At 48.1% G+C, this 288358-nt stretch overlaps 4 protein-coding genes, 1 long non-coding RNA gene and 1 other non-coding gene across 7 annotated transcripts; 3 read left to right on the plus strand and 3 right to left on the minus strand.

Moving 5' to 3' along the window:
* Positions 1–21862: 21862 nt before the first annotated feature.
* Positions 21863–46346, minus strand: Eif5 (eukaryotic translation initiation factor 5). Of its 2 annotated transcripts, none has more exons than XM_077680456.1 (10): positions 46188–46346; positions 45715–45839; positions 34788–34932; positions 32152–32216; positions 30650–31343; positions 30130–30504; positions 29666–29947; positions 25236–25553; positions 24599–24856; positions 21863–22902 (listed from the first exon to the last, which is right to left on the minus strand). In XM_077680456.1, exons 5-10 carry the CDS (start codon positions 30722–30724, stop codon positions 22765–22767), a joined length of 1446 nt encoding a protein of 481 aa, XP_077536582.1. In that variant the 5' UTR covers positions 30725–31343; positions 32152–32216; positions 34788–34932; positions 45715–45839; positions 46188–46346; the 3' UTR covers positions 21863–22764. The 2 variants fall into 2 exon arrangements, with proteins under 2 accessions (XP_077536582.1, XP_077536583.1); XM_077680457.1 differs by lacking the exon at positions 46188–46346 and adding an exon at positions 45921–46104.
* A 251-nt stretch (positions 46347–46597) lies between these two features.
* LOC144149959 (cytoplasmic 60S subunit biogenesis factor ZNF622) lies at positions 46598–63100 on the plus strand. Its single transcript, XM_077681712.1, has 4 exons — positions 46598–47024; positions 57037–57552; positions 59848–60068; positions 62262–63100. Exons 1-4 carry the CDS (start codon positions 46650–46652, stop codon positions 62491–62493), a joined length of 1344 nt encoding a protein of 447 aa, XP_077537838.1. The 5' UTR covers positions 46598–46649; the 3' UTR covers positions 62494–63100.
* Positions 63101–64202: 1102 nt separating this feature from the next.
* Positions 64203–64275, plus strand: Trnam-cau (transfer RNA methionine (anticodon CAU)). Its single transcript has one exon. It is a non-coding gene; the product is annotated as a tRNA-Met (tRNA).
* A 4594-nt stretch (positions 64276–68869) lies between these two features.
* On the plus strand, positions 68870–125107 carry LOC144149991 (uncharacterized). Its single transcript, XR_013318402.1, has 4 exons — positions 68870–69154; positions 74807–74921; positions 112845–122731; positions 124971–125107. It is a non-coding gene; the product is annotated as an uncharacterized LOC144149991 (long non-coding RNA).
* A 25434-nt stretch (positions 125108–150541) lies between these two features.
* On the minus strand, positions 150542–176776 carry LOC144148868 (ATP-binding cassette sub-family C member 2-like). The gene is made up of 5 exons (XM_077680389.1): positions 176583–176776; positions 176154–176312; positions 154019–154185; positions 152270–152464; positions 150542–150945 (listed from the first exon to the last, which is right to left on the minus strand). The coding sequence occupies exons 1-5, from the start codon at positions 176763–176765 to the stop codon at positions 150780–150782; spliced, it is 870 nt and encodes a 289-aa protein (XP_077536515.1). The 5' UTR covers positions 176766–176776; the 3' UTR covers positions 150542–150779.
* Positions 176777–183985: 7209 nt separating this feature from the next.
* On the minus strand, positions 183986–193868 carry LOC144148270 (uncharacterized). The gene is made up of 5 exons (XM_077679830.1): positions 193833–193868; positions 193014–193355; positions 188475–188576; positions 185829–186035; positions 183986–184042 (listed from the first exon to the last, which is right to left on the minus strand). The coding sequence occupies exons 1-5, from the start codon at positions 193866–193868 to the stop codon at positions 183986–183988; spliced, it is 744 nt and encodes a 247-aa protein (XP_077535956.1).
* Positions 193869–288358: the final 94490 nt, after the last annotated feature.

The following is a 288358-nucleotide window of genomic DNA, read 5'->3' on the forward strand; positions in this document are numbered from 1 at the left end:
CCCTCCACACGTGCTTCCTGATGCCCATGCTGGACCTGACACCTATGCTTCGGCGACTCCTCACGGATGCCTCACAACATACGTGGGTATAGGAGTGAAACGGTATGACTAACCTCTAGCTCCTGCATCTGTTAGCCAAACATAGGTAAGCTGAAGAATTTGGCGTACGCAGTCCTTCGTAGATACCTAGCAGCCCACACTATCAGGTCCTCTCCCCTGCTGATGTATCACAAAACACTGCAAAGCAAGCTTAACCGTCACTCGTGGCGCTTTCGCGGCTCGTCATATTCTACAACATGGGTCTGTCTCTCTTTCTTCGCAATGGAATCCAGCAGTCACTCTCCGGAACAAGCAGACAGCGCTTGGATTGCATCAAGCAAGGATGCTGCCTAGTTTTCTCGGACGTTCCTGGTTTTGCTTTTTTCCTTTGATGTTGTGCCAGTAGAAAAGCCGTCTCTGTTATCGATGGCTGACAATATCACCTTACCACCATCTCTTGAAGCCAGTTTAGGAATGAAGTCAGCCTTTAAAACGGCTGAATTTTTGGGTACGATTGATCAAGCTCAGTATCGGTCAGCTTCATGTACTGGCAGCATTACTTGCAATGTGCACAAAAATATCGACGACCTGCCATCCTGCTAGGTCTGGACTCTGTATATCAGATGTGGCAGCCCGGTCAATGACCACACTGCTGTTTTCAGGCGGCCATTGTTCAGGTCATGAACTCCGTGAAACTACCACATAAGCTTCGGGACTTGCGCGGAATCGCTTTGACATTTATACTGTGCACTCTGATGTTTGCTACAGTTTCTCAGAATTGCCTTCACTCTTATGAGGGGTACCACTAAGCGCAAATCCAATTCAGACCCATTCAGGGTACGGAGACGGCTTCGAATACCAATTATCTGTGATTTTACGAAAAGACTGCTTCCTGCGTGAGAGCGCCGTATTCACTGGAAACTTATTCAAGGCGTATGGCAACGTTACCTTCTCTGCCATCTTACAGGGCTAAGGGTCTCCGCCGCACGAAGAAACTCTGTATGTGTTTGGTACTGCCTACGATTCTTCTTCTATAAGCATCAACGATGAAAGTTTGTGCTCCTTACACCAGTGCATGTCGTAGCAGGAGGGTCTGGTCTGTCTCAGCTTCTTTTTAACATCGTCTTGCGGCCTCTAACTGGCACCTTGTTATAAAAGACATGTTTTTTTTCCTCATGGGACCGGATGACATAACGGTAGTGAAAGCCAATCCAAATCTGTCTAGGTAAACCAGACGGCCTCCACCACACGTAAACAGACTTTCAGAACTCATGTGAGTATGCAGGCCTCACCCTCCTTTGAGGAAGCACTGCTATACCTCCTGCCACCACAGCTTCAGGCAAGAACTCACTTGGAGTATCTGCGATCGTTTGTCAGCGGAAAAACAACGCCATTCCAGTTGTTCGACAACTTCGTTTTCTCGTTTTTAGGAACTCGGCTATGAGCAGCTCAGTCGCTTCTATCTCTATAAGAGAAAGCCGAACAAGGGCTGTAAATTTTTCGCCACATCACTGAGAAGGATGACATTGCCTGCTGGAGTATCCTTCGTCTCTATCGCGGGCTTGTGTACCAGACGCAGTTCCAGTACAATACGCAAGCAGACTCTAATACGGCATTCACGATAAACAAGGTCGAAATCAGACCATTACTCACCTTCCTGGCCAGACAAGGAATGTACAACTACAAATGGGAGGACAGATAAGTACGCTAGATGAATTTCTTCATCAGTGCCGCATCGTACTCCTGCTAAACGTGGACAAGTTCTGATGTCTGTAAATCTCATCTCGTATCAGACAACCTGCCTGACACCCCCGTCTTCTGTCGTTAGGCTACCTTGGGGATACCATCACGTGACAAACAGAGACTCACGTGACAAACCGAGACTCGAGCAAGGACATAGTTAATACATATGGGCATCATAAGCCCCCTGACACAGTTCTTTACATACCTGTCTTGATGCCCGGGACGCAACCGCGAGTTCTTCAGCCCGTTTTGGATGCAGAACACAAGATTTCTATGTAACAGCACAAGTGTCCTCTCCTAGGGCTTAAACCCGTTTTCCGCTTATGCGACCTTCCATACTGTACTTAGCCTGTTGGCAGAGCTTTGTGCCGTTGGTAATGGTCTACAGGCTCTTTCATCTTAGTAGACTAGTGGGGTGAAGGTTGTCATCTCCACTAACTCAACGCAAGCGATTTATGATTTGCGCAGCGTTCCGTGTAGGTCAAGCCTGGTTTAATGTGTTTCTATAATTCTAGACGTTTACCTATGTTCTCGGGCTATTGTGTGTATTGGCCGGGACAATCTTGTAGCCCACACAGCGGTGGATTATGGCTGCACCACAGAGGCGTGAGATGTCCACTACCTCTTCCTCTATTGTTCACCGCACAAGAGCTGCTAGTCAAAAAAAGGACCCCTATCGCATCACACTGGCTCTAATTTGCCTCGTGGAAATAGCCTCTCAAGTGGGCTTGCACGCGAAGCGGATGTTCTCCTGCGGAGGCATCGAGTAGGGGTGGAGGTATCCACTGCAGTCGCACAAGCTTGGCTGAAGTTGATTGCTGCACGTTGCTTTTGTACGTGTTTAGCGTCATCAGCCGAGGCTAAGCACAAGTTGCTTACATGCTGAGCTCATAATACCGCATCTATACAACACCTCCGGGGCCTAAGGCTCAACTTTGAGAGACCGGCATATCTTAAGCTATAGAACTGCTCCGAGCACCACTTTTAAATGGACGGTGTGCGAAACGCGGGGATTGTTGCACCTTTGATGATATTCTCTAAAGCCATATGGCTATGTCAAGCACATATAGTGAAACTCGAGTAGAAATGTAATATATGATCTGTTGTAGCCCTGTGTTTGTATTGTGTTGTTAGCGGACATTTTCATCGTGGATAGACAATTATAAAAGGACGTTTTCTCGTGTTTGTTTAAATATTTCAGATCTAAAGAAGCATTTGTGAATTTATGTAGTGCCAAACAAAATGACGCAAAAGTTTCACTTGCGCATTCAATATACAACTACTGTGTGTTATTTGTCAGTGCACTGGAGCTGCAGTTTTTTTCTCTAGGGTGAAATATTTCTTGTTATTGTTGTTTCGAAAGGGATATATACCACCTTCTGAATTTCAATGCCGCCTTGTTACCACTAATGTTTTACAATGTGATGACCGAGAGCAATTGGTGCTTTTTTTCGAATAAATATTAACTGTGAAAATAATGTGCACACCTTAAAATACAACCATTACGTGCTGGGCCGTTGCGTCTGAATCAAATAGGAAAAAAATAAAACTCATGGATACTGCAATGTTTTAGTGCATTTCCCCAACAACAAACAGTTCGCTTTCTCACTCTTCGACGTCAGCTTTAGGGTTGAGGGGCAAGTTTCGCCAGTAAAAACGTTTCATTTTTCCGAAATTGGAGATGTACGAGTGATGAGCAGAAAATGAAAATTTTGCTGTTGCACTTGCCAATGTTCTACAGATATCACACAAAGTTTTTTGCCGTATAATAGAGTACGAATAAAAATAAAAGCAGAATCTTAGGTGAGAACTGACGCCTTGACAAAGTATGTATAAACTTAGTAATTGTTGATTTGGGGTGGGGCATTTCAATTTGTAGAGCGTGTTTAAAGTACAGTGGAACCCCGTTATTGCGAATTTCAAGGAACCTTGAGAAAGCGTCCTATGAAAGGGATGTCGTACGACCATGGTTCGGGTAAATGCCGGGCGAGTAAACAGTCTTCCGCGACAGTTGGGTTAAGAACTTATTTCAACAACTATATTTAGCCCATTCTCCCGTTATTTGCGAACTATTAGCTGAAATCCAAAGTTCTAAATAAAGAAATGCCTATGTGGTGCCCCCCTCCCAACCAAGGCGTCCGAGCTAACACGCCAGCCAAGCGCAGTGCGCTACGCTACACCCGTGCCATCCGGTGCTATTTATAACCCTCCAGATTCGCGCCTTGCGCGGGCGAGGTAAGGCCGATATGGTCAAGCAAATGGAGAGACAACATGGGAGTGTGAAACTGCCAAGGTCAAGCGAAAAAAACTATAGTACAAAGCGGAGATTAACAAAAAACTGCACTGCGTACATGGTGGGGACATCTTCTAAACGGACCCGTGCCGCCGCTATTGGGTCAAAGGGTTCAACACATAGCTTGTTTAATTTCCCACAAGACCCAGCAACACGAAATCGATAAGATGATTGAAACTCGCGTGCAACCTGTTGCAGCGAACATTTAGCGCGGTCTTGCTACAGTGACTTGGTGAGGCGGCCAGCGAGTGACCCAAAGTTGCAGTGCTAACATATAGGTGTCTCCACCCTTGAGGCGGACGCGCGATATTTGAGGCCCCCTATCAAAGAAAGGAGTGGAATGACAACGTGGCTTGGAAAAACACTGATGAGCAGATAACAGATAAATAGGAAGAGAGAGCGTCATGAAAGGAAGAAATTTGGATCGAGCTGGTGGGGAAAGTGGCTGTTAGGTCATCACCAGGGTTTGCATTGCTTTTTTTGGGTTCATCGTCGGCTCGATAAGAGCTTCAAATTCTCGTTCCGCTTGCCACCTGAACTCCGACTTCTCGTGGTTGGCGCGTTCGTGTACTGCTGCCGCGCGGGGAAGTCATAAGTTAACTTCCACTCGCGAGTACCCGCCTGCTTGCTTGCGTCTGTTCAGCAAGTGGTCTGGCCCGCCTGCGGATCTTTTCAGATCAAGCAGCGTCGAAGGGGGCGTTAAGAATAAAGAATGACGGGACGACGTGGCGCAGTGGTGTAAAGTATGGAAAAAAACTCCCGTTTTTAAGCCTCAGGGTCGTCGTATGAAGCGGAGCGCGTCCACCAGAGCGTCATATCAGCGGCGTTCTTAATGCATTATTTCCAAGCGGCGTTTGCCAGGACCGGGGTGATCCGTCGTAAAAAACGGGTCGCCTTATGTCCGGGGGACAATCAGCGGGGTTCTACTGTAATTCCAAATAAAATATCTAGTATCGGCACAATTGTTACTTGTAATTTTTGTGTTTGATTGTTACCATGGTTCTAACGATGTAACTAGGCATACTTTACTTTAAATTGTGTATTTCTGTATTACTGCGTCTTAACATATTCAATACCAATAAAAAAGTATCTCATGTTTTCATTCAACTGTTTGTGAACAGGTGTTAAGGAAAAAAGGAAACCAAGTTCAAGCAATCGATTTTTTCTGCCGTTGCGCAGAAGCAGCCTGTCAAAATGGTAGGCAATATATTTAGTACCTTAGTTGAGCATGAGGGCTTTATAAATACTAAAATTTTATAACGCACGAAAATGAACCGGAGTACATATTATAGGTCCGTCTCTATTTCAAGAAATGTCAAACGTTTCTACGGGGCACTGGATTTGATTGATTGATTGGTTTTACGTTTTAACGCGCCGACGCAGCGCAGGTGATGAGGCGAGCCGTAGGGGAGGGCTCCGGATTAAATTTCACCACGTGGAGTTCTTTGGCGCCCGCCAAAATTTCGTACAGACGGGCGTTTTTTCTTGTCGTCTCCATCACAAAAGTGGCCGCCGCGGCCGGGGATCGAACCCGCGGAGTCGTGCTCAGCAGCGCAACGTCTTGCCCACTGAGCCACCACGGCGGGTACGCAGCACTGGAGCAAAATTGCGAATTTATTCTAGTTTTCTTCTGTCTGTGAGTGTCAACTGCTCTAAGGCGTCCAGTTAAAGACGCCACGCACGAAACCTAATTGTACTAAAATTTTGTGTGCATCAGTTAGCGTTCTTGTGTGCCGCTTTACAACGCATTATGCCACACCTATTTCGTGTGCATTTTCTAACCAGAACATAGTGATGTTTTTTTTGTATAAGAAAATTTGGCGTTCCTAGTCTTTTTGCCCGCTTGTGTATTGGTGGAATTTTGGCTGTTCTACATTGAGTATCAAGAACACAGCAACATCTTCTTGTCACTTTTCACACTTGCCCGAATGACATCGTCCTGAAGCGTGACTTTTTGCTTTCAAACATCCATCAAATGACTCAAGTTGCCCTCGGTCGGGCATTTAACTGATGTTTGCTGGTTCAAATTCTAAAGCACACTTTTATAGCGTTTGCTTCAACCACTGATATTCATCGTGTGCATTTCACTAAAGCAATTTGCCGTGCAAGGGTGAGTTATACCGGTACAGCGAACACTTCAGTAAGTTTGCTGCTGTTTTGACTTGAGTCAACTACGCTGACATGTACATGGGTAGATTTTCGGAAGTGCTTGTACAACTTGCGGTGATATTCATTTCTCAATTTTTTTTTTGCATTTCTTAATGATTGCGCAGTCACAAGGGCGTTCAGTGTTTCTGGAATTTTGCTTCATTTCCTTCACAATGTGTCAAATATAAACAAAGCTTATGTGTCTTTTTGCTGTGTTCATTTCTTCCCCTGTATCTTGCTTTGTCTTTTGCATGAAAGTAGCGATATATGTAATGCGCCTCAGTCAGCTTTTTCTTGACTGGTATTGCGAAATATTGCTGTCATAAACGTTTAAACGCAAATATGTGAACGTACCTTCTCAATAAACTGTATGACTTATTCCGCCTTCGTTTGCGTATTTGGGTCTTTAAACTAAACATTCATTTTTCAAATGTCTTGTTCCCGTAGGCAACAATTTTTTGCTTACGCATCTGCTATATAGCCATTTTCAATTAACTAAAGCAGGATGTGAGATCTTTTCATTCACATTTTCTGCGTGATAAATTTTGCCTGCCATAGTATCATCTCTACCAGAAGATGAAGTGTGATATATAGCGTAGTTATCTCGCTATATTTTAAGGCGCGCGGTTCATTCGCGTAGAATGAGGCATGGGGTAAGCAGCGTCGCATTAACGAAGGGATGGGCTGTTAGCGAACATGTTAAAAACGCACAATTTAAATGCACTACGTAATAACAAACGAACATCTAATATTGAAAAAACGGAAAAACGGGCTTTCCAAAACCGCCACAACATTTTTAAATGCTTATGGTCTCTCCAGCGTCCCTTTAGTGAGGCAGAGAACATGCGTATACTCGAGTAATCTGATAATGCTCTGCGCCAAACTAATAGTTTCAGTGTGTGTTCTTAGCTATTTCGTATATTTCCTGCATAGTAGATTTCTCTGTGGCATCGTTTCTTTTGGAAACTACACAGCTTCCGCATGTCATGGCTTCTGAGCTGGCGACATCTCCAATAAACATGATATAGCCATTGAAAAGAGTGAAAAAGAGTGAAAAGATATACCAGCTGATGGTGTTTGGAAACAAGCAATTTATCAATTCTGGCCAGGGAAACGCCGAAATAGGGATAACTTGTGTCAAACCACAGCAGAAAAAAATTCTGGTTCGCTATCAAGCCTGCGTTTAACGTACCTTCTTCTGTAGCAGAAGTACCTAGTTTGTAAATAGTTACTAAATATTGCGCCGCTTGACTACTTGGCGTGACGAAAACACAGAGCGCCCTATTTGATTCAGGAATGTTGCATGCCAATACAGAGCACTGATCTTTATACAGAGTGAAACTCCCAAGTCTTACAGTCAGGATGTATAAAAAAATAAAAATATACACGGAGACAATAATCTCAATGACAGACTGCATTGAAAACATCGTTGAGTGAAAAATGAGGAGAAAGAAGGAAATTAAATTGAATTGCACAAAAACAAAAGTATCACTGATAAGTGGGTGTTCTTCTGTTAACTCATTGGGGGAAAATTTAGGTTTTTTTAGGACAGTTGCAAGTTGGGCGAGTTGGTACGTGTTGACACTTAATCACAGTGCGAACGACGGAACAGACATAAAGCTAAAGGGCTATAATATAAAATAAAAGCCCAACCCGTACCACATACGTATCACGAGGGACGCCAATTAAAAATAAACAAACTGGACCGAGGTCAACTAGAGCTTTGAAGAGAAGGAAATACCCACCGAAGTCAGAAAGATCAACCTCTGGACAGGCGCTGACTCTCAACTAAATTTATTGAAAACCCCCAACAAACTTTTATACTGAAGGCAAACAACGCCGCACGTGTCAAAGTAGCATACAAAGAAAACAAACAGAACCAGATAAAAGTGCAAACGGGAACATGACTTATTTGTCGTTATTCATGAACTGGACCTCTTTATCAGTAAGCGCCACTGAAGGGTGGCTCACACACTTTTCGCCCCTCTTGCTAATGTGATAGGCTTCAACTATCTCACGCTGTAGCTGCTTCGGGTGCTTGGTAACATTATCAGTTTCGTGAAACACCGGGTCGCAGCCACACGTGTGGCAGTGTGAGGGCAGAAGCGGTCGCGGACGTTTGTCAAAGAAGAGCGCATGCTCTCGCAATCTAACATTAGCACACCTACCAGTCTTCCCTATGTATGATGCGCCACACGTGAGAGGGACTCGGTTCACGACACCGGATTGGCAGTCCACATACCTGTGCTCATGGTTTGTGCCACACCCTGATTTTGGGGCCCTTTCTTTCAACGAAGCCTTTCTTTGTACGGCAGCGCACATTCCCTCCAATTTACGTGGGGCGGAAAAAACCACCGTGACGCCATACCGACTGGCAACGTTCTTTAAACAGTGCGACGTACGGTGCACATAGGAAATCACGGCCAATTTACTTCCATCCGGTTGTTTCCTTTCCTTATCAGGGTCCCCGCGAGACTTGACATGCCTGATCAACTTGTTACCACAACTCCAGAGCGCTGCCCTACGGTAACCTGCCGCCTCTAGCCTCTTTAACTGACCTTCGAAGCTCTCCTTCACTGTATGGTTTCTCTGAACATCACGAACTTCATTTCGAAAGCCACGTCCCCCTTAATTATTCGATACTAGATTCGATATTCGAACCAAGATATTCGTATTCGATTCGTTTTCAAAAAATTCGATATTCGCACACCCCTATTTTTTTAGATAACTGACAGTCAACGACAACAAGCATTAACAATAGAGTTTTGTTTTCAACTCCATGCATGTTTTTCCGTATCGCGTGCTTGCCCCAAATGCTGTGCTGGCTGTAAATGCAAAGTCTGTCATTGACAAGATGTTTTTACGTAACGCGGGGACAAATTGGTGCCTCTCATAATGTCAAATCGCCAGATTTTTTCCAGGGAACCACCCAAAATTGGCCATTTTGGAACGCAGGTTGGGCTTCACCGCATGACACGGGCACCACGCGTGTAACATTTCTTTTAATATTTGCAAGCTTTTCCACGCAATCCAACATTTTTTTCTAGGACGTGTTGTTGAAATGTTCCCTACAAAATGTATATTCGAATTTTTTTTCTACTGTCGGTGGTTTTTTGTACACAACTCCTTCCCATCAATTTCTTTGACAACTTGACAACTATTTTGATTTTGATATTTTTTTGCAAATATGAAGTGTGAAAACATTACAATTTGAAAAGCCAAAAAAATATTCCGCATTTTTTTTCCTATAATTAGTGCCTTGCCAATTATTTTTGCACAAAAAAAATATGTTTTCTGGGACCCTTAAAAATCGGTCAGTGTTACAGCGGTAACAAGATTTAAATTACTACAGAGCGTGACATCATACTCATAAAACTTCCCCCCAGAAGTATAAGCCATCGTATAAAATTAAGTGAAGTTGAACATTAATAAAAGTTTAGCAAATTAAAAAAAAAATAAGAAGAAAAAATGCCGATGCTCCCTAATGCAAAATTGCACGCAGCGTGAACTGCAGTTTCTTCGGTCGAGCCACATAGTTGCCGAGTCAATGCAGACAATCAAAAATGCCTCAATTTCCGTAACTGACCCCTTTGGATTAGAAGCACCCAGCAACACTCTTTCAACACTGCGAGTAAACCTGCGCGATGTTTAGATTATACTGCCAAGAATATCTGAGCCAAATATTACACGTCCATGTGAAGCGGTGAGCACGCAAATCGCTGCGAAAAACGCGGAAAAACCAACCGCGCTCTCTTCTATCACGTTTATGTTTATTTTAAAGGGAGGATCCCACACATAAGAGCTCTATGCCAATGATAGACAAATATTATTCACGTATGCGGCGTTTCTGAGTTATTGCTAAATCTCCCAAAATTACGTCTAGAAATGTTAACTCATCGAATTGCCTTTAAAATTAGAGAATCTATATGATTACCTTCTATTTTTATCTTTACGCCTGCTTTCATTTTTTCTCCCTTTAATTCGACCGAGTTGCTGACAATTACCGTGTGGTGGAAAAAGGGCAATAAGACGCGCCTTAAAGCGTGCCTTTGCTGGCGTAACGTTTCTTTTTGCAAAAGAAAGAGCGTGGAAACAAAACGACGCGTTTTCTTGGTGGGACGACTGCTCTAACTGACCCACTGCCGAGCGGGTGTGCCAGAGGGGGTGCATTGATCTACCAATGGTAACTGAAGTGAGACACTCACTGCTCTTATCGACGGGCACATTTCCCCAGGCGGCGCAAGTTGGGTGCTCTCAAACAAAGAAATCACATCAGTCTTCACCGAGGGTGAAGAAATCATCATCATCATCATCATCATCATCATCAGCCTATCTACGCCCACTGCAGGGCAAAGGTCTGTCCTATTATTCTCCAATTACCTCGGTCCTGTGCCAACTGTGACCAATTTATCCCCGCAAACTTCTTGATCTCATCTGACCATCTAACTTTCTGCCGCCCCCTACTACGCTTGCCTTCTCTAGGGATCCACTCTGTTACCCTTAATGACCAGCGGTTATCTTGCCTTCGCAATACATGCCCTGCCCACGTCCATTTCTGTTTCTTAATCTCTACTAATATGTCCTTAACACGTGTTTGTTCCTTGACCCACTTCGCTCTCTTCTTGTCCCTTAATGTTACACATATCATTTTCCGCTCCATTGCACGCTGAGTCGTTCTCAATTTAAGTTGAACCCTCTTAGTGAGCCTCCAGGTTTCTGCCCCGTAGGTGAGTACCGGTAAGATGCAGCTGTCATACACTTTCTTCTTCAGCGAAAATGGTAGGCTGCTATTCATTATCTGAGAATGTCTGCCATATGCACCCCACCCCATTCTTATCCTAATGATCTCTGCCTCATGGTTGGGATCTGGGGTCACAACTTGGCCTAAGTAGATATATTCGCTTACCACTTCCACTGCCTCATCACATATTTCAAACCGCTGTGCTGTCCCGAGCTTATTGATCATTACTTTAGTTTTCTGCATATTAATTTTCTAGCCCACGGTTCTACTCTCTTCGTCCAGTGCGGAAAGCATGCTTTGCAATTCGTCTCCCGAGTTACTTAGCAAGGCAACGTCATCAGCAAATCTGAGGTTACTGAGGTATTCTTCATTAACCCTTACTCCCACCTGTTCCCAATCCAACGTTCGGAATACGTCTTGTAAACATGCTGTGAATAACATTGGAGAGACTGTGTCTCCTTGTCTGACACCCTTCCTTATAGGTATTTTACTGCTCTCCTTATGGAGGAGACGGTAGCTGTGGACCCATTGTAGATATCCTCTAGTATTCTTACGTAATGCTCATCTGCCCCTGGTTCCGTAATGCCTGAATGACTGCTAAGGTTTCGACCGAGTCAAATGCTTTCTCATAATCTATGAAGGCTATATATAGGGGTTCAGTATACTCAGCGCACTTCTCTATCACCTGATTGATCGTGTGAATATGGTCCATTGTTGAATAACCTTTACGGAGCCCTGCTTGTTCTTTAGGTTGACTGAAATCTAAGGTTGCAGAAATTCTGTTAGCGATTACCTTAATAAGTACCTTGTAGATGGCTGACAGTAAGCTGATCGGCCTGTAATTTTTCAAGTGCTTCATGTCGCCTTTCTTATGGATTAGGATGATGTTCGCGTTCTTCCAAGATTCCGGTACACTTGCGGTCATTAGGCATTGCGTATACAGGTTTGCCAGTTTTTCAAGTAAAATTTATCCGCCATCCTTCAAGAGGTATGCTGTTATCTGATCCTCACCAGGTGCTTTGCCCCCTTTCATTTCTTTCAAAGCCTTCCTTACTTCTTCGGTCGTTACTGGTGGAATGTCTATCTCCTCTGAACTACTGTCTTGTTCGGCATTATCCTGGATGTCCCGGCTACTGTCATCATCACCAGCCTATCTACGCCCACTGCAGGGCAAAGGCCTCTCCCATTATTCTCCAATTACCTCGGTCCTGTGCCAACTGTGACCAATTTATCCCCGCAAACTTCTTGATCTCATCTGCCCATCTAACTTTCTGCCACCCCCTGCTACGCTTGCCTTCTCTAGGGATCCACTCTGTTACCCTTAACGACCAGCGGTTATCTTGCCTTCGCATTACATGCCCTGCCCACGTCCATTTCTTCTTCTTAATTTCTACTAATATGTCTTTAACACCAGTTTGCTCCCTGACCCACTCCGCTCTCTTCTTGTCCCTTAATGTTACACCTGTCATTTTCCGCTCCATTGCCCGCTGAGTCGTTCTCAGTTTAAGTTGAACCAGAGTTGAACACACAGACACGCACAAAGCACCGAATAAAGGCACACCACATGGCTCGGTGATATCTTCAATGCTTTTTAACGTAGCAATGCACAAGCTTCCAGAAACCCTAAACAAAATCCCCAATATCCGTCATGCAATATACGCCGATGATATAACCATATGGACAACCACGGGGTCAGACGGAGAAAAGCAAGAAGCCCTACAAACAGCAGCAACGGCCATGCCTCCCAGTGCGGACTACAATGCTCGGTGGAAAAATCAGAGTTACTCCAAATCCTCAAAAGAACACCGGGAGAAACATTCGTACCACCCACTCCGATGACAATCAACATAGACGGGAAACCTATCCCAACAGTAAAGACACTAAAAGTGCAGGGGCTAAGACTACAGCAGGACAATGGCTGCGGAACAGCCCTAAACCATTTAATATTTAATGAAACAAATAGAACAAACACTACGAATGATGAACCGAGTAACCAACAGAAGACACGGGATGAAAGAAGGGGACATTCTAAAAATTGTCAACGCTCTCATAATCTCACGAGTCGCATACTCAGCTCCATTCTTATGTTTAACAGCCACTAACATCAAAACACTCAACACAGCACTTAGAAAGGCAATCAAAATGGCGTTAGGATTACCCCAATGGACGTCGACACAGAAATTAAATGAACTCGGAATGAGCAATACAGTTGAAGAAATACTCGAGGCACATAGAATAGGCCAGTTTGAGAGGTTAAAAACCAGCCACACTGGCAGGGAAACCCTAAAGCGACTGAGCTACCGTGTACATGACACCATGCACGCAACCACCCACGAGATTCCTGATTGCATATCCAGGGTCCTGAAAGTAGCACCCATACCTAAAAAAGAAACATCCCCCTCGCGAGGGGCACGATCAAATGCAGAGCATTTCCGCGGGGGGCGCGCCTGCAAGTCGTATGGATTACGTATTGGTTGTTGTTGTAATTGTTGTCTTCCAGCGTAGACATTGTCGATGAAGTCGATGGTGAAACGTGAAACGTGCCGTGAACCCCCTGCCGCGGCTATGACGCAACGTGGAGCGGCTATGACGCAACACAATCCACTTTAATCCAATCCAAATCCAAACCAATCCAATCCAAGCCAAGCCAATCCAATCGAATCCAATCCAATGCCCCTCGCGAGAGAGTGTTATAGCGCCGAAATCGCGCCACCACACGAACGCGTGATGTTGACGTCACGATCACGCCACAGATGTTAGCGACCGGAGCGCGCGCGAACGACATATGTGGTTTAAGCGCGAACCGACCGCGGCGAGAGAGCGCGATGCGAGCGCCCCCACCTGTTCTTGCGCGCGAACCGACTGTTGCTCAGCGCGAACCCAACGCGGCGAGAGAGGGTGTTGCGCACGTCCCCACCTGTTGTGCGCCCGAGCCGAACGCGGCGAGAGAGGGTGTTGCGAGCGGAGAGAAGGCGAGGAGGACGCGGGGGAGAGGGCGCACCTGTGGCCGACGGTTGAATGAGTCAAGGATATAAGGCGCGTTCGTAACCTTCCATTCTTTGTCGGCTTTGTGGCCCAGTGGGTAGAGCACCACGTACCTTGCGTTCCGCCCGCAGAGTCTTGGGATCGAAACCTGGCGCCGGTAAGTGTTATTTTTTTCTATAGTGTAGGGGGAGCGATGCGGACTACGGACGTCAACGCGGGTGACATCGTGAATTACTGAAATGCTCTGCATTTAAAACATGAACCCTACTCTCCACTACGGCAGAAGGTTGGACAGATGCCGTAATATTGAAAGAATATACGGGAATTCGTCGTACACGTGGTACACAGATGCTGCCATTACGAGTACCGGTGGCATAGCAGCCATCTGTGCGCACAACCCAATTCAGCAACTCACCATAACTGCTAGCGTGCGGACATCATCACCTATTGAAGCAGAAGAAGCGGCAATCGCTCTAGCTATCATTTCAGGTCAGCAGGATGCGCGAATGAACATTGTTTCTGACTCTAGGGTCTGGGACTAGAGGCACCCCTAGCACCCCACCCCTGTCCCTAAGGACTTCTGGGACTAGGGGCACCCACCACGTCCAACTACCCAACAAACATAATAAAATTATTTCTCTCTCTCTCGATTCAGCCACCCGGCCAAAGCAAAGCCACAAACAATGCTAGCGCAATAGTCAACATGAGAGGTGAGCGGGAAAGCGAAGGGAGGCATTTACTTCGCAAAAGCCGATAAAGACTATCGTCTTTTGACGGCATTTGCAACGAAAGGAGCAGATACGCGGCCAATTTTTCTCTCTCTCTCGATTCAGCCACCCGGCCAAAGCAAAGCCACAAACAATGCTAACGCAATAGTGTTATATAGTCATAACTAAATGTGCCCGTCTAAGTCCGGTGTAATGTTCATACTTCTCAATATTGTTGAAGAACAACAAGACTCTACGCATATATAAGACAACAAATTAATACAGAAGTGATATTTGCAGCGTTCCTTTATAAAAAAAATCGTACATATTTGATTTTGGCGAGATTAAATACTTCATCAACTGAAGAAAAAAATATCGCTCCGCCATCACCTGCTGTCGCCCTTCTGGCGGCATTTGAAGAAATCAAGTGGGAAAAGTTACGAAAGGTTCCACTAGATAGGTTCCACGTTCTGCTTAGAACGCACGTGGACTAGGGAAACGCGCCTCGATGCACACGCGTCTTCGCCGTACGGCAGCGTTGGCATCTAGATACCCGGTTCGGAGCAGTGGAACGCGGGAAATTTAAAATGATTTAAGCAAACCTTTGGCGTCTTTACCTTGGGAGGAGCGCGACACAACAGGAACAACATGAGAGGCGAGCGGGGAAGCGAAGGGAGGCATTTGCTTGGCAAAAGTCGATAGAGACTATCGTCTTTTGACGACATTTGCAACGAAAGGAGCAGATACGCGGCCAATTTTTTTATTGCCCACTGCTCTACAAATCGCCACGGGAGCATGTGCTACGAACGCGCCTTATGTCGTTCATTCATTCAAACTACGTCAAGAAGCTACTGATACAACGAAGGCACGCGAAGCTGAACGTCAACGGAAACGACGAACTACAAACTAATGGGAACTTCAGTCGACCCCACGGCTGCTTCGCGTACTACTCAGGGTTCCCCTACGGGAAGATGGTGTAATTTTTCTTTCAATCGCTTTTAGTAACATAGTTGAGCTATCTGCTTCAGTGCAAGCTTTGTTGCGTTATCACCTTCCCGGCCGCCACCGCCGCCACGCTATCGTCTGCTGCAATGTTACAAGTTTATGGCGTCATCAAATAAAAAGACGGCCGCGACCATCGCTTCTATGACACATAAGAGCAGCGAAGCGCTACGTCTGATAACCGCGCAGCGTACCGATGTCGCCGATTCACTCATTCGTCAAGCTCAACTTCAATCAGCTCTGTATTGAACAAGAGTCACTTTTATTTATTTTTTCTCTTCAGTTCGATCATGTGACCCAGGAGCTTACTAGGACGAGCGTGGACAAATGCCATGCATTGAGTTCTCTTTGTCATGGAGTAGAGTTCCTCTATGCAGGGAGCTAAGAGTTGCGCGACCCTTTTCCACGCGCCGCCGTGGTGGCGGTGGTCGAAAACGTGTATTAAGACTATAAACAAGTGAGAGATAGGGGCGACCTTAAGGGCAGACCCTGTACAAACTCTAGGAGGAGTCCCTAGTCCGAGACCCCTGTGGCTTCCGCGGCGGCGCGCGCCCTGGCCACGAGGGCTCTTTGACCCTCCCAAGGTCGATCAGCCTAGCAGGGCAGCCTCCCAGCTCTCACGGGTAGGGAAGGGGGGGGGGGGGGGGGGGGGGGGGGACGTGATTGGGGGGACCGCCGGGTTGGATGGGCATGCGACACATGTGGAAAGTATCCGCAAACGGATGATCACAGTGTGGGCATTCCCCGGAGAAGGCCGGATTGAAGTGTTAGTGTATAGCCGTAAGAGCCAGCGCTCGTCAGCTAAAGCGCTGGACACATGTACGACTAGTTCACGCGATTCGCATGCGACTGCTCGTTACGATTGATCGTTAGGACCCGTTTTGGCGTCGATCGCTGGTCGAAGGAGGCTCACGACGTGCGTCTGGCAAGCCAGATGCAGTCGTGCCATCGTTGCAATCGTCGTGAGGCCACAGCCAATGAGAGCCCGCTGAGCCCCAAGCCCCCGCAACCGGCGTGCGTTGCTGTGGTCGGCTCGGGTGTTGGAAACTTTAGGCTTAGCATCCTGGCGGATATTTGATCGCCGCTATCTGTGTAACTGCGAATGACAATCCGTAACACAACTTTTCCCCACACTATCATCCCTTTTCTCGCATAAGCTACTTTTTTTAGCGATCAGATTGATTCAGAAGAGCGAGCAGCGACAAGCGCGGTTGCTACCGTGGTCTGCGCCGGTTCGAGCCGCTGAGTGTGCCGAGCTGGCAGGCGCGACCGGCGTGTGCGCGGACTGTTTCCGAAGTCAGAAAACACTTCGCGATTGCCTGCTTTATCAATTTCTTGCGAACAAACGCGCGGAATCTACAAATTCAGCTCAGCGATCGTCGTAGTTGAACATTGCGTAGCCTGTTTCGATGTTTTCGCGCAGGTATTGCTATCTCTCGACCGGTCGGCGCACCGTCCGCCGCGCGCCGCGGGGGCCGGTCAGCGTATACGCTTGCATCGCAGCAGATATCTGATCGCCGCTTTTAAAATAAGCCCTGATAACAATCCCAAGCACAATTTTTCACCACACTAACACCTACTTTCTCGCATGTGGAACTTCATTTTAACGATCAGATTGATTCAGAAGAGCAGCGACAAGCGGTTGCTACCGTGTTCTGCGCCGGTTCGAGCCGCTGAGTGTCCGAGCTGGCAGGCGCGGCCGGCGTGTGCGCGAACTGTTTCCGAAGGCAGGAAACGCTTCACGATTGCCTGCTTTATCCATTTTTTTGCGATTGAACGCTCGGAATCTACAAATTCAGCTCAGCGATCGTCGTAGTTGACCATGGAGCAAAAACAGTGGGCGGAGCGGCGCTGACGAGGCATCGCACACCCGCATCGGGCCATGTGTCTCAAATTCATGCGTACGACTAGTCGTGGTGACAGTCGTAACGATCAGTCGCATACGAATCGCGTGTACCAATCGTACATGTGTCTAGCGCTTAGTCAGGCCCGGCGCTGGAAATCGGAGCCTGTTCGCGACATCGCTGTGATGTCGCGAAATGAGCTGACCGGGTTAGGTTCTGGATCGTCAAGAGATGGAGGGCGAGGAGGGTCCCGGGAATCAAGCGCGCGGGCTGAGGCATCGGCAGCCTCGTTACCACCTAGTCCTGCGTGAGCTGGAGTGCAGATGGTGGAACGTGTATTTGGTCGGTCCATATAATAACAGCCCTTGAGGGTTCACGTTGTGCGAATGGTGATGCGACCTTTCGTAAGATTTTGGCACGCACTCCGCGAATCGGTAATAATGATCCGAAATGCGGGGTCCGCTGCGGCGAGAGCTATGGCGACTTCCTCCGCATGAGAAATGTCCGGTGCTCGAAAAGTGAGCCCTGGAACAGGCACGTTTTGATGGATTATGGCTATCGTGTACCACCCCCCGTGGTGAGGGCCAGACGCGTCCGTGTAGGCCGGGACCCATAGCGTCCTTGCAAGGCTGTAACCCGCGCAGTTCACCTGCCTTCATGAGTCCCCCTATCCATGTTTTGGGGTAGAGGCTGGGTATCCAACGCACCACGCCAGTCCTCTGAGATCGTGGTTCACTCTTCTGCCTGATATGTGTTGGAGATGTGGAGGCGTTGTAAGAGGCACCACCTCCCAGCGTGCGACTTGGTAAGCCGCAGGTACTGGTTATGGAGATGGACCTCTTTGAGTTCTCCGTACGTGTTGGTCATGCCTAAATCTGCAAGACGCTGGTTAGACGTCGAGATCGGGAGGTCGAGGGCGCGCTTGTATATTTTGCGGAGAATGTCTTCGGGCGTGTGCACATCACATTTGCGCACACGTAGGTAGGGTGTCAAATGGAGGATCCGGCTGGTCACGAAAGCGTTGGCGAGGCGCAAAGCATTGCGGCTTCTGAGACCCCCCGCTTGTTTGAGACCCGACGGAGCATGCGGCCCACTTGATCCCCGACCATACGTAACTTGCGCAGGGTTGTGTCGACTTTCGTGCTCTTGTGTATAAAAGAGTCCCAAGACGCGGATTTCTTTGCGATCCGGGATTGGCCAGGTGCGCAAGGAAGGTGCGATTTGAGTCGTGTCTTTTGGTTTGGGGCGAAGATGCACGTACTCCGATTTTGCAGGGGAGCATTCGAGGCCGCAGCGGCGGGCGTATTCATCTACGACCGATGCTGCATGCTGCAGGCTGGCCTCAACGCTGCCAAGGGAACCCTGGGTTGCCCAAAGTGTGATATCGTCGGCATACAGAGCGTGCCGTACACCGGGGATATCCTTCAGCAGTGGGGGGAGATTGAACAAAAGAGGAGAGAGGACCGCTCCCTGTGGTGTTCCTCGAGTACCCAGAGGATATGGGCCATGCTCCTTGCCCATGAATGCGGAGGTACGACTGCCGTTCAGTCAGGAACTGACGGATGTACCTGAAAGCATTATACCCACAGTTCGTTTGGGACAGATGGGTAAGAATGATTTCGTGGGGAACGTTATCAAAAGCCCCCTTAAGATCTAAGGCGAGGACTACCTTATCGTTACTTGGATGCTCGATCAATGACGTCACGATGGAGTAGTAGGAGAATGTCCTGAGCAGAGCGATGTGGACGAAAGCCGTGCATAGTGTCGGCGAAAATGTGCTGGACCTCCAGGTATAATCGGAGAGCCTATCTCTAACCATTGTTTCCATAAGCTTCCCCACACACGAGGTTAACGAAATGGGGCGTAGATTTTCGATGTTGATAGACTTGCCCGGTTTGGGAATAAAAGTTACCAGAGCCGTTTTCCAATCAATTGGAAGCGGCTCGCGCCCCTCCCAAATTTGATTGAAGTAGTCGAGGAGGTGAAGGTATGCTGGGTCTGGGAGGTTGGCTAGAAGCTTAACCATCACTTGATCCCGACCCGGCGCCGTTCCTCGCTTTATTTTCGACAGGGCCGCCTTCAGATCGTGGAGTTCAAAGCAACGATCCAAGTCTGCGTTCTCCGAGCCTGCATATGAGAACGCCGGTTCGATGGAGTCCTGCGGGCTACAAATATATTTATCCCTAAGAGCCTGTGCCAATTTGTCCTCGTCACCCGCGTAAGCGTGGAGCGCGCGTTGAAGATGTTTTTGTGTTTCTGTGCGCGTTTGGCTAGGGTCGATAAGGGCCCTGAAGAAACGCCACGTGCTGTGGTTGGACATATGCTTGCATTGTTGCAGCGTTCTACCCAATTGGAGTCAGCGAGCTGGGCCGCGTACTCGGCCGCTTCCCGAGTGAGGGCTGCTATGCGGAGTTGGAGCTTACGGTTATGCTTCTGTCGGCGCCAGCGGCGGACTAGGCTCCACCGAGCCTCCAAGATATGCAGGAGATGTTTATCCACCGCCCGCATGGCCTCTGAGAGCTGAACCGTCTGCTCAGTTTGGCGAAGCGACGTCACAAGGTGTTGAGACCAAGTGGCGTAGCCTTGTTGAGCTATGGGGGCCGAAGTCGTGTACTCCAAGCGGAACTTGTCCCAGTCTGGAAGTTTCGCTTGTTGATGGGGGCGGGTAAGGAGATGCGTCCGAATCGTAGTGAGAAGAATGTAGTGGTCGATGCCGAGGGTTTCATCGGTGTTGAGCCATTCTGCATGCATGCCTGATGTGCTTGGTAAGTGCGAGATCAGGACAGTGTCCCGAGTTAGAGTTGCCAACGCAGGTTGGGTGTGCGGGGTCCGTTTGGATAGTGAGGCCCAAGGTGGAAATAAGTTCCGCCAACTTTCTACCACGCCGTTCCTCCTTACGGTAACCCCAGTGAGGACTAGGGGCATTAAAGTCCCCTACAATGACAAGCGGCTCCCTGTCTGCCACTGTAAGGGCTTTGGTAAACACATCAGCGTAAGTTAGGTTAGGCAGTTTGGAAGAACTGTAGATGTTGAGGATGTGTAGGGACGGATCCTGCTTCCCAAGCGGGAGGAGAGTCGCCGTGGTGACGTTATCCATGCCGCGCAGACAAGCCCCCACTACGGCTGCGCCGCAGCCGCCGACGCGAGCGGCACCGCGGCCCGCCCTGGAAAATGCTGCACGTTATTTGTATGCTCCGTTATCGCCGACTTGGAAACAGTTGAAACTATTTCTTTAGGTAGAAAACATGCTTTAAACCGTGCGTCATGCGAAACTGCGCCTGCTGCAAATTCCCCGACATTTCGCGGCAATAGCAGCCGCCATTTTCAAGCTGTTACATAACATTACGTCACTTTTACGCAGGCTGAAGTTGCCAATGTGTGACGTCATCGTTCCCGCCAACTGATTAAATTACGTCACGCCTTCTCAGCCAATCACAGAGGGGGCGTGTATTACAAGCAGTATTGTTGAATAGCATAGACAGGCCTACATTGTCATGTCCGGTGCATTTAGTGTAGTTTTTCATTTCCGGCCAAAAATTGTGCTTTCAGTAAAGAGAAATAAGGCAAACTTTCGAACTGTTGACAGTAAACGTATTGAAACGTCAAAATGACGAAAGCGAACGCAACCACTTTGTCAAGCGCACGCACGACCAAAACTGAAAGCCAATCAGAAAAGACTTCAGGCAAATTCCGTTTCCCTGGGAATTTGTGCAGTCGAGAATAGGGGCCCTGAAGTACTAAATTTGCACTTTTCGCTCGGCCTACATCACACTGAATGCCAAAACTAATCCAGTAGTTAATCAAGTGAATAATCCTTTAAAGCTAGAGTAAAGCCGTCGAAGCGAATTTCTAACTTTTTTTGCCACCGGACCATACCGGAAGACCGCCGATGACGCGCAGGCGACAACGCATTCCGCTGACACACGGTCGCATTTTTTTTACTGCTCTTGGTTCAGATGCATAGCATATAAAACGCTTGCGTGGTTGAACACGTTGGGCTGCTTCTGCACAACGAATTTACGTAAGCACCCAAATACCATTTTTCGCAAAGGTCGTCAAATGGCAACCCGCGTTGTATGGTTTAACTTTGTCAGCAATAGATGGCGCCACTGTACGAGAAAAATCCAAACAGTGGACCAATCGCAGGGCCACATTTTTATGCATGGGGCCTATGGGCCAAGAAACTCAGACGGTAACCTACATTAAGCCTCGTTCATTAATGAAGAGCCCCATCCAAGCAAGCTACCTAGTCAAAGCCAGAACTAAGAGACTCCCCACACTGGACAGCTGCCTCGTGTTGAATTACTTTTCTACAAGAGATCGTCCCATAATCTGGTCACAGGTGCAAACAAGACACAAGTGGTGTGAATAAATTTTTATTTGTAACATGAAATTCTCCATACCACATACAGAATTTTACCTAGGGGACGAGGAAAGAAGACTTTTTTTTTTGCAATTGCACGGACAGCGTTGCAGCACTTATCAACTTGGTCATTCAAAAAACACTTGGAGCAAAAAATACACCAAATAAAAAATCCACTTTCAAAAACACTGCACAGATAAGCAGAAATAAACAAGTCCAATACAACAGCATCCAATCAAAAACTTTTTTTCTAGTCTTTTACCCTCCGTTCTCCCCAGACATTTTCTAAGTCCATCAATAGCCACCCCTTTGGAACGCCGATCTTGCTGAGACCTCAAACATACCAAGGTCTGCGAACTTGTTAAATTTTGCCTTAGACCCCGCATTTCGCCTTCTCCACTTTTTGCTGCCCCTCCAACAAAAAAGGGCGCTTTAAGACCTTGGTCACAGCCAATCGCTACATGCCCTCCCCTTCATCAAAGCATCCAGGTCACGCGGGGTGAATGGTGCTGTAAAACAGAGCTGCTCGAGTTTTGCCTTGTCTTTACTCCCGCTGCGATCTAAGAGAGAGAGAGAGAAAAAAAAAAAAGAGTACACCAGACGGAGGACAAACGCTTCTCCACACAGTCCACGGACGAAAGGTGCAAAGGTAGACGGAAAAAAAAAATGGAGAAAGCGCGCAAATGTCGTGACACGACAATTGGAAACGGCACGAGCGATGGAAGAAAGTGCGCGGAGAAGACGGATAAGAGGAGGAGGAGGAGACGGGGATAGAGCCAGCCCGCTAAGGGGACGCGTCGTTAGCCTCACACACACACACTGCTCAGCTGGGGGGAGGGAAGAGGGGGGCACTCAGGGGGGAAAAAAAGAGGAGGAAGAAGAAGGTGGTGGCAGCTGCCCTAGATGGCATCGATGTCAATGTCGTCTTCGTCGGCACCCTTAGCCTTGGTAGCAGCGGCGGCAGCGGCTGGAGGAGCCTTGGGCTGTTCTTTCAGCTCCTGGATGCTGGAGCTGATGTGGCGGTCCGAGTAGACCACCTGCATGCGACGACAACACAGTTCAGGGAGGGCTCTGGCAATGACGGGCACGCTCGCACACTTGCAAGCCCACTCCTCGTTCCGATTAAAGGGGCCCCGCAACCTCAACTTCTTTTCTAAATCCTAAATGCTTTCGGAACGTACCCAACGGACACATCCAGTACTTATTAAAGAGTAGGAGGTCACAAAGTACCACGGCCAAAAATTACTGCTCTATGCCCATTGGATAGCTTCCAAACATGCTCGAGAAAATTCTCTTTTTCCTGGACTTGCTGCGTTGTTTGGCCGCTTGAATTACGCCATTATTACAGAGGTGTAGCGGCTAATTTGCTGGTTTTCATTTCAGTTGTAGCAGCGAATGCACTCGTTGACCACTATAAAAAGAAAACTGCAAAAGCAAAACAAACGGAAGGCATATCCGCTGCAATCAGCAAATCATGCAGTGCCCCTTTGGCCTGGCAATAACCTAGCTTTCACAACGCTTCCAGGGGCCGAATTCTCTAAAAAACAGGCGTCGCTTTGAAACGGCGGGGAGGCGCCATTGAAACGCATGTGTTGTGGGGTTGTGGGCGTCGCTTTGAGGAAGGTGTTCTCCTAGTAAGTGCCGCAGAAAAGCATTGTGGCAAGGGCACGAAGCGACAAGTGAAACGATGGGGGGCAGTCGGCGTCGCTTCGCGCTCTTGCCACAATGCTTTTCTGCGGCACTTACTAGGAGAACACCTTCCTCAAAGCGACGCCCACAACCCCACAACACATGCGTTTCAATGGCGCCACCCCGCCGTTTCAAAGCGACGCCCCGTCGTTTTAGAGAATTCGGCCCCAGATGCAGTACAGCTGAACCCAACTACATCGAACCCGTTTACATCGAATTATTCTTTATATCGAACTATTTCTGCACACAGTATAGTTCTAGTGAGAATGTATAAAGAAAACTACGCTTATACCGAACAAAAATACCAGCAACAATTAATATATCAAACACCAAATGCCTCGAAAGTGTCAGAGAGTTTGTTCGATCGGAGACCACGAGAGAGTTTGGAAGACTACATTGCCGACGTCAGACAGAGTGCAAGTGAAGGGGGGCATGACGCGAGAAGCAACGACGATCCTTTGCCCACAACCTCCGAAGTGATTAATGCACTCGCACTAGTCCAGCGCTTCTCAGCTGCTCAGACTCGCCACACAATGTGGAGAAGTGCGTGCCGTCTCAGCCGGCGAGATTGTTCAAGCGGAAGATTTCGTGCAGAACTAAGGCAGTTTCACCAATAAAATGTTTTCATTAATGCTATGTGCTTCTACGATGCCCAATCACCATCCAAAAACCAGAGCCAAAAAGGACAAGGACAGAGGCAACATAAGATCAGCCCAATCCTCACAGTTTTGCTCCTGTCCAGGTGACCTCTGTCATACTTCTTTTCAGATCATGTAGCAACACACCCAATTTTCCACATGAATAGACTATTTACCCCTATTATCATCACCACGTGTATATCTGCCACAGGATGAAGCCACTCCCAAATGTTTCCAGGCGCTACTTCGGAATACATAAAAGCAGTGTAAATTACAAAACAAACTCGAATGGAAGACATTCGAGTTGAAATAAAGCAAGAATGAAGTCTGGCAGGACATGCAATGCAGATGAGGGACAACAATCTTTCGTGACAAGAACAATGTCGAGGAAGAGGGGAGCACTCGCCTCGACGTTCTCGTCCTGGGAGTCGTCCCCGTCTCCGTCCTCGGAGGAGCTCTCCTCCTCCTCAGCCTCCTGGAGCCACTTGATGAAAGGCCGGGCCCGGTCGTGGATCTCCTGGGCCACCTCCTTGCTGACGTACTTCTTGGAAACGCGCTTGGACCAGTCCAGCAGAACCTCCTCCTCCACTATGTCCTGGTCGTACAGCAGCTTCAGCAAGTGCGGCACCCGCGGAAGGAGCGCCGTGCTGTGCTCCTTCACCACCTGCGACAAGGACGAGTTTGGGGGCACATCTCAATTCTCTTGGGAAACACAGAGCACGCATGCCATCCCCTTAGGCGACAGATAGACTTGGAAGAAATGCATTGCAGAAAAATTCATCGCGAACAGCAGTTCGCTTACACTCCTTTACGCCGCCTCATATTTTACTTTTCTTTCAAGAGGCCGACAACAAACACCATTGGAGCCAGCGCGCAGCCTTAGGGCATGCCGGGCCATTGCTGCTCTCACTAAATGTTGCCAAAAAAAGCCTCATCAGATTTTACTCTACTTGCTCAAAAGACCGACAACGAACAGCACTCGAACCAGCACGCAGCCCTGAGGAACACCGGGCCGTCACCCCCAAGGAAGTAGAGATTTGTACCTGCTCGATGCCCCCGAGGAGGTATCGCTGTGCCCGGTGGTTGCCGTGGGTGAAGCGCAGCAGCAGGGGCCTCTGGGAGGCCACCTGCCCCAGGATGCTCTCGTTGAAGAGCAGCTCGCACAGCACCAGGGGGGCCTTGTCGCGAACCTCCAGCCGCTCCGCCTCGCCCACCACCTCCTTGGCGTCCAGGCCTCCGTTGGACAGGTGCCCCTTGACGTAGTTGTAGAAGATGTCCATGCGCTCCTGCTCGGTCTTCTCCAGGTCGTCGTCCAGCATCAGCCCCTTGGCGCCCGCCGTCAGGGCCTCCAGCCGACGCGCCTGCACAGATTTGTGCGCTCAGCGGCACTGCCTTCCCAGTTGCTTCTCTCTGCCTCTCGCTTTTGACGCTCCTGATGCCCAGCATAAAATGGAGAGAGAAGCGAGTGCTGGGCCTAGTAGGCACGCAAGAAGATGAAATAGGAATGACAGCAACGAAACGCCAGCAGTGGTCAACACGAAGCGCCAGTAGTGTTCAACAATAAAAGAGGCAACTGGCAGCCAATGCCGCTGAAGTGAGTAAGTGTGACCCCTCAGATCAACAGAAAAGCACAGTTGGCATGGTGTGCGAAGGGCCTGTGAGAAATACCATGTTGGGGGTTTCTAATGACACAGCAAGGTTTGCGCACTGGTCTGCGCCTCAAGTTTGAGGGGAAGAGAGATGAGGTAACCACCAATTACTGAACATAAACCAATGAATTTTCCATTAAGGGGGCAGACTGGTCTTAGAGCTTTTTTTTATTTACCAACCAATTTTAATCAAACTGCACTGCGTTATAGAGCTTTTTGTGCTGATTTCAAATCTGCCATTAGATTTTTTTGTAAGTTGATTATATTTTGAATTAATGATTAATTGCCATTATTTTGGGTCACGGTTACAAGATAACCACTCCATACAGAATGGCAATTACCACATGGCTAGGCAGGCAAATGACTAAAGAATACAACATAGGAAGAACTTTTTTGATTCAGCTATTTTTGGTCGTTTTACAACACAGGGAACTTCACTTCTCCCGCGCTCTGCCAGAAATGGCTCGCAGGTGGTGCCAATTGAACACAATAATAATTTTCCAAAGCCTTCATTTGAAAAATTTGTTTCCAACATTTTTTTTCTCCTCCACGTTCCTCCACGTATTTCGGTATCAGAAGCAAAAAGAATGAAAGTTGTACCTGCTCTGGGTGCCAAGATATCTGAGGATGAAATGCTAGCTTTGCATTGCAAGAAAAGTGCTGTTCCATTATCAAATTCTGCGCTAACTGAGCTGTAGAGTGCACTTTAAAATGCTATTATAATATAATAACAAAATATGGTGCCTTTTGATGGGGAAATTTAGACACTGATAGAAAAATGGCTGTGGAGGCCAAAAATGCCATTTTTGAGAAAATGCTTGTCTTTACTGCTTTTTGGCCCCAAAGACCCAACTGCCCCGTTAATTTTCTTTCTAAGGCATGGTAATCCTATTAGTACAGGCTTTCCAACGGGATGGTTTGAATGGAGGAGATGTCTCCAACGGCATACTAGCTTACTACACAGCCTTGCCAGCACAGTCAGTGCCAACTGTTACACACATCTGCAGTGGTGCCACTGATGAACGGTGATTTGGTGCTATTTTTGTATCAGCAAATTATTAATTTTGGAGCAATTTGGAGCACCTAAATACCAGTTTTGGAGCACCTTGGAGCAACTAAACATCAACTGCTAGATGTGTCCAAAGCATCTCTCAACACTAAAAATTGACCAGTATCGTCCAGTAATTGATGTGGAGGTCGTCATGGAATGCGCTTCAAGGTGCTTTTCCCACATGCGATCACAAATGGACGGCACAGCACAAGAATAATGGTCTTCTTGTCCCTACTAGGGGAAATCTTTTTTTCAAGGAGTCACTGAAACCGCTTCATAGTTGGCAGGCTCGAACATGCATTAAAAATAGCTTTCACAGTCAGCTCTCCCAATAGCCCAAGAATAGCGAAATAGCCAATAAAGAAAAGTTCTACAACCACAAGAAAAAGTAGCCATATTTGGCTCTTTATAAAAGCCCAACCTGTCATTCCTGGGGCAATGGGATTTTTTTTTCCACTTATTTCGAAACAGTCGCTAGAAGTCGCCAGAAGTTTGATGCAATTAAATCCCCTAAGTATCTACGCAATAGCAAAAATGCAACAAAACATAATTTGCAAGATATTTAGTTCCTTTCTGGTGTGGATAAAAGACAACCTGCAACACGATAATGAATATTGAAAGGCTTCGACAAACCTGCCTAGCAAAAAAAAAAAAAAACGCGGCTCTCGCGCCTCTTTTCTAGTTTATTAATTGTTGAGGCAAGCCCTTGTGTTTTACCTTTTCATTTTATTAGATGCAGGCGCTTGCTATCAGTCCTCGTGCACATTTCCAAGCTAGCTGGAAATGTGCACGAGAAATGCGCACAGAGCATTTTTACATGCGATTCGTGCGCGTCGGCATTGCGCGTGCGATTTTTTCACGCCCGCACGCGGCAGTTTCTACCACGCTCAAAAAATGACGCGCGTCGCGCGCGGCAGTGGGAGGAGCCTGGCAACTTGCGCCAATGGGGAGGCGCGTGCCTCATGGCGGCGGTTTTGAAGCGCTCGAGACAGCTCGGTCACGGCCGGCTGGCTCATCAGTGGTTTTTAGGCTTACCACCCTGGCAGGTATTGCATGGACGTTTTCACTAGCGACGCGGATGATGTTTTATAGTACCGATTTCGCCCACATTATAAGCTCCTTTACCACACAAGCAACTTCGTGCGCGCCTTGAGCGGTGTTTTAGATAGCGCTTAAAAGTGGTCGCTCGAGCTCCCCACACCACTTCGCGGCCGAAGCCGCCGCCATGTTGCCGCGCCGCGCGCAGCGTGCGGGTGCTTACGCGGCGAGTTTTCACAAGCAGAAAACGCTCCATGAGGTTCGTGCTTCAGAGGGACTGGCTGTTTTTCACGGCCCGCTTCACTTGCGGCAGTCCCCTCCGCGAGCCCAACAAGCGAAGCGAGAGCTTGCAGCCGACTGCGTCACGCATTCCACGAAACAGCGCTCCCGCTGGCTCTCGGAGCAGAGAGGGCCGGCAATAAACGCCACCTAAAACTACGTATTGTTTATAGCAGGAATTATTGGAAACTACAACGAGAAGGAAAGTTTTTACCCGCGGTACGCCAGCGCTGCAATGACTTGCTAGACGAAAGCACTGTATCGGCGGTACAGTGACAGCGCCAACCAAACTCACCGCGGAAAACACGATTACGGGTGCGAGGGAGTTCAAGTTATCAACCCGATTTAGTCATACATGTCTAGAGACCACTGCGAAGTAGTGCTTGTAACAGGCTGCACGCAATTGGCGCGACACAAATTTTGGCACACTTTTGGCGCACTTGCTTGCAAAATCGTGGTTTTTTTTATCAGGATGGCGCAGGAAACCTCATTTGGCGCAAATTGGCGCATTTGGCGCAGGAGTGGGAGCACTGCATCTGGAGGGAAAGGTGTCAAACCAGTTATACAAAGTGAAGTGATGTGGCAATTAAGACAAAACGAGAAGTGGCGCAGCGAACATGTCATTCTCATACGCATCTTGCCAATTTGGGATGTGCCATTTAGGGATGCAAGGAGATAAAAATGGACAACAAATGACCACAGCTTGCAGCCTTCCAAAGGGTCTCATCACACCAGAAAGGTACAGGGAAAACAACTGTTAAGGCTTACTAAACACTGAAGAAATTCAGTGCGAAATTCAGTAGTTACTGCTACTCTGGGGGACAATTATCTTTCATTCTTTTCCATTCCTATAAAAGAAAATTCTTTTAAAGCAAAGCTTTCCCTGCCTCGATGGCACTACACAACGCACTGCAGGAAAGACAACTTCACGCAATGGGTTTCACAAAATGATAAGCGAAGGCATATCAAGCGCCTCAATAATAAAAAAAAAAAAAACTCCGCGTGGTTGGAGTCTAACGTAGGTCTTGGGTTATGAAGCCGCCGTCTATCCAACTGCCGCATTCGGACTCTGCCAACACAGTTTGGATTTTGGACCGACGGATTTAGGTTGCATAGGTGAAAGCTTCGCATTTCAACCACCTGTCTTCTTAGATAAAGGGGGCTTTGAATTTTTTTTCAGAAGCAGAGATAAGTTACTAGAACCACTGGCAACCATAAAATGTGGCGTTCAAAAGCAAAACACGTGCGCCTTTCAGGATACGCAACCACGCAGCTAAGGCCAAGAAAAAATACCAGGACAAGTGGCCACAATTTGCACTGCGGCAACCCACTATTTCTTTCCCCGACAACATCAAAATTGGTGGACGGCAGGCCAGGCGGAGTGGCAAAAATGCAATGCCTGCAAACGTTCACCCTCAACGTGCGATTTCTCTTGGCGACCCTTCCTTCTTCCCACCTTGGCATCCTCGCTGGTGTCCTCGGCCCAGTCGTCGTCGACGTCGTCGCCCCAGTCGTCCTCCAGGGGCTCGTCAAACTCCTGCTGGGCACCGTCCTCGCCCGCTCCACCGTTCTGCAGCTTGCCACCACCGTTGTTGTCGGTGGTGGAGCGGCGCTCGTCCCGCGACCGGCGCTTGCTGGTCTTCTTGGACGCAGCACCACCCTCCGCAGCCGTAGCCGCTGCCGTGGCCGCTGCCGTGGCCGCAGCCACAGCCGCCGCCTGGGATCCCTTGGGCCCTTCCTGCACGTCCAACCGACCAGCCAGTCAGACAATCATCCAAGACCCAGGTTCATGCAGCACGTGGTGCAAGCTTTGAGACCTAGGACCAGCAATAGCATTGCTTATCTTTCCAAAGAACCCCCGTTACCGCCAATTTCCAGAGACAGCCCCTCCCCCCGTCCCGAAGGAACAACACCACCAACCTGGGCGGGCGGCGGGTTCTTGAGGATGAAGGTGTTGAGCTTGTGGGCGCCGTCGAGGGTGCCCGCGTGGCCGCAGGCGCGGCACTTCGTGGTGATCACGCCCTTGCGCTGCAGCACACTCAGCACCGTCTCGGGGTTGTCGCACGAGGCGCACAGCACGTAGCGGCGGATGAAGCCGTCCAGGATGTCCTGCAGCTTGGCTGCCTCGTGCGCTCCGTTGACGATGTAGCGGTCGTTCTTGGCGTCCAGCTGCGTCTGGGCACCCAGCTCGCAGCCAAAGTACTTGGTCGGGTAGGTGGGCGGCCGGTTCAGGGCCTTGGCCACCTCCGACATGTTCACCAGCACCGTCTTGATGCCGTTGCCCTTGCCCTCCACCTGCAGGGGCGAGCAGCGCCAGAGGCATCAGCTCCGACAAAATGAGGCAGGGACTCCACGCTTAGAGGAAGCCTTCGGGGCATTTTGCAAATGCCTTCTCTACAGACTGAATTCCCTCAACACAAGTGCCCCACTACCCACTCACCTTGGCAATGATCTTGGGCATCTTGTAGCGGTAGAACTGGTCCGTCAGGCCACGGTTCACGTTGACGCTCCCCATGGTGGTGGTAGTGGCTGGCGGCTCTGCCTCAGCGAGGAAACGGAGAAGGGAGACGGGACAACGACGGGGCTAGGCGCCTAGGCAGCCAGCAACGGCAGACCACCACTCACTCTCCTGACGACCGCAGCGAGGGCAGAGGGAGCGCGCACGGACTTCTCCTCCGACCCGGGGGAGAGAGGGGCGGGCAAACGACAGAGCGCACGACGACGACGAGACCGACAGGGTTGCCGACAAGTGAGCCAGCGACGACGGCTGGTCAGGCAGAGAGGGAAGAAGGGGTGGAGAGGGAGAGGGAGCTCAAAGAGCGGGGCGACGAGGGCGGCAGGGTGGCGATCGCCCGTGGGGGTGGTCGCAACTCAGCGGCAGGTGCCCCAGTGGGCGGGGAGACCGTGGCAGTGCGGAACGGAAGCAGCGTCACGGAAGAGACTAGACGAGAGTGGGGGCTTCAGCTTCGGCCAGGGAGGTCACTGTCCACCAGCAGAGGGGGGACAGCAGAGGGGGGAGAGAGAGAAGGCAGGGAGAGAATCCTTACGAGAGAGAGAGAGAAGAGAGAGAGAGAAAAGACAAGTCAGGACTGGAACGGCTGCAATCTTTGGCGGGGTCTTTTACGGGGGACAGTCTGGGTGGCGCACCACGGAAGGGAGACGAGAGAGAGAGAGAGAGAGAGAGAGAGAGAGAGAGAGAGAGAGAGAGAGAGAGAGAGAGAGAGAGAGAGAGAGAGAGAGAGAGAGAGACCATGGAGCGTGGAGGATGTGGGGACGGAAAGAGAAAAGAGAAGAAAAACAGTGAAGAGAATAAATTAGTATTTACACACACGATTAGCATGCAATCAAGCAGTGCCTGTGCTTACTGGTATTTGCAAACTACAAGTACTGGATAATGCATGCCACCAACACACCCCCTGTAAGCCCCAGCTCCGAAATTGAAGCACTCACGGACTCTGCCCCTGGCATAGGATATGCGTTTAGGTTAAGTGAGGTCCAAAGGCTACCTTCCCAAAAGGCTAAATCAGACAGCACATGGCACCATTTCACATTGCCAAACAGGCATGCCGGCTGCGAGCAAGGCATGTACTTGTGTAACAACGCATACACTGCTCGTTAGGTGGCACAAAATCCTGTTATCAATACGTCTGATGTAGCAAGGAGTAAAAAAACAAAAACAAAAAAAACGACTCGACCTTAAATCACGACTCGACCTTAAATCAGATTCTCTCGTTTCTACAATTAGGATATCTCACAAACACGCTTTCCGCCTCGGACCAAACTAGGCGTAGTTTCATGTTCAAATCTAGGAAATGCTCGACTGGTACGTTCCCGTCTTGTTAGGTTAGGCCAACGTTTGACCCAGCAGATCTAACCAATGTCCGGCAGTACTGACTTTCAAATTTCGCAGCACACATGCATATAAATCAACGGAGGGCTCACCTAATTGTTCCGTGGTAGGATCTGAAGGTTAACTGTTAATTGCATTACAAAGTATGTTTGTTTTCCTGAAAGAGAGAGAAACAAGAAAAAGGTTAAATCAGATGCAATCACAAAGCCACGCACAGCAAGCAGAGCAAGTGCCCATCTGAAATCTCCACTCAACCTAGCTCGTTCTATTTCATTTTATGCTCAAACATGGCGGCAAAAATGTGGCTGCGGGCGGCCAACCCAAGTTTGTGCACGTGCATCTCATGAGCCTCAACCGTCAATATGATGCCAGGCGATTCTCTATCACGGCAGCCGCTACAGCAAGTGCCACTCTGCAAGGGTTCCTTTAAAGTGCTCATTTAAATGCCATCACGACATACAGGTAAAAAATGACACCATAAATTCTCCACAGTTCAGACAGCTGTCAAGGGGAACATATTGTAATGACAATGCACGACTTCGAACACCCCACAATTCAAGAGCAAGGCAAAATCCAAGACCGCAGAGTGCACAATACTGATACAGAATCACACACAAAAAGTTTCTGAAAGCTATGTGAATTCCGCCAATTAACATACTCCACATCGTGCCATGCTTGGATAACTTGATACCGGAGCATTTACTAACGAACTGACTGCCTGGAGTCTGAATGCTTCTAGCAAGACCGGAAGGAAGGACATCCATTTGGTGGTAACGTTAATACGTCAAGCTACCGGTGCAGCGTATCAACTTCTGTTAACCGTTGCGTCACGCACGTCGTGATACCATACCTGCCAACCTTGGGACTTCGAAAATCGGGAGGTTCACAGCGTAAGGGGGGGGGGGTTAATGCAGCACATGCGATGTGGCCCAAAGTGATCACTCACACTGATAAGAAATCCAGTGAAAAGGCACCCCACACGCACAACACTATATTCATTGCTGTTTCCAAATAAGTTGCTCACAGTCCTCTGCTTCTCAGCGGCACGAAGGAAGTTTTGGTACTTAGTAGTCGCCAAATGCAGTTTTAAGTCTCCTTTACCGCCGTGGGCCACACTCACGTCGCATGCGCAAGTCGTCCAAAATCCGAACTGTTCGCCTTTCCTGGACGGTACGAAACACGGGAATTCTGAAGTATAACACTTCATGAAACATTGTAAATACTTCTTCTTAAGTTTCGACGATGCTACGATGTCAAGAGAGCTGTGAAAAGCAGAATGTTACTACGTTCAGTCCTCAACGCATTGTCCGGACCACATGTGAACAAAATTAGGCTTGTACACGCCGTGCACACAAACGGCTTGGATTCCCATCCGACTTCAGCTAACTACGCAGCTCATGATGGCAATTGCAATGCGGCGGCACTGCATACCAGTTCTTTTTTTGTTTTTGTTTGTTTTCGAGAGAGGGGGGGGGGGGGGGGGGCGTTTATCGGGAGAGTTATGGCTGTGCCCGTACAATCGGGAGAATAGGCAGAAATCGGGAGTCTCCCGGGTAAATCGGGAGAGTTGGCAGGTATGCTATCACCACCCTCCCATCCATGCACTAAAAACTACAGAAGAGCGTAACAATGAGCGCCTGGCTTGTCACTGAAATGTTGTGCGACAAGAGCACTAGTTCTGCATGTAGTGGCAACACACTCCACACGTGCGCAACGGCACAATACGGTGGCATTCGGCTGAAACCAATAGCTGAAAAGCTATTCACAATCTCTCTCCCTCTAATCTCCTTACCTGATAAAAATCTCAAGAGCGAGAAGCCTGTTTTTGGAGTTTCCTAAAGCCATTCCAATTATTACACTTGCCGGCAGTGTGGCATTTAACGGGAGCCTGCTCTGCACACACAGAAACTGCGCCTTAGCAAACAACAGGTCTATATCAACTGGAAACTACTTGAAAATCAACGACTTTGGAGGGGTGGTACCAAATCAAAATCGTGGGGGTGAAAAAGTGCAACCTCACTCCCAGTACCTGTAAAAGCACCAGGCAATTTTACTTTCCAAGCTTTAGCAAAAAAACACCACAGCCCTGGGCTCGGCTACACTGGAGTACACAATACAGCCACAAAGAAAAGACTGACGTTCCCTTCAGCGTCCATTAAAGGTTGCCAACAGAACTATCTTAGCATTGTGCGCCTCTGTTACCACTAAAAGCCAGGCCTGTGTGGGCATTCATAAACTGCCCGGCCAACGTATTCACTACCACAACCACTCTGGCATGCCACGACTCCTACACAGTCTCAGTTAGCGTCAGTAAATAAAGGCTTTTGGAGTATCGGCACTCTTTTCTGATTGTTATGTGCCGCTGGAATTTTCATTGGTCGGTCGGCACCAAGTGATATTTGTTTACATATGGGCGCAGCCATTTTGTTTCTGGGCGGCTCTCCTCTCTCTCTCTTTCTCTCTGCTGCGCAGACACTAACTAGAGCGGCCGGTCACACTCTGCCCGTCACAACCGGCGGTGGTTTCGTTGGGAGAGATGGCAACACTGCAAGCCAGAAACAAAATGGCCCCCAGATGCTGCCGGGTGGGTGCACGAAGTGGCACTACTCTTAAGCGAAGCTCATTTAGTGACGCTAGTCGTAGTGGCCCTCTCCGTGGTCGCTCCTGCCACAACGAGAGTGAGAAGAGGAGGAGGAGGAAAGGAGAAGGAGGAGAGGCGGCCACATACCTGTCTTCTCGTTTATCGTGAAGACGGCCGGCAGTGGTGGTGGTCAGGGTCCCCCGGAAATGCATAAACCTGTCCGGCTCAAGGGTGCTGCTGCTAGGCTCTATCTGTTGCCGGTAGTTCGCTGGATTGCCTCGTCCCAAGAATTCTGCACAAACACCACCAGGGGGGAGAGTGGGGAGAACGACACTGTTACGCCCGCGCAGGATACCCCAACAGCCAGCGTTGCTCAGTGTACATAGGGCTGTTCATTTTCGGGTTTTATAGTCGTTTTTTTTTAAGTCGGTGGGTAAAAATCGGGCGCTATTTTTCAGACTAATAATCAAGAAGAAATCAGTTTTTTTGTAGGACCATTCTGAAATTCGGGTTTTTTTTTGGGGGGGGTTAAATCTACAAACGTACTACGTACAGTCTACGCTCGTTACAGCGGATCCGGCAACAACGGACTTTCGGTTACAACAGACCATTTCTGTTGGTTTGTCTGGTACCCATGCATTTTAAATGGAGTCCACTCCGCTCACAACGGACCCGGCTAGAGCAGACTATCGGCTACAACAGACTAAATTTTAGGCGAAAATTGTTTCGACTGAACGTTTATAGCGGACTTCCGCGGGGCCGACGCCCGGTGTGCTTTTTCGTTTATTTTGGCAAGAAAACTGGCAACATTGCTTGCAGCCAGGTCATTGGCGCAGCCAAGCCAAGCCAGTGGCTTTTTTTTTGTGCGACCAGCGGCATGAGCGGCAGGGTAGCTGATTTCACTGTCGGATAAATTAAGCGTAATTAACGCTGTTGAACACGAGGAAAAACAGGCTGACATCGCCAGAAGTACAAGCCTGTCTAAGCACAGTGTCCGCTGTACCGTCAAGAACAAGGCCGCTGCCGATAAACGTGACTCCGGTGAGATTGAAAACAGGGCAATCGAATACTCGAAGTGGTGCACTCGGAGGCGAGTCTGCCCTCGTCAGTTTTTTTATGTAATAAAAAACTCGGGTTCAGTGAAGTTCGGCTTTTATTATTCCCACGCATGCATCGTTCCCGTTACGTTCGGTGAAAAAGGTAAGAAATGCCTCAACTAGGGGTTGTTCCCCATTGTGTGCAATCTGCCGGTAACCGTGCGCAGTCCAACTGGTCTAACTTTCGATTTTACAGCTGACCGTCATCAGATTATTTCATTACATCTGTTTCAATGACCAGAATAAAATCGCTAAAAATGTGGAATCTACCTTGAGGGAACGTCAGGCAGCGATCCGATTTGTTTGACGAACGGTTTCGGGAAAACCTGCCTCGTCGTGAGGGGATTTAAAAGAGCCTAGCTAATGCTGATGGGCACGACTGATGTTTTATAGCTGGTTTATAATTGCGCCTAGTTATATTCTTGCGTTATTTGCTCAGCTCATCTTGCGTCTTTACACGCTTGACCACATGTGCTAGGCCTTTTCGAAGTGCCGGTGCTAAGTTTTGGAAACGGTGTTTACGCGATTCTTTCCCTCGCGTGAACACTGTGCAGAGGTGCTGCAGGCGTGTAGAAAGAACAAAGTGTATGGACTATGCATGCAATATCGGCCAAAGTACCCACTGTAGGGCTCATAGCCCCCCCCCCCCCGCCCCCTCCCCCGTCGGATACTGCATACTTCGGCTACAGCGGACGTTTTTTTCCGGATTCAGAGGGTCCGTTGTAACGGGCGTAGACTGTAATACAGTAGCCAACAGATTTTTTGGACTTGGAGGGGAAGGAAAAATAGTCCGAATAAAAGAGCCGTCCGAAAAATCCCATGACCCATTACTAATATGGGACAACTGGCGGGGTTCCTCGGGAAAGTCAGTAGTATTCAGCAAGTCCAAATTTTTGAAGTCCAAAAAAAAAAAAAAAAAAAAAAAAGAATCAGTCGGCTACTGTACACTGTTTTAATGAAGTTATCACGAGTTTTTTAACTCCAAATGCATTTAAATTGGTGTCGGTTTCAAGTTGGTAATCGAGAGACACCAGGGTTTTCTATGTAGCAAGTACTCTCGGAAATTTGATGCGTTTTTGGAAATTAATCAGTAATGATGACTGTAAAGAGCACTGATAACTCCTTAAGAAATGAAATGTTTTATTCATTAAAAGCTGATCAATGATTTTTTACACACCCTTGTTTATATACATTATCTGCATGGGCAACACGGCCTCCATTCAAGACCTGTACAATTGTTGAGCGTACCTCAGCCAGAAAAAAGTTCTCTCGACATCCTAGCCTCCACTAGCTATAGGCACAACAATGTCAGTGCACCATTTGCCAGCCTGCGGTAGCGAGCGATAGAGCCATGCCAAAACTCAATGTGCTTAAAAGCTGCGTTTGTGGGGTTGCTTCCTGCAAGTGCTTGTTGAGAACAGCGGACTGTCAGCCCGCGATTAGGCAGATCACTACGTTGAAATGGGTCCATTTGGGGAGAAAATCGGGTTCAAACCAATTCTTCTGAAAGATGTTCACAGGCAGTACAAAAAAAAAAAAAAAAAAAAGAAGGGCAAAATCGAGTTTTTCCCGAAAACAAACAAACCCAAGAATACACCGGTTGCAAAACTCCCTACAGGCCAAGAACATCAAAAACCGGTCCGTGGTTGACCCCCTGCTCTTGGAGCAAAACAGGGGCAAGCGTAGAGCAAGCTCCTTAGCCTGTCATCTGACGGCACAGAGGTGAAGTAGTACTCAAGCGCTTGTGGTTGCTGCCGCTGTAAGTCATTAAGGAAAAACGGTGGAAGCATAAGGTAAACTCTGCCGACAGTCACTTCTGACAAACACCACCTCACAGGGAGTCCCCACGCATGCACACATCTGCACTTTCACGCGGCCCCTAAAAACTCCTGTTCTCAGACATAAGGAACAAGAGTAAAGCCACCATGAAGAAAACGGCGCTTAGAACTCTTGCACATCCCCTTACTCGCTCTTTAACTAAGCATCCGAGATATTACAGCCAGAAAAAGCTGCCTGGGTAAGACAATGACACCAGCCGCTCACCAGACAGCAAGGAAAGAAAAGACAAAGAACCACTCCCGCTCTGTAGCAGCAACAGGCAGGAAGTAGTAGCTTCGGGTGTCGTTCACACGCTGAGGAAACACGATCATGTAGCCAGGAGTGCGTGGTGCTTGCCTGTGTTTACATACACAGGATCCCGAGGCCTCTTTCCCTCTCCCATTCACACTTGCGACTGCCACACACTGCTGCAGGCCCTGCTCTTAGCCGTGCATTGTGCCACCGTTAGTACATACACATGCACCACCAGTTAATTTCTGTGCCCCCCCCCCCCCCTCGTTTCATGCAATACGTTTTACCCCCCCCCTTAAATCCCCTTTTGCCATCTCAGTACCAGTAAATGTCTGGCACACAATTCCAGAAATATTTCGCAGACTCGCTCGATTCCTTTCATCACTCCACTTGTACACACCCCGATTTTCACGACATAGCCAGAGACATCAGAAGATACAGATCAAGCCAAACCAAATGGCGCACAAGGTCGATTATCCCAGCAATTCAGTCAGTGCGTCAATTTCGGACAAAATTTACGAATATCAATCAGCTTTTGATCCTTAACTGAGGGGCACTAACGATAGCGTTTGCACTCCCAACAACTTTCATTTTTTGCCAGAACCAAGATCCCTTTTGCACAATATACAGGAGTGCAACATCAAACATTAGATTCGTTGGAGCAATTTTCGGAGGACGAAAATCTTGGTTCTGGAAGAGGAAAATTCAAATTACAGTAAAAATATACTTTAATTTTGGAGCACTAAATCCCACATTTGGAGCAGCTTAGTTATGAAAGATGTGCAAACGATTTAAAGCAGGTTCAGACACGCTTTAGCTTCGGAGGACAAGGTCCTGCAACCGTGACCAACAAATTCTGCATAACCGAGTTCACAAAGATCAAGTTGAAAGAACAAAAGAAAACAAAAAAAGAGAACGATATAAAAGCTGCCAATGATAGTTCTATTTGTACTTTAAAGTACTATCAGCTCAAGTACGTGCCCTCTACGTGTACTCTACATGCCCTCTACGTGTAAAGAACGAGTTAAAAGAACCTGCCCTTATAAATGGCCGGCCCTAACGTAATTGCATAACAAATAGGTCTTCCACCTGGACAGCATCTGGCTACAATAATACGAGTACGAAAAAACTTTCAATACCACCGGAAGCTATCAGCAGCACCAACAGTGCAATAACACGTGCTTCCGAGCAGATAGCTGAAGATGCTTATCAAAACTGGGCTGACAACGATAACCCACATAGGTGCGCTCAGTGGCCGCTATCACACGTCAGCCCTTTTCCTGTGTTTAACAATACAGGGGTACCTGTGCTGAAAGAAGTTGCAACACACATTAAAGAGAGTTCAGTTTCGGCGTAGGTATAGGGAACTAGAAGACACATAGCTGGCATAGGCTATGGTCTGCGTATGAAAGCATCAGCTGTCCGCCTGCGCAACTGGATTGGATTGGATGACTTATACCCCTGCTACACTAGGGTCCAAATGTCATTTGAACCAAATGTCATTTGACTCGAATGGGTTGCTTCAAATGCCATTTAGAATCCGCTGTGCTACACTACAACTTCGATGGCATTTAAAAGCTTTCACAACTGCTCGCTGTGCTGTAGTGGCGCTGCTGCCCCGTTTCGTTTTCGTACACTAATACAACAATCAAACTTAGGAGCAGTCCGAGGCAGTAAAATGATATCAAATTAGAAGAGACACCAGTTTATGGCTACCTTGCGTTGTTTTTTTTTTTTTTTGCAACTGACCAACTGGTTTTGAGTATGAAAATTAAATATGTTGATTTCGTATTTTAAGTAAATAAACAGTGAACAAAGTTGAAGAAACAAAAATATTTTGTTTGTTTTACGTACGGAAGCATTATATTTTTTATTGCCGATCGAAGACGCTGCGTCCGAGAGTGCTGGAAATGGCATTTGAAATCTTAAATGTCTCTCTCGGTGCTCATTTGGCTCGAGTGTCATTTGAGCCAAATGGCATTTGAAAACCTAGTGTAGCAGCACAACTTGGCATTTGAGTCAAATGACATTTGGTTCAAATGACATTTGGACCCTAGTGTAGCAGGGGTATTACAAAACTCAACGTTGCCAATGCGTTTATTCTTTGCTAAGAGTTAGCGAAACTGAGAAGCTGTATGCCTAGGCAGCCATTTCGGCACAACGTGGCGCAATTTAAACGAATTTCATGCTTTTGGTGCAGATTGGCTCAAAAACGTGAAATTGTTATCAAAATGGCGCAATTGGCGCAGCCGTTCCGCCCCTGCACATGTTGCATTTGGAAACATTTTTCGTTTCATCACCTCGAGACACACAGACGTGGCAGCTGGGAGTTTAAGCAGCCTACCCTGCTCTGGTGATACCTCTGCAAAGACACAGCGAGACCCCACCAGCCCCTTTTGCGGTGCATGTGCAACTCGGCCATTCTGTAAACATCTTTCCGTGCGGTTACAGCAAGCGCAAGCCATGAAATCAGAAAAAGAGTACAGAGTATTTATCATTGCGCCTATAACTTTAGCCTACCCTATTTATCCAAAAAATGCCGGAAGGGGGGGGGGGGGAGGGAATGACCATGCTATCCCTCGACAACTTCACAACAGCTCCAAGCGCAAGTCCTAAGCCGCAGCCACCCCATCTCTTTTTTAAATATGTTCGAGCCTCCAAGATAATATTTGCGCCATTCTGCCCTCAAACGGCCCCAAGACGCACGTAATAAAGGCATCACTTCATTAACCACAACAGAATACTATTGGGAAAAAAAAAAAAAAAAAAGGACAATCAGATATGCCGTTTGCGCGCGCCGTTTTTGAGCCTGTGCGTACAAGGCTTTCCATCAACGTCAGTTCAACAACAATGGAAGCCGCCCGGGGCAACAAATGTGAGACACCCATAACCGCATTCAACGCCTCTGGACAAAGCAAATGCTAGCGGGGGGGATAAATGATGCCAGCTGTGCAAGAGCAGGCACAATGCGAGCAGATTAAAAACCAAGTGTCAATAACGTCGCGCAGCAAAAGGCAGTCCAGGAACTGCAGCTTTGGCAGCTCGCGTCAGGAAGGTAACGAATTTAGAGTTGAGTCTTCGAGGTCGTCACAGCATCACACGAGACTGTACACACATCTGTAAAGCGATTGCTTATATGTCACGTCGAAGGTCTCTGCCGTACAATGCCCCTAAACCACAAAAGGCAGAAGGAATTTCTAACTTCCACAGACGGACGAGCAGTGCTGACGTGGATCCCTCTCCCCAGCCCTCGTAACTGCTTCTACAGGTACGAGAACAGCTGCCTTGCTAATTGGATTCCCCTCTGACGCAGCTGCCGAATCAATACAGGGCGCTGCTGCGTCAGGTAATTTTTTCGCTGTTACTTTAGAATAAAAATTCCCCACTTCTGCTTTTAAAGGACACTGAAGTGAAGAGAAGGACGTCAGACAAGGCGGCACAATCTCTCCAATGTTATTCACAGCATGTCTACAACAAGAGGTATTCAGAACATTGGATTGGGAACCTGTGGGGGCATAAGGGTTAATTAACGGAGAATACTTCAGTAACCTCAGATTTGCTGATGACGTTGCCTTTGCCAAGTAACTGGGGGCACGAATTGCAAAGCATGATTACCGCACTGGGCAAGCAGAGTATAGAATCTTGGGCCTGAAAATCCGCTAGCCACATTGAAAGTGCCGCCAACCTATTTTTCATCACCGTACCACTCCCCAACACACTGACGTACACCCGAACACGGAATCATTACTCGTGAGAGTAACTGCCCGAAGTAAATGATTGGTTGATTTGATTGATTGATTATGAGGTTCAATGCGCCGACACTACACAGGCGATGAGGCACGCCGTGGTATAGGGCTCCGGATTAATTTCGGCCACCTGGGGATCTTTAATGTGTGCTGAAGAAGCCAATGATTGGACCGTAACTCTCCCGGCTACCCAATCGTAAGTTCTGCTATATCGGCCCTCAGCTGTTTTCAACATTTCCTCCTTAGCAACGTGCAACACCACAACACGTATCAAGCGAAAATTCTCTCACAAGCTTTCCAGACAGGGCAAGTGAAAAGAAATGTTTCTGCTGAATAAAACCGGGATCGAAAATTCCCAGAGTAGAAGCAACGAAATAGACAGGTCAACTTAACTCTGAAACTACCCAAAGTTTAGAGCCTATGTGGCCGTGACGTATGGGGTCAAGCGCAAGATCTCATGGGCACAGCTCCCCCCCACAGATCCTGAACTTGCAACAGTAGTACCTCGCATCAAATACTCTGCTCAATACTGGCGCACGAAGCACGAGTTAAAGCTGCAACAAGCTTTCCCAAGCTCCTCGAAAACTTGCCTCCACACGAAGCAGACGGCATATCAGTTCATCAGGTGCACGCATACACACAAACACCAAGCCTTAAGAACTTTGCACTTCCCCAGTTAATGGACTCCTTTGATTTGTAATGGCAAGAAAAATGCAGACATTTTGTTTACCACCCAGGTGGGCGGTTATGTTCGCATGAAAGGCCTTCTCGCTGCTCTATGCACAGACGAAATTGCTGTAGATATTGGCAAGCTAGACACACCAATGGCATCGGTGGGGCTGGAATAATTTGGCCTAAGCATGGTCGTTGCTTGAAGGTAGGCTTTCTTTCCGTTCCTTTTCCGATCGTCCTTTGCTTTCTATTCATGAACATGCCCTGCCCACGCCACTGATTCCTTGAATACATTGATTTGATTGATTGTAGGGTTTAACGCGCCAACGCAACGCAGGCGATGAGGCACGCCATATAGTGGAGGGCTCCGGATTAATTTTGACCACCTGGGGATCTCTAACGTGCGCCGAAATCTCGTACACACGGGCGTTTTTGCTTTTCGCCTCCGTCAGAAAAGCGGCCGCCGCGGCCGGAAACCGACCCCGCGTCCTCGTGCTCAGCAGCGCAACGCCTTAGCCACTGAGCCACCGCGGTATATGACTCCTTGAATCCAACTGCCACGGCTTCAGAAACAGATAGTTCGTTTCTAACCTTGGAAGCACTCCCTTTAGTATACATTAGACCTAACTGGCACGACGAAACAATGATGAACTTCAAGAAACCATACCCATTGTTTCCTTTTTTTTTGTGAGGGGTGGCATGTGCTACTGTGTAGTGCGTCGTATGCGCCCTCCTAGTTTCCTATGAGGCAGCAAATGTTTCTTTTAACACTCAAAATAAAAATAAAACACCACACATACTTCATGCCCACCTCATTCCCTACAGCAGTGACATCATGCTATCACAGTGTTGACTTGCTTCCGTGGTTATCAGACCTATTTTCGCTTAGTACAACTTTGTGCGTGCACTAGCAATCTTGTATGTGTCCTTGTGCAATCTCCCAGGGGTGCCATGATAGCTAAAATCACTGAATCATGCCCGAATGTGGCTATTTTCACTTTTTCTCAAGAGTAAAATGAACGTAATGAAAGTAAACTGGCTGAATAACTTGGAACGAGCCAACAACAATGTAACCGCCAATCTGATGCAACTTTTTTGATTGCTCTTTCAGGCGCCGAGCGAAAATGAGCACAGCTGGTTACTTGGGCATAAATAAACAGCCTAGGCCCTGCAACAAGACCGCACTTCCTAGAATTCGCTTGCATACTAGGAAACACCGTTTTTTTTCTCTCTCTCTCAGAAAACCAGGACAGAAAAATTAGTCCTTAAGAACTCGCAACTTCTGGGTGCATTCAGCAAAAAACATCCAGTGGACACTAAGGAATGCGATGTGCAGACTGAATGTGTTACAATTACTCCACCTCAATCCTATGCAACACACATTACCGTATTTTCCGGCCTATAAGTCGCACTTTTGTAGAAGTCGCACCCCCCTCAAAACGACATTTTTACCGAAAAAAAAAAGCATATAAGTCGCACCAGTATATAAGACGCACCGGTGAACAAAACGCACTTGTTAATCGGGTAAACTCACCAAGGATCAGTTCGTGAGAAAGTGCGGCAAAAGTACACTGTTGCGGTGGATAAGACGCACCAACGAAAATTTCAGAAAAAAAAAGGCGACTTATACACCGGAAAGTACAGTAAAAGCCAATCAAAATACCTCCTGCTGCTAATGGAGAGAGGCTGAGAGGCCAAGAGTCTGCGCAGTACGTTAACATAATTTAGACAACTGGACAGTGCCAGCTGGCTTTATTAAAAAGGCCTACCAAACGAGAGGACAGCACGCTTAGCAGGTGCAGTGGAGTCGATATGTTCACCCATCAGCTGACGAGTCGCAAAAGTAAAAAAAAAAAATCAATGCACCCCCAACAAGCCAACCCCACAGTTTCCACAAATCCTTTATATTCGTCACTGCATACGTGACCACATACCCACTCCGGCAGCCGTCCCATTTCTCCGATTTCACTCGGTCAACTTGAACACAAAAACATGCCGGCACTACACCTAGTCTGTGCAAAGGCACGGGACGTAGAATTTTATAACACATACAATCTTTAAAACACGAATGTGGGTGAAATTCTGTGTAGTATGGCACCTTATTCAACAAAGTTAGTAGGTGAGGTGTACATTTCCGCCAGAAAATAGTGAATCCATGGCGTCACACCTACAAAGCTAGTACGACAAATTTCCCAAAGTTAAGGCTCGAATCACGTGGAAAAACATTTTTTGCCTGCTGACTGATACATCACTTTTAACAGGGATTCTAATGTAGCTGGTAATCAAGGTGTCGTGCACACCAAAAATCTTTGTGCGGACCTCTGAGCAACCAAAACAGACGCAACCAGGCTGTTTGTTAAACGACCGGTCAGCTGCTATGCGGGGTGAAACGACCTACCACCAAACGCCTCCTGCGACAACGACTAAAAAAAAGAAAAAGAAAAGACGACCGTCATCAGTCGGTCCACGGGCGATGCGGTACGCGCACAAACAACTCGCGCGAGATGGAAAAAATAGAAAAAAGAAGCTGGGCCGACCGAGGGGAGCTGATTAAAATGCATAACGCAGCCAACACAACAGAACGCCCCGCGAGAGGGAGATCTTGACAAGACGGCGAACGGCCTGAGGGACAAAAATACACAAGATATCGCGGACAGGGCCAGCGGCAAATAACAAACATTCGCCACGTAGCTTCCCGCTTCCACAAACCGCTCTTCGCAGTCGGAAAAAAAAAAAAAACACGCACAGGCACGGCGACCGAATATTAAAATTCGGAAATGGACGCGGTGTCGGGATTTTTTCTCGCCAGTTTAGGCCGACAATCCTTGGAGTTAACAGGCCGAAACCGCACCGACGCGACCGTACGGACTACTCGACGGTCACATGTTAGGCCTACAACCCGAGACAGTCCCACGGGAAGCCCTGTCAGTGCGCGACTGGGACAACGTGCTCGCCACGAGCTCGTGGGGTGAGGGGTTCAGAACCGCGGTCGGCACGATTGCGTCACAAAACGTCGCGCGGGGTGTTTTCGCCCCAGACGAGTACGTGAACCCGCCGCCGAGCCTCGAGAGAGAGTTTGGGGGGAGGAGGAGGCTACACGGTCCCTCGAATCGGTCGACAGCGCAGAACTTTTTTTCTTGTTTTGCGGGGGTTAGAAGACGTTGCCCGTTTTTGCACCGTTCCGTGTCAAGAGACTCGCGGACGGACACCCCCGGGCGCCTTACGGCAGGAGAAGACGTCTAGGCCTAACGTATGTTGCGTATTCGCGCCGCGCCTGCTGTACCACATCATCGGAATCGAGGCGAGAAACAACAGAAGTGAAACAGAAACGGAATGAAGAAAACATTACTGCCACGACAGCTGAGTAGCGGCGATCGCGGCCGCCTTCGCCAGGCTGCCAGCAGTAGTAGCCAGTGCCACATCGAAAGGTTCCCCAGTCGCCCCCCGTCACGCAACGGGGTTGCGAAAGGTTAAAAAACGTTCACTCACCGATCCACCAAAATAAAGACGTCATATAAAACTGTTGACCAGTGCTGTTGTGTGCTGAGAAACACGGTCGATGTTCAATCCCCGGAGAAATGGTGACGACTGAGGTGGACCTCTTCCACCGACGTCTGCCGCCGCGGAACCGGAAAGAAAGAGAACACAATAAATTAGAGGCGAGATTGGGAAGCGATCGACGCTAGCGTAGACACCTGCGGTGAAGAGAAAACTAGACGGACGGGGGCCAAATCGCAGCACCATCTAAAGGCATCCGACCCCGTCGTCGTGCCATAACTCGAGACGGCTGATGACACTGGCGCGAGACACGCGCAACAAAAAAAAATGGGGGACCCCGCTGTCGTCTCGGAAGTGCGGCCGATACGAACGGTGAAAGCCAAAGCTGCGCGGCGGCTGAACGGAAGGCCCACGAAATCGGGCAAAAAGGCAGCGATAGCGAGCGAACATAACAATCCACGTACCCGCAATCGGCAAGTCTGCAGCGCAGCAGCGGGCGACGAACGACGCATCTGCAATGGAGCTCACGGTTCCCGGATGTGTCTCATTTCGCCGACGAAAAAGAAAGAGAAGGCAGCAGCCGAACATGAAAAATACAAACGACTCGCCGCTCGCGTTTGCGAAAGAATTGTAATTTTTACAAACTTTAACGAAGCGAGAAAACTTTATTTTGGGTTTACAGCTCCGATTCCTTTTGAAGAAGATACGTGAATCCCGGGAAAAGCGCTTGGTTAGTGTCAATAAAATTTCAAACGTTCATGTTTCTTTATAGATTTCAAAAAAAATTCTGCTTATGAAAAATTTTCTGCCAGAGTGTCACTTTATTTTCGGCGTCAGTTTAGTACATGGTTTAGTACAAAAGTGACGTGGACTTGGCGGCAACGCTAGACGCGTCCGGCAACACCGGGCGTTGAAGAACGGCAAAAATGGCGGCTGCTTGCACCGCGTACACATGTCTCTCGTGTCACGTTGTTTTCGCCAACGCGGAACTGCAACGATCCCACTACAAATGCGATTGGCACCGGTACAATTTGAAGCGGAAGGTCGCCTCGTTGCCGGCGGTCTCGGCCGAGGAGTTCCAGAGGCGAGTCATTGCTCAGAGGGAGGCCACAGAGGCTGCCGAATCTCCGTCCGCGGGAACCTACTGCAACGCATGCGGCAAGCACTTCGGCACCCCTAAGTCTTACGACAACCATGTCAAGTCCAAAAAACACCAAGAGGCCGTCGCGAAGGCCGAGTCGGCTCCCCCCGCCGCGGCCCCGAAGCAGTCGAAGGCAACTTCGCCTTCGAAGGAAATCATGGTAAGTGCGTTACGTCATCGGCGTTCGAACGCGCCGTTCGAGAAATGTTTACCTTTCGGGCGCAGTTTATTTAGAGTGGAAATGGGTTTAAGCAAAGCGCAAATATGCGCGTGACCGACTTTTATTTAGAAGGTCGGAGCGAATGGTGTCATTTCCACGGTATCGCTGATAACGTTGTTGCAGATTCCGGTGCAAAAACTGACGTGTACTGTGATTGTTTATCTTCGTAGTAAAGGTAACAGGCATTGCTTATTTGCAGAGTAAATATCGAGGGATTCTCGTTACAACACCTGTGTGGTAGTCGCAAGGACTGTTGGCCATCCGAAGCTGTTCAAAATCTTTTGAAAAGACGGTAATCTACATGGGTCCACCGAGCCGAGTCTTGTCGAACTGCCAAAAAAAAAAATCGACGAAGGCTGAGCGGCTAGTTTAACGTTAAGAACGATGAATATTGAAGCCTTTTTCAGGTAACAAAAGACTGAAAGAATGCTTTAGCCTGGTGAGCGTAACACTGGAAGTGCCCAACGTTACACTAAAAAAAAGTGCAACCGGTACATAGGGTGCATTTGGAAAGCACTGTGCAACTTTTCTTACTAGTAGTTTTCATCTGCCGCTTGAAATCTACGTCAAAGGTCCCGTGAAAGCAAAATGGAAGCTTAATTTATTTGCAGATTGATTTGTTCCTGTAATAAAACCAATCAAATGATGGAGATATTAAAACGAAAACATCATGTGACGCAGTGTTTCGGCTTTCGGGCAGTTTTTCTGGTGTCGCGATTGGCTGCCACCATTCAAAGCCACCTGCAAGAATTAGTTACTGTGTGATTGTACGACTCGAATGCTCCCCTGTAGTTAATCCACTGACAACTGCTCTACTGCCGGCCCATATTGCATCACTCCTGCCTACACCATGTGATTTTAGTGCAAAAATTGTAGTTTTTCTTTCTTGTTGAAAAGTACTAAACGGCTGGAATGGATCCGAATTAGCACAGGATATTCTTTCAAATGGTGCAAATTTGTATTTTGACAGCGAAGCTGTTTAGCGAATCGTAATTTTTCGTGTCCGCAGTTCAAAATACCATTACATTGCCGAACGCGTGTACGTGAGCACGGGCCTCGTGGCGACTGCCCAGCGTCCCTGACGCACGTTTGTCAAGCCAAGCCAAACCCACTTGCGGAGGTTACCCAAGATTCGCAAAAAAAAAAAAAAAAAAAACGGCACCAGCATTCACTGCAATCGGGGCAATACTTGCTTGGAACGAGAAAGACACGACATAGCGCACACCCCTAGGTCACGTCCACGGATTGAAACTAAAAAAAAAAAAAAACTGAAAGAAGCTCACACTTTAGCAACATTGGTGGAGTCAATATCGGCAACGAAGAAGACTCAAATAGGCCGCAATCGTGAACTTGACACTTCGGGAAGTTGCGTGCGCCTTCGCCACCTTCAAGTCTTGGGTGTTAGTGTGAGCTTCCTTCATTTTTTTTGTCTCCAAGGCCCCTTTGACACTGTGTGCATTACTTTCCCAGTGCCTTGTGGTTTTAAATGCCTTAGGCACAGGTAGGTCCCATGTCTTGCAGTAGAAGGTGGAGGTCAGCAAAGGAAAACTTGTGGGTGGGGGTCATTCTGCCGGAAATGAAACATTTGGTGCTGACCAGTACTGTATTCTCTCCTCTAAGCCTCACCATTGCAAAGGTTGCATGCCCCCTCTCTTTCCAGTAACCTGCCCTCTTTGCCAAGATATCCCGCTGACAAGATGAACACAGGCCCTTCTGCTGCCCTCAGATTCAGCACATAAATCGCCATGTGTGTATGAGAGAGACGGCATTTCACAAGCAGAGAGGTCTAGGGGAAGGCAGCTCTTGCTGTGCCCTTTGTGTAGCCTTATTCCCCAGTCGGAAGATATAGCTGTGCTTCTAAAACGAAAACTTTGTGCGGCCAGTGGGGTCCTGTCAAAGACACTAATGCATTTCCCCACAGACCGGTTGGTCGACTGAGAAGCTCCGATGAGATCTATGGACACATGGCGTGTGCGGGGAAACTGGGCTTCTATTGTGTCCAAACGGAATTGCTTGAAAATCCGGGTAAAGGAGCGGTTCTAGATAAGACAACGCACGCACGCATCGATTTTGAAGGAGTGCAATAGTGTACCTTTATCTGGGTAACTGCGTATCGGAGTGCATTTAGATCACCCTTAGATGCGTTTGCTTAGTGCGGGAAAAATCGCCGCATGGGTTCGTTCTTTGTCTGCGACAAGAGTCTTGGACGCACTTTTAGCTTTCGTGCTTGTCTCGACTTTCTTTGGGAAGGAGTGGTAAATTTATTCACTTTCCATACATCATCACCAGACCATTGGTGTCTGCTGCTGGGCAAAGCCTTGCTCATAGGCTTAACCGCTGTGTACTGTCAGAATTCATTGTTTGTCTCCAAATTATCTCGTCTTTTTACCAGCAGCCTCCTCCTGCCTGCCTTGCCCCTTTGTTGCCCTTCCGATATTTTGTGGTTGCTCCACTGGTTGTCAGTCAGCTGGACTACGTGTACTGCCCAGGTCTGCTTCTTTCTTTCGATTTGAGCTGGGATGTATCGTGTGGAAGGTTATTTTCTGATCCGCAACGCCCTTTTTTAAAGCGAAGTTGTCTTGCCTTAGGTTCCGACAAAAATTGCGCGAATCTGTTGGGTCACGTCGGTGAAGAAGTGCACCAAAGTTAGTGTCAAATGCTCCGTAGCTGTCAATCCTGTGTCGATACCGTATTTTTGCGCTTATAACCCGCACCAAAAATGCGAAAATTTCAGGGGTGAAGTAGAGGTGCGAATTATATGCGAGGTATTTACTTTGGTGCAGCATCACCGCAATGTGTGTTGGGCTGTGATGCTGCTACAGCAGTAATTGGCGGTGAGCTTGACCACGGGCGGCGCTGCGAAGCGCGCCTCCGTGACGTCGGCTTAGGGATTCTCGCATTTGTCGTCTGCTTCACTCGGGCTCGCTCTCCCTGCTGTTTCTTTGCGCTCGGTTGGCGTCTGGTGCTTGTTCGCACCAGATTTTGCGTGTGCGTAACTTTTTATACTAAAACACTTGAAATCGCATACACCAGCTGAAGGCGCTATTTAAAGTATAATTTTTGATACCGCTGCGAAATAAACATTGCCGGCGCCACCCCAGTTTTTGCGACGCCGGCCCTGTGCGGAGCGCGAAGAGTCGGAGTAAGCGTCAGCTTCAGTGTTCAGAAATCCTTAGAACAAAGGGAGCCGCCAGCTGCTAATAACCGACAACAGCGAAAATGCAAGACCAAAACAAATACCAGGCCTTCGGGGCTGTCGGATTTGCCAGAAGGCATTACGATTCCCGGTAGTCGTATGAAAGAAAAAAGTTGTTGCGACCTCGCCGAACGATCGAAAGTATTATATCTCATCACTTTACGTTGTAATAGCATGAAAGTATGCGAACATGCACTATGGGCCGCAAAACCTTTAGGAGTGTCACTAAATAACCTTATTTAGTGACACTAAGATAACCCACTGTGTGTTGGTTTTATACAGGCTTCTAACCAGTATGAAGGTTTATTGAGCAAAACGAGTAACGTCTATGGTAAAGATACAGTAACATTATGTTTGTTCAGACCAGGAGGGAAATTTGGTACATTTCTCACAGCCTTATCTCCCCAATATTCAGATATGCGACATTGGGAAACTGCACTCAAGAGGAGGCGGAGGTGGAGGGGAAAACTTAATTTACTAGTAAAATCGAACTAATTAGTGGGCCGGGTCCTCAGTCCAGGACAAGAGAGTAAGAGTAATTTTCTTCGATTCATAGAACGCCATCCTGAGTAGACTAGAATTAGTTTCTTTGGAAGGGGTAACAAGAAATAAAGAAATCTTTGGAAATATTCGTCGGTTTCGATTCTTGCAATATATGCACGTATACCATTCATTGCGTTGGTTACCTAGTATATCACACCTTTAACACCGTAATCATGTCATAATTGTTTGGGTTGAAAGTCAGCTCGTTATGATAACGATGGTTATGGTAGAAATTCGGAGCTCAAAAGCCGCCTTCGAGTACTCTGGACAACTTACATTGTCTGGAGCACGATTGCGGTGGCGTAGCACAAACCTTTTCATTTTATTTGCATGTGAATAAACAACGCACGGAGAGAATATGCATCTTCTCGCACGCAGCCATAACGAAAGCGAATTTGTGAAGAAGGAAATGTATGCCATACAGCCTGAAAAAAATATCCACACGGCCTTTGTGATCCTCCCCAGCATCCCAAAACCTACTAATAAACGTTTGTGACGGTGCGAAAAAAATAATGCGCTGAGCACAGTAAAAAAACAAAAAAAAACATCAACCTGATACAAGTCAAAAACGAAAGAAATAGGCAGCCGCTTTATTTCCTGCAATGCAATGCGCGTTTAGGGGCCCTCTGCTTGGCACGTAGCATTAGACTGTTCAGTCTTCATAAGAGCATCCCAAAAATATTGTATCGAAACCTACGAATTTTGAATAATTATCGAGGTGCTCTGAGCGCTGAACCTCGCATATAAGCTAGAAATGACAAGTTGCACGCGATCTTCTGACCGTTGCTCAGAAGAAAGCTTTTCTCTCTCTCCTCGTGTGTTGCAAACTTGTGGGGGATACAGCTTGAAATTATTCATGTGTCAGAGGCTGGTAAAAATACGTGAATTACTATAAATGCGCTTTTTGATGCACTCGAGCATCAAAGCGGATGATTCGTAGCACAGGCGCTGCTGCCCCTCACAAGCGGAGTGTAGCAGACGACAGCGGAGCGAGTCCCTAAGCTGACGTCAGAGCCAGGGGGCGCCGCTCAAACATCTCGCCGCCGATAGCGACTAAGCCACTGTTATCCCATTGACAGTGCTTGTGTTTGCACACGCAGCTCAACAATATACCAATCTGAAACAAAAAAAAAAAAAACTTGCGCGGCAAGTCAGCTAGGTGAGTTCTTTTGCATAAACAAATGTGTAATGTTGCTGGAGTAGTAGCCTTGGTCTATCGTTCTATGTATAAAATGTGCGAGCAATATGGGGGAGGGGGGTATATTTTTTTATTTGTCGACGAAAATTGGGGGTGCACGTTATATGCAGAGGTGGGTTATACGCACGAAAATACGGTATTGTCACGTGGCGGCTGCACAGAAGTGACAGAGGAAGTGTGGTTGAGAATGATGAGCAATCTATCATTGTATCACTATATGCAGTCATGGAGGAACCAAATGCAAACACGAAAATATGGACCAGAATAAGCAAAGTTGAAAAATGCTGCAAGTCGAGGTCCATTGATGGCGCTCTATTTGGTATATTTGGAAAGCCACATTTCCCAACTTTGCTATTGTAACTAAGCCACGCATCAATTTGCCTTGCAGGGAAATGAATTGTCCTATTTGCGCGCTCTGGTTCATATTTTTACGTTTGCATTTCGTTTTCCCATGACTGTACATGGCGGCCATTAGGGGTCCTACACAGGGCACGTGCCAGCCACTTTGTCGTCCTTGGTCGCGACACTGTGGTGCATTGTCCACGTATACGAGTCCTGCGACAGTGTCTTGAGAAGGACATCACACCGAAATTAGCTGCTAAGCACACTCTAAAGTAGCACTAAGTTTCATTTTCTTGTTATGACGAGTCAGTTCGCAGGGAAGTTGTGAGCATTGTAGAATCCAAGCAATTTTAAAATTTCTACGCCTCGGCTTTGAGGCACGGTGTAGTGGTGGGCTCCGGATTAATTTTGACCTGCGGTTAAGTAACGTGATCGACTGGCCTAGTTGGTACATTCCATGCTTTGTACAGTTGAGCGCACAAACTGGACAGGGTCGGTGAAAGGGCACGGCACACTTTGACAGTTTTGACCGCCTGAAAATTCTGAACGTCCGTCGGAATTCCAGCACACGGGACGTTCTCGTTTTTTGCCTCCATTCGAAAAGCAGCCATCGTGATCAGGATGAAACCCGTACTCGATAGCACGATGCTTTAGTCGCCACGTCGGGTAAAATAACACTTGCAGGAATAACACTTACATGGCTATCTTCGGAAGGGGTGTGGTTAGAGAGAATCGCTGCAACTCTTGTTTTATCAAAACTATCCCGAAACAAATCTGAGAACTAATTCACAATTACTTCTTAGGAAGGCATGTGTATGGGTGTTTATTCAGTCAAGATAGTAAGTTGCCATACATAACTCGGTATATGTATCCACCAGTACGTCTTCGCTGGTGTTCCATCTTCGCAGTACTGGAAGGGCGTTCTCTTGTCCGTAAAACACGTGCCCCTTGTGTCTGTCCCAAATGTGGAGGGCCGCAAAGTGGTCGTTGTGGAAGGCGCATTTTAGTTAGCCTAAAGGTTGCATTGCATTGGAATTACTGGAGTGCGCATACTGTGGGAAGCTTGAACGCAAGACGCGCTAGTGCCTTGGGTCTGTAATGTATTTTAGATGCGACTGCATCTCATTCACTCGCCTTGTCCCTCCATACGGCGTTGTTGTCCGTCCACACCCCTCCCCCTACACTATAAAAAAAAAATAATAGTTAGCGGCGCCCGGTTTCGATCCCACGACCCTGTGGGCGCAACGCGAGGTACGTGGTGCTCTTCCCACTGCGCCACAAAACCGAGACAGAATGAAATGCTACGAACGCGCCTTATATCCTTGACTCATTCAAACTACGTCAAGAAGCTACTGATACAACGCATGATGGGGCAATGATTAACACTTGCAATAAAAGAAAAAAAGCTCCCACTTACAGCAACAATGGAGTAAAGGTCGTTGCGACAGCGAAGCCCCAAGCACACCACTTAGAGAGATTGACCAAGATTGGCTAATAAAACATAATAATCATACGCGTTCACGACACGTTTCACGCGATTTGAGAATCAATCCAACGGAAACACCAAGTGAACCCCACGATGCGTCGCATCTACACAGGGTTCCCCTCGCGGGGAGGTGGGCGCAATTTTTTTTATCTTTAGTTATTTCTTTAAGAGTGGGAGAGGGTGGTACAGTGCAGCAGTGCGTTTCGTCTGGAGCAGTGGTGAATGTGCCCTGCGTGAGCCCCCCAGTGTGGTTTTGCAGGGCTGTGCAGTGGTAAAACTTCTGGACGAATTTGTATCGGAATCGTATCAAACGGAGCGTAAAACTCTGTGCACCTTGTGGCCTGAAGGGCAAATCCAAGCATCGTGTAGCCTAGTAAAAACATTCCCCGAGCAACCGACAGGTGATGCGAGAATGTGCCACAATATTCTTAAATTGTTAAAGGGGACTCGCATGATCACGTTCCTTTCGGACTTAGTAATTCGTGACCCCCAGGCTTGAAAAACGTCGTGCGCCAATATAAAAAATTTTATGTAAATCTATCAAAATTCTCCTAACAGCCTAATTTTGCTTCTTTTAAAAATGTTGCTCATCTTTGCTGAAATAACAATAATAAATTCAGTTTAGTTTATTTAGTCTTCATTAGATGGCACTAGCGGTCTTCCATGCGAGAGTTTCATTTTTTTTTTTAATTTTCAGTACAGAAGGGACGTATTTCCGAAATAAGCGAACCAGGCCATTCGGAGCATTTTCATGGATCTGCAAAACCTTTCGCATAGGCGCTTGATGGTGGGTCACGAATTAGTGAGTCCCCTTTTAAGGGGCCACAAGGACAAGATACAACTTTGTTCAGTTTGAAAGAACTGGCCATTGGTAGCTCACTCGGCTCCATTTCCAGCTACAAAAGACTTATTATTCACTGAGACAACGCAAGAAATGTTGGAGAACATTCAAATTTTACGCTACGTTGACGCGTTATCAGTAGGAGTGACGTGAAGAGCATAATTATCGGCTTGTTAAAACCGCACGTTACCATTGTATTGGTACAATCAAAGGCAATTAAAGGGCTCACTGGAATCTCCCGGTGATGTCTCGTGGCGGTGGCTTGAGTTCGGGGCTGCTAACTGTGGTGTTTGCGAAGGACGTAAAAAGCACCAGCAGCACCACCGTACGAAAAACGTTTATTGTACACAACACATCAAATATATACATAAAGAACACAAAGTAATACCGAAACTGAATACCGAAACCCCACAGCCAAGATCGCACGATGTCGTAGAGAAAGTGGCCGCAGAGTCGCCACTCCTGCGTCTGTTTTCCCTAATATCTCCGTTATTTCTTTTAATATTGTGATAATGTTACCATCAGTTATTGGGACAGAGCATTCTTTTGGGGGGAACCAAGGTAGTGTTTTGTCGTCGTGGCCCCTTGAAGGCCAAGGAGCGCAACTGGCGTGACTGAACAGTGTACTACTTAAGCCTTTGGTGACAAGTGGGCGTAGCCATCGGCAACAGCACGAATGTTGCCAAAATGGCCGCCGCTGTAAACTGAAGATAAATAAATGAAGACACTCTTGGGTTCGTGCGGAATTTGAGCCCTCTTTGCCAGAGCAGGAGGCAGGCGCTCAAACCACAGCCGCTAGCTAGCCTGGCACCATGCCAGAATGGAACAGATACCGTATTTTCGCGCATATAACCCACCCCTGCATATAATCCACACCCCCACTTTCAGCCTGCCGGAGAAGAGAAAAAAATCCTCGCGTATTGCCTACACATTTGATACAGGAAAGGTGACACCAAAGCTGCTGTTCAAGCAACACATCACATACAATGTAGACAGAAAAGGCGTATATATTTAGCAAGTAGAATACACTGACTGCAAGGTGAAAGTCAATTTACTAATAAAAGTAAATTGTTAGAGTGCACGCGTCCTTGTTTTTCCTTCCTTGCCCTTGTGTGTTTTGCGCTGTCGCTGCCGAGGTAGGAGCTTCACGGCACAACGCGCATCGCCATGAAACTGCGCTAGAGGAAAAACCCCGCGCATTATCCGCACCCCTACTCTGCCACTGAAATTTTCACATTTTTGGTGTGGGTTATACGCGCGAAAATGCGGTATTAGCCTGTTGGTGACAAGTGAGCGTGGGAGCGCCTCTGTAAACCGCACGTTCGCAGAGCAGGGCTCTGACTGGTGAAGCCGTCACGTGAATTGCAGCTAGCCTGCCTGTGCGAGTAATATACGTCGAATACGGACACAAACGTGGAGAGAGGTGGAGGCTGGGACAAGACGTTTTTCAGTTAAGGGGGCACATGGATCTTTGGGATCAAAAAATTGCCCAAAAAGGCTTTTTTTTTTTTTTTAGGTGTTACTTTTTTCTGAGTGCACTGTTTTTCCTCCCAAAAGTTGGTACTTGAACAGTACCAGGTACTTATAAGAGCCGTACAGGACTGACTTCGATGGGAAAAAAAAACAATTTCTTTAATTTTTTTGTTTTTTGCCGTGAGCTACCAGGTGGTATTGCAGTGATAGGAAATTCTTCAGAGGTACATCCCAGCATGTAGACCAGCTAGAAAAATAATTTCTTTTGCAGCGTAAAGCTGAATGCTTAAACCATCCAATAAGGGAATCAGATTTTGCATTTTGTCTTTCTTTAGCTGTTTAATTAGCGTTATTTATATTTTATATTGGTTAGCAGGAGTACTTCTAACCCGATGTAAACTTTTATGCGATTGCAAAACAAAAAATACTGCTTCCCACATTTCATCCTCCACAACTTCTGGTATCTATTCCTGCCTTGCTGGTAATTTTTGTTGATTAGTTTTTTTATTGCTCTCAGGAACAATCTAGAAGTATTTTTGATTATCTCGGAAACTAAATGCCTTGCATCAAAATTGTTGTATATTTTGAATCGGCTAAGAAAACTGAACAAGTCCATGAAGAAAAAAAAGTTTCATCAAGATTAGTTGGATGGCAAAAAAAAGAAGTTTCCAAGAGCAGCGTGCCCCCCCCCCCCCCCCACCCTCTCCCTTATTCTCAACTGTTCGAAAGCCGAAGCCTAGCGGCTATGGAGGTATGTGAGCAGAATTAAGTTGCTGAAGAATTTTTGTGCAAGTCTGTCGCTGCGACATGGTTGAGTTTGGCTGTCGCCAGCGCTTCCTTCCTGACCTTTAGTTCTTCTTCTTCCCTTCGCAGGAGGCCCTGGCCGGGGTCAGCAGCAGCAGCAGCCACATGGTCGCCCTGAAGAACGCCAAGAACGCCATCGAGCACGGCCCCCGGTCGGAGATGGCTGCACGCGGGCCCTCGTTGATGGCCTTGGCCAACCGGCCCTCCGGCATCCACCCGGAAGACGAGGAGGAGGAGGAGGACGACGACGACGAGGAGATGGACGAGGACAGTGAGTGGGAGAGCATTGATGGCGAGGAAGAGTTTGAGGAAGGGGACGAGGAGGAGGAAGAGGAGGAGGAGGGCCGGGTGCCCCCGACGGAGTGCCTGTTCTGCGGCGAAGCGGCCGGGAGCATGGAGGCGAACCTGGCGCACATGGGAGCGGTGCACTCGTTCTTCCTGCCGGATGCGGAGTACCTGGTGGACGCCGAGGGCCTGCTGACCTACCTGGGCTACAAGCTGGGCGTGGGCCACTGCTGCCTCTGGTGCGGCAACGGCAACCGGGCGCCCTTCCGCAGCCTGCACGCCGCCCGGCAGCACATGCGCGTGAGCCGAGTTCCTTTTCGCTTTTTAACAGCGGAGTTAAGGTTTTCTAAAAGGGGAGGTGTAAAAAGCGAGGCTCGTTTCGCTAGCGCTGGTCTAAATACATGTTAGTGCAGGAGAGTACACCAGTTTTTGGCACCAAGAATCAGCATTACAAGTTGGCTTGGGTAAGCTGGAGCGAGTCAAAATTGTCTTGAAAGTAAACAGCGAAACACAAAACTTTTAGAAATTCAAAAACTTTCCTACTAATACATTAGCATTCCCACGCCAGTTTTCTTCATTTGGAGTTGATTCTTCGCATAATTATCTCTATTTACACTGCTATGACGATCGTACGTCTAAACTGCGCCAATTATGCATTTTTGTGCAAATGCAGGCATTACACGGTGAGGCTCTGGGGTACTCGGGAAAGATTGCTCACGCGTTAGTATAACTGTCCTAATTAAGAGGGCAGACTGGTCTTAGAGCTGTTTTTTTATTATTTATTTACGAACCAATTTTACTGAAACTGCACAGCTTTATGGAGTTGTTTGTGCTGATTTTGCATCTGCAACAAGATTTTCTGCAAGTTGATTACATTTTGAGATAGCTAATGATTAATTGCCATTATTTTGGGTCGCAATAACAAAATAACCACTGCATACAGAATGGGGATTACCCCCATGGCTGGGAAGACAAATGACTAAAGAATATAATTTTGGAAGAATTTTTTTGATTTAGCTTCTTATGGTCATTTTACAGCACAGTGAACTTCACCTCTCCCACGCTCTTCCAGAAATGGCTCGGATGTGGTGTCGATTGAACGCAATAATAATTTTCCAAAGCCTCCATTTGAAAAATTTGTTTCCAACATTGTACTCCACAACATTTAGGTGTCAAAAGCAAAAAGATATAAAATTGTACCTGCTCTGAGTGCCGAGATATCCGAGGGTGAAATGCTAGCTGAGCGTTGCAAGGAAAGTGCTGTTTCGCCATCGAATTCTGCGCGAACTTAACTGTAGAGTGCACTTTAAAATGCTATTTGCAATAAAATATGGTGGCTTATGATGAGGACATTTGCAGACTGATAGAAAAGTGGCTGTGTATGCCGCAAATGCTATTTTCCAGAAAACTACTTCTTTAACCGTTTTTCGCCCCAAAGACCCATCTGCCCCCTTAAGAGGGAGATTTGTTAGGCTCGCAAGTGCTTTGGTGTTTGCGTGTATATAACTGTTGGTCTCAGTCGTGTAAACGTAGACCATTGCTCTGTGATGCATTTCTTTATTTTAGAAATTATTGTGTTCGTATTTTCGAGCTGAAGTTTCAGTGTAGTACACTTGATTCCATTTAAAGACAGCACTGTGTGAAGGTTGTCTAATTTGTGTGGAGAAAGTTCTGGTACTGACAGAAGGTGACAGCTCACGCGTGCGAAAAGGAACGGTTGCCTGCAAGTACCGTAGAGGAACCTGCGCACGTGCGACGCAAAGCTGGGGTGCTGTGCTACGTTTGCTCCCTCGCAAATCTTGCTTGCACCTAAAGACAGACAAACCGACGAGTGCAGAGTGGACAAGGGGAGTGCTCCGAGTAAACCTATCAAGCTTAGCGACGGTGTAACATTTGCTGTACAAACTCTGTTGAGGTTCTGAGTCGCCGCGTAGAAGGCTGCAGCACCGTACAGTGCTGCAAAAGGAACGGAGAGCCTTTAAGCCAAAGCTTTCTATGCCTCGCTGCTAGTGTTATTATTCATCGCACAAAAGGGCACTACATGAAAACCAACTTTACGCGATGGGTTTCACAAGAAAAAGAAACCCTTCCTGTGGTCTGAATCGAACCTGGTTCCCTCGCGTTGTGAATCAGAATCAGAAAAAGTGTGACCATACAGGAGGAGGTCCCATACAGGAGGAGGTCCCAGAGCCAAGGGCTGAAAGGGGACCTCCTGTAAGTAAGCGCATAGTCAATAGTACATGAAATATTGGCAGATCAAATAAATAACAAAATTAACACATAGTCAAGGGTAGCAGAAGACGGGCAGTTGCATATGGACAATAAAAAGTGCGAATGTGGTTATGACTGCCGGTAAAGCTGACATCTATCCGATTGCGCCAATCCGGAACGGCCGAGGGAGTTCAGATTTTGGACTTTGACTGGGGTTATTGGTTTGGATCTTTGCACTTTAGCCACCTTGTCTTAAGAAAGGGGCTTCGATTTTTTTTTCTACAGAGGTGGTATGTGTGCCTTTGAGTTGTGCTCGACGTAGACTCTGGCACAAGCCTCGGCGACTCTTGACCTCTTTCTCACCTGTGGGAACGACCTGTCCAGGACAAGGGCCACTGCAAGCTGTCCCACGAGGGCGCCGAGGGCCTGATGGAGTACTCCGACTTCTACGACTACACCTCCAGCTACCCCGACGAGGGGGAGAGGGAGGGGGGAGGTGCGGGAGACGGGGAGGAGGAGGTGGACGTGCCCGCCGTGCTGGATGGCCAGGGCTGGCAGCTGGTGCTTCCATCGGGGGCCGTGGCCGGTCACCGCTCCCTGGCCAGGTACGGGCTGTCCACCTGTCGGCCGGGCGTCCTAGTTTTTACGCCCTGGCCACGACACAGTGTACAATTTGGTTCAGTTTCAAAGAGCTGGACTCTAGCAACGAACTACGTTTTTTAGAGCAAAAGAATACAAGAAGTGTAAAAAAAGGAAAGAAATGTTTTGCGCTACACCGCAATAATGTGCATGGGCGTAGTGTAATAAGGGCCACCACTAAAAACAGTTGCCCGTGTGCGAACTACACGTTGGCGTTCATGTGGTACGGCAACGAAAAAAGTAGAATTGACCAGTAATGCTTCTTGGTGAGGGAAACTTGGTTATTTGTTCGTAGTTTGCAATAAAATTGACATTGTTGTAGCGACAAAGCAGTTTTCTTCTTTTTCTTTATGAATTAAACTTGAATTCTGTCACCTTTTAAAGTGTGTAAAATGTGATGTGTACCCAGAAGGTTTTCTTTTCTTTTTTTTCCCGACTCATTTAGGCATGTTTCTAACAAGAAAAACGCACTCTAAAGGGCTGTTTCACTCTCGCTATTCTCGCCTGTCGATTTGCTGGTGTTTTCGTGATGATACACGGGCAAGTAAATGGGGCAAAGCTTGGTGTATTGCTGGCATGTTTGAGACCTGTGTACTAACACGCGCAAAAAGAACGTGAGACACAATGCCAGCTAGCATGATGGCATCAGAGCAGTCGGTGGGGTGGCTGCTTGTAGCGTAATGTTAAAGCGAAGCTTTATTTCTCTGAAGCTGCTGTAGGCTAATATGCCATGCAGGAAAGCCAACTTTCTCTGACGTTGATGATGATGATGAATGGTCGTGTGTGAAGTATGTGTGTGTGAGCTACCACGATGCGTGCCACGCGGTGCCTCTCATTTCGGGAAGCCACCTATTGTATGTTGCAGACAAACAAACTGGAAGAATGTCTGGGAAATTGGAATTATTTTTTTTCAGATGCTTCTTGGTGTCTATCCCTACTACTAGTGCTGCGCAACAAGCGTAGATGCATGTTTTGTGTTTGCAAATCATTTGAAAGGGCCATGACGACAAACACTAAAGTGTTTATTTTGGAAAAAACTAGCCCTTGATAACAGAACGGCCTAATCATTTCAAACGCATCCAAAACAACCCGAGGGTTCACCTTCTCTGCACGTACCCAGTGGCTCAGTGGCTAGGGCGTTGCACTGCTGAGCACGAGCTTGCGGGTTCAATTCCCGGTCGCGGCGGCCGCTTTTCTGGTGGAGGCGTAAAGCAAAAAACGCCCGTGTACGAGATTTCGGCGCACGTTAAAGATCCCCAGGCAGTCAAAATTAACCCAAAGCCCTCCACTACGGTGCGCCTCATCGCCTGCGTTGTGTCTGCGCGTTAAACCCTACAATCAATCAATCAACCTTCTCTGCACGTTTTTCTCCTTGATCCTCGGCACGGAGCACCTCCGAGCACGCAGAGCAAAGTCCACCTTCTTCTGTCGATTGCCAAACTTTGCCAGAGAGTGGCATCTCGTTGTTCCAAGGCTGTTCAGAAAAGCAAGTGGGCGCCGTTTTATTGACGTCCAGAAAGGCGCATTTCTTTCCGTCGCAAAACTGTTTTTTATGTGGAGTGTTGCTGTTCTTTTTGGTTGTTTTGTTTTTTCTTTAACGGCTGCAAGGTGCTTGATTCGTAGTGAAGTAATTGGGTCACTTAAAGATCGGACACGGGTTCCTTTCCCAGCCGCGGCAGCCGCTTTTCTGATGGAGGCAAAAAGCAAACACGGCTGTGTCATGATTTTGGCGCACGTTAAAGACTCCTCTTGGTCAAAATAAATCCCAGGCCCTCCTCTACTACATGTTTCATAGCCCAAGTGTAGCTTTCATCCTTTATTCCTCACAAAATTTTATTTGATTGCTCTTTTTTTTTTCGAAATTGGCTTGCACGTTCCTATTATAAAATGGGTAGTTGAGAGTCTGTCAGTGCTAAGCAGAGCCAGCATAACTTTTGCACATGAACCACTCAACACAGTTCTTTATTGTCAAATGCATCACCTGGCAAAGTTAACTTTTTGCGCCTTGCTGTAGTCGATTGTAATAAGTCCAGGCATTTCAAAGAAGTGCTGTGCTTGTTGGCTTAGCCCAAAGTGGCAGACATTGCTGAAGAGTTCTGTGACCAGATGCTCCGCTGTGGCTGTCTCTCCTTCACCCTTCCGCGAACTGTCCGCTGCAGGTACTACCGGCAGAACCTGCCCGTGGTCCCGTCCAAGGCGCGCGACTCCGCCCAGCGGGTGCTGTCCCAGTACCGGGCCCTGGGCTGGACGGGGTCGACGACCCGAGAGGAGGCCCAGAAGAAGGCGCGTGACATACGCTTCATGCAGAACGTGCGCGCCAAGCAGCAGATGCAACTCGGATGCCGTGCCAACAAGCTCCAAAAGCACTTCCGGCAGCAGGTGCTCTTCTAGGGGGCGATCTTGAAGCAGACGACAGGAGCGAGAGCAGATGAGCGCTGCCGTAGCAGACGACGCAGCTGTCGCCACTCTGCCGTCGAAGCGCGAGCGACCGTTTCGTCAAGTCACAGTTGTATTAGGTGTTGATGCAATAAAACGAGTTTTGGGGCAGGTGATTGTTCCTTGGAAAGACGCTGTGGCGATAGATGCCTAGAGTGCTTGACGTCACTTGTGCCGCTTCTTCAACGGTTGGATCAAAAACAGGCGAAGAAATTGAGGGGAATGTTGATTGGCTGTGCTAAAAGAAGGACTTGCTTCGGGAGTTGAGGATTTGCTGCTGCTTACAATCCCTTAAGTGTCCTTGGTGAGGCATCCAGCCCCTGCTTGTGACGGCATGATGGGTCAAAAGAGAACAATATGTTCAAGGCTAGCTTGCGAGCTTTGCCTGTTGTTATTGGTTCAAACAGGTAGCGTTGCTGTGCGGAGCAACCTTTATTTTATTGCCTCTTTCTTTTTTTGTTCGGCTTGTACTTCCGGATGTATGCTTTTTTTTTTAATGTTCCTGGAAGTTTTGTTTGATATGTACAGTGCATCTCTTGTAAATAAAGAGTTCAGTTTTCAAGGCGTGTTTTGTAAATTTGCATGCTAGCATTGCCGACTGGCTTGCTGTGGTTTTAAGAGGGGCCTCAAAAGCCGTGCCTCAAGGTAAGTGTACTACTACCAAGCCAACTTGCAACGAGCACTTGCTTACCACAAGCAGACGAGCGCTAGCTAGCCAAGGCAGCATGCATTGGTTAAGCAGGTTCAGCTATTACAAAATGTAGCGATAACAAATCTCGTGTGGACGTTGACTCGACTCTGCTTGTAGCCTTGTCTTGTCGATGTGCAGATTGAGAGTAAACGGTTGAGGAGAATTTTCTGTCGCGGTGATACTTGAGACGTGTCCACAGTCAACGTGCTCTAATCACATGCCCGCCAAGCTATGCACTCTGACACCAATCTTTAGCACTTCTGCTTTTGTTTTTGGGCATGCGCTTGTAAGTGCCAAGGCAGTGTTATGCAGCCATTAAAAATGACTTGCAGCTGAGGAAAAAACTTTCAGCATACGACTGCAAGCTATTTTCTTTTGTGAATTATCAATCACTCCCCTTTTGTTCTTCTAAAAAGCAAGTAAAAAAACTTCATGGATGCCTTCTGGATGTCATTGTTATGACAAGCACAACTCTAACAAAATACGTTCTTTGGGCACACTTGTAAAGGATGGCGAATGGTTGTCGGCGCAGTAAATCCTTCGCATGTTATGGGAAGGCTCTTTGGCGGTAGGATAGCTGGTTAAAACCCGCTGCAGAGGACGCCACCTCATGATTGGAGGAACTGGGAGGTGGCGCGTTGGTGTGCATTAAACGGGGCTATATAATCGTTCCGCACGTTAGGACGTTAGCACGGTCGTAGCTGGTTGATTGTTTTCCACGTTTTGTTCTTTCTCAAGTAAGAGCGCACTGCATGCGACAGACGGCACGAGTCACGACTGCGTTGTGTACGATTGAAGTCGTGTGTGTGTTTAGGAACGTAAATAAAGAACCTAAACACCAAAATAAAGGTGTTAAGGAACGTAAACGCTTCGAGTTGTCCGCACGTAACTACAAATTTACGCCTTGGATAGTTGTTGCAACGACATGCGCTGTTGAGTTTATGTAGTCAGTTATTGCGCATTGCGAACATCCGCCTCGGTAGCGCAGTAGGCAGCGCGTCAGTCTCATAATCTGAAGGTCGTGAGTTCGAGCCTCACCCGGGGCAGGCGGAGTGCTTTTTTTTTTTTTTTTTGAAGGTTTTTGTATTTGGCAATTCAAACTGTTGCTTTTTCTCACGCATCCGTTCAGCCGTGATTTTTGTTTCTGTAGAATTACGATGAGTATCGGAGATCCAATAAAATATTGCGCAGGGTGCATCCGATCACGCACACAAAAATAGTATTTGAAACCAACAATTCGCCCTGGTTGCACAGAATGTTGCCCAAACATTTTTGCAACGCTTCCCGTTAACGTTGCCATAACGCAGCTAACGGACGCTTTTTTGAACGTTAGTGCAACGTCGTTCAGAAACATTGCCACAACAGGGAGGCAACGTTTGAAGGGTGTTCTAATGCCTGAGTTACGTTACTTTTGACGTTCGTCAACATTGCTCCACTCATGGAGCAACCTTCCAGCCACGTGCGGGACTCTTTTTAACAACGTTGTCATAACGTTTATGGGTCGGTTTTATTATGTTGCAGCAACATTTCACCTACATTTTCGCAACGTGCCCGCCACATTTACGCATATCTGCTTTCTTCTGCCGAAATTCTTACCAAACGAAGGGAGGGGTATAATGTACTTAAAGAAGCTTCAACGCTACGTGATAACATTGCTACAATCTTGAAGTATACTATATCTGCTATATCCAGTTAGCACATAAAGGATCACTCCATTTCATAAAGCTGCAGTAACAAAGCTACAATTTCCTGGCAACTTTCTAGCTATATATTTTCCCAGCGAGCTAACATTTGGAGAACGTTGCTTTATGTTCAAGCAATGTTTTCTACGACGTTACAGCGACTTTCTAGATATAAGTTTTTCGCCATAAAGGCTGTATCGGCGCATTGTTGATATATTACGTAGCAATAATATTGCGGCGACGTACAGGCAACTTTACAGTTAATTTATGTAATATTCAATAATAACTAAGCGGAAATAATGGAAGTTAGTAACTTTTCCCTCGTGAGACGATCGATGAGTGAATGATGAACAAACAGTTTAAATCGATCGGCATAAACTTCTGAAAGGTATAAAATGCCATTTTAGACCTGTGTATTCCTACATTTGATCCCTGCACTGACTACACACAATTAATGCAGTTCGACATTCATCAACTATGAAAATGGCAGTATTTTAGAGCAAGGAACATATATCGTAAATAATAACACTGAAACAATTTAAGAGGAAAGGACATGTGCGTTTTATTTTGCCATTAACAATCTAGCCTGATACGTATGCTATAAAAGCCTTGAATTTCGCAAGTATGCTGTTTCAACTGATGTATTCGCTTTCCTCCTCCTGAGCTAGCTTGTTCTCCAGTGTTGACCACTGATCTAGGTGGAGATCAGTGGTGTTGACAGGTCCAATCGATGACATACTTGACCGGGCCATCGACTCAGTAGCGTAGGGTTGTGTTACTAGGGGTTTATCCAAAATTTCGATTATGGGAGGGTGTTGGGGATGTATAAATGCCTGGGGAGGGTGCTTATGGTTGTGAAAGCCTTTTTGGGGGTGTCGAAATCCTTCTGGGGTGTAAGGGTGTTGTTGGGGGGTGTATAAATCCCTGGTTGTTACGGCGACGCTTCCGCGAAATGAACAAACGCTATAGTTTAGGATGAGTAGCAAAGTTGTTACAATATCTCACTTCTCAAAATGCCAGGCCTTTTGTTATGCAGTCGTGTGTTATCGATTTTATTGTACTGGCAGTTCAAGTGATATTTGACAGCCATTCCTGCAAAACAAACAAAACTGCAATGTTGTAACAAAGAGTGCTTAAAGCTCACCTAATTTGATTGCATTTGCTGCCAGGTGAGGCTATTCTGGTGTAAGTTTTGTTATGCTGATAAATCCTAATGAAGGGTGTGGAAGAGGACGGCACACGCGTCTGTGGCGTCCAAGGAGGTTGTATTTATACAACCTCCTTCGTGGCGTCATCTCTCTCACTGCCTCCCTCTCACTCTTGTTTCATGCGCCGCTGCCAAGGCCCTGACACTTTCCCCAGACGCTGTTCCTTTGCCGCTAATCCAAACCACGTGAACGCCCTTATCATACATCAAGCGGTTTGCACTTCACACGACGGCTTTGAATGAGCGCACGTGGTGGACCCGCCGCTGGGCTCGTTAAGTACACCGGCCGTCTGCCCGTCTCCTCGTATGGGCAAATTCCACACAGCTCAAAGTTACTGTCACCAAAAAAAAATAAGTGGGCGTATTCTCCTATGTAATAAAGAAAAAAGTGGGCGTAACACTTAAAAAGAGCTACCGTTAACGCCGCATGGAATCAGGTATATCTACCCGTCATAAACGACGGAGGAATCCCTTATGACATATGTTCTTGCTGTTAGGCCTGCACACTAGGATGGATGTACGTCATGCAGATCTAAATGCCCAACCGATACGAGAGAAATTAATTGGAAGTATGGTGAAATGAGAGAACTAGAACCATGCATCCGCCTGACTGGGTGACTTTGTTAAATGACCTCGCTTCTTTGAAGAGATTTTAGTATTTCGTCAGCCGGGTTTCAGCTGGCGACTTTTAACCACTAGTGCATGTGCCTTTTGTTTGTGTACGTCTAAACGGGCATTTAATAAAAAAAGTGGGCGAAGCTTAGTCGGTAAGACGACGGGCTTTCGCTCCGCTTGTCTGTTCGGGTTCAGGTTCAATCCTTGCATGGCCGTGCCAGTAATTTGTTTCATTTAGCCTGGGAGTCTTCTGCTGACGCGGACACGAAAATTTCCGTGGCTGGGAGTGGTAGAGAGTTATAGCAGATCGGAAAAACGGTTACGGTACGGTATACCGCCTACCGTATGGACGCCACCGCGCATGCACCGTAAACCAGAGCGACTTGGCAGGACGGTACCGAGACGTACCGTGTCCGTCGTTCCAAAGCGGACGGCCGCTTTGGAAGAGTTTGGCACACGTACACTTGGCTCGCGCCTACTCGAGCAAAAAAAAAAAAAAAACGGATAGTAAATTTGAGATCGTTTGAGAAAAATGAGGTTGCAACAAGTGAAGTCCGCTCGATTCTGACAGCTCAAGCCGCAAGCGAAACAAGGTCCCGACCCAACTGCCGTGTCTTGTGTCGCCGAGGCATGCACGATAGCTTTTTTTTGTTGTTGTTAAAAAGGCGACCCTACAGATATCGGCGAGTGAGGAACAGGCGGTATCACTGCGAGGGCCTGAGTAATACAACGAAAAACGGGCAGCAGCCAGCTGTATGTACCGAGGTCCGAGAGCGCAGCTTGCCATGCATGATGATGAAGAAGAAGATGATGTTAACCCTTTACAGCGGGCGGGTGAGACATATCTCTACCCTATAGCCATTAAAAAAAAAGTAGACATTACGCACGCACTCTATGTACAGAGCTCAGGACCCGTGAAGGCCCAGTGCACGTCCGAAGAACCGAAACCCATCGTCCTAGTCCTACGCCACACCACGACCCATACTAGTCTGCCAAGGGTCGCCCTCTTCCACCCAACGTTACTGGAATATTCTAGTAACGTTGCTTCCACCTTTCAAGGCAGCTCTTTGTCCGCGCCAAAGCGGGGTGTTGGTGGTGGTGTTGGTGGTGATTTATTAACAAAGGAGGGAAGAGAAAAGGCCTGGGGATACCCTCATACAACCCAGTCCAGGGAAGGGGATTGGGGTTTCAAAGGATAGGAAGATAGAAAGAGGGAAGAGAAGAGCGGTAGGAGAGTGGGGGATAGTCTATATCGCATTCGTTTCGTCCATGACTCGATGGCTACAAACGCAGCGCTAGTCCTGTTGTAACCAGGAAGTTGAGTGGGTGCTGGAAGACCTCGATCCCGTCGGATGGAGTCCGGTCCCGTGGGGAATAGGAAGTCTTCTAGAATCTAGCTTGTGGCCTGGGGCACCGAGTCGCTGGAGTGCGGCCCGGAGTTATACCCTCGCGGTGTGTACGTGTACGTGTTACGTCCGTGTGTACAAGATTTCGGCGCACGTTAAAGATCACCAGGTGGTCAAAATTAACCCGGAGCCCTCCACTACGGCGCGCCTCATCGCCTGCGTTGAGGCGCGCCGTCAATCAATCAAATCCAATCAAATTTTCTTGTGTCCGCGTTTTTTTGCAACTTTAAACCATTCTCCCTCTTGTCCCACTAAGGCAGCTTAAACTACTAATGACAAAAAGAAACGGAGATAATGTTCTGTCTTCGTAATCAGTCTTTTTTTATCTTGCTTCATTTATTTATTTATTTTTTTTAATTCGAAAGTTTGCCCTGCGGCATAGCGGTGCGCGATTCACAGGTACACGAACAAGTTTGCTTCTCTAGAAGGTGCCGATGAAAGGGTCCATGAACCCAGCGTTGCAGGTCTGGAGGGCAGCCAGGGTGGAGGCAGGTTGCACGAAGGTGCCGTAATCGGATCTGATGCAGTCCGGGGCAGGTCCACAAGAGATACTGCACATTCACATTCTGTCTATCTTGCTTTATGACATTCCGGCATCTGACCGCCAGCGTTAATGGCAGTTTAAAAAGCGCGCTGAAGCCATTATTGTCAAAAATCAGCACCACTGCAAAATATTTTACAATTTTTAATGTTTTATATGTAAATTAGCGGTGAAATGTGGTTATGTTGTTTTTTAAGTTGCTGCAGCGTCACACCGCATATTATAATTGTAAGTTTTGACGAAACTGCGGCCGCTGCGGTGTTGACAATGTTCGCGTTTCGCGTGAACGTGCTCTTGAAAGTTATGGCGCTCCCGCCGCTGCTGTATTTGCGGTCCTGTAAAACGTCCGTGCTTACCAATTGCGTTCTTGTCACGCACGGTTCGAACGTTGACCGCTGTCCGCACCTTTACGACGACGACCAACTTGGTGGAAGTCTTGCACCGCCCTTGCCCATCCGCCACGCGAGCCTTTAGGTCAGTCCCATTGTGCTTGTTGCTTGTTGGCACGTTGTGGCATTCCTCAATATATTTTGACTTTTTGCGTGAAATTTGCAATTGTCGTCGCGCGGTCACTCCTGGCCGAGCTAGCCGTCTTTAGACGCAGTACTGCGGGTCACCGGGGAATTAATGCACGCCGACCGTCATCTGGCTGGACGTTACTGTGAGTACTGGCGAGCTTTGTCTTTGCACCGGTATTGAATGTGGCATGGCTAAGCATTACAGTGAGGGTTCGATTTTAGTTTCCCGTGGTGGCTGGTGCCAGTTCTGCTAGCGAAACAGGTTTCTCACTTCCTTACTGGTCGCACAATCTTCATGTCCACGTCTGTCGGCGAGACAGGGCGCCACCAAGTTAATCGCGGTGTTCCCCAAGGAGGCGTACTGAGCCCTATCCTCTTTAATATTGCCCTAGTCGGTCTCATGGACGAAATGCCTGAAGTCGTCTGAGCCACTATTTACGCTGACGATATCCCCGGTGTAATTCGACCGCTGTTGCGAGCCCGTATATAGCAAGCCGCAACAACTTATCGGTACTTGCGCCGTCAGCGTCTGAGTTTAACTCCAGCAAAATGCACTGTTCTTTCGTTCACCAGAAAGTCGATGCTCCGATGTTCTATCGCTATCGCCAGAACTGCACTGTGGGAGCAAAAAATACGAGGGTGCGCACACGGGCTATGATTGTCGCGCCGAAATCGACAAGCCATCGCCTAGTAGAGGCGACAGACGAGCAGCCCAGCACGCTTAGCACTAGCGCGGAAGAAAAGTGGCATTTGCACTGGCAGCAACACTTCGTGTCAGTCTCGGGGGTGCGCTGAGTGCCTTGTGCACAGGGCAACGACGAAGGGAGGGAGATTGTGAGCCTTTTTTCCTGTAGCAATCTGCGCATGCGCGGGCTGCCAGTCCGTCCTTCTCGGCAGTCGCCCCAGGCAATATAAACAAAAGACTGCACCCCCAGCGTGTTGCTTTGAGAGGAGCAATACTTTCTAGCGCAGCATGCTTAAATTTCCTGATTTTCAAAGTAAAGGGGCAAAGGCGCCGCTCTTGACCTCAGCCGATTAGTTTCTGAAATGTGACCTTTTCCGTGGCATACATGGGTAAGGTAAGGGTGCCTTGTGGGTTTGGTAAGGGCCGAAGGACAAGAATGTTTTCTGCACGAGTTTTCCGACAGTGGCACTCTTGAGGCCTAGCCTGACTGCCATTTTTTAGTTCGGAGTGGTGGCCTCTTGGAGAACCGGTGCTGGAAAAGGATGCTTGGGTGCACAGTCGAGCTCCCCCCCCCCCCCCTTAAGACGAACTCGAAGGGTCTGTGAAAATGTGTTCGTATTATCAGAAATTCGTTTCAAACGTAGGTTTTTTTTGCATTGTGGGCGTTACAAGAGAGCAAAAGTGTTGTTTGTCTACTGGAGTCTACTTCGGGTCATTGTTTTGTATTTAAAGGAGTACTGACACGAAATTTCTCGCTTTCAGTTTTTATGCTGCAAAGAATACCTATTGGCCCAGTAATTATGAAAATCGAACCGAAAGCCGTCAGCCGCCAACACAGAATTAATTATAGCACGTTTATTGCAACCAATTTCAAATTTGTTCGCCGCGCTGGAAAATGGCCGTTCGAAGGCCAGCCTGCAAGCGGGCCAGCCTTACGTCACGGTCTCACCTGTGACGTCAGGGACGTTTTTCTTTCCTCCATGCGTTCGCCGCATCGTCTGCTACGATTGCACATGGTCCGCCCTCGCCCGCGCAGTCGACATGTTGTCTGAATCGTCAGACTCGGATGAGTCGCTGCCACCCGACAGACAGAACAACTTTATTTGGCCAGGCGATTAGGCTGGCGATGTCTTCGCCGTCGTCCGTTTTTTAATATCACTGCGGCTCGAACCGGCGCAGACCGTGATAGCAACAGCTTGTTGCCACTCTTCTAATCAATCTGATTGCGAAAAAGAAGTTCCACATGCGAGAAAGTAGATGTTAGTGTGTTGAAAAATTGTGCTAGGGGTTATCAGCGCTGAATTTAAAAGTGGCGTTCAGATATTTGCCGCGATGGTAAGCCTACGCTGACCGGCAGCGGAGGTTCGGCGCTCCGACCCAGCACTGCCGGCACAGCGGTGCGGCGAGCGGCCGAAAGATGGCGCCACCTGCGCGTTAGAATCAAAACAGGCCGCGGCAGATGTCTTGGTCACCGATCGCCGAAATGGAGATTATTGCCAAAATAAAGCTCCATATGCGAAAAAGAGGATGATAGTGTGGTGAAAAGTAGTGTAAGGGATTGTCATTCGCAGTTGTACAGATACCAGCGATCAAATAGTTGCCACGATACCAACGATACCAAGCCTAAAGTTCCCAACACCCAAGGTGACCCGTGCAACCCCGAGCCCGCTGGCTTGGGCGACAGTTCTAGCGGCCGCGGCGGCGCACGAACGCAGTCCACGTTTAGCGCTGCGTGTCGTCGCGTGGAAAATAATGCATCTTGGCGTCGTCGTCGATTAGCTCGGACAGGCTTCCACGAGCAGTACTTCGCATACCGCGAGCTTGCCATACCACAACCAGGGAGAGCTGGGCGACACATGCACCGCCGCATCGCCGCGGTGCCCGTCGACAACGCGCAGTTTTCGGCACCAGTGCAAGGGAATACCATGCACCGGCCACGAACTGAAGAGCAAAGACGTCGAACACGCAACGTTTACAAGCATTGCTCACACAGCTATGCCCACGTCTCCTGCCCAAACGAATACCACCGACAACAGCAGCGCAGGATATCGTTTCCGGTTCCGAAAACGACTATATGACGTCACCCTGAACCGGCCAGACACGCAGGCCAATGTTTTGTCACGCCGAAAGCGATTTCGCTAGTGCTGCCGATTTGTGAAAGCTCGCGGCCTGGTCAATCAAAATCGATTTTAGATGTGATTCCGGCCTCGGATCGCTGCAAAAATTTCTGTGAGGCATCTGTACAAACTACTGAAGCCAATGATATCATTTTTTAGGCGTCAAAATTTGGTGTCAGTACTCCTTTAACACATTTAACAGGGTTTTTGTACTGTGGGAATCCTGCGGTGAAGTGGGAATCCTGCGGTGAAACTGAACCACGTATGTGGTTCAGTTTCTTCACAGGGCTTTCTCTCGTTCACAGGGCTTTCTCTCGCGCCCGTTCTACATGGTGTGAATTTCCCCTGCAAATCACTGCAGCGCTGCTCCAACTATCTTTTCTTGTTGCTGTGGTGTGGCACTTTGCCAAATGTTTGGAACAGACAAACTTCTCCGGCAAACGCTGCTTGGTGTTCGGCAATTTGTGGCAGCAATGCAAATACAAAAATAGATGATTTTTTTTTTGCACGAGCGGCGCTGCAGCTGCTAATGGGCAGGGAAATTCGCACCTTGTAGAGCGGCCTTCGATGCGTGTGTCCACTGCTAACCAGTGTGGCTGGCAGTGGAAAGGTGTGTTCCTTGGGTCATGTTCGTGAAACACGGGCAAAAAAAGTTCATCTTCCCGTAGGGGAACCCTGAGTAGTAAGCGAAGCAGCCGTGGGGTCGACTCAAGTTCCCATTAGTTCTCAGTTCGTCGTTTCCGTTAAGTTGAGGTTCGTAGCTACCGTTATATTTACCCTTTGGTTTCCATTGTAACTACCAAACTTTTCACTTACCGGAACTACGAAATGGGAACTTGCGCGCGTGCGTCATTTATACCGCGGAGCTACAGTGGCGCCCCCAGCGGAGTATGCAGCAGCTACCGTCGCGCCTCTAACCCTAAGCTGCTTCGCATATTGCGCGCGGAACCACAGGTGTTGCCATTCGTTGTGCAATACTGGAGAGGAGAGGAAGAATGCCGGAGAGGGGAGGAGATGAGACAGGAAGAGGAGGGGGAGGAGGATGCACGTGCGCAGTGGGGGTGTGGACGCCGCACAACGGCGGATGGAACAGACGCGACCATAAGCTGCTTCGCATCTAAAAAATGCTAGTCGTGGCATTGCAGTTGCGCAACTGTGTTGAGGGTCTCTTCGTACGTCCGGAGAGGGAAGTGGTCATTGGGCTAAGCCAACAGAAAAAACAAAAAAACGCACAGCAAGGCAAAGTGGCCAAGAAAAACAAATGGTTGCGCTGATGGATGTTGCGTGGAGGTCAACAAATTTACACGATCACTGCACTCTTGTTACAGTAGGAAAAAGTATCCTTCAGTGGGATTCGGAGGTACGTAGGGAAAGGAAAAAGTGCATGAATCGGTTTTTGGTCTTCGTGGTCGTCGCTTGCCACAGACACAGTTAAAACCATTCTGTAGCTCTGTGAGGCAATGTCTTGCCTCCACCCACGCACTTATTCATTCCTTTAGTGTCCGTGTGGAGGCCGTGTAAAGGACACTCGTGGCTGTGAGTGAGCGGTAATCCCGCATGTTGTCCGCTTTGCCTCTATGCTTGAGAATCACTGCCATTCAGAGTCAGTCGTGCCACGCCTTAGCAGCTGAGTTAGTGTATAAGCCGGAGTATAGGTCAACCCTCTTACCTTGCGGCAGAGAAATGGGGAAAGAAAATTAAGCCAATGACCGGTTTATACATCGAGGGGTGACCTTCCGGCAAACTTTTTGATGAAAATTCTCGATTTGTATTCCGACTTATACAGTAGGATGTCATCAGGCCCTGTGGCCGTGTGGGAGTGAAGGTGGTTGGGAGAACGCACGATCGACGCTACCTGTATACTCCGTTTCATAATACCGTGAGACGCAGTGGAAGCTAAGTGGGTGGTCTGCAGCAAAAAAATAAACATTGTGGCACTCTGCCTTGCGTCATGGCGCGGTGAAACGAGGTGGGCACTGGGAAATAGATACGTTTGAAGGACCGAGGTTCAAAAGAGCTCGGGATTTTCCTGGGTAGCAAGTTTTTAGACATAACTGTAGAGAAAGAGAATTAGCTCAGGCAAAATCATGCTGCCTGCGTAACTGAAGGGAAGGCAGAAATGAACTGGCGAAACTGGATGTGTCGTCTGCGAAAATCTGGACTCCGCTTGGACCTGTGGTGCCACCGCTGAGTTCTTCTTGTGGCAGATACTGAGAGAAAAGGGCTGTCGAATATTTCGGCACTTAGGGTATGTAAACTTAGTTTGTTCAGGTAACACTAATGAAATCCTAATTGTGACAATTGTGTTCTCAGTAATGGCAATTTTAGTGGTTTGATAAGCTCTGCACACTACTGTTCTCGTTGCAAGGAGTGTGTCATTGGGCTCTCCAGCATCGACAGCATTGAGGTTTTCCCCTAGGGGCCCGCATAGGGCTGTTCAGAAGCCAGTAATAGGCTGTTTGAGGCCAATGACGAGATCCCCAGGGGCAGGTGATGTCTTTGCATTAATGTCCAGTCAATGGACATACCGCTAAAACTTGTGCGATGCAGATTTTCCACCCACTGTATGCTGATGTCACGTAGCCGAGGATGCTGTAAACAAGGGCGACCACGTGTTCCCCAAAGAACATAAAACACACTCAAGCATTGAGGAAGTAGTCAACGAATTCGCATGTACAGACAATTGTAGCCTACAATGGCTACAAAAGAAAGAGAAACGTGCTTCACTTCGATCATAGATAAGACAGCCGACCGCAACCAAGTGCTTGATACAAACCAGATTCACAGCACTCTGCATTTGATGCAGGTTGGCGTCCGCAAGTTTCGCTTGCACGCGAGCCGGTACCCCCATGCTTCTGCTCGAGGTAGAGCGCCCAAGCCGCTGCGGTCGCCTCGGCATCCCGTGTTTTGACCAGCTGACGGTGAGCCCGATTAGCATGCCTGACAAGCCTCGGCCACCTCCTTGTACCAGTGCCGTTTTCTTAGCCCTGCCTTGGAAGCCTTCCCCTCAGTCTTGTGCTTGAGCATCCCGGGTCCCACAACCTCCTCACATTGCTCCTGGCCTCTCGGCCATCCCTGCTGTCCTCAAACTCCCGCACACCTGTCTCAGCTGCTTTCCACGGCAGGTAGAGGAAGCATTTGTCTTTGGTTCTCTTGTTGGCCTGGTGCGAGTGGCAGAAGTCTAGATAGAACTCCGTACATACCCGCCTCGTCTCTCCTGATGGGTTGCAACCGCTCCAAGAGGCGTGGCGACACCCCGAAGGCTTTTTGAAATGCGGACTGAAATTGGTACGTTCAAGGTTTAACTCGTCTGTGAGTTGAAGGAAGAGAGCCCCATTCCTATGATTCCCAGACAAAACCAGTAGCTACTGAGACCAGTAAGGCCGAACCAGTAGCAGCTGGGACCAGTAGCAGCTGCTTATGGTCCCCATGGACCACTTGCTAATAGTGTACGAGATCTCTGCCCATGGATGCTCCACATGGACTCGATCAACACCACCTAGACTTTTTCAGGCCTCCGCACTGCTCGTGTGACGTCGCGGACCTGCCCCGACATAGCTAGCTGTGGTCGGCGCAGCTACGCGTTTTGTGCGCACGTTCTGGGTAGATTGTACTTGACAATGCCACCAACCTTCGTGGTAGAAGCTCGTATAATTTAAAAAGAAATTAAATGCACAAAATTTATAACAAGATTGCTCTTTTTTTGAAGTAGCAGCAGGTTTGGCATCATGTGATACCACAGTTACGAACAGAGTTGAATGACATCAAAACTGAAGTATTTATTCACGAATACACAGGTTACATAATTGCCCACTACACTTATTACGCACACTCGCATCTTTGCAGTAAACTAATGACATTTTTGCATCATGTAAGAAATATGCTAGCATATAACTGCATATAGCATATATATTATGTCATATACTTATATTGCAATGTTATTACTTCACAGTCGCATATTAGCACTGTTTTGTGGCAAAAAATGGATACCTGCACATACAAAACAACGTGCTTGCATACAGCAGGCTTGATTCTCGTTTACATGTCACTTCCCAAGCCATATTACGGCTGATGTTTCATTGCAAGAAATGTAAAACACCTGCACGTGTGAAAGGATATCTGCAAATATAGCTCGCTTCAGTGTAAGCAGCTTTCTTTGATTTGTACAACTGTTCTGCCTAGGTGTGCTGTCATTTCTGCAATCAGCATGATTCTTGAGAGGTGTGTTAATGGCTTTCCTTATAATGTTTTTCATTGTCGTTTAGCGGGAAGAGCATATTACTCTCGAGGGCCGACCGTTGATTGCCTTCCACTGGTGTTCATGCACAGTGTCTGTAAGGTGCGCTAGAACAACTTTGGTTGATAGAACAACACGCACCGCAAGTGGCTTTGGAAACTTTAGGCCTCCCCGGCTCATGCTGTCAATTAACAGGTGATCATTCTCCTCCAGCTGTCGATTTTCAATGGTGAGTTGTGTGCAACAGTCATCGCGCAGCTGGCACTTCGGTTCCCACGTGCACAAAAGCCAGCAGTGTATGTTATCGCACCGACGTCTTTAGGATCTCTTCATTGAGCGTGATGCTGAATTTGCTTATTAGTGTTTCAGCATTCAGCACCTTTTGCTCATGTTTGGATGCAGGCATGTCTTCTAGAATGAGTGTGTTCTGAAGACGAATCTTTGTTTCTGCTTCAAAAACTTGGGTTATAGAAACGTTGTATAACCTGCCGAGCTACCTGTACTTACCAAACCTTGCCTCTAGAGAGTCGGTTTTGAATTTTCCCAAGAGGACGTATTTAAAACCATGCGGACAGTACCTTGCTAGTTCAATCAAGGTGCTCAGTTGTGGAGCAGAATGTCTCTTTAAGGGTGAGGCCGTTAGAGGGAGTGCCTGTACAGCTCCAAGCATCAAGTCAGGTCACAAACTTGTCCAGGAACTCAATCTGCTGGCATTGCATGTCACTTTCACGGGTTCTCCTGCCAAGCATCCCTCTGCCTATGCCCCTTTTCTGGTGTCTTGACATTCACGACCTTCCACCACTTAATAATGAGGTCCATAAATGTTGCGGTTTGTTGTTCAAGCACTGGTAACTGCAGCTTCTTGCCTCCAATTGCTAGAGCTGCCGACACAAAGCTGCTGAACGTCCTGAGTGCCAGCTTGACATTTCGACGCTCCAAGTGGGTCGGATAGAGTGCCTTATACGTAAACTCATAGGCAACTTTTGCCAGTTTGTCATAACCAGCTTCTCTCGTTCTCTCTCGTCCGGCAACTTCAGTGCCTGCCTAGTACTCCGGAGTGGCTGTGAAGTGAAAGACGAAAATGTTTGAGGGAGCCGCCAGTCGAAATATGTAATCTTCTGGCCAGCAAAGTCTTGTACTACGAGTAGCACAGTTTTTGGTGGTTGGCAGATGACTGCGTGACATACACAAGCTGTCGAGATGACATGTACAATTCTCCGCAAAACACTTTCCCATTTTTTTTCTCCACTACCTTTGAACCCGTTGACTCTTTCTGGGCTGAGGGCCTTCTTCAGTAGTTCCCGGGAGTGTTTTTGTCGGGGGGCTACAGGGCCACTCGCACTGTGCTTCGGGAGTTCCTCTGGACCCCATATTGCGTGGGCGGCGTCTTTGCACACAAATGTCGGCTTTTTGTTGGCAAAAATCTTCTTGGCTTGCGCAGCAGAAACAACAACTCCTTTGGCAAGATGGTACTAAAAAAAAGGAGGGGGCAGACAATGCATGCGCAGTCTTGGCACACGCAGAAGTAAAAAAAAAAAGGTGATAATGGTAGGCTAGAACTGTTGTTGCACCCATTTTACATGAGCATTCCCACACTAACTTCCACTCTGATGATCAGAGGTTATGTTTTCATAAAACAAGTGTCCAATGAGAAGATAACGACTGACACTAGAACATTGAAAGATGTTTCGGCTATTTTCAAGAAAAGTGGGGAGGACAGTGCGCCCAAAAAATATGCTGGTGGATGCGAACTAATTAAATGAAACCGCCCAGAGAACGCACATGACCGCTAACATGCACTCTTTGAACATTGGCAAATGGCATTTGCTTAAGTTTTGGAGCATTATTGTTGGAGTTGCCACCAGTTGGAGTTGCTTTCAAACGGCAAGCTCAGTTTTAAGCATGCACCGACGGTAACTGGTTGAACCCTGAAACTGGTAGACATGAGTTTGGGCACCCTGTGTACCAACTAGTTATTCTTCTCAGCCACGGTTCCTCTCATCCCTTCTACCTCCACGTAACAGTAAGATAGCCGGGTCACCATTCGAAAAACCAGTTAATATGATGTGAACATATCCTGTGGCCAAACCATGTGGCTTCCGGTTAAACAAGTCAAACCTTGGCATTTGGGCAGTTTGAACGGGATGTCCTTCAACTGGGACAAGTTGCCCCCTAACAGTGACAAAGTTAAACCTGAAGCAAACCAGACCCTTGACAACTATGCAAGCGTGTGCATTCGCATAGTAAGCGGAATTTCGGCGGCATTGTCGCAGCGTTTGCACATTTTTCGTTCAGGGTTGGTTCTCAGTGGCCACATTTAATTATTAGAACCGATACTGCACCATGGCAGCATTGTTGTAAGTGCTTTATTTTACCATTGAGCGCAGCGTAAAGCTGATGGTGCTGCTGCTCACTGCTGTGATATCCGATGTATTGTTTAAAGTGGACTAGACTGTATCTCCTAGATCTTTGTTTCTCTTCGAGACTCTGGGCACCGCATTTGGGTTTTCTGATCCGGGTGTTCTCTCTCCAACTGCTTGTGTGACGGTGTTGTGCTTTGCCCGCATGACACGCTGCACGGTGGTCAATCTGGACGTCTGTTCCTTGCCCTGGAAATGCACAAGCTGTTCGGGGGTGTTTTCAGTTAGTCCTCTGCCCTCCGATCGCCCCGTCAGCCCTCACGCATTCCAGCATTCCAGCGTTGCTGCAGCCTACACTCCTGAAAAATGTGAGATTGTTCGTCGTGAAATGCTTGACCGCCCTTTGGATGCCCTCGCTCCCGTAGCTTACTCCGTTGGTTGCGAAGTGTCTTCCGAGCCGTTTGCTGCCACTTCCAGAAACCGGATTTGTCGACGCTTACAGAGCTTTCTGAGCTGTGCGTTTGCCGTCACTATTCTGGCCTCTCCCCTCACGCCACTCCTCTGTGCAGCTCACCACTTTTAACGCCAGAGAGAGAGAAGTGATTTGGTGGAAGAAAGGAAAGGAAAGTGCACTGGGGATATTATTGAGCTCAGTAGGGAGCTCACCTGCATACAACCCAGTGCGGTGGGGAGGGGAAGAGGGGATGAAAGACTTGGGAGGAGGTTAGGGGTGGAATAGAAAAGGCGTGAAAGAGAAAGACAGGAAGAAGAGAGAGAGAGAGAGAAGAAAATAAAAAAAAAAAGAAAAGAGGGGGGGGAGGGGGATTACATAGGCGACAGCGGCACGAGTGTTTGTTCAGTAGCCTCAGCTACAGGCGCTGAGTTAGTCCAGTGGCTTCAAGGAATGCCAGGAGGTGTCGGAGCACTTCACGACGGGAGCTGGCAGGACCCGTCGGGAGCAGCAGGTCCTGCAGGTTGTGTCTGGGTCGTCCGAGACTCTGGAGTGCAGCCTGCAGCACTGCTCTGTGTGCTGCGTGCTCGGGGTAGGACAGGAGCAGGTGCTCCTTTTAACGCCAGCAAGTCGGGCAGTCCGACATGTACAACCCACAGCCAATGCACAGGCATGGCTGTCTGCTTGTGCCCATCAGTAAGGAGTTGGAACTAATGAGGCGCTGTCACACCCTTGCCGTAGGCTGCTTCAATGCTCTGAGGAGACGAAGCTTCAGCCACCAGGCTTTTTGTGCGGAAGCCCACATTTGTGTTTCCCAGCACCGCCACTTCCTTGGTAACCCCCAGTGGTGGGCTGAGCCAGGGCATTTTGTGCTGCTTCGGCTGTACACCTGAGTGTTTGCTTGGGGTATTCTCATGCCAGCCCATTGCTTGCTTTCCTGGGCGTCAGTGGTTGGTTCGCTTCGGATAGCGTCTAGCACTGCGATTTCTCCCTTTGTTGGGGCGAGGGGGGTGGCTGGCCTTGCAGAGTTTTTAGATTAGGTAAGTTAGGTAACAACCTCTGCCCGTATCCCGTGAAGCGGTGGCGCTGTAGTCGCATTGGGATCGCTTCTCCAAGGTTCGTCTGCTACCGCTCCATGCTGAACAGCGCACGGAAGTCATATCTGAATCAATGCAAAGCCCTTGGGAAAAATAGTTGAGTACTGTCGACTAGTAAAAATTTGAACAGTAGTTCCGAGAATATTCTACTCATATTTAAGCAATCTTAATCTGTTTGATATTAGCCATATTGGGCTGGATTTCGTGGCTTTTAGTTGGCGTTGAGATTATGTGGAGGCCTTTTGTTGCGCTGTTAGATGTTCGTATCCATTTATGAACCGATTACAGTGTAGACCATTTATCCGGTCCCGCACTGTAAGCGGGACCGGATATAACGCAGGTTTTTGTGACCACGGTCCACCTCCAATATAACTCAATGCATAAGCATACCGCTTAGAATGCGGTTGGCCGAAGCACAATACCGTTTATAGTGCGGTTTTCTGGCAGGACTACTGATTGACCGGCGTAGCTGGGGCATCATTTTAGGGTAGCAAAAGAAAAAAGAAAGGGTGAGATCGGCCATCTGACGCAGCGCGCACCTCTTGCTCTCCTCTAACTTCGACACACAAGAAAAGAATAGGCACCCTTTAGTTCACGCGTACATGATAACCACAACTGGCTTTGCTTGGTGCACCTCGGAAGATAGCAACCCCCGTCCACGTTCGCGCATGGCAAGTTGTTTCTACTAAGCGTTAACTGCATGGCTTGTTTTCGCACACAGTTCGTGCACGTCATCATTGCACGTGCGTCGAAACCTTACAATCAATCAGTCAATCAATCAACTCTTTCAAGCGCCATGGCAGCGTTTGTTTACCAATGAATTCAGTTCCCATCCAGTGTACATCAGCTTCATCTTCTTTCTAACAGATGCAACGTAGCTACTAGCAGTGAACTGTTTGTGTTCTTTCCTGAAAAATGCATATGTAACACTATTTAGGTCCGCAGAAGTTCAGTAGTCAGAGTGTCTGTGCGTGCAGCATTCAACTCCGTGCACACCACAGCACTCGAGCGAATCCAGGATGTCCCAGAAGGTGTTCACGCAGAGGCTATTTTCTTGCAGCAGGGTAGAGATGTTGCTTTCAACGCCTCTAAACGTGTTGAAAAAGCGCCCACGACGGATATTTAAGGGGAGGCATGGCTCTTTAAAACATTTATTTTAATTTTCAAGTAAACCCTGTGAATCTTGTCAGTCTTGCTGTTTTTTTTTTCTGCGCATTTCAAATATGCCATTATTTTTTTAGTTGGTCAATTAGTTCCCGAGATAATTAGATGTAATTAGTCATTTTTGGAAGAACAATGGACAAAACAGCGTTGGTCATATAAGTGTTATCTTTACATTTTCCAGTGCTATGAACTCTTCGTACTGAATTGCGCTAAGTATACAGACGAATAGGACGCTAACAGGACTGGGACGAGGGCAACTACGTTTGCATTTTTCAACATGGCGCCGATCAGCAAGCGGCTGTTAGCGGAGGCCGAGGCTCTTCAAGCCAAAAATGAGCTTATCGTTGTCTACGCCCTTAACCGCCAAATATTCCTCGATAGAGCCGTTGAGGGGGGGGTTTCCACTATCTTTTTGCGAAGCTGAGGACTGGCGATACTGCGTTGTTCTACAACTTCGTGCGGATGTCACCGAAGCAGTTCGACCTCCTGGCAAGCCTTCTCCGACCGCACATACAAGTTCACTGCGACAATCTCTGTCATCAGCTGAGCGCTGAGATAAGCGTAATATCTGGAGGTTTCTGTCGTGTTCTCTGCTTGGAATGATAGACGCGGGTGCAGGTGGGCTTTTTTAGCAGCCGAGCTGGGTGGAGTGTTCTGGCGAAATGCGTATTTTGCCGACGGAAAGCTGCTCTGTCATGTATAAGTACAGCTTTCGCGCTGTATTCACTGCGATACGCATATTTTAAAGATGCTCGAGGATCTGTGTACTCAAGGATCTGTAGCATTTGGAGAGGATATGCTGCCTCAACTAATAGGCTACGAATCTTCAGTTTTATGTGCTTCTTCTTGCGGGCATCCGGTTTGCCTAGAAGAACTTTCAAGCTCAGCAGAAAATGTTCATCCCCATCTACTGATGTTGAGCTGCTGTCAATTCATTCAGTCGCTCGCGATTGGCAGCGGGCGGCGTCGTCGTCATCAAATCATCAAGGTCTTTTTGTTTTCTTTTCACAGGCTTGTTTGTGTTACTCGGTTGCCCATAACTTGTGTCTGAACACACTAATGATGTGTGTTCGGCAGTGCTGGCGACAGGCTGTGAATACACCTCGCTGCCCGGAACCGCCAAAGCGTCTGGGTTGGACAAAACTTGATCGAAGTCGTCAGAAACTGATGCATCTCGTGTACTGTCGACGTAGAATGTGCGGCACAAACCTTCCGCCGACGATGATGATTCGGTGGCTGGCTCGATCGCCTGACCTAGCGACAGAGCAGCTGAGCTGTCTTGTCTCGACTTGCTGTGGATGGCAGATTAAAAAAAACATATCGCACGCTTTTATCAATCACTGAAGCATATGAACGGCCAAGAGAACAAAGAGAGCAAGCAGCCCATGCAAAGTCGTGGCGCACGGTGTGCTTTATATAACTCCCTGTTAACAATGACAAGTAAATGCTGCCTCATTGTACAAACAGGGTTTAGCTTCCACATATTCTGGTCTTGGTGGCCCTTTGTCACAGTAGAGTGGAGTAGAAACAAAACTCGAGGACATGGGGTTGTGACATACAGTTCCAACTGTTGCACCATGGCCACCCGCTCCACGATCTGGTGTGGCAGGCCACTGGCAGCTGTCACCGACTTGACTATTCTTCCATTTCCACTCTCAGACACAAATGCTGAGTTGGCCCAGAGCGGCCCCAATTTACGAACATTGTCGGCTAGGTGCAGCAGCTGGTGGACATTGAAGGTTGCTGCTGTGGGCAGTGCGAAATGGTGATGGTCGTCCTGCTCGTCTAAACTGTTTGTTAACTTTCCGAGATGCTCTATCAGCAAACTATCATCACCGTCTTTCCTTTTTTTCTGTTAGGTGGCTGCATCGCAAACATGCTGGCAAGGCTGGGCTCGTGGCCGAATGCGGACACGAGGCATTCTGAAAAAAAAAAAAAAGTGAGGAGAAAGAGGAATTTTGGGAACAAAACGTGTTTCAATCAATTAGCAATTACCTCCAGCACCTGTAAGCTTTCTCCACTCCTCACAAATGCACGAAAAGGTTATTCAAACCTAAGTAGTTACTTTGTGCACACCCCATGCCTGCCTTTTTATCAAGGCTACTAAACTCAATTCACTGATGACTTGCAATACAGCAAAAGCTCCTTAAGCCACAAACTGAGACCCAAAGCAACGCGAGAGGCTGATACGGCTACGACCGCAAATAAACCACTCCTTACCACTGCCACGTGTTTATCGCCGGCATGTAGCATCACTTAACAATTGTGTCTAACAGGCACGCGTCCATACGCGTCCATCTGCACGTCGTCGATAACGACGCGCAGCGTCGTCTGCTCTTCGCTTGGTGGCACGTACTCCATGCTGCTCCACCCTTTCGGCACCACCTTTTTTGCAAGGGTAGGGCGAGCAAGAACTAGTGCTGAGGTGGGTCTGCACTGAACCGGCACCTCGACAAAACGAGGACGGAAGTGCTGCACCCCTTGAACTGGTGCAGCCAGTGCAGCCAAATCGAAGGGACCTTTTGAAGCAGTTGGATATCGTTTCGCGCTTCAACGTGCTCCACGCAGCAGCCGTCATTTGAAGCACCGTACACAGGTCGATCTTCGTCTCTCGGCCAGTTTCAGTGTTGAGCAGAGGGCGCTGCATTAACTTGCTGCTACACTTGCTTCGGGCCCACAATCACGCCTTGGTCCAACGGCTGTATCAGAGACGGGCAGTTTGGAGGAAAGTACTTCACCTCTTGTGTTTGTCAGAACGTCATCGATTCAATCGGCTGAGCAGTTGTCTAACAGTGAACAAACTTTGCGGCCTTTCCTCTTCGTGTCACGGTCGAAGGCCAACAACCCAGTCTGTGAAAATTGAGCGCGGAATCCATGCCTTTTTGTTCGCCACATACTCTACTGGGAAGGCTTCGATTGCCTTTGAAACACACGGCGGCCTGGCCCTTTTGCCGATTACCAGGGGTGGGCGCTTATCTGAACCTTCTTCCATGTTGGCACACAGCAGCACCGTAACTCTCTTTTTTTTGCTGTGCTTCCCACCGTGGCAACGCTGTCCTCTAAAGTCAAGCGTCATTGAAGGTAGCATCTCGTAAAACAAGCCAGTCTGGTCAGCGGTACAAATGTCCGACGCACTGTACTGCTTGTGTATGCTCGCGGCGTTATCGGAAATCCACTCTGATGCAGCTTCCCCATGGGCGGCCACCGGCTCGCCAGACAGCACCTTGCCAACAATGCCGTGTCAGGTTTTGAAGCGGCTAAGCCACCCTGTGCTGGCCTTGAAATCGTCGAGGCCAAGCAAGCAGGCGTAATGAAGGGCCTTCTGCTGCACGCTCGCTCCGCTCAGTGGAATGTTCCTTGCTCGTGCGTCCACAAACCACGTGTAGACGGCCTTGTCAAGCTCATCATGTTTGGGCAGCGTCACTTTCTCGTGGAGTGGTGGAGTGTGGATGGAGTCTGTTTTTCAGCAACGTTGACAGCGAGCTGAGTGAAATGCTGAAATCGTGGGCAATGTTCGCTTTCTTCCTACCTCCTTCTGCCTCGGCGAGAATCTTTGCCTTCTCCTCGGGAGGGAAAAATTTGCACTTCTTCGTTGTCGTAGCCACCGACACAACGCAGAAAATCGCCGATCGCGGTGATCCCATGTCCCTGCGTAGTCTCACATGGTTTTGCGCAGCCGTGTGATGACCACGGGTGGCTATGGATTGCAGTGGCTTAAATTCGCTTTTTAGATTTGTCTTCTAACATGGCGGCCAGTCAACTTCAGTGCGGTTTACAGTTTCGGTCGCGAAAACACCTCGTTGAAGCGTAAGCCACAGCTTTCGAAGGGCTATCTAATTTGATTGCTCAGCAATGCCCATTTCAGTTTGGTCTCAGTTTCATTCTCCACAAGTTCGTTGAAGCGGAAATATCCAATAAAACACTTTCGTTATTAAGGGGCTGTTTTGTATTACTTTCTATGAGAAGCTGACGGGTAATCGAAAAACCTTCGTTGTGGTGAAAATTTCGTTATAGCGGCGCTCGTTGTGGCGGGGTTCAGCTGTATATATTTGTATATTTGTACAGGGTTTTGCTATAGTGAGTTTATCGGGGGTTCATTGCGTTGCAGGCTGAGCACCACCCTCTCGCAGGTGCGCTTCCTGTAGTGCGCCTTTACGTTGGCAGTGACACCTAGGTCGATGGGCTGGCTTTGGCGGTGGTGTTAGGGGGCACGTATTTGAGGTTGATTGCTGTCAGTTTCGCTTAGAAGTGGTGGGCGGTGCAGTTGTCCAGGATGCGAACCACGCGGCGCTTTTTGGCGACCATGTCTTCGTTGAACTTACGCAGCCAGCAGGAAAACTATTCCAGAGTCATCCATGCCCGTGAGTTGGCTTTGTATTTCACGGGCAAGCATTCTCGTTTCTTGAAGCAGCGGGGCCGAGCCGACTTGCCAGATAGCAGCAAGCGCCGCTTGTCGGACCCGTCCGTGTTCGCGCAAAACAAAACTGTCACGCGCCCCTTCGACGCTTCGCGGCCAGTGTAGGGCTCGCTTTTCATTGCGAGTGTGTGGTTTGGAAGCAGGTTATAAAAGAAGCCTGGTTCATCGGCATCTGCGGGAAGTATCGAATCGACGTTGAGATTCAGCCAAGCCTGAATGGAGGCATCGTCGACGTCGCCAGCCTCGCCGCTGACCACCGTGCACGTGATTCCGTGACGGTCTTAAAGCGCTGCATCCACCCGTTCAGCGGGTTAAAATCATCGTGCCCCAAAAGGCTGCCGAAGCACCTCCCTTTCGCCTGCAGCATCGGGCCACTTCCTGGGTCGTTCTGCGCCTAGACCTCGCTAAACCACCAGAATAAGGCGTCGTCCACATCTTCATACTTTGATGCCTGAATTCTTTTCCAGTCCTGCGTTGGTGAGCCTTGCTGCAGCTGCCATATGGTGGACACGGTTGTGTCGGCGATGCCACACTTCTTTGCTGCTGACGCCTTTTTCATTCCGCATTATATGTCTCTGACACTTTGCTCGTTTGTTTCAAGAGACGGCGCTTGTCTCGTCTTTACTGAAGCGAGGGCAGACGCCGTAGCGGCAAAAAATCCGGGCCAGAAGTTACTGTGCTGCGGCCGGAGCGAAGCGGTCGAACAGCGGGATTTTTGTGCTCGCAACTGCCCGCACAACGCGCATGAGACACCGCGTACAGAGCAGAGCCTTGGCGCTCGCTACTCGCTACGGAAATTGTGCGCTCTCCACTACCCTCCCCTCTGCCTTTTCTGCATTTTTCCGTTTGTACCATCTCCTCATTTCTCCATGGGTGACTGACACAGAAAGAAGGTTGGCGAAAGCGTCAGTACCTTCTTCTCTTGTTCTCTCCGGGTCCACCACCGTTTTCGGTCCGGCTTCTCGCCTCACCAGCCTTGCGACGCACGAGTTGTCCGACTGCTTTCTGCTTTTTTTTTTCTTTCTCTCCCCCGCCCCTTTCGTTGCGCCAGTGCTTTGGTGGCCTTCGAACGGCTCACAAGCTGCTTTGGCGATCAGCGGGTCCTTCGAAAAACCGCACTGTAAGCGGTCTTCTCCTGTTCGTGGCCACATTGTAAGTGGTGTGCTTATAGTGTGAGTTCTGTTGGAGGCCTACCGGTGGTCACAATAACCCGCATTATATCCAGTCCTGCACTATACCGTATTTACCCGATTCTAACGCGCCCCCGATTCTAACGCGCACCCGATTTTCCTGGCAAAAAAAAACGAAAAAACGTGCACATCCGATTGTAACGCGCACGGGACTTTGTGACCCAGACAAACGAATGCGAGAGAAACGGGCGATTTATTTCCCGAAATAATCTCACTCATCTCACTCCTCGTCGCTTTCCGCTGACCACAACATCTCGTCCTCGGTGCCGCCAAGAGCGTTCGCGATGCCACACTTCTGAACGAACATTCAACCATGGTCGATGGGATCATGGCCCACGCCTCGCACGCCCATCCCGCGAGCTTCTCCAGAGCCGCACGCTTCAGCCGACCGCTCGTTTTGAACGCGTGAGAGCCGCTGCTGCCATTGCTGTTATCAAGCGCGCAAGTGAAACTATTTGACGATTTGTGTGAACTCCGATAGAAAAGCCTAGGCGCCTAGGCTTGCGGCGTCCGAAAAATCGTTGCTGAAAGCTTTGGCGCCATCTTGAGATGGCGATGGGTGGGACGAAATTTCCGCTGTTTCGGCAGTTTCGGTTTTGTATCCGATTCTAACGCGCATGCGATTTTTCCGCCTATTTTTTCGGGAAAAAAGTGCGCGTTAGAATCGGGTAAATACGGTAAGCGGTTACGATACGGTCTACACTGTAGCTCTTTGCATCACTATGGTTCAGCGCGAGCCAGGCTGATAGCCTGTGCATTTGTCTTATGGCTTGCTGTCTCGTTTTGCAGTTTTTCCGTCATGAAAAGCTAATGTCAAAAGTTTGCAAGCCCAAGCGTGCATTTCTTTACTAATCTTAGTGCTGGGCGCCGGCGTGTGCTTGGGACAGAATTTGCCAATTCACGGTACTGGGCAGTGATACCTCGTTAATGAGCTGTAAGGAAATCATACATACCTCATTTGTTGGTTCTTCGCACCGAGCTGTATCCGGACCCATTGGGAAACGTGGTAGTTTTCACACATACAAAGGCTTGAACAAGGTATTTTGAAAATGCAATCACAGTATTTAACTGTTTCCTCTCTTGAGAGCATTTTTTTGCCAAAACGTCCACACACACGTGTAAAAGACGGCCAGTACTACGACCAACCGGGTTGGCAGTTGTGATTTGCATTGAAGCGACAGAGGAACCCCTGCTGGTGTTCAAAACTACCATCACAAACACGTAAACAACAAAGTAAAATATTCTTGATGGTAAAAATACGAAGAGTGCCGTTCGGTAAGGAATATTTTTTTAATCAGAAGTAAATAGCTTATTTACCTACAATCGTCAGTGGCTCAACATTTTTGTTTAGCGACGGCAAAGCGCACACTTTTTGAAGTTTTCTGCGGTTCGGCTGTAGATTCTTTGGGTTTTGGACTTGCGCCTGTGTCGATGCCTCTCTACCACTGTTAAGTATTCTCGTCTTATTTGCTCAGGCGTTCTGAGGCAATCTATGAAAACCAGCTGCCTAGCTTCGCCGCTCCGTGCAGCAACGCAGCGAGTCATTTTCCAGAGAGCTGGAATTGGGTCATCTGCTTCAATCAACGCTGCGCGTAGAAAATAATTTTTCTGTGCGCAAGTGTGTCAACTGGGAGTAATTATCTCACCTCCTCATGCCTGGCTTCAAATGTTCGGAAATGCAACAAATGTGCAATCGCACCACCAGAAAGACCAATTGTCCAGGCATTGCTGCGTCAATCAAACTGCCAGATACTTGGTTTTGTAAAAAGGCTAGTGGTCCTATCAAATAAACAAACTATGCGTTCTTTGTCCCCCAATGCGCAGTTGCACTAGTGGTTGCACTAGTGTGTGGTTGCACTAGCAAAAGGAAGTGCTATTAAGAATTGTGAAAAAAAACTCAAATAGTCGGAATAAAATGGTAGCACTTATGTTACTGTGATTACGTTTCCTTTTTTTTTTTTTTTTTTCATAAGTCCAAAAGTACCTGTGTATCTCTGCGTCATCCACTATGCCTGGCCTGTCCTCCATGAACCAGTAGTATGCTATTTGAAGTGTGTGGATATTTAGGACGCCCTCTTTAAATGATGGGGGTGCTGTAATGCACGACTTGCCCGTTAAAATTCGGGCATTGATGCGGGAACTTCACGGCAACACTCGGACTCCGGCGGCTTGAGTATTGGTTGGCAGGGGCCGCAAGTGCACCTGCCTGAAAACAAGGCACATTTATGGTCGCCGCTACAGTACAGGTGGACTGGAGCCGCATCTTGCCCTAACATTAGGCGTACGCACGAGAGGCCGGCGGTCTGTGTTTTTATGCAGTGAGCACTACTGGCGAAACCGGGCTGATGCGGTCAGTTAATGTGCAGTCTTCTTTGTATAATGAACACAGGGTGGCTACTAGCGGCTAAGGTCATTTTTAAAATAAGCTTAAACGTGCCGAGAGTGCACATTTGCCACAGCTCACCAGATCACATTGCCCAGCCTCCAGCATTGTGGGTTGTTGTTGTCATCCCCATTCTCCGAGTCGCTTTTTGGCCACTGTCCGGCCAGCGAGTTGAAATGAAAGGGATTGGCCGCTTCGGACGTACCAGTATTGAAACACTCAGGTGGTAGCGAGTGATTCAAATCTGGCCTGCGCAGTCCAGTGTGGACCATGTGCATTCATAGCAGGCGATGCAGCAAATGTCCCTGATGTTGGCGCGCGGCGACCAAATTTGATACTCGCCATAATAAATATTATAATTATTTCTATGCTGGTTGCCGACTGCTTTTGGTTCAATTTTCGTTATTACTGGGCGAATAGGTATTGTTTACAACATAAAAACCGACAACGAAAAATTTGGTATCAGTACTCTTATAAAAGACATGAGCCATCCAGCCAGACACCTAGTGTTGCCATCATTCCTACGATGGCGAAGTAGACGAAATGTCCTTTGGGATGGGGTTCATAAGGACATTTTTTCGGTTGCTGAATACCTAATATTGTTGGCCTGCTGGGCTGTCTTCCTTTTGTGTCTTGTCGCAAGCTAGAACTAAGGGGGGGGGGGGGGGGATGGGATATTCCACTAGCATGTCTTTCTTCATTGGGGCAGTCATCTTACTTGTTCCATATTTCAACTTCAGATATTTTTATTGGGCTGTTCGCTAGCCGCTGAATAATTAGCAGTCACTTGGTTGGCACGTTTGTTTTTTCGGCTATTTGGACTCTACAAGTATTACAACGGCTCTGTGTTTGTCAGATTTATGACAAAAGGGGAAAAAGGGCCGCAGACTGACATTCCCATTCGAGATTCGGTGGCTTGTTTGAAATAAAATTGTTGGCATCATCCTCATCGCATTTGCAATATCTTGCGAAAGCTGTTTGACTCTTGACTGCATCCAGAAAAAACATATTTTTCTGTGCACAGGCATTCATTTCCGTCATTTGAAAAGAAGTGAAGTAGGTAAAGAACAAATGAAAGCCCCATATGCATACACAAATTTATTTCTGCCACACACCTGAGCTTGAAAGCAGTATGGGGAAAACCTCCGCATTGCATAGAAAATGGGGGAATATGTTAAGCATTCAACAAACATAGGAGAATACAGTACTGTACAGTACAATGCAAAATAAAATACAAAATAAGCAGTACGAAACGCAAGTTTTGTGTACGAACAATAATACCTTACATAATGGCAATAAAAACGAAATGTCACAATAACACAAAGTTCAAAGTGCTTATTACAAAAAGGCAACTAGGCTTTCAAACCATAAACAAAAACTTGCAGTAAAAGAGGCAAAATCTCATGAATATACATTTCAGTTGCCCCACAAACTAAAAAAATACATTGGTTCTAACAGCCAACGAAAACCGTGCAAAAAACACTTTTGTACTCTCTGGAAATATTTCACATGCAAGCTGCTGTAAAAACATCTTTTGCTGTTCTTTTTTGAGCGTGGCGCAAAGTCTCGTTACTCCTTTCACTGCCGTCCTTACACCGATAGCTCCGAGTTCGGTGCGCAGTTCTTTTCCTCAGCATTGGGTGGTGGTTGTGGCTGTCGTGAGCTTTACTCTGCGCGCCTGGGTCTCTTTGATTGGTTTTCCTGTACCTCACCTTTAGAGCAGTAGTCAACGTCACGCTTTATGTATGCGTAGCTGGTCCTGCCATGCTCATTTGTCTCACACCGTTTGGCCAGTTTGAGCGCATCGGCGGCGGAGTTGCACTTGTTGGATCGGGAGGGGTGCCAGTGCTTCAAGACGTCATTTTTTCTCCATGCCTTCACTTGAAAACCGACCGAGGCAATTAAATTGCTCGTGGTTAATTGACGACGCGTGGTGCGCTAGAATATGGATGTATGTGGTTACTCACTCAGGCTCATAGCCTTTGCATCCGTAGGACCCTGATTTTACAAGTGTGTCCCGACACGGAGATGTTTGGGTCTGCACACTATTGCCATCCAAGCCATTCTCAAAATGTTCACAGATTTTATGCAGAAGCGTCCGCAGAAGCAAAGTCATGTGTTCTGTCCTGGTGTCAAGTTTTCCCGTTCAGTCTGGCGGGCAAAAGCTTGAGTAATGTCCGGCAATCACCACCCGGTAATGGTGGGAATGACCTGCCATTTTTTCTCTTGTTGCCAGACTTCGAGCTTCCACTCCACAGCTGTTTAATGCAGCTACAATGCTTTTCATGTACGAGGTTGGGGCACCTAAATATTTAACTTTCTCCCTGTTGTCCCAGTCCTCGCTTTCTTCTGCGAGCGGACCGTCTATTAAGCGATTCACAATCCGGATTCTCATCCGGATTGTGAATCCGGATAGCCCCGGCGGCGCTGTGCTCTTTTGGGTCAGCTCTACAAAAGGGGGCACGGATACCTAGATGAGGCTGCTTGCAAACCGATCACAACTAAGACGAATTTCGGGTCCAAGCCCGAGCAGATTGAAGTCGTTACATCGTGGTTGTCTACTGAAATGCTTCTTCTTTTCGTGACAGCATTAATGTTGTCAAGCAGGTTATGGAACGATTCCCTTACGTTGAAGTAGTTTCCAGACCCTTCAACAACAGCCAGAAAGCGATGAAGCCTGTGGCTCTGAAGGGGTTGTGTTTTGTTATGTGGGGTCGCCTACGCAAGTCTAGCCTGTGAAGTGAACTTCACCTGCTAGCGTTTATGCAATCGTCCCGCCGTAAAACTTGGTGGCTCTCACGCGACTCCCAACCCGCCGTGCGCAAAGTCACGCGTGGCTCAGGGTTCAGGCGAAAGAGGACACCGCAGACTCGTGACAAACAATAAACAGGTTTATTGTAGCTAACATCGTTGCGCGTGCAAACAGACCAGCAGCCACTGAAGGAAGGATAGTCCTGTCCTACTGCAGCGTTTTCGCAAGGGAAGACAAAGGGTTTGGCTTGCGCAGTGCGGGTGGAGACTCCGGTGTCGGGCAGAGGGGTCCTTTTCCCAGGAGGTCTGAAAAGATGCCTTTCTCTGCGTCGCTCCTGAGCCAGATCTGACAGCTCTTTTTGAAGAGCGGGTGAGCGGTAACCCGGCTAGGTCAGCTGGTATACCCCTCAGGTAACCGATAAGAGTTCTTGTTTGTAATTCTGCGAATGTGCCTACTAGTTTGTTGTGCACTGCAGTCTAGACAAGTCAGTGTATCAATATACCTGGGGTGCAGGACAAAGTCTGACTCGTGGTAGTGAGTCCCTGCCGGAACCTGACGCCGCCCCCCCCCCCCCCCCCCCCCCCCTCCCCCGGCGAGCTGCATCGGCGTACTTCTCCAGAGGGAAAGAGGCAAACCTGTTTTGTGCCTGTCGGAAGGAGGTGTATCCGTTATTTTCACATTGATTATTGTCTTTTTCATTCGAAATTTCTCGCAGGTGCAGGACAATGCCGCATGCGGTCCCTGGCAGTTAGCACAGGTGAAGGGGGTGGTCACAGTTGTCCGTGGCAGGGTTCTGTGCGGCACATTTCGCATAGGTTGTTTTGCCAGACAAGATGTTGTACTGTGCGCAAACCGCTGGCACTAGCTGCCGAGGTACCGGAGCTCCCTGCCTGTTAATTGAAAAGAGACAGGGAGCCCATCTACCGGATCTTGACCACTACTCCGGCAGCCACCGTTTGTGGTTTCTTACCCTCCACCTCTGAACACATCATTACGGTAGGTTACAACTTATGTATGGGGGCTCGGGGTCCACGGTGACTCCAGTACGGTCACGTTGAATACACAGGGTGCCCCATGGGGGCCCTTTTCAGGGACCGATCTTGCTTTCTGGAGGGTTTACGAAATATTAACGGCATGTAAGAAAAGCAGGGGACATGGGTACTTTCTTCGTCAGCCTTACCCCGATAGCTGCAGAGGTCCCAGAGCTCCGCTACTCACTCACGTTTCGTAAAAGAGGTGGAGAGGTGGCGTTACACCGACACTATTTCTACAATCGCACCACTAATAGATGCGGCCTCAACGTTTTCAGCCCGAGATCGGTGACGACGTTACGCATACAAACAGCCCATTACGATTTCTTCACGTTACAGACAATGAGTCTGCAAGATGCACACGCCTTCTCGGTGCGCTTCAGCACATTCGTAACACAGATCTCATACAGCGCGAGATGCCATGGGTGTCTTTTTTTGTTTTGTTTTTTGCCTCTGTGCATACGTCAATAGCCCTAGATGGCGCTGCAGTCATATACATCAAAAGTAGGTGCCATTTGCTGTGCCCTATTAGCAGTTTAAAAAATATTCGAGCCATTTCTTCTGACATAAAATATTTTACTTAATTTAAAACGAAAAAGCTGCTTCCTTTTTTGTTTCTTCTTTGCGCCGTCACCAGCGCTTCCGCCACAAAAAAGGAGCGGAGGGAGGGCGAGGAGAGAGGGAGTTCCCAGGCGCACTAAAAGCTGCAGCTTCTGGCTGCATGGTGTGCAGTGACAATGTTTGTTGGCCAAGGGGCCATGTTGTTACCTGCAACAGCTAAGCAGATGATATTTTATGGTAATGGATCGAGGACCAGCTGAGGTTACTGATTTATAATTAATCAGCGCAGGAATAGAGACAAACTGCATAATGATTTTAAACGACTTATTGCACTGAGACATTTACTTCAACATATCCACAAAAAATTCATGTCCACATTACATCTCAAGGCCGAATCCTATGAAGCAATTCGTTTTATGTCCACTGAGCCCTAAAGAAACTGGTCTCTCTGCATCGCAGCTGTTTAATGAACATGGGTGAAACGAAGATGACCGCGTTCAAAGAGAGAAATTTAGTGCCACCAGCACTCGATGTTCAGGCCATAGTAAAGAAGCCTGTGAGCAGTGCTTGGCGTTTCTTGACGAGGGCGGGCTTTACATGAAACTCGTATACTGACAGCGCTAACAGGGCTTGCTCTTAAACGTTCACCTGAGCAACACTGCCTGCATAAACAGATGGCGTTGGCCTGTGTGCTTCTGCAGAACGTCAATGGCATCCATCACTTGGGTGGCTGTTGGTTTCACCAGTACCACCTAAGGCTCTTGTTCGCAGCACTTTTGTTTTCCTTGGAGTGGTAATGCTGTTTACAAGACTCGCCTAATGATGTACGAACAAAATGTTAATGTGGTTATCAGCGAGCACAACCTAGAACAGCGGCACCGTGAGCAAGGAGGCGTACGAAAAAATAACTTGAAGTAGCCTTCGGCACAGAGGGCGCTGGTGTAGGCAACGATGGAGACATTAAAATGGTTGGATACACTGTTAAGCTTTTTATGACCGCTAGCAGTTCGAGCAGCTTCTTTCATCACTTCGAATTGTTGTCGACCGTAGCTTTCATCGTTTTTCTTTCGTTTCAGTCTTTTGAGAGCTAATGCGAGTACTGAATGTCTCAGTGTAGGCTCTGAGAAGCAAAATAAAACGTCTTGACTGCAAACTCGTTCTTGCTTTCTTGCCGTGACTTCGTTAAATTGGAAGTGTCGCATGAAATTACTTTCTGAATTCGAGGTAAAAATGCATTTAGCAATATTTTGATAGAACACTTGAAAAAATTTATTATATTGCAAATTTAGTTTACTCAGGGTACATATATCGAGGTTCAACTGTACACATATTTTCAGTGGGCTAAACAATGTGCCAAAATAGCAATGCATGCATGGATACATTTAAGAAATCTTGTGCAAGGACCTTGTACAGTGCCTGACACACCGTGAGCACAATTCCACAAATGCCGTCGAGGGCTACGTTGAATGCGTATTGCAGCGACATCTGTGAACAAACATCCGTTGTTTTGTTATGGCAAAGAGGGGCTTCAGCTACAGCAACATTGCAGCATGCATTGAACTCGTTATGGAGCATAACGGGTACCCCAAAAATGTTTGCCCCGCACTACTACGTGCACGTATGTATTTTACAGGGCAGATTTTTTGGTGGGGCCCAATTTTTTCCAATCAATCGGGATAGTGGGCAAGGTGCCGTGGTTCAGTTTAGCGAAATCTACAGACAAGTAGCTCAAGCATATGTTGTCGAAGCTCTGTTGTAGCCGCCTTGCTGTCGACCTCGCTAGTCTGGGAAAACGTGGTTGAGATGCTGTGCACACTCCTCCACACTGTGTCGACTTTGCGTTAGTGCAGAGCCATCGTGGCTCGTCTTGTAATTCCCCTGAGCCTTCTTTGACGGTGGTGCTCTTCCTTGTGGTCAGCTTGTCGGTGTCTATTTTACGGAGGCTTCCTGCCTCTTTCACGGCCGAGATATTCTAGGACCAACTCGAGAAAGGAGCTGCCCAAACTGGTCATGGTTGACTCTGAGCAGACGGTGGTGCTCATCGGGATCACTGACGAGGACTTCTCTAAACACCTGGTTATGAATACCCAGGTGTTTCCTGCCCAGCCAGTACTTCACCCAACAACTCCTTTTCATAGCACACAGCTCCTCCTCGGCTAACTCGGAAAGCAACATAGCCATCGCAGCCAAATGACGCTGCCGATCCACCCCCATCGTTGCCATTACTGCAGCTGATGTTGTCGGGAAGACAGGGAGCGGCGCGCTTTGGTGTTTGGGGGTGCTATGGGCAAACGAGAGCAAGGAGAAAAAAAAAAAAGGTTGCGCTAGGGTGCCTTGCCGAGAGTAGAGTCCCCTCACTTCCTCTGCGCTGTCGTCTGCTAATTGCTCTGCACGTGTGGATGAGGCGCCAAGCTGGACCATCCGGTGACGTGCGGTTGACGTCACATATCTCTCCGCCTCCATGGGCCTCCTTGCCTGTTGTATGAACCCTACTTTTTTGGACTAACATGTGGGATAGCAGAGGACACCAGCCAGCTTCGCTAGAGAATGCTACGCGCTGTACACTAGCCCGTGCGGAATCCGAAGACTCGCACACGGGTTCGGGTACTCACATGCGGTAGACACACTCCGGCAATCCAAAGTGAGGCTTTATTGCCCAGCAGATACAGGGCATATACCAGACAACACGACTGTCGCTTGCGGGGAGACAGTGGCTCCGTTCGCTCGCTCAAGTTGCGGGGCTTTCAGAAGTGTCAGTCTTTAGCAGGAAAGCCGTGTACGCGTTTGGACACTTCGGATGCTGCGCTCGAGTTTAGAACTGTAGTTTGCATTGAAAAGCGTTGAACAAGGTACATAAACTGAAATTACGCGAGTAGATGACCGAAAATTATCCGACACATCCGGCCGCCCGTGCCTTGCCAGCCTTTCTTTGGCTTCGTCTCGTCTCAATAGTGAAGGGACGTGAATCGGGGCTCTGTTGTAGCCGCCTTGTGGTCAATCTCACTAGCCCATGAAAACGTGGTCAAGAGACTGTGTGCACTCCTTCACACTGCGTCGACTTTACGTTAATGCGGTGCCATTGCGGCTCGTCTCGTAATTCTCCCAAGCCTTCACAACAGCGTAGTGGCTCGTCAGTGTCTAGCGCTAGGTTCAGGGGGCTCACCTTCTGGGCTCTTCGTTGCGGATCAATCGGTCGGCGTGCCCGTATCCATTCTAAGGTGTGCTTCCTCTTTCACGGCGTTCACTTTGTTCAGTGGAAACGTTTCTGGCATAGGATGGGGAAACTGAGTAGTAACAGGTAACAAGGGGAGCCTTCTTGGCCGTTGCCCTTGCTTCGGGGTGGCCGCTCAATGCCTGGCTGTCCTTGCAGAAGGAGGAAGTCCTGGGCAGACCGTCTACGGAAGGCTTCCTGGGAGACATATCCTTTGCTCTGGCGGGCCTGGCGCTTGCGGCTGAAGGAGTAGACTTCACTTTTGTACTGTTCTGGCCTCGCAGGTTGCTGTTTGATGACAGAATATCTGTCCACTATCCGTAAAGGTAACAGGTGAACATTAGAAAGGCAAACTTTAATTAAGTGTAAAGGAAACACAAAAGAATTGTGCAAGCGGGAAAAGGAACTTATGAAAAATGGCGCTGTCTCAAGGGCTGGCAGTGGTAGGCTGTTGGGTCCCAGTGCCCAGGCTCCCAGACGCGGCCCAACTCTGCTAGTGCCGCTCGGCACCGCGCTTCGGCATCCAGCCCCCCCCCCCCCCGTGCTTTGAGACGGAGAAATAATCGCACACACACAAAAGCACAAACACAAAACACTTCCTTCTGTGTCCGATAGACCCTGGCTTGAAGCTTCTGACTACGCTTATCAACATTAAAATTGGCCGCAGCGAGATCAGTGGCTTTTCTACTGCACCATTTGAATTGCCATGCGGTTTCTTATCAGTCAAGATTTCTTCGACATCTGCATTCTCTGACGAGCTCTACAGCTGCCTGGAATCCTTCCTTGAACGGAGGTAATTGTGCATAACTACCGTGGCCAGCACATTTCCCTTGCTCTCTTTCTGGCCAGTGATGCAGGGGGGCCTGTACATCTTCCACGTGCTGCATGTGACGCCAAATGCATTCTCTGATGTCCAGTGGGCCCTTGACGTTTTGGAATGCAAGCAGCAGAGAACAAGAGTGAACGAGATTTTAGTACTCTTGTCCACATAGTGAGCGTGCAACACCCTAAAGAGAGCTCACAGCTTTCTGGGATCGGCAGATTCCATGGCTCACTGCCGTGGGATTGGCCACAGCATCGTCCCGTGGCAGGTGAGCTGTGCAGCCACAGGTGCCTACTGGACAGGCGTTTGCACAGCACTCTTTGTGCATCACTCTGCCACTGCCGATACAACTTGGTCAGGACGGGAAAAGCAGGCGCGAGGGCGGACAAAGGAAGGCCAAGAGGTTCAATACGTACCTACGTCCGCTCGCGAAGATGGCTGGTATCCAAAGATAGCCCTCCTCCGTTCGGCCACTCCAGACCAGCCCGTCCGGAGCTCTGGACAAACCAGTCATGTGAGGGGATTGGCTGCACCCGTGCTGTCATGGGCATCCTCCTCCTGTGGCAAGCGCGCAGCCGCAGGGACAGAGAGAGGCCTCCCCCTCCGCGTTGGGCCGAGAGGGATAGGGAACGTGGCAGACCTTCGCAATTCCCACATCCCTCCCCTCTTAGACCGAAGCCGCTCGAACTAGAGGGCTCTAGGGAACGATGTTCTCACCGTTCAGCACCTGGCGAATTCGTCCAGTAATTTCGGCAGGTCCCTGGCCGGCCCCTGGTCCTCCAGGCTCTGTTCCATGGTGGAAGTGTCGCCGCAAGGGCCGCTGACGTCACCCCCGTTGGCCCTAGGAACCCAGCCGCCTCAGCTGTAGTTGCTTGGGCAGGGCTGCCGGCCCCCGGGATTGCACCTGCCCGTGGCACCAACACGTCCACGGAGCCGTTCCCTCCTGGGCCCAGGAGCTTGATGGGGGGTGGTGCCATTGCCGCGTTGGCGAGGTGGGCCAGCTCCCACGGCTGCCAATACCAAAATGGCAGCCGTGAAGGCCGGATCGGTCTGAATCTGCTCCTAAACGGTCGCGAGATCAACGTGAGATTGACACCTTGGTGTGCGACGCCGCCAGCCTCTTTGCCTTCATGGCGGGAATGTGTCACGCATATGCGTCGTGATGATCCTAAGCCACGACCAGTATTCCTCAGGCCCCGCAGTAGTTGGCGATGCCTTATGGAGAGAGTGGAACCTCCCTCTTTTGCCTCCGCGGTGGGCCGGGAGAGATACGGAAGATGGAGGAGCTCTGCAGTTCCCACAATCTGTTTAATACCTTTGAGTTGCAGGCAAGCCTCGAGCTCAGTGGAGGTTAATTGAGCTCCGTTGTCAGATACTAACTCAGGGATACCTGGTTGAGCGAAGACTTCTGGAAGGAACTGGATGATCATAGTGGACGAAATGGACGTAGGGTAACAAATTTCTGGTGATTTAGAAAAGTAGTCTTCGACGACTATAATGTAACAACTGTTAGTTGACACTGCCATGAATGGACCCTGGATGTTTATTCGAAGTTTTTACCATGGCTTTTAAGGATATTCTGTTGGCTGTAGCAGACCTTGTTTCCATTCCTTGACCCCCCGAATTGGTTGCATCAGCCAGCTGATACGGCTGTGTTGGTGTTTATATAACGCCAGCTTTACTGTGGCCTCAATACCTGTTTTGTCTCTTGTGTAGAGCAAATCGATTTCAATTGCAAGGAGTGAAGTCAGTTTGTGATTTCTGAAAACCAAGCGTTATTTTTAGTACAACATTAGCTATATGTGTTAAAGCAGTAAGAATTACAGGAGGAAACAGTGAGCTTGAGCGAGCCATTAGTTTCTGAGCAGTGATGGTGACTTCATGTGGCAGGCATCAGGAGTACGGCTTGCTTCCATGAATCCCAGTGTCCTTGCTTCTTGCCTCCAGCCCTGTTGACCCATATCAACGGAATGCCTGGGTAGAACATAATAATTGACCATGCCACCTGCAAGCAAAGGGCATAAGTATTGAAGGGTGAAAGTTGGGATTAGAGGTGGAAGTTGTGCGAAAACACACAAGCTCAAAATTTTCAACCTCTCGGTTGACGCATCTAGGTAAGGCATATGTGTTAATCTCATTGGATTTTGGATCCAGAAATCCAGTATAGGAACACCCTTGCCTCTTTCTCGGGTAGGTCTCCAGTTTCTGCAATGTGCGAAATTCTAAAGCAGAAAAAAAGAAGTCCCCTCTCCTTTCTTTCCTCCCCCTTGCTGCAGTCTCCCAAATTTTTATGTTGCTAGGTTGGCTGGTCTGGTATCCCTTTCTCTCCTTTATGAGGGTTGCTTGCAGGAAGTTCAGCACCATGTGCATGCGCAACACAACCGACGATTCAGAAACGTCAAATCTATCTGTTTCAGAGTACATGCTTGTTTGTGATCCAAGGTAGCTGAAAGTTATCGGGTGACTCCTCTCTCCTACTGGGATTTGTGTTTGACGGGAGACATTTTTCAGGAAGAATGGTGACAGCCTGAACCACGCACACAAACTGTCAAATGCGGTTTACAGGTGCTTCCGAAAACTTCACTCATACAAACCAGAAATAAACCCACAAATATGCGGTGGGACGCCCTGCAGTAAAGTGCACTTGTAGCACATGGGACTTGCACTGATGCAACACACGGCATAACACACAACATATTCCAGAACAGCAAAGAGCGTTTAAATACGTTTGCTATAATAATTTGTATGGCGATGTACATACAATGCAATGTACAGCCCCCCCCAGACCCCCCTTTTTTCCTGTGTTTTTCCCGCCTTCCTTGATTTTGATTTAGGCTTGATTTTGATTTAGAACTTCCTTACCTCAGTTAATCCAATATGTAAAGAGAGTAAAAGGAAATGGTAACGAAGGTTGGAAAAAAATAATAATGAAGAGAGAAAAAAAAGGATAGACAATAACGAAAGGGGGAAGATGAGGGGTAAAAGGGAAGGTATTCTACCAGCTAGCTCGACCACTGCCAAGCGGGTACCGGAATCAGCGGCGTCTACTGCATGAGTCTTGAATTTGGGAAGAATACTAGCCTGTCCCGGGGGGGTGAAAAACCGTGCCCCCCCCTCGTGGCTGGTCTAAAAAACACCCCCCGCGGCGACAGGTCTGGTCTTAGCCTCTCCTGACCAGAGTTATTAGGGGGAGTTTGTCTCCTGTTGGCTTTGTCCAGATTCCAGGCTGTTGCAGGGAGGTTATTCAACTGTGGGTGGAGGATTGCCGCCTGGAGGGGACAGGGGGCAGCGGTGTGTCTGAAAGAAAAGAGCGGTATCTGGGTAGAGACTGTAGTCTTATGTTTGGTCAATTAGGTCGTTGATCTTTATAAGGAGGCTTTCCAATGCAGTGTACGTTGTTTTGTGTTTTAGGATTTCGGGTTTGTGGGCCAATATGTCCTTAGGGAATTTCTTTCCTAGTGGGCGTCTTTCTGCTTGGGTGAATGGACAGTTAGTGAGGTAGTGGTCTATGTTGTCAGCCTGGCCTCCGCATTTGCACTTCTGGTGATTTGTTTTGTTGAATCGGTGTAGGTAGCCAGGAAAACGGCCGTGGCCAGTGATGGCCTGGCTCATAATGTAGTTCGTGGGAATTGGGGGGGGGGGGGGGGATCAGCTTGAAATGTCGGATCCACTGGTAGGAATTTGAATTGTGAGAGTTGGCTGTCCAGCTCTCTGCTCATTTTTGGTGCATCTTCTGTCGCAGCTGTGACTTGATGAAGTGTGTTGTAACAGGTGTTGATGTGGCTGTGCCCTCAGAGATAGCTTCTTTGGCTAGCTGGTCTGCTAGTTCATTTCCCCTAATCCCAATGTGCGCTCTTACGTGTTGGAATGTAATGTCGTGTGTTTGAATGGCTCTGCTGAATTTGGTTAACACAGAGTCAATGACGACAGAGGCCACAACACGAAGGGGAAATGTAGGAGCGATGTATTATGCGGCAAAAACAGCTCAAATGGGTCATGGGCAAAACGGGAAGAAACCAAAACGTTACACACGCGGCAAACGCAAATGAAAAAGGAGAAAAACAAGCGGGATTCAGTCCTGCACCTTCTAACAGTCCCGCGCAAGTCCCAGTTCAGCGAGGGTAGCGAACGCCCAACATACGCGTGCAATCTGGACTGGGCTCACATGGATTGTCGCAATCACACTAGCCCAGGGTCGCAGACGTGCTGGTCCCGTTTGGCTGGCCCCACGTCACTCAAACCACACGTGGCTCGATCCGGTGGCGCAGCCCAGCAGGAACATAAGGCGGCCCGGCGCGGTAGCACGGACATCTCGCCCGGAGGCCCAAGAGAGGCAGGCAGGGGCGGCGGCTATGACGGGTGGTCCTCTCGAAGCGATGGCAGCCCCGCCTGAGGGTTGATGACCAGACTCCCCGGCGCAAGGCACGGGTGCCCGGTGTGGTAGCGGGTACGAGCGACTGGCGCTACGGCAGGGCCCCCGTAATGCGGCGTTCACTGGCGACGTCCCGGCGCGGTAGCACGGGCGCCATCGGGGGGTGTAGATCACGTTCAGTGCTGTCCAAGCACACACCGAGCTTCCGCCGACCGATGGTGGTCCCCGCCGCGTTCCATCCGCTCACGCGCTCGCGCACCGGGGCATTATTGTCCTCTAATTGCAAGCATATCCCTTCGGGGATTGGCGGCACCATTACAAAGGGGTTGGGATTGTCTGGGTTGCGTAAGCCATTCAGTCAGGAGAGGCTGTCGGTGTAGATGCGGTGCGAGGAGTTTTGGGGAGTGGTGTTGGTGTGCTCTAATGCTTTGATAATAGCGATTGCTTCAGCCTCAAAATTGTTGCTATAGTCGGGGAGTTTAAACTGTCGGCTGAGTACGGTTCTTTGCGATTGATCTAGTACTACAAAGGCTGCTCCGCAGCCCCTGTCAGTCCGAGATCCGTCAGTGTAGATGCTAAAGTCTGTGGGAGTCGAATGGTATAGCAATTTTCCGAGCCAGATGGGTGAGCCATGTGTCTGCATTGGGTGCAATGTTTGGTTTCTGTAAGGTTAGGTTGTTGTGCGTGAAGGGGGCGTCGTGGTGGAGGATGATGTGCAACATATTTTTCCTTTCTGTGGTTAGGTGGATGGGTGGGACGTTGGCAAGAATTGGCAGTGCTCTGTGGGGGTTGTGCGGAATGCCTTTGTTATTTGAAGCAGTGTTGCGCGTTGGATAGTTTTGAGTTTACGGAGAATGTGCGAGTTTGGGTGGTACCAGACTGGGGAGGCGTATAGTACTAAGCGCTGTGTGCCCCTTCCGTATATGTCCCTGAGTTGGCTTGGAGACATGGCCCATTGCTTTCCTGAGAAGTGCGATAGGTTAGAGTAGCGTTTTTTTGTGGATTTCCTGGAGGTGCGGGAGAAAGGAGAGAGATCTGTCAAAAGTGACTCCTAAGAAGTGCGTGGGAGGCTAGTTTGAAGTGCGGTGGGTGAGACTGGTATTTAGGGCCCAAGGTTAGATATTTGCATTTTCCTTTGGAAAATGTTATCTGATTGTTGTCAGCCCACTGATGGAGCTCCTGCAGGGCCAATGTAGCTTTCTCTTGTATGCCTCTCCTGGTGCCGTCTTGAATAATTACTGTAATCTCATATCCTTGAAGGCTTGTATGTGTACCTTGTTTGGGAAGGGAGTGTTGAGGAGGTCTGTGATAGTTAGGTTCCAGAGTAATGGACTGAGCGGAGAGCCTTGTGGGGATCCTTGGGTGAGGTTTTCTTAACATTAGTGTTTGCGTTGCTAAAAGTTACTGCTCGGTTTTGCAAGGAGTTGCTAGTGAGGCTAATTAGATTTGGTGGACATTGGTTGTCCTTCAGATACTCAGTTATTTTTTCATGCCTGGTGTGGTTGAACGCATTTTTGATATCAAGGGAGATGATGGACGTAGTGTCGTTGTTGGAATTCCCGATTTCGACTTTCTCTAGGACCGCCTCCAGTGCCTTCGGGGTTGAGGTGTTGTGCGTAAAGCCATATTGGTTGAACGGGAGGAGCTGATTCGCGTTTAAATGGTGGTAGATACGGTTTTTGAGAAGAGTTTCTATTACCTTACCGAGAATAGAATTCAAGCCGATTGTGTGGAAATGATCAAGTTGAGGATGGTTGCAATGTTGTACAACTCTTTCTTGGGAATAAATACGACTTCGGAGTTTTCCCATTTCAAGTTGAAGTGACCGAGAGAAAGTGCTGCATTGAAGATCTTAAGAAAAAGAAGAGGGTGGTGGGAATATAGTGCTTGTGTAAAGGTAGTGCTTAGGTCATGAGGGCTGGGGCGATGAGTTTTTTGATGTTGTGGACCACTGAGTCCACCTCTGGTTGTGTAAAATGGTCATCATCCTTTGCTGGCATTGTGCTGTTGAGATGGTCAGTATTGTGGGTGCTTGGGGGAGTGGTGTTGAAGAGGGTGAAAGAATGTGGTGAACCGATTCTTCAGTGCTGGTGGTGGTGGTGCCGTCATCGTTTGTTATAGCTGGAATTACGCTTGTTTCCTTTAGCTTCCCTGCTGCTATCTTATACGGAAGCGTGAACGGGTTTCCTTTGTGAATTTTGCTGCAGAAATCCTGCCAAGATTTTTTGCGTGTTGCGGTGAGGTTATTCTGGTAGATTTTTAGTGCCTGATGATACATTGTTTTGTATTGTTCCCTGGCGTCTCCTTGTGCTTTTTGGTATCTTCGTCGGTGCGCTCTGACGTTTTTCCTTTCGATTTCTAGTTCAGTAGTCCACCAGGGATTTCCACGTTCGTGCTTGTTGTTAACAGGTTTGGAATGGTTTGTTTCAAGATTATTGTTGTCGTACAGGTGGTTGACGACGTGCTCTAGTTGGGTTGCGGTGTTAATGGGGGAATTTGTGGTTTCGTGTAGCCATTTGTCATTTTTGAGTATTTGGAGAATTCTGTGGGTCCCGTTTTGGGTTGTTCTGCGGCAGCCGGAGAATAGTTCTACTACATAGTATTTGTGGTCGGTGGCAGTCTCTTCATCACTGACGGTCCATTTGTTAAGGATGGGAAAAAGCAAGTTAAATCTATCCACCTTCTGCCGTTCTTACTTTCGAAGGTGGGAGGAGTATTTGGGTGGCTTTCAATAGTGAAGCTGTTGGAGCTGAAGAATTCGGCTATGGCTTCTCCCCTTGAGTCGAGGGTCGGGCCTCCCCACATGGGGTTCTTCCCATTGAAGTCCCCTGCCACTAGGACTGGGCCTTTTTGCTGTCTTGTTATTTCCGCAATTTGATCAATTATCTGATTGATGTCTTCTTTTGGAGGGGCATAGCAGTTGATAATGAGTGCAGTGTGTGACTGCCATGTTAAGTTTACTGCTATGAGGGTATCCGTAATAATGACGGGGAAGGCTGCTATTTCGTTGTTATGGAGGACTATTGCGGTTTTTGGCTTCTGAGGGGCAGAAATTATTTTGTGTTTAGCGAGAATCCAGTTATTGTGTTAAGGTGGTGGCATGGTTCTTGGATGAGTGAGACGTTGTGATGATGTGTCTTTTGGTAGACGCTCAGGAATTCGCTTGCCTTTGCACAGCGAGTTAGGTTGGCCTGCAGGCTGTGAAGTGTTGTTGGGCTGTTGCCCTCAGTTACTTCCACAGTGCCTCCTCTCGAGCCAGCCATTGTCGACGGATAGGGCACTGTGGCGAATGTACGCTGTGTGTGGCAGGGCCGCTGCCCAGCTGGAGGGGCACTCTGGTGGCTCAGAGGTGCCCCGGTAGTAGCACCGGTCATTGCATTGGGGCCGCAGCAGCAGCACCCGCAGCGCTTGAACAACCTCCGGCAGTGTTTTTCCACGTGACCGAGGGTTGCACATTTGTGGCAGGTTGGGACATTGTGGTGAAGGTGTAGAGCGCACGACACCCAGCCCAGTTTGAGGTGTGTGAGTTTCCGTAGTTGCTTGTATAGGGGAACGGTGGTTGTGATGGTGATGGTGCGTGTGCCATTCTTACTCGTGTAATCTGAGGTGAGGGTGATGTCGTGTGGGGCTGCTTGTAGGTGCGGGTTTTGTGTGAGAATTAGGCGGGGGATTTCGGTGGCATGAAGCTCAGGATCGACACTTACGATACGGAATTCTGGTTTCTTTTGGGCTGGGATGTATGTTGTCAGCTCCTGTGCCTGCGTGTGGTGTGTGGTGGCCTGTTGTAGCAGGGTGATTCTGTCCTCGGAGGACGACGAAGCCACCGCAGTGTTGTTTGTGAGTTTGATTTCTGGGTTGGTTAGCCCTAGCTGGTCTGCGGGGAAGTTTGCTTGCACAAACCTCGCAATTTGGGTTGTGTTTGGTCCGCTTCCCGAGATTGCTCTGATGACCAGAGCTGCCCCCGTCTGCGGGACCGGATTCCTTTGGGTTGGCAGTGTTTGTCTTTGTGCGGGAGGGGCATGCGCGTCACTAATTAGATCACGAGGCAATTGGCTATTCTTTTTTGTCCATCCACCCGCAGCTTAAGGCCGCACTGCAGACTGGAATGGGAGATTCCCACTTTACGTTTTCTAGCAAGGAAAGTGGTTCCCTGGTGGTAGTGTACTGAACACCCAGTGAGCGGGCCTTGCTTTCATGCAACAAAGCTTCGATACCCCCCCTGCAGACAACAAATTGTTAGTCTAAAATCCCGTCTTGTGAAGACCAAGTCGAGTAGTGATTTAACGCTTTCTCGGGCCCACACTCCTCTGTAGGACATGGTGACGCTGGATACTAATGGGTGGCTGTCGAGCTGGGAGAGGAACTCTGGCTGCAGCATATATTTGGCTGTTTTCATCGCATGTAGGTCGCGGAGTCTTTTGAGTGTGCTGACAACTTGGACATCTAGGACCGTAACCTTCCCATCCCTTTTGATCATTAGGCACTTTGAAATGAAGCTCCTCCAGTACATCATAGTCTTTTGCTCCCAGCGTTTTTGCAATGGTCCTTGGCTACTGCGTTGTGTCATTCGATTCTTGTATGATGGGAACGAATATATTTTTGTAGAATGTGTCCCAAACTCTCGGCTTCTGGGCATCCTGCCGTGCGTGTGGTGGGCACGACTCTCCCCCTCTTGGGGCGGACGAGGCATGGCATCGCGTTGATTCTTAGCTTTAGTGTATTAGTAAATTCTCGTCCAGGTAGCAGCTTGGTACCATCAGTCATCCATGCACTTGATCCAGGTGTGACAGCGGCCTCTTTGAGGGCCTTGCTGTCAACGCTCTGGTGAAGTTGCCATTTTCAGAAGGATTGGTATTTCTTTCTTGAGTCTAATTTTTCGCCCTTGTATGTGGTGAGACCGTCCGCTTTGCGGAGGAAATCTTGAACGTACGCGGTGTTGGCTGCCTTTGAACAGATGGGGGTATGGTGTAGCAGTCCTAAGAGAAGTGATGCCCATTCCTCCTTCCTCGTTGCACACGTGATAGAAACCAAGAGGGGTATCGTGAGGCAACTTGAGCCACTCTCTGACGCTGAGTCGAATCTGTCTATCAATTTTGATTAGGATCTTGGCCGATATGGGTTCAAATAAGAGTCAGTACAATAAGCGTGGGGTCATGTAAAAACGTAAAATTACAAGCCTCTGCTGGGCTATTAGAGGTGCTTTAGTCAGCCCTCGTAGGTATTCCTCGACTTCCTCAAGAATAGGTGAAGTGGCTAAGCCAAAGGCTTTAACAGGCCCAAATATTTCCATTTGGCTGAGGTGTCTAGCACGGGAATGGTGGAGCCTGAGATTTTAAAAACCTCGTCAGTCGCAATCTTGGTTATCTTGTCCTTGGCATTCGCTCGAAGGGACAGGGGGGCGCATTTGTCTGGATTGACAGGGAGCCTCCTCGCGGCCAAGAATTGCTCCAGAGAGTTCAAACTTTGTTGCAGTCCAAAAGGGGTTGCAGCCATGATGATAATGTCATCAGCAAAAGCCATCGCATTGACTTGAAGTTCTCCGCTCTTGAAGCCCACTTGCGGTGGTAGGGAACAAGGCCATTCGTCCAACATCGTGTTGAAAAGGAGAGGGGATCACCCTGTCTAACCCCTCTTCCAGGCCTCGCGAGGGCAGTGGATCCATTAAAAGTCAGTACTGTAGACGACGTGTCGTAAAAGTCATTGATGTGGGAGATAAATGCCTCCGAAAGTCCTCTTCGTCGGGCCCCATTTAAGACACAGTATTGCGTGCTCCGCTTTTTATGCACAAAGCCAGTGGCAGCCGGTTTGTCACCGACTGCGTGAGCATATAAACAACTCCAGTTGCTCCACTGCGACGGCGAAAAGTCGGCTTTGTAAGGGCTCATGCTGCAGCGACGCATTAGGAGGCGCACTGTCGTCTACGACGCAGTTTTTGTTCGCGACGTGTTTTGCACTTGTGAACGGCTCATACATGCGCAAAGCAGTAGCCCTAAGTATTAGTTGTTTGTTTATTATTGTTATTTAGCTAAGTATAAAGTAAGTTTATTTTTGGGACTTTGCGGCGCTGCTATCGTATGCACAACAAAAGGCGCCATCTTTTGCATCTGGTAAGCTATTAATCTTGGAAACCTAAAAGCGCACTATTTGCTTTTGATCTCCGTTGCAGTTTAGGCGGTTTGAGCATGGCTTGAGGCTGATTGTGGCCTGCGCCAGTTTCCTTCATGCAGTACACGCATTGAATGCGTTGCTGTCAATACGGTACTGTGCTCCTCAGTCCGCCTTCGTTCGGGCGATCTTATGCAATTTTCATTTGAAGCCGACTGTGGGAACCACGACTGAGCTCTCATTTTGACATGTGTGAACCTTTGCAGCTCCTGCTGCTTTATGCCTGCTATGTGGCGTAAAACTCGTATGCAATGGCAGCTCTTCGGTATGTCATGAATGAAAATAGGAAGCAATTTGTTTACGTTTGCGATGCCAACGTAACCGCGAAGCAATGTGACAGTTTTTGCAATGTGACAGTTTTCTTGAGAATAGTAGTGTGTATGGGCCATTTTCTGTAGGAAAACGCAAGACTTGCGACTTTTCGCTTTTGTACAATTGAATTAATTAGTTCTATTGTTAGTGCAGGCTGCAATTGTCTTCTACTTTTTAAGGGTTGCCGAGAACACGAAAAAAACGTTTTCTTGGAGATGACAACTTACTTCGCCACATCGACTGCAACCAGAGTGACATATCCGAGTACAGCAGCACCGACGAAGAGGATGAGGCACTTGCTGACGGAAGCAGTGATGAAGAAAGTCCTTCCATGGAGCCCGAGGATGAGGTCCCCGCCCAGACCCCCACAACAGGCTTGAAAGCGACATATGTGAAGAAGCGCTACACATGGAAGAAAACATCATTTGAAAAGTCAAAAAGATGTTCTGGAGAAGCCGTACCAGTGTTTGCAGTGCGCAGAGAGGCACCGTTGCACGAAGGAGTTGAGAATGCACCTCTACGCTCACCTCCAGTACTTCCCACACCACTGCACCATCTGCGAAAAGTGTTTCACCAGCCAGCAAGATGTTGAGGAACACCAGCGCACGCTGCACGCGGTCCCCAACGTGTACTCAATCGAAGAAGTTCGATTTGAAAACAAGGACGTGAAGATCGATGACTTTATAGACAAAGCCACGGCAAAGCTGAGGGCTGTTGTGGAGAGTCCTCTGGCAGGCAGTGCATGTGGATGGGTTGTCCGTACAGCTCGTCCAATTCGGCCGAGCTCATCGCTCGCATGAAAGCACACATTGAGCAGCGCAACGTGTGCACCACATGTCAGTTCAGCTCGTACTGCGATGACGTCCTTGCTTGGCATAGCAGGCTGCACAGCCCTGTGTCAAGCAGCACTGAAGTCCTCCCAAACTTCCCCGTGGTGGCGAGCTCCATGCAGAAGGCCAAGTCGCGAGCCTACGCGTGCTGCTGGTGCAGCTTCAGAGCTCCCACCTCCATGGAGATTCGCACGCACTGCAAGGTTACACATCCCGGTAAGGCAGTCAAACTGGTGGCCCCAAAGCGGAAGGACTTCCCCGCCCCCATAGCCAGAAGGGTGCCAAGTACAGACACCAGAAGGCGAGAAGGAATCACTAACGAGGGGCTCAGAACCATAGGGGTGAACGAGATGATGGATGTGGGTGAACAGCGCAATGACGGATGCAGAACCGCCACTCAGAAGCGGAGATCATTTGGCGGAGATCATTATAAACGCAGCGGCAGTTTAGATTCTCTTCTGTAGTCTGACATTTATGCCCAGTGTTGCATATGTGCAACAAGCTGTTGTTGCTAATAAAAAAAACATTTCTGAATGTTTTTATGGTTTTTGTATCTCTATATGTGCTCTAGATTGAAATGCATAACTTGTTTGCTAATTTTCTTTGGGTTTTCTGGTACTGGGAATTACTGGGTTAAAATGGCTTCCTTGGTGACGTGGTCGAAGGCCTTAGCTATATCTACTGACGCCATGTATAGAGGCCGGAAACAGGTCTTTGCCTCATGAACAGACGCCAGCATTGTCAAGTTTTCAGCACAGCCATCCGTAGGAATGAAGGCCCTCTGGCGTCAGTGAGAGCAATTTTACTGGCATTTACCGCTGGTAACCGACTGGTGTGTTCCACCCATGGCTCCTTCACCCAACTGCTCGTCATGTAATTGAAAGCTTTGAGCGATGTGTAGTTTCTCGGCTGCTTGCTGGTTAAGTAACTTGTTTTCTTCAGACGAGGGAGTTCTGAATGTCCATCATGATTGCGTGAGACCACATGTGTATGCTGACAATGCATGTGCAAGCCAGACCTTCTGCTTGTTTGTCCCCACAAACAGCAGCTGTGCCTTCTGCCACATGCTTTGCATGTTTTGGGTGAATGGTCGACCGTCTGCCCACTGTAGTCTTATGTTGACGGTTGTTGCGCTCTCCTGGGCTGGTGTGCAGTTGTAGGCAGCCCACCCGTCGCTGTGTGTGGTGGCGCGCCAGGTGAGGCATCCTCTGAAAATAGACACACATCAGATAGAGGTCTCCAAGGTTGCAGAGGCCAGAGTAAAGTGGATTGCAGGACACAGCTGATCTTAGATCTCGCTCGAGTTACGCCCGTGAAAGCACCGCAACTACGTGGACGCAAAAAGGAAACAAATGGCAGTGCAATGTTAGTGAGCCTGTATCTACTTGCCTTTTTTTTTCCTTTTTGCAAGCATGCGCTCATGTTTCACTGTTCTGCATTATGCAACATTGACCTGCTAGGGATTATTTCTCAAAAAAACAACAAAAAAACGGGGGTACATGATTGCGGGTGGATGAAGCCTTGTGCCAGGTGTCTCGGCAAGGTCAATTGTAGACAGCCTCTTGGCACAGGCATCTGGTCACAGGCTTCTTCGCTGCTTCTTTTTTATCCTTATCCCTAAGTAGTATTGCGTCCTCATCATCTGCCTATTTGAGGTCCTCTGCAGGACAGAGGCCTCTCCCTGCCTTTCACTTCCAACTGCTCGTATCTTGTGCCTTCCAAATCCCTTAATTGTGACCACTTTCTCTTACCTCTGTCTTTCCCTATTTGTGGTCCTGTCCGATGCATACTGCCGATGGTGAGTTATGGTTTTTTAGGAACTTGGGGACTCACGGAAGAGAAGCTTAGGCCGGGTAAACGAGCAATGGAAAGTGAGTCTTGGACTAGGGAGCATACTCCGGTGGAAGACATTGTAGCCGGAGTTACAAAAATAAAATTGAGTTGAAATGGAAATCTTCGTAAAACCACATTCCCACTTGCATTTTTGAAGTCTTCACACTTCCATTTTGAAGTCTCCATTTTTGAAGTCTCCATTTGAGCGCACTATTGAAGTCTCCATACCTTTAAGCACCTACTCTGAAAGTTTTACTGCTGAATTTGGTCGGGAAAGGTCTTGAAAGTCGACTTTGTAAACGCAGCAGGAGCCGCAAAACGCCGAGAATCGGGCTAAAAAAGCTTGAACTTCGCGCGCGCGCCACACTCGAAGCAGACTGCAGGCGGCGGCCATATTGGACTAGCCTTGTAGCTTCTTTGTGCGTATTTTCCGCTATCTCAAAATGGCGTCCCATGAGGAGAACGAGCGTTACCGCCGATTTCGCGAAGATGGTTCACGAGCCACTGATTGGCAGGAGCACATGCGCTCGAGGCAAACCCCCCCTCGTTCCGCGTCTTGATTGGCCAGTGCGGTTCAGCCGCCATTTTTTTTCCGTTTTGTTTTTGCAGGCACGCGTCCGCCGCCGCAGTATTTTCAATCCGGGTGAGTTTTCTCTGCCGTTAGTGACTGCAATTCTGTCACATCTTTTTGTCTCGTGCCGCAATGCTTCGAGACCTTTACCTCAACGATTTACGCGCTGCAAGCGCACGAAAAAACGACGAAACACGCCGTAAACCGCAGTGTTGGGATTGCCTGTTACGTGCGAATCTGGTCGGAAAAGGGGCGCGTGGAAACGTCCAGATTTAGTTAGCTGTTGTGCTGTGGTCTTATTGTGCTGCCAACTTTTTTTTTTCGCAAATATGTTTGTGCTTTTCTTTAGTTTGCATAGACGTTGAAAGAAGTCCAAGGTAGCAAGTACCGTTTGTGAAGTTCAGCAAAAAGTGTAGTTTTTCAGCGCTGTTTGCAAAGGTTTTCATTACTTGCATCGAGTTTTCCGGCTATTTTTGTGGTACGGTCGCATTATTATTTTTTCAAGTTAGGAACAGAGGGACATGGTGCTTTTTATATTGTGGGTATGCTGTAGCAAGAGTTGGAAACTAGAGATGTATTTTCCTCTATCACATCATGCTCCGTCTTACGGAGTTTTTCACTTTTGCTTTGAGGTATCTACTCATTTTCGCCTGTAAACTTGAAACGGAAATTAATTTGAAACTTGAAATGAACTCCCTGCTAAACGGAGGGATGGTGGTTGCCTTTTGCCTCCCCCCCATTTTTCTGTATTCAAAAAAGAACAAATAAACTTAAATTTCAATTCAATTCAACTTTGGGTAGATGACTCCGAATTTTGTAAACCTCCAGATATAGTACAAGATTTGCGTTCCTGGTTTAGATTAGGTTCTAGTGCATGGTAGAACGCCTGAGTATAGTAGAGAGATTAGGTACTTGGCCGGGGACTTGCACAGCGGCCTGCACGGAGATTAGGGAGGCACCATAATGCTGTTAAATGGTGTTACATCTCCTCCAGATGGAAATTCTGGCTGCTACAAACGTGCTCCAAAAATGCCTTTCTGGCTGCTCCAAGCCTGCTACAAAAGGCACTTTTGCCTGGTCCCAGGACTGCTCCCAAACCCATGGACCCTGTTCCACCCCTGAACTCTCACTGCACCACATGCACACGAGGCAGGTTCCACTGCCAGGGCACCTGGCCTTTGTTTGAAAAAAAAATTGACAAACTCCGCCCGAACCCCGGCAGCCCTTTGGGCACTCTTTCGCGCTTTTGCTCCTTGCGTCCGTCTGCCGCTGACATTCCACCTAACATTGCGACTACTTCGGAACTAAACAAACGTGCTGTATCAGGGATCATGCTAGGCACAGCGGCTGGATGCACAGAGGATGACAGTACGGAGAGAATGTTAGCACATAGAAATCAGACTTCTGGCTCACGTGACCTCATCCCTTCGTGTTTGTGCAATATGCTGCACTTATTGTCTCAAAAGAGTTTCACAGAATGCAAGGGTGAAGTCTTCACCCGACGTCCGTCCTCAACACCGAGCCTGTTGAATCTAACTGCGGAAATGACACCAGGCTCGGCGTTGATCCGTTGAACCTGAAGTTGCCCCGCTCAAGTGTTACTTTCCGAACTTTCATTTTTGTCTACCCTGGCACTGACTGGCATCATGCAAGCTGTCCTCACTAGCTGTTTTACGTACACCGTGCTCGCAGGCCCCAACATATGCAAAGGAAAAGCTCCACATTGTGATACACCAAGCCTACAATGCAGCCCTGGAGCTTCCCCAAAGATGACCGCACGAAAACACCAACAGCTTGATGTCAATAATACATGGGCGGGACTACAAGAATCCTATCCCGCCTCCAATTCCCACACTCACACCAGCAGGCAGAGCCACGTTCAGCTACACGCCGCTACCATTACGCAGGGAGAAGCAGCACGTACGCCACTCACCGACACTCCGCCACAGTCCCTCAGCCCGTGTCCCCAAGAAACAAGCACCACATTTAGAGGAATGCAGCTGGAGAAGCCCCGATACGAGCCGTCAAATCTAATACCACGTCTTCCAGGGCTCCTCCTTCACTCGCTACACGGACACTTCTTCATACCCACAAAACATCACGAGTCATTCCACTCTGTGAATTTGAATGACCCGAAAAGTTGCGATGGCACAGAATTTCGAACAAAGGTGCGAACCCGGCGTATTGATAGATTCTGCTTTTTCCGTAAACATCCACTCCTGAAGCTCGTTCTACAATTGATGTATATATTTTGCTTTGCCAAAGTCTTTCCCCAATGGTTTACCTTATAGTTGTAGTACAGGCTTCCCGACTTCCTGGGGCACTCTATCTGGACGTGCTTGCCATCCATTGCCCCGAGGGAGTTTGGAAACTCCCACCGCTGCCAGTAGCCACTGGCAACGTCCCTCCACACTCTCTCTGACGGGGGCGCCTGCAACAAAAGATAAGATGTGCTGTGCTAAATACTACATGCAAAGCGAGGTGAAAATGTGGGTTTTGCTTTAGTGCATGTTGAAAGAAAGGAGAACGTTCGACAGTTCACCTTTGCTTTGTGAATTATTTTTTTTTCTGCATGTACCCATATTAATCTTTGCAGTTTTCCGTCTATTTTTCCCGGAAGTTTGCTAATCAGCATAAAATTATATATACACATATAAACACCGGATCCATTTGGAAGTGTAGTCTATTCCTGCTGAGTGATGGCCAGATGAAAGACCCGTGATGACAAGGCACATTCTGAAGAGCACAATCATCAGGGCCACCATAAAAGAGCAGGGGGGGTGGCAGAGTTGTTTGATTAAAATAAGGTAAGGTACTTCGGTATGTTAACGTGTGGGACGCATTCGCCCTGATCGGTGAGAAGCTTGCTGTCCGTCAGGATAAGTGCATTTCACTGGACTAGACGCGACACCGCAGAGTTCACTATTCATACCTTCATGTATATGGGAGACAGCTCCTCCCACAGCACCAGGCAAGTCAGGTGGATGGCCTGCCTCGCAGTTTCTTTCCCGACATGGAATGCCATGGCGACGTCGGGGATGCGCATTCCCGAGGAAAGGTACCTGCAACGAGTATACAGGGAGTGCATAACTCTGGTATGTATAATAAAATACTTGTTCACAAAACAATCTGCTATTCCAAGGCCATGGGCTCACCGCAGGGTCAGAGCGAGGCGCTCTTCAGACGACAGTGGTTCCCTGCAGAGCCACTCCTTCGTCAGCCTCTCGCCGACTAGACTGTGAAGGGCATCGAAAGTCTTTCGTCGAAAGCTGTAGAACAGCCCCGGGTCGCCATCCTTCATGACTTGCATCTGTAAAGACGTTTGGAAAACCAATGAACATGTGTAACGGAATTTCGAAAAACGAGTGGTGAACCTACCGCTGTGAAGTATTCGCTTTCCAAGGTGCGCTTACGCCAAATTGGTCGCACCCAGCAACTGCGATTGCTTTCGGAAAGTTGCCGGAGAATTAGCAAGGCCTTCAGCCTGGCAACACGATTTCTGCGCTCCATAGCCAGCATAATGAAATCCACGCACCTCTGTTAAGACATAAAACGACAAAAGCGACGGCAAGACCCTTTTGGTGCCTTTTTGCTCACGCACGCTCATTCTGCGCAAGCGCGAAGTACGGAACTGCGGACCTGTCGTAGTGTAAAATGAACTGATAATTACTATTCAAAAAACGTCACCGACTACATTTTCATTAAATTACAGCTAGGGGATGTAATAGTACATTGTATTTACATATCTTTTTCGCATTCGTTACCATCCTGTAAACAAAAAGCATTCTCGCCCCGCTCGCTTGGTTGCCAACGGCCGGGCGACAACCTGTCGCTTGTCGCTGCATGTGGTTGCATCAGCGGGTGCAAAGCCAAGCGGCAGCGACAACTTGTCGCTATCGCTTGTCGCGTCGCTAGCAAAAATCGCTCCATGTGGTTACACCTTTAGCGTCTTGAACAGCTGAGTGCTTGCGTGTAATGGATAGAGAAGTTACATACATTGCAATTTCCAGATTTCAACATAAAAGCAACACCTGGCTGTGGCTGGATTCATTAATTTCGTTCCGGTGAATCTCCTAGCCCAAAATAGGTGAAGTATTTTAATACCTACATTCTTATATCTGAATATGAGGTACCTTTTTGGTGAATTGACAAAAGTATGCCTGAAATGTTTGTAAATCGGAAAAAATATGTATCTCAGAATCCGTATTTCGCAGTTAAAGTACACGTATTGCTACATTTCTATTCCGACATACTGATTGGAGTATCTTGGCCCCGCCCTGGTATGAGAATGTCCACATGAGCAAGAAATGCTAGTTAACTCCCCTAAAAGTATGCTAACACAGTTTGAACATACCTGGAATCTTGAAGAGACCCGAGAAGGGTGATCCTTCGTGCGTTTTCTTGATCTCCTCCGCGGTCATTACCGTAAAAGCTTCTCTCCTGCGTTTCGAAGGAGGGTCGTCTACAGTTCCGTTCTGGAGCCTGAAACTGATGTCTTCCAGTAAGGCTGGCTCCATATTCCGTCTCATGCCCCGATTCCACTGTGTGGCCGTGTCTGTACAGCTTGCTGCTGTTAGACCCAGTGGAACAGCCACCTTTACCTTCCAGAGCATGGCTCCGACATTGCTGCACGACCTGCCCTTTCCTGTCATTCAGGACCAGCCATCCTGGCCACTTTTCTTTACACACACCCAGGCGATCCTGGCTGTAGAATTCACAGCCTGCGATGGGCACAGAGTTCCTTTGACGTAGCTCAAATCTTCGGAAATCTTGTGCAGCAGCAACTCGCTCACCCAGCCGCTCAGCACATAGTTGTATGCATCCGAAGATTTGTAGTTCTTATTGGCTTGCAGGTCACAGACTTTGGATTGGATGAGATATTAGAGCACATCTGGTGCTTGCACTCAGGGCCATTGACGGCTCGATCCACATTGTCCCCCAAGTTGCATCATTTTCTACACCATCGTTGGTCTTCTTTGGAACAATTTTGAGGACCCTTTGCTATGAATTATTTGTCTGTATTACGTTTCTTTTCTGGCTAGGTTGTGTATAAGTAGCAAAAGTTTGTCACGAAAAGGTAGTTGGAAGTGTGTGTCCATATTTGTAGTTTCTTGTCGTCGTCCTCGTCTGTTGAGCACCGCACGTTTTCTTTAACATCTGCCTGCTTTCACTCCTTTCATAAAATTTTTGTATTAAAAGTTGCTGTCGAAGGGATTTTAAATTCTGAAGCGACTGTTCTTAGTGAGGCGTACAAGCGTAATTAGCTATCCTGGAGCCTTTTTTTTCGTAGCTATGCGGAACAATAGATAAAAAAAACTCCGTTCATACCAACTGTAGTCCTTTGCGACGTCGCGTGATAATAAGTAAGATGCAGGATGTTTGCTGCTGTGTTGCGTCCCCTCCCCGGACCATCATGTGCTTTCGCTGACAAAAGTAGCAGCCGGAAAAATAGCAACCTAACACTGAAAATTCCACAAGAAGGTTTCAAAGAGCCGCTTATAAAGCATTGCATACATTCAGTAAAGTAATAGAAAACAAGGTACTAGCCTACTGGTGCCTTACTAGCACACACGTGTTCTTGCGGAATAAGTGGTAATACAGTGAACTCTTCTTAATACGAACTCGAAGGGACCGTGATAATTTGTTCATCTTATGAGAAGTTGTCTTATCAGAAGCCCTCCCGAAAAACGAATTAGCAACACGCCCCAGCGCAATGCAAATATTTTGCTTCATGACTGTGAAGGAAGTAGACATACAATACAGGCAAAATACAAGAAAAATTCAAGTGCGCAACTTGGAAATGCAGCAGAGAGAGAGAGGTCGCTTTGTTTCAGTGGTGAAGCTGTGGGACTTGCGACGTGAACTCGTATGATCTCGCTGATAAACAGCATTGTTCAGGAGGGCTGCTACGTTCGCAGAAGCTAGTCTCCATTGTCGCTGTTTGTTACTTTTTTATATTCCCAGTTTTGCGCCTCTCCTCCAAAGCAGAACGGCCACAAAACTCGCCCTGGCGATTTTCTTCCTTTGTTTTGCAGCTGGCTGCGCGGGTTCAAGGGTTGGAGGAGTGGTAGGTTTATCCAAGTGTCTTTTTTTTCTCGCTCCCTCCTTTCCTCTGTAGTGCAAATTCACTTTGCACTGTGCTTCCTTTTTACTTTTCTTTCTGGTTGTGTGAATGCCCCACCGTACCGTGCCAAGACTTCCATTTTCGCAACCCAAAATGGCCAGTAGTGGTGGTCACCCCGAAAGGTGTTCGTCTTACCCGATGAGCATGTGCAAGGCTGTTCCGCTTAATTAAGTGGATTTTTTTTTGCAATGGGGCTATGCAAAACCAAACAAACGTTCCAATGGTTTTCGGCATCAGTGAGAATTCGTCTTAACCGAGTTTGTCTTAACGAGAGTTCACTGTATTAGAGCTAACAGTGTGCAAGGTTGGCGTGCTTGCAGTTTAAAGCTTTGCTTCGCATTGGGTTCAAATTGCTGCTCATATTGCACCGTATAAGCAGCTATCAGGGATGGAAGGTCAGGCAGTCATGTTTACAGAATCTGCACCGGACTGTGTCATCAGGATGGCAAAGTACTCCGAATGAGCCTGCTGTGCAGCTTGCTATTATTGAGTGTGCACAGTTCTTTTCAAATAAACCAAGAAAACGCAATGACAGGTAAGAATTCAAGCAGCAGTGTTTTATCAATGCCTTATCCATATAGTACACAGCTGTCTTAAAGCAAATGTTGCAGGGATAACTCATGTTAACATGTTTGACACACTTTGACATCTATTTAAATTGAAAGGCAGTGCCAAACCTTCGTTTCTCAGGCCCACTTGTGGCCCTGGTGCTTTTTTCTCTTATGGTTTTGCAGCCAGCCGTGGACAGGGTAGCCACACATCCAGGCCGACACAGCAAGTTTTTCGTTACTTGGCTGACTGCATAGCCGAAAACATACCGAAACCCCTCGTCAACAACCATGTTTTCCAGGGTTTCAGGCGTTGCGTGAAAGATCACAACACTGCACGACTGTTGCTTGCTCTGAATACCCACTAGTGACACACCATTTGCACGCAGAAACTGCGAGAGTGCTGCACTGCGCAGTGCTCACTTAAACTTGTGCGGTAAGGGCACAGCATTGTTCATCCTTATCGTTGAAAAGACAATTATTTGTTCTCAAACATGTTTAAGCGAGGATGGCTAGCTTGTGTCCTGTACTTTGAAAAAAAATAAACCGGCACCAATAACTGCCATCCTTTGTAACACAGCAGCGAAGGCACGGGTGCTTACTGAGTATTATTTTGATCAGAAACAGATTGCAATGTATGTAGTTACGTCCAGTGAGTAAAAGCATTTAGGTGAGTTACGACTAAATTCTGAACTTGTTTTCTTGTTTCCTTCTCATTCCTGTTACGAAAATTTATGCTACAAGATTGGAAACCTTATGAAGGTAAAGTTGAAATACAACAGCTGCAAATCGCAAAATGATGCGCTTGTACCGAAGCCCCACTGTCGCCATTCACGGCCGCGTTTTTAAAGAAAAATTTACTTCTACTAAGTTGTCTATCAGATATTTTTCGAATGTTTTACAGAACAAGCATATCACAGCTTTGTTTTCGCAGTTTAAGTTACTGCCAAAGAACCTGAAAGCAGTGAAAGCCAGTATTGTGTGTGCAGTACGAATGTACTCGTCAGTGACACTTACACAGCAATACTGATGTAGTAATATGCATTCAAGGATGATACTGGCAGCCAGCTGAAATCTGATAAGTACTGCGCGCTTTATTTATCCCACCATGTTCACAGATTTTGGTTTTGCTCTTACACCAGTCGATATACACACCCTGGTAACACAAATACCAGATGAGGTCAAGCTTTTCATGCATGTACGTACCTCGCAAAGCTTGGAATGCTTCTTAGGCTGGAAACTTGCTCGTCCAATACGTTGCAGCCAGACGTCCAGTCTCTTGGTGTCGTGTTTTGCAAAAGGTAAGGAGGAAAGACTTTCCCTTGTTTGACCATGTCGAGCAGCCGGGGGCGCAACACCACGACGGCATTGTTCACAACGCACCAAACTCAAGCGAAGGACTCGCACGGGTCGGGCTCAGTCACGGAGGAGCCGCAACAACTGTTTGTATCTCACCGTATCTAAAAAACAGCCTACTTGAGCGTACAAAGTGACGTAAGAGTGCCAGTAAACATGGGGGCCGCCATGTCTCTGGGGGTTCTTGGCGAAAGAAAGCAGATATTCTGAATCCTGTGGTACTGGAATGCGCAGTTGCAGAAGCGGAAGTAGGTGGCGGCGGAAGCGGAACTCGGCGGCGGCACTCTTCAAAGGATGGCACCACTTAAAAATTTACACCATCTTCCCGCAAGGGGAACCATGGGGTAGATGCGACGCATCGGGGGTTGCCGTTGCATTTCCGTTATGTTAGCGATGTCAGCGTGTGGATTGCTGTTGTTGTGTATCCTATTTACGCAGCATGTTCACCCCCGATGCGTCGCATATACCCCATGGTTCCCCTCGCGGGAACCATGGTGTAAATTTTTTAACCGAGCGCAAGCTGCGCACTAACGCGCAGCTGGCACGGCGACGGGAGCGAGCGCAGCCGAGCGCAAGCTGCACGCTGACGCACAGATGGCGCTGTGGTGAGAGCGGCGGAGCACGCAGCTGCCGCGGCGAGGAGAATGGGGGAGGGATGCGGACTACTAGAGCACTGCACGGGCCTGATTTTAAGGCCCGAGCCCGCCTTGTGAAGCCCGACCCGGGCCCGTAACACCGAGCCCGGGCCCGGCCCGGGCATTCATAAGTGAGCCTAGCCCGGGCCCGTCGTCTCAAGCCCAGGCCCGGCCCGGGCCCGTCGTCTCAAGCCCAGGCCCGGCCCGGGCCCGTCGTCTCAATCCCAGGCCCGGCCCGGGCCCGTCGTCTCAAGCCCACGCTCAGCCCGGGCACGGTCTTTTTTTTTTTTTTTTTTTTTTGAGCCTAGGGAGGGCCCGCATGTGTGTGACCAGGCCTGGTCTTAACGTCGAAGAAAATTTGTTTATTATATTTGGTCGAGTGTCTTCGTAGGCAATAAAGCCTCACTTTAGATAGCCGAAGTCTGTATACCGCATGTGGGTAGTCGAACCCGTGCACGAGTCTCCGGATTCCGCTGGGGCTAGTGAACGGCGCATAGCACTTTCTCTAGCGAAGCTAGCAGGCGTTTTCTGCTATGCCGTACATTAGCCCACAGTGGAGGCGGCAGGAGCAGCGTGCATACAAAACAAAACTGTCTTAATAAGAACGGTAGTGGAAATGTTGAGTTAGTCCTAAATTTCCCTCAAGTATGCTCATGAAAAAGCTTGTTGGGCGAGTTTGGGCATATAGTTGTAAGCAGGCTTCAGGCAACAAAGACAACAGGCAAAGAGAGAAAGTATTTGCCATTTGTGCTGTACTGTCCGGTCACCTGGGCTTTGGCATCACTCGCTTGTGGCTTATTTTCATATCTGCTTTGTGGAAAAGCTGACAAATGATACATTATGCTTTGTATGTAGATCAATAAATTTCGTGGTTGGGGCAGATGCAGACGAGGTGCTCCAGAGTCCCCATTTCCGAACAGTCCGCACATGTAGGGGAGTCCTTGCGCCCGTGTCAGTGCAGGTGCTCCGCCACATTGCAGCAATTGAACCGCATGCAGAGCAGAAGGCAGCGAGCATCCCTGCGGATGTGTGCACGCAGTGGCCATGGCACCAGGCCACTCACAACCTGGTGGTCGGGTTGCATCGTCCACATAATGTGAGCCAGGGCGCTGCTGGACTTGTCAGCGGCAGTGATGTCCAGGGAAACTGGGGTGCCTTCCTATCGGCCTGCTCGGTCAGGGCATCCTCGTTGCCCCTGATGCTGAAATTGCCTGTCATGTAGTGGAGTCGCAGGTCGCAAGCTTGGGAGGCCACAGTGTGCAGCTTGGCCTTAAGGGAGCGCCCGTATAGACACTGCTGTTCTGGGCTGGTTAGCTGCGTGCAGCCGCTGCGGCACAGGCCTGCAATCTGTGATCATGACCGCACCGGGGTTGCGCTGCAGCCGTTCTCTAGGAGGACGTTGGCCACCGGGTGCAGTCCAGCCAACTCTGCTAGTGTGGTGAACTCCGAAGTATTTTGAACTGCTGCAGACTTCACTCCTCATCGCAGCAAGCGTGCCTCTACACTTCACTGTTCCCATCAAGGCTTCTCGTCTCCCGGGCGCAGCATGACAGCACGTGTGTTGTTTGTGATGGGATCGACCACAGTGGGACTACTCTTTTTTTACTTTTTCCTCATCTTTTATTCCTTGCTTTTTTGTCTATTCTATTCTGCTTCCCACCCTATTTTCACCCTCTGGCTGGGTAGAATGTAGGTGAACTCCCCTGAGAGTTCATAATATCCCCACTACATTTCTTTGTCTTCGTTTAGAAAATGAATCCTTCCTTCCCCCCTCCTGTGTTGAGTAGTTGAAGGGCAGGTGGCAGCCCCTGCTGGCTCCCAGTGCAAGCTCCACACATGCAACTGCCGCCTAGCCCATGCTGCGCCTGATGGAGCCTTCCATGAAAAGATGCAGGTGACCGGTCAGCTCGTCATGCAGCAGGGCGGTCGCCTCGTGGCAAATGGCCTGGGGCGGTGTGGTCTACTTGTCTGGTGTGGACCCTGAGAAGGGTCGTGGCTCTCCGCATGCTCTCCCCGGTGTTTGGTGGTGGTGGCTCCTGGCAAGGTCTGTTCGGCACCTCGATGCCCTCGAAGATCGTCAGCAGCACCCCCACATGTGAATTAGATAGGCTGTTGAACTTCTGCAGGACCAGCCCCATTATATGCAGGCACTGGATGTGCCGCAGCCCTGTCTGCAAGGCCCGCATCTGGACGGGCCCGTCCTAGCGCTCACCTCGGTGTAGGTGCCCGCCACCGGGGACATGGAGGGGAGCCAGAGACAGATGGCGCGATGCTGGTGTACCTGGCGTTGGCTGCAGGAAAGTTCATGGTGAGTGCAGGCCTAGCCCGTCTTGAGTGCATCATGGATTGGCATGGTGTCTTCTGGGAGTGGCAGAGTGGGACAACGGCCATCGCATACGCTGGCTGAATAGAGGCACGAAAAAGATGGGTGAGACAACAGCACGACATTCTTCCGTGTGCCCGTGCATCCAGTAGCTTGTGAGCCAAGGCGTTCCGGGCTGTTACTGTGTTAACGAGATGACAAGTCAATTCCCGCACACGTAGTTGCAGAACGGCACAAATGTGGCACGAATGTCTACAGGCACACCCGTTTAAGCTCAGTGAGTGTCACCACGGCCTCCCCTGCTATCGCAGATGCAAGATGGCCGACAAACGCCACAGTCATACAGGACAAGTACAGGTGCGCAGAATTCTTCAGTGACGCATCAAAAATTTTTTCTACTGTCTGTACATGTAAGCTGAGCGTTACATGTGGCCACACACATGTAATGCACTCCCACCTGCTCACCCGATCTTCACGAACCATGTGGAGCAGGTGTGGGAGGGACCTATCCGTAGTCCACATACTAATCACATGCAAGGCACTTGACACAACACGACACAAACAGTTCCCTGAGTTATACAAACGACACATTCATTTGAACCCATCATACTCATACTTTTTAGCCGACGAAGCCATGTTTTGTAGTCAATGTGTTAAGTTTTTAGCGGAGGTAAAATTTCTGCAGCTCTTGTCATATAACGTGTGGTCATCGTGGCCCTATACACCAGCCATCTCCATTGTATTTTGTTGTGTCACTTATACTTTTACTCGCAGGTTTTAGTTTTTATGGCCTCATCAAAAATTCAGTAACTTCTTCTCTGGTGCTCTTGGTCCTTGTTGGCCTTGCGTCATTATGCACCAACCACCATCATCATCATCATCAGCCACGGTTGTGTTACGGTGCCCGTCTGCCGATCGTAACAGTGGTCAGTGCTGGAGGGATGTCCTCGCCCGTGCTTCCTAGGATTTGCATTCCCGGAGGGTTCGGCCGCTGTCCAAATATTTGATTGGTGCTTACCACTACGATTTCGGGCAAACCTGCCACCTGCTGTTTTATGATTCAGAGGCAGACTGCACATGGCTGATCAGCTGATGACTGTAGCGACTGCATTTTCTACATGACCTTGCCATTTGTGTGCAAGTGCTGCAAAGAAATTTTACTCTGTATTGCTGACTGACTGTACTATGACTGTATCTTACAGTATGAATAATTACATGTTATAAACTAAATGGAATAAACACTTAATTGCAGATAGAGACATGTCTGTGTTAGTGTCTGCAACCCTTTGGAGGGCCACACCTTCCAAAAAAGCACACTACTGAATTTCGATGAAGTTATAAATGCAGTCCTCTCTCGTGTGGTACTTCTTGACTGCTGCTAATATGTCCTTTTCAGTTGTCACTTGTATGCTGTGAAAAAACAAATGGACTAGTATCTTCCAAAGTTGCAGGAACAGAACTGAGAAGACATAAGGCAGTCATTTTTGCTGAGCAAAAACCCTAAAATGTACAGCGAGACAAAATTTCTCGGTACTTTAAAAATTTAACACTCTGAAGCTAAATGGGCCTTTTAAAAAATGCTGATTATCATTTAAATGAACGATTCGCTTAAAACACTTAAAGGAACGATCATTATCATTTCTGGTAAATTGGCAATCCTTCGATGTATTCCTCTCTGCAAAAGGCACACAATCTGCGTTCCAAAAGGCTACCAGGGGCTACGAGGCTACCAGCCACCAGAAGCAGTCATTTGCGATACATCTACAATTTTTTTCTCACAAAGTACATCCGGGGCAATGGAGTTCTCTAATTCTGGTGGGCACATAACTAGTGAGAAAAACAAGAAAACCAAATTGGAAATGCATGTACTTCTTTGATCTTCCCTAGAATCTTCCCTGTGAAATCTCATCAGAAAAATTGATTGAGGATAAAACTTACCTTTCGAGCAAATGTCAAAAACTGGACATCCTTCCTCTATGAAGACAATTATAGAGAATGGTCCTGAGTGTTGTGTGGAGTGCCAAGACACTTGCAGAAAAGCATGTGTGCTGGTTCTATATCCAACTGAACTGGGCAGGCAACTGTTCTAACAATGGTTGGTTTTGCCTGGGTAAGCAGGAAGATTGTTCTAAAACAAATTAGTTAAAAGTGGCTCTCACTCTTGTCTATTTAAAAGTTTACCCACTAATATTGCCACCCTCCTTCCCCCATCTTTTTTTTACAGCTCCGCTGCACAGAAGATATCGGGACCTGGACAAGATACCTATTCCAGCTGTACCGAAGAAATGAATGTGTTCTGCAGCAGACTGCAAATAGACGACAAATTGTAAGCAATGTTTAATAAACGAATTTTGCTGTCAACTGAGCTGGTGGTGTTGTGCGGGCTCACTTTCGTATGGGTTCAGTGGCCCCAATGCAGTGGGCTTCGTGACGCTGCGTCATCTGGTTGCGCTGCAGTCGTCGACCGGTCTCAATACAGTGACCATACTATGGCTGAACTTCAAGTACCATAGCCTGCCTGAACGTCGATGTCTTTTGTCAGCCGCCTTGTGGTAGCTGTAGTCCATCTGGAGTCAGACCACCATATCCCGGCTGTCCTCCGGTGGCCTGCCACATACTGGTGGTGGTTGAATAGCGGAGCCCTACGGCTGCAGTATGGCCGCATGAAAAGGCTGTCCACTAGCCTACAGAGACTGGCTGTTAGATAGCCATGGGAGTACAGGCTGGACATGGTAAAGGCCCACATTAGTACTTGCACATAAAAGTTGTACTTGCACATCAATAAGTGTAAAGTAGCTGACATATGGAAGTGTAAAAGAATGGAGGTAGCCTGAAAGCAGTGAAGAGGCGTCTTGGTGTGGGGAAAAATCAGATGTATGCACTTAAATACAAGCAACGCAATGTCGTCACAAATAGGGATATAGCAGTAGCCGAGGAGTTCTATAGGGATCTGTACAGTAGCCGGGACATCCACGATAATGCCGAACGACAAAGTAGTTCAGAGGAGATAGACATGCCACCAGTAACAACCGAAGAAGTAAGGAAGGCTTTGAAAGAAATGAAAGGGGAAAAGCACCTGGTAAGGATCAGATAACAACAGACCTTTTAAACAATGGCGAAGAAATTGTACTTGAAAAACTGGCAAACCTGTATACGCAGTGCCTAATGACCGCAAGCGTACTGTAACCTTGGAAAAACGCGAACATCATCCTAATGTAGAGGAAAGGGGACATGAAGGACTCGAAAAATTACACGCCGATCAGCTTACTGTGAGTCGTCTACAAGATACTTACCAAGGTAATCGCTAACAGAATTTCTTCAACCTTAGATTTCAGTCAACCTGAAGAACAAGCAGGGTTCTGGAAAGGCTATTAAACAATGAAACATTCACACGGTAAATCAGGTGATAGGGAAGTGCGCTGAGTATACTGAACCCCTATATATAGCCTTCATAGATTATGAGAAAGCATTTGACTCGGTCGAAACTTCAGCAGTCATTCAGGCATTACGGAACCAAGGTGTAGAGCATTACGTAAAAATACTAGAGGATATCTACAATGTGTCTATAGCAACCATCATCCTCCATAAGGAGAGCAGTAAAATACATATAAGGAAGGGCGTCAGACAAGAAGACACGATCTCTCCAATGTTGTTCACAGCATGTTTACAAGAAGTATTCAGAACGTTGGAGTTGGAACAGGTGGGAGTAAGGGTTAATGGAGCATACCTCAGTAACCTCAGATTTGCTGATGACGTTGCCTTGCTAAGTAACTCTGGAGATGAAGTGCAAAGCATGCATTTTGCACAGGACAGAGTAGAACCATGGGCCTGAAAATTAATATGCAGAACACCAAAGTAATGATCAATAACCTCAGGACAGCACAGCGGTTTGAGATAGGTAGTTAGGAAATGGAAGTGGTAAGCGAATATATCTACTTAAGTCAAGTTGTGACCCCGGATCCCAACCATCAAATAACTTTGTGTCTGGCGCTCTTTGCCCATGTCGGCCTTGTGCCAATAAAATCAAACCATCATCGTCATCGGATCCCAACCATGAGGCAGAGGTAATTAGAAGGATAAGACTGGAGACATTCTCAAAGAATGGCAGCCTGCCATTGTCCCTGAAGGAGAAAGTGTATGACATCTGCATTTTACCGGTACTTACCTACGGGGCAGAAACTTGTAGCCTCACTAAGAGGATTCAACTTAAATTGAGAAACGACTCAGTGGGCAATGTAGTGGAAGATGATAGGTGTAATATTGAGTGACAAGAAGAGAGCGGAGTGGGTCAGGGAACAAATGCGTGTTAAGGACATAGTAGAAATTAAGAAACGGACGTGGGCGGGGCATGTAATGCGAAGGCATCTGCGATAACCGTTGGTCATTAAGCGTAACAGAGTGGATCCCTAGATAAGGCAAGTCCTGCAGAGGGCGGCAGAAAATTAGATGGGCAGATGACGTCAAGAAGTTTGCGGGGATAAATTGGTCGCAGTTAGCACAGGACCGGGGTATTTGGAGATTAATGGTAGAGGCGTTTGCCCTGCAGTGGGCGTAGGTAGGCTGGTGATGATGATAAAAGTTTTGCCTCGGTGAGCCACTGAAAAGCACAATACAAATTTTTAGCGGCTTACCCAGGCAGCAAAACAAGAAGTGGAAGTGACCTGAAAGGAATAAAGGCGCCTAGTATTTCGTTTATAATTCACAAATTTGCCTTAAGTAAATACCACGCGTGATAAAAGGAAACTTGTTGAACCAAACAATTAATGAAAAATTAACTCCTGGGGGATTTGAACCTGGTTCATGTGAGGGATAGCAAGAAGCAACCTTTATACCACAAACCATACAGTCTGAATGCGTTTAAACACAGATGGCACCACGCATCGTCATGTGTGGGCCCCTACGAGATATGTTTTTGTGAATGCGCAGCCCAGGCATGCCTGAATCTAGCGGCCGAGAGCGTGTGCATGCAGGGAGTGCTTGTGTCCAATGATCCAGCACACTACTGCGGGGCACTGAACTACGCCATCTATCAGTCGCGATTTCAATGATAGTGACAGGAAAATACAAGCTTTGCTTGAACGAAGATTTCTTTCATTATTCTAGAACTCCTTAATAAAGACAGATTTCATGTTTTTAGTACATAGGATATGATTTTATTGGTCTTTTGTTTATTTTATCAGGGACGTTAAACTAGAAAACTTTCACCAGCAATGCCAACTGAAGCCAAAGCTACAATCCTGTTTAATAGGCAGTTTCTCATTTTCTGTAGCATTATACTGCTGGCCACTGCTTTGCTCGATACTGAAAAGCATACTGCGGGGGCCGCTGCTCCTGTCACAGTTAAAATGACCAGAAATTGACACAGAGTGACCCTCTCTATGTGTTGTCTTTTGAACATTGATGCTCTCAACAGTATTGCTTTGAGCTACGCACGGGCCACCTTGAGTAATCTTGGTGACGGTGTTGCCGACACCGCATACCCCCAGCCCCCATACCCACGCTGTAACCGACCGTGGTAATGAGTTCTAAGGTGAAGGGCAGAAACCACAAACGGCTGTCGGAGCCCAGGTCAAGCTGCGGCGGATGGGCTCCCAGTCTGTTTCCAGGCAGGGAGCTCCGGGACCTCTTCAGCTATCAGGGTAAGGCTGACGAAGAAAGTACCCCCGTCCCCTGCTTTTATACATGCTGTATGGTTTTTTCAAAATTCCCCCAACCCAATGATTGGCCCCCTCAAAGGGGCCGCACCGAAGTATCTTTTCCACCCCTTCCGACTATGACAATCTGAAAACTTGATAAGTACCCCCAATTCTTGGTAATTGAATCCCTCGAACAAGCCAGGCCTATAGCTTCACAGTCCGTGTTCTTGATTTCGAAGCTTCGGGAAAGTATTGTAGCTGAATTATATAAAGCTACGAAACAAAGAACAGGTGAAATCTTGGTGTAGGTACATAGTGAGCAGCAGGCCACAAAACTCTTGAAGCAGACCTGTATTGCCGATGTTGACATCAAGGTCACCCCCCAACAGTAGTCTCAACAGCTCGCAGGGCGCCATCTCGGAGCCAGATCTTGCAAATAAGACAGAGGCCGATCTTCTTGAAGGCCTGAGAAGTCGAGGTGTGACGGCAGCCAAGCGCATCACAATTAGGAGAGAAGATAAGGTAGTACCAACTAGACATCATTTTGACATTTGACCGTTTCATTCTTCCTGACCACATCAATGCCGGTTTCGTCCGGAGCTCCGTCCCCCCGGACAGGGCAGCTTGAGTAATTTTGGTGACGGTGTTGGCGACACCGCGGACCCCGAGCCCCGATACTCGCGCTGCAACCTACCGTGGCTAGGAGTTTTAAGGTGAAGGGCAGAAACCTCAAACGGTGGTCATCGGAGCCCACGTCAAGCTCCGGCGGATGGGCTCCCTGTCTGTTTACCACGCAGGGAGCTCCGTGACCTCTTCAGCTATCAGGGTAAGGCTGACGAAGAAAGTACCCCCGTCCCCTGCTTATATGCTATGCCGTATGGTATTTTCAAACTTCCCCTTCAAACGTGATCGGTCCCTGAAAAGGGGCCCCACCGAAGTATAATTTCCGTCCTTACCAACAATCTCTCTCCCAAAGCCAGCCAACTATCCCCGCTTCCTGTTCATTGAATCTGTAGAAAAAGAAAAGCCTGTTAACTATCTGTCCGTCTTCTTGATCACAAAGTTCATAGAAGGTATAATAGGAAAATCCTAAAAAAGCAAAGAAACACCCCCGGGAACCGTTGGTCAAAGTTAGTACCAAGCAGCAGGCAACAAATCTCCTGACCCAGACATGCATCGCAGATCTTGGTATCACGGTCACGCCCCACCGAAGTCTTAACAGCTCACAGGGCGTGATCTTAGATCCTGACCTCTTGAATGAAACCGAAACCGATCTTCTGGAGGGCCTGAAAAGTCAGGGCGTAACAGCAGTGAGGGGCATAAAAATACGCAGAGAAAACAAAGAAATTTCTACCAAACACCTGATCATAACCTTTGACCCGTCAACACTACCAGAATTCGTTAACGCCAGGGTACATTCGATGTTCAGTTCGGCCATACATCCCTAACCCCCATCGCTGCTTGAAGTGCCAGCGGTTCGGGCACGGAACCAACTATTGCCGCGGCCGTCTGATCTGCGCAAAGTGACCCAGCATGATTACCCATCTGACAATTGTCCATCACCAACCCTCACCTGCGCCAACTGCCAGGTACCACATGCCAGCCGAACGCCAGCCGGGTACGCCACCGAAATGCTACCGTGAACTCCTCATCGAGGTAAAGGACAAGCAGCTGTCCACAAAGCTTCTAGCTCAGACTAGACTGGCTGATCTGTTTAGACACCCCATGCTCCCCAAGCAGCAGAAATTGCCAACTCCAAGCATGGCAAATCATCAGTGGCCAATGTGTCCGAGCTTGGCAATACCTCGGCCGCCATCATCGGCTGGCGCTTGGGAAAGGTGACAAGCCAACAGTTGGCCAAGCTCTGGAAGGCCAATATTGGACAACGCTTGGCAAAGTATGTTGCCATGGACCCCAGGCAACGTTTTTAGATTAGGTTAGGCTAAAAACGTTGACCCCAGGCTATATTCATGCGCATTTTTGGCTTTGTGGCCAGTCCTTATGACCAATGCCTATTTTATGAGTTGCCTCGCGGCCCGATTTCTGCTTTATACATGCCATTGTACAGGAAATTATTTAACGAGTGCGCATTATTTATTTATAGCGCTCTCGTTAAATAATTTTTTGTACAATGACATGTATAAAACAGAAATCGGACCGCGAGACACAATAAACAAACTGCATCAACTTTGCGAAGCAATTACGTGACTTGTCAAAAACAATTGAGCAACACAACACGCCGAGTCTCTCTCTGTAGTTTTTTATTATGCATATCAAATTTACAAGAAACCTGGCTTAACAGTGGCAAGAATACGAACACAAACACGAAAGCAAGCACACACATTAGTCGAGAAAAAATTTAAAAAGCGCTGCTCATGAAGCGCGAACCGATTATGCTTCGTTTAACTGCTTGAGATGCTACAAAACAGAAGCAACTGCTTGAGATGCCTACAAAACAGAAGCATTCAGGTAAATGAAAACAGGACCATTATCCCCGGTAATTCTCCGACCTGCCAAGATCACGATATGTTGTTCAACAGCACTATTGTAGAATAGGCCAGCTTGGAAAACTTGTCTCGGCTGCATCCGCCACTTGTCCACGGGAACACCTTTACGTCGTAGCGCCTGTAATAAGTAAAAAAATAGTTCACTACAATGCTACATACACGTTGCTTACTAAATACAGCACTTTGCACCAGCCTTACCACATGTCCGTGTGAAAATATGTCCGTGCCTAAAGTTCTAGCTTGTTAACACTCGCTATGTAACATAAAACGTACAGACCACGTCAGGCTTGTCTAGGGCAAGCGAGCGCGCGGCTTCGAAGCAGGCTGGCGACATCTGCTGATAGCAGCTTGGTTGGAGATAGCCTGCCATTGCGCTTGCGTGGTTCTCCGACAGGCTCGGGCCAGTCGTCTTTTATCATGGGCCACTCAAACCTACGGACGCCACACCCTGCAAAGGGGAGCTATTGTTATGCAGTGCCAGCCGTAGGCGGTGACACGGGGGTAAGCGCGTAATTTGACGAGGTGGATTATCATCGCAGCCGTTACGTAATCGCACAAAAGCGACGGAAAGCGCTTTAGTGCATTTGTTGCGAGCTTTTCGTTTACAAAACGTGAGGTTTAGAAGGTTATCGCAGGTCGTTTTGTATGATTGCGCTACCGCCGGGGATACTCTGGCCTGTCAGCGATCACGGCTGGCACTGTGGAGGATAAGCGCCCCTCGAGGGTGGTGGCGTCTGCATATTAGAGTGGCACATGCGAAACGACGACCGGCCTGACCATGGAGGAAAGAATACTCAGGAGAGGCCCCTAGCATCCCAATGCATTGCGAAAAGTGTGGAGGAAGTTGCGTCATTTTTCTTGAGCCCATGGACAATGTTGCTTACTTGTTTACAACTGCGGCGGCCAAATTTGGGCAAATAGAACGGACAAATTTTTAAGGCGCTTGGTACGTGGCTGCCTCGCTACGCTTGCAAACCAGCGCAGTCGCTACGACAAACGTTTTTAAATTAGGCCAGTTTGAAAACTCTGCCGTCGGAGGCGTCTGCGTTCGCCATCTCGCCAGCCTGTTGCTATGACGACGACAAACGCTACTTTGCCAGGCTTAAGAGCTCAGAAATCGTCCTTCTATCTCAAAAACGAAGGCCGTTTTTCGATTGAAACTTTAGGTGAGTGTTAGAATGGGCAAATTGAAGGCGAAATCAACAGCTTAGAACATGATATCGCACCGAGGAATCAGCGACGAAGCTGTTTTCGCTTCGAAGTGGGAGGGCAGGGCGACGCCATGTTAGTCAAATCAAACCGGAGACAGCAAAGGATGATGGGATAGAGTGCTGGGCTCCGTGGGCTCGAGTCATGGCGGCACTCGGCTTCACAAATGTGACGTCAGGGCCTCTCCTAACCTTTTCTTTCCTCCATGGGCCTGACCCTGTCTGAGATCCGCGCACGCGCAATGGCAAGCTATCTCTAACCCAGCCGCTATCAGCAGATGTCGCCAGCACGCTCCGAAGCAGCGCGCTCGATTGCCCAGACAAGCCTGACGCGCACTGTACTGCACTATTCATTTCTCAATAGTGCGTTCTACAAGGTAAATATAAATGGTAGCGAAGGTTCGGGCAAAAAGCGGTTCAGAACCTGTTGCCAGCGACATCAGCATGGGGGCTTATGGGAGTGGCGATTGAAGCGCGACTAGGTGAGGAGGGAACAAACACTAGTAACAAAAAACCAAGTTTTGTTCAACAATAAAACAACAATTATATTCTACGAAGTATATTTATTTCTGAATCACATTATTTAGGCACAGTATATAAATAATTTATGAAAATGCCGTTCATTCTCAAAAACCTTTTTTTTTGTAGCGCCCTCTGAAGAATGGCACATGTCATTGCTTTGTGATGCAGTCCTTGTAGTGATCGGAAAGGCGCTCCTAAAGTTCGTCTGCTAGGAAACGCCCCTCGCGTGTTTTGGTGGTGCGCATTTGCATTCGTTTTTCCTTGTTAATTTGGTGTGCACTTAATTTTTGCTGTGCGTGGAGTTGCGAGGTGCGTTGTAACGTCGGTGAACACGTGTAGTACCGTGCCCGGCAGGCACGGTGAACTACGGGACGATGCTGCCAACGGTTGGAGCGGAGCGCTTGCGTCGGTACCTACAGAAACGATGTGCTGTACAAGTTGCAACAGCAACTCCCGTACACCTGGCGTTTTACTGCACCATTTTCTTCTCATTTCCACAGGTAACGCGAAACTATTGTACTGTTAATATGTGCACGGGGGTTGTGTAAGGGGACGTGGTGGTGCTTCGAAAAAAATGGGTCTACAGCTTTGTTATGTCACAGTTATCTCTTGATTTCACCTCAGGCTGGCTCAGAGAAAGTTGTGTCAATTACTCTAGGACTTCTCGGCGTAGTACCACTCGAATTTAAACGAGTCGCTTTAATTGTCTATCTCAGTGTCTTCTCTATTGCATTACAACGCTTGTAGTGCTCGTTGCTTCCCGCACTTGTATGCGCAAGCAGTATTTCCATCGCAGTACTGTGTTGTGCTGCTCCGTGCTGCGCTGCTGCCAGATCTTTCCTGCTATGTGCTTTTACATACTGCCGTCGCTTTCTTTTGCATTGATCCATTTTTCCTCTTTTTAATTATCTGTTGCGACACTTGCCTAATAATGCAACCAGGAAATTGCAGGCGTGAATGCTGAGTGAACTTCTGTAGAAACCCTTGTCTACTTGATAAGACGCCGGGACAGCTGCAGTGTGCTCGCTGCACTTTCGTGAATCGGCATTCCTGCGGCCCGGTTTTCTACGTCAAGATGCAGTGCCTAGTTCTTATCTCTTGTTTCGAAGTAGTTCTGCTGTTGACGCTTTCATTGCTCATAATGCTATGTGTTACGGGTAAAGTCAATTTTTCGGCGCGTAAGGAAAATCATAATGCATGTAGTGCCCACGAACATTTTGTACTTATTGTATACGTGCTCATTTTGTGCAGTGTGGTAAATTTGTTTTATGTTCATCCTGGAATAAAATTCAAATGTCTTGATTATAGCATGACTATGCGTTATTTCTTCTCTTAGAACAGAAGTACACAAACTGCAAGCATTTATATAATGCTTGCAAGGCACGCACGCCTACCTGCGTATGTGCGACGCAGGCGTTGGTCGAAATTGGTATCGGGAAAAGGAGTGGGCACGTTTTTTATATAAAAGGGGGGCCGGGGAGAGTGGTCAAGTGTCATTTTAGGCTCTGTATCCCAAGGCAGAAAAAAAATTCTGGTCGGGGGGGGGGGGGGGGGGGGGTCCGTTTGCCACCCGCTGCAATCAAAACAAACAACTGATTGCTTTTATACAGCAGTGGAAGGCATGAATACAGAATAAATGTTCAGAGAAGATGCAAGATGCTTTTATAAACCCCGAGGCGAATCATACGACAGTATGCTAAAGTGCGTTTCTCTAGTCACGAGTATAAGCTGGCGTTGACTTGAAGCACACACGCCAAGGGCTCGCCAACTTGCGTCAGATGCCAATGACATGAGCCCTCAGCGATCAGAGTCCTGCTAAGGCTATTTTGAAGCCAAATTTTCCCGCTAATGCCACCAAAATGACGTCACTTTCGGGCCGGATCTTGCGTCACATCCTGTTTATTTTTTGTTCCGCCGGAAGTGTTCCCTCCTCACACAGATGGCGCTAAGCCCCATGAGCAGCTTAAGAACCGCCATTTTCTGAACGTATGGGCTTCTATGGAAGCTTCGCTACCAGTTATATTTACCTTGCGTTCTACGGTAGCAGTTACTTGGCTCGTTCTTGAGAAAACAGTCCGGAATTTCACCGAAAATGGGCTTCACTCTTGTTGCAGTCACGCAAGGTAATTAAAAAAGTCCAATACACAAAGCAACACGGCAGCAGGTCCGCGAAATTTTGTTGTGGCTACTGTACCCCATAAACATTTAATCGCGACTGAAATGTCGTGCCGTCAACGTTTTATTAGCGTAAGGTTTGTTCGCTAACAACGCGGGACCCACAGACTACAAGGCAACGCACTACACAATGAGTTCGGAACGAACGAACGTTCAGGTTTTTTTTTTTGCAAGACATCTATGCCAACTTGGAGGTTGAATACAAACCTTGTGACCTTTGAATGCGTTATATTTTGAGGGGTAAGAAAACAAAGCCGCAAATAAAGTATTAAATTGGTACGGTGTGGCAGTCAGGTTTCAGTCGCTTCGACATCTGCCTCGTCAGACGCACCAGATGCGAACGGAACCGACTGAGAAGCCCAGCGGCAGTGTAATTACTTTGTCGCTCGACAATATCTTTACTTTGCTCAAAAAAATAATGAAACGGAAGCTTCATTTATAGCTAGAGTTTAAGTAAGTCAACTTAGAATATCCGCAACTCTTATACTGCACAGGAGTCTTGCTTCAACGCATGCTGAACGTCGTGAATCTGCAGTGGGAGCACGGCCGCTTGTTCGGAAAACACAAAGCCGGAAAAAGGATAGGTAGAACTGCTGTCACAGAAATGGAAGTACATGTATGCGACCGCTTTTTTCTTCGCAAGAACCAACAACGCTAAGCAGCACTCACGGGCGCCAGTTGCTATTAACGGCAGCTGAAGTTTTGGCGGGAACAAGCGCGAGCTCTTCCGCACCGCGAAAGGAAAATGAAATGGTCACTTACGTTTTTCAGCGGCGGCCACAGCAGGAAAACTATGTTATTCCACCAGTCAGGTATACTTCACAGAGCCACCGACACCAAAATGCACCTCACAGACACGTACAGGAGTACTACCGCAGTTTCAATGCCACAAAAGAGACGGAGACGGAGCCGTTGGTGCAACGCGTCCGTCCACAGGCCTCGCCGCGGGTTCAAAGAACGCGCAAAGGCACAACGCTGAACTAGTTCGACGGTCACCGTTGCGTTAGGACACACAAATGGCCCATTCCTACTGAACGTGTAACACTATCTCACGCTTTTTTGAATACGCTGCACTTTAGTTTAGTACGCTTTGTTTCATGGCCCGGTGCTGTGGCTCTTTAGGTAACTACTTTTTGCTGCGTTGTGGCCTGTTCACTCGCTCTGACCGCCGCCGCCGTCGCCGTCACGGGCTCGGCAAGCTCAAGGCCAAAATGCGCTTTTATCCGTCAGCTGAAGCTCGGCTTCCGATGAGCCTTCCGTGTGACGTTACTTCTTGTCGCCGTTTGCTTGGCGCTCACTCAATCTTTCAGCCAAGTTACCGATGAGTGGCCGACGGCTCGGAAGCCAATGGGGAACCATGGGGTTTCCAATAATTGGCAATCGGCCTCGGCTGCTTGGGTCGTAGGCTGTGATATCCAGGACAGATCGTCTGAACGAAACGGATGCGGATCTCCTTGCGGTCTTGAAGGAAGCGGATCTCCTTGCGGGCTTGCCGTGAGACGCATCACCATCCGCACAGACGACAAGGAGATTCCCACCAAGCAGACCACCTTGACTCTTGACCGCGCAGTACTTCCACAACATATAAATGCAGGCTTTATCCGATGCTCCATCCGTCCATACATTCCAAACCCGCGCCGCTGCTTTAAGTGTCAGCGGTTGGGGCATGGAATCAACTCCTGCCGTGACAACTGCCCATGCGACACCCTCTCTTGTGTGAACTGCGGAGGGCCGCATGTAGCGTACTCCCGCAAGTGCGAAAAATTTCAAATGGAAAAGAAAATAATCAACATCAAGGTAACTGAGAACATCACGTTCCCTGAGGCGAGAAAGGTTTGCCTCTTTCCCCCTGGGGAGGTACGCCGACGCAGCTCGCCGGGGGGCGGAGCGGCGTCTGGTTTTCACAGGGACCCAGTTCAGCGAGTCTGACCTGGTCCCTCCCGCGCCCCTGGCTGAGTTGCCTCAGGCAGCCCAACCTGTCACCACGCCGCTTGCTGAGGCAGCAGCGGTTGTGGTGCTAACCGCTTTTGTCGGAACCAGTGCCGCCATTGCCTCCCCGTCCTCCAGTGCGTTGGAGGATGCCGAGGGGATGGAAATCGGGGGCCCCGCATCGGCTCCCACCGTCACCGCACCGCCCGTGCCACTTCTGGCGTCCCCCGACGCCCGCGGCGGTGGCGGCTCAAACCAAAGGCCTCTCGAAGGGGGGCCAAGTCCGGGGGGCCCGGTCCGTCGGGCATCCCTCGGACATCCGACGACGAGATGGATGTCGGGCCGTTCCTGCCTTCAACGCAGCGCAAGGAGCGGCCACCGACTTCCAAGCCTACAGAAAGGCCCAAAAAGCCCAATCCAAGAGTCTCAGCCCCGAAAGACGACACATAAACATAAACACTCCAGTAGCTCTCACACTAAATAATGGGAAGAGAAAACATAATTCAATGGAACTGTAGAGGCCTTCTAAAAAATCTTGACGATGTGTACGAGATACTGCACTCCAATCAGCCAAGTGTCCTATGTCTACAAGAAACACATTTAAATTCCAAACACAAATTTTTTGAATAGTTACCTGGTATTTAGGAAGAACAGGGATGGTGGTGGTACATCTTCCGGGGGTGTGACCATCATTGCGCAAAAGTCCTTGGCGTGTCACTCTATCCAGTTACAGACCGTCCTTGTGGCTGTTGCCATACGTACTACAATTTTCAATACCCTAAAAAACACTATGCTCCGTTTACATCCCTCCTGATTTCCTGCTCTCGAGCTCAGACTTCGAGGGCCTTGTAGATCAGCCACGTGCACCTTTCATTCTTTTAGGCGACCTGAACGCACATAACTCTCTTTGGGGCTCTGCTCGCACGGATGCCCGAGGTCGCCTTACCGAAAAATATCTAACATCTTCGGGAGCATGCCTATTCAATAAAAACAAGCCTATATACCATAATATAGGACACCACTCATTCACACCTCGACTTGGCTATTGTTTCTGCAGCACTGTTTCCATCTCTTGAATGGGACATTGGCACTAACCCATATGGTAGTGACCACTTCCCAACCACATTAACATACATAGGTAAAGGTCCGAACAGTTCACCTCCCTATAACAGGTTCAATGAAGCTAGAGCGAACTGGAGTACATTTACAGAGACATTCAAACTACACCACACATCCATAACACACCTTCACATTGAAGAAGCCACCCAACTGATCACGGCGCACATCCTCGCCGCCGCAAAAGTCCATTCCCTAGGCCTCCGGTGCCCTGTGCAACCCAGGGAGGCCCTGGTGGAACGAGGACTGTAGGCGGGCGCGAGAGGCCCAGAACAAGGCGTGGGGTGTCCTTCGCCGGTACCCCACGCCAGATAATCTCATTTCCTTTAAACGGGCAAAGGCTCTTGGGAAGCGTGTGCGTCGTGAGGCGAAAAGGGAGAGTTGGCGCGCCTTCCTCACTTCTTTCAACTCATACACCGACACTCACAAAGTCTGGACACGAATACGCAAGCTAACAGGACAAAAGGACAACAGACACCCAGCCTGCCCCTGGTTAGCACAACAGGGGACACGCTCGAAGACCAGGCCAACACACTTGCACAACACTTCGAACACGTGTCCAGTTCAGCACACTACACAAACACTTTCATGAAACACAAAACATCTGTTGAAAAGAAGTCCCTGCGTGATAACAACAAGTCGCACACTTCTTACAATTCTCCTTTTTCAATTCATGAGCTGAAGGTTGGTCTGAGCACATGTAAGCCTTCAGCTCCAGGTGCAGACAAAATCACATACACCATGATAGAACACCTACACCCGGACACTGTTGAAACACTCCTACATCTATGACGGTCTGTAACTGGATAGAGTGACACGCCAAGGACTTTCTCGCAATGATGGTCACACCCCCGGAAGATGTACCACCACCATCCCTGTTCTTCCTAAATACCAGGTAACTATTCAAAAAATTTGTGTTTGGAATTTAAATGTGTTTCTTGTAGACATGAATACGCAAGCTAAAAGGACAAAAGGACAACAGACACCCAGCCTGCCCCTGGTTAGCACAACAGGGGACACGCTCGAAGACCAGGCCAACACACTTGCACAACACTTCGAACACGTGTCCAGTTCAGCACACTACACAAACACTTTCATGAAACACAAAATATCTGTTGAAAAGAAGTCACTATGTCCAGTTTACACGTTTTATACCTACCTTTCGTGGTAATCACTTCTTTTCATTAAATAACTTCTCTGGCGCTCTTTGCCCTCGTCGGCCGTGCGCCATTCAACACAAACCATCATCATCAAAAGATGCCTTTATCCATATTCAGTTTTGAATAGCAGTCTTCTTTGATATGGAAAATGCATCTTGAGTGACCTCAAGTCGTTTGGTGTCTCCGACAACATGCTGAACACCCTCGCTAGCTACATGTCAGAAAGAACCTTTCGAGTGAGGGCTGGTAGTGCACTTTCCAATGTATTTGTACAGGAAAATGGCGTTCCTCAAGGCGGTGTCTTGAGCAGCACACTATTCATTGTTAGATGAACTCGCTCCAGAAGGCATTGTCATCAACAATTTCCTGTTCTGTATATGTAGATGACGTCCAAATATCTTTTAAGTCTTGTAACTTCTCAATTTGTGAACGCCAAGTATAGCTTGGGGGGAACAAACTTGCTGGCTGGGCGGACACAAGCGACTTTAAACTGAACCCTGTAAAAAGTACTTGTGTTGTGTTCTCCCGGAAGCGCGGGATTCATGCGGACCCTGATATCTCTATTAATGGTGCAGGAATCCCTGTCAGAGGGGAACAGAAGTTTTTGGGCTTAATATTCGATAGTCAACTCACATTTATCCCTCACTTGAAGCAGTTGAAACAGAAATGCCTAAAACAATGAACATTCTTAAAGTTCTGTCACACCAATCCTACGGTGCTGACAAGCATGAACTCCCACAACAGGATTTTTACGGCTGAAGCACACGGCATTTTACTTGTTTTACATCACATCATTTAACATCAAATTTCAAAGTCCACAGTGTTTACAGATTCTCTTAGTGTTGTACGTGCACGTTTGTCCAGAAAACGCTCAAAAAGTATGTAATCAATCTTGTTTTTAAGGCCCTATGTCGGAATACGCCTCAAGTCTTGAAATAACAATATGTTGGGTTGCTGGCCACTGTGGAATAGCCGGAAATAAAACCGCAGATCCACTACAGTCGACCGCAGACCGCAGACTCTTGAATACAGTAGACATAGCAACAGTGCCGTACACAGACACGAAGCCACACATTAGACACCAACTTCGCAACACATGCAAACACACTGGAGGGAACAGATTACAAATTACACGTAATAAAACCACACTTGGGATCATACCTACTGACGCAACAGACACATTGAAGTTACTTTAGCTAGGTTGCGGATAGGCCATACACATGTAACACACTGACACTGGCACACTGGCTCTCCAAGACCCATGTGTAGCAGGTGTGGGGTGGGCCTATCCGTAGTCCACATCTTAATCTCATGCAAGGCACTCGACACAACAAGACACAGACACTTCAAGGAACTATACAGACAGCACATTCCGCTACACCCTTCCTTGTTTTTGGGTGACAACGCCATGGTTTCTGTGCAACGCGTTTTTAAATATTGGTCTGTTGTTACCTTTTGAAACCTCATATCCTATCATGCGTAATCAACACTGGCCCTATACACAAGCCGTCATCATTGCTTTTAATTGATTTTACTGTTATTCTGCCTTACACATTTTTATAGCCACTGTTTTCTGTTGTATACTTTTGTTCGGCGTTCTTTGCCCCAGCTGGCCTTGCGCCAAAAAATCCAACCATCATCATCATCAACATAATATCGCTAAGTCTATCATTTTCACAGATTCATTAGGGTCGTGCGCACATTATCATCCCAAAGGTCTTGCAATAATTATGTTGTCAATCTCGTTTTTAAATCTTTGATGTCGGCATATGCCTGAAACCTGAATGTGACCGTCTGCTGGGTTCTAGGCCACGCTGGCATTGCCCCGCACGGGGCACCTTGAGTATTCATGGTGACGGTACTGGCGATACCGTGGACCCCGAGCCCCCCAACATAAGCTGTGACCTACCGTGGTGATGTGTTTTTAAGGTGAAGGGTAGAAACCTCAAACGGTGGCCGTCGGAGCCCAGGTCAAGCTCCGGCCGATGGGCTCCCTGCCTGCCTACCAGGCAGGAGGCTCCGGGACCTCTTTGACTACCAGGGTAAGGTCAAAGAAGAAAGTACCCCCGTCTCCCTGCTTTTATACTATGCCGTATGGTATTATCTAACCCCCCCCCAACCGTGATCAGCCGCCTAAAAGGGGCCGCACCGAAATATCGTTTCCTCCATTGCCATCTTTGACATTTTTTGAACCAGATCATTACTCTCGATTTCTTGTCATGGAGTCCCTCAATCCAACCCACCCTCTAGCATCTCAGTCAGTCTTCTTGATCGCCAAGTATCTTGAAGCAATAATAGGAAAATCCTACAAGTGCAAAAAACAAAGGTCTGGTGAACTCCTAATCGAAATAAATGGCAAGCAGCAGTCTGCAAAGCTTCTAGCTCAGACTAGACTGGCTGATCTCGACATCAGGGTCACACCCCATCGGAGCCTCAACAGCTCGCAGGGTGTGATATCCGAAACAGATCTCCTGAACGAAACGGATGCGGATCTCCTTGCCGGCTTGAAGGATCAGAGCGTCACTGCCGTGAGACGCATCACTATCCGCAGAGACGACAGGGAGATTCCCACCAAGCACATTATCTTGACTTTTGACCGCGCAGTTCTTCCACAACACATACATGCAGGTTTTATCCGTTGCTCCACCCGTCCGTACATCCCGAATCCGCGGCGCTGTTTTAAGTGCCAGCGGTTCGGGCATGGTACAAACTCTTGCCGTGGCCGAACGACGTGTGCAAAATGCGCGGCGCACGATCACCCGACTGACAACTGTCCATCCGACACCCTCTGTTGTGAGAACTGCGGCGGGCCGCATGCAGCGTACTCCCGCAAGTGTGAAAAATTCCAACTGGAAAAAAAGATAATCAACATAAAGGTAACTGCGAACATGACCTTCCCAGAGGCGCGGAAGAGGTTCGCCTCTTTCCCCCTGGGGAGGTACGCCGATGCGGCTCGCCGGGGGCAGGAGCGGCGTCTGGTGTCCACAGGGACCCAGTTCAGCGAGTCTGACATGGTCCCTCGCCCCCCCCCCCCTGGGGTGCCTCAGGCATCCCAATCCGTTGCAACGCCGCTTGCTGAGGCAGCAGCGGTTGTAGTGACAACCTCTTCTGTAGGGACCGGTTCCGCTCCCGCCTCTGCCTCCCCGTCCTCCAGTGCGCTGGAGGGTGCCGACCGGATGGACACCGGGGGCCCCGCATCGGCTCCCACCGCCACCGCACCTCCCGTGCCACCTCTAGTGCTCCGGACGCCCTCGGCAGTGGCGACTCAAACGAAGGGCTCCCGAAAGGGGGCCAAGTCCGGGTGGCCTGGTCCGCCGGGCACCCTTCTGGCATCCGACGAGGAGATGGATGTCACGCCGTTCCTGCCTGCAACGCAGCGCAAGGAGTGGCCTCCAATGTCCAAGCCGACAGAAAAGCCTAAAAATCCTAGAATAACAGCCCTGAAAGACGACACATAAACAAACACACACACACTCCAGTTATTCTTAAATTTAAATAATGGGAACAGAAAACATCATCCAATGGAACTGCAGAGGCCTCCTTAAAAATCTTGACGATGTGTATGAGATTCTGCATGCCAGTCAGCCAAGAATCATGTGTCTCCAGGAAACCCACCTCAATTCTAAACAAATAAATTTCTTGAATAGGTACATGGTATTCAGAAAGGAGAGGGTTGGCTGCACACACTCTTCAGGAGGTGGGGCAATTGTCGCCCGGAAATCCTTAGCCTGCCACCCTGTCACTCTGAACACTATCCTTGAGGCTGTAGCAATCTCTACGATAATATTTAATAGGTTGATAACGGTGTGCTCCATTTACATCTCTCCTGATTTTGCACTTCTGAGCTCTGATTTCGAGGCGCTGGTCGACCAGCTGCCCGAACCGTACATTCTAACAGGCGACCTTAATGCACACAACTCCCTTTGGTGCTCCTCCAGAACGGATGCCCGAGGTCGCCTGATAGAGAAGTTTCTTACATCCTCCGGAGCATGCCTTTTCAACAAAAAACAGCCTACATACCATAACTTAGGACACAATACATACTCGAATCTTGACTTGGCTATTGGTTCCGCAGTTCTCTTTCCATGTCTTGAGTGGGGTGTGGGCACAGACCCATATGGTAGTGACCATTTCCCCACTTCCCTAACGTACATAGGTAAAGGCCCATGCAGTCCATCTTCCCATAACAGGTTTAATGAATCAAAAGAAAACTGGAGTACATTCACAGAAACATCTAAACTACACCACACAACCATAAAACACCCACACGTGGAGGAAGCAGCCCAACTCGTCACGGCACACATCCTCGACGCCGCCGAAAAGTCTATGCCCCAGGCCTCCAGTGCGTCCCGCAACCCAAGGAGGCCCTGGTGGAACGAGGACTGTAGGCGGGCGCGAGAGGCCCAGAACAAGGCGTGGGGTGTCCTTCGCCGGTACACCACGCCAGATAATCTGATTTCCTTTAAACGGTCAAAGGCTCTTGGGAAGCGTGTGCGTCGTGAGGCGAAAAGGGAGAGTTGGCGCGCCTTCATCACTTCCATCAACTCATACACCGACACTCACAAAGTCCGGACACGAATACGTAACCTTAAAGGACAGCAGAAACACAGCCTGCCCCTGGTCAGTACAATAGGGAACACACTACAAGACCAGGCTAACACACTTGCACAACACTTCCAACACGTTTCCAGCTCTGCACACTACACAAACACTTTCCTAAAACATAAAAATACTTGTAAAAAGTCCCTACATAACAATAACAGGTCAAAATCTGGTTACAATTCTGAATTTACACTCTATGAGTTGAGGGTTGCCCTGAGCATATGTGAACCTTCAGCTCCAGGGGCAGATAAGATTAAATACACCATGATACAACACCTACACCCAGACACTTTTGAAACACTCCTACACCTATACAATAAAATATGGCTTTCGGGGCAGATTCCACACTCTTGGAGGGAGGCCATTGTAGTGGCGTTGCTGAAGTAAGGGAAGGACCCTTCCTCTCCCGCCAGTTATCGTCCCATCGCCCTGACAAGCTGCCTGTGCAAGCTGCTCGAGAAGATGATAAATCGCAGGCTCGTGTACTTTCTTGAGTACAACGGTCTTCTCGAGAGCTGCCAGGCAGGCTTTAGGGTGGGGCGATCCACCAACGATCAACTTGTTGCGTTGGAATCCTTCATAAAAGATGCATTTGCTCATAAGCAGTTCTGCCTTACGGTATTCTTTGATCTTCAAAAGGCTTACGACACAGCCTGGCGATATGGCATTCTTAGCGACCTGAAGTCCTGTGGTGTGTCAGGTAACATGTTAAATACCATTTGTAGCTACATGTCCAAGAGGACATTTCGTGTTAAGGTTGGGTCATCCCTGTCCGGGATACATGTGCAGGAAAATGGTGTGCCGCAAGGTGGAGTTTTAAGCTGCACATTGTTTATAGTTAAGATGAACTCCATCCGAAAGGCATTGCCACCAACCATTTCCTGTTCTATCTATGCAGACGATGTTCAAATACCTTTTAAATCCTGTAACTTGTCAATTTGCGAACGTCAAGTACAGCTCGGTGTTAAGAAGCTTGCTGGATGGGCGGACCTTAACGGTTTTAAACTGAACCCGGGCAATAGTACTTGTGTTCTGTTCTCCCGCAAGCACGGGCTTAGTGCGGACCCTGAGATTGCTCTTGGCCGTGCATCTATTCCTGTTAAAAGGGAGCACAAGTTTTTAGGTGTCATATTTGATAACAAGTTCACGTTCATACCTCACGTCAAAGCACTTAAACATAAATGCCTCAAAACACTAAACATTCTCAAGGTCCTCTCCCACCAATCCTATGGTGCAGACAAAGAACTACTTCTCCGGGTCTTTACCGCCTTAGTCGGGTCCCGGTTAGACTACGGCAGTCTCGTGTATGGGTCGGCATCAAAAACCGCACTAAAAATGCTTGACCCAGTACTCCACTTGGGCCTCCGCCTTGCGTCGGGTGCGTTCCGCACTAGCCCGGCAAAGAGTCTATACGTTGAATGTAACAAATGGTGCCTTGAGGACCAACGAACGTACATGGACTTGCTCTACGCTTTCAAAATTTCATCGATGAATAACCATCCTTTTAAAAATATTTTTAATGATGCATCCACATCACCAGTGTTTGTAAATCGCCCGTCCGTTCCTTTGCCATTCTCACTTAGAGTGAGACAGGAAGCTTTGGATTTCAACATCTCCTTTTCAGACATTTACACATCTTTTACTGACGTTTTACCACTCTGGCAGCTTCAACCTTTGTGTTGTGACTTGTCTTTTATGAATATTGATAAAACCAGGGTACCACAAACTGCAACTTTGCAGCACTTCTTCTCCCTGCAGTACAAGTATCAATGTGTAGAGTTTTATAGTGACGCATCAAAAACTGCAACCATAGTGTCTTGCGCTGCTCATGGACCAAACTTTGATGCATGCAGAATCATGAGCACATACACCACAATTTACTCAGCTGAAGCATATGGCGTCTTACTCATTGCACAACACATTCTTGAACACAAAATCTCGAAGTCCATCATATATACAGATTCCTTGAGCGTTGTGCGCTCATTGGCATCATACAAGCCATGCAAAAACAGAATTGTCCATATCGTTTTCAACACCATCATGTCTATATACGGCCAAAAACTTGTTCTGGTGTTGTGCTGGGTTCCAGGCCATGCTGGGATTGCTGGCAATGAGGTTGCGGATCAGAAGGCCGCAGTTGCTGCACTCAGGAACACAGTAGATATAACAATACTACCACAGAGTGACCTTAAGCCACAAATTCGACAATACCTTCGTAGGAAATGGCAAGCACAGTCGAATGAACAGACAGATAACAAACTACACGTAATAAAGCCACACTTGGGACGATACACAACTGACTCCCACAACAGACACACGGAAGTCGCCTTGGGTAGGCTGCGGATAAGGCACACCCATGCAACGCACTCGTATCTGCTGACGGGATCTTCTAGACCCCAGTGCGGCAGATGCGGAGAGGCCCTATCCGAAGTGCACATACTAGTAACATGCAAGGCACTTCACACAATACGACGCAAACACTTCAGAGAACTCTACAGACAACATATTTTCCTACATCCATCGTTTTTTCTAGGTGACGATGCTATTGTTTCCGTGAAACGTGTGTTTGAGCATTTGTCAGAAGTCAAGTTTTTAAACCTCATTTCCTATCACGCATAATCAACCTGGCCCTATACACCAGCCATCACCATTATCTTTAATTGATTTTACTATGTTCGGTTGACACGCTTTTTTTAAAACCTACCGTTTTGTGCTAACCACTTCACTTCATTAAATAACCTTGTCGCTGGCGCTCTTTGCCCTCGTTGGCCTTGCGCCATTAAACACTTACCATCATCATCATCAACCTCAAGCACTCATCAGACAACACCTGCGGAAAGCATGGCAAACACGGTGGAGTGAACAGACAGACACAAACTACATGTACTAAAGCCATACTTGGGACGATACACAACTGACTCACACAACAGAGACGCCGAAGTGACCTTAGCAAGGTTACGGATAGGCCACACACACACACACACACAACACACTCGCACCTCTCACTCGATCTCCAAGACCCATGTGCAGCGGGTGTGGAGAGGCCCTATCCGTAATCTAATCCACATATTCATTCAATGCAAGGCACTTGACACAACACGACGCATACACTTCCCACAACTATACAGACAATACATCCCGTTTCACCCATTATACTTTTTAGGTGACAAGCCCATGTTTTCGACCAACATGTTTTTAACTTCCCTGTGATGTCAAGTCTTTACATCTCATCTCTTATGCATCATGGCAACCTGGCCCTTTACACCAGTTATCTTGATTAGCTTGTGTTTTACTTCGTTTATTTTTACTAAACTTTTCTACTTTTACTTTCATGTCGCTCATTAACTCACTTTTTTGGCGCTCTTTGCCCTTAGTTGGCCTTGCGGCATTAAAATCCAAATATCATCATCATCACTTTTCACAACTGTACAGAGAACACATTCCACTACAGCATTCCTACTTTTTAGGGGACGACCCCATAATCACCCACAAGCATACTTTTAAGTTCCTTAGCGACGTCAAGTTTTGCACCTCATTACTTACCATGCCTGTTGAAACCCTGGCCCTTTCACCAGTCATCTTCATTGTCTTTGTGTCATTTCACGTATATTTTTAGTAAAATGTTTTACACTTACTATCACCTCGTCCTCATAAAACAACTTTTCGGTTGCGGTCGTTGCCCTTAGTCGGCCTTGCGCCATAAAAACCCAACCATCATCATCCTTCTTGTCATAAACCGTGTCTTGCTGTCATCTGCATGCTCGTGGTGCTCCGCCTCGAAAGAAGTGCTCGACGCATCACAGAGAAAAAGAAAAGTGCACATAAAATGCACGATACAGTAGCTAGCAGCTCAAGAAGATGACTGTGCCTAGTTCAGCTGACAGCAAGGTAGCAACAACACTGGCGCCCTTGTAAATTTTTACATTGGTGCTCAGTGTTCGGTGCGGCTAATGTGTTCCATCTTCCGCTGACTCGCCTTGACAGAGAGCTTGGTGCCCGTGATATTCTTTTTATTGCTGTACCTTGTTTTGATGCAATGTTCTACGCCACTTCTAACTTAGTTTCGTGGCGGGGTACGTGGTGGCCGTTACGGCTGTTCTGTATTGTGTCATGTTCTGACGAGATGTGCTCGGACTCTTTAAGGTAACAACCCTGGGACAAGAATATTTTTAGTCTTGGCGTTCTAGTTGGGGCTGCACCACGTTCTGGTGTGTTCTGTTTACCCACTTTCAGTTCAGAGCACGTGCCCACGACGGGAAACGTGGTCTTGGCATTTTTTGTTTTATTGTGTGTTCTGATGGTGTGCTGATTGTCTTAAGCACAGGAGAAACGCGATGGTATTCGAAATATTGGCAAAACAAAGAAGAGAGGAGACGTGACCCGCTTCTTCAAAGTTGTGAAAGTGACAGCCAGTGCTTTTGAGTAAACAAATCGTAAAACGTGTTTTAACATATTTTCTTTTGGCTTCCCAACAGTAGTTGGCGTTCAGTATTGGCAACTCTAGATTCTCGAGGGAAGGAGGCTGCTTGACGCACGATCGGCTGAGTTACTCTCTCTTACCACGAACACCCTCACTAGCGATCACTGAGTCTCCTACACATTGTTTCTCATCTCAGGTACTGCTGGTCTAGTCAAATAATACATATACCATACTGGCACAAGTTTTGCAATGAAGTGACTCAATCGTCAGACCAGCCAAAAGAAATGGCACACGCATGCGTATGAGCGCCCAGTGTACAACATTTAGCAAGCGAGAACAGTTGGGCAAACTGCCATTGTCAACTTATATCAGCTACTCATGGAAGAGGTTTGGCATAACCTGTTGAAACTTAAGAAAAATAACTAGGTTCACTGCTGGCTTAAGGGGCCAAGAATACGCCATGCTTCTTTGTTATGAAATTTGGCAGAATTCACGAAAAAACACTGGTAACCGTGCTCCGCGCTCACAAATTGCAGTGAATTTGCATTGCCGGGCGCACCTTGGCTATTAATGGGGATATAATCTATCTGCGAAACCCGTGTAAAAAAATAGAGAAGGTGGCATCGGAGCCATTTGATAAAACGGGACGTACTTTCGGGAACTTGTGCATTTTTTATCTTCGTGTCTTTTATCTTCGCCATTTGTAGATAAAGAAGCAGCTGAACACGTACGCGCGCCTGCCGATGGTGACAACCCATCTATACCTTTCAAATAACTTGTTTTAACATGGCCAAGAGCATTGTTCGCAGCATACTGGTCTCAGTGATGGCGCTGATAGCAGAGGTGGATCTGGCAGCGTCTCTCGCACACTTTCAGCGCGCGCGAGCTGCTGGAGAAATGGCGCTATCACAGGGGTCTGCAGTGACATTTTTTTTCTTTTAAAGTATTTCTAATTGCATCTGCTATCACCGCCATCGCCGAGACCAGTATGCTGCGAACAATGCTCGAAGCCAGTTTAAATATGTGGTTTGAGAGGTGTAGATGGGCTACTGCCTTCGGCAGGTGCGCATGCGTGTTCTGATCCTTTCGGTTACCGCCGTTGCAGCTACACGGCGATCTGATGCGGTTTGGACACAGCTGACGTGTTTCAATTTCATGTAAAAAGCAGCTTCTTGACGTAGTTTGAATGAATCAAGGAAATTTCGTCATTCTTGCGTGTTTCGCTTTGTTTACAAAGCAAGAAACGCAAATGCTTGCGGAGTTGTTAACTAACTAACTAAATGACTGACTGACTGACTCACTGACTGACTGCAACGACTTACTTGCACGAATGCTTTGCTCTGTGGACAGCCAATGCACTCACGATTTGTACAAGTGCGGCACGCACACACACAGCTGGCTGGCGCCGCATCTTTTCAAAGTGCTACGAGTTGTGCCGCGCCTCCGCCAGATGACGCCACGGGTCCCGCGACCGAGAGAAGACGCAGTGAAACATCCCCCTCGCGAGGGGCACGATCAAATGCAGAGCATTTCCGTGGGCGCACGACGTTAAGTAGTTTGCGTTACGTTAATGTTGTTGCACTTGTGGCAACTGCTGACGAGAGAGCGCTCGTCAGCAGTAATTTGAATGAGTCAACGATATAAGGCGCGTTCGTAGCGTCCCATTCTGTGTCGGCTTTGTGGCGCAGTGGGTAAAGCACCATGTACATTGCGTTCCGCCCGCAGGGTCGAGGGATCGAAACCTGGCGCCGGATAGTATTTTTTTTATATAGTAGGGACAACGACGGTGCGGACTACGGACGTCAACGCGGGTGACATCATGAGTTACTGAAATGCTCTGCATTTAAAAGTTGCGGGATGGAACCTCCATTTCGCAGACTCTTTGAAAGACGTTAGCTTCAGCTCTGCTATAGCTGAAGGATAATCTCTTACTAGAACTGGCAGTAAGGTTTTGGTTTCACTCTAGTTGAAATGTTTTGCGTTGTTGTACAAGGGCAGTTAGAAGATATGGGGAGTTGGAAATTGAGGCTGGGATATTTCACTGACGATGTCGTATGTATAACTTCCATTGATTACAGCATGTGAATCACCAGATGCCATGCTGCTTAATCGCATGGCGGTATTTTTACTTCTTTCTTGTGGGAACGTTACTACCCTTGTTTAAGAGACATCTCCTCAGTTGTGATGAAGTGTTTACATCTTTCTGTAACAACATTGTTGGAAATAAAAGAAATTGACTGATATTTTGAGGAAGTGCGTGATTGGTGTAGAAATTAAAGTAAAATAGGCACATTTAATTGCTTTTTTACCAAAAAACTGGCAATGTTAGCAATTTAATGTCGGCAAAACAGATTTGAAACGTGTGATCTGTCAGCCACAAAGTCATGGAGCCATTACAGTGCTTTCAAGCAAGCTATTTCTGATAACAATTATATGGGGAAATTATGACTCTGGGTCTTGCTGCTTCAATTAACAGCTGTATACCTTGTGTGAGGGGCGTATAGTTCAAACGGGTTCTTGATTTCAGTATCCTTTTTAAGTAGAGGATGATATAATAGCGCCGAGATTTGAGAAATCTGAGATTTTATTAGCGCAAGGTAGGTTTTATAAAATGCATGCGTGATTTCGCGTTGTCGTCGCAGAAAAAAGCCACCCGAACGAATGACAGCTGACTGGTGGAGGGACAAAGCTTGTGGACTGTGTTGTTGCACTTGACCAGCGGATGCAATTTTCACTGTTAATCGTGGTCGATGTGCTCCTACGGCCGAGTGTTGACGCTGGAGAGCCGTTGCTTACGGTTGGAAGCATATCCATGAGCTAGTCCTGCCCGTTGTAGCATAGAGTGGAAAACAGAGTGCTGGTTGGACGCAAGGTCGTGAGTCGCGCCGAATTCGACTACTCGGCCTCCAGCCATCACCAGAATTCTGTTGAAAGAAGAGAAAATGCTATGCTTACAAATAACTCTCGCAAATTGAGCAATTCGGTTGTAAGTGGTAGAAATTCAGTTCGATTGGAAGCCGTGCTAACAACACAAAGACAAAAGTTTGGCACGTCCTAAATAAACATGCGGAAGGACACTAAAAAATTGTCTGAGATTTATTAATCAATATTTCTTCAGAAGGGTACAAAAATTGGCGAGTGTGGCAGGTTATGGCTTGTGATTAAACACCGCATGAAAAACACAACGAACGAGGGGAGGGCACACAGCAGCGCTGAAGACAAGCCGTAGCATGACAGCGTGCTCCAATCATGTGTATAGGGTGCTCTCTTATTCGTCATGCTTTTAGAATGTTTCTCTAAAAATCAGAAATGTGCACTCGCCTGGTGAACTGGCTACCCGTCTGAAGTGCCCTTTAATTTTACAGGTGGGCATGTCAGAACAGTCATCGGTGCAGAATAACTTGCAGGTTCGGCGAGCCTACCCTAAACGTAACTGTTGGAGCTAAAAAATTTTGGAGCACACGGAAATTCCTACTTTCTTTCACAATAATTTCTTTTTTTTAAATTTCTTTCACAATTCGTATCACAAGTAAACGTCGTTGAAAGCTAGGCTTTGCATATGCAGACCTCAAACAAGTTTGCGGCGATAACGTCCAACGACACCCCTATTATTTAGTTCTAAAGAGTACGGGCACTGTGGCAAAATGTGGAATAGTGAAGCACACCGTGCTCTTAAATGCGTCAGATATAGAACATGGACCGCAGACATATGCGATGGCCTCGAGTTAAATAACTGGATTGTGGGAGTTGCCGTACGAAAGCTATCTAATGAATGCGTTCTTTCTTAACCTACAATGTTTAGTTAGGCTCATCGCAATTGAGAAACTACTAAGATGCGTATAGCGCGAAAGTCATTTCTTTAGTTTATTTAGCAAAGTTCTTTAGCAAAAGTTGGTTAGCGAAGTGCTTAGAATCGAAAAATTACATGACAGCGCTCTATAAATTTCATTTCCAAGAGTGTTGTTGCTGTGGCATAGGGTTGATTAGTGAAACTCGCCGTGGGCTGTGCAGTGCGTTGGAGTCTAGATACGTGCTGTGAGTCGTTTTGCGGGCTCTTTTAATACTCATGCAGCCAGTGCTCGTTAGGCATAGATACAAGGCAAAAGTGAGGTTAATGAGTCCCACTCTGCTAAACTGAATTGCCGGTCGCTCCGCCTCAGACTTTCAAAAGGAGTAGCTCGTCTGAGAAGCTATAGCTGCAGAAATTACTCATGCATCTACCATGTTAATTGATCTAAGCCCTCTTACTTGTCGTAGTCCAATACGGTGTGGAGCCTGTGCGCGATGGTGAGGACGGTGCAGCGGGCGAAGCTTTTGCGCAGCGTGGCTTGGATCAGCTTGTCCGTGTCGCCGTCCATGTGTGACGTGGCTTCGTCCAGCAGAAGCACGCGGGGAGATCGGAGTAGAGCTCTTGCCAGTGACACCAGCTGCTGCTGGCCAGTGCTGCAACAAGGGCGGGGAAGAGTTGAAGCAGGCGCAGACATGACGGTGCATCAATGCCTGGCACCGACTTCTCTAAAATGGTGGCTGTCATGGTAAACTATGGTGGTTATAGCGTGTAAATGTATATATTCCTTGGTTCTGGAGTCCTTTGTTTATTCGCTTGTTGCACTGCGCGCAGGCACACACACGAACGCACAGAGGTGGTCGTTTTAGGGGGTTGGTTGCGCTGCTCACAGACGGGGAACTACGGCAGATGGCGAACGCCCAAAATGGCGAGTTCCTTTTTGGGATAAAAATATGATTTATTATTACACAGCGACCTTAAAAACATCAGTTGCGTTATTGCGTTAGGCTCGTTCACGTGCGACAGACGTTTCTGCGGATTCGTCGATTATGGTAGTTGTGCTGGACGTGCAAGAGGGGTAGCAGGTAAAAGCTTTTATGCAATCTTTGTAGAGGATTCAATACTACAGCGCGTCACAATGCTTTAAGGGCCCCTGGAGTATTCATCACCAACCACTCGGTGGCAACTGTCCGCTCTGCGCCAACTCAAAACACAAAAGAAACGCCAGAAGTGTTCGTATTGGTTCAGGCATAGAAGTGATTGGTGCACAGACGACGGCGGGTCGTCAGAGAAAATGTGAGAAATAAACCGTGAAGTTGACCTGCAACAACCAATAGGACAGCGGACGCTGTAATGACGTAATTACAGCGCTGCATAATAAGGGAAACAAACACCGCGGTTGGTTTCTCGTCGTGTTTCACAGCGATTTGCGAGCTTACCGCTTCATGTACACGTGTAATATTTAGCTCAGATATTCCTGGCAATGTAACGTAAACCCAACGCAAGTTTATTTTTACTGCTGAAAGAATGTTGCAGGGGCGGAACGAGTGAACGTGGGACGCAATGTACGGAACACGAACTATCGCCGGTGACTTCTTCAAAAGATACCACTGACAAGGACAGCTGTCTACGTAGGGTCATAAGATTGCAACAACACAGCTAGGGAAGTCGCCCGATCTTCATGTTTAAAAAAAACGCAACAAGACATGGACGAAGGTTAAGGTGTACGCATTCATGGTACTTTGAGGCCAACACTCAGCCTTCTACGTCTTACAGTGTTGGCTGTATGCCGTATCCCTGTGGGGTCACCGTAGTGTGATTTCTATTAAATACGATGAACATACAGGTACAGTCAGCTCGCTTTGTAGGCCATCTGTGATTCCGCATTTTTTGCAAGCAACTGCAATCCTTCGAAGTTTTTCGTCGGATGCTGTTGTATCCTTATTTGGGCCTTCTCTACGCAGCGACCTCAACTTTCGCAGTGTTACCAAAGAACACTGTATCGCACAAAATTAAGAAACTTGAGACCTTAGAACATCGAAATTCGCCCACGCACTTGCAACCACACTTAAATGGTTTTGGTTGCTGTCCGTCTAACTGCTGAACAGCAGATGATACCCAGAAAGCGACCGCAGGGTATAAACATGGAATGAGGTATACATAGGAAGCGATACAGCAAGTTTGCAAACAATGCGCTGCCAGTGCATCACCTGAGGTTACTTCCGCCGTCTTCCACCGTAAGAAAAAGGTTGTCAGGATTGGCCCGAACAAATTCTTTCAGGTGGGCCTCATCCAGCGCCCGCCACAGTTCTTCGTCGGAGTGTTGACGAGCCGGATCCAGGATGTCTCGAAGAGGTCCTCGCATCAGGCACGGATCCTGGTTTGCGAACAAAGGTACAAACCATTGCTCAAAAGGAAGAGCATTTGCGTAGACGAGTATAGCGGCAGGGCTGTCGGTGTCACTTGCTTCACGACCTCAGGCAGCCCAGTGCTTGTTAACGTTGCAATCAATATGTGTCATGGAAAACATTCGTTTACGTCTTTTGGTACGGTGATTCTCCGAACTCCAAATATTTTTGTCCAGTATTTTCTCAAGAAAGTTGTCCTTAGCCTTAATCAAATTTTTTTGTGAAATTACTTTCTGTATGGTGTTTAGCACGTGATGTGGTGCAACGGTACTTAAAATCAGAATTTCCCCGTCTTTATAACGTCTAAAATTTGACGGGATCTCTAATTGAGAACTGCAACTGCTAATTTTTTGAAGTTAACTATTTCAATATCTATTCATTTAGCAGTTTACGACATTGACTGTGACGATAGGTGCTGTACGTCAGTGAAAATAACTATTGGAAAATTATGTCAAGATGTGTTTGGCCTCGGAACTCGAAATATTTCATGCAAAAATGATGTGGCACGAAATCGAAGAGGCTAAAATGAAGAGCCCCGTGAGTTTAACTCCCGCGGCGCACATAGGCTCCGGAGCCCCTGCCTTGCATTTGTTCGCTTAGTGCAACTCTAGCACTCGGGTACAGCCCCGGAGCCCGCTGCGTTGCAGCCGGTTAAAGACCGTCGGTTGCGGCTTGAGCAAGGTCCCGATGGCCACTGCTCCTTGTTTCTAACCCTCCACATCCAAAAACATCGCCATGCTTGGGCACAGCTTACGCGTGGGGGTTCAGAATAAAGGAGGCCAGGCCCAGGATCCAAAGTGTCGCCACTTAATGTTGCACAAACTGCGCAAGGTGGCCCGTACGAATAAGAGAAAAAGAAAAATTCGTGGTGTGTGACATTTTGTTTGGTCCCTTATTTAAAATGAGGTGTTTGTCAACCTCTCTATGGTTCCAAGACGCAATTACAAATGGTGCGCTATGATTTGTGTACGTCACGCAACCCGTTTTTCCAATAAAACAATGGTCAGAGAGCGGAATCAATATGCAGATGGCATTCTGTGTCCACTAGTGCATTTGTAAGTCATTCTTGGAATCCACTGAGAAGACTTTCCTTTTCTACTTCTGTTGTAAAAAAACTTCGTTTTTATAGTAACAATGTTAACGTGATTCTAGACGCACTCTGCGCAGGTACGTAAGAGCACAGTTATCATTTCTTGATCAACAAATTTAAAGATGGACCGAGTAGAATAGCAACAATAACAGCACGTCGTATTCACATTGTTCTTTACGATGTAAAGTTCTGTCGTCGGAATGACACCTCAGTTATACATCAAGCATTAGGAAAGACTGTTTCAAAACTTTATTTCCATGTAAGAGAACAATACCACCGAAACCACTCCACTGTTAACTTTCACAGCGAAGCGCAAGAATAAAATTTAAAATTTACAACCTGTGCAAAAAGCCTAGAGTTATTCCAACAGGCAAAACCACAAAACGTAACTAAAATGAGTAATCACTAGTGTTAATTGATGGCTTGAAACGGTAAATGATGACTGCACTGTAAGTAAAAAAATTCCATAAAAATAATTCACTGTTCGGTGAATACGTGGCAAACGAAATGCAGGCTCTCGCGTATCTGCCCCTAACAGCTTGGGACATATTCTTAATGAACTTGTCGACGGGTCACGAAGTGGTGTCGTGGTATAAAGTAGAACCAATTAGTGGAGCTTACTTTGTCGACGCTGTACGCATGAGGGGTGGGCGGTACGAGTGAAAAATGTTTAAGGGAGGTTGTGGCATTTATTCATGTGGTCTCTTATTCTCGCAGCTTGCGTACTGAACACATGTGATATAAAGTTGGAACGCATAGTGACCGTTTCTAACCCTCACCACGCTAAATTTCGGCAAATATTTCCAAACGCCCTACGAGTTCAGCGGCAGCTGTCGTTTAAAACTCCTGCAATAAACGTTTATGCAACGTTAACAAGGCCTGATCTCTTTGTCGAATACCGTGTTCGGGTACAGGATAGCGTAGTTTCACTGGTATATCTGCGTCACCGCATTGCACTCATGCAATAATTCGAACAAGTGGTCGTGCCGCGGGTTTCTGTGGAAGGAACATCGGTAATTTCAAAAGTGAACAATTCCCAACACTTCGTAGTGCTTACTTAAACGTAGATTGTAAAAAGGGAGAGAGAGAGATTAAACATTTATTGAGCTGCAACAGTAAAAGTGGATCCTTGGTTCGGGAAGCCATGTGTTGACCGCGCCGTCGTAGACAGGTTACAATGAGTGTTTGGTCCTACAGGGGACCACTCGCCAACAGTATTTCACACTACTTAACAGCCTTCGCTGGACATGCATTAACGGAGATAAATTCAACAAGGATACGTTATACTGACTGCGTGCAGAACGACGAAAATAGTATTGTCATGCGGTTGAAAGGTTTTTGAGGAACGTTTATGGGTGTACTGAAGTTTGTGTGAGAATTATGGGCGCTGCGATCACTGTGCTGGCGATGGAGCGCCGTACTGAGAGCATCCACTCACCAGTGACTGCTACGCCGCTGGACGATACAGCGGCCGAGAATGCAAAGGCAAGTTGGAAAAGCCGGTGGCGGTGCGGTAAGTCGCCTGGGCATCGCGTACGCCACTTCAAATGCACGGCAAGTGCTGGTTTCACGCGTCATATGCGTTCTGTGTGCTATCCCCGTTCCGTGATCGCTGCGAGACGTATTTATATCCCCTCCCATGGCCACAGGCGTCGAACAGTACACGTATGGTTCCCCGTCACTCTGTGCATCGAACGCTGTAAATGCCGTTTTAAAGCTCATGCCACTATCATTATTGGTTTGTGTTTCCTAAGGTTATAAGGACTCCATTCTGCAAAGTGGACTGTGGCTGTTTCAGCGACAGAAGATGTACGACAAGTAGCACAAAGTGACCATGCCTTGGCCTAGCCTAAGCGGGGCAGGCCTAGTTGGGAGTACGGCTGCTCTACAGCCGCGCCGCCAAGATGGCGGGCACCCCGTTGGCGGTGCCCATGGATTTCAGCTCGCCAGCCATGACGCACTTCCTCACGTGCAGCGAATCTGAAGAACGGCAAAAGAAACGAGAGATTACCGACACGATCTACGAAAAGAACAGGACCACCGACGAAGAAATAAATGAGCAAAGCAAGGAAGATTACACAGATGACGGACCTTGGCAGGACGCACACTCCCGCCGCCGTTGACGAATCCGGCAGACCTACCGCAAGGTAGATGCAGAATGCACAAATGTGCAACGGACAACGGTCCTCATCCGCCTGAAAAATCACCACTACGTAACTGTCATTCCAAAGGTCATGCCTCATAAGTTGATTCAAAGCATGACACCAGACGCCAAGGTAGCGGAGTACAGCACGTAAAACCAACGGCCAGATGTCGCCGCAGAACCCGGATTATAAGGCGCAGCCAATATTCCCCGCCGCAAGATGGAACCCCGTGATAAACGATTCGATACGCTGGCGATTCTTCAGTGGAATTACCGAGGGTTTAAAGGCTGGCGAATTACAACAACGCATAGATACATTGAAAAACAAACCAGATGTCATTGCCTTGCAGGAACCAAACAGTAAACGTAAGCTGCCAGGATATATTGCTTACGCCGACCCGGCGCAGTAAGCCACGGCAACGTTGGTCCGAAACAATGTAGCTGCTACGCAACATCTCACTCACTCCACAACGAGGGTGTGAGCACACGTTGTCAGAGTTGCATAGTCGTCGAACAGGCAGCACCAAAAACATTTTTATACTAAATTAGTGTTGTCGCCCGTCACTCAAGCAGCCAGACATAACGGCTACTTTTCAAGATGTTCTGCAATAGGCCAGCAGCGGACCCCTATTCCGGTGGGGGACTTCAACGCACCCCACCCGATGTGGGGTTACAGGTACTGCTCCACCCAGCCTTCTTGAATGATCCTGAGACACCCACCCGTCAAGGCCAGTACTGCAAGAGACACTATCCCGGACCTTTCGCTACTTGTTGGCTCCCTGGACGTGGCATGTATAAACACTCAGGTGAATCTAGGCTCCGATCATGATATACTTCAGCTTACGACGCCCATAGGGTCAGCCCGGCTTACCAACAGGTACAGATTTCGAGAGGAGCAATCTACGGAACCTTCGGCGAAATTCTCGACCTACGAGCCGTGGGCATCACACCATCTGTCCCTGGCCAAGGAACGTACGCAGACGATCATCACGACGCATCAAACCCTGTGCGTGGAATTCCGCCCACTGCACCTTTGGGAGGCACGGAGGAGCCCTACAAAGCGGTGGAAGCGGCAAAGACACAATCCTCGCCTTCGCGAACGCATCAAAGAACTTAACAAGACAGCGGCGGGATATGCCAAAGCACTCTGTAGAGAAAATTGGATTGAATTTTGCGATGGCCTTCAAGACACATTGTCAAACAAAAAAACGTGGCAACTTCTCCGTCACCTGATTGACCCCGGGTAACAAGCAAGAGCGAAACCAACGGTACCTTAGTTCGCACTCTCATAACTACGAGGGCGATGCTCCAGCAGTAATGAAAGCCCTCAAAGATAAGTATCCTCAGACAGACCCCCAGGCACCCCTCCACGTCACTCACAGGGCACCCCAACGTCACCCTAGACCGGCCAATCCTTCTTAACGAACTCAAGGCGGCGATAGCCGAGAGTAAAAAAAAAAACAGTGCCTCTGGACCCGACAGTGTCATGTACAAACTTTTAAAAAATCTGAGGGGACGACTCTCTTGCCTCCCTCCTGGAGCACCTCAACTCAGTCTGGGCCTCAGACACTCTACCTCCTTCATGGAAAGCAGTAGAGGTATGATTCATTCCTAAACCTGGCAAATCCCTGCATGTAGATAACCTCAGACCCATATCCCTTACGTCCTGCGTAGAAAATATGATGGGAAGGATCGTGTTCAATCGGCTACAGAAACACCTCGACGACACCGAGCTGATACCAATGTTTGGCATCAGGCAAAACCTCGGCACTCAGGACATACTCCTCCAACTAAAGGAGTTGGTACTCAAACAGGCCACCCGAAATTCCCCTAGAGCAGTTTTCGCCCTCGACCTGAAGGGGGACTTTGACAACGTTACTTATGACAGCATACTGGCTGCCCTTTAGGCCACTGATTGCGGGGAAGGAACTTATTCATGCATCAAAGACTTCCTATCCGATCATATGGCGACACTCAAGATTGGCACATTCACATCCGATCCCATGCGGCTTGGTGTCCACAGCACCCCTCAGGGGTCGGTGCTCTCTCCGTTGCTGTTCAACCCGGCCCTACTGTACCTCCCTAATATACTTGCGGATATACTAAATCTCAGGTACGCTCTGTACGCCGGTGATAAGTACCCTTTGGACGGGATCCATCGGAGAGATTCAAGACACGCTCCAACAGGCCATGGATGTAGTGCTCCAATGTGTTAAAGCCTGTGGCCTCCAGTGTTCACCTAAAAAATCAGAGCTCCTTGTCGTCAACCCTCACGCCAAACGACACATCAAGGAAGACATTTAAATACTCTGTGGCGGCCAGCCCATCACTCCAAGCCCCAGAATCAAGATCCTGGGCGTATATTTCTAGGCCAACACCAAGAGTGAGGTATCCTTTTAGCGCCTCAAACAGAGCATCAATCATATCATACACATGATCAGGCGAGTTGCCACCAATAAGCGAGGCCTCAAGAAAGCCGATACCCTTCGAATAATTCAAGCTTTTGTCCTCTCGGGGATCACTTACGTAACCCCCTCTCTTCTTCTAGGTAAAAAGGCCATAAAGATGCTTGATATATTGTTTAAAAAGGCGGTTAAGCAGGCCAGTGCTCTTCCTATGAGTGCGTCCACGGAGAGACTGCTTATGATGGGCTCCACAACACGGTGGAAGAGCTGATAGAGGGCCATATTTCTAACCAGAAGCTCCGATTGAGCACAACTGCAATGGGTCGCCGCATCCTTCACCAGATTGGCTGGGCAGCACAGAATGTCACTCCGCTTGATGTACTCCTGGACATCGGCGACAAGAACTAAAGGTGCTCCCTTCACTTAGAAATATGAACCCCTCACATGACGAAGGTACCCGACAAGCATGGGCTCAAGCGCTCAACACCACCCTCGCTGGGGATGATGCAGTTATCTACACAGACGCCTCCCAACATCGAGGGCAGCAGTACGCTATCATCGTAGCTCCTACAGAACCAACCTCCTTGCTTGTGCCTCACTGAAGACCGAAGACATGACGGCAGCAGAACAGGCAGCCATCGCCTTGGTTCTCACTCAACCAGGGGTTCGGAAGGTAGTCACCGATTACCAAGAGGCCTACCGGAATTACCAGTCTGGTTTGGTGTACCGACCTGCACCGCGTGTGCTAAAAACCACTCCCCAAATGGTTCTATTCAGCTCATCTGGACACCCGATCGCGCTTCCATGGAGGGCAACAAATACGCCCACCAATCCTGCACTTTTACCCCCCGTGCTATGGAGCTGCACGAGGACAGTCACCCGCTTGTATCGTTCAGGGACATAGCCGAGCATTATCGCCTTCTGAGACAGACCCTACCTTCGCCTTACCTTGATCTTTCCATAGAACAACAAACTACCCTACGGCTCATACAATCCGGTTCCTCCCCATACCCGATGCGTCTTCACTTAATGCACCCGAATCGCTACGACGCTGAATGTAAACTTTGCTCAGAACTAGGAACACGCCGCCACATAATCGAGGTGTGTGACTTTAGCCCTGAGCACCCCTCTCTATTGCGATCAACTACCTAACAAGAGCAATGGGAGATGTTGCTGTCCTGCCCCTCTCAGCCTACACAGCTTCAGCTGGTGGGCAGAGCATAGGCGGCGCGGACAGCATATGGGCTCCAGTGAAGAAAGAACCACTCCCCTGGACCACCCTCGGGGCCGTTCAGAAATCTGAATAAAGGTATTCACTCCTCGTGCTCCTCCTCCAACACTGTTACAGTGACCAACGACAAAAGTCACGCTGATAACTTGTGCAAGGTAAGCACCCTCCATGTTACGGACGGGAAACCATTCGAAGTTGAAATTTTTCGTAATTATGGCCATAATGTTTCGAGGGGCGCCATTTGAACGGACCTTCATGATACCAACGAGGAACTTCGTAGTGCAAGGTTACCCCATACGTTGCACGCATAAGGCCATATGCAAAACTACTGTCCCAACGACGAAATATGTAGTCGGTGTGGCACCCGTCACATGGAAAAAGAATGTGACAGGCAAAATAGGCACTGTGTCACGTGTAAGGGGAACGGTCACCCGGCGATAGAAGCCACTTGCCCTGAAAAAGACAAGCGCTTGAAGGAAAACAAAGACCGAAGGGAACGCCGCTCTCGCAGCCCCTCTCGTAGAAGAACCGCCAATTCCAAAATAGCCCCGTAGGGCTCCGAAGATCTTGATAGCTACCCCGCACTTTCCGAAACGATGGTGTCTATACAACGCCCAAATCAGTCAGCTCCGCGAGGGACCAAGATAGCTCCTCCTGCAAGGCTTCTATAGGCCTCCATGCCAACACAGAAAGTGAAATCGCTGCTGTACAAAAAAACGAGAGAGGAATTGTCTCGGCGTCTCACACAGCTCCTGTCCCAGCAAGTATCTATGCAAACATCCCACCAAACCCGGGACACCCCACTACGGAGCTTACAAGACGACCCCCTTCAGAGGTGCACGCAAAAGAAGAACGATCCTCGCCGAAACCAGGGCGTTCTACACCAAACCGACCTGCTTTCAAGACAACATGTTCGAAATCTTGGCATAGCCATGACAAGTAATCGTCATCACAGCCTGAATCCCCTGAAACAAAAATAAACGGACACAATGAAGGAATCCCGAATGAACGATTGAATTTCAAGATTCCGACTGTACAAAGCATGTCAAACACCGTCCAGAGACATGATAAATGGCTTAAACATGTTACTAAAAAGCAAGCACTGGCAACAGCAGCAATTGAGAGTTCAGCAAAAAAAATTGAAAGGATTATGACGCAGCTAGACACGCTGACTTCGGAAATCGGACATCCTAAATCGACCCTTGAACGGCAGGAACGACGACGTTCATACGCTAGCCTTTGTCGTTGACTTCTACGCCGCCAGTATGACCGCAGCCAATAGAGTTCTGAAATGGAACTATTGCAGCCTCCGAGTTAATGGCGCTGAATTGATCCGAAACGTTACGGACAATGCATTCACCACCCCCGGCCCTTTTACTTAAAAAAACGGGGGATACAACACCCAGTATAAATGGATACCGCGCTTACTTCCAGGCAAGCATTCTTCATGATGGTAAGCCTAAACCCACAGCACAAGCGTCAACATGGCAGTTTATGTACACCCCACGTCAAAATAAGCCGGGGCACGCGAGCGCGTGGCAAAATGCATTGTCGTGACATCTGACGTTGCACTTCTGGCGTCGAGACATCGATGTGCGCGTGCGCGTCCAACCACGCTCGATAGCCTGTCTTTTACTTCGCTTCAATCGGTAGCGCTGGCCACATTCAGAACTTGGCGCCAGGGGTCACTTTCTTTGCTCAACATGTCTTGCTCGTACACGCTTCAGCGGCCGAGGGTGAGAGTGAAAATGCGTTGCTCGCCCTGCCCTGCTATGACAGATAACTAATCTTGCCCGTCTCGCAGTGACAAAATTGTGTCCCACATATGCTCTCCCACTTGGTATTTCTAACAGCGACGCTTTTCTTGGGCTGGGCTTGACTACAGCCTTTCCTTGTATCGTTTTACGCTCCCTTCGGAGTTCCCAGCAATGCGTTTGTGTTTACAGGTAAAGCCGCCTTTATGAAGATCGGCGGAATGTTGGTCTTTGCAAGCTGGCCTTCCGACACTGCCTGTTGCGCAGCGAAGCATGGAAATCTAAGGAGGGAGTATGATTAAAGAAAATGGCTTTAACTCATGTGTTACTAAATGTATCTAAAAACCAGTTCTATGAAACTGTGCTGATCGGACGATTATACCGCTATGCCGAGTTTCGTTTACTTGTCGTAATTAGGTAGTGAAGTTGTAAGCGTTGGAGGATTCGTTTGTTGTCCTTATAAAGCAATCGACGGAGAGAGATTGCCATGTATTGGAGAAAACGGTTGAAACTGTGGCTCCACGCTGGTTCCGTAGATATCAATTACAATCGGTGGAACGAGTTTTAATATTTTTTTCGCAAAACATGCAATTGGTTGTTAACTAAGAATGAGCACACAAAACAGAATACGAACTGAAGCGTTAGAAATAATCTACTTTATGAAAGTGTTATGAGACTTCACCTTGCGCACGTTCTGAAACAATTAAAGAAGGGGAAACGGGAGGAGAGTTCGGCGTGGTCCTGGGTTTGACAAAAAATTCACAAAAAAAATCAGTGCCCTTCCACTCTGGGAAGAAGGATGACCATCAAAGCTGCAGTGCCGAGCCTCAACGTGAGCTTTAACTGTGTCGTAGTCCAAGGGGTGCACGAAGCAAAACACGTTTGTTTGTAATTTGCGATTGAGCATAGTTCCCGGTTAATTGACTGTATGAACTTTATGAACTAGAGTTTTCTTCCGGTGGACAAACATGGGGCTGTCCGTTTCCCTCCCGTAGAATCCCCCATATGTACAGACCGCGCACGAGAATTCCACAATATTGACAATTTCACTGTGAATCATGTAATTTTGAAAACTATATAAAACCCGGCTTTGTGTTTGATTCGTATTAACGGCTAATTGTCATATAATTTGTTTTGGTATAGTTTCAATGAAACAAGCGTTAGAGCCACTTTCTGTGATGGTATTCCCTCCGAAGATTGACGTGATTCACTGTTCAACAGTCGATGTGGGAAAGCCATCTTCCAAAGATCAAGCTTACAACGACTCCCTTAATGTCTGCTTCACCTCCTAACACAAAGAAATTGCTGGGAAGACATTTTAGGGAACAGCCCTTTGGCGCTCTTCTCTGGGCTCAGCTGCGTCGGTGTCTGATGATGATGGTTTTTGTTTAATGGCGCAAGGCCGACGAGGGCAAAGAGCGCCAGAGAAGTTATTTAATGAAAAGAAGTGATTACCACAAAAGGTAGGTATAAAACGTGTAAACTAGACATAGTAAGATCAATAAAGATGATGGTGATGGCTGGTGTATGGGGCCAGATTTCATGATGCGTGATAGGAAATGAGGTTTAAAAACTTGACGTCTGACAAATATTTAAAAACGCGTTTCACAGAAACCATGGCATCGTCACCTAGAAACAGGGATGGGTGTAGGGGAATATGTTGTCTGTACAGTTGTCTGAAGTGTTTGTGTCGTGTTGTGTCAAGTGCCTTGCATTGTATGAGTATGTGGACTACGGATAGGCCCTCCCCACACCTGCTACACAGGGGTCTTGGAGATCCCGTGAGCAGGTGCGAGTGCGTCACATGTGTATGGCCTATCCGTAATCTAGCTAAGGTAACTTCAATGTGCCTGTTGTGTGAGTCAGTTGTGTATTGTCCCAAGTGTGGTTTTATTACGTGTAGTTTGTTGTCTGTCTGTTCGCTCCAGTCTGCTTGCCAAGTTTTACGGAGTTGTTGTCTAATGTGTGGCTTGAGGTCTGTGTACGGTAGTGTTGCCATGTCTACTGTGTTTCGGAGTGCAGCATTGGCGGCCATTTCATCCGCCACTTCATTACCGCCAATGCCAGAATGGCCTGGCACCCAACACACAGTCACCCCAAGGTTTGAGGAATAAGCTACCATAATTGTTTTGAAGACAAGATTAATGACATGGTTTTTTGATGACTTTCCGGATGATAATGCACGGACGACGCTCAACGAATCTGTATAAATGACGGATGTAGGAATACGATGTTCAACTATGCGACTTACAACGAGAAATATGCCATATCCTTCTGCCGTAAAAATACTTGTATTAACATTCATTGTTCTACATGCTTCAAAATTGGGCCCATGCGCAGCACAAGACACCGCAGTGGACGTTTTAGATGCATCGCTGAAAAACTCTGGAGCCTTGTATTTATCCTGTATATACATGAAATGCTGCAAAATCCCACTTTTTGGTGTCCTGTTCTTATTGTATTTTAAGAAAGACAAGTCACATGCAACAGGACGAAGATGCCATGGTGCTACAAGATCGGTGATAGATGACTTGAATGTGTCTACAAAGGAGACCTCATGAATAGTGACCTCATCCCTTACTCTGAGCGAGAAGGGAACAGGAATGGATGGGCGATTTAAAAAGAGCTTTAATGTGGATGTATCATTAAAAACCGGTTTAAAAGGATGGTTGTCCATTGATGAAATTTTAGAGGCATATAACATGTCAACATAGGTTCGCTGGTGTGATAAGCACCATTTGTCACACTCTGCGTAAAGACTCTGTACAGGGCTCGTACGGAATGCGCCACAAGAGAGGCGAAGCCCCAAGTGAAGCACTGGGTCGAGCATTTTAAGTGCTGTTTTAGTGGCTGACCCATACACAACACTCCCATAGTCCAATCTAGACCCCACAAGGCTTCTGAAAATACGTAACAGGAGTTGCTTATCCGTTCCATACGACTGGTGGGACAAGATTTTAAGAATGTTGAGAGCCTTTAGACCTTCATGTTTCAATTGTTTAATGTGAGGGATGAACGTAAGCCTTTCATCCAACACCACACCTACAAACTTGTGTTCCTTCCTCACAGGAATCGATACGCCATTAAGGATAATGTCTGGGTCCGGATGGATCCCACGCCTCCTGGAGAAGACAACACAGGTGCTTTTTTCTGGGTTAAGTTTAAAACCGTTCTTGTCTGCCCAGCTGGCAAGTTTTTTGACACCGAGCTGGACTTGACGCTCACAGATGGACATATTACATGATTTAAAAGATACCTGGATGTCGTCTACATACATTGAATAAGAAATTGTAGGTGGCAGTGCCTTCCCAAGGGAGTTCATCTTAACTATGAACAGAGTGAAGCTTAGCACTCCACCTTGCGGAACGCCGTTTTCTTGCACATGAACTCTTAAGAGTGCGCTACCTACTCTCACGCGAAACGTTCTTTCGGACAAATAACTAGCAAGGGTGTTGAGCATATGGCCCGAAACACCGAAAGACTTTAGGTCACAGAGGATCCCGTAACGCCAAGCGGTGTCATAGGCCTTCTCAAGGTCAAAAAATACCGTTGTGCAAAACTGCTTGTGAATGAAGGCGTCCTTTATATAGGACTCGAGCGCGACGAGTTGGTCGTTGGTGGACCGCCCCGCCCTGAAGCCTGCCTGGCAGCTCTCGAGAAGACCATTGTACTCAAGAAAGTACACGAGTCTCCTGTTTATCATCTTCTCGAGGAGCTTGCACAGGCAGCTTGTGAGGGCGATGAGCCGATAGCTAGCGGGAGAGGAAGGGTCCTTTCCTTCCTTCAGGAAAGCCACTACTATGGCCTCTCTCCAAGAGCGAGGAATGTGCCCCGAAAGCCATATGTTGTTGTATAGATGTAGGAGTGTTTCAAGAGTGTCTGGGTGTAGGTGTTGTATCATGGTGTATGTGATTTTGTCTGCACCTGGAGCTGAAGGCTTACATGCGTTCAGAGCAACCTTGAGCTCATGAATTGAAAAAGGAGAAGTGTAAGAAGTGTGCGACTTGTTGTTATCACGCAGGGACTTCTTTTCTACAGATGTCTTGTGTTTCATGAAAGTTTTTGTGTAGTGTGCTGAACTGGACACGTGTTCGAAGTGTTGTGCAAGTGTGTTAGCCTGGTCTTCCAGTGTGTCCCCTGTTGTACTAACAAGGGGCAGGCTGTGTGTCTGCTGTCCTTTTAGTTTTCGTATTCGTGTCCAGACTTTGTGTGTGTCGGTGTATGAGTTGATGGAAGTGAGGAAGGTGCGCCAACTCTCCCTTTTCGCCTCACGACGCACTCGCTTCCCAAGAGCCTTTGCCCGTTTAAACGAAATGAGGTTATCTGACGTGGGGTACCGGCGAAGGACACCCCACGCCTTGTTCTGGGCCTCTCGCGCCCGCCTGCAATCCTCGTTCCACCAGGGCTTCCTTGGGTTGCGGGACGCACTGGAGGCCTGGGGCATGGACTTTTCGGCGGCGTCGACTATGTGCGCAGTGACGAGTTGGGCTGCTTCCTCAACGTGTAGGTGTTTTATGGTTGTGTGGTGTAGTTTAGATGTTTCTGTGAATGTACTCCAGTTTGCTTTTGATTCATTAAACCTGTTATGGGAAGATGGACTGCATGGGCCTTTACCTATGTATGTTAGGGATGTGGGGAAGTGGTCACTACCTTATGGGTCCGTGTCCACGCCCCACTCAAGACATGGAAAGAGAATTGCAGAACCAATAGCCAAGTCGAGATGTGAGTACGTATTATGTCCTAAGTTATGGTATGTAGGCTGTTTTTGGTTGAAAAGGCATGCTCCTGAAGATGTAAGAAATTTCTCTATCAGGCGACCTCGGGCATCCGTTCTGGAGGAGCCCCAAAGAGAGTTGTGTGCATTAAGGTCGCCTGTTAGGATGTACGGTTCGGGCAGCTGGTCGACCAGCGCCTCGAAGTCAGAGCTCAAAAGTGTGACATCAAGAGGAATGTATATGGAGCATACCGTTATCAACCTATTAAAAATTATTGTGCGTATTGCTACAGCCTCATGGACGGTGTTGAGAGCGACAGGGTGGCATGCTAGGGATTACCGGGCTATTATGGCTACATCGCCCGAAGAGTGTGTGCAGCCATCCCTGTCCTTTCTGAAGACCATGTACCTATTTAAGAAATTTGTGTGCTTGGAATTCAAATGCGTCTCCTGAAGACACATCACACTTGGCTGATTAGCATGCAGTATTTCGTATACATCGTCAAGATTTTTAAGAAGGCCTCTACAGTTCCATTGAATTATGTTTTCTCTTCCCATTATTTACTGTGAGAGCTACTGGAGTGTGTGTGTTTGCTTATGTGTCGTCTTTCGGGGCTGTGACTCTCGCCTTTTTTGGCTTGTCGGGAGGCTTTGGCGTTGGGACGCGTTCCTTGCGCTGCGTTGCAGGCAGGAATGGCCCGACATCCATCTCGTCGTCGGATGTCCGAGGGGTGCCCGACGGACCGGGCCCCCTGGACTTGGCCCCCCCCTCGGGAGCCCTTCGTTTGAGCCGCCACCGCCGAGGGCGTCCAGGGCGCCAGAGGTGGCACAGGCGGTGCGGTGGCGGTGGGAACCGGTGCGGAGCCCGTGGTGTCCATCACCTCTGTACCCTCCAACGCACTGGAGGGCGGGGAGACAGAGGCGGGAGCGGCACCGGTCCCGACGGAAGAGGTTGCCACCACAACCGCTGCTGCCTCAGCAAGCGGCGTGGTGGTGGGTTGGGCTGCCAGAGGCAACCCAGGGGGGGGGGGGGGGCGGGCGAGGGACCAGGTCAGACTCGCTGAACTGGGTCCCTGTGGAAACGAGACGCCGCTCCGCCCCCCGGCGAGCCGCGTCGGCGTACCTCCCCAGGGGGAAAGAGGCGAACCTCTTTCGCGCCTCTGGGAAGGTGATGTTTTCAGTGACTTTGATGTTGATGATTTTCTTTTCTAGTTGAAATTTTTCGCACTTGCGGGAGTATGCCGCATGCGGCCCCCCGCAGTTTACACAAGTGAGAGTTTCGGCTGAGCAGTTCTCGCTCGGATGATCGTGCGCCGCGCACTTTGCACACGTCGTTCGGCCACGGCAAGAGTTCGTACCATGCCCGAACCGCTGGCACTTAAAACAGCGCCGCGGGTTCGGGATGTACGGACGGATGGAGCAACGGATAAAACCTGCATTTATGTATTGTGGAAGAATTGCGCGGTCGAAAGTCAAGATAATGTGCTTGGTGGGAATCTCCTTGTCGTCTCTGCGGATGGTGATGCGTCTCACGGCAGTGACGCCCTGATCCTTCAAGCCGGCAAGGAGATCCGCATCCGTTTCGTTCAAGAGATCCGTCTCGGATATCACACCTTGCGAGCTGTTGAGGCTCCGATGTGGTGTGACCCTGATGTCTAGATCAGCCAGTCTCGTCTGAGCTAGAAGCTTCGTGGACTGCTGCTTGTCATTTACCTCGATTAGTAGTTCACCAGACCTTTGTTTTTTGCACTTATATGATTTTCCTATTATGGCTTCAAGATATTTTGCGATCAAGAAGACTGACTGAGATGCAAGAGGGTGGGTTGGATTGAGGGACTCCATGACAAGAAATCGAGAGTAATGATCTGGTTCAGGAAATGTCAAAGATGGCAATGAAGGAAAAGATACTTCGGTGCGGCCCCTTTTCAGGGACCGATCACGTTTGGGGGGGGGGGGGGTTTGAAAATGCCATATAGCATATTATAAAAGCAGGGAGACGGGGGTACATTCTTCTTTGACCTTACCCTGGTAGCCAAAGAGGTCCCGGAGCTCCCTGCCTGGTGAACAGACAGGGAGCCCATCCGCCGGAGCTTGACCTGGGCTCCGACGGCCACCGTTCGTGGTTTCTAACCCTCCACCTATAAACACATCGCCACGGTTGGATCCAGCTTATGTTTGGGTGCTCGGGGTCCGCGGTATCGCCAGTACCGTCACCAAGATTGCTCAAGGTGCCCCGTGCGGGGGCTGCGTCGGTGTCGTCGTGATCGAGCTAACGATGGGAAGACTGAAGAGTGAAGGAAAGCAAAGGAGGAGAATGTCGCGAAATTGGGAGGGGAGTAGGTTCACCGTGGTGGCGCGAGCCAGCGCTCTCCGAAAGTGTGCCGTGGGGGAAGGGAAGGGGCAGTATGCTGAGCCCGCATGAGGCGCTCGACGCTTGGAGAAAACGTGAGGGGGGCGTTCGCGTGACAATGATGCGCGTTCCCTTATGCTATGTTCAGACTAAATACGTAACAGCCGTATCGTGCGCTATGCACGTAAAAAAACGGCGTTTCACACAGTTCGGTTGGCTGAGACGTCAACTGACGTCATTATTTAAAGGTACTACTACAGTTGCGACAACACTCTCAACCCGGCGTAAGACTCAGTTCTTGTCTACATCTTGTCTACATTCTTGTCTACATCGCTCTGTTACCGGAGATGATCTGCTGGATCCTAGCCATAGACAGCTTTCCTGTAAAAAAGAATGCAGTATTTAAAAGTTTTGCCTCATCATTGTACTGTACCAAAGGGGGCTGGGGCCTCTGTCAGGCTTTGTAGCCTTTAGTCCCAGCCTGCCTCCTCGTAGTTCAGAGGTAATAAAATCTTTGAATCTTTGAATCTTTGAAGATAGCAGTCCTGTTGCCATGTATCCTTTGTCAGAGCAGCGCAGAGCGAGCAACGCATCTTCACCCTCGCCCTCGGCCACTGAAGCGTGTGCGAACAAGACGGGTTGACCAAAGAAAGTGGCCCCTGGCGCCAAGAGCTGAATGTGACAAGCGTTGCTGTTTGAAGCGAATGAAAAGACAGGCTAGCGAGAGTGGTTGGACGCGCACGCGCGCATCGGTGTCTCGACACCAGATGTGCAACGTCAGATGTCGCGGCGATGCATTTTGCCACGCGCTCGCGTGCCCCGGCTTATATTGACGCCGGGTGTACATACGGGACGACAGCATAAACTGTAACACGGTTTGAAGAATGTTGGAAAACGGTATGGGGTCGACGTGGTCTTATCATCGCTTGTGAAGCTAAGCGGTGTGTGTGCGGCGGTTGAAAGGAGGAACGTCCATGAAGCAAGCAGTCGCCGAGGCTGCGGGATGAATCACAAAGACCCATTTGTTCTGTGTTGCACGGGGTTTGTCTACAGCATTCCGTTGGTATGCGGGAGCCAGTTTATTGGCCAAACCGGACGATGTTTGAATGTGCGCCTAATCGAGCACAGGAATAGCATTAAAAAGGATGCGCAGGCGCACCTTTCAATGCATTGCGAAACCTGTCCTTTAGAGTGCTACCCTCGTTTCAGACAAACAAAAGTAAAGATAGGATGACCCGAGAGGTGGTGGAGGCCTACCATATCTCCAAACTGGGCAAAACGTGCGTCAGCCATCCGTCGATATCGCTTAGCCACGAGGAATTCGAGTTTTTAGATAACCGGTGAAGTTTTGTTTCTTGCAGTGGCGTAACCTATTGATGAGTTGGCTTCAGTTATCCATATCCTGTTTTGTGTTAATCTGATGCTTTTCCTTTGTATTGCCATGCGTAACTGGTGTTTTGTTAGTATATAATTTCGTGTTTTTCTTCAATAAAAAGTAGTTGTAAGCCAGCGCTCGTCCTATCCCCTTCTTTGACTTAGTCTTTGTGTGCGTGCGCTGTTAGGGAAGATTAATAAGTACCAACTCGCCCAATTGTCGGTTCTTTTACCATAAACCTGCACAGATAAGACGCCGCTGGCAAACCGCATCGTCCAGCAACAAGACTGGGCTACATACCTTGTGGAATATCTTCAAGGGTCTTCAGGGAAAGACAGACTCCATATCTCGTTCGCAAAATTGCACTGAAGCAAAAGAAATCGATTATGAAAATCACGCACGAGGCTGCACAAGCCTTCTTCCCCCAACCTGATTCACCACCCTGACTATGTCTATGCTCTGGACCTTGATGTAGATGAAACTAACCCTCTAGTAGGTCTGTTCACAGTGGCCGAATTAGTCCGTGCTCTGAATCAAGTCCGGGTCAGAAGCTCATCTGGCAATGACGGTATTACATCGACAACCCTTCGAAACCTCTCCGATGACAGTAAACAAGCCCTTTTTAACTCGATGAATCACAAATGTGTCACTCGCCACTTGCGACCACACCTGAAGCATGCCGTCGTCACGCCGATTCCTAAAGCAGGCAAAGATCCGAGAACAGTAACTAAGTGGAGGCCAATTTCTTTGACCCCCACCATACGCAAACTCATTAAAAAATGTGCGTTAATCGTCTGAACCACCATCTGGAAGAGTCCACCAGCTTCCATCACCCTATACAAACCGGATTGCGCCCAAACACGGGCACCGCTGACAGCCTCTTTCTACTTCGAAGGGTTTTGGCCAAACAAAAGAAAGATGCCGCACATTTTTCGTCGCCGTAGATTTCAAGAAGGCATTGGATACCGTCACTCATGAAGCAATACTTTGTACTCTTGAGGATGCACACCGAGGGAACCGAATGGTCAACTTCATTAAAAGCTTCCTATGGGGCCGCACATAGGAGGTACATAATGGGAACTCAGCCTCACGAGTGTACAATAATAATGTCGGTGTATCACAAGGATCGGTAATTTTCCCGATCTTATTCAACGTGGTTATGAGGCGAATTGCCACAGCGCTAGAGGATCCCACTGTGCGCTTTGCAATATATGCGGACGATATAACACTGTGGACAGAATCAGGCGATTACGAAAGTACTGAACGGGCATGTGAGGAACTACAAAATGCACTTCCCATAATTGAACAGATCACTGGCCCCACTGGCATGCAAGTCTCACCTGAAAAAAAAAAACACTCTCTGACGATAGGGTACTACTCAATCGAAAAAGAAAATGTGGCCCTTACGGTCCGGGGTCGCATCCTTACAAAACCTGATGGCTAGATCCGAATCTTGGCATACCCATACATGCGCAAGGTGGAGGGAAAACATGGCTTGACCAGTTGACACCAGCGTTGAAGAAGATACTACACTTGATCAAGCGCATCTTAAACAAGTTTGAGGGTGCCACAAACAACGTTGCGCGTACACTGGCGCAGGCAGTTCTAGTATCGAAAGCATGTTACGGCGCCATTCACTACCGACTTACTGAAGTGCAGATGAGCAAGTTGGAAAGTCTGTACCTGAAGGCACTGAGGGTAATCACCGGGCCACCCCACCAGACTAAAATAGAAGAGCTATACCGTACAGCCACCTTCCTTCGTTGCTTAATTAAGATTGCAACTCATCGAACACAAAGGGATCACGACAGTCGCCTACTCACCTCCGAAGGTCAATGGCTGTTAGAACTCGACGACCGCTCCTTCACAGCTACAGCGTTCGAACCAACCATACCTCGAAGGGAAGATGTACTGGCTACCCACTCAAAGCCGCTACCAACGAAGACACACAAGGCTAGCCACACCCATCAACGAAGAACACAAGCTACTGCGACGCCTAATGTGCAATGAGCAGACGCGACCGTTTACACAGATGGGTCCTTAGACGAAACTCGGCTCCTCATAGCGCTTGCTGCAACCGACCTTGACCGAACGAGCACGCAGTGTTCTTCTGTTAATGAACTCATTTCCACTACAGAGCTCGAACTATAGGCCATCTTCCTGGGTGCCCACGTAATCCGAGACGTTATAGCTCAAAATACAACTAGAGTTATAATCTTCACGGATAGCCTCGAAGCCATCAAAGCGTTACACACCCCACAACGACGACACACTACGCCTCATCGTATAAAAGAATTCTGTGAAATCTCCCAGCGAAACCACCACATCGATATACGAGTTCCGTGGATACCTGGCCACACAGGTAACCCCGGGAAAGAGGAGGCTCATAGGCTCGCAAGGGAGACAATTCTCAACCACCCCTCAGAGTCTGCAGGGCCTACTGGTACACATAACTCTTCCCCTGAGGAACGCAGGAAGACACTTCGACAAGAAAGCAAAAAAGAACGTACACCAATGATACCCGAACTACAGTACCCGATACCCCGCAACATACCACGAGCTGTACAAGTTATTTTTGCAAAGGCCCGGGCAAGCTACGCCCTTATGGAAGACGTCATAACTGGCTGGGAACACTACCGCCAAAAAACAAGAACGCACAAGTTCCACCAGACCGACTTCTGTGCTCCCTGTGCCACCAAGATCGACCGACCATCAGCCACTTGGTGTGGTCATGTAGGGCCCTGGAAAGAATCCGAACAAGACACAAGCCCCCTCGCATCACATCTCTGGAGGATTGGATATAACCAAAGAATAACGCCAACGACGTGCTGGTTGGACTGTGGGCGTTCGTGAAGGAGGCTTACCTCGTCAATAGAACTTGAACGTTATCGAGCCTGAACCCCTTCCCCTATTTCCCCAACAGGCCAGAGTGCCATCCGTTCTGTAATAAATTGATTCATTCATTCATGACCGCCTATCGGTCACTCCACGGCAGCATTTTCTTGTAATGGGACGAGTAAGGCTTACGCATTAAAAAAAATTAGTCGCCATCCCCAGTGCGAAAGCGGATGTCCAGCGAATCTGTTGTGACCCACTACAAATGGTGGTGAAGGAGGATATGAAATGTTTCTCGTCGTCTCGGCAGGCTTGTCGGTTGCGGTCGGCTAGTGTCACAAGATTGGGGTACAGAGTATCGGCACTCTTTTTTTATATTTTCCGTGCCGCCGCCATTAATGGATTGATAGGTCATGGGGTTTAACAGTCCGACAATGCACACGCCATGAGGCGCGCCACAGTGGAGGGCTCCGGAATAATTTTGACCAACTGGGGACCTTTAACGTGCGCCGAAATCTCCGACACACGGGCGTTTTCGCTTTTCGCCTGCATAAGAGAAGCGGCTGCCGCGGCCAGGAATCGAACCCGCGAACTTGGGCTCAGCAGCACGACGCCTTAGCCGCTGAGCCACCGCTGAGGGCCGTGCCACCGCCATCATAATTGGTCAGTTCGCATTACGTGGCACTTGTTTACACTGCGACGGTTCATGGGCGCCGCCATTTTGTTGTGGGTGTTTTATTCTGTCAACTGTGGTAGGCTTAACTTGTCCTCCCTGCTCTGAGGCTGCGCTCGACTGAAGTTGCTCCGAATGCGAGTCAAAACTATCGCGCGGAGCAGAAATTCAGCAGCAGAAGTGTGTCCAAAGGTACCGTTTTGCTGTATCATCGGTACTGATGTTAACAAACGACACAGTGGAAGGTAATGGCGAGGCCGTAGATGCGGCGATCTCGAAACACTAATGAACGCCGAAGTGGGCACCGTTGCTCACTTGTGTGCCTGAGTGGCGGTACTCTACAATACCTTATCTACTGACACTACGATCGGCTTCTCTGGTGGCAAATGCTAGATCCTGCCTAAGCTGCCGCATGCGCTCGGCTTTTTGGGCAAGAACTCCATTTAGTGACACTGGTCCTGCATACGCTTCAAAGATAATCGCAAACATAATTTTTACGAAAGGGGGGGGGGGTTCCATTGTTAACAGGCGACCAATCATCCACAATGCGGTTTCTATGATTGTTTTGTGGTTTTCTTAAACGAATTCTGAGCTTTATGCTGTATGCCTGATCAGCCTGACGCATGCGCTCGGAGTCTTAGGCCTTAGGACCAAGGAGATCGTTTACGCCCACGGCGATGAAATCTTTGGGGGGGGGGGGGGTCAAGGTACACAGGTTTGGTGTAAAAGTGGCTGGTAGCCTGCTTTGGTAAACGTTGCCATCTGTGGGCACTTCGGGTCAGGATGACGGCTCAGCGTACATGGTATGACGCTGCTGCGCCTGTTCTTGGAAACATGCGTTCAGCGGGCTGGTTATTCCAGTCTTGCGCTCTAAATTCCGTGTACCCCAAACCGTTCAAATGTGGGCAGTTTTTCGGAAGCTGTTGGATGAGATATTCCATTTTATTTTTCTGCGTCGTTGTCAATGTGCACAGTTTAATGTTTTCACAGAGTAAATTGTTCCTTATTTCATCTTGTGTGATGCATGTATTTGTTTGAGTTACCACACCAACCAGTACCATCATTATCATCATCAGGATAATTATAACCTACCAAAGCCTACCATTATTATTCTCGAGTGCTTTACAGCAGATAAATTCTATTTAAAATTGTCCTCTGGCTGGTGAAACAGCCACGATTTAACAAGTTGCTGCTGGCAGATGCGATGACCGTTGCTTCTCAAGCAAGAAATTATGCATTGGTTCAAACTTAACGACCAAAACAAGCGAAACTAGAGTGCCTCTTGTGGCCGCTACTTTCGAATGGTTTCTTGTTAGCCGGGAAGACGTAAGTTGCATACACCGCAAATGCATGCAGCCCTTCCTTGCCTGTGGTATAACGGTGACCACCGTGCGAAGCTTCTGTAGGGGGACCGATGCGATGTCCACTCCATCGATGCAGATTCTTCCTTCGGACGCCGTCAGGGCACGGAGCAGGGCCAGGACTAGTGACGACTTGCCGGCTCCGGTGCGACCGACAACGCCTACCTGCGACGTTGTTGCAGAAGGTTGTTGCGGTAAATGTTCAGTAGTGAGAGGCACACTGTACGGCATCGAATATGTCTCGTGGTCTTCGCCCATGGTGATGGCGTGCAGTGACACAACGAACGTGATAAACAAGGTAGAGGGCAGATTAAAAACAATAAGAACAACAAAGCAACAGCCTGCGACGCATGCTGCGTCGTCCGGCAGCAAAGTAAGTATTTTGTACACATGCGCAATGCTTCTAGAGCGTTTGAGAGTGCGTCCTATACTTACGGGAAATGCTTGACCAAGAAGTGACGCCGGTCCTATATTTTGAGACGCTGTTTCACGCTGCGCAGGTACAGAGCAGGATTGGAGTGCGATGTGCAAGTGGCAATCAGCCTGCTGCGAGCTTCGGTCATGAATGCAGTGTAAGCAGGCACGCTTGCAGGGGGTTGTTTGGTGACACACGTGCATGTACGCAAAACACGGGCACAGGGAGACTATTCTAAGTTTATTCATTTGATGACACAGGATAAAAATATAGAAGTACAGCAGGCAGGTATCAGTCATCGCAGTGGCCTGAACAAGCGAAGAAATGATCAGACAAGCAATACGAGGCACGTGACTACTTAGTAAATTCGCCTTGAACGTCCATGCACCGCGACATTGCGCCAAAGTTGGCATAGTTGGCAGAGCAAAAGTCTTCCCTTTTAGCGTGGACTCCAAGTAGGAAGAGTCATGACATATCAGGCAAGCCGGGGGTTGGTGTTGTTTCTTACGACAAGGAAGATACCCACGTGGGGGATTGGCCAGGATTCGGGCCTAAGGAGGGCTAATGTGCCCGCTACAAAATAAAAATTACACCATCTTCCCGCGGGGAACCCTGATGAGGATGCGAAGCATCGTGGCGGTTCCGTGTGGTTCCATTGTGTTGCCGTTATGTTGAGTGATCCGGTTTTTACTAGCGCCAAAGGGAATTCCGCGTCCGGGTCCACAGCGGTGGCAAAGGCACGCAAGTGCTGTTGTGTTACGGTAAGTAGGCGGTGGTTCTCGAGGCGCCGATACTCGTCCATCATGTTCTTGTGGATGTTGTCTCTGTGGTAGAATCGGTAGTCTCGGTCAGCTTTGGTGAGGTAAAGGTTGTTGACATTGACGCACCGGCTGAGAGCAATGTACACGCCCTCCTCTTCGCAGCTTTGTCCTCTCGTTCTTCTTCTTCGGCGGTTCCCCTACGGGAAGATGACGACGGTGGTTGAACGCGAACCTATCTCGTGATGGATTTTTTGGTTGGCCAATCCCTAGGGGCATCCTGCCACAATCAGCATCAGAGGCGCTGCGGACGAGGCTACTTGAGCTGCAAGGCGCGTGGCGCTTCCTGCCACAGCTTTCCCACGGGAAATTCAGCATCGCCATCTAAAGTTTTCAGTTCGTCGTTTCCGTTGACGTTCAGCTTCGCGTGTCTTCGTTGTATCAGTAGCTTCTTGACGTAGTTTGAATGAGTCAAGGACATAAGGCGCGTTCGTAGCACTTGTTCCTGTCCCGGCTTTGTAGCGTAGTGGGAAGAGCACCGCGTATCTCCCGTTGCGGCCAGAGAGTCGTGGGATCGAAACCGGGCGCCGCTAACTATTTGTTGTTTTTATAGTGTTGTATCGCGGAGCTGTGGGTGTAAGGAGGAGAGTTGCGCATGCGCAGTGAGCGTGTGGACGGCGCCGCCATCAACGACGCAGGACCAGGCGAGCCTAAGAAATGCTCCGCATTTAAAATAAATTATAAACTAAATCCGCGGCAAGAGGTAGACTAAATCCTCGCTTGCTGCAAGCGCTGTGGGCATAGCCTGGGCACTATGGACCTGTGGGCATTTATGCGCTTAGCTTATGGTGGTGCTCCATCTTCCTCTTCGGTTGTATCGAAACGCCTCGGAACAACATCGGCCCCTTTTGGTGCGCTAGAAAGAGGCTGAACAGGATGTTCACACAGCAGAATTTCCTCTTCCTAGAAAGTGTGGATGGGAGACAAGTCGCGGTGGATGTAAAGGAGGCCATCTTTGATTCTGAAGGGAAGTTGCGCTTGGTATGCTTGCAAAGATGGACACAGGAAGAAAACGTACGCTTTCAAGAGAAGACGGCGCACCAAGAGATTATTTATTCTGAACAAGGCGAAAACATGTGTACTAGAAACAGAATGAAACAATTGCGGAGAAATGGGAAATGGAAGGTTACAAGGGTAGAATTCAAAGTTAGCTGGCGTCAAAGCCGGTCCGCGTCTGTAGTTAAAAATATATGTCTAAAAACTAAATCTCACGCTGGGTGAGCGTAACGAAAGGGGGGCTCAAGCACTCTCCCTCACGCTCTGATGTCATGGCAAATGCTTTATAAATCTCACGGGACATTTTATTTCTCGCGCAGAACAAAATGGTGGTTTAAACGAAAGCAACCACACACTTGCACTCGCACCGCGTGCCGCAAGATTTCCTTCTCTACTGACCTCTTTGGAGGCCTATATTTGTTCTTGGAGCCTTTTGTTGATGCACCGGCTTTATTGCCCGATGTAAGAACGACCACAGGACCAAAGTATTTTATAAACTCCCTGAGCGCAATTCACAAATTAGCGCACGTGCGGAACATTGCAATTTGCCTTGGATGCGCCGCTTTCTTTTCTTGTCTCTCAAGCCTTGCAAAGGCCACCAAGCTTTAAAGATGCAGTAAAAAGAACACGTACATTATGCTTGCCCCGACTTTCTTCAATCTGTGTGACATGCCGGGAAGATATTTCAAGATTGCACGTCGCCTGCGTTACTTCGCTCCTTCTATTCCTTTGACAACAGTGTTTAGGACTTTTTCTGCAACCGAGACTAACAACGAGTCACGGTAACCACTTTTCTTTAGCCGGCTGACTTGGAAGCTAAGGCTTTCCGCGACATGGTGGCGGCAAGATTTTGTCACCGCGTGCAAGAGACCAAAACACAATTCCACACTTGAATAACTTGGTAGGAGCAGAGTCAAAAGAGAGTAAGCTTTATTTCGGCTGGGTGCGATAGCACCAGCAAGTATGTTCAATGTTTTTCTTGAGGGTAAGAGCTAAAGATTGCAAGCAATCAAATCATTGACAGGCACTTCAAATGTAAACTGAAGACCACAGTAGGCATTCTTCAACATACCCAAAATACCCCCAGAAACGTCGTGAATGTTACTGGTGGACGGCAGGCAGACTAAAAAATAATCAGCATACCGAAAACATCTGGACATCTGGAATGCTTTCAAAGAGACCTCAAGTGTTCTGTCGCGACGTGCAGGGTATAGATCACAAAGCACTGGAGTGACGCAAGAACCAATTTGCGCACCATCTTTTTTCAAGAAAACAGACCCTTAGTGAAAGGTACACGGACTCTGTACCTTCAGAAGGCACAAGAACTTCGTGGAGGGAATATGTACTTTATGTTAGAATCAATCGCCCATTCACATAAGCATCAATACTCTGCTCTACAGCTAACATCAGTGTCTTGAGGCACGCTGCAAAATAGGTTTTGCCCGTCCACTGAGAACGAACTAATACCGGGGCTGTCTGTGCATTCCACAACTTCATCAGAGTTTCTTACAAAGAAGGAGTCGTCTACTGGCAACTTTTTAAAGTGTCTCTGGAGGAAGGCGGCAACAATTCTATGCCAAGTACCTCTGTATGCCACGATCGTCTTGAATGTTTTACCTTCCTTATGAGTTTTAAGCTTGAATGAACGTTGCAGGCTAACCTGTGAGCTCTTGGTTGCTTTGACCAGTTGATCGAAACTGAACTCGTTGCAGAAGTTTTCGGCAGACGTGCGCATCTTTTTAGATGTTTTTCCTTACCGCCCACCTCTCGCAGGAAGTTCTTGGAGATGGTTGCTTCTGCCTTTTCCTGGGTCTGTGACTCTTCAAGAACGGCGAATTCTCCAGCTTTGTCTGAGTGTAAGAGCCGAAGTCCGCCATCATGGAGGCATTTGGCGGCTTCTTTAAAAGCAGAGCCTATACCCTTTGCAAATCTCTTGCAGCCGGTTACACACTCTACCCCATCGGTAACGCAAGCTCCTTTTCCGCCTTCTCCAGCACAATCGGCAAGAGTGTGCACCATAGCGAGAAAGTCCAAAGGCTTTGGTTGCGGATGAGCCGCAAACTGCGGTCTTTTGGCCAGGAAGCCATCTTTTAATTTGCCGTCCAAATCATACGGCAGAACAACTTGCTCGACCAGTGCGCCGCACTTTTTCTCTTGAATCTGCAGTTCAGCTGTATAAGCTTGCCTATTTCCGCAGGCGCTAGAGAAGCCCACAGATTCACGCACGAGCAATCACTTAGGCTTGTCCGCTTAAAATACGGTGGTTTGTTCCCGAACGAAATCAAAAGTCAAACTTATACAATTTTGAAGCACTGGGAGCCTTATAATGTTTCATTATAGCAGGTTTAGGCCAGTTTCTGTAGGTCGTGATTGCTAAGAGGTCGCTAATGCTCTTTTCAAGACGATTTTACGTCACTGCGCCTCTTGTTTCCTTCTGAATATACATATTTAGAATATTCGGAACTGGGCTCAGCAGGTGCAATTTTCTTCCAGAAGAAGATCCTATAAGGGTGATACCGGGGACAGACCATTTTTACTTCGCCAGTTCTCACTACATTCGTCTGCTACTGTTACGTTTACTTATATTTTTGATGTCAGTTATATTTCTCGTTCGCGTCCTGGTTCCTACCTGGAACTTCAATCAAATGTGCTGAAAATTTTATGAATGAGATCTTATTTTTAGTGGTAAACTCGTATGCTGGCAAATAATTGCGATACTTTGTAGATATTTCTCAGAGACACAAACACGTTTTCCGCAAAATGCGCGAGCTTTTCAGCCGTCGTCTTTACACCCAACGTTGAGTTTTTCAGGACCCCTGGTCAAAAATGTTCTCTGGGCGCTAAACATGACTTGTTGCAACTTATGTTCTTTTCAATGCCGGTGTGTGGTGACGAAGTGCATACTGGAGTTCTGTTTTCCAGAAAGCAGATTGTTGTGCCACTGCGGTGCTCTTCCGTCCAGCTTCGTGAAGGCGATGACGAATAACTTCAAAGTGCACGCCCAACCCACACTCAGTTAAATGTTTGGCCGCTTAATAGGGCTTATTGACGGCGGCCGCAACTGTATGGAGACCTTCCGGTGGTGTTGTAGCGTGGTCGAGAACCATGACGTTTATCATACACCAGAACTTCCATTGTATAAACCTAAAAAAATGGAATTCACCACGGGCAGTGGCCGGTCGGTAATGTCGCAGTATTCTGATACGATACCTGTTGCTTGTGCAAGGCGATCATTCCAATCTTGTATTCGTACGACACTCGGGGCATGGTTTTTGCAGCAGTTGACCGGGGTAGAGGAAAGTGTCCAGCGCTTGACAACACTTCTGCAAGTTACGGACTGTGCTGCGCATGCGCAGTTAGAAAATCCTGTGCAGTGCGCCAATTGAATCGGCGCTAGTACAGCCCAGTAATAAAATGGCTGCTGCCAGGACGATGAAGTTGAGAAGGATTGTAGGGAACGAGCCGTTTGTCACTCTGGAGCAATGCCTGAATCATTCGCTCGAATGCTTCTTGCCCCTTTCTCTTGTGTCGCTCGCATCTGAGATACCATTTGCAGATTTTAAGGTGGAGTTTTTTCGCGAGGCGTTCCATAGCACTACGCATTCTTGTTTGTGCTGGGTGCAAAGTACCTTAGGACCGCACAATGTCCGTCCGCGTCCGTGCGCATAGGAGTTTACAATCGAAACAAAATCACACAGGCACCGGCAGGATTCGAGCTTGTGTCTGTAGACCAGAGAGAGTTAGTGTCAGTCGTCTTACCCATTGGGGTACGGCCGTGAGTTGGTACCCGACGGTCAAACAGCTTACTCCCTTGCCTGAAACGGTACGGAGTAGCTTAGGACCTCCCAATGTCCGTCTTCGTCCAATTGTGCGCACACCACCATCAAGCGAAAATCAAGCGAATTTCGATTTGAGCCGTGAGTTGCAGTTTCATTTAGGGAATAATCAAGGTGCAACTCACGGCAGAAATCGAATGATGGTTGGGCCGCAAAGCGGATGTCACTCGGGGCACAAGTTGGATGTCATTTCGAATCCCCGTACTCCGCATCCTCGCCATCATCCAGGAAGTGGAGATGCTGCCATTTTTTGATTCGCGTGGTTGCTTGCTTTCATTTGGCTCCCCTCTTGCTTTAACTGGACAAGTTGCCGTTTCCAAGTTTAAATTGCACTTCTCGTCTGTCGTCGCAATGGAATGGCCACGTAAGTCGAGATTCTCGGACACTGCGGACGTCAAAAAGATTTTAGTTGTGGGACGTGCAAAACTGCCTAAGGGTACCGCACCGCGATTCTCGACCCCAAACGGACACGTCTACCCTCGGATTCCTACCGTTCGCCGAGATTGATTGACGTCGAGGATGGAATAGTCGCAGCACGATTCAATCATTTTTTGTCGCCAGGTCATCGTTGGTCATCCGCCTTCACACAGTGGAATGGCTCGCATTTATTGATAATTACGAGTTAAATGGCCTCTACACGCGCCGGATACCTAAAACTATGCAACCCAGACGTTTGTGTAATAACACCCATTTCCTTCGTAGGCGAATGTAACCGGTCACCGCAACGAGCAGTATTGATACACCGCTCGTCAGGTGCCAACGAAAAGAAATTTATCGAATATTCCAACGGTTATTGGAGGGAAGAGGATGGTCAGGACAAACCAGACAACTCGTCACACCATTTTCAAATGCAGGCAGTGCCTGAACAAACACTAAGCAGTCTTGTTGCTCTAGGCTTTACTGGGGACAAAAGAAAAGTCCAATGGCTAAAGCCACTTAAATGAGCAGCTGGGTTTCCGTAATACATTTTTGCTTCCGTACTTCTTTCATTCCATCCTGGGAGAAAAGCTTCAATTTTAAATTCACGTGCGTTAGCAAGCCAGCTTGGCAGTGTGCGTGTTATCTACACTCCCGAGTTAAGCGGACAGCAAGATGATTGCAGCTTGTTTGTTGCTCTTCAACTACAGTACTGTTCAGTGATACAGCGTCGAAACATGACTCAAAATAGATGGCCGGCGTCGCCTTTCGATGAAGCATTTTCCGTAAAAGTAGGCCGCACTCTCAGACGATGCGGAAGCATTGCGCATGCGTAAACTTTACTGACTTTGCAGCCAGACTGGGCAGCATGCGTCGGAGGGCACGCGCGGCGTTGTTCGAAAATATTTTAATCCTCATGTACAGTCATGCACAAAAGAAACGCGGTAACAAAAACGCAAACCAAAACCCACAAGTAGCGCTATTTCTTTCCATGCAATTAAGTGATGCGTGGCATAATTACAGTAACAAAGTAGGAAAATGTGGCTTTTAATTTATACCAATAGCGCGCCATTATTGGACCTCCACGAGAAGTATTTTTCAATGTTGCGTGTTATGGTTCATATTTTAGACTTCGAATTTCATATGTCCGTGACTGCTCCATACAACGAGCGTACAAACAGGTGCGGATTCTACTGGTCACTGGACAACATGTGGTGCGCGTTGTTAATTAGTTCGCGCTAATGAAAATCGCAAATATCCTGGTGTACGTTCACATTATTCTATACCCATAGCCCTGGTGAACATATTATTTGCACACAAGCTGTGCTGGGGCTAAAAGTTAGTACCACCATGACCTTAGGGAATTCGGCCGTCCTCGGTGGTTGCAAAGGACTGCAGTCCATTGGGCTCCAGCTGACAGAGCGAGGGTACAAGGGCTAGTGCGGCAATGGTCTATTCAGTGTCGCATCATGGCCGGCATAGGAGCAGTGATAGCTGATTTCGCGCAATCGGTCGAACCGCTTTCGCTCACTGACTAGCCAGAGTCACTGTTAATTATTGAAAGTGACGCTGGCTAGTCAGTGAGCGGAAGCTGTTTGGCAGGTTGCGTAAAAATCAAGACAGACTGCTCCCATCCAATACAGCAATCCTCGCTGGTCTCGTTTCGCGATGGCAAGTGATCAGCCTGTCTTAATTTTCACGCAACCGGCGTCAGCGTCACTATCAATAATTAACGGTGGCTCTGGCTGTGAGCGGAAGCAGTTCAACTGATTGCGCGAAATAAACTAGCACTGCTCACATGACTGCAATGATGCGACACTATTGAGACCGTTGCCTGCTAGTACGTACTGCACAAATGAAACACAAATGAAACGTTCTTGGTCCGAGGTAGAAAGAGGAGGCTTTTACGCGGAGACGTCGACGTTCAACACAAGACAGTGGGGGCATCACGCCGATGGCGGGGAATCTTGCACAGAGATCTTTACTCTGTGCCTTTTCATAACTGTGCCTTTTCAGTGTGTCTTACAAATGAAACAAGGTCATAATTTCTTTTCTTTCAGCGAAAGCACGTGGCTACCTGGACTCAGGCGGCCACCCGATTGATTTTAGAAACAACTCCACTGTGTGTTTTAAGTGTAGTTATGACAGAAGCCGAAATTAGGTTATTGTAGCGCGAATAGACCCCCAAAGCGATGGTTGGGACAATGAATACGCTCACACGCCGAACGATGCTGGTTTCATACCAAGGTGAACACGAACTCTTATACCTTACTCCTACTCCACGTACGCGGCCCGCATCCAGGACGCGCTGCATATACCGGAAGCCATGCGATTTTTCATTACTATGTAGTTCTAGGTTTCATGTGTGTGAATTTCTCTAAACAGTACAGTCGGTAAAACGCTTGTCTATAACAGCGATTTCAACTCAACCTAGTTACATCTGAAAAATGCCGGAAGACACTCTTCACAAACGCGTTGGAGACAAAAGGTGTGGGCTTAGACCTCAGATCGCCGCAGCAGTTGTCTTAATCGACCAGATTTAGGGGAATACCCAGGGTGGACTAAGTTTCTGCGAAGGAACGTTTGACATCCACCTGAATATAGCCGCACCGCTGCAAAGAAAAGCTGTACACATTGCTCAGAAACTTCGCAGTTGAAGAAAAATTCGTTCTGGTCCAGGATTCGAACCCCGGATCACCGCTTAACCGGAACAGTCGCTCTAGCAACCGAGCTAACCAGGAGGCTAGCAGGCTAACGACTTGACATCCACCGTACGACTTGACATCCATCGTCAGGCTGCATTAAAATGGATGTCAAACTTTCCTTCGCAGTAGTTTTCTTCAAATCCCGGTCGGGCGAGGCAGGGTAAGGCTTAAAGTACAAAACCTGTGTTATCGACAAGCGGTTTACCGACTGTACACAATTATTCTGAAAACAAACTTAGCCAATACATTTACGCGCAAGTAGGTGCTCGTCCTGTATAGCAAGACTGGTATACAGTAATATCAGCCCCATTTCACCTTTGCCATTGAAAAAGTATGTTCGTGGCTTTGCACCGCGCTTGCAACGGAATTTTTTATACTTGCAGAAGCACTGTACCTATGGCTTCATTGTTGAAATGATCATTCCCAAGGAATCAGGAACGTGGAATACACTTTGCATGAAATTCGGTGTTTTTGTCGTGCGTGAAATAACTTACCTTCTCACAGGGGTTCACTACAAAGGACACGCCGTTAAGTGCGTTCGGAAGTATTCCTGGCCTGTAGGACGCCGTGTAGTGATCAAACTCGAGTTTTCCTTCTGACGGCCATTCAGCTGGTATAGCACGAGCCCCACAGGGGACCAGGAGGTCGAAAGGCGGCGAACTTGTTGTCCTCGTGTGCGCGGTGATGTCAGTGGTGTCGGCCTGGTTCGGGCAATATAAAAAGAAAGAAAAAGTTGGCCATCTCGCCATGCAAAGGCGGATTTCCAGCGATGCTGCTGTAAGCTACTAAAAATGCTAAAAAAAAATTCCCCCGCATTTCCCCGAGGGGGAGAATGTGAAAGTGCGAATGCACGGTTGTCGGCCCGCTTGCGGCGCTTGCGCTCGGCCCCCGCAGCCCACCGCCTCGCCGCCTTCTCTTCCATCTCTTCCATCGGGTTTGTAGTATCACGTGTACACCACGCAGTTATCAAGCCGCTATAACGCCGCTGAGTCGCCAGCGCACGCCGCTGACGACGTAGTTTGAATGCGTTAAAGATATAAGGCGCGTCACTAACACTTATACCACCGTCGCGTCCGTGGCTTGGTCGGTAGAGCGTCGCGCTGCGGCCGCAAAGTCCTCGGATCGAAACCTGGCGCCGGATGCTGTTTCTTTTTTAAATATAGAGGAGCACTGCGGACGCCGACGCCGCCGCCGCCGGCGGCGGTGGATGGTTTGGGGTCGCTTATAAAGTGCATTCGCACTTAAAAGAGGGTATGAACTGTTTCTCGTCGTCTCGGCGGGCTTGTCGCATGCGCTGGGAGTCTTGGGCAAGAACTACTCTATTTAGTGACTCTAATCATGCCTAGGAAATGTATTCTGCAAACATAATCTTTACCAGGAACACATGGTGGGCGGGGGGGGGGGGGGTCGCGTTGTTCACGGGCGCCTTATCATCCATACTGCGGTTTCGATGCTTGGTTTGTGGTTTTTAAACAAATACTGAGCTCTATGCTGCACTCTTAACAAAAAAGCTCGTAAAAAAGTAGTGACGGCGGTATTTTCTAACTCCTTACGGAGTTTACTACCACATAGAACGGTACGTAGGTCCTACCACTAAGTGTGGAACCGTTACTAGTCTAGACCGTGCACTTAGTAACTGCTGCTGGTTTGATACTATCATTCACTGAATTAACAGATTGTATAAATTATCGAACTTAATAACTACAGCTCTTTTTCACACCAAATCACGATTAAAAAGTTTTTGCAAATCCACATGCTGTCTTGTATACGCTCACATTAAAATGCATAATTGTAAAATTACCGCTAAAATATTTAATTTTTACGACAAGCTTACCGACTCTCTCAGGGGCCTTTCCGCTGCTGGCTATAAGAGCAAGAAGAGCAGATGTAATCCTAAGGTAACTAAGTAATACTTGCTCTGAAACCTTCCTTTTGCGTCGGGCCACGCGCTTTATAGTAGTCAGGAGCAGCATCCTGAGCGTTTCTGTAGTGCCGTACCCAGTGCAGTATAGTTTATGAACTGTTTTTTTTAACACTGGTGAAATCTGTGTAACTTGATTTGTATTGGCTTGTTGACCTCGTCAAAAATTTTGTGCAGTGTGTAGAATGACCATGTTACATGCAAACTGATTGGATAATTTTCTGTTCTTAGGGCAGCGCTGTTATCACTAGTCGCTGCGCCCTGATATGTGGGTTATAATAAATTCTATTTACGCCCCCCCCCCCCATCCCGTTGGCTTTCTTGCTCAATTCATTTGTTGAATGTCATTGTGTGATATGTGCGTGATGAATGCGTCTATGTCGCGCTGCGCACTCAGCAGGTCCACATTGCTACGCGTAGCATTTTAGCGGGTCATGCATGACCAGTTAGTAAAAGCAACTGAGTACATAGTCAATAGTGGGACAAAAAACTGGTTAGTGTTCCGTTAGTAACTGTGCCGACCTTTTTTTAAGCGTGTGTATGCCTCATTAGCCTGACGCACGCGCTCGGCGTTTTAGGCGAGAACTGCTGGGTCCTACTTGGGTTTTTGTTTATGGCAGGAAAGTTTCTGACCACCTAGAGGCGAACAGCTTCGCTTTAGTAGATAACTAATGGCAGGTGAAGCGCTTAATTACTGCAGGGAAGAGGATAGGGGACGCAAGAAATTTAACCAGTGCGAACGCGGTTGCGTATGCGACGCCTGGGTGTACGAAATATAACCAAGAAATGCTGGCCTGGTTTCTTATTTATTTATTTGTTCTCATACGTACTGCATGAACATCATTGCATTTATAATATGTTTGAGTACGGATTACACTTTCGTGAACGTGCGTTCTGAAGAACACAGGACACCCACTCGAGTAATCCATTTAATTCTAGGGCCCCTGCACACTAAGTCAAGAGTACTCTAAGGTCTCCTAATTATACCCGACGGTTGACGCGATGAAAGAAGAGGTTTGACACGTCTTTCCGTAGAATTATAATTTTGCTTGAACGCCCTGCCTTCGGTAATTGTGGGAGTTGGCCCAGCAAACCCTGTAAAAATTTCTTTAACAAAAGGTTTACGTTAGTTACCATCCAGCCAAAAATCGTTGAGACAAGTGGCTCACTGCATACTATCTCCAGCTTGAATGGAGCGCACGAGCAAAACATAACTTACCTCGGGAGGAAGCCGTGAGTATTCGAGGCATCGCTCGATAGACACAAAGGTCTGGAAGAAATGTAATATCCCAGCCGCACTACCCGTGAGGAGAAGGGGAATCTGAAGAAAAGAAGAAAGAAAGCCAAAGTGTGCAGTGAACACAAATAATTATCGCGATTTGAGAGCGTATATTTATAAACGTTGTGCTAGGGATTCTTGAAGTGTCAAGCTGAACCTAATTCATTGTATATTGAATAAGAATATTGAAGCACAGTTGTGTGGCGTAGACGAGCTTTACACCACCTGAAGTTCCTACAGCGTTTAGGTCGCTTAAGCAGAGGTTGAAAGGAGTGTTTGAGATAGCACCGGCCTTTTAACTGAGGTGTGCGACGTAAATGCTCAGGGGCTCACGCACGTTTCAGGATTCCGTTCGCTGTGATGGCGCATGTTTGAGGGCGCCTGTTTATGGCTTCAGCCATATTGGCGTTACCAAGCCGCACAACCGAATGATGAGGAGTGAGGGGAATGACTACGGTAATATGTTAGATACATTTTAAAACAAAAACAAAAAAGAAAGCATTGTGGTAGCGTCTCAGAAAGAGGGTGGAGTAGGAGTCTGCAGTGGCTGTGCCTTGTCTGCGACGGCTGCTGTGAAAAGCACAGTCCCAGACTTCTCTGACTACCAGCGACGACTAAAATTGTGTTACTGTACCCTTATTAGAGAAACACTCAGGGAACACAGCGGCCGTCTCTACTGCACAAATATTCTGCCCATACAGTACACGATAGTCTGACGTATATTTGTCCGGCCAGATTTCGCCGCGGTCGGACAAGCGCTTCGTCAGCCGCTGCGTCTCAACGGGCGGCCCGTGCATTGGCTCAGTGCTGCTTGCACAAGATCAAGTCTGGCGTGCCGCTGAAAGACATGGAATGTGGTCCGTAGTTGTAGATTTACGCATGTCTCAGGAGCAAAATTATTGACACACTATGTCGCGAGATCAAATCACCTCGACAGCTGCGCTGCCGAATCACAATGAACAGAAGTGCTTTTTTATTTGTTGGTTTAACCAGAACTTTTTTCCCGAAATTAAAAATGGCAGTGCTGAGACTTTCTATGATATGGAGACACGTAACGACAGGAAAAGTACGGGTTTAGGAAGTCTCGGGGACTTGCACTTGAAAATGCGTTCGGAATAGCTTTTAGTGTGTATTGTTTGTGTTATGTGCGTAAACTTTGCCTTAATCAAATAGTTTGAAGAGTAGTGAATAAACTGTAACACCCCTTCTCTTAATAACATTAGGGTTCTGTGAAAACCAATGGCCAGGGCAATGACGCTAACTTGGATATTTTAAAAGAATTTGATTTGTTTTTGCATTCAGTAGTGATTCGGATGTTTAAATGACAGGTGATCAGTCAATGTTGCGCTCTTTCACGACGTATGGGAAAATTTTGCAGGGTTTCGAACTGGAAACTAACCAAACACCAGGACCGGCCGATTTTTTTCTGGAACTGAACCTGAACGAAAACTTCATGTTTTTTAGCACGCTGAACCCGAGCCGAAACTGAACCGAAAAAAGTAAGGGGTATCGGTTTCCGACGAAACGGTTGACTATCATTTGTCGATAATTCTTTTTCCTTTATTTACTATATTCGGCATAATAGTCCACAGACTTTTACCTCGTACATCAATCATAACGTCATCAACGCCCTGGTCGAGGTCGCAACTCAGGAAAAGGGATCCGCGTCAATAATGAAATCATCAGTGGCTGCTCGCTGCGTGCAGATGACATATCGCTCTTTCGGATGCGTGAAAGCAAACATCGACATTCTTTTTCATCCAGGCATAGGTGTGTCTTCGACTGTAAAAAACATTTTGCATCAACACAGAGGGAACAATAAAATAATGAAAAACATATTTTTGATTATTATATTGTGTTATATTTTGCTTGTATGCAGCCTAAAACATAAAGACTAAAAAATAACTTTTTGCCTGGAATGTTTTGTTGGAAGGGAAATGGCGTTTTCGTACTAGCTCTTTTATATAGAGAAATAAGCCCTGGCAGGCAATCTATCAGATTTCTGCACGGCGTACCCTGGGCCCACGCCCTAAAAGTGCTGCTTGCTTCTTATTATAATTTCTAGAGATGCGGAGAGTATAACGGGGCTTTCATGCTTCCACATAAAAGTGCTTACAATACTCTTTGTAAAATGACGTCGCACCATAGCAGGTGTGCCTAGATGTTAATAGGCATAGAGGTTAACGGCTCCGTAAATAAGAGTGGCCGGTAAGAACGTTTGCGCATCCATAAACAGTGCTCTGAAGTTTTGTACCAGCCTTACAGCTTTTTTGTGGTATAAATGCAGAGTCGACTTTTGCTGCGCATAAAAGGCAGCTTATCACTGAAGTCGTCTAAGTTTGTGGCCCCCGTCATTCCTCTGCTGATTCTACTCTGCTTGGGACGTCAAAGGATTCATGAATATTTTCTAAAATCAGGTGTGTGGCCGCCTCAGTCCAGGTAGCCGCGTGGTTTCGCTGAAAGAAAAGAAACGATGACCCTGTTTCATTTGAAAGAACCACTCTTGAGTGACTCGCTGTATATTCTGGCGATTTACCAGGAAAGTTAATACGTATTGTGAAAAGCAGCCTTCAAGTTTGGCTTTCCCCAAATTCGGTGAGGACGTATTGTAAGAAAACATATTTTACGCTGCGTTAATTCCATGATGACGGTAAAAAAAGAGTGGAGGCACCTATAAGTTTCACAGTCTTGATTCTCAGCGTTGCCTTTGGTCGGTGTCTGCCAATGTCATCATACGTTCCTGCGACGTCATATCTTCCTGTGGCTGAGCACAAAAATTCAGTTGTGAGTTGCGCATTGTTTGTCTTCCTTCCACTGTATGTCCATTTAGCGCAATTTTCATAATTAATAATGCACAAACGAGCCCAACAGCCCAATTTGCCTGGTGAACAGCAGCTTCATCTGTATTCCAGATCACTTAGCCTATTTGCTTGGAGTTGCCATTATGGTTTAAATGCTGGTATTGGGGCCAAGCTATCTTTTGCAGGAACCATACTTGTATTGATGGGTCACGGGTCCTTTCAACTACGCAGTTAATTTTTTTCAATTATTTCTATATTGCCGAACCGGTTCCCAAACCGGCTCAAGGCTAGCGAACAAGTTTACGAACCGGCTAGGTGTGTACTTTAGTCTAAACGGAACTAAACCGGGGCAAAATTATTTGAACCGAACCCAAACTTGGCCTAACCAGTATTTTTTGGTTCGACATCTTGGTTTGTTGGTATAGCTGGCTAGTAGTGTTATTATATGCTGTGAGTCAGGGTGTCCGCAACGTTCTGGTCTGTGCCTTTATTTCTTCAGATTCGTAGAAGTAACTTCTCCTCCTTTATCGATATACTAATGCGTTGCAGTAGGAACGGTAGTTAATGTACTTCAGTGTTGTAAGTAACATTGTAAACTACAGCTCTTCAATATGAAGCATTGGCAGAGTAGGGTAATTTTTCTTAAGAAGTTATATAAATGTTCAGAAGAGGTTACATGCTGTTTACCCAAAAAAAGCGCCCACTTCGGCCTCATTTTGAAACAATTAGGACTCAGCCTGGAATCCTTGCGTATTCATGTACCTACGTTTAAGTTTCGTGAAGTTCATTATATCACCAGTTTTCTCAAAATCCTTAGCTCTGAAGACCTAACTACACACATATTGTATTCGGTCATTTTTTGATTAGTTTGTTCCAGCCTCTCGTGAATAGAAGGTTATTTTAATTTTTGCTTCAAGGAAACAAATTCGACTTTTTGTGGCCAATAATCAATTGTGAGCAGTGAAGATTATTAGTATTTGTGAGATTGCTGTTGTTACCACTATTTTCTAAGACTGAACCAATTCGCTTTCAGTTTTGCGGGCGGAAACAATTAAGGATATGATTTTTTAGCATCTACGATGTTACAACAATAAATATATCGGGTCAGGAACTGTGTACTAATCATGTTTATGACCACGCCGCAGATGATTGACCAGCGAAGCTATTGAGTGTGAATGGAGCAGTCATACGATGTAATGATTGTGAATATTTATTTGATTTTGTTTTGGTACCTAATTGATCAAAGCTCCGCGCGTGGTAGAGAGGAAGCACCTGTTTATTGAGTCAGCTCACATTGCTACTTCTCTTGCCATCCTGAGATTTGTGAGAACGTTAGACTAGGTATGTCCTTTTATCGGGGGTTCACTGCTTCTTTTGTATGCATGCGAGTGTTATGTATAGCACTCGTTTACTTGAACCTTTTTCTTTCGGCAATAAGCTTTCAGTTGTTAGAAGCGCTGCATAGTGCGACGTGTTTTTGAGTCCTGTTTGTTCGGTGTATCTGTTTGAGCATTATGCATGAGTTGCTCAGAGTAAACTTTGTTTTCATCTCAATCATGAACTGATAAAAAAAATAACTCGGTATACATCGGTCGTCCCTGTTATCTAGAGGTGAGCAGTGCGGGTGTACGTCTCGAACGTACACACAACTAGACGTTGTCAACAGCTGCAATCTCACCCCCATAGATGAAATGAGGGCGAGTCCGATGGTGCTGCCGCTGTTTCGAATGTCTTCGCTGCTTCCCGCCGAGGACAATGCGAAGGCCAGGGAGGACAGGACGACGAGCAATCCGCACAGGCCTCCCAGGAAGCGCGTGGCCCGGGAACTAGCAAGAAACCCGAGAAGACCCCGAATGGAAGCGTCTACCAGCCGGTAGCAGTGCCTCACGAAGCGACCCTCGGCGCCGTACGAGCACACCACAGTCAGAGAGTCGCGGGTTTCTGCTACGTGTTGCAGAAGACACGAAGTGTCTGCGCTCTCCATGCGCCGGGCTGCGTTGGAGGCCTTGGTCAGGAATCGCTGCGAAAAGTAAGAGAAGGAGGGGAAGTAAGAGAATCGCTGCGAAGAGAAGGAGGCCTTGGTCAGGAATCGCTGTGCTGGTTGGTTAGTGTGACCAAGGAGATTGAGTAGCCAGTGGCAGTTTTTACTAAGTAAGTAGCGAGCCGATGGGATTGCTTGGTGAGACAGCACTTTTCTGCGCTGCATGGTTTTTGGAAAATGTGGTGAACGGGAGTTTTCTCGAAAAAAAAATACATTTATACTGCAACGTTAATCACGTTTGCATATAATGTCCAGCACCAGCTGGCCCCAAAGGGGTTCAGCCTGTGAACTAGCAATATAGAAATATTTGTGCGGTTTTATACCTCGCTTTCTGATAAAGGTTTAATTCTGTTCGCACAATAAGTGCGGATTTTGTAATGGCAATGTGAGAGTGCGGAAAGCAACAGACGTCGAAAGTAAGGTGCCTTGTTTTTTGGCATAACAGCAGCCACCCACTGGCCCAGGTTCCAGCAGCAGGAACCACACACGCATAGTCACATGGATTTGATACTAAACGAACGGAGCCAATGGTTAAGGTGGGACCATAGAATAGTTAGAAAATAGATGGCTTTACGCGTTTCAATAAACGCAAGCCACAACCGGTGCTCCCAGTGCGGCTAGAACAGAAAGGTCACTGGTTCTTTAAGTTGTACGTCCCAGTAGATGTAAAAGGTTTAGTTTACCGGGCTATGCCATAGACGGCGTGCTTTTAACACACTTTCTCCTCCTTCAACCCTACGCGAAGAATATAGGGGCGTGATGGCATTTAGATATTCTCCCAATAGAACCATCGGGCAGTAAGTTTGCTATGGAAGCCCCGGCTCTTTAACCGGGGTAAGTAAAAGTCAAAACCAGAAGTGAAAGTACGTACCAAAGAAAACAGAAAAAGAGCGAATACTGAACCGCCCAACAGTCCGGCGGGTGGTGATTGGATGCCGGCGACCACTATTCTGGCAATCCCCACCATGAGGGTCTGAATGACCATCTTGGTGGACAGAAAGAATCGGCTGTCAATGCAGTCCAAGTCGGTTGAGAAGCGATTCAGGATTCGCCCCCGTTGCGTGGCATCGAAGAAGGAGATGGGACTTCCTAGCAGGCATCGAATCATGGCGTTGTGCAGGCGGCTAGACAGGTTTCTGAAGGCGACTGCTAAGAACAGGGATCCCAGCCAGCCGAAGAGCACTGTGAAGGGAAGGACGTCGCAAAAATTTCTCAATAAAAAAAGGTTCATGAAAAGTTAGCATCCGGTTGATTACGCATTTATGAAAAAGGAATGGATCAGTGAATTTTACGCTCATTTGATCCCGCCAGCACAGCATATATACTGCGAAAATCACCAAAGGCAGTCGCAGTGAACATGCTCATCTATAACGTCTCTTCTTTTGGAGGAGTGACACGTTTAGCCTTGAAAACCTACGACGGCAGAGGAGCAGCGGGTGAGCTAAGATTTGTTAGCATAAAACGCTGCGACGGTTACTTCACCACTCACTAAGATGTGCTCTTTTTGTCGGGTGAAAAAAAGATTCACAACCCAGTTTGCAAGATTGACAGGTCCATTTCAACCGCTCGTCACTGCAGGAGGAGTAGACGTCAATTCTTTTCTTCTCGAAGTGTTTGTGTACATCGCCTTGACCACACAAAATGGTTATGTGGAGGGTCCCATAACCATCTTTACTGTAAAAATGGCACCAGTGATTAGGAGAGTGAAGAGTGGAACCTAGTAAAATAAAAGCGCGCTGCGTGTAATGAAATGCCTTGACGGGAACAACAGAACCGGGACCGTAGCAGCCGAGGATGCTGCGGAAAATTTTTAAGCAATGTTTTTATTACCTTACTTAAAGTACGGGACTTGCCGTGAAATAAAATTTGGAAAAAAATTCACAGCATATCCACGGGGTGAATGATGATGAGTGGGCGAAGCTCCTGAGGGGAAATCATCGGTAAAACCGTGACTCTTCAGTGAAAGTTCGCCCACTACATCTGTGTCCGAACGTAACGTCTAGAAAGTCTCGCTTAAACCGCGCGTCGGCACCTTGGGGCTGAGCTCGCCTGATGCGTTCGGCAGACGCCTCACGAGCTCTCACTGCATCGGGGTCTGCCTGCCGATACGCGCGCTTTCTCGCCGCTTCCAGTTCTCTGACGTTTTGGAGATCCTCTTCGCGCCGCAGCCGTGCCGCTTCGCGTACGGCAGGGTCCTCGCGCCGTTGCCGCGACGCTTGGGCCTCTCGTTCTCGAACGCTGGGATCTTGGCGGCGTCGTCGCGCAGCCAGACGACACGCTTCGGCCTCCCGCTCTCGTACGGCAGGATCTTGGCGGCGGCGTCGCGCAGCTTCACGGAGCGCTTCTGCCTCGCGGTGACTTGGCTGTCGTGCTCTTGTACGACTCCTCTCGCGGGTGCCGTCAGTTGACTGAGTTGTTGTATGGCTTGTTGGAAGACTTGCTGCTGCTGCTGCTGGAAGGCTTGCACCTGCCGCTGCATGACTTGCATCAGCCTGTTAGTGAGTCGTTTCTCCAGGACCTCGAGGTCTCTCCCCCAACGGTTCATCTGGCTTTCGAGTTTGCGGTAGCGGTTGTTCAGGCCGGCGTAGCCCACCGACTTGCTGCGGTCGCCGTCGATGTCCTCGTCGCACTCGTCTTCGGCGTCGTGTTCGTGTGCCGAGGATTCCCGGCGCTCGGCCACCTGCTTCGGCGGCGGTGCTGGGCGTTCCGTCGGCTTGACGGTGGCCGTCTCTGCGGGCGCAGGCTTGGACCACGTGGTCGCTCTCGGTCCCCACAGTTCTTCGAGCTTTAGGGTTAGCTGTTCGATGGTTACTCGCTGAGCCGTCACTGTATCGCCACCATGATGACGACGACCCGCCACCGCACTTCGCTACGCATCTGGCACTGGAACGCCAACGGCTTTCGGTGCCGGAGGGCGGTCCTGCAGCAACACCTTCGCACCCTGACGCCGGCGGAACAACCCGACGTCATCATGGTGCAGGAGACCCACGCCGAAGACGCCGGCGCGGTGTCCCTGCCGGGCTACAGGTCGCACGCCAGCCCGCCGAGCGCTCGCACCTGCGGGCGCGGAGCGGCGCAGGGCGTGTGCACCTTCGTCCGGAAGGGCATCGCGTTCATCAAACACGACTCGCTCATGGGCAGCCGCGGCAGCGCGATCGAACTGTGCGCGACCGAGCTGACCGTGGCCACGGGCAAGCACAAGGACAAGAGCACGAGCACGACCGTGATGGTGGTCAACGTGTACAGTAATCCGCAGCACAACCAACAAAGGTTCAAGACGTTACTGCACAGAGCACGCGGGGCGGTCTCCGCATGCGACGGCGCCATCGTCGTCGCGTGCGGGGACTTCAACGCACGACACAAGGAACTCGGCCACGCCGCCACGACGGTCAAGGGCCGAGAACTGCTGGAGGACGCCGCCGAGGCTGACTACGTTCTCCTAACGGACCCGGCACATCCCACGCGCATCGGCACGTCCGTCGTCAAAGACACCACTCCGGACCTGGCGTTTCTCCACCTGCCCGACGACCGGTCGGCGAGCTGGAGGAACACGGGAGTGAACCTGGGTAGCGACCACTACATCGTCGAAGTCGTCGTCCCACTCCGACCCAACGGCAGAAACGGCGGCGACGCCGGAGACGGGCGCATCAAGCACCGACTCACGAATTGGCACGAGTTTCGCACCGAAGACCTGGGCGAGATTAAGGACATCGAGGAGTGGTCGCGCAATATCGTCGCGGCCGCGGAGAAGGCGACGTCCGTTACGGAGACGTCTGAGGAGACCACGCGCATGGACCCCCGGCTCGCGCACATGCTGGAGGCTCGAAGCTCGCTACAGCGACGGTGGAAGCGGCAGCGGCACAACCGCGCCCTCCGCAAGCGAATCGCTACGCTCGGCCGAGAGATCGAGAAGTACAGCCGCCAGCTGTGCGCGCAGCAGTGGTTCGAGCTGTGCAACGAGGCCGACGGCCAGCTCCACCGAGGGGGCACGTGGAAACTCCTCCGCCACCTGATGGACGAAAGCCAAAGCAAGGAATACCAACGACACCGGCTCGCGCAGATCATGTACGCGGCGACGAAAGAGCTCGGGGAGCGGGAAGTGCACAAACGCCTCAACGAGCGCTACCTTCCCGAGACCGCGAGAGAACAGCACGGAGAGTACGCCGGCCAGCCCAACCCCTCGCTCGACCGCGACATCGAGGAGTGGGAGGTCCGGCGCGCCACCCAGGCCCTCAACTGCCGGTCGGCGGCGGGCCCGGACCGCGTCACGAACAAGGCGCTGCGCAACCTGAGCGACGCGGCCATAACATCGCTCACGAAGTACTTCAACGAGCACTGGCGAGCCGGCAGCCTCCCGCGGCAGTGGAAGACGGCCAAGACAATACTCATACCCAAGCCCAACAAGCCGCCGGGCATAGAGAGCCTGCGCCCCATCTCCCTCACGTCGTGCGTGGGGAAGGTGCTGGAGCACGTCCTCAACGACCGGTGGCAGCGGTATCTCGAGACCAACGGCCTGTACCCCGACCCGATGCTGGGCTTCCGCTCGCGGCTGGGAACGCAGGACGCGATGTTGCTGCTGCAGCGCGAGGTGCTGGCTCCGCCGACGAGACCGACCTCGGACAACCGCGCCATCCTGGGCCTGGACCTGCAGAGCGCCTTCGACAAGGTGAAGCACTCGGCGATCCTGGCCCAAGTGTCCCGGCTCGGCCTGGGACAGCGTTCCTACAATTACATCCGGACCTTCCTGACCGGTCGCACGGCCCGTTTGGAGGTGGGCCAAACTCAACTCGAGGAGCGAGAGCTGGGCAGCGTCGGCACGCCGCAGGGCTCGGTGATCTCGCCGCTGCTATTCAACTTGGTAATGATCGGCGTGGCCCGTCGCCTGGACGAGCTGCCCGATGTGCGCTACACCGTCTACGCCGACGACATCACGCTGTGGGTGCCGGGCGGCAGCGACGGCCACATCGAGTCGGTGCTGCAGGAGGCGGTGGACGGCATTGAGGAGAGCCTGCGCGGCACGGGTCTGCGGTGCGCCCCACAAAAGTCGCAGCTCCTGATCCTGCCCCCAACGGGACGTTACCGCAAGAAGACGTCGGCCGAAGCGGAGCGCAGCATCGTGGTGCGCGGGAGCGACGGCTTGGCGATTCCCGAAGCGACGAGCATCCGCGTCCTCGGCATGCACGTCGACGCGAGCCGCCGCTTCAACAACACCACGGTAGAACGACTGGTAACGAAGATGGGCATCGCCACGCGCCTCGTCAAGCGACTCGCAACGCGCGCGCGCGGCATGAGAGAGGCGAGCCTGCTGCGCCTGCTGCAGGCGTTCGTGGTAAGCCAGGTGGCCTACGTGGGAGCATTCCACGACTGGCGGACCCCGGAGCGAGCCAAGATCGACGCGGCGATCCGCAAGTCGTACCGGGCGGCCCTGGGCCTACTCAACAGCACGAGCAACGCGGCCCTCGCGTCTCTGGGAGTGCACAACACGCTCTCGGAGATCAGCGAGGCGCAGAGAACGTCGCAACTGGAACGCCTGGGGTCGACCCGGACGGGCAGAAGGCTGCTGCAGCGCGTGGGACTGAGCTGCCCCTTCGACGAGGAGGACGAGCTGGTCCCGCTGCGCGACGATATCGCCAACAGCTTGGTGGTGCCGCCGCTCCCGAAGAACGTCGCGCCGGGACGGAACCCGGAACGGAGAATGGCGCGGGCGTGCGCGCTCGCCAAAGAGTACAACGAGAGGAGCGACGCCGTGTACGTGGACGCTTCCAAACGTCGCGACAAGGAAGACACCTACGCGGTGGTGGCGGTGCCTGCCGCCACGGGAGAACTGCTGAGCTCGGGCAGCGTGCGCGCCAAGTCCGCCAGACAGGCGGAGGAGGCGGCGATCGCGCTGGCCCTGCTCCACCCCGGGACGAGGACGGTGTTCAGCGACTCCAAGTCAGCCATCGCCAACTTCGCCAGGGGCACGGTCTGCAGGACGACGATGCGCATCCTTTCCGGCATCGGGGAGGGAGCTCGCACGAACATCGCAACGACCGTACGGTGGTTCCCGGCCCACATGGGACGGGAGCTCCGCAACGGCCACCGAAACGTCAACGAGGCAGCCGACGCTGCGGCCCGTGATCTCGCCGCGTGCCGGGCCGCGCCAGCGACGGACGCCGACGACGACGAAGACTCGAGCAACGACGAAGAGGACAACGACGCAGAACCCGTGACTACGTACGGTGCGACGCTGTGCTGGTACAGGACAGAGAGGCAGGCCTACCCTCCGCCCCACCCGGGGCTCGTGAGGAGGGAGGCAGTGCTTCTACGACAGTTGCAAACCGGGACGGTGCTAACGCCGGCGCTGGCGCGCCACGTGTGCCCGGACATGTACGAAGACGCGGTGTGCAGTGTTTGTGCGCGTGTGAATGCGGACTTGGCCCACTTGATGTGGGGATGCGACGAGCACGACCCGAGTGACGGGAGGCCGATCCTCCCTCCGGACGTTACGAACTCGATCCGCTCCTCGGAGCGCGAAAGCCAGCTGAGGGCCATCCAGCGGCTCGAGGCTGCCCTGGGCAAGCAACGGCGAAAGGGGAACCCGCACTCCTCTCGGCCTCCTCCTGCGGGAGCGAGGGCTAGGGGCGATCGCGGTGGCACTCCGAGTAGCCCGCGCCGACCGGACGCAGTCCTCGGGGTCGGCCCGACGCCGCGGTGAGCGGAGAAGACTACGGGACAGTGAAGCCCTGCGCGGCCTGATCCGTCCCCGACTGCAGGAATCTCAATAAAGTCCTTTCTCTCTCTCTCTCTCTGCCTCGCGGGCTCGCACATCTGCAGCCTTATCCATCGGGCGACTCCGAGCGCGCGCCAACAGCGCACGGATTTTATTACAACGCTCCCCGCCATCTAGTAAACAATCCAAGAACTAAACTAGATGTAGCCACGCCATCTACTAAACAATCCAAGCGCATCTTTTCATCATATACAAGTACCGCCATCTAGTAAACAATCCAAGAACTAAACTAGAGGTAGCCACGCCATCTAGTAAACAATCCAAGAACTAAACTAGAGGTGGCTACATACATACGTCGAGGATGGACAGACCCACGCCCTAAGGAGCTTCGCCCCTAAAATCTACTTAAGTTGCTAGGAAGCTGTTATATGCACCTAAAGCTTTCGTAGTGTGTAACACCCAACTGAGCTTTATTGACACTTGTGCCACATTAAGACATACTCTTCATTTTCCTCTTCGAATAGTCTAGCACGTGATAAGTGAGCGTTTCTTAACTATAGTACAAAAGCAAGGAAAGAACCCGATTGTCACGGTTTCCCACAACGTGTCAGTGGCGTAACACCTACATATCTGTTTGGTAAACTAGGTAACCAGAAGAGTTCTTCAATACACGCCAGTTGTGAAACTCAATATGTGATTGGTGGCCCCTCGCATTAGCCCCCGTTTCGCATAGTAACAGCATGCGCACAGCCGCGACCTCTCGGTATGAAAAAAAGAACATGCAGCAGCTCAAAGAAATCGTGGGAAATATACTCGATGGGGAGCTACGCATCTAAGTTTATCAAACTCAGGCAATGAGAATAGAGATAATAGGTGTGGCCGGCCCTAATTGTTGCGGAGCAGCTCTCTTGTGCGAGCGATATTTCCGCATCTACGCAATATGGACCGTGTAGGAAGACTGCTGCGCCGTTTCGTGGGTGCTTCCCAAACAACGCAATGGGCGCACAAGCAGACAACGCTGGTGCAGTTATACTTTGACGGTAGCTTTGTGACGTGCGCAATACGTTTATTACATGATACGATACGTTTGAGACGTGATACACACGGCGTAGCCGCGCGCGCCAACCGCAGCCGGCGCGTCGGCTACGTCACAGGAGCCCCGACGTCGGCAGTTTGGGGCAAGGAGCAGATGGTCATGTCGGGCTGCTCTGCGCTTTCTCGTGCGGGCAAATATTAAAATGGATTTAAAATCTTTTATATTGAACGGTTACTGTTGAAACTTCTGGGAGGTATTTTCTGATAAAAAGGAAGCATTTTAGATAGTTATCTAAGCTGTGAAATTTCGTGTCAATACTCCTTTAAGGTCGAACAAGTACTAGTAGTTGCACTATCAATTACGTGGACATAGCTCCAAAATTTATTGAAAGTGTCCAAAACCTCCATTACAATGGCGTAAGACTTTTTGTTTTTGGGTTTACGTTTGCTTGGCGGATGCAGCGACCATTGACAGTGTCGCATTACCCAGCGTCGCATTACCCAGAAGCGTCCAAAACGTTCTTGCTCTTGAATAATTTTATGCCCTTTGGTTGATTTGTGCGAATAAGAATCCAGAGCAGTCACTACGGCTAAATTCAGCTCGCTGGATTACAGTGTTCGCCTTCGAAAGCGCCAGTCTAGTAAGCGGCTTCGGTGAACTTATCCCGCCACACGATGCCGGCGCGGCCGATGGTGACCCTGACACGGGAGAGCAGCGCGCCCTCTTTAAATTTCGCGCACTTCATGTAGGTCTCCTGCGTTGGCGTTTGTCGGACATGCAGCGTCCACTTGTGACCTGCCACAGTGTGTATAACAAGAGCAGACGACCCAGAAATGTTTGCATTCACTAGCAAAGGGGCGGTCAAACTTTATTTTACCGAGAGCTCCAATGGCCGTATTATCGCCGTTTCGCTATGTTTCGCTGTGGCTGGTGGCCTCACCGGGAGCTGAGCGGTTCCCTACCTGGCAGCGTTTCCTAGGGAACCTGCGGCGGCTAGGGAACCTAGTGATTCCCTTGCCGCCGCCGCTGGCAGCGCCGCTGGCAGCACCAAGAATAAATAAATAAATAAATAAATAAATAAATAAATAAATAAATAAATAAATAATAGGAAAAAAATACAAAAATAAAAGAGCAAATAAAAGAAAAATATAAAAAAAACGTATATTAAGAAGGGGAGGCTCGGTGGGATTCGTCGTGAGATGTGAAAGTGAGTCGGAGAGATTGAAAGAAGCCAGGCTTCGTCGTAAACTAACGGGAGGCAGCGAGCCTAGGAGACGGCGGAAGAACGAGCTTAAGAATCGTCGTAACCGTACAGAGAACCAACCTAACCCTAACATTAACCGTACCCCTCGCTACGCACATCCAGGGATAACTGAGTTAAGCCACAGCTAATGTTGTATTTCTAACAAAGTATGCGAAGCTTCATCGCTATCGAATGGTTAAAATACTTTGACAATTGGATTCGCGGGTCCAATAAACCCCCAATACTGCGCATTTCTTTTTTCTCCCGTGAACAGCACAACGAGATCTCGCGAACGGCGTTGTCGAGCGGGTAACTGGTAGAACGTACATTCGCTCGGTGCTTTCAAAGCTGGAAAGGAAAGCTAAAAAGACGCAGCCCTCACGTTACGCGGCAGACTATAGGCTTTGTTTTTGGGCCCTAAGGCTCACGTACGATATTTGCCTCGGCGGAATATTTTCTGATGGAGGCGAAAAATGAAAACGCCCACCTGGCAAGATATAGGAGCGCGTTTGATATTCCGGCAAAATCAAAAGTAAGCCGCCGCCCTGGCCTACGCGTCGCCCCATGCCGAGTGTTGGCATGCAAAATTTCAATTTTTAAAGCAAGACCTGTAAGGAAAAACATTTGCTATGTCGTCGCTGGCGGTGCGCCGTGAAGGTTGGTTTCAGCAAACTGTTTGCGCATTGTCGGGAAGTCTCCGGGCTAGGCTACGGAGTAAAGGGCTTTATTCGACTCGAAACTTGCGTCGTAATGCTCTGCTTATTCTTGTGGCGGTTAGTGGTGACTTTCTGAATTTTTTTCGCTGGTACAGCGGAACCAACCTCACCCTTCACCACGCTTAGTTTAACATCCTAATGTGCAGCAAAGATCGCACATTCCAGAGGCTCCAGAGGATCTTTGCTATTTGCAGCTTGGTGTCTTCTTTTCATGAGACTTTTTTTCTGATATGAACCAAGCCTCGTTAGCGCTGTTGCATTTCACAACTATTTAAACAAGGTAGCACAGAAGAGCAGACAAATGCCCTTGCTCTTTTCATCTCGAGTACTCAGTTGTGCTCTCAATACGCCCAAGGTAACATGATGGCGCACAGAAGGACAAGCTCATTCAACTATGTGCAAATATCACAACTTTCCACAAAACAGCAGGATAAACCAACAAAATGTGCCTTTGTCGCAAATATCCAGGGAAATGTTGTTATTTGGCGGTACTGGTGGAAGGGAAAGCGCTGCCTCAATGAGCCGTATCAGAATATTAGGCAAACATTTCTGTTGTGTAAGTTGCGCCGTCTCCTAATTGAGAGTTTTCAGTGCGATTTTGCTGCCGCGTGTTTTTGTTATGTTCACTCGATGCAGGCAGTGCCCATAAGAGCAGCCAATGCTATTTTTACAGCACCCAGACGTAGCCGACGTCTTTGCGTTTGCCAGAGTGTATATTCCTCTCGAATACGATTAAACAAGGACACAGGACGGTCTCGTTTCTGTGTCATTTGACTGGTGTGCGCTAACCAAAACATTTTGAGCTGATATGGGGTCGGCCACTTTTATAATTTGGTGACCTCATTTTGGAGAGGATCCACAGTACGCATAACTATATCTCCATCGACAGATAGAGCAGGATATACGCGAGTCCTAAGAGAGTCGTCATTTCTACAACTGGAGACTTGAGGTACCCATATAGCGAACACACCAGTTAAATTTTTTCATTCAACTACAGGGGGTGACTGATGGATCCTCTGCGAGAAATACACAATGTTCTAAAATGCGTGGGTACCCGATGAGCTCAATGGGCTTACGACAGTGAGGGTAGCTTTTCGTTCAAATTGGAAGTGTCTTGAACGACGTTGGGTTAGTTAGAGATTCAAAAGTTTAACCACAGGTAAAGTATTTTGAGATCGTTCAGATAACTCAAAACTTTTGAACACATTTTGGGGGGCCTGCATGTATTTTGTGTACTAAACTGGACAAAGTCAGCATGCTCATTATCAAAGTGATGGCAGTTTGGCGCCCCTAGGCTGTTAATAATACATTATAATTACGCTGGCTGTGATGCGCATCACGGCACGTGAAAAGAAAAAAAATGAAACCGACGTTTTGCGCAGCTGCTATTTTACGACTCCCGTAATGTGAAGAGTTACATTTGTGTTTGTTGCATGCAAAAGTATAATTTTGCCGCTCAGTGTTTTCGCATCACATCTTTAGGACTAGACAAGCTGACATCTGCCTATCCTCGTGCCGGCTACAATCGGCTTTCTCACCATCAGAAAGACATAGAGCGGCGAGGCCAGGGAAGCGGGAAGTCGTGGACTGCCTGGCCGTGCTCTCGTCCGTCCACTTTCTAATCCAAACAAGGTAAGTACCGAGTGCGAAGGCACGGAGCGCGAAGCAGATAACAGCAATGACAAGCCATGGGCCGCAAATCCGTACCACGGAGCAGAGCAAGTCGGTTGATGTCTGAAAAGTAAAGAATATAACTTTTAGGAGGAAAGTGATACGGGATGCATGGTGTAAGAAATTTTTACTGTTGCGTCCCAGTTACACACGATAATTATATTATTTTGCCCGTGTGAAGCCAACAGTATTCTAAAAACAACAAAAAAACTTTTTGACTTGATGAGGTTGTGGAGGTAATTCTATGGGCACATAAACGTCATGATTCGCAATGTTAATGGGGAAAAGCTTCTGAAAAATTAACGCTCGCTGCTGTTATCGGGTTTCGTGCAATCCGCAGGGACAACGATTGTAAGTTGCTGGTAACGCTCACCGAAGCCTCATGCTTGGGGCCACCGACTGGAGGTGATCGGCTATGGTTCATGTCTAGTGCAATTATACAAATTTTGTAGAAGTTTGTACCAAACGGAATAAGCGATCAACAGTGGCAGGTGAGTTGATAAAAAAGATGTTCCATTTTCGCAGGTGCCCCATTCCATAGGGGCGCTTTCCCGTGCAAGCCGGGTCAACTTCCCGAGCGTTCTTGGGAGGTTGAGTTGCCGTGGTGTTGGAACGACATTGCTAGAACAGGGCGGAAATATTGCGCTTCTTTCTCACGGTGCAGCACTGTCGAGAATTTGCAATTTATGGTTTAGTTTCTTCCCAGGGGCGTAGCCAGGAATTTTTTTCGGGGGGGGGTGGGGGCGCGGTCGACCAAAAGATGGGGGGGGGGGGGGGGAAATATGTAGGCAAGGCTTCTTGCGCGTTGTTTTTCAAACGAATCTTGAAATAACTATCTTCAACATGCGAATTGTGTATGCTGAACGCTAACAGTAAAGCTCACCTTAAGGAGCTTAGATGATTATGATGATGATGATGATCTAAATTGCCGTTCGCCGGTCTATGGGTAGGCTACGGGTGATTCGTTCGTTCGTTAAGCAGGCGGTCATGCGGGCACGCGCTCGTGAGCGTGATCATGAGTGTGCTCGTGAGTGGCGCGCGTTCCCCGAAGTTTGTCAGGTGGAAATGGAGGCCAACACTGCAGCTATTTACTATCAAGATTCGCGTGTTTTAGATTTGTCTTTAGGAAAAGGGCTAATAAGTTTTCATATCAGCTATGAAGTACAGTCGAGACGATTTGAAGGTTATCGCGCCAGCATCGAGCAGCCAAGCGTGTCACCGGCCTCGTAGGCCGGTGGCGTGCTTGGGAAAGAGTGGCAAGAGTGCAAAATGTTGATTTTCATGGTTCCAAAATGAAACCGCAGGCCGCCTGCGGTTTCATTTCGGAATCATGAAAATCAAGATTTCGCACTTTTCTCTCCCTTCTTGGCTGTTCCATGCTACAACAATGGCCCGCACGACTGACTTGCCACCCTTTGGGTTTCAAGCTTTACATTCGTTGTCATCAAGCACAGACTTGGTTGCCTTTTATCTACGCCGACGATAACAAAACTGGCATGGAAGATTTGCTAAAGCCGGTGTTCTGTCTGCTTCATTTAAAAGAGTAGCTTTCCCGCGGTAACCTTCGAATCGCACTGGACTGTACGTGCGGCACATTCGTATATTAAGGCGGTGAAGCTAGCAAACTGTGTCTTCGTCCTTAAGTAACCGCCTTTTTGTTATTTTTTGAGGTAGTAACGTGAATAGTAAACTTACGCTGAGGTAAACACCTTATTGCACTGCCTGTTGATTGTTGAGCTTGTTGCACGTTTCTTAAATTTCATTCTATTTCAGCCGTTAAATCGAAGAGACATGGCTTCAGTAAAATTCTGGTTAAGCAAATACAGAATGCTGGTTCTAACGAAAGCGGAAGTCAAGGAAACAAAGAAACAGTTCCAAAAAACAAAGCTCTGCAGTGAAGAGAATTGTAAAGTTTTGTTGATGTGGAGGAAATACAAGATGGGCAGAACAATGCTTTTCATATTGCAGAAATTATTGAACTGCAATAGTCAATCAAACGCGATGTCGGTAGAAAAATAAACATATCAAGGATTGATAGTTGACTGAACAAAATAGAGTGACATGCTCTGTCATGTTATTAGACTTTGCACCAGTGTAAAGACAAGGAATGACGCGTTGAAGTCCAGACTACATGTATGCCTATATGAGGCTTTTCCTGCTGTTTCGCCATTTCCTGGCCGCGCTGTTCTGCCTGCGATTGATTGATTGTGGGGTTTAACGCGCCAACGCAACGCAGGCGATGAGGTGCGCCGTAGTGGAGGACTCCGCAATAATTTCGATCACCTGGGGATCTTTAACGGGCGCCGAAATCTTGTACACACGGGCATTTTTGCTTTTTGCCTCCATCACAAAAGCGGCCGCCGCGGTCGGGAATGGAACCCGCGACCTCATGCTTAGCAGCACAACCACCTGCGAAACAGCGGGACTGCCTGGATTGGCTCGCGGCAGGTTCCAGGTGCAGCTCGGTGTATCCGGCGCGAAATGCAGCCGGGCTGTATATGTTGACATGTACAGCATCTGGAGCGGGCACAGGGATCAGACGTTGACGTAGCCCTTGTTTTCAGCTTTATATGAACAGGAATGTCCTTAATGCTGCAGGTTCCACGCCTGCATGCGAAATCAGGCAGTTCTTCGCGCTACTTGAACCGCACCCCAACCTGGCACGAAACATTTCGGGGAGGGGGGGCACGGACCCGGTGTGCCCCCCCCCCCCTGGCTACGCCCCTGCTTCCGGCATTCAATGATAAGTTGTTTTGCAGCGCCCCGCTACGGTCTTCCGTGCTCCTAAGTAGCTGTTCGGCATTGTAGGCCTTGCAAAAAACCTTCGGAACTTATTCTGCGGTGGTCAAAATCAACAAATTTATCACAAACCCTCAATCTTCAGCGGTGCTCGGGGTGGGGGGTGGGGTAGGGCTAGAGTCTCCCTTTGTAACGAGAACTGCCCTATCCTCGCGGCTTTCGCACTGTTACTCTAAAATGGAAAAAGTACTCGTTCGACGTCCAAAGCGCGGGGCTCAATACGACCTAACTATCTTGACTGAATGTACTATTCGCGAGCCAAAGCAGATTGTTATGTGCTTCCAAATTCGCCTTGTTTCTTTGATACCTCTTACTTGCTACTGACACATTACTGTCACTAGTTTTGCGTTTTCTGTAAGGGGAGTAAATGATTTTCTTCCCGCATTTTATTGACTACGTAGATTGTTCATGCATGAATGCGCTTGCAAGTACATGTCGAATGTCACGCAGGGGGTAGAATCACGCTTCTAAAAAGCAATAACCTTAATTATCACCTTGTCTACAATGTTGAAATTAAGTGGATAAATAGCTCTTAAAACAAGAGGTGTTGGATTCAAAAGTCAATTGAAAGAGCACTGGTGGACTGGTGTGAAAAAACTACCCTTTTAAGGTGGCAACAACAAAATACCATCTGGTTTTTAAACCACTAAAATAGGATCCTCGTGATTTTAAATTTTTTTCGGACCCCCAACCTTCAAAATATTTCCGCAGCCTCTGCATATCCTGCACCAGTCCAGCGAATTGCAATTTTTACAGCACAAATATTTACACTCCGTTTTCAGCAGGTGTGGGGCACCTGTCTAATGCAGCGTGCAGCAGAGGGTGCTAGCAATTCCTGTGTGTGGACAGGCTACCACTGAAATTTGAACATCGCAACGTTTCACGTTTTGTGTTTATATACAGAAGACAGCGTTTTGGTTCACATTGCGACAAAGTATGGTGAACAAGAAAAAAGTGCAGATGGTTCCTAGCTTGAGAATTATGGTGAAATATCAGAGCTGATACTAAACTACATAGGATCAACCACAGTAAGAAAGCATTTTGGTACGCAAACAGCACTCCCCCAAGAGAGAAAGATCTGACCACCCGGGTGTAGTATTTGGCCCGCACCTCCCATGAATGACCGATGCAACTACAGGCCCTCAGTACCCACAGCGTGAGCACCCGACCACGACGACAGTCAGAGGGTGCGAAGAACTTCTGGGTCCGGACAGGCCGCCTTTAGAACGTGAACCTGGCAACGTTCAACGCGCGCTGTGTGTAGCGAAGGAAACTTAGCTGTACTACTACAAGACCTCTCGGACATTAAATGGCAAATTACCGGTTTAAGTGAATTTAGAGGAGCAAGGTAATCCTTCATGGTGCTTACTTGCGAGCATATTCTGTGCTACCGAGGGCCTCAAGAAAAGAAAGAGGACGGGGTGGGATTCCTAATACACAGAGAAATAGCAGGGAATGTGGTAGGGAGCGTGGAAGTCGCAGGGAACGTGTGGAAGTTAATAGAAGCCTATGTGCCAACAGATACTTACGATTATAAAGGCCTAGTTGGTTCCTGCGAGGACTTCGAATGAACCATGATGAAGGGAGCAACACAGTTCACGATTTTTATGGGAGACTAACGCACAACTACGTGACAAGCAATTAAGAGAAAGACAGTGGTAAACTCTGCAATAGCTAGTCTCAATAGCCGAGGAGACACACTGGTTGGATTTGGGATTTGCTAAGGATAAACATTCTTGCGCGAACAAAAGAACAGGATAATTACATGAAAAAGTCCCAACGGTTCAACAAAAGTTGAAATTAGCTTCATTTTAAGTGAGAGGCCAGGTATTCTGCCCGACGTAGAGGTACCAGGCAAAATCCGGATTAGACATCATAGGGTGGTTAGATGCAAAGTAAGGCTGTATCTCAAAAGAGAGAGAAAGAAATTCGTGAAAAGTGAGAACCCAGCATGAAGTAAGTCTGAGACAGGACGCAGGAATTTAAAATAACTCTTCAAAAAAATTTGCGCCTCTAAACAAGGAGAGCGAGGATAGTGCAAGCAGGCTAAATGACAACTCAACAACGATAATCACACAATCAGCAGCAGCTGTGTGAGAACCAACATACGTTCAACAAGCAGGAAAACTAACTCAGAAGACGAAGGAAATAATATCAGAGCCTAGGAACATGAAAGTATCGAGTACCGCCGATTGCAGTGAATCCGAAAAGCTGTTTAAATTGATTACCAGGTGTAAAACTATATTCGTTCATGCAACATGGCATTGATCGCGCAAACGTAGAAATTATGGGGAAGCTTAAAAGCAATTAACAGGAAGATAGCTATCGGCTAAGGCAGAACGCGCGCACTCTGAGACAAACAGGGTAGCATCGCGTACAACATGGACGAGATAATAAAGGTAGTAGAACGATTCTACGCCCGGCTATACGCCAGCAGCGTTAGACCATGGGTAACTACTGAGCGAACAAGCTTAGCTTGCGATATGCGACCTGTAACTAACGAGGAAGTAGAAAAACCTCTTAAGGGCACGAAAAAGGGAAAAGCTGCAGGCGACGAAGGCATAATCGTGGATCTCTTAAAGGACGGAGTAGATATTGTACTGGAAACGCTTGCTGCAGTATTTTCAGAATGCTGAATGACACTAAAAGTGCCTACAGGGTCAGATAACGCCTACATAATGCTCATTCACATACCTCTAGGATTAGAGGCCCTAACACCTAACCGCAATAAGTGACAGCCTTGATTCCCAAGAACGCAGAGAGCAGACTCGATTTAAGAAAGGATACTGAACGATGGATCACATTCATTTCGTCAATAAAGTAATAGGAAAATCCGTTGAGTACTCTAAACCACTTGACATGGCATATCGAGAGTATGACAAAGCGTTTGATTCAGTATATAGGCGCAGCAGTGCAGGGAGCATTAAAAGACCAGAGAAGAGAGGAACCATACATAAAACTTCTGGACCACATATGTAAGGATGTACGGGTCGCATAATTTTTCTCAAAGCAACAACTTCCCAGACCGAAAGAACATGAGAAAGGGAGTTACGATCTCGCCAAAGCTATTCAGTGCATGTCTGAAGGGGGTATTATAAATATGAACTGGGAGAACACAGGATTACAGGTAAACAGGGAATAATTGAGCTATCTTAAAAAAAAAAAGATGATTTGAGGCTTGCACACGATTTGTTCTTGCTAAGTTAGTCTGCAGAACACCTTCAAGAAATTCTCGACGTCCTTCCATCAAAAATCATGGCTGTCGGGCTAAATATAAACAGGAAAAAATCTGATGTAATGAAGACTATCATTTCGAAATATTCCTGTTTAGAATATGTAACGAGACTCTAGAACAAGCAGAAGTATTCAGATAGCTTGCACAGGTTTTCTGTGCAAATTCCACCGCAAGAAAGAAATGCGGGGCACAATAGGTATGGCCTGGGGTTCACTCACGAAGCACTGCCTAATTTCGATGATGATAATATTGGTGGCGTTTAGGGATGGGCGCGCGCTTGCGTTGTCGCCCTTCTCGGCCCGCTGTTTCCATAGCGGGTACGGGCTGACGTTGACCGGCAAGCTCCCCGAAACTTTTCAACCGTTAGGAGTCCATGGCGGGAACGGCCGTCTGATGGCCGTACTATCTCTTACATGCCCCTTTTCTCACCTTGTCTCCCACCCCTTGCGGAAAAGCTGAGCGCCACCACTGGACAGCGGTGTCGCCACTGTCTGCTCAGCGGGGTACCTTATTGTGCGCCCAATGAGTGGCCGTCGAGGCGGTGGCGCCATTTGTCGGCACAGCGTAGTACCGTTGTATCCCTTACATAGTTACGTAGTTTCAGTTTCGGTTTCAGTGTTTGGGTTTGCAACACTGTGTCCTTGTGTGTGTGTATATGAAGGAGTGACGTGACCTGCACCGAGCCGCACGTGTGGCATACTGCTCTTTGTAGACGTTGCACAAATATATATACACACACAAGGACACAGTGTTGCAAACCCAAACACTGAAAGCGAAACTGAAAATACGTAACTATGTACAGGATAAAAGTACCTTCGGCTGGCGTGACGGACATCATAGACGGACATTGCGAGACCTTTAACAGCTACGCTATTAGAACAACGTGCCAAGGTCGAACTGCGGGCTGTGGGCACTGCACTGAGTAACCATGGCCAGCAGCTGTTTGCAGTAATCCCCACGCTTCGACGAAACCGGACCAGCTAGCCATGTATTGGCAAGGCGCATTGGGCAGGCACGAGATTTTGGGTGGAAACAATGGGGGTGTAACAGAGTTTTGAATACAAAGCTCATAACAAGTCATTTCGCACTTGTTAACGCGGATCGCCCTGGAAGAGGCCGCATGCAGGTATTTAAAAAAAAAGCGCCTTGTGGTTGACGTTGAGGACATAACTTAAACGTGTATCTTGGCTGAAGTTTTCAGACATATGCTCTTTATACGTAATGAAAACGGTATCAGTGCTTTATTTTACCCTAAGTGTTTCTGATGATGAGTAGTTAAAGGAGCCATGAAGAGAAAATGCAAGTTGGTTTTATTCGAAAGATTTCGTGTTTTATAGTGCCCCCAGCGCTTGTCCGGATACAAACGGTGCTTTATTCACTGAGAAATTAAACAATTTAGGTTAAAATTTTGATTTCCCCGCTCAATCGTGCGTTTTCGTGGTCCCAAGTGACATCACTGAAACCGACCGCTCTGCAGCCTAGAGTACCTTCATTCACGCATCCGCCGTACAGGGTAGAGACACGTATACGCTGGCGCCGCCATTTTCGGTTGCTCGCTCGCCGCCGAAGCAAGTCATTGTGTCAAAACCGCGCTAAAATTATCGCCGCAACGCGGTTTACTGAAGAAGTTTGAATCATATTGTCTGTTTCGCGTTGCTAGGTCTCGTGGGAAACGAAAAGAATAACGCGTTGAGCCCGTTGGCCCAATTGCGGCGGCACGGGACCGTTCAAAGGTTGTCTCCAGCCTGTACAGCGGTGTTGGTTTGTTCTCGCGTGTCTTTACGTTCCGTAACCTAGATGGCGCCACCATACCGTGGCAAGCGTTTGGTTTGTTTTTGCCCGCATTTAAACCTGGCTTGTTTTTGTTCTGGGAGAAAATATTCGTTCCCTGAAACAGTGCTCGCTCGACAAATGGGGTCACGTAAGACACCGTTGCTTGCGTCAATCGGCCAGTGTCGTCTGAGACAACCCCAAGCCCCGTAGTGCTGTGCAGCGAAACCAAGCATGCTGTGCGCAGTACGAACAGCAGAACGCATCAGTACTTCTATATTTACATGTCCTTTCGTAACTTCCACTGTTTGTCCCATCATTCTTATTGCTTTGTAAAGAATGTGCCCTAAATTTAAGCGAAAATCGCTCGTTCGTCTAGTTTGTAAGTTCTACCTAATTTGCGTCTGCTTCTGCCAGCCTCCGCCAATCGCAGAGCTTAGCTCATGTGACGACATAGGTTCTGTTGCGGGAAATGAGCTGGTGGGTCGCATGACCATTGCCGTTTTTCCTAATTATGTAGCTTATTTGAGCGAAGTTTACGTTAAAAGTGGTGTCAGTATGATTCTAACGAGACAATCTTTTGAATGAACCAAACTTGTGTTTTCTCTTCATGGCTCCTTTAAACAGGTAAAATCAGTGCCACTTTGCACTCCGAAGATATCAACGGTGTAAGACAAAAATGAAGCATTTATCAGCCGGCTTGGGCTTTCCTTGCACCCTAGATGATCATGAAGGGCGCCAAGCCCGTTTGTGACCCCTTATTGTGCTTTATCGCTGGATGTCATATGAGCGTCGGTCGAGCAAGACACGTGCTAGTACGTATGCCATATCATCCCATTGCCGAAATTTTTCCCCTCCTTAGACCTCAGGGACACAAGCAAAAGAAAAACGAAGTGCTTACGACTTCAGCTGCTAGACAAAATGTTGATAAATTTATCCTATATTTACAGATAGGGAACAGTTATGGTTACATTAATTGTTCTGTCCTAATAGTTCATCCTTAATTACGACTAAATTTGCAACAGCAACCGTACTTTAAGGTAGGCGGTTTCGAAACCGTGGTAACGTACCATTTTCGACATCTCGACTTCATCCTCTGTCAGCCGCCCTTGGCCTTCCTGATTTCCATGATCGAATGCAGAGCTCCTGGCGAGAAGAAAATTCACCGGAAAGATTGCGTTTTGCGAGCCTGTAGATGACTTTTAGAATACTCCTCAAGCTAATGTCGAGGATTTTACCTAAATGCGTCGTCGGCAACACGATATATCTTAGTCATTCACTTAGGCTTGAAGAAATCGCATGGAAACACATGGCAACACTTAAGTATAAGGAGGACAGCATTTATTTAAAAGTATTTACTACACATCACATTGTCAGAGTTTTAAACGTCGTGACCAAAGGTAAAAGGTAGCGGCATTTTTTTGAAGTATACATCACGGTGTCATCGTAATCTTAACAATAATAATAATAATAATGCTGCCTAAATATGCACCAAGTAGCGAAGCTTCACTTTAAGGGAAGTTTTGCTGGGTTCCGACGGCAAAATTTATCTAATTTGCCACAGTTCGCTCAAAATAATTTTTTAGGGTTCGCGTGCTTCAATTTGCAAGTCATACACACAGAGAAACCAGCGGTCCGTTTTGTTCTGCGTTGCGCCTGTATAATTACTCCACCTAAAATGGGACATTTGGCAATTCACCAGAGAACCATAAGTTTTCACCAAGACATGCAGTTTGCGTTGTGAGATTGCGCGCCGAAAAACGTCAAGCTTTGGCTATGAAAGGTCACAGCGCAGGCTACATTTCGGCTGTTAATGTGTATGGTCTGTATCTATGTGTTATAGAGTCGTATGCTATGTGAGCATGTTTTCAGGCAGTAGTGATTTTGAGCGATGTTTTCCCATACTTGCGTCGTTAAACACATAGTGTATCAACAAGGAAATCTGAAGCCCGTCTGTTTTGCTAGTTTGACCAAATTCAAATTCTACAAAGGGCTCTGGCTGGTAAAGCTACTCCTGCGGTTTGGGGTTTCTTTTAGAGGGGTGTTACAGGTCGGGTTACTGCGGCTATAAATCCTTAGTGCGCGGAAAAGTTTCTGCCGACGATTTTATTGCTTTTAGTAGCGTAAGCTACACTGGCCGAGGTTGAGCAGTTTCGCGTGGACCCTGAAGGGCCGTGCTTGCCAAGCGCGAGGAGTATTGGATTGGATTGGATTAAATTTGATTGTATTAGATTGGATTGGAAATCCAATCCAATTGGAGTACGGGTGTGTAGAGAATTGGGTCTGCACATTCGACGGTCTGCGCATTCCAGAGGAGTGACGTCATAGCCGCGGGAGACGCACTGGCGCCGGCGCGTGCCCAGCTGTGCGCCTCCGTTGCGCAGTAGCCAAGTCTGACGCTGCGCCAGAGCCGCTTGATAGCCGTTTCGCGTGGCTCCTGGAGAGCCGTACTATGCATGCGCGAGGAGCAGTGACTGGACTGGACTGGACTGGATTGGATTGCTGAACCTTAGCTCACGCTACGCATATCCTGGCAAAGCCGAATTAAGCCACTGCTAATTTTTTTCCAAAGAGCCACCGCAGCCGGAACCTACTTCTTCGCATCGAGCAGCTCAGCGTCGTAGCCACTGAGGAACCACCGATGTATTTCAAATATGTTAATTTTTAACGCGAGCAAACTGCCAAGAAATATTTGTTGATGTTTGCTGCTGAGAATGTTCCCGCAGACGTAGTTTTTCAGTCCCGGCTGCCTTATGGTTCTCTTCGCTTAGTGTTTATGGATGAATAAAATTAACGCCGTTCTGTTAGGCTTATGTGGTCCGGTCAGTTTTTACCAGAGTTGGGTTTCATTACAGTGACTTGCTGCGTAGCTTGGCAAGGCGAGAAAGCAAAGAAAGAATGCGGACGCTTTTTTCTTGCAGCTACAAGGCAATAGACCCTATGCAAAATGCGCCCCGCCATCTCACGTCGACTCCGGTAACTAGGTCCGCCATTTTGGTACGGTCGTTTGAAACCGAAACCAATTAGCAAAACATAGAAGGCAGGCATTGACCGCTCTTGGTGATAGACTACAATGCCGGAGCATTGCTTCGTGCCGCAGTGCACGCAATGCGGAAATACCAGTCCAAATGGAGAAAAGGTACGTGAAGTTCCACGCTTTTGAACTAACTTTCTGATGCGAACTATGCCGGCGCGAGCAACCTTTGTGACACGCTGGGCGCAGATGGCTGGGAGCGAGTATTTGTCGTTAGTTCGCTAAGCGCGGGATTCCGTAGTCGCTGTCTGGATGAAACATACAACTGCGTTGGAGTTCTGTGGTCCAGCCTTTGTATTCTAAATGAAGCCTGAGCGTGCGCCACCTATTCATGCGACTGACAGCGGTGCTCGACCGGGAAAACAGTACCACACGTTGCCAAAATTAGGCTGTTTCTTTACTCGACCCTGTGGCTCTGCGCCCGCTTCATTTCATTGTTAAATGGTACCGCTTAGCCCCTACACGAGCCTTTATCTTACATAGGGCTGTAAACAAACATTTCTGGCCGCACTACGCCCAAACGGCGCGGTTGAAAATTTCCTCTGTGGTGGGCGCGCACGGTATGGGAGTGTGTTGTTGGTTTCTTTTACGTTGCATTTAGCCGCGTGTCGTTATAGAAGTGGCGTACATTGTTTTATGATGATCTAACGGTGGAAAATTCGAGCTTTCGCACTTGGTTCCCGATTTGCCGGGCTGAAAGGTTTGTTGTTACGTCAAGTTAACTTGGTGCCCATTGTCATTTGAGCCACGAGGTATTTACTGTCGAATAATTTGCGACTAAAATACACACTCACTCCTCTAGTTTGTCACATGCTGCATGCATGCCCCAGACGTAATAATGATAGTGGCCATTGATGTAGGTAGCTGAGACAATTTTCAAGTTTTATTAAAAAAAAGAAAACGGCCTGAGCTGCATCAGGCCGCCGCACATCAGCTTGAATGCTTTTGCATTTTTTGTATCCACAGTGAAAATTCCAGTAAATTAAACTACTTCGCTAATTTATAGCGCGTGCAGTATTCGCTCTTTCCAGCGACGCTAGTGACGCCGCGCGGAATTTGTCCGAAGCCAGGAGACGGTGACACGGCCGGGCTGGAGGAGCGGCGGGCGCGCACTTTCATAAATAAAGTGCGCGCTCGCCGCTCCTCCAGTCCGGCCGTGACGGTGATCGGAGGACCGGTCGCTCCGGCGGAGGCGGCCGGCGGCATCCGCGCGGCCTCGCAGATGCAAAAGGAAAATAGTAATCGCATAGTAATTGTTGCGTCCGCACAGCCGTGGATGGCTGCCGACGATTTATTACAACTCAAGAGGTAGGAACATTGGCAGTAGTTCGGGCGTTGGAGACAGCACTGGCCAGCATTCCACGCGTGAGGCGCGCTCGTGCCACAGAACCCAGTGCCTCTCTCGCGCGCACATCATCGTTGTCGTCTTCTGGCGACATATCAATTCTTCCCCCCTTAGAGAAAACAGTAAACAAAGTCTCCATAGCGATCTGGAGGCCGCCTAGCCTCGGCTGCTCGCAGTTGCCGGGTGGTCCCTGCTTGAGACGTTGAGGTTGATGGTTGGGAGGAAACATCTGGAGTATCCAGCGAGTCCGATAACAGTGAAACAGCAGAACTCGACGGTATCTCTTGCGCTGTGTCAGCGAAATCGTCTGCTGTGCTCCAGTCCGTGGGCGTCCTGCTCTGGCTCGCTTTCCTGATGTGGTTCAGATGACGGCGAACCTTTCCAAGGGAGCTTTTTACCACCCAGGATCGTGATCCGACGCGTCGCAGAATTTCGCCTTCAATCCAATCTGGCTTTCTTAAGAACTGTCGTATGAGCACCCTTTCCCCTTCGAAACGACGTGATTGTCTCAGCGTCGGCTGGTGATCAGAGGTCTGCGTTTCCTTCTCTGGCTTGAGCAGATCGAGGGGACATAAAAGTTCGCGGCCAAACATCGCTCTCGCCGATGTCATTCCTGTGGCTGTGTGCACCGTCGTGTGCTGCCGATACAGGAACCTTGCAAGTCTGCACTGTATGGAGTAGTGTTTATCCATTAAGAGGGCTCTCTTCAGTTCTGCCATGTATCGTTCTGCTTGCCCGTTTGTTGCAGGGTGATGCGCTGGTGACGTCATAGCTTGTATGCCATTTGATGCGTAGAACTGCTTTATCTCGGTTGAAATAAAGGCTCTTCCGTTGTCCGAGACGACTTTCCGTGGAATGCCAAACGTAGCGAAGAGGCTCCGGAGTACGTCAATGACAACCGCGGATGTTGTCTGGGTGACGTGACGGACTTCTACCCACTTGGTGTACGCGTCCACGACCACCAAGTAGGTGCGCCCGAGTAGTGGTCCCGCGAAGTCAACATGCAGGGTGTGCCATGGTGTCTGGGGACGGTCCCATGTGGGAATCGGAGCTTTTGGTGGGCTCTTCTGCGTTGATTGGCATTCAGAGCACTGTCGCACCGTTCCTTCAGTCATCTTGTCGATTCCGGTTATCTCTATTCCCAAATGAGGAAACCAGTTTCGTCCGAGGAGGTTACATCCTGATCCCTTGATTACCACAAGCGGTAATGTAAAAGTCTTGCCCTTGCGCGTTACTTCTACCGTTGCACAGCCGAGCACTGGAAGAGACTGGCCTGACCATGTGCGTAGGAGAATGTTGTTCGTCTGGAGCCGAGGTGGGTCATTCGTCCACGTGGATCTGAACGTTGTCTCACTGATAAGAGTGCAGGCTGCACCTGAGTCGACTTCGAAGGTCAACGATTTGCCATGTACACGTAGCTGCATCATGACCTTCTGGGTGCTGGATATGTCCATTAAGGTGTTGAGCTCATAAAGCGCCTTGCTTGGCAACTCTTGAGAAGTCGTGTCCTGGGCTGATGCTGTTGTCGAACTTCCTTCACATGGATATTCGATGCTGTTGTTCCCCTTAGTTCTTGCTTCTTTCCGCTTTTTGATACATGCTTTTTCGATGTGTCCGCGTTTCTTGCAGTAGTTGCAGGAAGCTGTCTGGAACTTGCAAGTGTCCGGACTATGTTGTGCGTCACAACGCCAACAACGTTGGTTCTTCTCGGCGTAGCTGCTGGAGCGGCCTGTCCTTCCCGTATGGCAGGTACTTGTACTGGCTTTGTGGATCTCTCTCCATTCCGCCTTCACGTTTTTCTGGTCTTCAACGGCGTTTTCAGCTCTCAATGCGAAGTCAAAAGCTTTCTTGAACGTCAAGTCCTTTTCTGCAAATAGCCGCTGTTGGACCTGCTCATTCCGAAGACCACAGACAAAACGATCTCGCAACATTACGTCCAGTGGTAGCATAGACGGATTCGCAGCCATATCTGTGCTGGTGCCAAAATTACAATCCGCTGCTAGTTTTTTGAGCGCTGCCACGTAATCACTGACCGTTTCGTCGTGCCTTTGGTCCCGTCGTTGGAAGCGTGCCCTGCAGAAGACTTCAGAAGGTTGCGGATCAAAGTGAGCCTTGAGCACCTCAACGATGTCATCATAGTCCACTTCGCTGGGCTGCTTGGGTTGAACGAGGGCGCAGACGATGTCGTAAGTCTGTTCCCCGCACAGCGTGAGCAGGTGAGCGCGTTTCTTGGAAGCGTCCTTGATGTCGTTAGCTTCGAAGAAGAATTGAAGTCTTCCATACCAGGATCTCCAGGAGCCGGAGCTGCCGCTGAATTCGGGTAGCCGACCGAAGTCGCACGTCGCCATGTCGTTCCGTTTCTTGACGTCGGTGACCTGCAGGTGAAGTGCCGGTGAGTCCGCAGTCTTCCTCGTCGCCAAATTGTTGCGTCCGCACAGCCGTGGATGGCTGCCGACGATTTATTACAACTCAAGAGGTAGGAACATTGGCAGTAGTTCGGGCGTTGGAGACAGCACTGGCCAGCATTCCACGCGTGAGGCGCGCTCGTGCCACAGAACCCAGTGCCTCTCTCGCGCGCACATCATCGTTGTCGTCTTCTGGCGACATATCAGTAATCGACAATGCTTATAAATAATCGGAGAATATAGGGTGAACGAGCTTTCATATTCTCTCAACTTTCTTGAAGCTACAGGAGCTGCGGGAAAATGAAAGAGTTTTGGACCTCATCGGTGTCTGCTGCAGAGTAAACCGGGTCTTTCGGACACACCTGTGCGTACGTGGTGCTGAAATTATTTTTTACTGAATTACAGCTGCCACATTTAATAGTTCTTTGCTGTGAGGGCGCCGATTTTTTAGGATTTTTATATAACCTTGTGATCGTCTTTTTCGGATACTATTTGCATTTACTGCCTCATCACGTTTCAATCGTTCTTCACTTATCTGTTGTTAAAATGGCTCAATTCCACTGCTTTCAAACAATAAGCAGCAGAGGCTGTTGAATGCGCTTTCTTTTATTTTCAAATTCATTCATTCATTCATTCATTCATTCATTCATTCATTCATTTCAAATCTGCATTTATTTCACGCTTTTTGGTACACAAGGAGGCGGGAGAAAAAGCCACCCAACGGTAGCTTGACGAGGCCCCTGCCTCCTGTAACATGGACAACATTGAGCACAATACATACAAGAGCATGTTGTTGTCAACCATAGACAAAAGAATATGTTGTCAATTTTTCAACATTGTATAAATACATAGTTACGCACAGATATAGTAGATACATACATACGCAAATGTAGAATCAACTTGACATACATGCCAAAATTCCGATGTAGCCCGAATGATTGGAAGTCAGAAGTGTAACAAGTGTTTACACCTACATACGAGTGCAAGAAAGACCAATACAATTTTTCATACTTATACGTCGGCATCGATCTTCCAGTAAACACACAATTTATTTAATAAAATCAGGCGTATGACACAAGAAAATATTAGAAAGTTCAAAATAATTAATCATGAAGATATAGCTCAAACACTTGTTTAACAGATAAAGTATCTATGTCCTTCCCCAATCTGTGAAGGCCGTTTAGCAATACCGGTATTCTGCTTCGTAGCATATTGTCTCCGTGAGTGGTTCTATTGAAAGAGACCGACCATAACTCCGGATGTCTCGTAACCCGTGCATGAACATTTTTAAATAATTTAGACACAATAACCAGGCTATTTGTACCTTTATTTCTTTCTGTAATTAGCTTCTTGCAGAGACGGTAATCATAGAAGTTTGGGATGCTAATCAGGTGAAGTTTTTCTATCAGAGGACGCACGGGGTGGTCAGAGACGACGTTTGAAATATTTCTTATTATTCTATTCTGTAATCTAGTAAGTTTATGTATATTTGTAGAAGTAGTGGTACCCCATACAAGAAAACAGTATTCAATGTATGGTAAGAACAGTGATTTATATAGTAAGACTAGTTTTCATTGGAAGCAAGTCTCGGTGACGGTAAAGTGCACCTGTGACACGTGATAGTTTAGTGACTACTTGATCTGTATGTAAGTCCCAAAGCATATTTTCAGAAAATGTTACTCCTAGCGTCTTAAAACTACTTACTGTTTCAATGGGGGAGCCGTTCAGGAAAAGAGTTTGATTTTGATGCAGCTGTTTGTTTTTTGCTCGGAATACAACAGCTTTGGTCTTTTCAGTGTTTATAGCTAGTCCGTTGCACGATGCCCATTCACAAAGCTTAAGCAAAATTTAATTTCCTCGTTTAAACAAAACTTCACAGTTAGTATCTGAAATGAATAGACTTGTATCATCTGCGTAAATTACGAACTTAACTGAAGGATCGATTTGAACAATGTCATTGATATAAATGTTGAATAGGTAAGGTCCTAATATACTCCCCTGGGGGACTCGGAACACAGTCTCTTTTTTTGAGGAATGGTGATTATTTATTGAAACATATTGGGTACGATTACTTAAATATGATTCGATGATATTGTGTGCTATGCCACGTATACCATAGGATTCCAATTTTTGCAACAAGACTTTCCTATTAAGGGAATCGAATGCCTTAGAGAAATCTACAAAAATTCCAAGAACTAATTTCTTGTCTTCAATAGCTTCAAGAATGAATTCTTTTTGGTCCAGAAGTGCAAGTTCGGTGGAACAGTTTTTTCGAAATCCATACTGGGATTTTGTTAGTGTGTGCTGTCTATCTGTAAAAGAGGTAAATCTAGAATGCAGAAGTTTTTCTAATACCTTCGAAAAGATGGGCAAAATAGAAATAGGTCTGTAATTGCCAAGATTGTTCTTGTCGCCTTTTTTATAAATAACGACAACCTTCGCTATCTGCAGAGAAGAGGGGAAATAAGAAACAAATCAAAACTTTTTGCACACGAAGGCGAAAAGCAAATGTGGTCATGCGTTTATTGATTGATTGATTGATTATTGATTTATATTGGAATAATTATGTTGAAGCAAGATGGCTTTAGGAATGACAGTATTATAACTTGTTCAAATGCGAGCTCTTGAATGCATATGATAACCCCCGTTTTTGTTTTGGTAACAAGCATCAGCGCACTTAATAATCTCACCGGCCGTCAAATCAACATAACGTAATTTCAGACAAGAGATTTCTCTTAAATTTATTATCAGAGGCCAAAAGCGCACCCGTAAACTACTGCCTTATTTTCATGTACGCTTCGATATCACGCGCCAGTGTATGCTATATGCACGCGTACATACGTAGGCTTATAATATTTCATTTCATAGAATGCTAATACGTTCATTTGTATAACCCTTGATATGACGTAATGGGAGCCTCGTCTTCGCGGTGTTACTGTCCAAAGTCATAACTAGGTTTTACTACAGCCAAGCAAAACACCGCAATGCGCACATATTGCCCTTGCATGGTACGGATGGGCTTCTGCTTAATATGCACAGGGAAGAAATGAGCACGTTTAAAATAAAACGGACACTGTGATGACGCTCACTGCAATACTGTCCCAAAACAAGTGCGCGCTCGCCGCTCCTCCAGTCCGGCCGTGCCAAAACTTAGCGTTGCACATTGTGTCGCAGGTTGTTGGCCCAATGAGCCGGTATTGTTCTCAAGCCACTCCCGCGCGGCCTGAGCCATGCACAGCGCACTGCCTGGCACTGCTTCGCACGCAGCGCTTTTTAGACCGCTACAGACACCCTGAAACGAATCGAATGTTTCCTTGCAATCAGCACCGTATACATGTGTTTATTTGTTTTAGAAAGTAGCTGTTTCAAGCAGAACTACGGGCTTTTAGGCCGCTACTGATGCTGGGGCGCATGCTGCCACGGGGGCCTGATCACCGTCTCGTCTGCCATTGCCGTAAGGTCCCTAAAATTACTAAGGTAGCGCCATCTTTAGATCTCGCCGCCTTTCGCCCTCGCCCGCGCTCCTCTCTTACTTCGTTTTTTGCCTTTTTCTTTTTCGCCGGCGAACGCCGCGCGCCATTGGCCAAGGGAAAAGTCACGTGGTTTTGTTTTTTTTGCTCCGCCGCCGGGTCGCCTCGCCGATGCCTCGCCGGCTGGCACATTGCGCAACGCCGCCGCTGCGACGCCATTGCTGGCTTCCGAGCCACCGTCGCCACCGTGCTTCAGTACCGGAATTAGCTGCTCGCTTCGAAAAAATGTCGCACCGGTGTCGTTTTAGGTTGCTTCTCGGTGTCGATGTGTTGTGCCTTAGGCAGCGCGAATATCGTCAGGCAGGGCACAAGACTTCGTTATTCCGTCCGGGAAACGCGACGCAGAAAGGAGAAAAGTTTGGTTGCATAGATTTGAACGGGCATACTTCAGGCCAACGCTACCATCACTCTTTTGCGAGGTAAGTTTCTGAATGCTTGTTCTTGCTCTGTTAAATTCTGCGCGAGCTTGAGCGGTCACTTACGAAGAAATGCGTATTCCCTTCGCGACCGTCGTCCACGCTTTGTTCTGAGTAGGCATTGCGCGCAGCGCCGAGTTCGTCCCGTCGTAAGCTTTGGTTTGTATAAGAGGCCGTGTATTTGTCATGTGCGCGCTTAACTTCCAGCATCAATATCAGCGGCGTAGCATGTTCAGTCAGTTGTCGTAAGGGTTTCGTGACGCGAGAATTGTTCACCTGAATTCATGCTTGTTTTGGCCGACGGCAGCTTGCGTCTGACCATGTATCGTGTGCGTTCCGAGTGCGTGTACGCTGTTTTTGGCGTGAAGTCATGTTTTGTGTGTTAGCTACCCGGGTGGTATTATAATCCCGTTGTTATGACATCGGAGTGATTTGCTGCGTAATATGGGCTTGGTCGGTGCGGCGCAAATTGAGGCTGTTGCGAGAAAAAAAAATTGCGGCTAGGTAAAACAATTTAAGGTCAGCTAATATAGTGACCGCGCCGTTGACGTACGTTTGATGCGCAATTTGTGTTATCGCTTTATTAAATTCGCGCACGTTTGAATGAGCACTTCAAATGCATATTCGCACCGTAACGGCTGTACGCCCTTTCTTCCGTGTATGCACAGAGGAACGTTAATTACGACTTACGTTTGCATTACACGTGATGCCGTACATTTGCAGTGTGCGCGCTTACTTCATCTTAGTAGTCAATGGCGCAGTGCATCCAGTCATTGCGATTTGAACCAAAACACACTGGGCGACTATATTATTTTCAGCAGACGTATTTTTGTCCAGCAAAGCGCTTGCTAAACGGGTTTAGTGTAGCGAGTTGAGCGGACGCGGCACTGAGCAGATGCGCGAACACGAATTTGACCATGCTACGGTAGAACAGTCACTAACTCCCTTCTGCAATGCATTATTGCCTATATTTGCGGAGTGTTTGTGGCGCATCTCAAACTCGGTGGCGACATTTCTTTTCCCTTCTCAATAGGATTATTTCACGGATCAATTTGAGCAACGGATATTGGAGAAGCTTGGCGTTAAAAAAACTAAACCCAAATGCCACAGCCACGTCAGCAGCACAAGCCACCTGCACGACGTCATTACGGACATTTGTTCCAATAAAATATCTATTTGCTGGCACCAATTCATTTTTGTGATTTATTGTTTTCTCTTGATAATCATCGTGACATTGGTCCTCTTTCGAATTTCTTTCGGGTGTATCCCTGTGTTAGTGCAATGTACAAATCTGCCAGAATATATCCCAGCACAAAACAATTCTGTCCAGGCGCCTCCATTAATAACGGCTGTAAACGACCGCGCCCGGTGAAAAAACGTATTGCATAATTAATTAACTGCAGTAACTAGTTACATAATTTGTACCTAGAGGGACTGTAATTTCAGTTTACCCGATCGATTGATCGCAGTCTTCTCTGGCGCGTATTCCCAGAATTACAAGTCTGCGTTTTTCACTAGGTTCGCACATGAACGTACGGCCGCGAGTGTAGTTTAGTGTATCCGGCTGCGAAGTCGGGGAAGCAGGGGCTTTTCACGTCGCTGTACGTGCACACACGCACAACAGCATGTGTATGTTTTTAGTCTACTCACAGCAGCCTATAACGACATGAAGGTGAAGGAAACATTTCTACAAAAACGGCGAATCACTCTAAACTGCGCGTAATTAAGGTAGGCTGTAGGTCGTTAGTAAAAGCGGGCGCAGAGTGAACGCCGCTGAGGATACACAATTATCGCAAGAAAGGCGAGTGCAAGGACGCCAGCGCAACGCTCGAACTACGACATTTGCGAATGAAGCGCACTGTATACTGCCGCGAACCGTGCGCAAGACCTCTGTGCAGTGATTGCACGACCACAGTCACGCGAATGCAAGAACGGAACTACCGTAACAGAGCAGTTTGAAATGTCCACGCTCGATCCTTTCGCATTCACGAGCTATCCTGAGGTGTTACAGAATGCCGCACACGTAAACAAAAACCGCGCTGTGCGTATGCGCCAGCGGCATCCGCCTCGCAAATATCCCCTTGTAGACAAAAATATAAAACAAAACACTATCACTCAGTGCCTGTTGGTAAAACGGGGCTCTAGAAATCCTATAAATGCTACCAAAGAGCGATTTCGGCGCGAAAACAAGAGCAAACTGCAGCGAGCGCCCTGAAGCGTAGCAAGGGCGTCTGCTCTCAAGTGGCCAACAAATATGGCGGCCCCGCCGCGGAGTTAAAGGGACGGCGGCGCCGCGGGTGAGGGGAGAGAAAAAAGAGGAGGGCAGCGGAGAAGGAGGGAGCAGTTGGCGCTACCTTAGTTCTTTCAGGGACCTTACATTGCCGTTTTCCGCAGCGCCACCTGTACGGGCTGGGAAGAGCGGATAGCAAACTGTGGATATAAATGGAACAAAGGGAAGCATTCGCGCACCCCTGCGTGCAACGGCCTAGTAAACACGACGTTGCCCAGCCTCTGCGTGCTCGCGAGATGACCACGGCGAAATGTGGCATGAATGCTTGCTGGTAGCTCATAGGTGACCCTTCAGGTGCCATGCCAGTCCTTGTTCCTGTCACTGTGCACGGGATGAGGCCAGCACAACTGGGGCAAAAAACCCATTCTCAAGGCTACCAAGTTTTCTCCCAAGCGCCTGCACGGCACTTTGTTGCTGCTTGCATTGCTCCTGTACTCGACGTGCATTGAACAGACACATTGGCAAGGGAAGGGAGGGGCCATTTTCTCGCGGGCTTCTCCAGTCAGTCTCGGACACTCGCTGGCTTGAAGCCCTCCTGTCTGGGACGTCCCCACTGTTGTGGCAGCTCAGTGCACGCAAGCTCGCGGTGGCTCCTCTTAAAACCTTCGGCTTGCAAGAGGGCAAGTAGGTGCACAGCAGCCAGGATGTGACTTCATGCTCCACTGCAACCCGCCGGGCACTCGCACGCTGCCTCCACAATCGCCCCACTGTCCGTCTCAATGGTGAGGCACACAACATAGGGCCGGCCACTTTTCTTCTGGGAGCGAAAGCAGCTGCTGAGCACATGGATAAGGCCCAACCTGCAAGAACAGAGAGAGTAACAGTAAATAGCACTCAGGGAAGAACAGGACTAGTCCGCTACAGTTTAAGGTAAAGGGACATAGCAGAAAGAAGTGGCCGCAAGGAACAGACTCAAAATGACCAGATTTTGTGTCTTGCTTAACACTGTTGCAAGGGCAATAATCTACAGGGTGTCCCAGCTATCATGCACCAAGATTTTAAAAAAGAGTAAAGGCGTAACTCGAAGGAAACCAGGTGCATATTGTTTGGAGTACTGTGAAGAAGTGGACAGTATTTTTTTTCTTTAATGAGACTTAATTAACTACTCGTAATTAATTATCTAACTCCAGAAATACTGTCCTAATCACTAAAGTGTCAATGAGGCACTTGTAGGTAACCACGATGGGCATCTAACTGCGGCATTTTCAGCGATGAACGAATTGCGTACACATTCATTCTGACTGATAAAGGAAACCCGCGAAATATGAAAAATACCACGTGACGGCGCCTACGCGCGCACCGTAAAGCAACGCCCTCAAACAGGCTGCCTCTGAGTTAGCCAGAATGAAATAGACAAAATAAAGAAAGAAGAAATCGCGACCGAGTTTGTTCCTTATCTGCACACGCGTCCCGCGAATCTTGCTGCTGCTGCTCCTTCCATGCATGCTATTATCAAGGATGCGCTGTCTCTTCGGGCGGGTGACACGCGAAGCAGTTGCTTTCAATCAGATTTGTTTGGGGACGCTGCTTTTCAATGCGCGCGTAAGCGTCGTCACGTGGTATTTTTCATATTTCGCGGGCTTCCTTTACCAGTCAGAATAAATGAGTACGCAATTAGTTCGTCGCTGAAAATACCGCAGTTAGATGCCCCTCGTGGTTACCTACAAGTGCCTCATTGACACTTCAGTGATTAGGACAGTATTTTTCGAGTTAGATAAAAATTACTATTATTTATTTAAGTCTCAATAATGAAAAAATTACTCTCCGCTTCTTCACAGTACTGCAAACATTATGCACTAGGTTTTCTTCGAGTTACGCAATTTCTCTTTTTTTAAATATTGGTGCATGATAGCTGGGACACCCTGTATACCTCAAACAGCAATGATGTCAAAATTGTTTGTCAAGTTCGAGCGTGCAAGTATCTCTGCATGCTTTGTTAATGCATTTTCAAGAGAAGGAAGTTTAACATTTAAAAACCTCACCGTGGGTAATGATACCAGTACCCGCATAATCGTGTTCATCATAACTTAAGCAAGCAATAATATGATTATCTGGAACTCACTTCCAGAACCTTTCGAGATAGAGGTAAACATTCGGGTCATACCGATGACCCATCGAATTAAAAAAAATCTTATAGTTAAGTGAGTTCGAGCTAAAGAGGTTTTACTGAATTTTCTATTCGTGCACACCAAAAACATGCGCTTTAGAAACAAACACAACCACCCCACCGCCAAAAAAGGAGAAGAAAGACACACAGATTTTTGCGGCAGAACATGCGCAATAAATAATGAAAACACACACAAAAAAGAAAATTCAAGGCGTATGTGCGCTTTTGTAGTGGACTTCGCCGCAAAGCGCGATTGCTTTGCGGCAAACGCGCGGGCGGACGACCGTCACGGAAAATGGCCGAAACCTTTCCGTAAACATCTCCGCCAAAAATCATCCCGTAAATTCGACGTACAGCATTTGAAAATACCTAATCCACCCACTAGCGGTACGGTCTGGCGATTGTCGCTTTCCTCTTTCAGGGTTACTGCAACAGGCCCTGTCGCCGCTACGCATTTGCATGGTAAACAACGGTGAACAAAGTGCTATACAGATGCTCATACCGGTTAACTCGCGTCAAGTAAACAACAAAGAAGGATTTACTTACTGCTAGTCGCACGTGTTTGTCCGCACCGATGAAGGCGAGCAATGCGCCTCGGTGGCTAGGCGGCATGCCCTGTTCCGCTGCCGCTCGGATAGGTCTTTGGCGCGGCACCCCGAGTGGTATGAGTCTTCAGACACAGTCGGCAGCGCAGACAAGTTCTTCGTCCACAATCCGCGGTCGGGAGCCGGAAAACGCCGTCCAGTTTGAGCCATGCCGCGTTACCGTCACCTACTATTTCGCAGTAAACAATACGAGACTTCCCGATCGGCGCCCGTACCAATATGGCCGACGGTCTCGTTTACATCACTGTTGCTAGATCACCAAGCGATTTCGCATAAGGTCTATTTACAGCAATTTAAGCAAAGAACCGCCATCGGATCTTTTACTAAAAAGAACGGCGCCCTACTTTTTAAACATGCGTAAGTGCAAACCACATGAAGGGGACATGCACGAGAGTAAAAATGTAGCGCAGTGTTCAAGAAAGATTTATAAAAAATTAAATATATATCTCTAGAAGGATACGGTAGCTCCTATTGCTCGTGAAAGCGGTTACTGGTTGGAGTTAACCTTTTGATTTGGGGAGATCAGTTGATGGTAGCTGAAAAACATTGCTACTTATTGTAGAGTTCTACTTCCCTTTACTGTAGAGGTTATTCCTCGCAGCTGTTTATTTTCTCATAGGTTTTAAGGAGCCTCGAATACGCGCAAAAATGATCAACTACTTGGAAAGGTCTGTTGTGGAAAATGTTTGCTATGATTCGTGCAAAACAATCCTTGGGTTGTCCGCAGCTGGGTTATAGCCGATTATATTAAATCCTTTCTAAGCCAACACCTCAATAAACCAAATATGACTACAAAAGGTATATATTTATACATACCAGATACACCAGATACTTTTACAAGGACCCCTTGAATTTCTGCATAATCATATCGAAGCACTATTCACCCTTGTAGGTATTTCCAGCCACACATGTCAATCAGATTCAGATACAACGTATCACCATTGTCAGGCCATCTTTAAAAATGTTTCCTTGTTTCTTTTTTCTTTGGAATATATTTTAGGTATACAGCCAGGCCGGCTATTGGATGTTTTCTATCGCCTTTGTTTTGTTTAAAACTATACGAAAAAAAACTGTAATCATATTTTTCCACGCGGACTAAAAATACTTGAAACATACCGCTTGGGTCTTCGTAAAGCGCTTTCCTCCAGCTTGTCGTCGGCGTGAATAGTCTTTGGGCATCTAGGGTGCTTCGAGAGCTCTGTGAAACTATCGAAGGATGCCACTTGTTTATCTGCCACCAAAAGTATTCGGTCCATTTTCTTGATATATTTCCCCTGGTTACACACCACGAATTGAGTCTAAAAAGAAAAAGGGCCGATGTGGATGCCGTCACTTGGACGGTTGCAAAGTACAAACCGTATTTCGGGAACAGCAAGTTGACGAGTTCATACATGGAGTATGTTATTTTTCTCAGTACAATTATTGAAGCTCAAAGGAAATATTGCTTACATTAAAGGTAACGAGGTGGAAATTTGAACGGAGGTTGATTGTGAGATTTAACGCGCCAACGCAACGCAGGTGGCGCGACGTAGCGGAGGGCTCCGGATTAATTTCGAGCACCTGGGGATCTTTAACGCGCGCCAGAATCTCGTACACATGGGTGGTTTTGCTTTTCTACTCTATCAGAAAGCGGCCTCCGCGGCCGGGGTTGACAACCCGCGTCCTGGTGCTAAGCAGGGGAACGCCTTAGCCACTGAGCCACCGCTGCGCGCAATTTGAACGGAGGCTGAATAGCTTCCTTAGGACTTTACACTTGCACAGTTCACCCTCACGTGTAGAAATTGGTGATACCTGGAAGGTGAAAAACGCTAGCAAATGTCGGGCTTGTTCTTTGCTATGTTTTATTGCTCCCGCGTAGATGACATCATCTGTTGTCTAGTGCTGATATTGGGGGAAAGTTTACAACACTTTACGAAAGGTTTATGTGTTCTCTAGGTTCACTTTGGACGCGAATAACTTTTCTAACTTTGTAGGTTTTCGGGGAGGCAATTTCACGTCTTGCCTAACTACGATCATTTCTTTCGGTAGAGACACTCGACTGATCCCTTAGAAATCTGATGGTGACACGTGATGCTGTAAAAAGACGCGCGCTGCAGATGCCGGAGTGGTGTACTATGTTGCACCAGTATAAAAAAATGACAGATAACAGAAGTGAATGCGATTCCTTAATTAATCAAAAGGGGAGAATAGCTTGCGCGTAACAAGCGTATATTTTCTAACCTTGCCTTTCAATATTCCATTTTCACCGATGACACGCTCAAACACCTCCGAAGCGACGTGGGTATCCAGCGCGCTTAGGGTATCATCAAGGAGGTAGATGCTGCTGTCGCTGTAAGCCGCTCGTGCAAGCGATATGCGCTGCTTTTGTCCCCCGCTCAAAGTTGTGCCCTGGAAAGAAAATTCAGATATTCACGATAAGGTGATGTGCAGGCCAATCCATTAATTTCTTCAGCATATTACAGTGTAACCCCTGTCTCCTTGTGGTCTTGCTTGGAACCGTGTGGAAATCTGGTAGCGACAATATTAAGAAAGTGCGTACGCACATAATTCAGACTGTTTAAGGACACAAGTATGAAGATCGAGAAAGCCGCATGAGGCTGTCCTAAAACGAACTACTGCATTGGCGGGGTGTGGTTTACTAGTAGAAGTGGCAAAAGCGTTTTAGAGACGAATGCAGCACGTCCTCTCTCTATGCTAAAGTCGGGACTTGGCGGGGGCGAGCTGTGTATTGTCGCCTTTTTTCAGGCTTCAGTTGCAAATGCGGTTGTAGAGGTAACGAAGTCATTCGCAGTGTATGTTTAAGTTGAGTAGTTATTGTAACAAAATTTTTATGAGCTCATACACGTACGCTGATGTAAAGAGCAAAATGTTTCCATAAATTTTATGGGCGATGGTGTGGCAGGTGGCTCAATCTCGGTCAATTATTTCGCAGTGTTTTATCTGCCGCGCGACCTATGTGGCGAGGGTGAAATCGCTAAAAGTGCAGCCTATCTAATGCACGGGTCGTAGTTGTGCCGCTCGAGCATGACGTTGTCGGTTTTGTAACTAAAGGGCACATACACACTGTGTGTAAGAAGTGACCCAAAGAAAGGCAGTCGAACCGGTCCGAAAAATCCCGGGACCGCTGGCCTCAAATGTAATGTGTTCCCGCTACACAGAGTGGTTTCACAGAAGGTCGATACTCGAGAGCTACAGTGTTTTAAGCGCGCAAACAAACTGTATTCGGTTGTGTATTGCAATGCGCATCTTTTAAAGCGAAGTTACAGTGTTCTCACTGATGGCGTCAAAACGGGTGAAGTGAAAGAAAAAAAACTTTTCTGGTGGCCGACATCGACCCATGGTCCCTGGCGTTACGAAGCCAGCATCTATCCGATTGCACCATTTCGACATATTTCAAGTGGTTTGAATTTGGAGAGGCGTGCATGGACGTGCAAAATTAGGCAGAAAAATCCTGCACCCCACCGTCTAAAGACCATGATGATCCGTCGCGAGAAAGCTTCATGTTCAAACATCGTCGTTGTAAGACGACGAAGTGCCTGATTTTTAATGCGTTGTCTTTGTAATTTTCGCGCATGCGTGCTGTTGTGATCTTTGTGTATTGAAATGTGGACCGGTGGCGTGCTGCAATGAGCATTGTCTGTTAGGTTGTTTTAGTTGCTGCTTGTGCCATTTAGCTTGTATTGGTTGCTCATCTGTACAATTGCTTATGTTACGGCCGTTTACTCGTATTACGTATTGGTTGTTTACGTGTTACAAGTTATTGTTTGCTAATTTATTGAGGGTCCCTTTGTAGTTTTCAACTACAGGACTGAAGCCTGTACAATATTATTATCGTACTACGTTTAGTAATGAAAAATCTCCCACCTCCCCTCGCAGGAACCCCTGTGTAGATGCGACGCATAGGGGGTTCACGTTGCAGCGTTGGACAGCGGAGGAACGGCGCTGGAACGATGGAGCGGAGCGGCGCAGGCACCGCGTTTTATAGCGCGCATAACGGTGAGGTGACGCGCTGGCGCCAGTGCGTCTGCCGCGGCTATGACGCAACACAATCCAACACAATCCACTTTAATCCAACCCAATACAAATCCAATCCAAGCCAACTCAATCCAACCCAATCCATTTGAATCCAATCCAATGCCCCTCGCTAAGCCACCTTACCCTCGCTAGAGTGTACTAGAAATTTTAGAGTGGTCCGAGCGGCGGCCTCTCCCATTGCTCCGCCGGGTCGACTTTCGCGCAGAAAATAAAACCGGTATAGCGGCGGCGCTGCTGTCGACAACTGAACAGCCGGCGCTCCCCGGCAGCAGCTGCCAGCCTGCGTGCGGCAATATTTGCATTGTTTGCTGCGGTGTTTTGAGCTTGCTAAGCTGATTTGTTTCGGATTATGAGGTTTAACGCGCCGGCGCTACACAGGCGATAAGGAAAGTGGTGCTGGAGGACTCCGGATTAATTTTGACCACCTGGGGAACTCTAACGTGAGCCGAAATCTCGAAGACGCGGGCGTTTTTCGCTTTTGTCCTCAATCCCAAAGCGGCCGGGAAGCGAACCTGCGCCTTTGGTCAGCTGATTTATAAAGTAGACGCAGAAACGTTGACTCCGCTTGAGCAAACTTTAAACTAGTACGACCCGACATAAAATTATCGACCACCCGCCCCCCCCCCCCCCCCGCAAACGATACTTTCTCATTTTTTATGCGTTTTCTGAAAACGTTAGTTGCTGATATACAGGAATCTCTTGTTAATTCAAAGTCGTAAAATTAGCTGAAAATTTTGAGATAAGCGCGGAGTTTCGAGTTAAGTCGAATGCAGAAAATTTGTAGCCAGGTCCCTGAAATAACAGCTAGGGCTGCTAACAAGATCACTATTGCACAGGGGAGATTTCGTAATAAAGGCAAAATAATTCGCACGAAAAAGAAACTTTTATTATTACAGAAGAAAGAACTGTGTCGCGCTCGACTGTTTTGCGTTCGCATCTGCATCCAGAAAAGCGTACCCGAGCTTCTCAATGCATCGATCGCAAGAATTGGTGGTCGCCACCACTGCATTCTACCTTGTTACAACGAAGACGCAGCATGTATGCTGTTTCTGCCGTTGTAGGCACTTCTGGAGGCTCCTCCTCGTCCGCATGATCAGCTGCGTCGTCCACAGCTACCTGAATGATGTACGCGCCAGACAGCATTCCGGTAACGGGGATAGTCCGCGCAAACTTCCACTTCACGACCGCGCGTTCGGCGAGTAGTGGGACTAATCACTCGAACGGGGACCTTATCAGCTGCCTGCAGCGGACTTTGCCTTGTGTCCTCTCTGCCAGTATTTCGAGACATCCGTGGTCCTCCGAAAATACGTTTCGAGATAAAGCGGGCAAATGCGTAGCGCCTGTGGCAGGTAAACACACGGTGAGAAATAGTTTCGAGAAGATATTTTGAGGTAGCAGAGTTCGATTAACGAGGGATTAATTTGACGGACAGGCAACAGGAATATTTTTCCCTTCCCCTTCTTGACTCTGCGCATGAAGCAAAAGCGGCAGGGCGCACATTCTTTAGGCTGAAAAAAGTTTACTGTTTGTTTACGTTCCTATTTGGAATGAAAATACCAAGAGCCTTCTTCTGGAATACTCCTACCGTTGATGCTTGTACTGTCGTTAGTGTGCTTTCTTATATTATTAACCGGCTATGCCGCATATTGCAGGCGCTTGGTTAGGAATTGTGTACTGAAAACGAAGTGCCAAGTCTGCAGGACCACCAGGGGAAGATGCCGCTGTGTTTACTACCTCTTGTAATTTGGGGGGACTTCTGAATCCTTCCGTGCATTTTTTAAGGTTTATTAGCGATCTCAACGTTGTTTTTACGAGTTGCTTCGGCGACAAGGAGCTTCACCATGACAGCATTATGTGCTGCAGCCCTTATTCACAACAAACACCTTAACGGTGTTGGTTGCGCCCAGCACGTGAGACCTTGACAGCAAATTTGGTTGGGTTCTGTATACATTGTTACACGGATTCATTTATATATAAAAGGTTTAAACAAGTTCCGTGATTACATGCGAAGGTGGGAGCAACACCTTAAACTTAGCCGTCGCTAATGATCGAGGGCGAGTTATGAAAATGCGTTGGCCAAAAATGTCAATTTAAATCTCCATGTTAGCGTTATTCCTAAACCTTTACCTGTCTAGACTTTGTGCATGATTTCCCGCGTTACATTTCATTTGCTGGGCTATTGAAAATGAAAACAAAATGTGTATTTTGTTCCAGTTCCGTTTATTTGAACCTCCATGTTAGCGTTCTTGAACCTTTACCTCTATAGTAGACGTGTTATATTTCATTTTTGTCGCGGACAATATATTTTCTGATCTATGTTTTGCATTTGTTCTATGTGCGTGTAACTGTACTCTCAGCATACTTGTGAAATAAATTTGTGTTAACTTGCTTCAACTCCTTTTTTGACCGAATCAGGCGAAAGGTGGTGCAATTAATAGAACGTTGCGGGAATAGTTCTATGAAAGACGGTCATTGGCACAACTAAGCTAACCGCTGGGCTAACCCCTTTTTAGTTAAAAAGATATCTCGCTAGCGCGTGTCATTTTCTGTTCGGCCACCACGGTGAACCGTAATTATCCCAAGCGGGCCATTGCTTAAATACTGCTATAATAATAACTCACGCAAGAAAAAAGAAACGCAACTTATGATATTAACCCACATAACTGCAGTCCGAGCGTAAACTGCAAGACAACAAATAAGAAATTCTTCTGAGAAGCTATCATCCCAGTCCTCATATTTTTTCGTGTCATTTGCGTCGGCCAATTATGTCCATCAAGCAGAACAATAAGGACACAACCATAAAGCAATCATGAACTAGTTCATATCAGGCAATTTCACGCAAATCGCGAAAATGTCGCTGCGATTACTTTATTTACAATCCGCTACGAATGCTACACCAAAGCAAAATCTGTAATTTTCCTTGTTGTCGAGCGGGGAAGGCAAAACTAACGCAAAATGAGCTTCAGCGTTTATTTTTCATTTCGTTACCCACAGTCCACTGTACCTACAGTATATTTAAGCAATCGGCCGACTCGCAGAACAAATTTCGAGCGCGCCACGCGTAAAGCACCAGCGTTATTTCGTGGCCCGACTGGGCGCGCCGCCGTGCGCGCGGCCAGCCGCCGCTTTCCCTTTCAGTGGTCGTTGACTACAGCGCCGCCGCTATTTTCTGCGCGAAACGAGCACCTCTGCGGACGGCCGGTCGGGCCACTCTAAAACTTCTAGTACACTCGACCCTCGCGAGAGAGTGTTCGCTATCGGAGAGGAGAGGGGGGTGAGCGGCGGAGAGCGCAGCTCACGCGGCGAGGAGAATGGGGGAGGGGCGGACGCCGACAACAACACCGACGCCGGATGCAGGGACAAGGCGAGTGAATTAGATGCAGTCGCATGTAATAATAAACTGAAACTGAAAACATGTCTGTTTACATTTCAACGTGCTTGTTTGGCATGATGAGTTGTAAAAACGGTGTCCGCTGTGCCGCCTTTGACGCAGCTCTCCAGTACAGGCCTTATTCCAGTAGGCCTTTTTCGAAACTGGTTGGGTTTCCCCAGGCATTGTTGAATGCCCCCTACTTTGGTGCTCTCTCGCGTCAGCGCCAGCATTCGAGGATTTATGAGTGAAATTTGCTATTCCTTAGATTTTCGCCCCAGTGAAAAATAAACAGAAGACTTATGGAAGCCATGAGAATGCTCGCGGGCAAACATCTCCCGCAATGTTTTACAGGCGCCATTTCGATTGCTATCCGGCAACACGAAATTTAGCTGTTTACGCATTTCGTGTATTATAGAGCTGTCTCTTGACCGCTTTTACATTATCGCATGCTCACTTTAGCGTGACCCGGCGAGCGTGCTCGAAAGCAGGAAGCGGATTAGCTCCTATTGGGGGAAAGTGAGATGGGCACAGGGAGAAACTGTCTGGCACGAACACAGTAAAGAGGACCAAGATCTATTTACTGCTTTGGGGCACCGATGAACGAAATGGGGCAAGTGAATTTTCCCAGCACTTGTTTCGTAGTGGCGCAAATCATGAATTCGGCTTCACGCTGCCATAGGTCACCATAACACTACCTTAGGCTGCCTAACTGCCGTATACAGTTAGGCTGGAGGCTGGAGTGGTTTTTCGCAAGAACATTTGCAGGGAAGAAATGAATCTGCTTTTTGTACGTTACAATCCATTCCTTTTTAGTCACGCCGGCGACTAAGCAATACAGTCAAACCCGTTTATAACGTACCCGGCTGAAGCGAATTATGCTATATATCCAACAAAAAAAAAAAAAAAAAACAGTTACGAAAACACATGCGAAACATATTCCTTATAACGAACGGCACATCTGAGATATCGAACTACGTCCGCCTAGAACTGCCCCCGAAATCGCCGACTCGGAGCGGCGTCATTTCGGCTGAGGAGGGAGGGCGAGCGGCGCAGACAGGTTGTTGCCCTCTAAAGCGAGGTTTTGGCGCGACAACTGTCTCTCCTACCCAGGCGAGCGCAAACGTTAATTAAGAGCGGTCGGGCCGACAAGCGTCGCTCGTCCGCGCATGGGTATCACGTGATCGCGCACTGAGCCTATCTGGCCACGGCATTTCGGTTTCTTCTGCTCGCGCACCGGGCACTCAGCGTTGTGTTGGTTGTGAGGGTGCACGTCTCCACTGGTTGTTCTGTTTCTGTGTTGCGACGCCTGATTGCGTGAGGACGAGCTTCCACGCTTCAACTGCCCTTGCAATGGCGGCGGGTAAGCAACGGCGAGCGTTGTCGCTTGCAGAAAAGGTGGATGTGATCCACCGCGTGGAGAGCGGGGAAAAAATCGAATTTTGCCGCTGCGTTTGGTATCCCGAGGAGTACCCTAAGCACAATCCTGAAGAACAGGTCGGCCATCGTAGAGAAGGCTTGTGAGAGGCCGAACTCAGACAACAAACGTATCCGGAAGCCGGCGTACGACGAGGTGGAAAAAACCCTCTATCAGTGGTTTTTGAATATCCGCGCACGCAACCTCCCCGTCTCCGGCCCAGTGCTACAGCAGAAGGCGAAGGATTTGGCCGTCGTACTCGAGTTGAAGATTTCACTTCAGGGACGGGTTGGCTGCAGCGGTTTAAGGACCGCTACGGGATTGTTGGGAAGTTCGTGGCCGGCGAAGGCGCTGCCGTTGACATGGACATCATGAGCAGGTGGGTATCAGAAACGTGGCCGGATATCACCGCCAGGTACAATCCTAGCGATATCTTCAACACGGACGAGACCGCTCTGTTCTGGCAGCTACTGCCAAGCAGAACTCTCGCGCACCGTAATGAGAAATGCCATGGAGGCAAACATAACAAGATGCGCATCACGGTCCTGCTGGCTACTAACCTGGACACCTCGTCGAAATTGCGGCCGCTTGTGATCGGAAAGTTCAAGTCGCCTTTGTGCCTGCGAGGGCACGCGTATCTGCCTGTAACCTACACCTTCAATAAGAAAGCATGGATGACGCGTGCCCTGTTCGAAAACTGGCTGCGCGAGTGGGACCAGGAGCTTGCGAAGGCTGGGCGCAAGGTCTGCTTGTTGCTCGACAATTGTTCGGCGCACCACTGCGGAGTATTGTTGAAGCACATTGAGCTGTGCCTTTTCCCGCCAACGCCACCGGTGCAGTCCAGCCCCTCGACCAAGGCATCATTCGGGCTTTCAAGCACGGCTACCGAAAACGCCTCGTTGAACGGCTGCTTGCAAAGCTTCGTGTCGGCCACGAGCTGAAAATAGACCTACTGGCTGCGATTGAAATGTTGAGCAGCGCATGGAGCGACGTAAGGCCCGACACAATCCGTAACTGCTTCCGGCGCGCGGGACTCATGACGGAACCCGCCCAGGCAGCTAGCCCGGACGAAGACGACCAACATTCTAGTAACGTTGAAGACGACAGCATCGGCGCTCTGTGGGGAGAGCTCTCCAACGTTCCCGATGCTGTGCCGGAAGGAGTGTCCTTCGAGGATTTTCTCGGTGTTGACGACGACGTCGCAGTCACTGGGAGCCCCTCAGACGCTGACATCGTCACCGATGTGATGGCAGCTGGTGCTGCTGAAAGCACCGAAGAGACAGAGGATGTCGCTAGCGAAAGCCGTCCAACGCTTAATGAAGCGCTTTCAGCAGTCGATGTTTTCCGCCGATATTGCTTTGAAATTGAAGGACGCGGACTCGAACTGGTTGAAACGATGTCTCGTGTAGAGAATCTTGTGCTCGCTGACGCCACCAAAGTGAAAGGGCAAAAAAAAAAAATCACCGCTTTCTTTGCGAAGTAGGCAAATAGCTTTAGTAGCTTTATTGCTTAATAAATTGATCGTATTGTGTGTGGTAAGTCGCATACTTAATTGTTTTCGTTTCGGCACGCAGCGTTTGGGGGGGGGGGGGAGTCTCGCGTATAGCGAACTCGCACCAAAAAATTCGTTATAGGTGGGTTCGGCTATATCGAACTATTGGATACATCGAACTAATCGCGGCGCATATTGCAGTTCGCTATTACCGGGTTTCACTGTAGTGCAGTCACGGGAGTGCAGGGTCGCAGACGTGGCCAGCCTGCTTACTCTTGGGTAACAAAAGGTACAGTAGTGAATCACTGAAAATAACCAAGTCTAGCCGTGGTTACAAAGAACTTTAGGTTCACTTCAAAAAGCGTGGAAGCACGATTATTACTGATGCTTCTTGGCACGATGCTAGAGTAGGGGATATCATAAGATGCAATATTCTACTATGGGGCACCATACCTAGACAGGATGAGAAACTAGAGTGGAGGATATAGTTCAAATAAAGAAAAGGAAACGTACTTGGGCTGGTTACGTAATTAGGGAAAATGACAACCGGTTTGAACAGCAGGGTAAAAAAGGAGGTACCGAGGGACGGGTCTAGAAGGGGACAGCCAATAACTCGAGGGAGAGACGAAATAGGAAAATTCAGAATCAAGTAATCTATCTGAATAGCACACGACGGGCTGTTGGATGTCGATGAGAGAGGGCTTTGTCCTGCTCTGGACCTATTCGGCTGTTTTTGCTGCTGCTGACCATATTTAAACTGATGTTAAAGAAAGTGAGGTCCTCGAGTTATTCGCAGCCGTGAAGGCAAATCGTGTGCTTTAAAGGTAGCTTGGGCACGTTGCAGAAATAGGTATCCCTTTAACATTACCTTCGGTAGCAGTGAAAAGTTTGGGAATTTTTAATCTACGGTTTTTGACGGCAATATGTATGTCAGAACACTTACCCTCTCTCCTACTTCAGTGAGGTCTCCCGCAGGAAAGTGTGCGATATCCTCCAGGAGACTGCAGGCCTCGAGCACGCGATTGTAGCGGTGTACATTAAGAGGCTTTCCAAAGAGGATGTTGTCTCTAATTGACATGTTATAAATGCAGCCCGTCTGGGGCACGCATGCCAGAGAACCCTGCAAAAAACGTAATGCGAAGACTCGTGAGAAAAGTACAGATATTGGTTCCGGCCTAACAACAACTTTGTTTATTCGAAAGAACGTGGCCGCAGTACCTCTGTCAGCGCCAATCCGGCCACGAAATACGTTTTTTAACCAAAAAACACAAGAAGCAATGAAAATCTTTTAAATTTCGCGCTACAGTGGAGTGTTGTTGTTAAGAGGACGCCATTTGGGCCAACGCTAAAAACAGTTATAACTGTCTTCACTGCATTTTAGCAGTCCACTTATGCGGTGAAACGGAACTTTAGGTCCCACTACGGTTGTCTAAATATGTGTTTCATTTAGGCCGGCGGCTGTCATTGCATGGCGTCTAAGCGAATTTGCGGGAAAGTGGTCAGGGAGTCGCCACTGCTGAGCATGTTTGTTGTAATATGTCCGTTACTTATTGGAAGTTAGCTATTAGAGTGGTATCATTGTTATCAGGACAAAAGGATGGTTACTAATGAACCAAACTTTATTTTGTCTTCGTGGCCATTTAAGGGGCACTAATGGGTAAAAACAAGTTTTCTTCTATGGTAGATATCAGTCACGCTGATATTTGTTTGTTAGTGCAGAACATGATAAAATTCTAAAACCGTATGTCCATGCCTCTACGCTTTTGTCGCAGTGATACTTGTGACCTCAATAGGCAATAAAAAGATACAAATGTTTTATTTATTTTTGAAAACGTACTGTAAGATAAGTGGCTTTAAATGTGAATTAGTATACCTGGCTACTTTTATTGAGCACGTTTTTAAGAGGTTAGCGACAGCTTTCAAAAGTTCCCAAACATACTGTTTTACAAAAATAGGCAGTCAACTTTGCTTAAGGTTTGCTTTGCCTGAAGCATTTTTTCTTGGTTGAGAAATTCGTTCGAAGATTTATGCAGGTTCAGTGGGTAAGTTCAGCGCAAGCAAGACGACAAGAAAGAAAACACAGGATTAGTGCTTGTTTTCAAACTTTTTTTCTGTTTGTCTTGTTTATTGCGCTGCACTTATACGATGAATCTGTACCAACCTGTCCAGCTATGCACGTCAAGTAATACAGGCGAAGTTGACAAATATACCGTCATATATATACTGCCAGGTTACGTATGTGCACTATAACAAGCTTCAAATTTAGCTTACTGGCGGAAGCGACTTGCGGACCTATGTGCCGCTTTAAGGAGACAGCAGGGCAAAGGGCCGGATGCTTGTTGTAGTTTCATTGGTTACTCTGTTACCGGCTGGTCGAGTATGCCTGCCGCACTCTCTAGCGCGCTTGTACGTCAGCAAAAATTTTCAGCAAACGTTACAGAGAAAGGATGTATTGAACTATTACTTCCAGCTTACAAAACATAGCCATTCTTCTAGCAAAACCAACAAGAGCTACAAACGGAATTGCCGTTCGTTGAACTCAAGCGCTGCTGTTGCTGCAAATATTTTTAAACTTTCTTTGCTTCTTCTCGATGCTGCTTTGCTGCTATGAAGTTTTCACGTAACGGTAGTTAGCCACAAAGGGCAGGGTAATTGTTTTGTTTATCCTATAGGTTTCTGAGGAGACTTGTAACCGTATATTAAGACCGTGCTGTGTAGCCCTGGTAAAGTCGCGCACTGTATTAGCTGGAGGAACGCTTTAAGACACTTATCATCACCTCCTGCTTTGTATTTAGTCACAACTACTCCATATATTTCAAGGTGAAGGAGGCACTGAGATCCCCCACATTCGTTTCTACAGTGTTCGTCAGAATTTGTGCGGTGCTCACGCTAGAAATGAATCTTGTTCCAGCTGAGCCTGTGGACGACTGTACGTTTTTTGCCGCACAAGAATGTGAGCGAATGTAGTCGAAAGTAGCCCATGGAATCCTCCTGCGAGCTTCCATCTGCCTGATTGCCCTTCTTTGAGGCCTCTGCAAGCTTCAACGGCGCGAACTGCCTTAAATCGTCTCTTAAAACCAAATCTGTGCCCATAGCTCCTTCTCCCATTGCCTCATTATGAGCGTTATTCTGCTGTAGCCTGTCCTTTACCTCAACGAGCAGCTCTAGACGCATGGCGGTGGTGTCGTCGATTATGAAACTGCAGGTACAATAAGGTACGGCGCAATACGTCTTGATCATCCTGGGTCGCACTTCCTTACGCTCTGCCATAGCTGTTCTCGGCCGCCTAGATCTAGGCCGCCCCGGACCGCTGCCCCAAGTGCCGGAGGGCCCCCGGCCTCGACGGGGTGACGTAGCAGATACTGCGAAACCTGGACACCACCCAGCGGAGGCCACTCCTGCGCCTCTTCAATCGCGTCTGGAGGAAGCTGTTCTTCTATCATCCTGGCTAGTGGGGCTGGTATCACCCATCCTGCAGTTGGGTAAGCCAACCATGGAGCCAGCATCCTACCGGCCAGTGTCTCTCACGTCGGCGGCCGGCAAGCTCAAAGAAAGCATTTTCCTGGCCGGCCTGCAGTGGATAGCTGACCAGCGTGGGGTCTTCGCGGGGCAGCAGAGTGGCTTCAGGCAACACCACTGCTCTGCTTACTCAATGGGGGACGTCGCCTCCATGCTGGTGCAGGCGCGCCACGACAAGGAGGTGGCCTACCTCGTCTTCCTTGACACCAGCTCGGCGTTCGACTCTGTTCCCCACACTGCCATCCTGGAATCCTTGGACACGATAGACGTCGTGGGGCACCCGAGAAGCCATGTACAGGTGTTTCTGGCTGGCCGGACCCTTCGGGAAAGGTCGGCCGTGCGACCAGTAGCCCACGAGATGTACGCTCTGGGGCGCCCGAGGGGAGCGTGCTGAGCCCTTTCCTGTTACACTTGGTGCTCCCTCTCATGCCAGACTGCATTCCTGTTGGGATGCAGTAGCCATTGGGAATTGCGGTCTACGCGGACGACGTCGCAATCTGGACGCACGGTCCAACAAGGCAGCTATCCAAGGCGAAGGCGTGCCTTCAGGAGGTGCTGGAGGCCGTTGCAAACTTCCTGAGAAGCCGTTGTGGCGTGCAGCTGTCCGAGACCAGGACAAAAGCCATTATGTACCACCCACGTGTTTATCAGTCACGCAGGACAACACCCCCCTCACCCTGAGCGGCCAGCCGCTCCCGTGGTGCCTCAGGATCAAATACCTGGCGTCATTGCCTGCCGGCTGACCTGGATACCAGCGGTGAGAGCACTACAACAGCGCGCGATGGGAGTCCAGCGCGAGGCCACTCATTTTCAAACGGCGTGCGCTACTTGTTAGCATATTTCTTAGCTTGCTGTGGCGTTTGACACGAAGACAACTTACGGCCTGTCTCTCTCTCTCATTTAACTGCTTAAATCCTATTCAACCCAAGAGAGGGCACCACCTTCTCAGGAAGCGTGCGATTGCTCCTTGCACCGGCGCTTCTCAGGCGCCCAATCAGCGCGCACCGAGTGGCAAGAGAGAGTCTTTGCCACTTTGAATCTTTGAATACATTTACAGTAGCCGACCGTTTTTTCGGACTCCTAAAGTTTTGACTTGCTGGATATTTCGGACTTTCCCCAGAAACCGCCAGTTGTCCTGTTGGAGTAATGATTCGGGGATGTTTCGGATTGCTCTTTTATTCGGACTATTTTTCTTTCCCTCCAGGTCAGCAAACTCGGTCCGCTACTGCATACACTGCATGCTTCGCACCTCCACTGTTTCATGTTAATGGAGATGGCCCGGGATTTTTCGTTACTAATACCTTACGCGACAGTGTCTAGCATGTAAGATAAATCGCAAGAAGTAAACCTTACTTTCGTTTTGCAGAAGCCATTGAGGGTAACCATGTCTCCACTAATCGCAGCCAGAAAAGCCGTCTTCCCGCTTCCAACGAACCCCGTGACGCCAATCAAGGATCCTGGCTCCACAGACAGGTTTACGTCACCCAGAACTGTGTCTGCGCTGTTAAATCCGGGGACGTGTTGGGAGCTCCACGCAACGGTGCAGCTCTCCATGACAACGGAGCCGTCTGTAATCACAATAATGAAAGCTTGCACTCTAGTCGCGCTGAGAAACAGTAAAATTCTGTTTGCGGACAAATTTGTAATAAAAAATCTGAAGTTTATTGTGTCACAGAAGAGTCGCATATACGGTGCTTGAGGTATAAATGATTTTGCCATGGTCGGTACCCAGCTCAACTTAAAAAATATATGTCACGTACTGGTGGCTAGGTCAAGTTGCTGGAAGTCACAGGTATGACGGAAGCCAGCGTGATCACTACGCATTGTCAAGAATTAAAGGCCGAAGCACTGACCACAACTATTGCGACCAAGGAACCCGTGGGAAAACCGAAACGTTAAATTCTGGCTAAGTGACTGCGTTCGGGGTCACTTGCCTTTTTTTCGTGACTAGATCGCGTGTTAACCCGGACTAGAGTAGGCACAAGTTTGTCGACGCAATTCAGAAAAAAAGGCAAGAGTAGAGGAATCTCTGACAGATATCTCTGACAGAACGCTACATCTTCCCCGCAAAAGAATTTTGAGGCACCAACTATGCGTAAAAGATTTTCATGTTTCTTCGTAACAGACTTACCCACAGAGGCCCAATCATTCGTTTAGCTAAGTAAGCTTTTCTTGGGCGTGCTGCCCGCTCAATAGCTAGTTCTTCGTTCCGTCCCAGATCTCTCGACACGAAGCTACCATACTACGAAAACTCCAGGTTGGCACTTACCCTCACAACAGCCTTCTCCAACGCATGTTTTCCGTACAATGCGAAGTTACAGTTTACTACTCCCCACCTTTATGCACTTTTCATTGTCACAGTTACATGCTCTGACACAGTAACGTCGGCAAAGAATGCCCGTCTTTTCGTAAAGCACTGGGTTACACTAAAATAATGTCCCTTCCCGCATTGGCAGCGCCAGAAGACAGAGCTTGCTGTTACATAAAATGTGTTTACTCAGTTACGTTTGGTGTCAGTGAGGGACTAAACATTCGTTCTAATGTTGTGCAAAGTGCACCTAATGTCACTGCGGGCGCCAGTGGGCAGAACACTCATCTTAATGTTGTAAAAAATAACCCTTTTGTGTTGGAAATATATTTCTCTGATGCTGAGGTTCAAATAAAGCTGTTAGCATGTATAAAAAACCGTCAGCGTCCTCGATAATATTTTTGGTAAATATGTATAAATATCGTAATTTAATGCGTAAATAAAAAAAAAGGCTCAGGACAAACAACTCCGCTAGAGGCAGATTTTAAGCGAGCGCTAAACAATCGGAGTGCATTGATGTTGTTGAGTGACAATTCGAAAATGGTGGGAGGAGATGCGAATTTGGAGCAATTATTGCAAATTGTTAACGTTTCATCCCAACAATGAAAAGTATGGGAAACAGTTAAATCAATAAAACGCCAACCCGGCCGTTCTTTGACCGCCTAAATACAGCGCATGACAGCTGAACTAATCCTCTCGGTTTGGGCATTTATTACGTCGTAACTTGGCAGCGCCACATTTAGGAATATTTTGGTCCCAGTTTTATACAGTATTGTGCAGCGAAATGTTATTAATTTTGGCTGGTGCTAGTGGGGCAAGCAGTACCGATGTGAAAATATCTTTTTTTTGGACCAGGTGTCGAAGGTCGTAATCCGGCATCTTGCACGGTATAAACAACTTCAAAAGATATTTTACTTTAGTTTCATCATGGATAGTGTGAGTTGGGGTGTAGTGAGCACAAATGGAACCACTGACAAACACTTTTCCGAAAAGGAGCGTGTAAACAACATGGCTGTCTAAAGACGTTACGGCGTGAGGAAGTAACGAATACCTGTTAGGTGTAAGAGTGACATAAGGAAAGTAGGCGTCGAGAAAAGATGGAACGAGGCACGGAATGTACTTGCTAAACACACATGAGTGTGTATTCATTTGCTTGGGATGACCATACAAGACCACTAAAACACAAAACCATTTTAATTGTAGGTTGCAAACGTACTCGAAGCTGGTAGTGCGGTGGCGTTATCCAGGCCAACAGCGCCAACGAGGAAGTTGAAGGACATTGTGACACTGCTTGCTGCCGACGTAAGTTTACAGGTTTGCGTGGACGATTGAATAAGAGATGTGGTGGGGCGCTATGGCAAAAGGTAATCGTGAAGGGATTCTGGTTTTACAAAAGATACGTTGGGCGATCATACGCTGCCATTTCTTTAAAAAAACATGAAGCTCACACTAACCCGTAAGAATTGAAGGTAGCGAGCTGTACGAAGCCTTTACGACTATTACAAAGGTTTAACTCCACGTTTTCAGCCTGTTTGCTTCTTCTTCGCTGCCGCAGCGACCTTTCCCCTATGATTTTTGATATAACTGTGAGCTTCGTTCACTTTTTTTTTTGAAGTGATAATCATTCGACATCACCTAGGAGGGGCGCGCGCTATGACAGCGTCCCTTTCAATCCGAAAGAGTGTTGCCTCGATTACAGCGAACGGTGGAGTCTTTCTCGTTCCGAGCAAGTTTTGGCACGATTACGGCGAACGCTGGAGTCTTTGGTCAGTCTTGGCCAATCGTGGCCGATCTACCTAAGTGGGTATGTCTGGCTTGAAAAACTGGGCTTGACAAACTGGGATGCTGGGCGGTCGTCGCAGGCACGCACACACGAGCGCTAGGCATTTTCTAGATTTTTTAAACTGGCAGGCGGTCGCTGCAATATTGGCGAACCTCCCTAAGTGGGTATGCTCAGATGACGCTGGCCGGTCATCGCGAGAAACACATACACAAGCACTCGCACGAGGGACGCACCCTCGATGCATTTCCTTACTTTTGTTCGCTGCTGGGCAGTCGCCGCAATCTTGGTAAATCTGCCTACGTGGGTATGCTTGGCTTGACAAACGTGCTGAGGTGGCGCTGGGCGGTGGTCGCGAGGCACGTACACACGAGCGCTAGGCATTTTCTCGGCTTTTTAAACTGCCGGCGATTGCCGCAATCATGGCTAATCTCCCTAACTGGGTATGCTTGTCTTGGCAAACGTGCGCAGGGGACACTAGGCGGTCGTCGCGAGGAAGGCACATACGAGCGCTAGGCATCTTCTTGATGATGATGATGATGATGTTCGGAGTTTAATGGCGCAAGGCCGACTAAGGGCAAAGAGCGCCAAACAATAGTGATTACATGAAAGTGGCATGGAAGTAAAAGTAGAACATTTCAGTAAAAATAAACCAAGTAAAAGACAACGTAATGAAGATGATGACTGGTGTAAAAGGCCAGGTTGTCAACATGCATGATAAGAAATGAGATGTAAAAATTTTACGTCGGTAAGAAACTCGAAAACGCGTTTGATTGAAAACATGGCTTCATCTCCTAAGAAGTATGACGGGTGTGGTGGAATATGTCGCGTGTGTAGTTGTGGGAAGTATTTGTGTCGTGTTGTGTCAAGTGCCTTACATTGTATAAGGATGTGGATCACGGATAGGGCCTCTCCGCACCTGCTGCACAGAGGTCTTGGAGACCCCGTGAGAAGGTGCGAGTGCGTTGCATGAGTGTGCCCTATCCGTAATCTAGCCAAGGCGACTTCAGTGTATCTATTACGTGTGTCGGTGGTGTATGGTCCCAAGTGTGGTTTTATTTCGTGTAACTTGTTGTCTGTTTGTTCACTCCAGTGTGTTTGCCATGTTTTGCGAAGTTGTTGTCTGATGCGTGGTTTCACGTCGGTGTAGGGTAATGTGGTTATGTCTACTGTATTCGTGAGTGTAGCAGCAGCAGCCATTCGGTCCGCTGCTTCATTCCCGGCTATACCACAGTGGCCAGGGATCCAGCAAAGAACCAGTTCAAACTTGCGTACATGCACAGGCATAATACCCTTGACGATCAGATTGACAACGTGGTTTTTCGAAGGCTTTGTTGACGACAGTGCCCGCACAACACTGAGGGAATCTGTATAGATAATGGATTGTGGGATGTGGCTTTGAAGTATATGATTGACAACAAGAAGTACACCGTAAGCCTCTGCCGTAAATATACTAGTATGACTATTCAGAGTTTTGGTGACACTAAGGCCGGGCCCATGCGCCGCGCAGGACACAGAGGTGGAAGTCTTAGAGGCATCCGTATAAAATTCAGAGCACTCATACTTCTGCTGCAAATACAAGAAATGCTGCAGAATTGCACATGTGGGAGCTCGGTTTTTATCTACATGTGTGAATGATGTGTCGCATGAGACAGGGCGGAGATGCCATGGTGCTATGAGATCTGTTACAGAACTTTGGATGGTATCTAAAAAGGAGACAGCAAGCTCTGACGCTTCCTCTGTAACTCTGTAAGAGAAGGGCGCAGAGAAAGATGGTCGATTTAAAAGGAGTTCAGTCATGGAGGTATCATGAAAAACTGATTTAAAAGGATGGTGAGGCATGGATGAAATTTTAAAAGCATAAAGGAGGTCTGTGTATGCTCGCTGACGTTGTAGGTTCCATTTGTTGCACTCTACATACAGGCTTTCGACTGGACTAGTCCGAAGGGCACCACAGGACAAGCGGAGCCCTAGATGAAGCACAGGGTCCAGCATTCTGAGGGATGTTTTAGTGGCTGACCCATAGACAACGCTGCCATAGTCCAATCGTGAGCCTATCAAGCTGGTAAAAACACGCAACAGAAGCTGTTTGTCAGCAGCAAAAGAGATGTGCGAGAGAACCTTCAGGATATTCATTGTTTTTAAGCATTTATGTTTTAGTTGTTTTATGTGTGGGATGAATGTGAGCTTTTCATCAAAGATTATACCTAAAAACTTGTGTTCCTTTTTTGACAGGAATCGAGACACCGTGGAGTTGAATGTCTGGATCCGGCCGGATACCACGCCTCTTGGAAAACAAGACACAAGTGCACTTCCCTGGATTAAATTTAAAACCGTTGCTGTCTGCCCAACCAGCTAGCTTGTTAACACCAAGCTGGACTTGGCGCTCGCAGACAGACAGGTTACAAGACTTAAAGGATAATTGTACGTCGTCTACATAAATTGAGCAGGAAATAGACGGTGGTAATGCCTTCCTCAGGGAGTTCATTTTCACAATAAAAAGGGTGCAACTTAAAACTCCACCTTGTGGCACTCCATTTTCCTGCACATGCACCCGAGAGAGTGCAGTTCCAAGTCGCACGCGAAACGTCATTTCGGACATGTAACTGGAAAGCGTGTTTATCATGTTACCCGACATGCCAAAGGACTTAAAGTCACTGAGGATGCCGTACCGCCAAGCAGTATCGTACGCCTTTTCAAGATCAAAGAAGACTGTCATACAGTACTGCTTGTGGAGGAAAGCATCTTTGATATAAGACTCTAATGAAACGAGTTGATAGTCGGTAGATCGCCCCGCCCTGAAGCCCGCCTGGCAGCTCTCGAGAAGGCCATTGTACTCTAAGAAGTACACGAGTCTCCTGTTTATCATCTTCTCGAAGAGCTTACACAGCCAGCTTGTCAGGGCAATGGGACGATAACTGGCGGGAGAGGCAGGGTCCTTCCCTTCCTTTAGGAAAGCCACTACTATGGCCTCCCTCCAAGAGCGTGGAATGTGCCCCGAAAGCCATATTTTATTGTATAGGTGTAAGAGTGTTTCAAGAGTGTCTGGGTGTAGGTGCTGTATCATGGTGTGTGTAATCTTATCTGCGCCTGGGGCTGAAGGTTTGCACGAGCTCAGGGCAGCCCTCATCTCATAGAGAGTGAATTCAGAGTTGTAAGAAGTTTTTGATCTGTCTTTGTCGTGTAAGGGCTTTTTTTCTGCAGATTTTTTGTGTTTGATGAAAGTGTTCGTGTAGTGTGCTGAACTGGACACGTGTTCGAAGTGTTGTGCAAGCGTGTTAGCCTGGTCTTCAAGTGTGTCCCCTGTTGTGCTAACCAGGGGCAGGCTGTGTGTCTGTTGTCCTTTGAGCTTGCGTATACGTGTCCAGACTTTGTGTGCGTCTGTGTATGAATTAATGGATGTCAAGAAGGTGTGCCAACTCTCTCGTTTCGCCTCACGGCGCACACGTTTTCCTAACGCCTTGGCCCGTTTGAACAAAATGTGGTTACCCGACGTGGGGTACCGACGAAGGATACCCCACGCCTTGTTCTGGGCCTCTCGCGCCCGCCTGCAGTCCTCATTCCACCACGGCCTCCGCTGGTTGCGCGGGGCACCAGAGGCGTGGGGAATGGACTTTTCGGCGGCGTCGAGGAATGTGCGCCGTGAGGAGTTGGGTGGCTACTTCAACGTGTAGGTGTCCTATGGATGTGTGGTGTAGTTTCGATGTCTCTGTAAATGTGTTCCAGTTAGCTCGTGCTTCATTGAACCTATTATGGGAAGAAGAACTGCTTGGGCCGTTACCTATATATGTTAGTGAAGTGGGGAAGTGGTCACTGCCATATGGGTCAGTGCCCACTCCCCACTCAAGACATGGAAAGAGAATTGTCGAACCAATAGCCAAGTCAAGATTTGAGTATGTATTGTGTCCTGTGTTATGGTATGTAGGCTGTTTATTGTTGAAAAGGCATGCTCCAGAAGATGTAAGGAATTTCTCTATCAGGCGACCTCGGGCATCCGTTCTGGAAGAGCCCCAAAGAGAGTTGTGAGCATTATGGTCGCCTGTAAGTATGTATGGTTCGGGCAGCTGGTCAACCAGCGCCTCGAAGTCGGTGCTCGTAAGTGCAACATCAGGAGGAATGTATATGGAGCATACCGTTATCAATCTATTAAATATTATTGTGCGGACGGCTACAGCCTCGAGGACGGTGTTCAACGTGACAGGGTGGCATGCTAAGGATTTGCGGGTGATTATGGCAACACCGCCAGAAGAGTGTGTGCAGCCATCCCTGTCTTTCCTGTATACCATGTAACTATTCAAGAAATTTGTGTGTTTGGAATTCAGATGTGTTTCCTGGACACACATTATACTTGGCTGATTGGCATGCAGAATCACATAAACGTCGTCAAGATTATTCAGAAGGCCTCTGCAGTTCCATTGAACTATGTTTTCTCTTCCCATTATTATGTGTTCAGAGCTACTGGAGTGTGACTGTTTATGTAGGGTCTTTCGGGGCTTGGACTCTTGGGAGGGGTTTTCTGACCTTCTCTACTGACCTGGACGTCGCAGCCCGTTCCTTCCGCTGCGATGAAAGCCGGAAGGGCTCGACGTCCATGTCGTCATCTGAAGGCAAGGGGGTGCCCAGCGGTCTGGGCCCCCTTGGCGTGGTACCCTTTCGGGTGTTCTTTGCCTGCGCTGCCAGTGCCGAAGGCGTGGGGAGCACGACAGACGGCAAAGGCAGTGAGGTGGCGGAGGGGGTCCCTGCGACTGCCTCCGTCTCCATCTCCGTGCCCTTGCATGTGCTTTGGGCCGGTGGAGAGCAAGCAGTGGATGCAGCGGCATCCCCAACAGATGTTGTTGCCACCACAGCCGTTGCTGGGTGAGCGAGCGGTGCAGAGGCTGGTTGGGCTGCCTGGGGCAACCCTGGGGGGGGGGGCGTGGGCGGGACCAAGTCCGACTCGCGGTACTGGGTCCCCGCCGAAACCAGACGCCGCTCCGCCCCCCGGCGAGCCGCGTCGGCGTACCTCCTCAGGGGGAAAGAGGCGAACCTCTTTCGCGCCTCTGGGAAGGTGATGTTCTCAGTTACCTTCACATTAATAATCGCCTTCTCCTGCTTAAACTTCTCGCACGTTCGAGAGTAGGCGGCTTGGGGTCCCTGGCAGTTGGCGCAGGTGAGGGTTGACGATGGACAATTATCAGATGGATGACCATGCTGAGCGCATTTTGCGCAGGTCAGACGACCACGGCAGGAGTTGGTTCCGTGCCCGAACCGCTGGCACTTAAAGCAGCGGCGCGGGTTTCTAATGTAGGGCCGGACATTACAATGTACAAAACCTGCATTGACGTACTCTGGGAGTGTGGACCGGTCAAAAGTAATAATAATGTGCTTGGTCGAAACTACTTTGTCATCCCTCCTCATATTTATGCGCCTCACAGCTGTCACGCCCTGATTTCTCAGGCCCTCCAGCAGGTCAGCATCTGTCTCATTCATCAGGTCTACTTCAGAGATGACACCTTGAGTACTGTTCAGGCTCCGGTGGGGTGTCACCCTGATTTCAAGATTGGCTATGCGAGTTTGTTCAAGGAGGATCTTTGCATGCTGCTGGTTGTGTACTTCAACCAGGATTTCTCCAGTTCTTTGTTTTTTGGCCTTATATTTGTCACCAATGATGCCCTCCAGAAATTTCGATATTAGGAACACGGACTGTGATGCAAGAGGCTTTTCTTGGTCACTGGATTCCAACACCAAAAAACGGGGGTAGTTATCGGGCTCTGGAAGACTGTGGGTTGGGAGTGGCGGAAATGAACCTTCGGTGCGGCCCCTTTTCAGGGGCCGATCATGTTTGGGGGGGGATTTACGATTTACCATATGGCACGTAAAAGAAGCAGGGGACGGGGGTACTTTCTTCTCAAACCTTACCCTGATAGCCTGAGAGGTCCCGGAGCTCCCTGCCTGGTAAACAGACAGGGAGCCCATCCGCCGGAGCTTGACCTGGGCTCCGACGGCCACCGTTCGAGGCTTCTACCCTTCACCTTTAAACACATCACCACGGTAGGTTACAGTTTATGTTGGGGGCTCGGGGTCCGCGGTGTCGCCAACACCGTCACCATGAATACTCAAGGTGCCCCGTGCGGGGTAGGCATCTTCTTGGATGTTTTAACTTCCGGGCGGTCGCCACTTTTTTGACCAATCTCCCTAAGCGGGTATGGTTGGCTCGACAAACGTGCACAGGAGTTTCTGGACGGTCGTCGCTAGGAACACACAGACGAGAGAGAGAGAGAAGAAACATTTATTAGAGCAGACGGTGGTGGTTGAGCCGTCACTCGGTGGGGTGGGTTCACCTCAGTCCAGGTACCCTTGGGCCTTGGCTGCAGCCCTGGCACGGGTGACCAGAAAGATCTGGTCAGCGTGACGGGAGCTGGTCAGCAGGCCCTCCCACTGCTCTGGGGAAGGTCTGGGATTGGGGGCAAGCGATGGGGTGCTTTGACAGGCCAACACCATGTGGTAGGTAGGATTAAGAGAGGGGCAGAATTGGCAGGTGAGGGTGTATTGGGTAGGGGAGATAGCGTGGAGGATGGGTGCGTTGTAATATGTGTTTGTTTGTAATCGACGCCAGATGACTGCTTCCTCCTTGGTTAGTTGAGGGTGAGGGTGAGGCAAAGTGAGGCGAACGTTGCGATAATGGTGCAGGATGTCGTGGTAGCGTGATGGAACAGCGGGAGTTGGAGGAGGCTGGACCGTAGGTTCTGTTCCTGAGGGAAATGCCCGGTGTGGAAGGGCGCGGGCAGCGGCGTGAGCAGCCTCATTTCCCTCGAGGGACGAGTGGCCAGGGGTCCAGACGATGTACAGGTCGGGGAGGGGATTGATTGAGGCGAGTATGCGTAATGCAGGAAGTGAGATGCGTCCACGTTGAATGTTACGGCAGGCTTGCTGGGAATCTGTTATTATTGTAAGGTATTCGGAGCCAGTTGTAGCGGCGATGGCTATGGCAATTTCTTCGGCAGTGGTGGTTGATGTCGAGAGAGTTGTGAGGGAGGTGAGAAGTGTGCCTTCTGAGTTTACAACCGCCAGAGCATGAGCCTGGCGTGTGGGGTAGAGGGCGGCGTCGGTGTAGCGAGTATCGGGATGAAAGTGGAATTGTGAACGCAGATGCTTCTGCGTTCACAAGATCCTTCTGAGATCCTTCTGCCTTGGTTGAATTCTGGGTGCATATTGTTAGGAATTTTGGATACAGTAACGTGGGACCGGATTGAAGATGGAATGCGCTGAAGGGCTTGTGAAGCAGGTGGGGTCGGGTATCCGAGAACCTGGAGGACGTGTCGGCCGGTGCTGGTAAGGAGGAGTCTGGTGAGTTGGCTGTTGCGTTGAGCTTCCAGGAGTTCTTCGAGGGTGTTGTGGATTCCGAGTTGGAAGAAACGACAGGTAGAGGTTTGAGCGGGGAGGCCAAGTCCAATTTTGAAAGCTTTTCGAATTAGTATATCGACTTTCTCCCGTTCTCTGGGTTTGAGGGCGATGTATGGGGTGGAATATGTGATGCGACTAATTAAAAGTGCTTGAATTAGTCGTATTGTATCGTCTTCTTTGAGGCCCTGACGTTGGTTTGTGATGCGCTTGATGAGATGGGTAAGTTGGGTGACAGTGGCTTGAAGGTGGGGAAGAACTGCAGCTCGAAGGATTTTCTTGGTTTCGGGAACTGCCGGTCTGCCGCCACGAGGCCCGCGCTCACGTGTGCGCGCTCGGCAGTTTCGTGGTATTTATAACCGCTAACAGAAAAAATTACGATTTCACAAACAGCTTCGCTGTTATAAACAGAAAATCCTAATTATTGAAGGCGTCTATCTTCACTATTTAGCTCTGCGAACTTACAACGACTTAACGGAACACTGAAGTGATTTGTAAACATTGCGGGATTACGAGCGCAAATTGTAGTCCGGAGTCCCTGGGCCCTGTTTCGACCAATATGAGCGCGTTTACGCGAAAATTGTAGCCCGGAGTCCCTAGGCCCTGTTTCGACCACTATGAGCGCGTTTACGCGAATTTATTTAGTAGAAAAAATCAATTCGAAAATGCTGTCTTCCTCTCGGCACCCTCGCCCGTTTTCTGTGGCGTTTTCGTGTGACGTCAGGAGGAGATGAGCTGAAAATTGGCTGCGCTACCGCCGCACACAACGCCGACCTTCCGACAGAGTCAGTCGGCCCGGCGTTTAGTCCGCCGCCACGGACGGGTCGTCGTAATTCGCTCGCTCAGTTGACACTAAGCCACAACACGTTTGTGAATGGTAGAATGCGCCTTTCTTTAATTTGTTAGTTTGTACACTGTATCTACCTCCAAGTCAAGGTCGCTTCACACAAGCGCGCATGCGACGCTTCGCTGACTGGTACGTCAGTAGGAAAATCTAAGGCCACTTGAAGGCGAAACAAGAGTCGGCGAAGTCAATATAGGTACTAGGGAAATAAAATCAATTGGTGCTTTATCGTACAGCGTAAAACTAGGAAGCTGGAAGCACTTTTTGGTGCTTGGTGAACAAGCACAGCGGTCAGCAGCACGACTACGGATCTGCAAACGCTTTTCCGTCTAAGAAATGCGATAGCTAGGCGTGAGATATTGTGGAAACTTGGGGGACGCTTACTGCACGAGCGCAATGCACACAAATAGTCACCTAAGCTGCTTGAAATGCTAAAAATAAATAAAAATGTAAACTGGTTACGTCTTATATACTTTATATTTCCAAGTTCAGCAGCGCTCGCCCGTGGGCGGGTGGTCTGGAGCCCTGGGTATTTCAATGCAAGTTTTTTGCAAGTCACGAGTTCGAATCCCCGATGGTACATATTTTTATAAGTTGACTTTTTCGTTTTCGGCCGATGTTTTCTTTACCGAGTTCACCTTTTTTTTTGGGACCGTAACGTTCACTGCCCCACGAACTAGTTCACAGAACGCGCACAGGCTGACACTGACGCGCTAGCGAGTTCTCGTTGGCGTGCTGTTGCCATAAGCACTGACGGCTTGCGGGCAGTGGGCACAGGCCAGAATCAACAGGCCCTTGGCCTGGTGCGAACACGCATTTTACGATACCGGCATGAGTGAGGCAAGCTCCAAATATGGGGAAAAGCGCATGGCATTTGAGCGTCTGCGGAGACGCGGAGGGCATTCATCCACTGCGTAGGCCTCGGCTAGTGATTGCTACTATTCCAAGCCGTCCTGGGAGGCTTATCTTAGGCATTTCACAACCACAAAATGGCAGAAGCGCGGTATGAGGATTATTAAGATATCCAACGATAACGTCGGATATCAAGCGTATTGTTTTACAGACCCGAAACTTGTTCAAATGCTAACCTTGGACATCGTCCACTCACGGTGCACCTCCTCCCTTCGTCACGACCTTTAGTTGGTGCGGCCGCCGAAAATCGCGCATGGTAGTTTTTCTTCTTTTGCGCTTTTTAAAATAATTACCGACTTGTCAACCGGAGAAACGATGAAAAGTGTGCTAATTTGAGCCAGTCTACGCAGTGCAAGCAAAAACGGGAGCTTGACAAATTCACTTCAGTGTCCCGTTAATCTATGATGCTGCACTGTTTCTGTCTAGTTACAGACGTCCAGAATGCGGTTACAAATTCAGACTGGAACCTGATATTAAAGAAAAGAGCGCGAACGTCCTTTGGAACCCAGTCAATAAATGCGGCATACCTGATGTTCTAAATAGTGCCCGCAATTGTCCGAACAAGCACGCAAGTCAAAGACAACTGCTACGTATAAAAAACGTGTAAAAGCCCCGTTGAGAAAATTAGGCTTTAGTAATTGTCGTATAATTGTGTATCCTGCTCTGCGTTCAGTTTCTTAATCTGTTGTTTTGTTAACTCTTCGAGGTGCAAAATTGCATCCCGTTTTTGAAGTGTGCTTTGATGTGGCTGTGCACGTTTGATCGCATACAGTGAAACAATGTGTTTTCATAAGATGCTTCATAGAACCTCAACACATACAGAAAGTGAGACTCTGACAGGCTTCAGTTAGTCGCCTTTTGACTCGCTTACGTAGGTAGCGGTGTGTGTTTCCTGTTGTACATTGCATGTACCTGATCGCAAGCATTGTCTCTCAGAAATAACTTAAACTGAATTAAAAAAATGCAGGAATTTTTTTTGTCGGAGGATGCATGCCAACAGAACTACCCTTCTGAGATGTTATGGGCATATATTCACACTTGTGCACAACTCGCCTTTAGTCTGGGTTTTGTCATCCTGAATCTGCGCCTCGGTGTTTTTCTCGGGTTCCGTGCACACTCGCACAATCCGCTTCATCCCAAACGCAGACTGGCGAGGAAGGGAAAATTGAGTATAAATATTGAGCACGTGGTATTTCGAAATGTAAGCTTGAAATTCAAAAACGCCTCATAAAAAGGGGTACGTGGTCTAATCTGAGCGCAGCACTGAACTCAAAACGGAGCGTTCTTCAAATAGCTGACTAAGCGCTTTCGCAGATTTATAAACATCTCGAGACATTTATATAATTTGAATATGTGTAATCAAAATTCTTATACCCGAGACCACAATTTGCGAGGCGCTATGAAGAGTGTGAGGAACACAACTCCATCGACAGACCTCGCTCTGATGCTGGAAAGCATCAGTCGGTAGCGGTCCCGGCATTTTTGTGACACGAAGTACCTGCCCTGCAAGGCGCGGTTTTCTTGCGTTTAGTTTGTTGCGCTTGCCACTGTATGTTTATTTTTACGTGATTACGCATTGGCTGAATTTAGACTGCTTACTGCTGTGCGTTTGATCATTTTCATTTTACGCCAGTCCCAATTTCCAGCAAATGAATGTATCAAATGCATTATCTACTGCCTTTCCCGCACAGAATCCCCGAGCTAAGTCAGACTTTACAACCGTGCACTGAGAGCATTGAATAGGGTTAGAAATATATGTTGATATGTTCAATAATAAGTTTTGACATCGCCCACTTTAGTTGTACGAATGGCCCCGAATTGCCCCGAAATGTGTCCTCAAATGTATGAATGCTTCGCTATTTCAAGGAGGTTGGTCGCTGAATGCACAACTCCAAATGAGTCATTAAATTTAGTGCTTTTGTTGTTACCCAAGTAACTGGTGCACCGAAATCGTTGCTGTGTATTTAGCGTGAATAGCGTTCTTTGTGGCAACTCTTACGTAACCGGGGGACTCACCAAGATGAAACTTCTCAGCCCAAACACGACAGTTGTTGTGGTGGGGTCCGCAAGGGACACCGCGTAGAGGCAAGAAAATGAAAGCGATGCTGTGAGAGGGATCTCGGGGTAAAACAAGGTCTGTGTTCCGAACAGCACGAGGGTCGTCTGAAGAGGTACAGAAACGCTAGTGTTACTTGAAGGCACAGTTAAATTCAAAGCAACAGGGAGCATAACCTGAGATGGGATGAGTATTCGTGCGGTAGAATAGGAAGATTTATGCTTTTCACTTGAATCGGTGCAGGAGTTAACCTAAGGCTGTTTTCAAACTGCAAGTGGGGCAAGTTAAGTGCTGTGATTGTTGCAGACTATTTTGAGATAAACATCTCCTTTGTTGCTTCCTACAGGGTTCTGTATTGTATTTATTTTGAAAGCAAAAATGGGCATTACGAAAAAAAGTGACAAGTCATCACGCACTAAACATTCGTTTATGTTTTGTGAAAGAGGAAGCTTTTTATGCTTGCTGTAACTGACATAAACGAGGGTATCACCAGATGATGGATGTCGAGTAGAAGTTGGCGAGGTGTAAGGAAATGTTTTGAGGAGAATTGCTAGTTCTTGTTACTTTTGGAAAGTTTACAAACTACTTCACGTGCTTCAAGTGAGTTCCAAGTCCTAGCGCGTAGTCGTGTAGGCTTGCAAAAAATGAGAAGCTCACAAAAGAATACACAGGTGGCATGCTGGGAAGGTAGCTTTTACCACTGAGCTTGAAGAGGCAAGAAGAGCGTCCACAAATCCGTCGGCCAGGTTGGCTATGAACTGCTGCTTTACCTCACGCCGTCTAAACTCCGTAATTAAATTTGCGAATGTCTCTTCCCAAGCATAGAACTTGACTAGCCGCACAGATGACAGTAAATCAGCCATCTTTTTCAAGCGGGCGTCACGAAGCTGCATAATTCTGTCCTGAAAAGAAAAAGAATAAATACGCCAAGCTAACGTTTCAAGGATTGTATCAGTTTTATGCAAAAACAAACCATTGATGGTCCGAGAAAACTAGCTTTGTTACCGCAACAACACATCATTGGGCTGTGTCTGTTGTAAATTTTCAGGATCGCAGTTAAAAGTGTTCATTGCGTGGTGTTCGCATCTGCACCCAATGCAGGATATGTGCTATTTGACCTGTGATATTTATTGGCCACATTGTAGCTTGGATAAGACGTTCGGTGTGGCTTGAGCTCTGTTCTTTTACATGCATTAGTATGCAGAATGGTGTGTGGTTGTCAAGCTGGGCATTTAGAAATTGGTTGAAATGCAGCGCCCAACTTACTTGCTGTAATGGCTCGTTGTAAATAAGGAAGAACTTGGATTTATTTCAGCAAATTAATATTAAGGTCGGCTCCGCTACAACACCTTTGTTCACAGCGTCGAAACAAGTCTGCCTTTGAGATGAAAGGGAACGGTGGTTTCCTGCGCGCTAATATATAAACATATAAACACCACTGAAGTAGATGTTCGTTGGTATTACTTTTAATCATGGTAATCAGTGGTTATGAATGAAGGGTTACGCATGACGTACAAGGTAGAAGCCCTGTGAAGGTTTACAAGCTCTGTCAATGTGGCTTTGGACAGGCTGCCTGCATCATGGATATAAATAATAAATGATGCAAACAAAGTTATATTCTATTCTATTCTATTTTATATGCTCTGAGCGCTGCCTGTAGGTGCGCCACTGAAATTCGCCTACAGGCCCGTTTCAAAAGCTGCTGTGGGTCGCTCTGGCCCGCTCCCGCTGTCGCCGCTGCTTTTGCGGCACGTTCACAACTGAGATGTAGCGTTCATACGCATTGGAAATACAAATTTATGTGGAGCAGTCACTCTGTTCGCAAATGTGGTGTATGTGCGATAGTGTAAATGTTTCTGCGGGATCTTGTTATGGAACGTTCGGTCTCTATAACTGCCAGGTGTGTGTCAGGGCCCAGCGTCGTGGCATATGCATGGAGCTGATTGTAGATCCACGGCCCTGAAGTCTACTAACCCTGTCTCCGTAAGCACTGTTTCCTGAAGTTGTAAGGCTATCGCTAGGGACTATGATGTAAAGCGGTTTTGTGTGATTGCAAGATCTAGCGGTGCCCTCATACCTGAAAGCATGCCAGTCACGCTTGCCAATATCGTACATCAGTTACCGAATACTATTCAAATTCTGGACAAGCCAATGTGGCATATATTTCACTAACATTCTATGAAAGATGTACGTGGGATAATATAAAAATAAATCGGTGATCGGTGCGTGACACAAATTTAATGCTGGGTCGTATTGTGCTGAGCTGAGCTCCCCACAAAAATTCACTAACTGCTACGTATATCCTCTGCGTGCAGCGCGGTGACGGGCTCATAGAGTAAGCTGCGTACGCGACTAACGCTTCTCAGAAACCACCATATAACAGAGGGAGCTGCAGAAACTATCACAAAATAAAATTAGAGAGCCTTATCAGATACCACAGTTTTCCAAAATGGAACTTTTTATCGTTTGTGAACTCCTTATTGTGTACTTCACGAAATGCGCCAGCGGATGCTCGTTGGAGTCGGAAAACAAAACGAAAGTTGACGCGCAGTCTCTGTGTGTGATTGATAAAACATTTAGTCCTTCATTTCATTCCGCTTTCGGACAATTGTTAAGGGTCCCGCAATTTCCGGCAACGTAACAGCGCATCTCACATCTACTTGGGTGTGGCGAGTCCTACACACCCTAAATGTAATCGTACGTCTTTAGCATTTCCAAAGTTGCACTCTGTCTGTTTATTCTCGTACGAGCTATTGTGTTTCTTCTCGACTTAAATACGTTATTACGTAATTTTGTTAGCCTTCCTTGGTTCTTCCTATGAGGCGTGAGTGTACACATATTTAACTACGGGAGCCTCGCTCTATGCTTAAAATTTTCGCGTGGCATATATTCGCATTAACGTTTCCGTGGCTTACATCCCTATAAAGGCATAAGTGGTTTCAAGGTATTGGGTAATCAGGTCCCCGAAAATTATGTTTTTACGACGTATACATTCGAAACGAAGTCGCATTCGTTGTATGCGCTGCAAGACGAAACTAACAACTTACTGTGCCAGTATCAGGTCTCAACGAGGCGCCAATAGAATTCGCTTGTGCCTGACGTATTCGCAGGGGACAGTGGTGATAGGCTGCTGCCGTCGCTGACGCCCAAAAGAGAGGTCAGGAAGCACTCAGAACCGGATCCTCGGATAGCTCTTGTTTGCGTTCGAGCACTCTATCAAGTCGCAGCAGCTGTTTTATGAAGGGCCCTAAACGTACCATTTGCGCAGAGACGTGACCATAACAAATTCTTTAGCGCGCAGAAAGACAAAAAGAAGCAAAAGAGAACAAAAACACTTCACGAGCCATTGTCAGCCCCACAGCGTTCTGTGAAACATGGTTAAGTAGCGCGGAAAAGACGGGTTAAATGTAGAGGCCACACACGACCCGCGCTAAACATCAACTGAAATTTTTACTACACAGATCAAAAGATATAGGCGCATGCGTGCACATGCTCAAAGCACAAAGAAAAATGGCAAGGTCGAGTCATTACGGTCAAGTCATTACGAGTCATTACGGGAAGACACTAATATTGCGCTGTTTTAAGGACCAAGACAGCCGTGAATTGTTTGAAGCGTATCGCATCATGAAAGCCGGTGATAAGTGTCTAAGCACGGCATCTATTAGTATGTCAAAAAAAGAAATAGATTATCTAGATGCGAACTTGCCACGTGCGTAACAAAATGCACCACTTGACCTTGCCATTTTTCTCTGTGCTTTGAGCATGTTCACGCATGCGACCTTCCTGTATATAATTTGATCTGTGTAGTAAAAATTTCCGTTGATGTCTAGGGCTAGTCCTGTGTGGTCTCTACCTTTGTCCCGTCTTTACCGTGCTATTTAACCATGTTTCACAGTTCGAACCAACTAGACCACATTTACGCGTTGACACACAGTGCTCACCGCGCAGACGCCGCGGTGAAGCGGTGGGAGGTGGCGCAGCCATCGCGAAAATGGAGGCGTATTGGTTTAGATACAACTGAGCGGATGCTTGCTCATAATTTGCAGAGTAATCAGCCGAGGAACACTGAAAACTGAGATTTGCGGTGCCGGTGTATTTCAGCTGCTTGCTTACGGCTGCTAAAAGCTTTCTATAAAAACCTAACTTGATTCGGTTCTGGCCAACAGTGCGCCTTACCACTCCAGGTTTCAATAACTCTGCTTGCTTTTCAGCCGTGAAACGGCTTCGTGGGTGAACAACAGCACTGAAAAGGCGTAGTGCACTCTCACCCAGAATTTGGTTTGCAGCTTGAACGAGGGGATGAGCACAAGGAAGGCGACGAGCTGCCAGGCGCCACAGCACAGTACGGTCAGGGTTCCAACGTGGGCGGATAGAGAGTACAGCACAAAAGGCAGGCTAAGAACACCAACAGCATTCTTGAAAAAGGTGCACGAAGCAACGGCAATGCATCCGCAGTCGACGGCCACCACGGAGACGAGGTACCCCGCAGGGTACCTGGATAGTGCAGAGAGACTCATGCGCATCATCTGAAAGTAGGGCACGAGAATATTTTACTACAATAAAAAATAAAGTTTAGCAACGCTTATAAACAAATATTAGTATAGCCTTAGGCAGAATCAGACTATCGTTCAGTGTTATTGGGCACTGAATGTCGCGCAAACAGGTTGTGCTGTCGTCCTCCTACACAATACCGAATAGAAGTGAGTAGCCTTCAGTCCAGGCGAAATGGTACATAATGATAAGTCAAGCATGAGCCATGCAGCTGGCGCGCGGTTACCGAATTCTTCATTTTCTCTAATATATTTGTTCTCTCCCGCATAGATGGTTATTTGCTATGAAAAACCGACAAAAAAAACGCAATTTTTCTCTGGACCTCGTTTCTCTGACCTTTCACATAATGGACATTGCAATCACTGCTAACGCAGCGAGTACGGTGGCGCTTGGTATAATAGTGATTTTCCAGGATGCAGAGAACGTACAAGTCGACAATGTTTAACTCAGTCAAATGATGTCAATAGATAAACCTCACCCCTTCTGCTTTAACTCTGATGTTGTGTCTGTTTGAGCAGTGCACTGTTTTAGGAGGTGCAATTTTGCTGATCAGCCTAATTGGGAGTTCTGCTTCTAGTGTTTCCCAGTACCTCCGGTGGGTGTCTGCTGCAGTTCTTAAGTTAAAAAGCCTCTCAAGTTCCGCTATGTGCTGCCCCGCACGGGGCACCTTGAGTAATCTTGGTGACGGTACTGGCGATACCGCGGACCCCGAGCCCCCCAACATAAGCTGTGACCTACCGTGGTGATGTGTTTTTAAGGTGAAGGGTAGAAACCTCTAACGGTGGCCGTCGGAGCCGTGGTCAAGCTCCGGCCGATGGGCTCCCTGCCTGTCTACCAGGCAGGGAGCTCCGGGACCTCTTTGACTACCAGGGTAAGGTCAAAGGAGAAAGTACCCCCGTCTCCCTGCTTTTCAATGTATTATATGGCATTTTCTAAACCCCCTCCCAGACGTGATCGGCCCCCGAAAAGGGGCCGCACCGAAGTTTCTTTTCCTCCTTTGCAATCGATCTCTCCCCCAAAGCCTGATAATTTCTCGCGGTTTCTGATCATGGAATCTGTTGACAAGACAAAGCCCATCACTTCCCAATCTGTGTTTATAATCTACAAGTTTCTTGAAAGCCTTATCGGAAAGTCGTATAAGGCTAAGAAACTCACAACGGGAGAAGTTTTGATAGAAGTAGAAAGCAAGCAACAATCGTCTAACCTCCTCAAGCAAACGCGCATGGTAGATGTTGACACCAAGATCACGCCCCATCGCAGCCTCAATAGCTGCCAGGGCGTGATCTCTGATCGGGATCTAATGAATGAGACTGAAGCAGACCTGCTCGAGGGCCTCCGAGAGCAGGGCGTGACAGCAGTGAGGCGAATCACCATACGCCGAAATGATGAAATAATTCCAACCAAGCACATAATCTTGACACTTGACCGCTCTAACCTTCCTGAGTCGGTCAACGCAGGCTTCTTGAGATGTCCAATCCGACCCTACGTGCCGAACCCACGCCGCTGTTTCAAGTGTCAGCGGTTTGGGCACGGCACAACGTCTTGTCGTGGTAAATTGACGTGCGCAAAATGTGCAGCACATGATCATCAAAGTCACAATTGTAAATCCGAGAACTTCACCTGTGCCAACTGCCAGGGACCACACGCTGCCTATTCTAGGAGCTGTGGAAAGTTCAAAGAAGAAAAACAGATCATTGCCTTGAAAGTCAACGAAATCATCACCTTCCCAGAGGCACGGAAGAGGTTCGCCTCCTTCCCTCTGGGCAGGTACGCCGACGCAGCTCGCCGGGGGGCGGAGCGGCGTCTTGTTTCGGCGGGGACCCAGTACCGAGAGTCGGACTTGGTCCCGCCCCCGCCCCCCCCCCCCCCCCTGGGTTGCCTCTGGTAGCCCAACCCGCCACCACGCCGCTTGCTCAGGCAGCAGCGGTTGCGGTGGCAACCTCTTCTGTCGGGGCCGGTGCCGCTCCCGTCCGTGCCTCCCCATCGTCCAGTGCGTTGGAGTGTGCCATGGACACCACGAGCCCCGCACCGGCTCCCACCGCCACCGCACCGCCCGTGCCACTTCTGGTGCCTCCGACACCACCGGCGGTGGCGGGTCAAACGAAGGGACCCCGAAGGGGGGCCAAGTCCGGGGGGCCCGGTTCCACGGGCACACCCAGGACATCGGGCGACGAGATGGACGTCGTGCCGTTCTTGCCTGCAACGCAGCGCAAGGAGCGGCCTCCGACGTCCAAGCCTACAGATAGGCCGCCCAAAAAGCCCAATCCAAGAGTCACAGCCCCGAAAGACGACACATAAGCATACACACTCCAGTAGCTCTCACACTAAATAATGGGAAGAGAAAATATTGTTCAATGGAACTGCAGAGGCCTTCTGAATAATCTTGACGACGTGTATGAGATTCTGCATACCAATCAGCCAGGTGTAATGTGTGTTCAGGAAACACATTTGAATTCTAAACAATCAAATTTCTTGAATAGTTACCTGGTATACAGGAAAGACAGGGATGGCTGCACACACTCTTCTGGCGGTGTGGCCATAATCGTCCGGAAATCCTTAGCATGCCACCCTGTCACCTTGAACAGTATCATTGAGGCTGTAGCAATACGCTTAATAATATTTAATAGGTTGATAACGGTATGCTCCATATACATTCCTCCTGATGTTACACTTTTGAGTTCAGACTTCGAGGCGCTGGTTGACCAGCTGCCCGAACCATACATTCTAACAGGCGACCTTAATGCTCACAATTCTCTTTGGGGCTCTTCTCGTACGGATGCCCGAGGTCGCCTGATAGAGAGGTTTCTTACATCCTCTGGAGCATGCCTTTTCAACAATAAACAGCCTACATACCATACCATAGGTCACAACACATACTCATGTCTTGACTTGGCTATTGGCTCCGCAGTTCTCTTTCCTCTTCTCGAGTGGGGTGTGGGCACGGACCCATATGGCAGTGACCATTTCCCCACTTCATTAACGTATATAGGTAAAGGCCCGAGCAGTCCATCTTCCCATAATAGGTTCAATGAAGCACGAGCTAACTGGAACACATTTACAGAGACATCCAAACTACACCACACATCCATAGGACACCTACACGTTGAAGAAGCTACCCAACTCCTCACGGCGCACATCCTCGACGCCGCCGAAAAGTCCATTCCCCACGCCTCTGTCGCCCCGCGCAACCAGCGGAGGCCGTGGTGGAATGAGGACTGTAGGCGGGCGCGAGAGGCCCAGAACAAGGCGTGGGGTATCCTTCGCCGGTACCCCACGTCGAGTAACCTCCTCTTCTTCAAACGGGCCAAGGCGTTAGGAAAACGTGTGCATCGTGAGGCAAAACGAGAGAGTTGGCGTACATTCATAACATCAATTAACTCCTACACAGACACACGGAAAGTATGGACACGAATACGCAAACTCAAGGGACATCAAACACACAGCCTGCATCTGGTCAGTACAACAGGGGACACACTCGAAGACCAGGCTGACACACTCGCACAACACTTCCAACACGTTTCTAGTTCAGCACACTACACAAACACCTTCATGAAACACAAACTCGTGGCCGAAAAGAAACCTTTACATGACAATGACAGGTCAGCCACCTCTTATAACTCCGAGTTCACGCTTCATGAGCTGAGGGGTGCTCTGAGCACGTGTAAACCCTCAGCTCCAGTCCCAGACAACATTACATATACAATGATACAGAACTTACACACAGACACTCTTGTAACACTTCTTCACCTTTTCAACAAGATATGGCTTTCGGGGCACATTCCAAAGTCTTGGAGGAATGCCATAGTTGTAGCATTCTTGAAAGAAGGGAAGGACCCTTCTTCTCCCGCTAGCTATCGACCCATTGCCCTTACCAGCTGCCTGTGTAAGCTTCTCGAGAAGATGATAAACCGGAGGCTCGTGTACTTTTTGGAGTATAACGGCCTTCTCGAGAGCTGCCAGGCAGGCTTCAGGGCGGGGCGATCCACGAATGATCAACTTGTGGCACTAGAGTCATATATTAAGGATGCCTTCATTCATAAACTGTTCTGTTTAACGGTGTTTTTCGACTTAGAAAAGGCCTATGACACCGCTTGGCGTTATGGGATCCTTACTGACCTGAAGTCATTCGGTGTTTCTGGTAATATGTTTAACACCCTTGCTAGCTATTTGTCTGAGAGAACCTTTCGCGTCAGAGTTGGTTCTGCACTGTCAAAGGTACACGTGCAAGAAAATGGCGTGCCGCAAGGCGGAGTTCTAAGCTGCACTCTCTTCATAGTAAAAATGAACTCCCTTGGGAAGGCACTGCCGCCTACAATCTCTTATTCCATGTATGTAGATGACGTCCAGATATCCTATAAATCATGCAATATGTCAATCTGCGAACGTCAAGTCCAGCTTGGTGTAACGAAACTTGCCGGATGGGCAGACAAGAATGGTTTTAAATTGAATCCTGTAAAAAGCTCCTGCGTTGTGTTCTCCAGGAAGCGCGGGGTCCATCCGGACCCAGACATTACGCTGAATGGCGTGTCGCTTCCTGTGAACAAGGAGCACAAGTTCTTATCTGTTGTGTTTGATCACAAACTCACATTCATTCCCCACATCAAGGAACTTAAAAATAAATGTCTCAAAACAATGAATATACTTAAGGTTCTCTCCCACCAATCCTACGGTTCCGACAAAGAACTCCTGCTTCGCTTGTATACTGCATTGGTTGGGTCTCGTTTGGACTATGGCAGTGTGGTGTATGGGTCGGCGACTAAGACAGCCTTGCGAATTCTGGACCCAGTGCTACACTTGGGGCTTCGTCTTGCCTCGGGTGCTTTTCGCACTAGCCCTGCCGAGAGTCTTTATGTCGAGTGTGATAAGTGGAGCCTTGAGAACCAACGAACGTACATGGACTTGCTTTATGCTTTTAAAATTTCTTCGCTGAATAATCATCCTTTTTATCCTGTCTTTAATGATACATCAACATCTTTGCTCTTTGTAAATCGCCCATCCGTTCCTCTGCCCTTTTCACTTAGAGTGAGAGAGCGAGCCTCGGATCTCAGTGCTTTGTTTTTGGATGTGTACAGGACATCCTTTTCTAACAGTTTACCGCCTTGGCAAGTTCGCCCTGTGTCGTGCGACCTTTCTTTTATGAGACTTGACAAAAATCGGGTACCGCAGGCTGCAATACTGCAGCACTTTCTGTCATTGCAGTTTAAATACACATGTGCAGAATTTTATAGTGACGCTTCTAAAACCTCCACTATGATCTCGTGTGCTGCTCATGGTCCAAACTTCAGTGCAGCCAGAACCATGAGCGTGCACACGACAATTTTTTCAGCATAAGCGTATGCGATTTTACTAATTGTACGACACATTCTTGAAAATCATATTCCCAATTCCATCATCTATACAGATTCTTTGAGTGTTGTCCGCGCACTGTCATCGCACAAGCCCCCCAAAAACCACATAGTTAATCTTGTATTCAACACTATCATGTCCGTGTATGCACAAAAGCACGAGCTGGTCCTCTGCTGGGTCCCAGGACACGCAGGGATCGCTGGGAACGAGTTGGCAGACGAGAGGGCTGCTGCTGCTGCACTCAGGAACACTGTGGACATTACAACGGTACCCTACACAGACCTCAAGCCACACATGAGAGAACACCTGCGCAGAACATGGCAAACACACTGGGACGAACAGACAGACAACAAACTACATGTAATAAAGCCACACTTGAGACGATACACATCTGACTCACGCAACAGACACACGGAAGTCGCCTTGGGTAGGCTGCGAATAGGGCACACCCATGCGACGCACTCGTATCTGCTGACGGGATCTTCTAGACCCCAGTGCAGCAGGTGCGGAGAGGCCCTATCCGTAGTGCACATACTAATCACATGCAAGGCACCTCACACAACACGACACAAACACTTCAGAGAACTCTACAGACAACATATTCCCCTACATCCATCGTTTTTCGTAGGTGACGAAGCCATTGTTTCCGTGAAACGTGTTTTTGAGTATTTGTCGGAGTATTTGAGTATTAGTGTTTAAGGTATCACCTCTCATATACGACTCTTGTTTTGGCGCTCTTTGCCCCAGTTGGCCTTGCGCCATAAACATCAAACCATCATCATCATCATCCGCTATGTGCTGTACACTTGAACTTACGTCAATTTGTAATTTCACAATTTTCATTTCGATTCCGCATTATAGCGGTTATAGCGGAAGGCATGATGGTAAGTATCCACAGAACATAGAAATATTCGCAGTGATACAGATTTTAGTGATAGCTCTTGAAATGCACTCCAGGGGTAAGGGTACTGAGGCAGTGGCATGGTTGAAAGTGAAGCACAATTTAACATTGCTTGGCTTCCGCCCTGAACAAGTCACTGTGAACAAATTCGTAGGTGACCAAGAAATCTAACCTCCCGGTACCATATATGCAGATGGCATAGGATCTTTACAGCGATGCTGCATGGGTCTAGGGCTTGGTGCATTTTCTTCTGCGTCAATAAAAAATCACAGTCCTTTGACTCCTTGAAGATAGAAGCCTGCTACGCTATGGCTATGGTATGGGTTTCCTATAATGAACTGATATATCATCGGTATCGGTTCACGTTGGCGTTCCAAGCGGGTAAGTTGCCGTTTATCTGAGAGGGATTCAAAGCTAGTCGACAAGGTGGAAATTGAGGCGGCAACAGCGGTGGCTTCCCGTTCTGCGGCAACAGCTTTCGGTAGTTCTCGCGCCCATTCGTGCTTCTGCGCGAGTCGACGCTCGTTCAATTTCCGCTGTTGTTCCGAGTGAAAGACACGCATCCGTCCAATAGCGAGTTAAAAGTAGAACTCCTGATACCCCGGACAGCGGACGTATCAGCCGATTGCACAACATAAAACTTGTAAAAGAAGAATCGGCAGTGGCGAGGAGGAGATAAAAGTCGCCTTCCGGAACGGAAACGCGCCATCATTGTCACATACAGCTTCGCTGTAGGAGGCGCAGCCATAGGAGCGCCACCTCCGTTTTGTGTTTCTGCTTTGAAGGTCTCCTGGTGGGACGTTTTGGATGGTGTCTTTTTCAGTTCAGCTTGAAGAGCGTACCGGAGTGACATATCAGCCGGTGTCTTGCACGTCTAAGCATGGGCACGCCGCCGGTTGGCGTTTTGCGGGCATTCGTTTGGGAGGGGCCAGGTTTGGAGTAGGTGGAAGAACGTGCACGCCCAACCAATGCTCATGCGCCCGATGATGACATGCGCGTTGTGCTGGTTAGTGATTGCAATATGCCATGGCGTCTCACGGCCCGATGCTACTGATGCTACCAGCGCTCTTTGCCCATAGTCGGCCTTGCGCCAATAAAACCCAACCATCATCATCATACTGATGCTACCAGACTGCTGCCCTACGCGGTTGAGTGCTTTGGGATGGTGTTACATAGCGTGTAAGAAGAAGCCTACGACGCGGTAGGGAAACAGACAGCCCTATGTTTGACCGCTGCAATAAAATTCTAGTCCTTTCACGATTAATTCAGCTAATCGGTTAGGGAGAATGCTCAATCTTAAGTTATAAACAAGGGTTGTTTCATGCATTGTTTGGACTTTGTCCAGCTTACACATTTGTCCTTCTTAACAGAATAGGAAAACACTGATTTTTGTCTCTGATTCTAGAACTTATGATATATTGTCCACCGCTGGTATTCAAACATGTACCCTAGCTGCTAGTGCACGCAAGTGGCGCGCACGTACGCCGGATTACCTATCGCGGTGTAATGACCGGGGTGATGACGGTGCTATATAGAAGATTGATTTTGGCAGCAACAACAACGAAACGAAACGAAACATCATAACCATAGCATCGCAAATAACTGGAACTACTTCAAATGTAACTTGCGTGAATAGTTGTGTATTTGTTCGAATCGCATTTGAAGCAGTGTGTCGAAACGAAAAAATTACGGGTCGTTTACGGTTCGGGTTCAGGTGTATTCATTTCGTTCTGGTTCAGTTCCGGTTCGACTATATCTCGTACGAAATCGGTTCGGGAACCGGTTAGATGAGCGACATTCTTACCAGCGGCATGAAAAAAGTTTAGCAGTTTAACTGGACCCTAGAACAAAATACAAACAAAAATTAAAAATGGTACTTTTAAACAATAACCGTGGTACAAATTCAACGACAAAACTTCAAACAATTCGTCCATGTATTAGAGACAACAGAGGAAGTAGTGTCGATTCACCAGCCACTTCCTCGTCCATCCCGTATGCCGTCCAGGAGACGAGTTTGCGTGCTTTCTCGAAGATGGAAAACGTGTATCCGATGAAATTTTTAATTTTGAAGAAAAATTGATATATAGCTTCTGGGGCCCAGGCAATTAGATATCTGAAGCAGAATATCCCTTTCCGAGAAAAATCCCAAAGCCGGCTGGGATTAAAACCGGAGAATTCAAGAATTTATAATTTTAGAATATGTTGTATTTCTAACATGTGCGTTGGGGGCCATCAGGGAAAAAGGTTATATACAGTGCCACCAGGTTATATGACCTGGGGGCACTACAAGCAGCTGGGGAATTCAAAACTTTTAAATCTGTAAAGCACAAGGTAGGGCAGCTGCCGCTGTAATTTTTTTCCGCCAATGCTTGGAACAGTCTTATTTGACTTAACGACTTTTTTCTTCACGTTTTAAGGAGGAATTCTTCCCATAAATAATTACAAACATGATACGTATTCAAAAATTGCTAAAATGTCAGGTCCAATATTTATGCATCTAAGCGAGCCAGGGAAAACAATTTTCTTTGGTATTTTTTGTCATCACTTCCTATTCTTTGTTCCAATCTTCAAATGCACTGCACTAAAGCCAAGTCAGCCATTTTTATCTAATTTGAAAGCAAATAATTATTCAGCTAATAATTCAACTCACCGAACCGGTTCGCGAACCATTTCGGAGCTTGCGAAGATGTTCACAGACCGGTCCCATGCGTAGTTTATCATACCCGGAACTGAATTAGAACGAAAGTAAACCACCCGAACCCCAGCCGCAACCGAACCGAATTTGTTTGCTTCAACGCCCTCATTTTTAGACCTGGCGCCACTGTTTTTTTCTTACCTTGGTAAAGATGGCGCCAATAGCCAATGACTTCAATCGTGGGGCTGTAACATATGTATAGACGGCCTCAGCGCACCCAAGGAAGTACTCAAAGGTGCAGCTCGCCACGAACAACACAGTAAGCATAGCCACTTCCATAGCTGTTTTAGCTTGCAGTAGTTTCCTAGAAGAATGAAAAAAATTCGCGTCAATCCACCCTGTGAATGTGGTTGGGAAGCAAAGCTGTAAACGGCACCCACAACGATTACCCGTGCGACGTCACTTAAATTCCCTCACGTCGCGCTACAAATAGTGAAACCACAGGGAAGTGAAATGCACTGAACGACAGCATTTATTACTTCAAAGAGATATTCTTGGTGAGGTTAAATCAATGCATGATGCATGAACGGTAGTTGGTTGAGTTGCATTGGTGTACCACATGAGTGGAAACTGTTTTTTTATAAAATTAAAGGAAGCTGAAACCCGGTGTTAGATGACTTTACTTCTCCGTCTCTGCGCATCGGACGGAGGCGACGAGATTTGCGGCAGATGCGAAGGAGGAGTAGCAGGAGGATACGGAGGAAATGCTTCTATTCAGATTTCTGAACGGCTTTATGAAGTGGTTCCTTCTTCACTGGAGCCCATATGCAGCCCGCGCCGCCTGTGCTCTGTCCACCAGCTGAAGCTGGGTAGGCAGAGAGGGGCTGGACAGAAGCATCTCCCATTGCTTTTGTTGGGTAGTTGACGGAAAGAGAGGAGGGTGCTTAGGGCTAATGTCACACACCACGATTATGTGGCGCAGTGTTCTTACTTCTGAGCAAAATTTACATTCAGCGTCGTAGCGATTCAGGTGCATTAAGTGAAGACGCGTCGAGTGCGGGAAGGAGCCGGATTTTATGAGCCGTAGGGTAGTTTGTTGTCCTCTGGAAAGATCAGGGTAAGGCAAAGGTAGGGTCTGTCTCAGAAGGCGATAATGCTGGGCTATGTCCCTGAACGTGACAAGCGGATGACTGTCCTCGTGCAGCTCTAAGCGCAAGCTTGTTGGTAGGCGCATTCGTTGCCATCCATGGACGCGTGAGCGGGTGTCCGGATGAGCTGAATGGAACCGTTTGGGGAGTGTTTTTTTAGTTGTAGTAGGCTCGTAGATAACCTTAAGCGAAATCGAGGACGCCATACATGATTTGAACTCGGGCAGATCGCCGGGCCTGACGGGATTGGTGTTTTTTTACAAGGAGTTTAAGGCAGAAGTGACGGGACTACTTCGTGGTTTTTTTTTTAGTCTTATGAGCGTAGGAGTCTACCGCCATCATGCGGAAATGCCCACATGGTGTTGATACCGAAGCGGGAGGACAGATCAATTGAGCAAAGTAACTGGCTACAGGCCTATTACACTTACTAATACTGATTATAAGATAATTATGAAAGTTCTTGCGAAACGTATGCAAGGCGTTATCAAATCGTTAATAGGGCCCCAGCAAACCTGTGGTATAAAGGGAAGAACTATATTTACAAATATTCATGTAGCCCGCAGCGTGTTGGAGTACTGTGATGGCGATTTTCGAACGGTATGGTTACAAATAGACCTGGCGAAAGCTTTGGGCCATGTATGTCATGAAATACTGTGTGAACTACTGCAGCATGTTAACTTCTGGTCGGTAATTAAAGACGTAGTTAAAATGGCCTACAGTAATTGTAGTACTAGAATAATTGTTACTAAGGAATTAACAGATAAAATATACGTTCAGTCCTCAGTGAGGCAAGGGTGTCCACTGAGCCCGCTACTTTTTGCCCTGTATATCGAACCTTTGTGTGCAAAGATAATTGCAAGCAGTAGCATACGTGGTTTTTGCCTGCAGGCATGCGGAGTAAAGGTGTTGGCATACGCTGACGATGTGGCTTTTTCCTGTTCAGACAAAGAAAGTGTCAGTAAGGCGGTGCGCATGACGCAACGCTTTTGTGATGTAACGGGTAGTCAATTAAACGTCAACAAAACTGTCGGGCTGTAGCATGGTGAATGGGCAGAGGTACCTGCCGTTTACGAAAACGTCCAGTCGTTCACAACGCCGTCAAATTATTTGGGGGTACCATTGGATCAGTATCGCGAAAGTACGACGTACTGGGGCGATAGGGCGCATGAAATGCGTGCACAGACAGAAAAATGGGGCGGTAAAAAATTGTCTATTTTTGCGCGTGCAACTGTATGGAAACTGTTTCTGGTGGCCAAGGTTTCTTATATAATGGAGCTTTTATCGTGTTCCCAGATGAATGTGCAAAAGTTCCATCGCCTGTTTGCATTTTTCGTTTGGCAGTCAGTTTTCCAGAGAACAAGTCGCAGCAATTTGTTCCGCAGACTGGGTGATGGTGGTCTGGCGTTACCACACCTTTTTGTGAAACAGCTTGTGTCAAGGTTTTTCTTTTTAAGGGACCGGATAGACCCTTTCATTCGGACCTGTTTGCAAATGTCGCTAGTGACGGCCCTGCCAAATTTTGTTGTTTCATCTGTTGTTTCAGCGGTTTTCTGCGGGAAGTAGTGGCATCTTTCCGTTTTCTCACGGCGCGGTTTTCGATGGAATAACTATCCAATGTTTCCCGTAAGCATCTTTCTAGAGACCTAACTGAATCCCTGTTCCCCAAACCAATCTACCGATCCAGATACCGGGACAGCACCGGCCGCGACGTTTTAAAGAGGGTTAAAAAAATGGCAGTTCGAGGGGCTGCAAAGACGTTTTTCTTTAAGCTCCGCACGGACACCCTTCCGGTACTGACATGGGAAGAGCGAAGGGGGCTGGTTTTTCCGTTGGGTTCAGACTGCTTTTTGTGCAAAAAAACCCCCGAAAATGTGGAGCACGTTTTCCAGGATTGCTGGGGCGCAGTATTTTTCTGGGACGTCCTTCAAAGAACTATCAAAAAAAGATTTGCCACTAACAGCCGAAGGAATTAGATACCTTCCGGTAAACAAGGACAGTATTCTATACGACCTGCTGTTTAGTTTAGGTTTGCGGGCAATATAGCGTAGCAGAATGAATGTTCGTCACAATTCAGTTGAAGCGGTCTGTAAATAGTTATTTTGTTGAAGACGTCTGTAGTCTTCGAGAAGTGGCGAATAATGATGATTGCGATCATGAAGTTTTGTGTTTGTTAAATGAGCTTAGTGTAATGAAAGTGCACCAGCATGTCAGCGCCAGCTAAAAGTTTGGCGGAGGTTTATTGTTCTCAACCTCAAAGGTTGATTTTGTAATGTGTGTGTTGTTGACAAAATATTCAATAAAGAAGAAAAAAAAGGGCTCGTAGCCAAATCGGTAAGACAACGGGCTCTCACTTTGTTAGTCTATTAGTTCCAGGTTCGATTCCCGGCGGTGCCAGTAAATTGTTTTATTTGTTCGCTGGAGTTTTGTGTTGACACCAACGGTCGCGAGAGAACCCTTGGGGGGTAGAGGTAAAAAGCTTTGCTTTAAAACGTTGTTGTGACGTACTGGGCTTCTGTGTTTTAGAACAACACGTGGCGTATAATGTGGCTGTAACGTAGCCTTTCATCGCCGCAGGGGACACCTACACAATCTACTTGATGCGCTGCCGACTCCTAGACCACCCGTCTGTCTACCAGGCAGGCAAGCTAAGGTGCTTGGCTAAGTTCCAGGGATAGGGTGTGAAGACTTTGAAGATGCCATATTTATGCGGTATTGAATGTTTGAAACATTGCTCTCTTAGAATAACCGAGCCTTGAAAAAGGGCTACGTCAAAGCTTTTTCGAAACCCTCTTCAGTGTGGTATTTTAGAACGAGGCCCATTCATCAGCCTCTGCTCGACGAATAAAAAAAAATTATTTTCTCTCTCAAACGACGCCGTGCTCGTTTCTGGCTGCGTGGTCACTCGGTTTAGGTACCCTTGTATTCAGTGCGCACAATTACTTAGTTTCAATGTTCATTACAAATGCTGTCGAAAAAAAAACAGGAAGCAGGAAACCGAGAACCTGGAGACTGGCGCGTACTCATACAAATAAAAAAAACACAAGTGTGCAGGAAACTTAAACCTAAGTTTCCATTGCCATAGTACGTTAGCTAAACCTGAAGAACCATTAAAGTGTTGTCTCTGAAACCTATCTTTTACAAAAAAAAAATCGATGTGATTTCTTCGAAGGGTTGTGTGAAGTACGAGTAAACACCGGAAAATATGCTTTTACCGTGCGACGCGTAGCTAGTATTGTGTCTTTCTTTTGATAAATGTGGACTTTATCATGTCTGTTTGTTTTAGTCACTAGTTTTCGCTAAATAAGAGTGGAGCATTCCATCTCTGTTTGTTTCAATGCGAAATCTTGCATTCAAGGACACGGGCGACGAATGTGAATTGAATTTTTAATACTGCCATTGTTTTACTTCAGAAGCTCTGGGAAACATGAACAGTGACTTTAATAAGATCCCCAAGATAACTGCTCTCCTCACAGCAGGCATTGAAAAGGGACGGCTGTCGTACCCAACTTCGCTTTTTCTTGGGCTGGGGAAGGACCCCGAGGGAACTTCCGCAAGCATGGCTCCAGTAATCGTTAAAAATCCGCAGCCGTTTAAAAATATGCGTCGTATAGTGCTCGCTTCTCTGGGAAAAAAAAGCTTCCCGTTTCGCGAAAAAAATTACGGCGCCTCTATGCACAAAATGGGCCTGTTGGGGCTGCTATAAACAAACTCGTACTCTTCCTGAAGTGAATAGACCAGGTTTATGCAAAAAAGAAAGCTTTTCGGTGGAAATCCAACGTCGATAAAGCTTCTCAACGTTTGAGGGAACGAAAATTCTCGAAACTGAAAATGCTACTCGAGTAGGCACTTACGTTTGCGGCGCTGCTTGCTTGTGTACTGCGTCAAAGTTTGCAAATTTAGGAAGCGAGTCTATACTGGAAAGTAAATTCTTGGTGCTCGCCGGTGTTATAGGCAATGATAGGTACAATTGGTATCGGTTGTTATGACCACTACAATTTATGCGAGTAGTCGTTCGTCGCATTGCTAGCGAAGCGAAGCTGTCGAGGATTGAATGTAGCACCACGTGACGAAACGCACCGTCACTGCAGAGCAATTTTTCGGCGCGCTGGCTCCCATTGTCGCAAGGGCAGGCCGCTATCAAAGCCAGTCGTGTTCAGGATACAGCATCGAACACTCCGGAGCAGCCCCACTTTTTTGAAGCATCACCATTGAAGAAAACATATCTGAACTACTTGATGCTGTGCGGTTTCTAAAACGTATACCTCCTTAAGTCCATGTTTAAATCAACCCGTAATAAGCTAGCGATCTGGCTATGATACAACAATTTTTATTGGCTTATTCTAGTTTTCGCGATTAATGACGCCAGAGAGATTTAGAGCTGCAGAAAATAGATATGTAGACAGAAAACGGCGTCGAAACCTTACCCTAACAGAGGTACCCTGATGATGAGGCAGGCATAGTAGGCAATGTTTGACGCCACACTCCCGAGGATGTCCTTCCAAATCACACGAAGAAAGCACATTGAAAAATGACCTCGCGCTGCGGCAACAGATGGTTTTCTGTGATGGAGAGATAAAGTAGGATACCTGAGAACACGAGTCTGAGCAGCATACTTGCACTGAAAGAGAATGACGTTGTTTTTTTTAGCATTGCTGTCACAGAAAAGTGACTTGAACGCGCTTACAAGTGCAGTAAACATCGGGAAGTAGGGCGGCACGCTAAGGGAGAGACGGTGTACCAGGATATCTCGGGAACCGAAAATTTGGCAACACTTGAAAAACGTCATCCATGAAAGTGCCGGCGCCAGTTCTCTTTGCAGTATGTCCGTAAACCTTTCAAGGTACGTGAAACATCTGAAATAAACTTTGCCACTGAAGAGCTTGAAAACGGAGATAACTGTTTCTAAAGTTAACAATTTTGGGGCTCTTACCCGCCGAGGCTGTTCCAAGGCAATGAGGCCACACACGTTTGCATGAAGGGGACAAAGATAGGTTTCTATATGAGAAAGTGGGTGCTGTACAGCAGCGCAGCCGGAGCGATACACGTTTAAGCATTTTAAATACGATTGTCTGTATGGGCTACTTAAACGAAGAAATTGTGGGCTGTCTGTCTGTCTGTCTGTCAGCCACCCGATCAAAGTAAAATTTGTATTGCGCAACAGTCTTATATACCCACAGCCAAACGTAAACGTCTAAGCCCAGTTTATATCTTCATACTTGTCAACTTTGTTAAACAAGAACAAGAAATAACGCAAATATAAGACAGGAAACAAGTACAGAAGGGATATTTACAATGTTCCTTTATTAAAACATTCATGGATGCTTGGTTTTTCGATAGCAAATGATATTCTACATCTACTGCAGAAGACCGCTGCCTCCTGGCGGCATATGAAAACTAACGAGGCAACAGCAACGAAAGGTTCCACTAGCTAGCTTTCACGTTTTGCTTGGAACGCACGTGGAGCACGGCCACGCGGTACTATAAACCTTGTAGTCGGCCGCCTTCATTCACGCGCATCTCCGCCGTACTACAGCGCTGGCATCGAGGAACCCGGCCTGTAGCTGTGGAACGCGGTAAATTCAAATCTCCTTGCATAAACCTGTAGTGCGTTTACCTTGGGATGAGCGTGACGGTACAGGAACAGCATGAGAGGTGAGCGTAACCGCTCGTGATTTTGAATTAACATGCCATACAGGAGTCCACTAATAACTCACCACTCATTGTGAAGACACGAGAACGCTCGGGAGAAGAAAAAACTCAGGCACTCTTGAACACACGGATATTTTCGCTTTTCACCCCCATCAGAAAAGCGGTCGCCGCGGGCGGTAATCGAACCCGCGACCTCATTTAGCTGTTAATCGACAGTTTCGGTTTTGCAATGATCATAATTCAACCAGTAGTTTCCACACATGACACGTCGCCTATGCTGATTAAGCTGTTCTCCAGTGAGATGGTTCTGTCCGACTGTCTGTGACTCAATTCAGTAGCCCGGCCAAAGCAAAATTGATATTGCGCAATAGTCTTATATACTCACAGCCAAACGTAAACATCTCAGCAGGGTTCCTCGCCAATATGGATTGCCGAAGAGTCCGCTATCGAATTAGACTTCATTTATGTGAAGAACCCCGTTATCATCGCAGATTCTCAAGCAGCCTGGAAAGGCTTCCTAGCCCGAAGATTGGCCTGCTGAACGAGGAGTGCAACGCGGTAAATTTAAATCGACTTGAGCAAAACTTTAGCGACTTTACCTTGAGAGAAGCGCGACGGAAGAAGAACAGCATGAGAGGTGAGCGGGAAAGCGAAGGGAGGCATTTACTTGGCAAATCCTAAGCCTTGATATCTCAGACACTGCAAATAAATGCCGGCCTATTGTAAATATTGAGGAACTAGACCCGCGCCATGGCTCTGCTGAGAACGCCTCTTTAATCTTCTCTTCTTTACTCGCTCATGATGATGATCTCTACTTTGGCACGCGGTCTTCTTTCTTTTCGCAACATCCTCCCGCCCGCGACAGTGATGCATCTACTAAAAAATGACTTGAGGAAGTAAACATGCCAGAAACATAAAATTCTAGTCAGTTCAGTAGCTTGGGTCGAATCCATCAAGCTGTTCGGTCACCGTTCGTCAGCAGCTTAATTTTCCATCGGTGCTTTAACGTCCGATGCTGCTTTCTAATGACGGTCTTCGGTAGTATCTGCGATGAAGGTACAGCGGCCCTCTGTTGTGTTGCAGGGAAGAAAGTTCGGGCTGTCTCTCGTCTAGCTGGTCTCTCACATCGTCTTGGTCGTTATCGAACTTGTCTCGACAGAACCTCCCGTGTCTGAGCCCGCCTTGAAAATGTGGAGGAACTAGTCCCACTCCGCCTGACGGAATCAGTTTGTTGTTTACGCGAACGTCCAGAAACTCTGCATCTCGTCATCAGCTTGGCAGTCCATTTCTGTTTCCTAGGTTTGTCCCGAAGTCTTCGCCTCTTGTGCCGGTCCATGTCGGTGTTCATGGCATCACTGTTCGTGATCAGATGCGTCGAAACAACGGGCTTTTGATGATCGTGCACGTACTCTGTAGTTTCTGCTGACATTTCTTCACTCTTAGCGCAGTCTATCCGTGAACACGGCGTAGCATGCGCGGAAGCGCTCAAGTCGCCTGCTGGCAGTGGGATGGTTTCCGTTCTTGTCGTGTTCGTTATGAGCAATAGGTCTGCGCACTCAGATACTTTATTACGGGCAGCTGTAGAGGTAATCAACGAGCTCCATGATGGTGGGACGGGTGCGACTTGAGTGGTTGCCGAAGGTCTCCGTGAAAGACTGTTCTTCGCGGCATGCTGCGTGGTTATCTCTTTCGGGATCAAACTCATCTTGGATATCGAGTCACTAAGCAGCCACTTCGCGCGGAAAATCATATACAAGTATTTGTCAGATTCTTCGTAATCTTTTTCGTAGTCTTCGATATCTAGGAGATCCCGTACCTGTCTGTCAAGATTATTTATGTCGTCCAGCACTTCGGTAAGAGATTCGAGGAGGATTTCAAGCGAACTTAATCTCGGTGTTGGGGATTCCACAAGGCTGTCTGTTGTTTTGACGAGTTCGGTTATCTTCGCACGGAGAGTGTCCCTCAGCTCTTTCAGTTCACTCACGGCCTCCCTGTGCTCAGTAGGCTGAAGGTCCACAGGGAGGGTCTTCTGTGTACGGTGCTGCTGCTGGACACTTCCGGGTTCCAAGTGGTCGGTGCGGTGCGTCGAGCAGCCAGCCATGGAGTGCGCCGTTCGAGGGCAAGGCCCACGGGATCAGGACATCAAACGGTTTCCCGGGCCTCGCGTGCCTCGAAGTCGCTGTGCGCCATCATCTTCTCGGGTCCACCAGGCCGTTCCTCCCGGGTTTCACGGCACCAAAATATTGAGGAACTAGACCCGCGCCATGGCTCTGCTGAGAACGCCTCTTTAATCTTCTCTTCTTTACTCGCTCATGATGATGATCTCTACTTTGGCACGCGGTCTTCTTTCTTTTCGCAACAGTAAAATCCCCCCCTTTTTGATGCAACGTTGCTGGATGAAAGACATTCGCCTTCGTATGACATTTAAACACGGTTATCAAGAATAGGAGCGGCTTACTTTACCCCAGCGTATCTGCTCCTTTCGTTGCAAATGTCGTCGAAAGACGATAGTCTTTGTCGACATTTGCAAGGAAATCCCTCTTTTGCTTTCCCGCTCACCTCTGATGCTCTTCCTGTACCCGCCCGCTCATCCCAAGGTAAACACACCAAGGGTTTGGTCAAGGCGATTTGAATTTACCACGTTCCACTGCTACAGGTTGCGTTCTTCGATGCCAGTGCTGCAGTACGGCAGTGACGCGTGCGGATAGAAGCGGCCGACTTGAAGGTTTATAGAACGGCGTGCCCATGCTCCACGTGCGTTCCAAGGAAAACGTGGAACCTAGCTAGTGGAACAAACGATTTATCCCTGGACAATCCCACTTGTGGGTGCGTGCCAAAATCTTTGAGAACATCATCTTCATTATCGTTCGTTGCTGTTGTCGCGTGATTTTTCATATGCCGCCTGGAAGTGGCGAGGGCAACAGCAGGTGGCGGTTTTCTGCAGTAGATGTAGAATATCATTTGGTATTGAAAAACCAAGCATCCAGGACTTTTTTAAATAAAGGAACACTGTAAATACCTCTTGTGTACTAATTTCCTGTCTTACATTGGCGTAATGTCTTGTTCTTGTTCAACAAAGTTGAAAAGCATGAACACATAAACCGGGCTTAGACGTTTACCTTTGGTTGTGAGTATATCAGACTATAGGCCTTATGCAAAATCTGCTGCCCCCTCGCGGCCACCGCGAGCGCGACCGCCATGTTCAAGGGCTCAACTGGAAAGCGGAGCATCGAACTGAAGCGAGTTCCCGGTGATCTATCGTTTCCTGTCGTCCAGGATGCCTACATACTGTTGTGTGCCATGTTGCACACAAAGTGGGAACAAGGATGCTCAAGGGGCAAAGGTAAGAATGCTAGAAGTCAAAGTATTAATGTTTATTGTGTTTATTGCGTGTCGCGCGCGTGTGTGTGCGTGCCGCGCGTGCGTGTCGCGCGCGCAGCGAATCGTATCTGTGTAAAATTCGTTCATGTAACAATGACAACAACAAATTATGTCCATGTGATATGAAAGGGGTTACTAAAGAACTGCCTGCTTGTTACCTCGCGCTAACGCAGCGGCGATTGCGGACTATACTACTTCGGTGATCGGCGCGAACGCGACCTCGCGCTAACGCAGCGGCGATTGCGGACTACTACTTCGGTGATCGGCGCGAACGCGATCGAAGCTATAAAAAGAATTACAGCGAATGCTGAATGGAACGGCCAGCGCTCATGCGTGTAATACTGATAAATTAGCGTTCGTGCTTGCTGGTCCGGTGTTTGAAATTATTTGATCCCTCGGAAGGCAGGAGTGTCAACTGGCTTGAACATAGAGGGTGCAACCGCTGTTTACGTGCTTTGCGAGTTCAAGGCGAACCTCGTTGCTACAGTTCATGTCCGGACGTACTTTATGTACTGTTTGAAAGATTCCGTTTTTTACATTCTCACAACGAAGAGAAGTTTGCACGCGATGTAAGCATTCTGCGTTCACACCAAATGCAGGGCAAAATGAGTTCGAGTGGTCGCGTGAATGAACTCCGTGCCGAACACGAACCATTGCTTGATCCGCGATTTTTCTTGCCATGAATGACGATTATCTGGCCAAAAGCACACGCAGAAAAAAAAAACGCTGCGAAAAAAAAAAAGATGCCCTTCTAACGAAAAAAGATACATGGAAAAAGACGCAGTTTAGGTACATTTAGGGTATGCCTTAGTTCTGCAATTAGCGCAATAAATGATTATTGAGCATTTTCAGTGCATAATTGAGGAGGTAGAACGAAGGGGAGGAGGGGGTAGCTGTTTCGTAGACATTGTTCTCTGGGGTGTACCACCGTTGTACCCTCTCCTTTTATCAAGTATTTCTTTGCTACCTTCCTTAGGTGAACCTATCGTATCGTACTTGCGATTACAAGCTAGCACACACTTTCAGTACGGAAAACAAGCTAAAGAGGTTGTTTTTTCCCTCCATGGCAATAATCACATCATCTCATTTTTGCAGGTGTCATTCCACTGCATTCCTGATGGTGAAGAAGCTCCGGTAGCAGGCACAACGCACAGCAACAGCAGGACCAGCGACACTGAAACCAAACAACACACCCGTGAAATTCAATACAGGCGCAGAAACATTACCAGTTCAAGAACTAGACTAGTGCTTACAGATAAAAGAAGGGGAGAAAGCCGCCATTTAGACCTAAATTTGAATACGGTGTGACGTGGCCTTTAATGCAGACCCTTGGGAATAAACAGGACGGCTGGTAGATGAAGCATTTATGACGATTACAAAAATAATCCAAGATGATTTACGTAGTGTGCAACTAGAGCACCATGGTCTTTGACCATGTTAGAGACTACAGTACCTGCTCTGCATAACAAGAGAGTCCTTAAACACTCCATAAGTAGTATACACGTTAATAAGCGTGGGTAAAATAAATTAACAGAGTCTTCACACAGACAAAATAAATGAAACGAGCGCCACAAGCAAAGGTGGCGAAAATATGACAGCCTTTTTAATGACCCTCGCACAAACAGTGCGCTTGCGCATGATGCGTTCAGGTGTGCTTTCACGCGACAGAAAGCGCAACCTGCAGTCCATAGGGTTAGTCCTATAAAAATTAATCACCAACTGTGTTCGATCGTTTGTAATCTGCACATTTATTATCGTGGCAAGAATTCCTTAGTATTTTTTTTTCATTCAAAGCTTCCATCAATCGAAAATTTACTCCGCACCGGGCTGCAGCATTGCAGTGCTATTTGATTTCTTAAAAACGGATTTTTTTTACGAGCGACCCAGTATTGCTGTTACAAAAACAAGCACAGAATCGCGGAAGAGCGAGCATTCGTCAATGTTTTTTCGCTTTCATAAGGACGATTTACCGCACTGTTTGTTGCAAAACACGATACCCCAGCGCTACTTGAACAAACAAGAGCCGTGAGCCAAATATTTATTTCATAAAATAAGAAACGCACAAGAAGTGAAACGGAACACGCGTGTTTCGGCTGCCCGAGCGACTGATTTTTCAAAACTTTGATTTGCGTGCGGCACCATTGATGGCTCGGTAGGCTTTAGAATGTAATTCATTCTAGGCACCATTAAAGAACTTCTGCGCAAACTCAAAATCACATACAAATAACAACAATCCAAGAGTACTTACCCGGCGCACCGTTTCGTCTTCATCCTCGGCAGGCAAACGTACGATTCGGTGGCGAACTTGTAACTGCGCTCCTGGTGCCGTTGCGATTGCGTTTTGGACGCGTAATATGTCTCCGCGAAGCCGGACGGGAACCGGGGCAACGCAGACAAGTCCACACACCCTTCATTAGTCATTACGTGCGACAACACAGCACGAGACGTGCAGCGAGTCACCAAGAAGCGATAACACGCACGCGCAGCAGCGTGTAGCACACGTATTCCCGACCGGCGCTATCCTTAAACATGGCGTCGAAGCGAGGGTTCGATTCGGCTGCGACAGAGGGCAGCACTTTTGCATAAGGCCTATTGCGCAATATCTACTTTGCTTTGGCCGGAAGGCTGAATCGAGTCACAGACAGACACACATACAGACAGACCAAATTTTCTGGGTTTAACTAGCCCAAGAAAGACTATCGTCTTTAAAAACCGGCGCCCTGCTTAGGCGTCAGCGAAAAATACCCTCAAATGAAAGGGTAATTTGAAATTAAAGGGAACAAAATTTTGTGTTCTGGGATACAAGCCCAGGCTTTTCGGAGCGTGAGTCCCACACCCATGCTCTGCTCCACAGCGGATGCTTGACCCCAGCAGTCTTATATACTCACAGCCAAATGTAAACGTCTAGGCCCGGTTTATATGTTCATACTTGTCAACTTTGTTGAGCAAGAACAAGACATTACGCAAATAGACGACAGGAAATTAGTAGACAAGAAATATTTGAAGCGTTCCTTTATTCATTTACTTGGCAAATGTCGGCAAAGACTATTGTCTTTTGCCGATATCTGTGCCTCCATCAGCTTCCCCGACTTCCCAGGCCAAATTTATCTTCCTCGCCGCCATCTCCTGCGCGTCGTCCTACAGCTTGTACTTGATGATGTTGCGAACCGAAGGCTTGATTCGCCAACGAAAACGATTCAAAACTCCGGCCAATCTCTTCAGCCTACTCCAAAGTTAACTTTTCGCCATGCGCGAGCAGCTTTACTCTGCCCAATTTATACCCGCCAACTTTTTGACCTCATACGCAAATCTAACTTCCTGCCACCCCCTGCCACTCTTGACTTCTCTAGGGATCCACTATGTTACCCTTAATCACCAAAGGTTGTCTTGCCTTCACATTACTTGCGTGCCCACATCCATTTCTTCTTCTTGCTTTCTACTAATATGTCCTTAACATGCGTCAGTTCCCTGCCCACTCCACTCTCTTCCTGTCCCTTAACGTTGCACCTATCATCTTGCGTTCCATTGCTCGATAAAGCGACCTCAATTTAAGTTCAAGCCTTTTCAGAAGGCCCTAATAATATTATACCATCCTCCACTAAGCAAACCTAACCCCAAAGTTAATTTGAATTGATTTTACTTAAGTTAATTTTTTTAAGAATAGAGACAAATGGGGAGGACGGCAAAAGGGAAAGAGCAACCCTGCATTTAGCAGGGAGTTCATTTCAAGTTTCAAATTCATTTCCGTTGCAAGTTCATGGGCGAAAATGAGTATATACCCCAAAGCAAAAGTGCACCGAATTAACAAGCGAGGGCAAAGCCTCTAAGACACTGTTTGTTCAATACATGCAGCAACGCAAAGTTGCGGGCAGCAAACCTAGGATCGCCAAAAATAACCGACTAAATTGACGTTACCCTCCAATAAACTATAACCTTTCATGCGGATATTATTCTATTTGTGATGAGACACAAAAACATTTTACTTGTGGCCATTTTCATTGATTGTGGCGCAGCAGCCGACACCGGCAAACACAACCATGCAAATGCAACATACAAAATTTCAAACAGATGGCCCGTAGTGCCTGCTGCCTTATGGCTAAGCCAAAGCCAGGTTCGATAGCTCCTCATAGTCTTGATGAAGCCGACACCATAAACACATTGATGAAACCGAAAAGACGACGTTTTAGACAAGTTTTCGGGCGCTGGGCATCATGGCGGTCGTATCACGTGGAGGTGGGTCTCTAGACATTTTTTTGTAATCTTTAGTGCCAGATAGATGAAAATTAGCAGCCTTGATGATGTTTTACGCTGATTTCAGATATGTTATTGATTTTACCATAGCTTTATTTGCTCATAAACACAATGTCTTAATATTTATTTATGGAGGCATTCCTTACGGCGGTGTAGAGAAATTTCGCTTGATCAAACTCAATAATGATTTGTATGAATATAATGGCAAACGTCTGCTCTGCGCTGCGGCGCGGTAGAACACGGAGCCCAAGATGGGAGGAGTTGGTACTGCGGCGACTCTCTCTGCCATGTGCCCATGGAGGAAGATGGTCGGAAAAACAACGTTCACACATTAACCAAAATATTACGCTGATTCCCCAAATATCACCGATTGCTTGGCTTTATCACATAAAAAATAAATCGCAAAGAAACTACTCGATAAGTTGCCAGGACACTCTGGCATCACGGGTAATGTGATATCCGATCGGATCGCGCGCGAGGGCAATTTCACGATCTCACCAGCACAACTCTCTTTATCCAAGGAAGACCTCAAGAGAATAGCACGTGCGGTGAGTGGGGTGACGAGGGGGTGGGGCATGCACGCTAAGATACAGCTTTGATTCCCTCACTGATGACATGTCCGTTGCGCTGGAGGCAGGATTTCACGTGGATGTCAAGTAGTTGAATGCAACCTGTCTGGTGTCTTCACTGATCGAGCGTACTGGGTTGCGCGTTACAACGACAGTAAGATGCGTACGAGCGCGTTATTTGTTTTCAGCAATAAATAATGATGAGAATTGAACTCCCCTTCGCCCCCTACTTGTTACTTACCCCTGCTCCATTTATATGTCCCATTTGCACTTCAGCCGTAGTAATATCGCTCAAAAACAGTCACTTTCAATCTTTATTCACGCAGCTGTTTTTTGCAGATTTATTTTCTTCTGGCAGTGATCAAGCTGTTCACATTGACGCCAACCTTTTAAAGTTCCGCAAGGTACTCTACAGTGTTTCGTGTAATAAACTGACCCATGAGCTACAAACCCTTGCACTTCCATATTACATAGATGTATGCAAAATACAGATGTTTCAGTGTAGTTAGTTGCAACCATATAGGTGCTAAGTCGCTCACGGTTCTTCAGGTCTTTGGATACGAGTGGAAGCAGCCATTACCTGGGGTCGCTGCAAGGACGACTCAAAATAAATTTTACCCAACACTGGGAATGACGACAAAATTAAAAAGTACATTGGCTGCTACCATACATCTCTAAGTTTAGTTTGTATTTGTGCGCATGATCGTCAATTTTAGTATTAACAGAATGAAGTATTTTAATTTTGAGTTTTTGAGATATGCTCATAAAAGATAAATTCTTAAAAGAAACTAAAGGGAATGCAATACCCTTATCAAAATTTAAAAGATATTTCCCGCTACAAGTTTTTCCTAGTGACTGCGTTGAGATGTCCTAAGTCGTCAAAAAACCCCATGTGTCCTCTTTTTTTACTGGCATCACTAAATCGTGGGCAAGGTCGGCCTTATAGTGGTGCCCGGGCGTTGAAGGACCTGATCGGTCAATTCCATCTTTCCGACGCGTGGGTGCAGCTTCACGGCGACAGGTTTGTCGCTACTTGGGAAAGAGGACAATCTGGTAGTCGGCTGGATAAGTTCTATTTTCCACCCGAGCTGAGCTGCTACGTGGAATGCTGTGACGTCCTCTCCTTCCCGTCTGGAGTTCGTCGCGTTTCCGATCACCGGCCGGTGTTAGCAACGCTTAACCTTGGCAACTGCACGCCTTGCCACCAGATGTGGCGGATGGACGAGCGTCTGCTAACCGACAGGGACAGTTCTGCAGCGCTAACGGCTTCGTTGACTGCTCTGTGCGAGTACAGTTCACTCCCTTGGGATGAGTTAAAGGACCACTGGCGCGTGCTTTTAGTTAAGGAGGGTCGTGCGCGTAAGGTGCGTATCACGGCCGCGCTTAACGACACGTTGAGGAGACTTCGCATCGTACAGAGAGGGGGCACCTTAACCTTCGCGATGCGGGACTATGTCAACCTGCTGAAAATACGCTACGAGTCCCTCTTACGGCAGTCATCACAAGCGGCGAGCCGTGCGCAGACCTTGGGCAGGCCTGTATCGGACCCCTCCGTACTCCGGCATATTCGAGCTGGATCGCTTGACGAGGTTGGGTTAGCCGCTGTTCCACAAGTTACACTCGCCGATGGTTCGGTTAGCACGAGGGTTGAAGACATAGCCGAGGTATTCGTGGGACATTTTGCCACCCTTTTCTCGTCCGAGAGCGTGTCTTGGGATGCAGAGGAATTCGAGGACAAGCTTAGCGCATTTTGTGGGGTGCTGCCATGCGTGCCAGATCACCTGGTTGAGTTGCTGTGTGCTCCTGTGGATGCCGACGAGTTGAGTCAGTGTGTTAAAAGATTGAACGGTGCGTCGGCGCCTGGGCCTGACGGTATCCCTGCTGGATTTTACAAGACGTTTTTTCCGGCCATTCGGGGTGCACTCCTCGACATGGTGAACGGCTTTCTTCAGCGCGGAGTGCGACCTGATTCCTTCCGTGAAGGCCGTATCATCTTGATCGCAAAACCAGGCGGGGATCCTACGCAGCCCCAGGCGTATCGACCAATTACACTACTGAACACTGACTACAAGATTGTAGCATCCATTTTGGCCAGACGCACCAGTACCGTTTTGCCCGATATCATAAGCCAAGCGCAAACGTGCAGCGTACCAGGTCGCACAATTTTCTCGTCCCTGGCATTGACGCGCGATTTGTTCAGTTACGCGACGAAGATTAGCGCTTCTGGGTGCTTCATCTCTCTCGATCAAGCGAAAGCTTTTGACAGAGTGGAGCACCGATACTTGCTGGGAGTTTTGCGCCAATACGGCTTTCCGCCAGACTTTGTCGCTATGCTCGAGCTGTTGTACTCGGACGTCAGCGTTCGAATGCTTGTCAACGGGCTTTTAAGTAGTCCGTTCTCTGTCACCCGTGGGATAAGGCAGGGCTGCCCTTTGTCACCTTTGCTTTTTGTCATTTGTCTCGACCCACTGCTGCGCCGTGTTGATGCAAGCACTGCCATTCGCGGCTTTCCGTTGCCAGGCAT

This window comes from Haemaphysalis longicornis, unplaced genomic scaffold (genome assembly GCF_048455015.1).
Source record: "Haemaphysalis longicornis isolate Haplotype H1 unplaced genomic scaffold, Haemaphysalis longicornis Haplotype H1 scaffold_8, whole genome shotgun sequence".
NCBI lineage: Eukaryota > Metazoa > Arthropoda > Arachnida > Ixodida > Ixodidae > Haemaphysalis > Haemaphysalis longicornis.

Bases quoted from the DNA above. Each gene is read 5' to 3' on its own strand.
- Eif5 (XM_077680456.1), bottom strand. From the start codon at position 30,724: ATGGGGAGCGTCAACGTGAACCGTGGCCTGACGGACCAGTTCTACCGC. The intron at 25,554-29,665 runs GTGGGAAGAAGG...AAATCTGTGCAG, and splicing joins ACACCAGCGAGGATGCCAAG to GCGCGTCGGCTGGAGGCCCT. The intron at 22,903-24,598 runs GCGAGTGCTCCC...CGTCGCATGCAG, and splicing joins CCCAGGACGAGAACGTCGAG to GTGGTCTACTCGGACCGCCA.
- LOC144149959 (XM_077681712.1), top strand. From the start codon at position 46,650: ATGGCGGCTGCTTGCACCGCGTACACATGTCTCTCGTGTCACGTTGTT. The intron at 47,025-57,036 runs GTAAGTGCGTTA...TTCCCTTCGCAG, and splicing joins CGCCTTCGAAGGAAATCATG to GAGGCCCTGGCCGGGGTCAG. The intron at 60,069-62,261 runs GTACGGGCTGTC...TGTCCGCTGCAG, and splicing joins GGTCACCGCTCCCTGGCCAG to GTACTACCGGCAGAACCTGC.
- LOC144148868 (XM_077680389.1), bottom strand. From the start codon at position 176,765: ATGCACGTGTGTCACCAAACAACCCCCTGCAAGCGTGCCTGCTTACAC. The intron at 154,186-176,153 runs GCAAGGAAGGGC...TTCGCAAACCAG, and splicing joins TGGTCACCGTTATACCACAG to GATCCGTGCCTGATGCGAGG. The intron at 152,465-154,018 runs GTGATGCACTGG...CCCTTGTTGCAG, and splicing joins GACGGCGGAAGTAACCTCAG to CACTGGCCAGCAGCAGCTGG.
- LOC144148270 (XM_077679830.1), bottom strand. From the start codon at position 193,868: ATGCGTGTGTGGTTCCTGCTGCTGGAACCTGGGCCA. The intron at 186,036-188,474 runs GTAAGTTATGTT...TGCCCGAACCAG, and splicing joins ACTCACGGCTTCCTCCCGAG to GCCGACACCACTGACATCAC. The intron at 184,043-185,828 runs GTAAGTTATTTC...TCGCTCTGTCAG, and splicing joins TAGTGAACCCCTGTGAGAAG to CTGGAGCCCAATGGACTGCA.